Source organism: Sinohyriopsis cumingii, chromosome 9, assembly GCF_028554795.1.
Source record: "Sinohyriopsis cumingii isolate HCF-2022 chromosome 9, ASM2855479v2, whole genome shotgun sequence".
Lineage (NCBI taxonomy): Eukaryota > Metazoa > Mollusca > Bivalvia > Unionida > Unionidae > Sinohyriopsis > Sinohyriopsis cumingii.
This window is the reverse complement of record NC_142969.1, coordinates 36,654,081-36,908,718: the sequence shown is the minus strand read 5'-3', so window position 1 is coordinate 36,908,718 and position 254,638 is coordinate 36,654,081. Positions and strand designations below refer to the sequence as shown.

The window sequence follows — 254,638 nt, the reverse complement described above, 5'->3', positions numbered from 1 at the left end:
TTAGTTAAATTTGACATATTTTTGGGTTATTTTAGTTGATTTTGTCAAGGAAAATTCACCAAATTACAGATTTTTGTTGGGTCAAACCTCAAGCGATTCTCTAATCGATTTATCGATAAATCGCTAAAAATCAGTAAAATTAGCTCAAAAAACGAATACTTCATGTTATTTTTGTTAATTTTTCTGGTGATTTTCGAAACAAGGGAGGACTTTTATCGATTTATCGATAAATCAATTAGACAATCGCTTGAGGTTTGAACCTCACAATTTTGGAACGTTGACAGAATTTTAACGATATAATCAAGTAAAATAGCCGAAAAAATTACTAATCTGACTAAATTTCGTGAATTTCACAATAAACAATAACAAATATTTCAGAATAATAATAAAACATTTCTGATGATAAAAATCTTACGATAAAAATCTTACTTTTCAACGTATAGATTTACAAGTAATTCTTTCCCACGCAGGTCAATTAAGTGTCCAAGGTGATCGGTGAGTTTGAAATTTATTCGTGATAATACACTATTATGACACCGTAGATAAACAGGATTGATTGGTTTTTTCTTGTACGATCAAATCCACAGGTGTGACTTGTGGAGCGAATGTGTATACAATGTATCCTTGTTGAGCCTGATTTGATTTTGCAAGATCTATTTCATCACTGCCATCAATCACATCACAAACGAGATTAAACGCGATCGTTGAAGTTATATCAACGATTCCTGGTGATATATGACTCTGCCTCCGTATGGATCGTTATTGTGTTTGAGAATAACTGGAAGTGGAGCTATTTTTCTCCAATCCTCAATAATTTTAAGAAAGTTTTCGTTAATAAGATCGTTGATTGATTTTGTCAAGTCGTCTGTGGAAAATCCTGGTAATATAAATGCTCGTAATTCAGCTTCAGTTAATTTATAATGATTAAGGTATATTTGTTTGATTTTGTCAAGTCGTCTGTGGAAAATCCTGGTGATATAAATGTTCGTAATTCAGCTTCAGTTAATTTATAATGATTAAGGTATATTTGATACTTTCTTCATGAAAATACATAAGTACTGGCATTTATTACCTCAACAATAACCTGATTAACGTATTTAAGGTATACAGTAGTCTGATTTAAGTGTTGTATTGTCTCAAAGATTTTCCTTTTCAGATCGTTATTAGGATACTCCAGGAGATAATTTTTAAGCAACTGTACTAATGTCGTGAATGTAGATGTAGCTGTGTGTTCAGTTTTAATTCTATTAGCTATTTCTCTGATATCTCTTTCATAAACTATCGTAGCAGATAAAGTTTTTCGATCAAAACCATTTAAGGAAAACGGTGCCCTAGGATATATTTTTCCATCAAGGTCAGTATAAGTACGATCACCTCCTATACTCCATGAATAATAGTCTCTATATTCTGGTTCAGTTATAAATTTAGCTTCGTTAGTAGAAAATTCATCTCGTTTCGGTTTTGGTGGTCCATGATACTCTGGCAGGATTTCAGGCCAACCTAACATGGTTCTTATCGATGATTGATAAATATCATCAAAATAATTTTGCGAGTGTATTACAATCGTGGCAGATAAAGTCGGCTCATAAACGTTAATTGATAATTTTGATTCTTTTCCTGTCACTGATTTTATTCTACGCTGAAATTCATCGTTGATTTGATCAATCTCATAACTGCCAGTTGGCATTCTAACAACAACCCAGTCAGGTGTTCCATCTGGTTTGTTCTTATTAGCAAATACAAGTGAATTATTTGCTGTCAATCCACTAAATGATTTCAATCTCATGTTGGCAAACTGTAATATACTCGTAATTGTGCCAGTGCGATTTCTTTTGCTGGAATCGCAGTTGGAAAGTTAATTCAGGATTAGTCGAGCTGAGATCATCGTGGTTTTCAACGGAGTTGTGTTCGTTACAATTTGTTGAAGTAGCTCTGCTGACATTGTCAGTGACGTTATCATTGATTATACTGGTACCTTTAATACCAGTGGCATCGTGATATATTTTATTCATCTCTGAGAACTCAAAATCAGAAATTATTCCATCACTGAGACTTGCTGATAACAACGAAGATAACTTGGAGTATGCTGTTGTCGCTGTGTGTAACTTTATCATAAGATCATTTAATTTTTCATTCGTGCAATTGCAATTTTTTTTTGCAATAATATTGAAAACACCAGAAATTGTTGTTGTGACTGAAATGCGGATTGTTACGGGTACTGGTGCAATCATTGTCATTGTTGATAATAATATGCCAGTGGATGCAACAACAGCAGACATTGAATAAATAATTACGTCAACGATAACTAACCGTCTACGATATTTCTTTAATTTTACCGTGTATTGTTTGATAATATTTTTCAGCGATGTTTGCCATTCACGTGCTTGATTATACCTATAATGTTGCGATGGAACATCATTTTGAACGTCGATTGAGGTACTCATTATATTTTTATACAGTGACCAATTGAGATTTTCAGCTATAAATTCTAGACACCACCAGTAAGATGTTGCGGTTAATTTCTTATCAGCTGCTTCCAGAATAAATATTTCCTTATTTCCTTGTTTCCTTTATTTAATATAATAGACACAACTCCAGAAAACTTATCGGTTGAATGACGGCATGGATACGTTGTAAATATCTCGAATTTTGAAGCACTGAACACTGACAGCCTGTACACACCAATAACGTTTGTGGTATTTTTAAGAGTTTTATGTTGCTGTGACCATGTCAAGAATCCAGATGATACCGCGTATACTATGTTGGTAAGCTGCGCGGGCGTTACTCCCAGGGGGATTTTAATCAGATTAATTTTGTTAACGATCTCAGGAATTCCATTTACGATGTCTTCGAGTGTTTTTTTAATCGTATCCAATGTTTTTTATATCAGAGAGTGTTACGTCAACGGTGGGTGGAGTACTAAAGAATTCATCAGCGATTTCATTTAGTTCTCTAAAATTTCTGCGAAGATTTGTAAACGCGTGTACGTGAACATCGTACTCAGCCCGCAACGTGGATAATTTACCAACTACGGTGCTGTAGTTAACGCCAACATATTTTATTGTTGCAGCATCTTCTTCGGATGTTGGATCTCTAAAAACCACTATCTTGTTCCCGTTCATGCTGAGTTCGCCCTTCATTGTGTCGCCAGTGTTTCTCAAACCATTAGAGGTGCTTGTTGCAATTTCATCTCTGATGTTGCAAACGATATACTTGAGTCTCTAATTCTACCACCGTCGGTAAATACTGGAATGTTGTCTGTGGCCGCACCGAGTACTCGTCGAACTATAACATTCCATTTGATGTTGCTCATTTTTAAAACACCATATCAGTCCTGAAAAATGACGACCTCATCTCGGTCAACTCCAGAAAGATTCATAATAACAGCGAGTTCATCTTTAGTCGCGTACTTCGACAGATCAGTATCATCCTTTTTCTTCTTAGCACTGGTAGAAGAAGATCTTCCGTAAATATCAACCATTAAATAAAAATCTTAGGATCTAAGATCTGTTTAAAACAAGGAGGTTACTTGTATAATCATGCACGACTTTATGAGGTGCATTGGAAGACTTTGATTTAGCGTTAAGTACATTTATTACTTCATGGCCGAATATTGGCGAATCTGTCATTGTTTGTGTTGGTAGTGCTGAATATCAATCTTTTGCGTGAAGTGGCGCAACATACTTGATAAACTGACGTGGTGGAGCTAACCCGTACAAATCAAAATAAACGATTCCACGTGGATCAATTGTGTATGATACCCAATGAGTACCGGGTCATGAATTATCATCGAGATTAATTATACCCGTTTCAATACTGTTTGGTCGTTGTGGTAATTGATCTCGCATGAAAACACCTCTGAAGTTCTTTTATTTTTAGTTGTTTAGAAGCATCAAGTAAATCAAAATTTGATGCTGGAAGAAGACGCTTTGCGTCTAGCGAAGTGATCCTGGAAGCCTCAGACCTCTTCCTCGATGAGATCCTGGTAATCTTAGACCCAGTCCTCTTTTTTTAATCCTTTCCCCATTGCCTTCTTTAATGCCATTCCCCCAGCGGTTCCAGCAGCAACTAACATAGCTGCTTTTGCTACGGCTGGGGCGGCAGCAGCTATTAACGCTTGTACTGCTGCAAAATGTGGAAAAATACCACCTGTTTTAACCATATCTTTAATGGCACTCAGAGAAAGATGAAGCTGAACTCCAGATTTTGATTCTAGGGCTTTATTGAAATGTTTAATCTGATTTTTTGTTAACGATAGTTTATTTGGACCACCACTAGAAATCTGATCTTGCTTGAACGATATTTTTGTTCCGCATTTATTTGCAAGTTTTGACCGTAATTTTGTCACTTGACCCGGGGTTATAGTAACATTAACGTGTCCGTATGACATTTTTATGATAATACTCGTGTTTTTAAATAACACGATTAAAGATTTTCTACTGGTGCATCAGCGACTCTTATTTGACCACTACCGCTTTCAAGTAACATTGCTTTGTCACTGAGTATGAACGCGATTGCTCTGTAATCAACACCACCACCTGCATTCACTCTATCTATAAAGTGTATATCAACGATATATTGTTTGGATAAATCAAGATGCTCAAGCGAAAAGTAAGAAATCGGATATAGTTTTTTAAAAATCATGTTGTGAGATCTGTAAACCAGTATCACATTTTGATCACGTCCAATAGACGTCATTAAACGATGGTACACACGTGCTATACGATTTTCTTCATATTTCAGTAGTATGTTTTCTGTTGGTTCTTGTTGTTTGTTTATCCGTAAAGAAACCTTGGTAACATCTAGTTGGTCAAATATCATATGAGAATGAGTTTGTGAGTTTAATCGATTACGATTCTGAAAAGCAACAAATATATGTCGCGGCGCAGAAACATTTGCTGTGATGCTATGTGCCATGTAAATTGACCTTTAAGATCAGTTTGAAAACTGTCCGTGGTTGTTGTCAACCATGACAACAGGGACTTACCACCTGTATCCATGAAAGATAATAATCGCTGTTCTTCTGCAATCGTTGGAGTCATTACCGGCATCCACAACGACAGCTGTGTTAGTTTTACTTTACCAGCATCACCAAGAGGTCTGCAGATAGCGTCGTCGTCAGTAACCTTTCTCACAAGAGCAACAGTGTTTAGCTCCAAAGATAACTTTTCTAACATTTCTACAGAATCCGAAAATATGAGACAGTGGAATAGCGCATGAGAAATTTATACGTCTCACTTCCAACATTGGTCGGCGTATTGCAAATCCCAAGTTGTAATTTTCGTTGGCACTGATAATCATCATCTCCACATCAGCGTTAGCGTTGTTGGCAAAGTTTCTTGGTTGTCTTGTAGTATACGGATTGTCGTCGGGGTAATCAGAATTGTCTTTTGCAAACATCATCGTAGGACCAGCTGATCTTGTTTAATCATCAGAATATCTTGCCGGTCCTATTATTGTTGTAGCAACGTCGACCTCTTTCTGTATTGTCTCGATATTTTTTCCGTCAATCATATAGGTGGCGCTATCAAACAGTGCCATGATATCATTGTTAATAAATCCAACTCACACCTCATTTGCATATAAAGTATCATCCGTTTTTATAATTTCACCTTCTACCTTAATAAAAGCTTCAGCGGGTAGGAAAAATCTGCTTGTATCATGGACTTGCAATTCAATTCTTCCACATTGATCCGATAATCGTGCTTCATAATAATGAAACTGATAATCACGCACAGACTCATCTTTAAGGACTGTTGCTTCCATATCAAATGCTGTGTCAGATATGCGCTTGAACATCTTATTTTCGTCTAACACGTGGATTGTCGCATTCAGAAAATCAACTTCTGGAAATTCCAATTCCGGATATTAAACTTGAAATATTATTCCCTGATTCACCGAGTCCTTGATCTGCTAGCGCTGCCAGTTTTTGATTTGCAGCTTGGTTTATTATTTTACTGACATCTGCAGGCATAACTATAGTGCTTTCCAGTTTTACTGGTGGCTGTGATTTCCGTCGTATTAATTGTGCTAGTCTTTCTTTGATTGCTGAGAACGCCTTACCAGCAACATTAACAATTGCACCAGGAGATTTGTCACGAACAATACCAATCGCCTTCACTGATAATTGTTTTGCAACAGGTGCAACTTTTGGGGCTGACCTTGCAAATATTCCTCTAACAACATCAAAAAGTCTATCTCCGTAAATCGCTCTGTAGGTTGGTAATCGTGAATTTATTACCCTGACCGGTACAGGTGCATAATGACTATTGTGTACGATCATTTTATTTTATTTGTTATTTATCTAATCATCAACGAGTTCATCGATAAGTTCTCTGTAAACGCCGATATCCATAATACCACCTTGAAATAATCGCCAACAAATATCAGCTGCTTCATTAATTATTTCCGGAGAATTATTTCTGGCACGTTTTCCTCCAGTGAGAACTTCTAATCGTTCTGTGTCGGAGAGAACATTGTTAGGACAAGCAACAAGACCGCTTCCTCCAGATGTAGTCAGGAAACTACTTCCTACAGCGCCGGGAGGATCATCCATTCCTGCCAACGCCCGTTCCCTTTCTCTTTTAAACTCTTCAATTGGCTCCCTCAATAAAGAAAGTCATCGGTTGTTTGCTCGTTGCAGAGGTGAAAGAAGTTGATATGAAGGCTCTTGCTGTGGTGGAGGAGGTCTTTGTTGTCTTTCTATTTGATACTGCGGTGTAGCAGGTTGTTGTTCATTAAACTCTCTATCAAGTCTTTTTATTTCTTCAACAAGTGCATTGTATTTATAATCATAACGATTTACCTGTTTTATGTTGTAATATATACGATATACACATTTAGTAAAATTGTAATTGCTTGCTTTTTCATAGCCGGGTTTTAATATTTTAGATTTATCATACATACCAAATAGTATTTTTTCAGGTAAATCATCTTCTTCAGTATTTATAATATCTTCGATAAACTCTTCCCTAAATTGTTTAATCAATTCAGCGTTTCTTTTACTGGTTTAGGTGTAAGTTCTTTTTGTTTTTACGTCGGCGACTTCAGTACGAATTTTTCCAATACCCTCAAGTATTTCTTCATCAGCAGATGGAGGTTGAGATGCAGCTATTTCCCTGGCTATGCCAGGTGGAAGTTCTTGTAAAATCGTTTTTGTTTGTTTGGTTCTTCTTGCTATTTTTTCAGTTTGTTCAGCAGTCTGTTTTGATCCTGGAAGATCTTCCTTGATGACAGTTTCAACTTTTTCAGTAGCTGTTGTAACGGGTTTAAATAACTTTTTAGTGTCTTCTTCGTATTCAACTTGTGCTTCTTGCCGTGCCTGTAGGTTTTTTTCTGAATGAATTTCTAACAGGAAGAAATTTTTTGATTGCTTCTAGTCGTTTTCGAGTTATCCTTGCAATGTGAGATTCAGGATGAACCATTATTTCATATAATAATTTTTAATTAATAGAGGCAGAGAGGGCGTGACCTCAAGTTGGATGAATTTTACAATGGGTCATATAAAAATTAAATTTAATTTAATAAATACCATTTTATATAATGAAAACTTGCGTTTGGTTGCTTCAGGGGACTACCGATAAATGTAATAAAAGATGCCGCGGAGAATATTGCAAGAAGCATAATTACGCTCTATCGAAGAAACCATCTGGTGGTCCTCGACATTGTATTGTATGTAACATTGGCGTTAGAGGACTATATCAATTTGCACTAAATGTGGTGGAGATAAATACAGAACTCTAATGGCATATTATCATCATAGACATGAAGAAGTTGTAAATTTTAAAAGAGAGAAACCTCCGACGGAGATAGAATATTATTTGAGATACAAGGAAATGAAACTCAAAACAGATAAACCTTAAACAGATTAAATAATCTGCTGATAAAAATCAATAGCAGCAGAGAGGGTTTGACTACAACCTTTGTTTAGGTCAATCTTGAACGTAGTAGATTGCTTACTTCTATTAATTGTCACCTTTCTTTTTTGGTAAACAAAAGGGTGACGATTAAATTAAGTGGGCTCACCCTCTCTGTTGCTCATAATCTAGAGATAATCTGTACAACATATGGCCATTAATAAAAATTACAACAAATTACAAAAATTTAAAACAATCAGGTACCAGGAGTTACAAAAATATAGATATACATAACAATCCATTAAACTAACTAGGCTCTCTGTCTCTGGCAGCTAGGACGCTGTAGACAATTTAACGTTACCTAACTCACATTTAAATCTTGGACTTGCACAACTTGGATCACAAGTCATTGGTGTTTCATTGAGTTGTTCATACGCAATTCTCCACAGTCACATCTTGTAGGTTCTGTAGAGACGTTCGCTTGTTGATATTTTGAGCTTAATGTACAGTTAGTTGGTTTGTAAAAACAACTCCAACGAAGCCATTTGGCGTGATAAAGATGTTGCTGCTGGCAAAATTGTATTCGATATTAGATACATTAACATTATGGATGCCTGTGCTATCCTATTCACTGAGTACAGAATCACACTTGTTATCGTTTATGCGGTCTGGAACCACGTTTACGTTGTCATTTCCCGCACATACAACAGATGCACACCTAGGAACTGCTATTGTGGGACAGTTTACTTGAGAAATAAGTACCCAGCATGGACTTACTGCACCGAAACATGTGTTTAGCGTTCCAACTTATAGCACGAGAAAATGATCAGGAACAGCGTAAAATGATATTTAACAACCTAGAAGTGACCGATGTATCTTTCTGGTTAAACAACCGTTAAGAACCGTCAGAAGAAATTCAGTTTAGCTATGCAGAAGCCAATCCTTAAATTTTACGGGCATATCAAATATGTGGTAATTCATGGACGGTATCAAAACGTTGATACGGGTCTGCAGATTTCTCAGCGAAATTTTCGTACCTTGTACCCTATTTATTACTTCTCACTGGAAAACTAGGAGTTGTTCAGACAGTCCGTTGCTAACTTGTATTTTTATGCACGTGTAGATAGTAATGGTGGTGGCTATCGATACTATGCTGTGATACTTTCTGGCAAGACACTGTTGTTGGAGGGTGTTGGTGGTCCAATGCAAGTGATCGATGCACTTGTTGAAAATTCACAAACAAATCTGCTTGTATTTTATAAACAAAATCTTTTGAAAAGAAAAAAAAAAGCAATGAAACATAATTGACCTCAAATGTCCACATGTCGTTGACTCAAACAGAGCTTTCTTAGTTTCATGTGGTCAAACGCAAAACCACCTCAGTAATATTGAAATTATCCAAGTCGGAGGTATCATTAATAAAAAAGACCGGTGGACTATTTCCATTCCTTTTCGCCATTCCAGCATTGTTGGCAGCCTCGGCTCTAGCTACTGAAAAAATGCAACGTTAGGGGCTGTCGGAAATGCGTAAGGAATGTATTTGAAGGATGTAAAAACAGGAAGAAGCGTTCGATTGGTAGGAACTAATCATCAAATACCCTTGTGCAGAGGTCTTCGATTACTCGGTCGCTGACGGTCGCATCGCTGACCCCTCTATTGACCAATTCTGATTCACTCTAGATGGCAAAACCAATCTGACATTTTCATGGTGTTTTTATGCGAGATGAACTTACAGCGATGGTGCTACGCATACATGAAACCGGCATCGCCAACTTGGATTTATCAACAGGCTATGGAACGCACCAGGTCGCATACGTGGAAACACCGCAACATTTTTAATTTGCCTCGCTTGGACTTACCCTGCCAGTTGAAATATTAATTATTTATCTAAGTATGGCAAACAACCGTTGTTTCATTCAACAATGCTAGTACAACTACAGTTGGATGGTCCGATAAGCAGTCATGTTGTCATTGAAGTGTTGCGTGCACTGCAGTGTTCAGCTACACAGCAAACACTTACTAATTTTACATTAAAGTGTGTGTGATATTATACAATATCCATTAACATTTATTGTCGTTACTCTTCTCGACGACACTGTGCTAATGTGGATCTGAGCAAATGTGCCGCCAAATCGAATTTAATTTAGTTTACCAGCAGGGTTGTAAACGTCAAACGTGGACAATCAAGATATTATTCTCAAGCTTAAAGGCGACTTTGTGGTTAAAAGTCTGGTGAGAATCACTGGAATGGTGTAATCAGAGACTACGGTGTGTCCGTTGCGAATAACAAAGACAATGTTGATGATCTTAATGTAGCAAAAAAACGACTCGTGGACTAACAAATCCCTGACATACGACGATCACCACCACGTGTATTAACATCATGGTACCAAATTCATGGAATACTAATTGAAGGAGAAGAAAAATCTGGCGAAGCAGTCTTAGTAACTATAGACTTATTTTAGCTCACTTTTTATCAAAATCAAAAAATATCTTTGAAAGACCTAAAAGTTACATCTTAAGGTGTGCGAATCAGGATCATAATTGTTTATCTTAACTGGAAGTAAAGGTACGAGGGGTCGAATGGGAAGTCTGATAAATGATAAGCCATGACTGAGACATTCGACTTTCAGGATAAATGAAACTATTTTAATACTGAATATTTTTTCTTCTTGTCAAAATCATTTATTTGTCAGCTATTTGTTGTGTTTCCTTTATTATGCCTTATCTGCCAGACATTGTTTGCTCAAGCATCTTTTAGCAGAAGACAGTTTTGATTCCAAGACGTATCGCAAATTACTGAGTCAATTGAAAAAACAGCTGTCGTTTTGCTTCTTTTTGTCAGAAATGCACGTTCAGTCATATGTGATTCTAAAAGAACACTAATCAGCAGTTTGTCATCTCGATGCTGACTGAAGAAATAATAAACATGAAGTACTGCTGTTGCGATGTAATTTGCTGACATGTAGTTCGTGCAATACATGACTGTAACTAGACAGTCTTAGTGAATAATAGATAGACTTTGCAATTTAAATAAAGTGTACTTCCTTTCATTGGCCTCGCACTCGTATAACATGAAAAGTGAATGAAACTTAGACATATATCAACATCAAATTTCTTTAAATTAGTGTATTTGGAATATTATGGAAATGACCTTGGAGATGTCATACAAACATTGTTCACATGTGCGCCAAAATTGCTTGTGGCCCTGACTTCTTGAGCTGCCTCGATCGCTAAACAAATTGCATTGTGTTTTTAGCATCAAAGTAAAATCATCAATGAAACCGCTCAACAACGTCTAGCAGATTCAATAACTGCACCTGCAGCAATCGGAAGTGGATAACAGGTTTATACAGGCCGCGAAACTGATAATGTATTAGTGACGTCAACATTCAAATAAGTACCCGATACTGAGTTTGCCATTGACGTTCCTGTCATGGCTGATCGAAGGAAAGGACAGTTTCAGTATTATTCATACCCGGTTAAGGATCCTGATAAAAAAGATCGAATAGTATTACAAGTGCATCTTACCTCTCGGTATTTTGTTCCCTTTGAAGACTCTAGGAAATCAACGTAAACTTTGTACGCGCCAAAAACAGTAGCAATTACTACCCCGCTAATAACGTTTGATTACTTAGCAATGGTGTCATGGTGTTGTTCAGCAGCACACATTATATCATCAATGGATAGGAAATTGAATCATTTTTAAGCAACCTTCACATTCCTAGGGCTGTTATTTGACTCGTTACATATAGCGACGATTACGCAATATCTGCTGGCCCGTCTATGATCTTTAACAAATACGCAAATGAACATGCAGATTATGAACGGTTTATAATACGACGTTCTGCAGACTGTGCAATGCCCACGTATGTGTACCTATAGAAAATATTTAATGTTTTATAATAACAATTACAACCTTGCATTTCAGCAGGACAACTTCATGGACCTCGATATTGTTTTTTCGTGCTCATTTCCCCTCCGTCACATATTCGTTTTTATTTATGTATCCGTAAGACTATTTTCGAGTCAAATACGGTCATGATATACTGAAAGGACAATAGCAATAATCCAATTCTGCAAGGTGATGGTGTCGCTAATGACAAAGTTGTGTTGTTGATATTGATATTTTGCTTGTGATATTGCATTCAATGGTTGCAATGACGGGTTTCTTGTAATGTATGGTGTATGTGACCTTTACCGCTGTCATTTCTGACGCTCAAAAAAAAAAAAAACGCGCATGAAGGCAGTGTTAAACAGGTGTCTGGTAAAGAAATTTCTGAAGTAAATTATTATTCTCCGAGAATACTTTCATAATCATATTAAGTTATTTATATTAGCCAATTACCTCGCAAATAATAAGATGAGGGGATGCTGAGCATCCGACCTCTACCTCGGGTATCTTTCTAGGGATGATGTCTGGATTCCACATGCGAACGATAATTACGTAAGCAATAAAACAAAGGGTCACATTGTCTGTGACCCCTACATATGGTCAAGAATAATTGAAACAATTCACTGGTGAATCTGGCGAAGCTGATAGGCTGTGTTGATTGTTTTAACTGGATCTGGTGCCTGTCTGTGCTGCCAGTATCGGACTGACCAGATTCAAGGTTTGCATCTGCGAAGCGAAACCGCTGAGATAAAAACTCAAGAAGGTTTACTCTACATGCCAACCGACAACTTCTATTACATGTCTGATCGAAATGTTAGTTCAAGTACTCGGCTCGTAGAGATTCCTCAAATAGCAAAATCGCTAATCTTCAAGATGCGAGTCTTGTCTTGTGAGATCTCATATCACACCATTTCAGCCACGAAGCAAGGACTTGAGGTGTGATATCCTATTTACTGACCTTCACCGGAAGAGACAGGTGTTTGCGCTAGACACGACTTGTCTTTGTGCATAACGTGTAGCCATGACTTGTCTGTGCATTTCAAGTAGTGCTTGAGTGCAAGAACAGGATCTTGCATGGCTGCTGCTCTCGACCTGTCTGTAGAAGATAGCGAGCAAGGGCCGACTCTTTGATGACCGACATAGAGTGACCAAATTTTGGCTACAAAGCCTGTTTGTATAAAGAGGACAACCTAAAAATCTGACCTGACCTGAAGATAGTTTGGGATGACGGAAAGGGCATGTAGCTCAATTACCTTGCATGCTGAAGATACAACTATCAGGAAACGTGGTCTGTATGATAGTAACTTTATTGGAGTGTTGGCTAAAGGTTTGAATTTTGTTTGAATTGAGCCATGTTAAAACCCAGGACAGATGCCATGTGGAAACAGAGTTTCTGTTCGATGAAATCCAATATTAGCTAAAACATGCGAAATATTGTCATGTCCAATATCTCATCAGAATATGTCCGAGATCATGGAGCGGTAGCTTTTGATAGTAATTGGGACCAACTGTGTCTCCTCAAAAATCCAGCGCAAATAGTCGGGAAACTGAGGGATTGAGGCACTCAGAGGGACGATGTTATGAGATGGTACCAGTCCCTGAAAACTTTCGTCTTAAGCGCTCCAGTGGCCTATTGGTTAGAGCGTCTGTCTTGGATGCGGCAGGTCAAGGGTTCGATCCCCGGGCGAGTCATACTAAAAACTTGCAAAAATGGTACTAACAGCTGCCTCGCTTGGCGCTCAGCATTAAGAGGTTAGTGTTAGGACTGGTCGGCCTGGTGTCAGGATAATGTGACTGGGTGGGACATAATGCTACATGTCTGCGGCATGATACCCCAGTGCTAGACATCACTATAAACTGCCACACTGCAGACATCGTAGCGATATGACTAAAAGATTGTTAAATCTACTTTAAAAAACCAAATGACACACACACACACACTTAAGCCTTCAGAGTGGAGGTCCTTCTTGCTCTCTAGATTCTCTACACAATCGAACATTCAAATTGTTTGTCTCGCAAGGCTGTCTGAACAAGAGCCAAGCGTGAAGAATAGGACTTTCCAGCCAGGGATGGAACAATCGTGACCGTGCATGCATGAGAAGATCCGGGTTGGTCAGATTCTTCCTGGGTAGATCTATCGCTAGATCGAGTTGATTGGTAATCCAGAACGTGTCCCAGCTGAGGGGCATTAAGAATCATCATGTATTTCTGACCACGTAATGTCTGGATTACTTTTGTTATCAGAACTGTGGGACCATAGGCAAATGCCAACAACGCCTCCCAACTGATTGACAGTGCATCCACGGCCCAAACATCTAGGTCTGGGACTGGGCAGACAAATGTGTAGCTTGTGATTCCACCCTGTCACAAAATGGGCAGTCATCGGACGCTCCCAAAGTGCACAAATCTGAATATTGACTGATTCACAGAGAAACCATTCTGTGTCAAGGACTTGACATCTCCTGGATAGAGTGTTGGTCATGACATTGAGCCTGCTTGGAATGTGCCTGATTTGTACGTTGATATGAAGATTCTCACACGAACGTTGGTCCCACCCTTCGTTTGAGGAGGTAGGACACCATCACACAGAGTTTTCGGACGTAATGAGAACCGTTTCTCCTAAGAGTCGATCTTTCTACACGTGAAAGGCATTAATGCTACCCTTAATTTCTAGAATGTTGACGTTTTAAGGCCGCTCACCTGGCTCCACGTGCCGATGATGGTAGTGAAGTCCGGCAACCATACGTACTGGCATCGGTCCACACCATTTCTCTAGCGGCATTCATGTGGTCAGCACGGACGATGTTGTGCCGCTGATTCAGGAATGATCGTATCTCGGACGTGATCATTACTGTTTGAAACATTCTTCTCTTGTTCTGATGGTATTTCCGTGTATTGGAGAAAGGAGAAAAGGGAGGGGTAGGATAAATGAAATTCGAAGCCCCTCCAAAATTAGCTGGAACTCCCTATTGATCTGAGCAAATAGGGAGATCCTATCAATCTAAAAATAGGAGAGGCGTCCGTCCACGGGTAGGCAGTCTGCGGGCGGTGGGATGGGTAAGTCAATATCTAACGTTAGGAGGCTTAAGGCGCAGAAACTTGGTTTCATGCCTCATCGGTATGCTTGCCTCCTAGCATGGTTAGACTGACGTCTCCTGACATTTGGCTGGGATCTACATTGCACATTTGACTGAAAGGATACCTTTTCTCTAGTCCACTTATCATCCCTACTCAGCAGAGGGTCTGATCATTCTGGAACGCCTATCTGATTTTCCTCGATATGGACCCTATTTTAATATCGTCTCCGGAACTTTTTTAAAATAATGCTCTATCCGGTCCCATTCCGCAACGGGCTTTCTAATAAGTGTTCGTTCCGTTTATTATTTAAAGGATGACCGTTGTAAAGAGCTTTCTGATTGGTCAAAGTTTTGTGTACTTGTCCAATGAGTCGTTGCGTAACGGAAACTGACAGGAATGCTAAATATGGCAATTCGAGCGGGATACGAGTTTGAATAACCATTTGAAAAATGTGCGGCAAAGAGAATAGCTTGAATCAAAGTTGATGGGAGCGTAACTGGTCAGTGTGTATGAAAACTGAACGCCAGGAGTAACATTTTTGTGCCATAAACAACTCTACAGTAGCGGCTAACGTGCTAAATAGGACAAGGAATTGAACCAGGATGATTTCGAAGTTATATCACTTAAAACTGATTAACTTCCAGGATGAATTTAAGGAGGACAACGTATAGATCAGTGGTGGGAATTCTTGCGAAATACCCATGTCTATCAAAGATGGTCATATCTTTGCGGAATTTTCTTGGCCCACACGTAGAATCATCGTTCAATATCATGAGACATTATTGTGTATATTATCTAAATGTTCTAGGTGTGTTGGAATTCAGTGTAAAATAAGAGTACTTCTATCATGATAAACGTTTGTCACGGCTGCTTATTGAACAAGGACTAATTCAAGAGACCACAACAGCATCATAGTTTGTACATTAATCAAAAATCAAGTTGCAGTACAAGTGACATGGCAGGCTTTTAGCATTTCTTTTCATGTCTCAAATGGATACTTTTCTGTAATTTTGCATTATTTTCACAGTGGAATTTTTCAGTGCAGATTAATATTTTATATATGTTTATGTGTTCACAGATGCCTGTGCATATATTCTTGGCTTGATACTTTGATTTGTAAAATCACTTAATTATTTAGTGTCAACCCAGATTCTTCACATCATGTTGTATATACTATAAATATTGTACATAACAGATAGAAGGCCTCAAGGTAGATTAGTTCTGTAATTAAGTTACCTTCTCTAAATAAAGTCATTATTATTATTAATTGTATTATTATTATTAACTCCCATATCTCTTGCCTTGGATGTTATATAATTACAACATCTGTAAAAAAAAGTCATGCAAACTTAATATCACCTTGGTTAATAAAGTCCTGTTTAAGTCATATTCATTATTAATCTGAAACCTTCTGAAATGTATGAAAAACCTCTGGAAATTTTTGTATGGGATGAACTATTACCAAATTCCATATGAACTATTTACAAATTCCATATGGAACATTTACAAATTCCATATGGTATATTTGCCAACTCCATATGGACTATTCACAAATTCCATATGGAGTATTGCCAAATTCCATATGGACTATTCACAAATTCCATATGGATTATTGCCAAATTCCATATGTAATTTTAATTTTATTCCATTTGGACAACCTACAGATCTCATGGACTAATTAGCATATTCCATGAGATTTTCCATACGGACTACATACGGAGTCCATAACATTTCCATATGGATACACTGAAATCCATAAGAGTGCTTTAACTATAGAACAGAAATGTCCATATGGATATTTCGGTAAAAGTACGTATGGATTTCATATCCATTCCATGTGGAAAAGTTCGTACGGGAAGGATCATCCTTAACTCTCTTGCTCTGAAATTTACATTTATGTGTAGTAGACATTTCTGCTAAAGCAGCACAAAAGAAAACAAAGCATAAATTAGTAATTCTGATACTCACTTGCTACTAAAGGAGTAATCAAAAATAGTCAATGTCGCATTTGATTCAGTATAGACTATGCTTTGAACATATACATTTATACATTTATTTCACATTTTTGCTTCTCGAGGGTCGGTGGTTCTTTCCGGGGTTTTCCCGGGTTCTTCCTCCACCATTAATACTGGCCGCCATGTATAGCCTATCGTGTGCTGAAAAATGGCGTTAAGCCCCACGACAACAACAACAACAACAACACATTTTTGCTGAAACAATACAAAAAGAAAAAATGAAGCATAAAGTAGCAATGAAGCATGCAATTAACTTGCCAAAGCCATATCTGTCATGAACAGTAAGAGTAAACGTCAAAATTGCGCTAACTCGTTATGACCTTGCATGAGGTCAATGATAGCTTGGTGTGAGCTGGTCTTAAATAGACGAAGTCCCTAAACGTGATAATATCACTTACATTTGGCAGAAATTATAAAAATAATGTATACAACCTGGAGCAGAAAGAGTAATCCACACAATAGTTCCAAAAGGAACGTTGAATGGTTCAATTATAACACACAAACGGCTTGGATTGTCCACAGATAAACTGTACATGCTACCTGTACAGCAGTGAAGCTAAAATCTGGCGAAACTTGGAGATAGCAAGGGCAGGTAATGGTCAAGAGTTATTACCCTTTCTCTAAATGAGAAAAAAAGATGATTTGCAACCTTTTGTGTGGCTGGATTCTTGAGGTAGTAGGCTAATACTCCTAAAATACAGTGATTGAGGAATGTATTCGAAGGAGAAACATAATTTACCCTACAAGGTATCAGCGCATCAAGACATGCATTCATATCTTTTCTGACTATGAAACTGGTAAATGGTGGATAGGCCAGTAGTGCGATGATATTGACATAGGAATATCTGAAGTTTCTTTGCGGTTAAACAGCCACCATGAACCTTGGCAAGAAATTTTGTTTCACTCCAAAAAAGATCATATTGCAATTGCAAATCGTACGTTATTTTCATTCATAAGCTGAGACCAAAACATTCACACGGGTCGTCAGGCACAAATGCAGCAGCAACAATACCAACGGTCATTCCACAAATAGCATCTACAGTCACACACCTGCATTTGTATTATGTGAGTGAAACGCTGTTCTTGGTGATTTCATCTTGCAGTTGTTATTCAGCTTCGATTACCTACAGCAACCAGTATGGATACAAAAGTCAGATTTGCTGTCCGAGCAATATCAATAGTAACCCAGACCTGCCAACCCTGACGAGGCTGTCTCAGTAAGCAGTTGACTTTTTTCCGTGAGATTGACCAGTTTTTAGTAAGGTGTAACAAAATATCAATAACTGCTATCGTAATTAAAAGTTCAATGCATCGACGATAAACATGTTCAATTGAAAAGTTTGTAAAGTACATGTAGACTTTATTTACCACTAGAACAGTTGTACAAACTCTAGTTCCAAACCCTATGCAGCTCAATGGCTTGTCGCTATCTCTCAACTTGACATAATTCTTGGAAATCATTTCCATTTCACATTACGACAGCAATCATATCTCCCACATCGAGACATACTCAAATTGGCACGTAATATTAAATAAACGTAAGCTTATTCACAAGAATCTGAATACTCCTTTTTATTCTTCTGTGTTGATTATTAACACTTTTCAGAAAGCTTATCTTCCCTTTAACATACATCGCCTTCTGGACGCCATTTTTAAAATTCTACAACCAACCGTTTGATCATGGAGACGCTTCGCAGAAACAAATAGGTGCAGTTTAAAGCGTCTAGGTTCCGCTGTAAAGTTAGTCTGGTTCCCTGACTAATTTCACTAATTCTAAGATGAAACCTGGAGCCAAATAAAACACAGATGAACCTATTATCCAGATTTGTCGGCAATGAGCATTTTTCCATTGTTTTTGCTACTATGCTGTAAGTCCTTATTTTAAGTTTCATTTTCTTAAGATTTATGGCAAAATCATAAGAGTTGGCAGGTCTGGTAACCGGTGTGACTAGCATGCTGGTAAAATAGTTACATCAAGTTTGCATTTGAGAATACGTATCTATTTATATATTTTCTAGGATGCCCAACATATTCTCAGCACAGTGGCAACGTTGTGTTTGGTTGCTATCGAGGATAAAATGATTAACATGGAACAATTTGAGATGCTGCTGGGCGGAATGGAAAACTACTGATGACTGCGAGCACAAAATGTTAATCCGGGGCCCAAGTAAGTAGGTATTGGATTTCCAAGCATAAAATGTCCAGTAAACAGTTTTTAGCGTAGATTAATCTCTATATGACCTCACAACACTGCAGCACCCCAACCCATGACAAGTGAAGTTGCCATATGAACTCAAGTTCACTACAATTTCAGATGAGTGGAGAAAAGTCATTGAGAATCTTCAAGGGGTTCTGACCTGGGAACCGAAACAAGTCATAAAGTTTCAAAGGCCCATGATCATACTACTCTTGAGTTCTCTCCACCATCACCAACACTGAAAATATCATATTTGTGATGTCTGAAAATAGAGACTGGTAATAATGTCTGCTGAATATAATTATTATTGTCCTTACACAAAACGGAAACAATCATTAAATAACGCACAATATTCAATTAGTACTTAGTTTTTACTAAAAAGTACCCTGAAATGTTACAATTATAGATACTTTAATTTGCACTAAAAATCCAAAAATAGAAACTTTCCTAGGATCAGTCTGTAATTATACCCTGATTAATGCAATTAGTTTCAAGAACCAATGGTAGAAGAATCTGTAAAAGATGTACTCTCATAGTTTCTTTGACTAATGTAATAAACAGTTCTTGATTTTGCTGAATATTTCAAATAAAAATGCTAATTTTACAAAGCAAAATGAAATCATACACATTCTAATATAATTAAGAGGAAATAAATACTTAAACTATAAATGTTATGCCTTCGTCTGTATATCAGCATAGTGCATGCTTAGTGATAGTAAACATGCAAAAATGTAAAAGGGAAAGTGTATTACTGCATAAATGGTTGAAAAGAAATGGTTAAAATAAAATAGTAATACAACCATGATTATCTCAATACATCAGAATGAAGAAAGCAAATGATACATTTCAGTTTAGAATTACTAACTCTAATTGTCCACACTAGATGAAAGAAAATCATTGTGGTATGAAACTACTAAGAAGAAATTTAAATATCGAAGAATAATTTATGATATAGTAGGCTTTTATATCACACATTAACAACAATTATAAGACTATTTCATTATGCATACAGATGCACTGTTAGCTATATTAGAATCATGTAAATATAACTATTTGTGTCAGTCTATGGGATGTTGATTAACTTTGCCTTTGTGCAAGAACTATGCTTGATTGTTTTTCGACAAAAAATAATAAGTTTATAACGTATGTGTTTAATGAATACCAGTATTTGGTAAAATAAAGGAAATCTGGAAAAATTTACATAAATAGATCACACCAATCATACAAATTGTTTAATGGCATAAACAAAATTCTGCCACCCACTTTCATTCAAATATCAGCCTATTTCTTTAAGAATCCTTCTGTCAATATATATATAGTTTGCATTAGCTAGGTATACATGCATTGGAAAAAATAACTTTCTTCCAGTATTTGGCTTGACTTAATTTACATTCTAGTTTTAGCTTGCAGTCAACTGGACATATTTTGAGCTACATAATCTCTGCTGTGAATTTCTGTGACAGTCGTCCATTTGCTTCCAATATCCACTTTGTTGTCAATTGGAAAGACATATTGTTGATAGTGAAACAGTAGTTCCAATTGTTGGACAAGGAATATTCCAATGATGGCGACCAGTCCACAATGAAAATACTGTCTAATGAATTTCATTGGTATATTTAGACCAATCAAATTTACTGAAAGTGATATCTTGACATATTTACAATAATAAACTGCAAACATTGAATGTAAAGAGTACATTCTATGTGATAATAGTTTACTTTCATCATCACTAGATTTCATCATGTACCTGAGTGGGACTGTTTTCTGTGCTAAATTATGTCACATGCTAAAGTTCCATAGAAGCATGTGTCTCACCATTTAAACTGTAGCATTGTGTTGATGCCACCACTGACAAATGAAATTTTGCTTCAAGGCTTTTATGTGTCTCTAAATAAGTGAGATAAATATTGTGTTGATATTATACTAAATTAAATAAACATAAATACTTTTAAATATACAATAATTGGAATAATAATGTTGTTTTGCATGCATTTAAATAATATCATGTTTCTTGTTTACAGAAAAGATAACTACTCCAAATGAGAAAGTAGAGCTATGTAAATGTCCTTTACAACATGAAAGAGAATGAAAATTTACTACAGTGTTCTAGGAAAATGGATGCCTGCAACCAGGGTATAATGCAACTGATGATGCCATGCTATTGTACATTAGGGGCAGATAGACCCTATTAAAGTGAACAAGTAATAAGTTTCACTTACATAAACAGCAGATTTTTTGTCACTTAAACAAAAACACCTTATGTAGAATAGGATAAAGCAATCAATTAGTTGCATGAATAATGGTGAGAATGGACCATTACTAATTTACTTCGAAATTGTTGAAGTAACCCTATGTATTTATTCATTATCATTAGCAGAAAAGTAATTATTGATTGTTATTCAAGAAGTTTCCTTATAACTGATAGAATGCCTTGAAAAGTGAAAAAATATTTAAGATAAACTTAACTGATAATGTGATGAATCCTTTGCAAATTTTAATTCTTTGATGAATTGTCCACGATTTGTCTAAAGCCACCAGTAAACGAGTGAAAGCAAATGTATTAAACACTATCATGCATTAAGGGATACATCTATATAAGTGTTTAATATCAAAATATCTTGCAAATAATATCAATTCCAAATTTAATTTTTACACAAGGTGCACATGCCCAAAATGTACAACATTTCTTTGTGCCAAGTGTCTCCATTATTGACATAATTCCCCGTATGATTAAAATATTTGTGATTTTGATTGTGTAGATCCCACTAAGTAAAGATAAATAAAGTTCTTTAACTGTAATTACATAATATAAATAAGAAATTACAAAAGCACAAGCCTCATGAAGTGCTTAAGAACATCAAGTCAAAGTGAAATTACCCATCAACACTCTGTATATTATAATCAGCAATGTACGAAACTTACATTCATTTTATGTAACTTCCAAAACAGTATCTTCAATTGCCTGCAACATTATATGCACAAAATGCATCATGTGGTTTAGTGCTCTCAATGTATATACCACTAATTGCACAGTAGGTTTTCATAGCATAATTGAACAAATAGTTAATCCTGACACTTTAAAAGGCACCTATGTACTACAATTATTTAAAATACCTAGGACATTTTGAAAGTTATTCCAAATACAGATCTGTTCATCGACAGATGGAGATACAGACGAATGGAGAAAATGATTGTTATATCTCTACGATACAAATGGGGTGGAAATTCAGGTTTGATGATAAATACAATATGGTCAAAATGAAACAGACTTCAACAGGTCACTTTTTAGTGACTCCCTTCTTGAACATAATTTGGATGTTCTTGGAACCCAATCCTTCTTATCCAATGAAGGTGATCCTGACTAAACCCTGACATGCAGTTCATTTAAAAGTAATAAAGTAACAGGAAATTGACTAATTATGGAAGTCTTGGAAGGTTTTGGATTTTATGCCTCTAGAAGGAGGCATTCAATTTTTCTGCCACCAACTTCAGGAAGTAACTTTGAGCACCGTGGAGTGTCAGTTTACTAGAAGCAATCAACCATTTGAGGGGGAAATCTGATTCGGTAGCCTGAAAAATTAATAACATTACACTGTACAATTATTAATTGTGGAATATTTACATAAATCAGAGTGACAGAATCAATTAATAAACATCATTCATGACTATGATTCAGTAGGCACCGAAAATGGTAAAGTATAAAGTGACCTAACAGGTTCTGGCAAAAATCCTTAATTTTATGTGAACTTATTAAATAAATGTCATTTAAATGAAATCGCTAAGGATATCAGTCACTGTAGCATGAACATTAAAGGATCCAACATCAGTATTTTCTCCAACCTGCGCCCTCATAATTTTTAATACTGTAACATGAGAAAATACCTGGTAAATAGTGGCAACACATTGCAAAAGCGAACACACAAAATAACCGTCCATATCATTTTGCAGTCTTTTTGCTCTGTATTCTGACTGTTAGACATATTCACTAGATCATCCAGACTCTATATTTTACCAACTCTGGACATGCGGGATGCTCCACATTGATTAACATTGACTCACGATTTGACTGAACTCGATGTACGAGAATCATAAGGAAATAATAGTCTGATAGTTTACTTACATATACTTAAATGAATAGAGATTGTGATGATAGATGATCTCATATAGGTTACAGTATTAGGTATGTAAATGCTGAAAGAATCAAGTGAATGAAAGCAGATGATAATGTCAGTTAGTGTATTAACTTAGCTAGAAGCAAAATATTACAATTTGTTTCAATTTTACGAGTATGCATACATTTTAAACAACATCACCATGCAGTGATGTGTGGGTATAAGTCCTGCATTACTGGAACCCTTATTTGCAGAAATTCTGACATTTACCTCAGATAGAAACGTGCGAAGGTAATTTAATAGTAGCTTATGCAAGATATGCTATTGAGAGAATAAGTCACAATTTCTCATGACATGGTGCAATATCGGCATGCCTGCATAACAGTGAGAAAGGACCTCTTAATTCGACATGATGGGCTTTAAAGGTCCTTGTTTTTGGAATTTCATTGTTGCTTTTCATAGAAAGAAGATGTTATGCTGAAACTATGAAAATAACTCTGAAAAAAGTATTACTTTGGAAGCTACCTTTTAATGATATTACTATATTTGAACAATTTTGAGATATCTGTAGTATATCCCCGATCGGAAAATATAACATTGCATTTAACTTTACTTCAGTACTCGTGAAAATATGTCTCTCTGTGCAACGGGTTCTCTAGGCTTCTATATCCAAACTTAAGAAATAAAACTCGAACTCTTTGTGACAAAATTATAATTTCCTATCCTAATAAAAATATAAAAGGACTAGATGACATTCTCAGTCAGAATTTATTGGACTTGTAATAAGGGGACATAATTCTATTTAAAACTGACATTATATCTAATGTCAAAAACATTAAATAGGTACAATATGGAGTAACTGTAGAGACTGGATTTATCTGACAGTAGAATCACGTGACCTTTATGTAATGTACATGGTGTAGCAACAATAGATTTATATGACAATAGAATCACATGACCTTTTATGAAACTTCTACCAAACCCTGGATATGTTACTCATCTCATTCAAAATGATTATATATCTAACAAACACAATATACAGTCTATTTCATATGATTAATATTAACATTAAAACTAGTTACCTTAATTGAGAAGTGTTGTAAAACATTCTTCTTGTCCTGATAGAGATATACAGTGATTTCCATCCAGGCGTTGTCTGTATTTCTTGGGTCATCTGCATACCCCTTGTATATCTGGAATATTTGACATTAGATTTAAATAAATGTTTCACACTTTTACAAAATACGCCTTTTTAAGACAGTATATAAACATTTGGATTCAACAATTATCAACTTAAATAGAGACTTGTCAGTAGGAAATGATTGTTACTGTTGCAAAGTTAACAATGTCCCCATATAATCTAATCTGTATACATGGCAAGACTGTAAAGTAGCAAACTACAAATAGTCACTGGAGTAACCTTGCATGACAAAGAAAGATGACATGGTTGAGTTAAATCAGTGATAACATTGGCACAAATAACTTTTTATTATAAGATAACTGTTCTAAATATTGCCACAGTTTGACCAATCAAAATTAAAAGTCATGCCAACACTTGCATAAATATTGCCAAAATACGACCAATTTAAATATTTAGTGTTACCCAATTTTGTGCAAAATTTTAAGTCCACAGTCTTCATGAAAAGGTATTGTAGTGTTACTGCAATGAATGACAAAGACAAGGTGCACCCAGAAGTGGTTGGATCAAGATGGCTGCCCCTGATGATCAGCGGTGCAGCAGACAGAGCCAGCAAACAAGAGATGCACGTGGGCTTACGATTGCTCACCTAGTTGACACATGCTTAATAGACAAATGGAACAGCACTGACTCAGAGAGCTGGGATAGAAGGATGCTTGTTATAGAATTGTCTTTAAATTCGGCTGATTGAATAATTATGAAAACACTTTTTTGATCCATTTTGGATGGCAGATCAGACTTTCTTACATAAAGTTGAAAGGCCTCCATGCTGGGTTGTTTTCTGATCAAGTTGATGTTTAGTGCATTTTGAAAAAATCTCATTCAAAGTGTTTGCCCCTACTTTTAGTAACAGAATGTTATATTGCGTGTTGTATCAACAAACTTGAGAATTCTCTGTAAAATATCAAAGACGTCTAATGTTTTCTGTCAAGTCAATCAAATTCTAATGAACAGTGTTTACAGTGAAAATGTTGAAAGTTTTGTTTCCTCTTTGCAGTAAACGTGGCCATATGACTGGCAGCAGACTGGTATCATCTGCATAAACTTAAAAGGCCTTCATGCCATAGATTTTCCCATTGTATTTGGATATATTTTTTATTACAGTGTTTGAGAAAAAGATGTTTAAAGGATGGAAAATCAGCATTATTTCCGTAAACTTGGTCCATTCATAACTGAGTAGCTGACTATGGCCAATAATGACAGAATGCACATGGTGGATGGCTAACAATACTTGCCGGCTGCAAAACTATGCCATAAATGATACTGGTCTTACGGTCAAGTTATAAATGAGGATGCATAGTCTCAAACTGAAATCTATTTAGAGACAACAACCACTTTAAGACTGAAACATACGTAGATACAGAACTGTTACAACAGAACCGTTTTTGTCAAAAATGTTTTAGTACGTTTTACTTTGCAAAGATGAGACAACAAACGTGAGTGAGTAAAAAGTGCAACTACTGCATTATTTACTTTCTAATAATCAAAATAATATAGTGAGTAACTTCATCCTACTAGCTCTCCGTTCTTTAGTATTTTGTCCGTCTGCTTTTTAGCTTCCTTCCTCTTCTTCCTGTCTTCCCTTAAGAGATCTCTGGCTTCATCAGAGAAATTGATCTTCAGATTATGTGTTGAAGGATGTCCTGGTTTCATTGTACTCTGTAAGAAAGTGATACATTGGAAGCAAAGCCAGTAATGTATTAGGACCAATTATTTTGTAATTAAGTATAATGTCTTCTAGACAATTCACTATATGGAAAGAACCCATAGTCTTTAGACCTCAGATTTCAAAACGTCTCAATTTGGATATTGACAAAAATATGTGTCCCTCTTCACTATGATATATATGAGAAGATACATAATGTTCCACAAATTTTCCTACGCTAATTAGACTTGAGCCATCAAGCTTTTACAAGTGACTTGATGCTGACCCATTAAAGTTGTTTCACAAAGTTTTGATGAATGCCCTGATGGTCGTGTGTGCACTGTGTATGTATGGAACAATGGCACATCATCACACATTTGGCTTAATAGTGCCAATTAAAAGAAAAGTTAAGAAAAGAAAGTGAAAAATGAAACAAAATCTTAGGAAGATAAAAATCTTCCAGCTAATTATCTACTATCACAAATACAATGTCAAAATTCTTGAAAGGGTATAAAGCAATAGATGAAACTATGAAATATTAAATCTTGTATAAAATACATTATTTTGCAACTTTTATCGGTGGTACATCACCGCCAAGCTTCCTAAGTTCACAAGAATGAAATATTATGTATCACATGAAGGAAACTTATACTCTCAAGAAGAATGTGTTCCACCGTTAGTGATCGGTAACACTTTAAATAATCTGGAAGAGATTTGCCCTTAAGGAAATATGCTTGGGACATGAATGTGTGCCGTATATAGGAAAGTGATTCAGAAAGAGGTGACTGCATGACAGTTTTGCTGATGTTATGCACAGATCATAATGTTGTGTTTAATATGCTCTCATATTTAAAATTTCAAGCCTTAGGTATAGAAAGAGAATTTGAAATCATGAGCTTTTGGAAGTTTCAAAGTTTTACCATGTCTGATATGGGTACGGTAAAAATGGATGCTTTACCCAGTTGTTGTTTTTGTTCTTCATTGGAAATCAAAGATAGCAATGAAATCACTTTTTATGTTAGTACATGAGTTACTGAACAGGAAACCTTTGATTCATACTGCCTTTGTTGTTTGATCAATAGAAAATGTGTTACACTTCTGGGATTTAGGCAGCTCATGTTTCTAGACTGCATCTGGAATTCTGCTCAGTTTGTCTGTAGCTCAAGCATGGATGAGACTACACCAGCTGTAGTTATTGTGTGCGAGAAAGTTTCAAGACTATTGTTCAATGTCAGGATAATCTCTTTCTTTTGTCCACCTGTGAATTTTTTCTCCCTTTCAGCTCGCCTAGAATAGCATATTTTACCATCGTATTAGCATCAGTTTCTTTGGACGTTCATGTGAAAATGGTTTAGCTTTTTGGCACGGAGTCGCTATACTGTCCAGGGTTTGCATGCAAACAGTATATTGGGCAACACAATTTCTATGATGGCATTCAATTTGTTTTCAAGACTGATGCCTCCATGCTACCAATATTGTGTGTAGCCTCCCATACTTAATTTGGCAAGTCTTTTGTCTATTTCAGCATTGATGTGGACTGCAAGTAACAATCTACTGCCCGAGATATGTTAAATGGTCAATTGCCATGAGGGTATGGCCATTTTATGTGATGGTATGCTTTAAATACGGCTTTCATAGTGCAGGTTGGTCCAATATTTAAATATAATCTGACTATCGACTGTATATTTATTGCAGACATTGGCAACTCATAATATGGGATTCTACATTGAAAAGTGCTCACACGATAGTAGACATATACATACTTAGCATTGTATGGTTGCAAAATCAAAGGTTACTCTACCCGATAATGCTTAACAGTGTAGTCCCTATGCAAACTGCAACATTATCTTGATGGCACATTGTGTATTAAAAACTGATTTAAACATTATAAATATCTTTTCTGTGCTCTACTAAATCAAACCAACGCAATAGTATTAGGTTTTGATTATTTTCTCTTTGCCCCCTCCCCATAAAAATAAACAAAGTACTTTGTTCCAATTAATTCTTTAACTGGTAAATCTGTATTTCAGAAAACTCAAGACCCAGTATTGTATTTCAATGTTCAAAGAAACTCACGACAATATTTACACTTAGATTATCATGAAACATAAAAAAGGCCCCAAACGACATATGTCCTCTAAAATTTGCCGCACCGCAGATATTAACCTCAGGTAAGGCCCACATGTTTATGTCCAATCTTCTGACAGCCAAAAACTCAAATTGTGGCTTTCCATCTCTCATCATCTTCTGATTATTTTCATCATACTTCCATCTGTGTAAATTAAGAACAAGACATCAAGTTAGTGCTCTGCTAATTATTACAATCTTAGTATAAAAATGTTGATAAATAGACTGTTAATAATGTTATCTGTATATACATTGTTTAGACAAGTTGTAACTGCCACATATTTTAAATGCTTGTTAGCAACAATACATATATATATATATATATATATATATATATATATATATATATATATATATATATATATATATATATATATATATATATATAGTGTTGCTAATAAGCATTGGAGAGATTCATAATTGTCCTTTGCAATAATGCAGTAACTGAGAATTATAACTGATGCATGTATTATATTCCAAACTGCTGTAGAATGCCAGCAATCCAAATTCGGATGTAATGTATGTGTGTTTGTGGATGGAGTGACGTGGCGTGGGTAGCTCATGGATGAAGACAACATCCAAACTATAATAATAATAATAATAATAATTCTATTAATGAACATGATATACTTAATTATCAAATTATGATAATTGTTCACACAATTCGATCTAAACTGCATGTATTAAAATACATATATATTATCCTAACTTTGAGTTGTTGTTTGAATTATTTTAGCCATAATTAATTTGGTAGCCTATTAATCATTACAAAATAGAGTACACTGCTTTGATTCCTTGGTCAGCATTATTTGTAATCCAAGTCTGTCATGGATCTGAGTCAACTATTTTTAATTGACATTGACCGAGACAAAATATCACTATTTACATTTGTTTCTGGCTTTGTTACAATATTTTATATGGAGTACACACCTCTTAATTATGACACATTATGTCTGAATAACATTACAGGGATCTGCCCAAAATTACGTGAAAGGAAATTTAGATTTAGAGAGTGGTACTATGCATCAATAGAACTCTAAACTAAACTGCACCCTTCCAACTGTCTTTTGACATAGCCGGCTGAAACAGTGGTGGTTCAGCATGTCATGAAGGATTTGTACTGTGAAAGGCACATATACTTGCAGTGTTCATGTGTATATATATGAACACTGCCAGTATATGTGCCTTGAGCTAAAATACAAATACAGTTTCTTTCTGTCTGGTGATGTAATGATACAATCAGGTTGTGGAAAAGATATACAATCATTAATCTTGGTAGACTAATATACTGGAAGAATTTATATATAAATTGTATGGTATTAGTCCTGCACTCAGAATAAATTTGGCTGATACATATTTTTAAAAGGTACATTATGCAAATCAGGTAAATTGCAAATATCTTCTGTCTGGTGATGGAATAATTCATAAGGGCTATATTGTAGGGCTGTGATCACTAATCTTGGTAAACTTATAGCTTAGTTTAAGACCTGTTTATTCATTAGTCAAGTGTTTGTATGAAAGACTAACTTCTGCATGTTTCCGATGACAAACATGACTGGAGCGATATGGATTGATATGTAGCAAAATATAGTTTAGCATGGTTGGCCCAATGGGATAATTCATTTATTAACAAGACTGTATCCCAATGTTTTGCCATCATTTTCACAATGGAGTCAAGGATGCGTGAATTCATGTTCTATCCATATTGGGACTAGTCTAAAGCAAAAGCACTTTTGTTATAGCTTTGTCCCACAAGGTGTGTTAGTGCCGGCCCATTTTCACCTAGCTGTTTTGATGCCATTACAGCAATTTTCACATTAAGTGAGATTCTGGGAAATTAATCCACTCTTGGTCAGCTTTCAGCTGCATTTAAATAACATATCTAACGCAATTTTGACTACATTTTATATAAGATATATCCAATTTTTGGTTAGTGTATGTTCGTATAGACTTTTTGAAAATTATTAATTTCAGGGAATTTTATGAGAAAAGCTCAATCAGATCAGCTTTGATATACCAATATTTTGACTGATTCGCTTTCTCCATTATTTGAATAGTTTAGAAAAAGCATATATGTTAATGTTTATGGAGCATTATTTTTAAAGAGGGTGGCTTCATATGTGAGAGAGAGTATATTTGTTCAGCGTTACCTCAACAGCTCAATAAACTGACCTGCCACATTTGACAGCTACTGATAGCAATTTCTGGCTTAATAAAGCTTGCTACTGAATACGTATTCTTGAAGAGGCTGCATGCATTATAATTAGTATTATTATTAATGTTATTATTAGCAGTAGTAGTAGTTGTAGCAGTAGTATGACAATTAGTAGTGGATAATTTGAAACAAATTCGAATTTTACTGCAGAAATCAGTTTCAGCAATGTTTAACTTCAATACAATCATTTCATGAATATTACAATTAAATGAATAATGAAAGAAAACCATATTTTTCTGCCTAACTGAAAATGTTAGTAGTGGTTACATAAGGAAGGACAGCCCCCCCCCCATTTCCATTCACAAATTAATTTAAAAATCCTGAATAATTCTGAAGTTTCATGCTTACCTTGCGCAATTGTGCTCCTGCTGAGTATCTTGTCAAGATTGTTTCTTGGACACGATGACATAATGGTGACCATTTTACTTAATTTTTAAAACGTTTCCTGAAATTCAGATTTTATCTTACCTTCTCTGATGGAACTACTGACAATAATGGGAGTCACTTCAGAGGTAGAGATTCAGAAATGAGTTATAAATACTTGGAATGCTTTTTGTTTCTAAAAAAAAGCAGTAGAATTTCTACGATTGAAGAAAATTCTTAAATCTTATTCAGCTAAAAAGAATTTCAGTTGTCATAACTTTATTTTAGGCTTGATGCTTGCTGGATATTTATTCAAGTTTCATTGTAGCCAATTAACGAAGAAAATTAATGGAAGAGAATTGGAGATATTTAGTGAAATTGGACCATGCCGACATGGTCCCAACAGTGGATAAATAATCATGAATTTTAACTACGGTGTCTGTGCAGAACCTAAAAAAGACATTTTCCGCCAAGTAACAGTCTCAGTGCCTCTATCATAAAATGCTCATAGAGGATTCAAAACCTTTCATAGCTTTTTAGAAAGAGGCATGAACCAATTCAGTATCTTTTTACAACTTTTTGTTGTCAAAAAGAGGTTCCTGCCCTTCTAAAGGTCACCTAAACGAAGAGGCGGACGATTTCTAAGATGGTCATTGTTAAAAGACATTAAATAAACATATTTTTACCTAGTAATGACTGAATCCACATAATGGTTTGGTCCCCAGCGACCTAGAATACCTCGGCTTTGAAGCCCCGTACGGCCTATTGGATTTAGTGGGATTCCATCTTGTACAAGATAATTTCCAACATAACTGTATCTTTTGGTATTAGTCGTACTGTCAAAACCATTGAACTGGAGCTTTCGTTCAGCAACAGGCCTGTAAAATATAGGTATTCAGTTACATTTTATTGACTAGAATACATGCATTACACAAGATCAACGATAGATAACAGATCACATTTTGGTTGAAATTATCAATATCAGAACATTAATTTAGGGTCTCATCCACTGAAACCAGAATAACTCAAATATTGATACCCCAAAATCACCACTAATTACATCAAAAGGTCATTCCCAGAAAAGCCTTCTAATAATCAGCTCTTATTAAATGGCCTCCTCAGTGTTGAATGGTCCCCCCCCCCCCGATCTGTTCAGCCCAGGAAAGAGGTTATAAAATGTCAAGACCTCAAAACTCAGAAATAATTTTTTTGCCCATATTAGTCTAGTTTAAAGTTCTACACTATTTAATTTCACCAGAGGCATATTATATTGATCACACTTTAAATCAATTGAATATTTCAATCTTGATTAAATATGAATATACCAAATATTTATGGTGCATACGGCTGCATGATCTCACAAAATATTATGCGAAAGGTAAGCAAATGCTTTAAGATCCTTATCTTCTTCCATGTGAATTAATGAAGAATGTAATCAAGCTGTCCAATATATAGTACATTACAGATTGTGTTGACTATACACAGAAAAATGACTTAAATGGGTGTTATTACGTGCATTTGCTAGTTCAATCAAACTGAAATGTGTTATGCAAAGTATGGTCTAACTTTGATTTGTACACCATATGTAAACGAAACTACCAAAAATATAATAAAGTAAATCAAACCAAGCATAAAGGATTCATGTTTGAGGAAATAATTAAACTAGTGAGAATGTCCGATGATTACAAAATTCTCTGAAGTTTTCATTCATTGAGTTATCTCGGGCATAGAACAATTAATTTTCAACAAGTCATTCTAATGCAAACTAGGAAATATCTTATGACATGCCCATTTACAATTACACCTTTGATTTGTTATTCAATGTGGATGTTCACATTCACTGAACGTTTATAAGTTTCAACTTTGTTTCCATTTACAATGCACAGCCAACATAGTATGAAGAAGACAAAATGGATGCCAAATTCTGATTTAATCAGCTGGTTCCAGATAGTGTATAAATACATCTTGGCATGAAAATTTGCAGTTATGACATAAATTAAATGCATGTTTTTAGTCCTGACAATTAACATCATACTTTATTAATAAATGCATTTATAACCTGATGCTGGTGACTGAATTTTAAATATTTCTCCAAGGGCCACTTAGTGTATAGAAACATGGAAGAAATGCAAAACATGTTTTGCTTAAATCCACATAATTGCTAAAAAGATATTTCAAAATTTTGCAATGATAATAAAATCTAATCTGGTCAGCTACATAATCATACAAATATAACTAATGAATTTCATTTTCTACCACAAATAGTTTTACTTAACAGAACTAGAAAGGATTTTGTCCAGAAAGCACAGAAAGGGCAAAGAAAAAGGTAAGTGATTTAGTTTCCTGAAAATCAATCTTGTCATTCACACATGAATATAACCAACAAAACAGATCCTGAGCATGTCAATACAAAAAGCGCAAAAACATTTGTAAGAAAATGAAATAGGACTGGAAAATAAAGTTGATTCTCATTTATGTACTACCAAATTAAAGCTGGTAAAATTTCATTACTCTAAGTTTACTAGTTTATGTGCTATCATGTTAAAACAGGTTTGATCAGACGTACGGGAAACTAGTGGCAAAACAATATAGTTTATTCTGCTGTGGAAGTAACGAAAATGGAAACCTTATAATCACTAATTATACAAATTCTGCACTTATTATAATACCAACATTTTCCCAAAGGAAAACTAGGTTTAAAATATTATTTAGCTTTCAAAGTCAGATTCCTACATAGTTTTTGAGTTAAATGTTATAATTAGGTTATTTCTTCATTTATTTCTTATTTATTGCTGTTGCTTGGTTTTTGTTGTTGTTGTTTTTCTAGTATCATTTTTATGCACATGATATATTAAAAATGGCCAGCTGTATAACAAGTAGAAGAATAATCTATGAAAACCTCGGAAAGAACAACCTACCCACCAGAAGCTACTGGGAAGCTATCTCACATACCCACATTGGCCAAGCGCAAGACTTGAACAAAAGTGGACATAGGTGATATGACAGTGATCGGAAAAGGCGAGCACTTTAGACCACTCAGCCATTTAGGCCCCCCCCCCCCCCCAAAAAAATGAAACCAACTGTAATATGGAATGGCATAAAATCTAAAATCTATTATTTATTCAGCATTTCATCTTTGATTTGCCTAACATCAGACAAATAAGATTGTTCCCACTATGAACTTTACATATGCAAATGAACCGGGTTTTCCAGAGTAATGCTCAAAAGATATGCAACAAAGAATTGATTAAGCTATAACCAAAAATCAATTAAGTATTTTTTGGAAGAGTGGTAGCTTAAATCTGACCATCTTTACCTTGTGATCAATTATTGACAGTCACCTATATAAACTGTATATTAGCACAAGTATTAAATTGACATCATGTGTGCACCTATACGAACTCATCACTAGGTAAATATGAGCTACATGTTGCGGATATGTATCGCAGCTTCTGAAAGTGTATCTTTAATTTATTTTACTTATTGCAAATTGCATTTTATTTAAACGCTACCATATTGACAGTACTTAGGATAAGAATTTGTGATATTCGTGTGAAATGCTGTGATGTAATAGGTATGTCCATCATTTTGAAATGCACATTTGATACAGAAGTGGCATTACAGTTGTATAAATGGTTGTCCCAGATTTCCCAAATTGGTAGTTCTCACAAACAGTTAAATCAACATTACTGGAATTGGATAATATATTGGAGTAATAACATAAATTATCACAAATTTAATTCTTAATTATACATTGTTTATTCGTATGTCCACCGTAATATGCACTTGGAGACTCTATACGTTATTATTTCTCTATTAATATCTCCTACTGTTCACATGCAAATTAAGTGCATGTGTCTGCACTGCAAAACAAGATCAAACTTTATTAATAAATGCACTTACACCCTGATGTTGGTAACTGAACTTTAAAATTTATCCAAGAGCCACTTGGCATATGGAAAATTTGGAAGAAATGCAAGATTAAAAATGTGCCCCTCTAGAACCACAATGAGAGCAAGTTACTTACAACGACTCATAGGACATTGGTCTCAAACGCGCGGCCCATGGGCTGCATGCAGCCTGCCAAGCCATATCCTGTGGCCCGCAAAATGGTTGGTGTCACAAGGTGTTATGAGAGATGTAATAATGCAGAAATGTAAGCTAGAACAGAGTTAATGACATACAAGTTAATCATCTATTTTTTATTACCAACACATAATTACATCATTCAAATTCAAAACTATTTGATCAATTGCATATAGTCCATTTAAATCAGTCCGACACATCATCATTTTAAATTGCAAATCACATGGACCAGGGAGAGTTATTATAAATTAATCGTTAATTGTAAAAAATTAGTTTTTTTTTCTCATGTTGCTAAAAAGCATGGGTAATGGTATAATTCATGGAATTGTAGCAGGTATAGACTGTACCTTTAAATATTTTCTTTGTACTCATACACAGAAGAGTTTTCATACTTTACGGCACAATACTCACACATGGTAAAGCATCACAATGTCAGCCCAAGCTGGTTGTGCTGAAACTATACAATACTCACTTATGGTATAGATAACTTTGCCAGCCCTGTCTGGTTTTGCTTAAACTACACAATACTCACACATGGTAAAGATCAACTTTGTCAGCCCAATCTGGCAGTGCTAAAACTATATCACTGGTGTAAGTAGGAGGGTTGTATCCAGGAAAGTCAACCTGAAACAGTTTCAGACATGCAACTTTAAAAATAATTATGTGTACTTTACTGTACGACATCTATAAATGATATAAATAGGCATATTCCATTATTTATGTACAGATATGCATGATGCATATCAATGTGTTCTGTTAGTGTTAGGCAAGCATAAAGAATATGCCCTCACTGGACGTTACTTTCAGAAATGTAAAAATTATCTGCAATTGGGTTCAGACAATGATAAATAACCAGCAAATATGTAGTATAAGCTTGCTAATACCACATTTCTTGTGTCACTATAAACAGCACAGTTCTAACTCTGCAGTCAAATACAATTGTTTCTCATTATAATGCTTTTCAGGATATCACTGTCCGTCTCATAGCGTGGTCATTCAATAAAATTGTTTTTAAAAACATTGTCAATGTTTATCAAAATATTTCACCTGATTTTGGTCTCTTGTTTAATCATATTCAATAATATTGTCATTTCCCATAAATACCTGACTTTTATGTTTTAATCATGCATTCTTTCTCGAACAACGCCAGGTATTAAGTCCCAGTACTTATAATGTATGTCGCTAACATGTCTCCCATAAACAGCATTTCATAGAGGTGTCACTGTAATGTGCTGACTGATCAGGGTGCATGATTTCTGCAAATATGATGCACAACATTGACTCTGCTCCCATCCTCCTGAGCATTTTGGAACATATATGGTAATAATTATCTGAAGAGAAGGATGTACCTAGTTTCCCTACTTTAAAGCTCATCGACATGCATTCACTCCACTTATAAACACAGGTATGGTCATAGATTCCATTGCAGTTAACAAATTTGGTCTCATCAATGCTACCGAATTAATTTAATTATATTTGAGTATGTGGTGCATACAAAATAATCATAATGTGGTTTTCCTGTATTATTAAATATTTTGATAAAATATGCACATGACTGCTTTAACAGATTAACGATCGGTATACAGACAGTTGATGATTTACTGTATGATGGTGGTTAATGTATGGTGGTGGTGTAATATATATATATATATATATATATATATATATATATATATATATATATATATATATATATATATATATATATATATATATATATATATATATATATATATATATATATATATATATATATATATATATATATATATATAATCACTAAAGAGCGTAATATGCAAACAATTTCGTAAATATATTACGATCTGCAAAAGGTAATACAGTGCTATAATACATGGATTATAGTCGGGAGAAAAGGGTAATTGATAGTTTTGTGTTGCGAAACATGGATTAAAGTCAGGCACAAGTACAATACAGTGGTGCTTCATAGGTTATAGCAAAGACAAGGTGTAATATAGTGCTGTGATATGTATAATATGGAGTGGAAAATGTCCTATACAATGCCGAGAGACGTGTATTATAGCCAAGCTTAAAAAAGGTTTAATAGAGAAGGGTGATACATGGATTATAGGGAAGATGGCTTGTGGTCGATCTGATCCAAAAGAAGATTCAGCACAATTTTGGCAAGGACTTTACCAGCTATTAACAACAAGGAGATGACCCAGTGATTTTCACAGGTATGTCTGTTATCTTACCGCGTGTATAAGTGGACGATAGATGCATCCTGGATTATAGTTCCCCAAGTTTACATTTACTGGAAACGTTCCGTAAGCTTCTGTGCAATATGCGAGCCCCCAGCTTTATATATGTCTGATGGTATATCAGCTGCTACAGGTGATTTACAATATGACATAAGGTGGATTGCTTTCACAGTCTTAGGTAGCTCTGGAGGATCAGCAATTAACATGTTGATTTCTGCTTGGAGGAGTTAGTTGATTGCCTCGTCGCTGATGGATGACTGTTGATTTAGCATGTTGATGAAGTGTTCAGCCATTCTTTGAAGTAATTTTTCTTTGTCAGGGAAGTGTGTGGAGCTGTTAGCACTTACTTCTGGGGATGTTCCTCATGACTGTGGACTGTAGATTGTCTTCAAAGCATCATAGAAGTAGTTCATCTCATTCGTGTCTTCGTAGGACTGAATATGATCTGCAAAGAGTTTTAAAGCTCTCCAAGTTTGCATTGAAGTTGCTGAAAGCTAACTTCTTATAAGATAAAGTTTTTTTTTGTGATAGGTCTTTTGTATCCTGTGTTTCTCTTTCAAAAGAAATATCTGTATACCAGCGTCGTTCTCATGCAAATAATTTTGACGTTTATGTGTGGTTGAAGTTAGGGATGCAGCTGAGTAGACAGTCTATGATGGATGCCCAGTTTTCCTGGACATTCTCTGAGTTTGCAACTATTATATACAGTTGGCTGCATATTTTTTCAAATGCTTGTTTCACATCTCCTATCTTAGTGAATATTTTGGTTCTGTTTTCCTTGTGGTCATCTGTTAGGCTGAACTCATATACCGAGATTGCAGATAATGATCCTGTTGTTAGTAACGCATTCTGCAATTCTCATGTCCTTTGCCACCTGGAAACACCGCCTTTATCTTCTCGTGGCGATGTTTTAATCAGTAAATGCCATTGCCATTTCTTGGAGCATGGGTCTATCCAATTCATATTTTTACAGTTCGGCAGGCGGAATGCGGAATACTGTGTTGGTGATTAGGTGATTATATTCAGCGTATGTTCTAAGTAGGAGAGTTTGTTGATATTTCCAGTGACACTCTATCATTGAAGCAACAATGGATGATGAACAGGTCTACATTTGGTACTTATGCAATAAAAGACTCCAGGTCTACATAAAGTTTGTTCTTGATCTCATCTGGGTTGGTCATCATAGATGAATATGAATGTTGCATGTCTTTTTCCAGACAGTGGTATCCTTTGCATTAATTTGTCCTTCACAACCTTTACGGTGTTTTGTGAGCTTCTTAACTAGCTGTGACTTAAAGACACGCCAACCTTAGCTTCCCATCACTGTTCTTTACGTCGGCCACTCCAGAAAAAGGTGTTGCCTGCTTCTACTTTTGTGAGTTGCCCTTACAGCTAGGCGAGGTTCACTGAGATCTGCTATCTGAATGTTGAATGAGACCAGTTCTCTACAAATTAGAGCTGTCCTTCTCTTTGGTCTATCTATTCATGCACTGTCCATTAGTGTGTGCACGTTCCTGGCATTGATAGTATGCTGCATCATCTTTGTCTTTTTTGTGGAATTTATGTGTCAATGGAGCATGCCAGAGAGAAAGCATAGTTTCAGGAGAGGACAAGGGAACTCTGATATGGTGTTTGCCGCTCTTCAGCTCCAGGTGATTGAACTACTACCTGTATACGACATTCATCGATCTGAGTTGTGGAGGGCTAAGGAAGATCATTGCAAAAATATTTTGCCCTGACAAATTCAACGCAACGGTTGGGCTCGTGTCACCAATGGAATCCGGCAAGGCTGTGTGCTGGCCCCATCCCTCTTCAGTATGATGTTCTCCGCCATACTTTCCATGACCATGACACTAGATCATAATCAGATACCAGACGGATGCCAAACTGCTGAATCTAAGATGACTGCAGGCGATGACAAGTCAAAGGAGTTTGTTGTTCGTGATCTCCGATTTGCTGACGACTATTCCATGATTATCATATCTGAGTCTGACATGCAACACAGTACAAAGCATTTCTATTTCTATTCAGCTTGTCTCAATATCAGTCTCAAAATCAATATCAAGAAGACAGAGATGAATCACAGATTTACACCAGGAAAGCATTAGGTAGAGCCTACCATCTCAGTAAATAGAAATACCTTTTGGCAGTACATAAGTTTTTCTGTCTCAGGTTGATCAGAAGAAATACTTCAGATCCCATCAAGTCATTCTTGAAATACTTCAACATTGTTCGTAAGTCTTGGAAATATCCCACACATGACCACATGGACGAGTCTCATCCATACTGGAGTTACAGCTTTTGAAAGGGAGAAAAGTGCCGAAGCAGTGCAGAAACTAGAAGGACGAACAACAAGAATATAGACAAGAACAAGTTTAATCGAGTGCTATGATAGATTGATTTTGGTTAGAAAAATGGGTAATACAGTGCTGTGATCAATGTATTAAAAGTAGGTACTATTTAATACAGTGGTATTTCGTAGATCAGAGACACGCCAAAGTGCAAATCAATGATGTGATACACAGGTTATAGGCAGAAATCAGTTTAATACAATGCTGTTATACATTAATTATAGCCAAGAAAAGGTTTGATAACATGCTGTAATGCATGGATTATAATCATGAAAAGTGTAATACAGTGCTGCTATACATTGATAGAAATAAACATAATGTTGTTCTGTGATATGATATATGGACTGCATACCGTCAGAAAAGGTATAATATAGTTCTCTCATACATTTAATGCAATGCTTTTCCACATTGAATACAGTGTAATGTTGTGGTGATTCATCGATCATACTGATGGAAAAGATGTAAGGATGATAATGATGTGCTATATATATATATATATATATATATATATATATATATATATATATATATATATATATATATATATATATATATATATATAATTTTCCGTCAAGATAAAGTGTGCTTTATGTTTATAGAAACAAAAATCTCAAATGCTGAATCAAAATACAATTATCAACCTTCATGCTGATGAGAGATATCGATTATATTTAGCTCAATGTACTTTTATAAACTTGTTTTGACAAAAGGAAGATAACCTGAACAATTACTACAGGATTCAGGACATTACAACAAAATTTCAGTAATCATACTAGATACATCAGCAATATTCTAGATGCGACATGACAAAGACATTTTGTGTCAATATCTTTCTCTTTTCTTTAGTTACATTTGCAACTTGCATTTTCCAGCTCAGGATGTTATCAATCATGATGTGAAGTAGTTTTCATTTTCATACTGTTCTATACCTATACTTTTTAGTATTAGCATAGACATTTTCTATCTGAGCTTTTATTCTGTCTTATCGTGGCTTCTGACATGACTGCATTTGTCTACATACCACTAAGTTCACACGAGTTGTTCCTATTAACAAATTGATGATTTAACTCAGTGCTGAATTCATTGCCAGTTCACCTGATGATATACCATGTTGAATCATTTGCAAACATGTTAACAGTTGATAGCTCATTGTGAAATAGCAAATTATTGATGTACAGCACAAGAAGTAATTGTCTAAGAGTTAGTCCTAGTGGAACGCCTAGCTTTATGAGTATCATAAAGTTAACTTTAAATAGAAACATGATATATGATAACCTACAAGATAGAATTGAAATAATGTTGAATTGTTATGGTTAACTTGAGATATGCTTAGATTTCCAACAGAACTTTAGTTAACAATGTCAAAAGCCTTAAGTTTATAATTTCAAGAAATATTGTGCCTACCAGGCTAGCTTGATCTATTGCTGTTGACCTATCATACATTTATTCGTGTTAGGATAATTTGAAATGAATGTCATACAAGAACGCTTGTTTGTATTGAATACTGTAAGTCAAAAACTACCAGGTAGTTTATAAATTTTTTCAGTATGACTTTCTAACATCTTCGTAAGTGGTGATAAAACACATAGGTTTATAGACGTTAATGTCAGGAACATTGTCTTTCTTCATTACTGTGCATTAATTTAGGGAGTTTTACACAGTTTAAAAAAAATGAAGAAAAATCTTAAGATATACATAAGTAAAGCACAATCACTTGAGATGAGTTTTAAGAACATAGCATTTATATCATCTAGACCTGTAGCTCTTTTGATGGCAAGTTTTATTTAATCCATTTAAAATGAATTCTCAACTTGTTTGATGTATTGTCAATGACGTTGTACCATCTTAGTTTTTTTTAGGAATTAAGTTCTTTTAATTCTCATATAAAGTAATCATTGAGAGTATCTGCACTCACATTCCATGGAACCTTCTCATCAGGGACTTTAAATCGATGAAAATTGTCCACTGGGTAGGGAGAAGTGCGACACCGAATGTGGACCTTTACTTGTCCCTCCAACATGTAATGATTCTCATATGCTTTTTTCTCATCTTGCTTCTTTTCTGAAAAATAAGTAAAATGTGAAAACAAACTCATATAACGTACTCATTTATGCTGAAATTTAGTTATATACATAATAGTTTACATGTCACAGTTTAATCTTTACTCACATATGCTGATCACACAACAAATTTTAGCAGCTTATTATGTGTATCTAGATGTGTTGTTTCACATGAAGTATATTCACAAAGGGCAGAAATCTCTGTACACCTTACACAAAACTAGGGAGTCACAATAATTAAGTGGTTAGCATGCCGATTCATGACAGAATGGTGTTGGTTTGATTCCTGCTTGTACCAGGCAATGGATGTCTCTGAGCAGTTATATACTTAAGTTATTCTTAACTCCAATGGCATTAGCTGCTGTTTTCATATGCTGTTAAGCATAAATCTTTGAATCACCAATTAACAAACTTAGTTTACTGTTGTTCTACAGTCTGAGTAATAGATATTACAGATAATCCAGATAAACAGATATGTCTTTCTCTAGAAAAGCAGTTTTGTAATTTATAATTGATCAAAATATATTTTAGTAAGATTTTAAGTAGATTAAAATGTTGTGATGGAGGGGCATAAAAATTCCAGGAATACTGTTAACATAAAGTTGGGACATTGATCTGAGCGCACAACGGGTGATGATGATGACTTCTGTGCTGTACATGCAGGCTCATATTTTCTTACCACTCCATAATGGCATTCCGTTAACAGATTGCCCTGCTAGTGTTCATCGATTGTATGAAATCAGTCAAGCAACAAGTTTTGCCATGATGAGCTTTTGAGTTCGTGAATTCTACCATTCAACTGGAATTCCTTGTTATGCTTTTCCAAGTTACATTTAGCTCCATTCCATGCCAAAGTGTGCATCTGACCCACAAATACCAGCTCTATGCACTGGGAATGAATCAATTCTAAATGCACCTGCAGAAGTGCTGACCACTCACAAAGCATGTTGCCAAAAGGTTATCTAAGCTCTGTATGTGATAATATAATGCAGCTTTATGCATGCATGAAGGCATGGATAGTATTACACAATCATTCCTTTCATGCATGTGTATGTATAGATCAATTCAGATGATAGGCGAAACTTCCACGTGATCTTTTATATATCTGCAAAGGATTCCCCGAACCCAATTTAGGATGACAGCTGTGCTGCTGCACATGGCACTACATGATTTTCATTGACTAACGAAAGTGATCGGAGACACTGATTTAGCACATATATGTGCAGCATTGGCATTGCCCAGGTGATAGGTAATGCCACTAAGTGAATGGATTTTATATTGCTTAGTATGGCATATCATATGCAAAATTATTTGTACATTCAAATGCTTGTAGGATAATTAGGCACCCAAATGATAATTGATCCTAATGAATTGTCATAATGTAACTTTAATGAACAATTCACGAAGAAAGTCAATGACCTTTCATTCTGAGAATGTTAATACTGTTCTTCATATCACTATCATATAGCGTTTCCTTAGTTCCCCTAAATTATATGGACTTCATACTGTCTATAAAAATGTTAGTCTTTAGGATAACACTTCTTGTCCATCAGCTTCAAATTAGCGGTTTTTTGTGGTTAATTAACTATTAGTATGCAAATAAAATTTCTGGCTAACATTACCAGATCGTTAGCCAGACATTAGTGTCAAACTTTCAGGCTAATGATATGCAATATCCAGCATTTTTTCAGCAAATGTCACTAGAAAGTTTGCCACAAAACATTTCTAGCACACATTCTGGACAACGCTAGCCAAAATCCCAATCATCAGGAAATTTATGTGTTTTAGGGTGACATGAAACTGTACCTAATGTATAACATTTTTATTGCTTGCCATATTCTGTGCTCCAATATTTCCTGTTTTATTTAACATTGTAAATTTAGGGTAAGTGGTCTAAATTACTGTTATAAACAATTCTGAATATTAACAAAAGATTGTATTTGACTCTGGGCAATATCTATAGATGTATGTATGTATGTATGTATGTATGTATGTACGTATGTATGCATGCATGCATGCATGCATGCATGCATGTATGTATGTATGTATGTATGTATGTATGTATGTATGTATGTATGTATGTATGTATGTATGTATGTATGTATGTATGTATGTATGTATGTGTGTCCATAACGCAAAAGAAGGCATATGACTAATAAAATAATCTATAATGAAGGTTACAAACACGGATTTGTCCTTGACTGTTTTTGTCGAAATAAGACATGTGCAAAACACTATTTTTATACGTATTTCTAGGAGCTAAAGCACTTCAGTAAGTGTTTTGGGTGAATATATATATATATATATATATATATATATATATATATATATATATATATATATATATATATATATATATATATATATATATATATATATATATATATATATATATATATATATATATATATATATATATATATATATATATATATATATATATGGTAATACTAAACTGTATATCACTGGTTTGAAGACTGACTGAAGGGTTCATAAAGTTAGACAATGAGGAAAGAACAGTTGAAGGTTCCACCTGTGTATTAAAAGTTGAGAAAATGATCCGTACTGTAAGTTGATGGTCTGACTCAATGTTTGACAATATGATAGAGCAGATATATAATATAAGGGTATTTGTTTATACAGATGATCTATTTTACTTAATAGTGTAGACTTATTATTCATTCTCTTCGAAAAGTATAATCAAATCTGCAGCTGCATTCAAATGGGTGAGGGTGTATATTGGATCAACTGTAGATTCCACTTCAGCAGAAATTCCGTTGTTGTGCCTACTACAGCAGGTTAACGAAGTCTTTAAAGCGCAGACCATTACGGGAATTCGTTCTGTCAAATGAAAGATCTAACTATATAGATACAATTATGATAACAGTTAGGCATTTGATGGCATCTACTGTCTATGCATTCCGATCAGGAATTGGAAAGATATCAGGTCGTAGCTTGTGTTTCAACCTAGTCAACTGGTCTCCGCCATAGACAAAGTGTCTTTCCTACTGAAAGGGTCTTCTTAAGAAGAAGAGGGGATGCACATATCTGACCAGAAGGTACTAAAATGATACCTGTCCATATGAACATATTTAGTACATGTCAAACAGATGAGATGGCAGCCAAAACAATCCTGTTTATGATCACATTAATCAACTGCTTGTGGCACACTGACAAGCTGAAACAAATATGCATAAACAAACAAACAATAAACATTTTACACAGGAAAATAGGAACCATAAAACCAATTATTAATGAGGGCTAAAAGAACACTAAATCCATCAAAATCAGCCAAAAAGGACATTGATCAAAAATAAAGCATGCAAGGCCAAGGAAATGAATGTGAAATGCAACATGCAAATGTATGCCATTGGTGGCAATTATAAAGCGCATAGATCCTGATGTGCTCTTTACATAATGTCATGGCAGGTCAGGGCAGATCAATGTCAAGGCTTTTATTAACACAATACTCCCTCACTGTAACTCTGTACACGGGAGCCAAAACTAGAAAGCCTTATAGGTGAGACTGCCTTACACTTCTATATATATAAAAAAATCGAAATGGGATGTGTGCTACACAAACGTTCTTAAAGAGACCTCATTATACAGGTATCTTTCACAGTGATTTGCTACTTGACATTTTCAAGCAGCAGATTCATGACCCTGATCTGCTGGGCATTATGCCTCATGCCCAAGCCATGTCACTATCTTCTCAGGTCCTTAGATCTGTTCCTATTTATACCTATATTACCAGTTACAAACCAGTTTCACAATAAATTAGGTGAATTACTGTCTCAGAAATGCTCTTTCACAAACTAACTTCTCTCACATATCTTGAATTTATTAACAACATTTGACAGAAATGTCAATCCGTTTCAATACTTGCACATAACATTGTATTTTCAGAGGATGATAGTGTCCTTGTGGTGTTGAATAAAGTATGCAGGTGGGTGCAAAAATGAAGGCAACATTCAAATGGTGGCCATCTTAAGTGCAGACGTATTCTAAATACATAGAAGAGTAATGGATCTGGGTGTACATTCCTTGTAGTTGTATGTCTTTATACAGTGTTTGATCTAATGAATATTTGCATTCATGAGTACATTCAAGTGTGTGCTTATGTCACTCTTGCACTGATATCTAATTATTCGGTAGTCTTTCCAGAATAACATAGGCCAGTCCATATTTCCAAGTGAATTAATCCTAAAAGGTTCGAATAAATACCTTTAAGTTCGAGCATATCAGTTGTTAATTACCATCATCTCAAAGGATTTTTGACATAGAATTTAGCAATAAACCTGATATAGAACAGCTTGACATTTCCCTCTTTATAATATTTTTGCAGACATTATTTTTGAGCAATGGCACTTCAAAAATCATTGGGATAATATTGGTCTAAAAGTTAATTAATCCAGTGATGCTGTTCTACTTTCAATGCATATGTATCCATAACTTCTGAATATCATACTCAAACTTGTAAAACATATGAATAATGGCTACAATTAAAACTCTTTACAAAAGTCTTCATACGACTGATAATAATACTCACAATGTAAAACCTTCATTACAATCTTGGAAAAGCAAAGTTGTTGATCAACTTTGCTGCATTTAAATCAATATGATCGTATAGATAAATCATAGTCCGGATTCATACCCATGAAACTACTTTAATTCAGATGACTAAGTAAATATTAAAATAAATAAATGACAGCCAATAGGAAATATTATATTCGTGGACATCCTGTACTTCATAACGTTTTTTGGCATAACTGATAATTAAATTCTCAATATAACTGTATCTCAAAATACATAGTTTGTTTTGAGTCATATTAGAATAAAAGCAGACATTACGAGTGCTATGACCAACACATTACATGTGCAAGCCATGTTGAATGATCATCTATGCAGGCATTGGTACAATATGGTTGATTCTACATATTGTTGGGCAGATGATCTGAGTGATCTGAGTGAACCTGGCTGTTGGTCAAGGCATGCGATCTTAAACATTACTTAATATGCAACGACCAAAGACTTTGACCGTGACATCTAACCTTTTGACACCACAACCTTGCTTAAGTCGAAACATCTAAGTATGTGTAAAGATAAATATCATTGAGCACAGAACTCGAATTCAACATTTTGTTCATTTTCTCCATCTAATGACGTGATCATTTACATAATTTTCTATGATGCTGTTTAAACGTTTTAATCTGTGTTGGATAGATTGATAGGCAACGTACTACTATAGACTCCTTTGACATTCCTGATGAGAAACAAACGCTACAATTTCCTATGGTTTCACTGCAATATATAAGGTGGAATAAATACATACAAAATGTGAAGAATGGGAAAAGCTATACTTGGCATGAAAACTTGTCATTATTGTTTTAACTGAGCTGTTCTCAATAATTGTTAGACAATGAAAAGAATTTTTTTATAAAATAAATTTTCTTAATTGATGGAAGTTTTCTTTTAAAAGAAGGCTAGAGAGCCCTGCAAATTGGGCACCAGAAACAGTTTATTTTTTTTAAAACAAAATCATTTCCATTAACATCTGTTTCAGAAACTATTATCATTGTGCACCTCCAGAAACCTGTTCTTACTGGGTGAAGGTCACATACGTCAAGGACCCTTGGAATGGCAGCCAGTATTAAAAGCATAGTTTATACATCACTGATTACATTGATTAGTCAGTACAGCAAATCATACAGTCTATTCACATACATCCTAAACTCATTCACACGTACAAGTACAGTAATCTACCAAAATATATATTGCAGTCTTCAACCTTTTTCATTGACCAATAAATTAAACCTCTTTATTCTTACTTCCAGCTGCAAGGCGCAGAAAGGGACTTATGTGCATGATTGTATGGACCAATCATGAAGAATCTATCTGGATTAGTTTCGTGTTTAATGGCACAGCAAACACAAGTAGGTTATTTAATTTTGATGCAGTTGGAGTAGAGTTCCTTTCCTAAGGTCACAGTATGGTACCTAACCCAGGCTGATGCAAAAGTTGGATTTTGAAACACATCCTTTTCATTGGGAATGTTGCACTCTTACAACTGAACCACCGCGTTCAAGAGCTAAACACCAAAACTGAACCTCTGATAGTAAATTATAAATTTGGGCAACAGTTACCTTCTTTGGGTGCAATGTTGGATTATTAAAGGAGATTATTGAATAACCAAGGGTCATGGAAAATATAACTTTACATATAAAATTTCAGCAAAGCTTTTTAAGAAAGAAATATAGGTCACAGAACACCGCATTTTGCAATAAAGTTTTATTAATTTTCAAAATACAACCCCTTGCTATGTTTCCTAATTTTGAGTAGGATGGTATACATATAGTTTCCAAAAACTCAAAAACCAAACACAATGTCTTAACTAAAGCAAGAACAAGATGGTTTAAGTGTCATGAGGAGCTTCTTTTGTTTTAAAAGTTTGTCACCCAAATTGACGCATATCGACGTAACTTTCATGAGTCTAGTATGAACAAATGGAAATGGGATATAATGTCTTACTACTGAAATGAATAAGTCTTGTTAAGATGCATCCTTGCACATATTTCCTGATTTCAGATATGATAGTATATTCATAGAATGTAAACAAATATGGTTATGAGCTAAAAGCACAAACTAAATCAGAGGAAGCAAAATGTGAATGTAGAGAACAATACACAAATACAGATGTATAACATAATCTAGTTTAGAAAACAAGAATATCCAGTTAAATAACAGGGTTAATATAAAGTCAATAAATCATACATTTTTGGTAAAGGTGGCCTACTTTTCTGACAACATTGTCAAACAAACTAAGATGCAATTCCAATGCAATATACACTAGGTGTCATGATTCCAGGTATAGTAATATTTTAGCTGAATGTAAAATATGAGGTCAGAAACTAAATGCAAAAATACATTAAGCCACTCAAATCTGAATGTGTGTAAGGCACAGTGGATTTCTTTTGATATAAGGGTGCGATACTAGCAAAGATGCATATAATTTGGTGATTCTAGCATGAACCAAACTTAACAAAACTAATCATAAAGCAACATACTATTGTGATAATAGTGACACATTCCATAAGATGCACCGAGTTTCACGATTCATGGTGTAACTGTACATATACATAGTGCAACAGATACAGTATATGTTCATAAACAAAACTCTAAATGCTAATGTAAGCCCAGCATGTGCATCTGAATACGACCTGTGACCTGGTTATGTCCACCAATTTACATCATAGGACATGGTTCTAAAAATCATCTCTGTGCGCTATGAGAAGATGCAAATACATGATCTTAAACAATCTAATGCGAAATGCAGGTAACAATTCTCTTCTTTGATACTTAACAGTGACCTAATATAATATAAACAGTGTGATCTGCATAGAGTTACATATTCTCATTTACTTGGATTGTTTTATTATGAACAAAACTTAGGAAATAAACCTAGAATGCAATTCAACGTCATTAAAATGTACAATATAGGCCACAGTGGTCTGTTATTGTAATGGTATAGTAAGTGTCAAGATTTATCATCTCCCCAATCTGCACGAGTCTAGGTAAAATAATATGAATATAGGTCTGATATACCTATTTGGTCATTAACAACATGAACTGAACCTGGAAGTAAAATTAGGACAGAAAATTGAAAGTCAGTGAAGTGTCAAATATGGATTAAAATGACCGACATCATGCTAAAAGTGTAGCATTCATCCGGATGCATCTGTTCACCATGTTCTGTGATCGCAGATTTAAAAGTTAGACCTAACGTGAATACCCAGTTTTCCTACTTGCATTTTCTTTGAATGTGTTCAGATAGAAGCAATATTTGTTCATGTTAACACAATAATAAAATTTGCCCCAGACAAGCTGTATTTAATTTAAACATCTTAAATGCATTCAATCCAAATCTTAAATGCATTCAATCCAAATCTAACTAAAGGAAATTCCAGGTGTCTTGATTACGTTAATTTTTGCTGAGACAAATGAAACTCTAGTAGGTATTATTATCTCTGTTTATCGTAAAACCTAGTACAGTCAACGACATTCTATTAACGTAGAGGACAGACAAAATATACCAAAGTACACAAATTAGCAATTACATGTTCAGCTAAATGTTGCGACTATCTAAATTTGATTGTCAAGTATCTATTCACAAAACAAATTTAAGAGTCTTTTCTCGATGTAAATTAACCAGATTACAAAATATATTATCTGCATACTATTTGGATACATTGCTTTATATATACATGTTTTACTGACTTTGATATTGTGTCTTGTCTTGATAAGTTTTTCATCAACTTCCAATGCAACACTCGATATTTTCGACAATGAATAAAACTGCTGCAGATGTTTAATATATGAATACCTTTTAAGTATGCAGCTTGTGCAATTTCAGTGATTTCCTTAGTGTCTTGTAATTCAAAAAATTTGTTGCATATATTAAATTTTACCTTGTTTGGAACTTCTACAAAATGTGCCAGAACTTGTTGCAGCGATAAATTCGTCAGCTGCTATTTGTGGTTTTATGTGTCATTGTACACACTTGATAAAAAAAACAAATATTCAAATACAGAATATTCATGAGAAAATTATTCCGATCTGAATGGTTGACTTTTTGAAGACCGAGTAGCATTAATATATATATATATATATATATATATATATATATATATATATATATATATATATATATATATATATATATATATATATATATATATATATATATATATATATATATATATATATATATATATATATATATATATATATATATACATACATATATATATATATATATATATATATATATATATATATATAGAGAGAGAGAGAGAGAGAGAGAGAGAGAGAGAAAGAGAGAGAAAGACACAGACAGACAGACAAACAGAGGGGGAAGCGAGAGAGAGAGATATATAGATAGTGTGTTTGTGTGTGTGTGAGTGTTTGTGAGTGCACATATCATGCATGGTCATAAGATAAATATACAAAATGTAACCAAAGTCAGCAAATTGTGATATATAGTGTGAAAAATCCTAAACCAAATGCACATAATGTAACTAAAACTAATTTACATAATTCATATACAACTTTTTCACACTTATCCCATTACGAGGTGGTATATGCTAAAGAAACGGAATTACAGAAAGAGAGTAATGCGCCAGAAGCCTGAAATCATCCAGGCATTCAAGATAAGACTGTTTCTTCTTTTCAATTGCGAAGTGTAACGGCACCACCTTTGATTTTCACTGGTATGAATGTTAGATAGGCACTATATTAATTTAGGACAACAATACATCATTTAGGACCAATAATACATCATAGAAGTCTTGTGTTGGAAATCCCATGTTCATAAGACTTTCCATGTTGTACATTAGATTGTAAAGATGGCTGCATTGTTGGCTATAAACAATATGAAACTGGTGCTGTTTCATGATCTGAGAAGAAGTTGTTCTGTGGAAGCACAATATTGATATGACCAACCATTTCAGAAACAAAATTTAGAGGCGGCCATTATGGTGGCTACAGTGGAAGTCATATCCTCGTGTTTTTCCATATATTATGAGAAATCTTTCGTTGTTCCTACATTCATTGATTAACTAGGAGTACTGCAAAAAATATTTTCAAGATAATCATTGTGGTGACCACATTGGATGTGTAAGTGACACCATTTTCATTTATGACCAACTTGTTATCATAAAAGGTCCTATGTTTGAAGCAACTTATCAATATATTACATTTTGACTCATGTGGAGTCTAGATGATCCAAGTTGCAGCCATATCGAAAACCATATCGTCAAATTTCCATTTCACAAGAACTCTTCAAATGAAATCCATATGCTGACATGGCCATTCATTCTGAAGTAGTAGCTTTAACATGATGGCCATGTGGCTGCCATATTGAATATTAAATTGGCATCAGTTTGAATTAGCAGCCCTACACAGCATGATAAACCCCATTACAATATGACTTTCCATTCTTGAGGAGTAGCGATAACAATATGTTGAAGATTGTTGCCATGACGGCAATATTGGAAGTCAGAAAAGCATTTCTTTTCATTTAGGATCAAGCTGACTTCATAAAAGTCTATCTTTGAATGCCTCAGCAGTAGTAGTACTAACACAATTTTTAAGATATTGACTGTGGCACCATTTTGTATTTAAAGTAGCACGCATTTCATTTATGTCCAACTTGACGATGAGATAAAGGTGTGTGTAAAATTTCATGGCAACCCTCGAAGTAGTTTAGTACAGGTAACAATAACAATCGTGTACTATGTAAGGATGAAACGCAGATAACGAACGATAACTAAAGCTCTTTTGGTTTATGACTATTATATATAAGAAAAATACAATACCTTCAACTGTTATACCATTAACGTTGAGAATTGCAAGTTTGGTTCCAGGGTCATGTTTGCTGAGTGAATCTACAAGCCACTTCAGCTGTAAGCAGAATAAAAGAAAATGAACCTGGAAATGTTTGAAATAGATAACTTGACTACTGTCTCTGTTGTTTAATGCTCTAATGTGTTTATGAGCAAGGAATTTTTTCAAATGCTTCCAAATTCAAGTCTTCTGCACATAAATCAGAAAACCAAAAACCACAACAAAAATAATTAGGATTTACTAAAGATTACAAAGTCAATATGTACTATTGTAAAACACAATATTCATGCACATTACGTAAGATGTCAATGTCACATCCGTTATATTCCAGATCTTGCCTCCACTGGTTTAATAAGAGGTCAACAAAATCTTTCTGTTTGCTTCAGCAATACAAGTCGAATTGATATGAATTAGGTCAAATAAAATTGGTGTTCCCTTGTATCGAAGTACTGGTTTCAAATCACATCATTCATTAGTTACTAATAATAGAGTAGATGTACACGTGCTTCTGGGCATGCAACTGCAGAGATGGCAAGTGTTATGATGTGGCAAGAATTATTTTAAAATATTTTGACTTGACATTAGATTTGTCTTCAAATAAATTACCCAATAAAAAATTTATTAGAAAATAGATAATAGGCTGGGGGAGTTACCTTTCTCTACCCTGGTGTTGGTTCTGGGTCTGGATGCATAAAGTATGTGACTTCAAGTCACGTTTATGATGCAGGACAGAATTTAAGCACAGATATATTAGTTGACACAATCTTGAGAAAATAATTTAGCTCTTGCAAATACAGACAGATTAGAGTAGGCAGCAGCTGTGAATTGAATTTAAAAGGAAGCCAATTGTTTTTCTTACATAGATCTCAAAAGGTTATATTGAGATGTTTGCTATGATAAGTTTCTCAAATATAATCTGTAGAAACTCACATCTGACTCCAATACCATGGCTCGAATGATGTTGTCCAGGGAACAGTTTCAGTTGAATGCTATGCTCGTGGCAACTTCCCTAATCTCATGAGCTGACATGCACTAGACATACATGTGGTCTTTGGTTAATTCCTTTTAAACTGAACAGATAATCCAATGGATCCAGTATGGAAGAGTTTGCGTGGAATTCTAGTTCTCTCCTTCTCTAAGTATTAATAACAAGTGAGACCTCACTCCTCTAATCAGTCCAGTTCATGGAAGTTACCACCTCAATGCACTAATCAAATGCTGAGAATACAATTGGGAAAGGTGTTTCAATATAGAAGCCTTATTAACAATGAGCCCCTTACTATCATGAAAGCAGAGACCATCATTGGAGAACAACAGATTGTTACATTGATTGAAAAGGCATAAACTTTACTGAATACTTCAAATAGAGTTAAGTTGACTATGAAACAGGCTTTAAACTAAATATAACATAAAATATAGACAGTGGCTCACCTAGTACTTTGTTTTATTAACTTCGCCAGAGCCCAAGGTAAAGTTTATTTTGGAAGAACAGTAGAGGACTTTGGTTGAGACAACTTATAACTATTTTTTTAAACTGCAGTACTCACAATAAAAAGTACAATATATAGGAAACAGTTCAAATTCAAGTCCAAGTGTTTTTACATGGGTCTTGAGAAACTTGAGGGAAAACACTGAAACCATAAAATGACTTCAAAAGCATCGCTAGTAGCAACGCAAAAAATAGACCATCAGTTTGGACATATGTACTGACAAGTCACGTAACCTAACGGTCATCTGGTGGGTCACTTAGGGTACATAAGGTTCAATGAAATATTTTCAGGTTTTGCATTAAAAATAGCACGGTTAACTCATTATCGCCTCCTGTCATGGTAGCTCGTTCTACTTTACACAGATAAACCATTGTGTTCAACAAGAATGTAGTGTGGTTATCCTTTTAAGTATATGAAGTGCAGGTAATTGAGATATATGATTAGTATATACCTTTGTCCCGAACGAAGAGATAATGTTATTTACACCATTGGATAATTTCCACCATCTGCTAAGTGTAGAATTTAAACAGCCTTGGCTAATTTTACACCATAAATGAATTAAGCAAATAACTTAAATAATCAAATGTGTTCCTACATAAACAGAGGGAACATTGAAAAACAACGAAACTAAACGTCTGTATCAGTAGCACCCACATTATAAGTTTTATTTTTAAAGATAATAAGGAGGAAAATAATATAAAACCAACAAAAGCGGGGATTGCTGGATCAATGATCACAAGACCCATATTATGAAGAATACAATTGCAGGAACAACAACCTGTTTAAACCCAAAATTAAAATACTTTCTATTCTTCCTGCTTGTCATCACTGTGCTGAAAGTGTATTGTCCTCAGTTTGAAAGAATGTAATGTACTTGTAGATGAAATAACCAAATGCAACAGGACCAGCATTGGATTGTAAATCACTTTATCATGTTCCTGCTGTTGCGTGCAATTTGTAAGATGTTAGTAAAGGTCAATTTATAGAGAACTGATCTGAGCTTAACTTAAGTCAAACAAAACAGCAATTAACCAAAGTCTGTCAAGTGATACCTCTTAAAGGTAGCCAAATATGATCACGGATAAAAATACATAAATCTTTTACATGTCCTAGGTAATCACTCTTCTCGAATGTTGTAGGGGTATACCTAACTGCTTGGATATAGTGACAATGAGTTACGAAGGAAAATTATGAACTTGACGGGGATGATCACGACAACGAAGTGATGTGTTAATCTGGCAATTTTGGTATTCTTCTTGAAATAAAATGCATTTGCCTGGGATTCAGCTCTTGGTATGTGGCATCTGTTCAAGAGAAAATTGGACTAATTGCACAACTCGCACAAAAAACCCCCTTAGAAGCGAAAAGGTATAAGCTTTGGCTTTCTGCCAATAGTTCTCTGCTGATGTGACAACTCCAGCTCAAGATGTTTACTTGGAAATTAGATGGAACAATGCAGTGGTGCTTTTTAAATATGGCGTCTTCTTGGCTTTGCCATCATCGTATATGGTGTGAGAGCTTGCATATGTTGATGAGACAACTCCAGCTCAAGACGTTTACTTGGCAATGAGATTGAACCATGCAGTGGTGTTTAAATATGACTCCTTCCCGGCTTTGCCTTCAACGTATTTGGCAATGTTTTCGCCTAATATGAGACAACACAACACAATAGTCACCATGAAAATCCTTTCCTAAACTTTTAGGGCGGATCTTTTTAACTAAGCAGCCTTCATCTTCCAGACAGACAGAAAAAGCCACTGCATAGAACAAACAGCATTTTAATTTAGCTAGCGAAGATGTCTTTGCATATTACCCTTGAGTGAGGGTTGCATGGGCTGGTTTTCACAGTAGATGTTCGCACAGATTGTGTTTATCCTTCATTTTTTGTCTTATAAAGGATGAGTTTAGCTTTGAATGTAGCGAACAAACGTGTGGAACGGTGTAGGACTTCTCCGCGATGATGAGGTCACGTAACCACTGGGAAACATATTCTATCCGGACAATTATTTTGGACTGCCACTGTTTATACCCTACTAAAAGCTTGGCCGATAGCAACAGATGCAGGCCAAAAGCTAGTGGAATCAAACATGACGCAGCATGATTGATAACATTTACAGCAGTAGATGTACAACTGTTAAGCACAGATCAAGTGAAGATGACGACGATGAAGAGACAGCGAGCAAAGTAGCCGACGCACTTCTCAATATTCTGTAATAGTCAGGAACTGATGAAACGAGTCTTGCCACGAGATGGTGTTGGAAGGGCAAATGTCGTCTGTGTGTAGTCTTGCCATGAACGTTCCTCTGTGACAGGAACGTCTTGATGCTGTATAGATTGCCTTATGACATTTCGCAATATGAAAGCATCGTTTCTTTTTTCAAAAATTTCATGTATTTCTCCATCTATCTTTCTGTATCCAAATTCTGTTAGATATATACGTCTGTAGACAGTTATAATGCAATCTACATAATACTCATGAGCGAAGGTTCATACCAGAATGAACCAGTGGATCATTCTATATGCATCGATGTAGATGATTATTGTGATATTTCCACAATCTCTTATTCAGAATCTTCCGAAACGCAACGAAGCAGAGAACGGCCCAGTGTTGCTGAATTTAGCAAAGATATTGTTATTTGGCACTATAGCGAAGCTGTTGAAATTACTCAATGTCATGGTCTTAAAGCTGTTGTGAAAACAATTGGTGGGCAGAGGCTGCACACGCCCCACATGTCTTCGTTAACAGAAATACTATAGATAGGCAGCTACAAGAGGGTACATTTGAGAGTTAAAATACGATGGGGTGGTGAGAGAGACACATATTTTAAACTATAAGAACAAAACTAAATCAGATGCAGAGTAGAAGGCGCGTATGGTTTAGGGCCGCCACCGTACCGTCCGGAGATTTGATCACACTCATCATATTCTCTGTCTTGACTAATGTTCTTCTGTCAATCATGGTACACACAGTGAAAACTGATTAGGGCTTTAAGCATTGAAGACATGGGTTACAATCAAACGGCCAGATTGCTTTCCGTCATTGTCAGCACGCCACCTCACAAATGTCAATACCAAAATACACACCTGAACATACAAGATATAAGCAGTCTGTCAAGAGCAATACGGCACAATAATGATGTATACAGCTTTTAATTATATGGGGCAGGTACTCTTTGCTACCACCATCTCGCAGAAGCGAACAACGCAAGGTATGTATCCTAAAGAATTTGAGCTAACTTGAAACTCTCCTGGCATTAACAAAGCCGCTCAACCATGCATAAAATCACTTTCGACAATAAACAACAGTCATTATGTTTATGCAAGCCGTTAAAAGTAAAATGCGACACCACCACAGCAATGGCTAGGATTTAAACCAACACACAGTGCCGCATACAATCGGTACACGGGATGTTGACAGTAAACAGCAAAGTTGACCCCTTGCCCATTCTCCGCCTGAATGATAGTCCAAAGTTTAGACCACCGCATGGTTAGGCCAAAATGTTTTATCCCGTTGTCTGATAACTGCTTTCATATTACCCTCACCATACTTGAGCGCTTATATTTTGTAACTGGCAAAAACAATATGATGTGTGCTCCAAATTAATCATGAACACCCGTACTTCATACAAGTGTCGTTTGTGTTAGAGACAAAAATTTACTCCCAAAGAGGCAGTGGCTGCACCTCAAACAGCTAGTAAAGATATGCCAACCGAACTGCATGGGATTATAATTTAACTCAAGATTTGTATGGAGCTGTGTATAATGCCATATCCGTTGTCAAATAATATACAGTTCAAGAAGCAGAGAAGGAAATGGAAACTGATATGGCTGGATACGATAATGCAGTCTCAGTGCGGCTAGATTGTGAGCAATCTGATAATACGGGACAATCTCACTGAAAATTGCAAGGAGTTTGCCTCCATAAAAAATAAACATGGAGAGGAATGAAGCTACCATAACTCGAGATCAACTTCAGACAGAAGTAACCGAAATGATGTTTGATCGATCTGTGAACCTGGAGGCTGCTAATGATAATCGCAAGGCTTTGTGGTGGAAATTTAACTGAATCATCGAGGTAATCAAATGCATGCTGAACCAGGAGACGACATAAGGCAAGTGCAATTGATTTTACTTCGGTATAATTGGTGTGGTTTCTCAAATTTTAATGGTTTACGGTATCAACTAATCACAATTTCTTCGTATTGCAAAAGTTAGGAAAGCTGATAGCAACGCTATGTGATTTTGTGATCCCGACTTGTATATTGGTGTATGTAAGATAACTTCACACCATTGCCGTTTTTGTACAAACATTAAACTGGTGTTTATGATATCTTTTAAAAGTAAAGTCTTCTTCTGCTGACATGTGGGAAGCTTTTGTGTATCAGAACAACAAATAACAAGCGCAAACATCATATTTATTACACTAACACATGTTCAAAATGGGAAATTTACCTGTTCCATATATACATTAACATGCCTTTGATCTACCACCACATATTATGATCGAACACCCATTTCAACACTGTCTCTGCCCAGTTGTCACAGTAGTGGCAAGCGCATCAATCATGACATCATATGCGCAACACAAGCAACATATGCGTTAAAAATCAAGTCAGGCCCTTAGAGCTTTGATTGGTTGCAAGAGAGGACCGCATCCAGATCTGTTGTTCAAGTTTACCAATGCAAATAGGCTCGTCGCAAAGATGGTACCGACCAATTATGAATTGCAACTTAACCGTGGTGTGAGATCAATCATGGGATTAAATTATGTGGTTGGCTTAATGGAGGCACTATAAAAGAGACAGACCAGTTGACTTAACCTTGCAAACAGCCCTTGTCTCTTTCTGAATTAAATTGTATCGGCATGTATTATCATCGATTGGCCCCTGGTTTTCACCGCTACGAATTTGTCCCGCATCATGTTCCAAGTTTGACAAGTTATCACCCTACAAATCTCCCACATCGAGTCTAAGAAGCTGAAAGGCGAAACAATCAATGCACTAATAAATATGGCCGCTGAGGGACAAAGTAACCTCATTAAAATTAACAGACAATATCTCGCCGTTGTTTGCTTTTTGACTTGTCAGTGGCTAACGCAACAACACAAGGTGTGGTTTTGTAGGACAAGATAAAACATCCCAAGAAAACTCAAACGTCTCGCAACAAAGCATGAACCGGGAGGCTTTAGTGAGACCTGTCAATACAGTTTCAATCAAAAAGAGCAAATAAAGTAACTGAGTAGTTATGCAACTTGACAACCAAACTTTTGTGTAGGAAGAGACCACTCTCATCTCTCCCCCCTCAGCATACATATGTCATTTCAGCACTTTTATTTCTAAATGAAAGGAAATGCATGGTGATGTATTTATGCACCTAAAAGACCTTGATTTGTGAGGTAGTTGATGTCCTCCTAAAGTATAAAAAAATGCATTTGAACAAAAATGTATTTTGCTTCATGATACGTTAACTATTTTTCTCACCTTTTCCTCTATGTTTTCCATTCGTCGTTCTAAAGTTGCAAAGCTTATCTTAGCATCTGTCGGGGTTTTTTGCTCTTTAGTTACAGCTTGGTTTAACTGGTCAAATCTGTTCAACAGTTGGTTCAATCTGATAATAATAATAATAATAATAATAATAATAATAATAATAATAATAATAATAATAATAATAAAGCAATAATATTAGCTAGAAAGAATGTTTGTGTCACAAAGTGTCCTGTATTAAAACATTGTGTAAATAAGGTTGTAACTAATAAAAGTCCACTCAAGATATATGAACCACTGTTTACATCAGAATGCATCAGAATATCTTGATTGGTTCTTATGTAATACTGATTAAGATCATTACTCCTTTAATATATTAACTTTTATCGACTTAGGTCAAATCTCTGTCCAACATGCTGTAGAATGAAAACAAAAATGAAAGATACAGCTTGCTCTAAGATGATTGTTTTTTTTTTTCTAAAACCAAACTTCAATCAAAATATACCGTATAATTCTATAGCCATGGTAATTACAAGGATAATCTCATGCAAAGATGTGAAGCTGATTAGCAAAGTTCATTTCTCAGCCCGAAGGGAATATATACAACAACCCATACAATGGGCATTAATGTATACCAAATAGCATGCGAATATGTTTAATAGTGATTACAAGCAGCATACAATGCAAAGATCTGAAGTTCATTAACAAGGGCCACAACTCTGTCCAAAAATGGACTTAATGAGGCTAAGCTCCTACAACGTAAATATACGTCTTTGAGACAACATTAAAACCAAATTGGATCACAACATGCTGAATAGTTGTTGGGCTTTACCGGTTACTGTAATATTCCATTTGCAGAAATGAAGATAAATTGTCAAGGACCTTAAGTGAAACATGGAACTGCTTAAACAAAATTCAGCAATGAAACGCACCTTCTGCTTCAGCAAGCGAGATATGCGAGGCAGACAAAATATGAACTTCTGTTATATTTGCTAACAAGCCTATAACAATATGTTACTTCTATGTTAACTCTGTACCAAAATTTCAGTTGTATACTTACTATACTGTATTAGATATGTAACTTTAAAGAACACAAAATGTTGTTCACAATAATGATCCAAGCCTTTTGCTTTAGAAGCCAAAACAGAAACTAAGTAGTGTATCGAGAGTAAAATTGTTCTAACAGTGACATTATCCTCAAGTTTAAGTGGAATGTATGTTCTAGTATGGATGATAAGTGACTTTCAGCAACTTTACAGCACACGATTAACATTGTTTAGATGACGCAGCATATTTTCTACTTAAGCTGTGAATATCGGTTATACAGAAAAGCTTGGCATGTCAAGGCATACAGTTTAAATAATTAGATGATATTATCCCAAGGTTTATCTTTAATGCAAGCACTGATGAAGAAGAGATTATTTCAAAGCAAGCAACTCATACCATAACCATTGTTGAAGACTACGACGACGTCAGCTGCAGAAAAGTATCTACTAATCTCACTTATATACAGCTGCGATCAACATAAAAGTATATTCCCTTCTGTGGGTCTTTGTCACGTTATCTCTATGATTAGGTAATTGTATTGTTAGCATACTAATTGCAAATTTCTTGGTTTGGAGTTCTCCGGCAGGTATCGGAGGAACAGAATCATTTGTTTAAATAATATTCCAATAGCCAGATATGACGTAATTTACCCTAACACTAATAATATTTATCTTAAATGCGAGGTTTTCAATGGCTTCTTGTCTGATATTTTTGTGTCTGTCAAACTCTGTGTCCTGCGCATCCGTGGTTATATAATCATGGTGAACAATGTTAATTGTTTAACATAGAAGAGCACAGTTAATCAGCATGTCTCGATGTTTGAGAATTTTAAAGTGTAGTATGAACATAACATTATATGTCAAAACCGTGTTTATCAGTCGTCTCTGCAGTCATAATGTTCCGTTATATCAATGGCTTTTCTTGCAGCTTGCATCGAGGTATGCACTCTTGAACTAAACGTACAGTGTAGTAACGATTTGTTTCTTATCAAATTACCATTTTCTTTCGGTTTCAGTAATCTGTGACATTTTTGACATCGCTTATATTAAATCATGACATGTAAGCCATCCAAACCCTGTTACAGTGAGTTTTATCGGTTACTTTATGATCGTGAATAAAATATCCTTGAGGTACAATTCAACACAACGCTTTTTGTTGAGGTCTGTGGTGTAAAGCTACTATAATTATACAGAAACCATTTTCATTCTTTCAGTCACTTTGACCCTGAACTTTGATCCTTTGACCATAAAATGGGCAGTTAGAATCTTATTCAGTATATATGCAATCCATCAGCAGCGTTTCATCTAGGTATGCGTTGTATAACTAAAGTTTCTTTGCATAAACCGTTGTTGTTATTTCGGTTGCAGTCAGGACACGTTAGATCGTTTGTCTCCAAATTCGATCGGTTTCAGCATTGGCCAGAGTGCAAACCATTTCCAAAGTGTAATTACATTTTTCACGAAAAACTAATTCTGCTGTACGGAAATCATGTTTATTTCGGTAGCAGTAACGTTGATTATAGACTCAGAGTCTGTAATTTATAGACTTCTCACTTACTTCAAGTGCAAGCTATTTAAGTTTGGTCATGGTAGATGTTGACAGTTCTAAATATTGTACCAAACTGAAGTATGAAATATGCATACATAAATAATACACAAAATATCTTGCTTTTTTACATTACGGTGTTCGTCTCTTTCCGGTACATAGTAAAATAAAACAGTTTCATGTTATACACTGTGGGGTGATAATCATGTACTACGTTTGGAACAGCTGCACCTCAAGGATATTAAATTGTAATATTTGCATCTGATATTTTGGACATGAACGTGCAGAGCAATATTATATAGAGCAAAGACTCTAGGTTGAAAACATACAATCCAAGATTGAGAAAATGTTATGTCATATGCAAACCTACTCCTTGGCTGTAGTCTTTACTTTGTAATCGACGCTTTCTAGTCGATTTTGCTCCTTCTTTTGATGAACTGTGTAAGCAATGAAGTCTTCAAACTGGCACAATTCATGTTCATATTCCTTGTTATATTTTTGCCCTGCAATGAAAGAAACAGTTGTGAAATTGTGAAAGAAGAAGTTCGTATGCGAATAAGAGGTGTCACCTGAGTGGCATCAGCCAAAACGACTCACGTGAGAGACATTCAGATGGATAATTTATGAATTCAGACCACCCACATTTGCCAGAAGAAAATAATTACTAGTGTTATACTTTACGTGATAATGATGAAGACGATTGCCCATTCAATTTTTGTGAACCACCTGCGTTTGGTTCAATCCCAGCCTACCCTTAATCAATATTAGATTTTTCGCTTTTATTTACCAAACAATCTGTGTTTGAAGGATGCTTTCTATGCAATTTGATTATATTATGCATAGAAGTTTAGAGGGATGTTCTTTAATGTTTTTAGGAAAATTAGTCAAATTTGTTGGCTAATTACACAAATATAAACAATCAAATAAACAGTAAAACGGCTTGCCATTGTGGCAAATTCTACTGTAGCTGGCCCTCCATAAGATGAGCCCACCATCGCCTCTATATCATCTAGTTGGTAGAATTGCCTGCTTGATGTTTATAAGCCTTGGTGAATACACACGCGACTAAAAAGACAACATTATATGCTGCTATGAGTAACCATGGGTTCAACTCTTTAACCGTTGTTTCAAAATGCTTAGTCCTATCCTCAGCCATAAATATTTAGATGCCTGAATGATATTTTTATACTTTTGCCATAAATATTCAGATGCCTGAATGATATTTTTATACTTTTTAGATGAGTCCAATGTAATCATTATAATACAGAAGAAACATTCCCACCAGTCATCCTATAAAACTGAGAAAAAATATTAAAACAAACATTGTCAGCTGTATATTATATATCTCTAAAATGAATACAGCAATTTTTTGCAAATATTCTTTGTGACAAATTTTTATCAAACTCAAATGAATTATTTTAACAAGACATTATATCTTTATATTCATGTTTTGGCATCATATACATCTTGGATAGTGACTCAATGTAACGTGTACTACTTTACTGAAACTGCTTTCTGTCTCATTTGGTGAGTAGTTCAGTACATTTAATAAGTTCTTAAAAGTGTGCTGTTTTACGTTTATAGAGACAATTTCCATATTCGATGGGTTACTTATTTTACATATTTAAATATGTAAACCGAGTATGTCGGATATTTGCTTTCAAATTACACCATTTTTAATTAGATGATTTTTCTTTTGAATGCAGAAAGACTGAGAAGTGTTCTTATAAAGGTTCTCTACTTCAGTAATAGCAGCTATATAAGGAGGAAGATGATACAAACTTAGATTAGCTGAACAAACATTTATGCAGCATTTTCTTCCTATAAGGCAATATAACAGTTCATTTTATACCTATATTTGGTGATATATCAATTTCATTATATTTTCTTAATATTATGTATCCTTTACTTCAAAATAAGGTTTTACTATACTGTTATATACTCTATGCATGCGGTTCCCATGGACAGTGTTATAAATAGAGACTACTTATATGGGGTCAATGCTCAGTAATTTCTTATGAAGAAAGAAAATCGGCAAATGTTGACAAACTATATATGATATGCATCGTACAATAGTTAAGGGGACACACCATACTTTCACTTGCCTATATGACCCGGTGTGCAAAGAAATCAGAGTTATTTGCAGACGACGAATACATTATTAGGCTATGTACAAAAATGTTAAGACAAAGAGATGGATGGACAGATTGTTCACAGATCGAAGTTGCACTATTTTAGAACATAACATCTTCGAGATTTTGAGTTCCTTGACTTAAACGTTATCAAAAGCAAAACATACACGAACTCACATTTTATGCTTAACAATCACATTGCACTTCTTGCACGTTTCTTCCTCTATGCTGACGTTTCGGAATATAATAGTTGATATATATATGGTTACCAAGTAGTGTTCTCTATAGTTAAAAAAAAAAAACTTTGATTCTAAGGATGAACCCTGTGGCCGATGTTAGCAGCATTTATGCACTTTTTATCTTATTGTTTTGTCCTGTTCGGTATCGAAATGTTTTATTTGTTTGTTGCTATTATCTATCCAATGTACAACATGAACTAGAGCAACAGAAATTACCTCATAAGATAATACTATGTTTGTAATAAATTCTGGTTATTAATTAGATCAACAGTTATAATTACCAAAGTAATGATCATGAAGCAAAACTTTATCATTGATCATAGCGCTGATATTGTGTGTGCCAAAATAAATCACCGATAATGGATGTAGAGATATAACTTGACTTACCGTATTCTCTATAGCATGTGATAATCACGATTTGCGTACCATATATATTTTGTTACTATTGTCATGTATATTTAATTTGTATTATGTGATTGACCTTGTTCATAAGTGAATGCCTGAGTTTTGGCTTTCCTGAATAAAGCAATATGGTTTTTGAACACGTTTATTTTGATCTGAGTTCAGGACATTAATTTTATCTGTGGCAATTTCTAGTCTATCTGATATTTGTCAAGTTCTTTGTTAAAGGTTTAGTAACAATCCAGACCTTGTTTTCAACTTAGAATGTTCTGGAAATGATTTTTTGACCCTTATTCTGGTCCTCATATTGTGTCATTGTTTTTATATTAAAGTTGTTTACATCAAAATCGCTCATTCCTATCTTTAACTTCAGTTATGTTCACATTTAATTTGAGAGGAATATTTTACTTAAATTATTCATTGGAATGACAAAGTGCTCACCCGCGTTAGAATTGAATTGATATTTTGGAATTATGATGAACTTATTTAAACATATTCTGGATTTTATCACTGTGACACGTCAAGACTGATATCATATTAACACATTCCACGAAATTAGTACATTAGCTTTCTCAGATTGGAATTGATTCTTTCATTCACTGGAATTTATTCAAATAACTCTGTACATCTGAATTATGATTACACTTTTTTGACTATTTGGGAATTAGTTTACAACACGGTAAGTTCTTATTAAATTTTTAATTTATATTATTTGGAAATAAACAGTAAATGAAAATGGCTATACCAACCAGGCTTATGCGAAGAATCAACCAAGGTCTACCTTGATGCGACAACCCAAGCCTACGTTGATGATAACTTATACTGGCTGTGCTGGGGCGTATCGGACCGTCATTAACGATGTGATCCGTACTATGCAGGCTAAGACAGACGATACGATTGAGGTCCCGGTAAACATTGATGAGAAAAAAATCGTAGGAGATGGGAACCATTGATTCCACAAAGTCCGCTACCAGGGGCATGTTTGTGAGCCCAATAAACTCTGCCATCTTTGATAGACTGATCAAGGGCTTTGCGGTGACGCTGAAGGGAGTGCACCTCCATCTTATTTACATCACAGCAATTCCAGTCAACGCTATTTTGGGTAAAAGCTGTCTGTCTATCACTTTGTCATAACTAGGGTTATTGGCAACGACTTTGACATTTCCCTTGTGATGAGGCCCAAAAATTTGGCGCCGCAATTTCAATCAAGCAAAACCATCATTACTGGCGTTCGCAGACAGGTGTCTCTATATGTATGCCTGGACGTCGCCTAGCCTGTCTACGTCTGTTGTATTTGTATTGCAGGGACCATCACATGTAACGAAATCAATGTCAATCCCAAACTGCTTATCGAGATAAAGGGCGCCCTACAAATTTTTATGAACTTCTGAGAGAGTGACAGTTGTAAGGTGAATTTATTTGCGATTGCAACATGCCCGATGGAGACAATGTTGGCATTCCTTTATGTCACGTTCATGTACTGTGGCTGAATTATATTGGATATTGTATTTGTTAAAATTGTATATGATTTAATTACGCATTTAACCCAAATGAATGCTCCAGAGTGCTAACAATTCAGCCTGAATTAGTCAAAAGTACACTATCGTTAGCAGTTATTAAAATAGAGTAAACGACCTTTTTGCAGACTATACCAGCAACTGAAAAGGCAAAAATGCAATAAATGAATTATAAAATATAGGAAATGTCTAAAGTTTGTTGAAGATAACGCTGTATGTTCTTTTACCCAAATACACCCATCAATCATATCACACATAAAGGAAACTGAATGCTATTTTAACAATAATTAAGATACGAATGGTCTCTCCTAAATAGCCAGTATAACAAATGAGTAAATATTGGCAAAATCTTTTTCTTTAAAAATCGAAGCATATGCAAAATAGGAAACCGCAGAGCACCATCGTAATAGCACAGACAATGTAAATAAATTTGATTGGTTGCATTGCAAAATTGTTCCAAGATTGCTTAGACTTATCTTCAAAGAGAACCCACATAACTCTTTTCTTCAAAATGTTGCTGACAGCGAGGATAACCTCCAGGCTGATAAAAAGAAACGTCGGTCCCTCTGCAAAAGATGATCAAGCCGTAAACTTTGTAAATGGCACGGCAGCGACTATCAGTGCCTGACCATATGCCCATGGATCGCAGGTGTGAGTTTGCAAGATACACCAGCAGCTTCCCCACTTACGATCGCTCTGGACTATATGTCTCATTTGTTGGTTCATAAAGCTGCCTGGGTTGTATGCAGTTCGATGCCTAAGGCATAATAATCATCGACAACAGCAAGCTGACTTATGTTGCCTATATGTTCTTGAGGGTACTTGCGGATTCAATCCTTTCTAAAGGTGAATTTGTACTTTTTTTGACTAGACGAAAAACTATGCGGCCTCTTAAAATGAAGATTCACCGGACTGCTAGTGCAGAAAACGTGACTTTGCCCAAAAGCGATGAAGGAAGTATGGCTCACCTGGTGCGTGCTCCTATTTAGGGCCGTTCCGAGGACGGCAGAAGTTGTCTAGGCTACATGCTACGGATTAGCTGGTGGCGGCTAGTATTAGGAAAACAGCGATTTGGAGTCAGCTGCTTTGCAGACGAAAACAAGCTGTCGATAAGGAGATGGTCTGTCCGTGGCTGCTTTGGCTTGACCCTGCGGGCGCCTACCTTTGTCTTGCCATTGCTATACTGTTAATCAGTTCCAGCGTGCCTTTTCATCCAACATTCGATGAGGCATCAAAATGTATTGGCCGTGTGTCCCAAACGGCCGTTGACACGCAGAGAGGGTTGGTTGAAGCGAAAAAGTATTCGTTTGTTATTTTCCATTCCTCTAAGATTCTTGCAGTGTGGCATAGTTCGAATTGTCCTTTTCCATCAGCTCGTCATAACTGATTCATGAAATTGACTACAACCAGCTACATCAGAAATGCACGGATAGGAAAAATAAGAAAACGAGAAGAAAAAAAATGTACCATGAGGGATTCGCCCTTTGTCAAAACCATGGTTTTGCAGGGTTTGAGAGGTAATAAATCAGTTGTGCAAAAAGAACAAGCTTCGTTTTATTATTCAGCTAATATGTGACCTTATGTCCCAATATTTCAATGTCAGAATACGTTATTTTAAAAAATGGGATTATGGTGATATAGGCGTAATCAATAATCAGATGAAATACGCAGGTCACTCAAGCTTCAAATTTGCATGATGACCTTGTTCTTATATATCTGAAAGAGACTCAGTGCAATATATCATGATGCCAAATTGTATGAGTATACGTGTAATTGGTTTAAGATAATTTAGGGTGTAAAACAAGTAAGTTGAGTAACATATGAATGTCATCCATGTATTTGTTTTTAAATGAATGTCTAGAATTTTAAAATCGGTCAAATGTAGAAATTGTGACCCAAGGTTACAGTACTATAATTAAAATGAATTATCGTAATAAAAAGAAAGGGGACACCACGACGTAAAGAGCCAATCACATTCAGATCAGTCAATTTTAATGTGCTTGGCATTAAGTATTTTGAAAAGAAGATTTGTCACCATACTCCCATAAGCTTCAATTGTCACCACATCGTAAATGAGGAAATCAGTATTATAGCTTCACAAGATGTTCTTTAATATTGATGTAGAACTGTTGAATTGAAAATGAAAGTAGAAGAAAGGGTCTTATGGTCACTTATCTAATCTTCATGTCTTACTATTTAGCATAACCGAAAATAAGTGCATTAAACTTCCATTAGAAATCCAAAGTCACAGTTAAGTTTGATTCATGTGTACTTTTTTATGGTTGAATTGTTTTTAAAGGCCTTAATCAGCTGGTGTGGAAGCAATAGTGAACGATTTGATCTGACTGAAATTTGCTTTCATTTGATTACTTATCAGTCAAACATACGAGAAAGCTGTTATTTATCATAAGGTTTATATTTTAACCCTTTCTATATTTTATCTGCATGTCAAAGCATTTTCCTTTCAGCATACATATTAACACTGATATAAAATAAGGATGATCTATAAAATATGTTTCTGGTAATCCTTTTTAAACATTCATACAATGAATTGTTTCTTCTTCTGACAATGCATCCCTTTTAATGTCATTTGTTTCTAAATTCACAAATTGGCAAATAATTGATTGAAAATGATATGATATTAACTGTTCACTCAAGATTAGTGTTTCAAAACGATGTAGGAAATAACTGATGTAAGTATATTTAACATGAAATCGTCACTGAAAATAGTGACATGTAAAAACTACCGTATAATAGGTTTATATGACCTTAAACGTTCACACATTTCGTTTCAAGAATAGTGGCGTATGCAAAATGATCATATATGCTGTAATCCCCGTATCTTCACTCCTACTAAAAACCTAAATATGGACAATTTCTTATTCAAGAAGACACTTCATAACCTTATTATTTGTTATATGCATCTTTCTAAAGAATCGCCTGGTCCATGTACATGTTAGGTTGTCATGGAATTGTACAAATCCTTTTATTTATTTAATACATGCGCTCGGGTTTCGTTTTTTGTGTACAACGATACCCGAGGGTGATTTATGTATATTGTACAATATTTCGAAATTGTGAGTTCGGTTCATCCTATGCCGCACGTACGAAGTGCTTATAATCGGAAAAACCGACTGCTTCCAGCGCACAGACAATGTATCGCGACTTCTTCTGTGTATAAATGCCTCACCGTAAGATTAACTCTTCACATTACGGAACGTATTGTCAGTAAGCGGTCTACTTTAAGGACTTGCACATCTTCAGCTGTAGAGGTATGTGAATTATTAATTTCTTGCGTATAAGTTATGACTATTGTACTACCACGTTTACTTTTGTATGTTTGCTATGTAGCTTCGGTTTATGTAGTATAATGCAACTACTTTCTATTCTAGTTTGTGACTTAGCAAGGGATTTATATTAGCAATCTAAAACTGCATTTTCAAGAAACGTTTAGCACCGTAGGATTCTTGTCAGGCACGGATAGGTTTACTTCCGAACCTGTTTGTTGTTTTGTGATTGTGCCGATAATGTAATCTGTATAACTTACCGTATATAACGTCATTATGTTTTATCGTATATGCCCGTGTCATGCATAGTACACGGTGTTCGATGTATTTTCAGATGGCCCGAGTGACCGGAGCGATCCGAGTTATCGGAGTGATCGGAGTCGACGTGGTACCAGCTGCAGAGCTAACCATAGAAGTCGACCATAGCAGCTGTGAAGCTGAACCATAGCAGCCGTAGAGCTGAATAGACAGTGTTGCTGGTCGAGTAGCAGGTGATCGGGCGTTGATGACTGAGATTGGTGGGCACTGACTGCTTGATTGATCAACCTGAAATACTAACGGCTTGATTGGCCAGTGTGACTGGTAGCCGAGTGTGCTGGTGACGGATTGTGTAACTCCATACATGTAATCTTTTAGCCGTGGGCTAATTTTTGGGGTTTGTAAAACCCAGTGTCTTTTTGGGACTGTGAAGATAATTTGTGTATCTGTCCCTTTTGTTTACATAATCTCACTATTTGAGTAAAAATATTTTACTATATGAGTAAAATACATTTGTTTTACCATTTGAGCAGACACATCAATGTTTTCGTTGTGAAATCAGTGAATCGTTCACCCTTGTTCTTGTACTGTGTAATGTCATTTATTTGTATTTTCATTATTAAGTCCGTGCGTTTTATGTTAATTGATCCAATATTTGGATCACATACACGCACATATTAATCATAATTAATTGCTCATTCAAGTCGTTCGTTATTAAACATTGAATTTGTGTCACCATCAAAAGTGTTCTGTTGTAAATCGGACCCACCCGGTTATCTTATTACATAGGTTGCTTGTAAAATGTTCTGTTTTAATGTAGTTTACAAGTTTACATATCATGTCTTTATCTAAAGTTGCTATAAAGATTTAAGTTCAAAATCTGGAAAAAATATCATTATCCATGGAGATGATGACAAAAAACTTCACATGTTTTAGTTCTGACTTGAAAGTGAAACTCATTCTAGGCAACATTGCAACAACCTGCAATATTAGCATGAATCCAACGCAAAGTGGAATCACATTCGGTGACTTCCATAAAGAAGCTAATTCAGTTCTGGAAGACCATAATGATAGTAAAAATTCATTCGACGTTGCCAAATCCTTGTAAAGATCAGATCTAGCTTTCAGTGATTTGATCTGACGATCAGACCATTTAAAGCCGATATGCAGTTGTAAGTGCGGTTTTCCAGTGTGTCATCAACTTACTAAAAATGTAAATGCAAACTGACATTTAATATATGGATAATCATAACGAAAAAGCATGTATAGGCACATGTGCAGTATTTTGGATGACGCACTGATATACTGTTCAAAAATAATAACTTTCATGTGTAGTACGCTAATATTCACAACCATTTATACACACTCATATGTACATATGTATCAACTTAAGTCAAAGTGGATGCGCTAGCGTAAAATTATTAACACGCAAGACAACCTTATAAAGATAATTAAAGTATATAGTCTCAAATAAATTTATAAAATTATTAACATTTCTTCTTTTGATGGATTACCCAATTGTATTTCAGAAAAAACATATAAAGAAGGAGCTAACTATTTATAACGTGAACTTAGTTAAAATACAGAATTTAATTTAGTTAAGTTGGATGCTTACAAAGATTTGTTATAATACGGATCTCTGAGTATTTATGAACTGCAATATGTCTTCGTATGTAGATGCTTATTATTCATGGACACAAGAAATAATAAGAGTGGTCTTTTTTAACAAGTGTGGATGACTCCAAAAAAATGGAATGAATCTGACTGATTATTGTCTTCTTATATAAATCATATTATTTTGGCATATTCACGTGACCTCGTGCAACCAATGGGAAGATACATAATTATTCTCGAAACATCTCAGTCACTGAGAATATACGCCGCATGCGCCATTTAAGTCTTATTAATAAGATTTTTATAACAATAATTGTCAACACGTACGTAAACATCTATTTATAGATCCTGTGCAATAGTGTACTCGTAAAGTATTCAAGGCACGTACGCCAAATTTAACTACTAAAGATATTTTGTACACATTACAGCCATGAATAAGAATTATAAATATTATATAAAATCACATACCAGGAGTAACAAAAACATATAGATATACTTATCAGTATGTATGTATGTATGTATATATGTATGTATGTATGTATGTATGTATGTATGTATGTATGTATGTATGTATGTATGTATGTATGTATGTATGTATGTATGTATGGGAAATTCACCTATTTCCCTTAATAGTATATTTTAAGGAATGATAAAATGAAACATAAGCTTACTGAAAGCATCTCCTGTCTCACTTGGAGCGCTATCGCTTCTAATACAGCGTCTGCAACATGTTCCCCATATAACGTAGAGAAGCTGCATTACGTAGATCATTAAAACAAGGGGCTGTGCCAACCATGGTTTAGTGTAGTATTCACCAATCAGGTTGTATCGATGAAGGCTGCAATACAAGTCTGCGTTTCTATGTACCTTCTCAATTGAGTAACTGCAAAACAACATAATTAGTAATTCAAAATTGCTGAAAAAACTGACTCTCAGTTTATAATCTATTCATGTTCTTTCAGATGTAGGAAATTAGTCGATGGCTCACTGTCATAATGTACAGATTCATTGCATTTAACTTCATTTAGTAGGGTTGCTTATGCCTGTTGGAAGAAATGAACAATTATCAGCATTAACAATTACACACGTTTAACTAATGATCTTTAAATAGACGTACAGTCTAACACGCCAGCGAATTAAATATAAGATCACCTGCTTAATATGCGTCAATCTTTTAAACTTTTCCATCATCTTGATAATATAAGACAGTTCAACAGACTATATCGCAACATGAAATGAAATTTACTTGCAAGCAAATGTCACGTCATTAATATGTATAGATTTCACTCATAAATGATACTCAACAGAGATCTTGATCGAGTTATTTTGCAAGCTTAATCAAAACCGAATCGAACAAACGTTTTAATTGCTCGTATCATAAAATCATCATCAAAACAATTCACGATATATGCCATTTTACTAAGTTTGATTACAGTTTGGCCAAACATGAGATTTTGTGTAAAAATCATTAGGAAGAATGTATCATTAATATGCACGTATCTTGCTTAGGAAATTATTATATATCGTCGTAATTTACGTTTATAAACAGCTGATCAGGAACTTATTGGATAAAATAAGTGTCCACATGTTCGGCCAATGCAAAATCGTCGCATTAAATGCATACACGTCGATCAAAACTGCACTGATCCCACATTATTATTATTATTATTGAAGCATGTTTGCTAAGTCAGGTTAAAACTATATCAGAGAAATAAATCGAGTTGTATGAAACTGATTAGCCAATTGCATTTAAGTTCATCCCATTAACATGCATGAATCTAGCATATTATTATATTCATGCGGTAATCTGTTCATATAAACATATATTCTAAATTTGATCAAGTTATAAAAAGAACTTATCAGTAGTCTCTCCAATTTCCTAAGTTTTATTCCCAAAAGATTTATTTATTTACATGTCTGTTTTGGAAGCAATACTGTGGAAATCTAGGCAGGAATATTACAAAAGTACATCCGAATACAAAATATACAATTATATGATGCTAATACTGCATATATTTCACAATATATTATGCACTGTAATAGTCATTAACACCACCAGTACTATCATCAAAACCATATTATATATTTTAAATTAAAACCATATTATATATTTTTGCGATTTCTATTCAAACCTGAGAAACAATTTTAGCAAAGAGTTACATTTTGAGTAAACATAAATTTTCAATACCTTTGATCTTTAAGAAATGCCTAACAGCTTCCTGGTACTATTTGGTTGCATTCATAAATGTTTGAGTTCTTCCAAAGCAATGAAACTCTCATCTCCCTTTCAAAAACATATCGCATGTGGCAACCCTATTCCCTGTGGTCTCGAAAATTCATTCGATAAAGCTAAGACTGCAAGTAATTTGTATACAGCATTATCTAATTTGATTTATGAATCTGCATATTACTTTACTGTTCACGTAACCCGGTCTCACCTGAATAACAGATACAGCCGAAATGGGGTCTGGTTTTGAGCACAAACTAGGACTTTTGAAATATGGAAAATTCTTTCTCAAGGAAGTTTCGCACATTTCAATGTAACTACGTGGCAATGGTGTATTCTTTCACCAGTGTTCTATATATATTACAGGCATCATATATTGTTAAGACTGTATGGTCTTAAACTAAGCAATATAAAATAACAAAACTTCAAGCTATATAAAATGAAAAAATAATTTAATTCTCTAATTAATGAAACTTTAATAGGAGTTTAGGGTATTATAAATTAAATCCTAAATAATCCTAACAATTTTCTGACAAGTCCTGAAAGTAATCCCACTATTGAATGAGCTGATATACTTAATCCCACTCTTGAATGAGCTGATATTCTAAGTCTTGATGTATCACAATTATATAATCTAAAATTTTAAAACTTTTAAGTGTGGAGCCTTGAAACTGGTGTATTCTTAGGGTATGGTCTTTAATTTGTCAGAACGCCACCTGACATTTTCTTTCTTACGCAACACATTTAGCATGGATTCATCATACATTTCAGCTAAATGTACGAAAATATCCAGCCGAATCCCAAAATAACATCAGTTGCTCTTTATTGACTTTCCATGAGAATTTAGAGATAGCATTGATCATAACTTTTACAGGTTCAGCTTGACAATGTCCCAATGTCCCACATCATGTCCTAAAATGTAAAACAATCACTGAAACACTCACTTTTATCAAAATTAATTTTCAAATGTGCATCACTGAGACGATCAAGGAATTTCCGAATGGTTTTCTAATGTTCTTTCCAACTGTCAGATTTAAATAATGATGTGATCGACATATGCATCAAAATTGTTCAGGCAAGATGTTATCAAGTTCATTAAATGCTGGAATACACACGTCAAATTGTTCATACCAAATGGCATTACTTTATATACTTCATCTGTAGTCGCAAATACCGACATTTCGTTTGCTATGTCTATGTCTGTGGGTGGAATTTACCAGAATCCTTTAAAACGTCAAACTTGCTGATATATTTTGCATTTTCAATTTTTTCAATACTTTCATTGATTCTTGGCATTGGTGACACCGTTGACTCTTTGACAGCCAGTACGCATAGGAAAACTATTATTATTTACTTTGTCCTAAGGCAAATATTGAGCAGGCTTCAATATGTATGGATGCTGTTTCACAGGTGTAGAATCTACAATTTTAACATAATGTTAGACTTGAATTATTCGAGTTAGAAAATCTGGAAACTAGTATTCATGTTTTAGATTATTTTTCTTGTGCCTGTAGATGTAAAAGTTTAAAGTTCAGATTGTTTAAATTGATCGAATAATTAAGAGGGCTATATCTACCAAATTATTTCTTTAACATATTTATATGACCACGTTGTTAATGATATAATCTAAGTCACTTACTTCTTTTCAGTTGTAGAAGAACCATAAATTATATACTGAAAAGAATTTTCAAGTATGGACAAGAGAGCCAGAATTCTATCACCAGGCTGAAGGCTCCTTTCCTTTTTATTGGAGTCTTCATTTGAACGAGGTTTCTCTTTTATTAATTTGAATGGCTCTCATATAGTATATCAAACAATGTATTCGAAAGGATTCAAACTGATTGATTCTTTAACTGATTCCCTATCAGCAAGCTGTAGCAAATCCTTTCCGGTGTCAAATATAAAGACTGATGAAATCTTTCAGGGTTATAGGCAGAAGATTCAAACTGTTGGATGTCTTTTTCATGCGTAACTTGTTGGAAAACTCAGATATAAAAATTTGACCCTTCATCAGAATGAACAAATTTGGCGGGGCCAAATAGTGTAAAACAAAATTTATCAACGCTTTAACTATGGTTCCGTTTTAATATTTCTCAAAGGAATCTTGTTGACGGACACGTTATGGTCAGCAAGATATGGCTACCTCACTTCATCGTAGATAAAGGACCGACATAATCTGTCATTATGCTGCTAAATGGATCAGCAAATGCCGTAATAAATTGCAGATTAGCCTTGGATATATTTTGATTGAGTTTTCGTACGATTTGACAAGATCTACAGTATCTAGAAACATCACTTTCAGATTTCGACCAAATTAGATGATTCAAGATATCGTGGTATGTCTTATTCGATCCTAAATAACCAGGTAAGTAGTTCCCTGGGTTAAGCTAAGAATGACCTATATATATCACATCGGAATGACAATGTGGTAGCTCAATGAACACGGACCACTAGTGGGTAGCTAAGGTGTCTCCATTTTCTCATAAACACTGCAATTTGTACAAAAAAGCAAACAAACTGAGACTTGTGTGAGTTGAGTTTCGCTAATAGCCCCCTGAAACATACAGATCTCCAAATATTGCTCTAGTTCGATAATGAGTGACTGTTTTTTGTCACTCTGATTTGAATCAAGAGACGAGTAGTTAAAAAGACATCGACTTTCTTGACTAATCAAAACCATTAGCAAACGTGTCTTCATTCAAAATCTGACCAATAAATGTAGCAGCTAATTCCATTATCAACATCATTCCCAAGATCTCTTTATGCAATAGCTCTGGTAACTGCACAAGCATGGTATGAATGAATGATTTAAATCTTAAACAAGATCAACTTTTTCATCCAAACAAGGCGTGTCAGATACAAGTGGGTATACCACAACCTTATTTCAGGTAAGGTCATTGCCTAGTAATAAATTAATAATTTTGATATATAAAGAACTCACTGTTCAAACAATTACAGGTCCTAAAACTATTTCTAGCACCGACACATTAGCGAAAAGCATTACAAAGGTCGAACTTTTCTCCCTAAAACAGTACACATTCAATAGAAGTAGACTTCTCAGACAAAGGCAGAGTACCTGATAAAAAAGACTGTTTCTTATTGTTTTGATAGTGATGGTCTTAGCAGGATCACAAATAAGTGTTCTAGAACCTTTCTACAGGAATGGCTCATAATTCTCCTTAATAAAATCAGACTGAGGCTTGATTGACCAATCAAATGTGTTGCTTTCAATATAAGACAGTGACCTTGACCTCATTGAAAATAGAGCATTTGTATCGTTATGACATTTAGAGCATTTGCAATATCTCTCTTTTTCTGTGTCTTTTTTTCTAACAGGTACAATGGTAAATAACGCGCGCTTTATCCTTAAAATACGTGCACAAAGGAAGAGATAACGATTTCTGTCCAGTCTGATCAGTCTTATCAGATGTTTGATTCATATAGGTTATGTCCCTTTGAGATTTGGACGTACTGGTATATGTTTATAACTTTTATCCATGAGTTTAGGTTGCAATGTAAGCTAATGGACCTTTGTAAACATCCTATTTATAGCTAAGTTTCTTAAATGAGTATGGGCTGTAGTTTTAGATAATATTTATAAATATGTTTACATGGCCTTTTGACCTTAGAAAGTTCTAAAGTGAACCTGTTTACAAGTTTGAATCGAAAATGAACAGCATCCTGGTAATGATCTTGTGTCTCACGCTTTTGCATGTTGTTTTTATCATCGAAATTATTCATTCTTTTTTAATAGCAGAATCACTTAGAGTTGTGTTTAGATATAATTTCAGAGGAATTATTGCTTAAATTATTAAATAGGATCTCTAACTGGGTCACTGACATTTCGGACAACGACATTAATTTGGGATTTTATGAATCGATTTAAAAACATTCTTGATTATGGTATTGTGCAACAAAAGATCTATCGGTATATTGTCACATTTAGCACTATAGGAACATCACAATATTTGAGACTGGAATTTTTTCGGAACATTCTACACTTCGGAACTTGTAATAAAATATTTAAGATTATTTGGGATGTTATTTTACGGTACTGTAGGTTCCTGTTAAATTTTCACTTGGTTATTAGGGAAATTAATTGTTTGCTGTATTTTATAAAACTCGCTGGATTTGACTTTACTGTTTTATAGCTTAAGACAATGGAGTCGTCAAATGCATATAAGACTGACATACGTTTTTGTACCAAACGACTGCTGAGAGGAAGAAGTACTGACAAATTAATCTTTGTGAGTCAAGCAATAATCATACTAATACGAACAGTACTTTCTTATGTTTCGAACGTTTGTACATTAAGATAGGTCTTGACATCAGTATGGAAATAATTCTTAAGCTCTGCGATCTGTTGTAGGTTATTGTAATCTTGATATACATTCTTGGACGAGCACTACCTATCACATATTTTTTCTTTCTCCACAGCAAATTCGAAATGGGTTTGTCTAATTTCTTTTCTACAATTCCTAACCCTTTGTCGATATGCCTCATGTACCAACTCATAGCCCTTCAAAATAATTCCTTAACTACATCATAATCAACACATTGTTGTACCGACAATGAAATGTGGGCTTCATGAGTTTTGCAAATAAATACACATTGTAGTAATATTGTCTTGGCCAATTAAATGAGGATGTATCTACTTCTTTTCTTTAAACGGGGTACAGATTTAGTGTTAATAACAAAACTTGAATTGTATGCAAAGTGTTTTCCATTTGTCAGTTCATATTCTTTTCATTTCCATTGCATTTCCATTTCTTCTCTCTCTCTCTCTCTCTCTCTCTCTCTCTCTCTCTCTCTCTCTCTCTCTCTCTCTCTCTCTCTCTCTTTCTCTCCGTGCATCTGCCACTCTTCTCTCTTTTAATATGCTTCTCTTCTATATCGGCTAATGTGAGTACGCGAGAAAGCCTGCCAGTAGCTTCTCGTGGGTCGGGGGTTCTTCCCGGGGTTTTCCAGGGTTCTTCCTCCACCAGCCATACTGGCCGCCATGTATAGCCTATCTTGTGCTGAAAGATGGCGTTCCTCGTTTTTGTCTACTTCTCCCTTTCCTCTGTCTCTGCAATTGTATTTCTCATCCTTATTTTTGATTTTGCAATTATGTTTCTGTCTTCTTTCTATCTCTCTTCTTTTGTATCTATCTCTCCTTTGCCTCTTTCTAAATTTGAAATGCCATCTTTCTTTCCTAAGCTGAAGGTTGATAATTTCACTTCCATCTGATGTTTTAGCTGTAATTCGATTAATTTCCTATCAAAACCAGAGACAGACTGACAAACGAAACCTAAAAGCACTTTTATCAAAAAACATTTTATTTCAAAATTTCGTTTAAGATGCTTCTTCCGAAATATCGAATTACTTATCAAGCTCAAGCAACTCATCATTTTGCATTGCACGTTAATAATTCTCTCATATTTTCTCTTAAGACATCTAAGCATGATTTCACAAAGACTTATATTAAAATTGGAATGAATAATTTTGATTATCAGAACCTTATATACAAACTTATGACACAATAAGATGACTAGAATGGTTAACTTTGACTTTAAGTCAAAACAAATTTTAAACTCCGAAACTATAACAAGAAGAAGAAGATGATGAAATTAAGCAACAAGGAAGAAACAAGGATTTTTTTTTTTCTGAACGAAAAGTAGTTTGATTACCATAATAACCTGTTAAAATCATCGTTCGGCTTATAATCTGTTAGTTCTTAACAAATCTGCTGTGCTTATGTGAACATCTAATTTATCATACCTGAATATAGCAATCAGCAGGCTGAGAAGCAAGATATTAGTCATCAACATGTATATCCCCATCATCACTGGCACAACATATTGCCCAGCCTTCGTGGGACAGCGAGCCATGGTCCCGTTTCTGTACAGCGCTTCATTGTCTGAACAATTTTCAACACCTTGATTGAAAGAACGAAGATTGAAGAGTAAAACTCTTTATACCATATAAAAGCAAATGAATGCGTTTTTTTCTTTTATAAGAATGACTCTACTAATGTAAACAAGACACCCACACAGATAATAGCAGGTCTGTGTGGCTGATTTCGTGAAAATCACGTCATTATTATGGTTAGTTGTGCCTCAGTTGAAAGCTCTCACACATGGATTTTCATTTCTTTTTTATGCCGACTTGTATTATCCCAGCATTAAACAAGAGTTTGATGCCAGAATGAGTTTAAACATTTTTAGATAAATTATATTTTTATTATTTTGGAAATGGTGTCCCTTAAAGGGTCAGAGTGCTGTATTTTCAATTTAATAGCCAAATGATATTTATGCATATATTTGTATCATTTATGCAGCTGGTTGCCAGCAATAGGTAAATATATTATGACATAATAATTCCATCAGAGTATCTTCACGAGGTATATGTAATTATACGAAACACAATAACAAAACTATTAATATAAGCAATTCTCTTTTATTGCGGGATAACATATTCAGAAATTCTGCACAGTGATCAGTAAAGTTTTATTTTACCTTTCCAAAATGAATTAAGAGATGTATATTACAAATCAAATGTACGTGTAATGACCTACATATGGTTACTCTCCGTTTTTTTGTACACTTAATATTTTAAGTAGAACATTTAAACATCTTTTTAGTTTACCATTTCATTAGGTGGCTAAGAGATTAATAGATCTTCGGAAATGTTATGTTTTACTCGCAGCTTCGATGTATTGTAACTTTTCTGCTTGTATGACTCAAAGACATCAATTCAATTTGTAGTTGATAATAGCAAATTTCACTCAACAACAAATGCGCCAAATTCACTTGCAACGATCCACACATCCTAATTATTGATAATGTTTTGCCATATGTGTCCTGTGCTGATCACCATACTGTCTGCTTTATCAATACATTTTTTTTTATAAATATGGTTATAGCAATGTGAGGGAACGCAAGCGTGGTTCGTGTAGTTATTTACCAAAGGTTACCTAAGCATAGTAAGACGACAAAGTGATAACTGTGAATGGAATTTGCAATAACTCTCTCTCTCTTTCTCTCCCTCTCTCTGTAGATAGAGTGCAACTCAGCACAAGCAGATATAGTAACTGAATAATTCACGGGATGTAGCTTCAATCCTGTAATCAAGGGGAGATCACTCTAACTGCCACCGACATGGGCAGATAACTTTCAACTTTGAACTTTGAAGGGCTGGATTTGCCAGGAAGTAGTAGCTCCCCTAAGGTATTATGATCAGGTAAAGTAATTTCAAAAGTAACAGCCCAAAAGTTATTTTATTGTTTTTTTTGTTACTCTTTTAGATGAAGAATCATGTTGGGCGAGCGTGAATACAATAATCAAACACGGATAAAATACCACTGTCACTAGAGCAGTGTATATCTCAAAGTGTGACGTAATGTACTTTTCTAGCTTTCTTAAACCACCTGCAAAGTCTGTGATTCTTCATTTGTTTCCAACCATATTTTTGGCGCGTAATAGCTGGCATAGTCTAATACATGAACTTGTTTCTTCATTGTCGCTTTGGCTATTGACATAAACATCTGTGCTCTCCTAACATTTCTTATTAAAGCATCAAAACCGAGCAGGTGACACACAGCAAATAGGTGACGTGATTCATAAGTGCACAGGGATAAAATATTGGTTGAGAATGACAATCGGGTATTTACATTTAAAAGAAATCAAAACCTAATGCACTCTTCACAAAGAAGAGCGCTCAATTCTTAGTTTCTGCGCAACTGTGATCACAAAGAATTGAAACGTTTGGGGGAAAATTTTACATTTTGAGAGAATTTTTACAATTGTGAATCAAAGATGCATCCCTAAATTACGTTTACCCCAGACCCTATTGTAGAGACTCCTCTTGTCTAAAAGGAGCACCTTTATATGTTTGGTGACATTTATCTAACTGATTAAGAGACAACATTATTGAAATGTGGCTGGACAGACAGATGCTGAATACCATAATTTTCCTTTGCTAAACTTGAGAAAAAATTTCTCAGTGGATATGTGCCTACCTACTTACCTGCCTGCCTGCCTGCATACATACATACACACATACATACATACATACGTTCGTACGTATGAACGTGCGTACGTGCGTGCATACATGCATATCTACATTCATACACAGACTGACGCGTACAATTGAACCAGAACATACAAAACATCACGCTACAGCAAATAATACCTTCAATTTCTTCCAACATAAGCTCTCCAAAAATATTCCAGTACGGTCGCCGTAATATGGACATCACAACGTCAAAGCTGAGTTCTGTATTAGGGTACAAGATGGCAAAGGAACTTATGGCATATGCCAAAATAACAACCCCTATTATGGCAGCCAAGGATCCCAAATCTTTCACCTGTTGAGAGAAACAAATCTGTATACATGACTCAGAGTATTATGAACGAAGGTATTGTACTAAGTGAATTCACTCCATTATGAACTAAAACCTGATGCAGATAATGCCTTAAAAATAGTTATGCTCTAAACAAACAAATGATGCTTTACTTATGCTTCCTATAGTAACTAACTAGTGCTCCAAAACAACTATATTTGGACTTGTTTACTACAAAACATTATTTCTGGAAAAAATCAAATATGAATTTTTTATTGTTTTGATGGAGGAAAGTAAGCCATTTTATCATTTGAAATCAGTTTATCTGTATTTCAAATAGAACAGTCAACGAAACATCTCAAATATAATTTGTGTAGCACATAGATTCTAATATGATATCAGCAATGTCTAGACAGTATAGCTGCACGTTGTCTCGTTTACGGTACAAATATCACATATTTTGTGAAGATCTATGCGCTCAGAACGATGTCTGGTAAATATTAAGTAAAGATAGTAAAATCAACAAAACTGGACATTGATATAGATCAAGGCTGATGAAATGTAGTAATTCAAAACTGAAACAATGTTCTTTGGTCTTTTCCTCCAAAGTTACGATTATGTATATTTTTGATCGAATCGCTCATATATGTTACCAGATTGGTCAGAACTCATATTTTCTTGAAATCACATGTACATAAGCACAGCTCGTTTCGACGAAAGTCATGGTAGAATGATGTTGGTTCCGACCTTATGTCTACATGAACGTCTGTCACGATATCTTTAAGAAGAGTTATTGCCATTTATCATCACCTTTGTCAGCTCTCAGAACACACAAGATGCCTTTACTCCATTATTGCTGGTAAAGCATTGCGAACATTCTTGAAAAATATGTATTGGCAGTCAGACGTGTTTTCTTGCAAGTGTTTGATATGTGGAGAATTTAACAGTGATCTCAGGACGACATTGTTACATGAATCTTAGCTATGGAAAAGGTTAACTGAAGTCATCTAAAACCATCAGTTAATCTTACAATAAAACATATCAAATAAGTTTTAAGCACTTCACACTTTCGCAACGTCATACAGACTTACCTTTCATTTTGTATTCTAATAACTGCAATTAATTAATGTTCACATATTCTGAACATTTTGTACTATATTTATGAAGTCAAATATTGTAAAATGTTACGATATGTTAGATGTTTTAAAATATGCACTCTTCTATGCCATTGCATGAAAGCTTTACATAAGTGTATAATGTATATTTCATTTTTAGTGGAAGTAGAGACAGTATGTAAGTGGCAATGCTGTCAAACATAGTGTATTTAAAGAGTCAAATCTTGATTGTTCTAAACGTTAACATCAGCATAATAATATATATGGATTATGCTGTAAGTTTTAATTTTCGATATGTCTCCAAACAGTGTTATCAGTATTGAAATTATTTATATTAATAGTGCATTTGTTTTCTTTATGTGCTATTGTGTTGTTGTTTTTGTTGTTGTCATCGTTGTTTTTCTGATTGTCGTCATATGAAAATAATTAAGATAAGCCTTCTTCTTAATGGTAAAACCTTCTTTCTATAAGTTAAAAAGATCTGATTTGACTTTGAAAGCGGGACAAATCACCAATACTAATTATAAGGCGTATAAATTATCCAGGACACCATTGTGCAGTGAATATTTCAATTGCTTCCTTAACTCCAGCGGCGAATGAAGGAAATACTTCATCAAAATTAAACCAAAGAATAGAGAAATTATTTGAAAGAATGTGATTGGAATTAATTGTCCTTTCTACGAAATTGAGAATATATATTTAATATGACACTTAATACAGAAAAAACCCAACATGAAACAATTTTATTGACAAATATGCAATAATCGCCGGTGATTCGTTCGCATGAAAAAGTACAATATATGAGACAATGGTGGAACTGAAGTGGAGATGTTCTGTTTCGGCCGCGAAGAATTAGTGGCATGTAGTAATGCCCTGGGAATTCATATTCTTTAAAGTCCACAACTTGATCGAACAGTTAAATTGAAATTTTAAATTACATGGGTTTCAACATGTTTCATTTGCATTAAATTACTGTCTATATTTAGTAGCGGTATTCAGCTCAAGAAATCACAACTTATAAACTTGTGCATGAAAATCAATTTCTGAACAGCAAAGAATCAACAGTTGAATTCGAGTGTACATGCAAGTTAATGAGTTTGATGAACATTTCATTTTGACATGTCAACAAAAGACATGACAATGAATCATGTAGCCAATAATCTAACAGTCCACAAAAGTTACAAGTATTCAGAAGTATATTTCAATGCAGAAGTTACACGAATATAGGAGAACATCAAATGCTTATCGATGTCAATACTCATAATGTTTGATCTCAATAATATATAGTTTTATAAATATATGCAGAAACCACAATCAAGTGTGCTGACTATCTCTTACACCTTTTTTAGATCATGGAATGAAGAATAGTCTTCTCCATGTAACTATCGGCTGTACGTTTTGTAAAGAAACAGCCAGCAGACAATCACGGAGATTAAAGACATTATGTGCATACATATTTCTTGAATTTATATTCAGTGCTAGTGGAAAAAGTAATCAGATGCATGCTTACTTTATTATATTAACCATGACATGCTTACCAATACACTCTATACATAGTAGTCTGTGTTGTTTAGTCCTATGTTTTTAAAAATTGAATAGCAGATACATCCATTATTAAATTTGCAATGCACTAGCAAGATTCACCACTAACCAAACTTTTTATTGTAAGATTTCCAATGACTCAGGCTGCACAACAGGCTCCCCCTCCATTCAACTACAAAGCAACCACTGTCTAGAAATCTGTCCGGTATTATTCGCCATTGAGATGAATATTGATATAAAAGTGCATGCGTATACGTGAAACAGGGTCAAAGATATTTAATGCGTAACATACATATAACTAAAATTCACAACAAGTTAGTCTTGTCCTAGCATTAATCTATTATTTTTTTTAGCTGAATTAACTATAAATATATCCACATACTGATGATTGTTTTGGTGATATAAGATAAATAATAATTATGGCATAACAGAAACAAACAGAATTCACTCAAGTGTGAAATTAAATTACATTACATTGATCTAGCGGACTTGATCCATCTGTGATACATTTAAAAGCCAACATGGAGGCAAAATTAGTTCTAATACTGAAGGCGCGATTAAATAAACAAAAATTAAATGAGCATTTACACATGATTATATGAGAGAACAAAATGAAAATGCCATGATTTCTCCTGATTGCAAAGAACATATCATGCACAGATACGAAAGTGACCGCTAGCTAGGATAAAGCTATTAGTAAAGTATGTTCAATTCTAATACTAAACATGGATGACATAGCAAGCTTGGTCTGAGGATAAAACAAAAATTCTAACTGTCAAATGGTACCCGCACAATGCTTCGTTAAAATGTATACAAAGTTTGTTATATATATATATATATATATATATATATATATATATATATATATATATATATATATATATATATATATATATATATATATATATATATATATATATATATATATATATATATATATATATGGTCTAAGGTTGACATTGCCCGGGGTGGGAGTGGGAGACAAGCGCCCCAATCCTCCAAAATGCCCCATACGGCCTGCGTCTCTTACTGCCTCTGTCAACTAAAATCCAGCTCCTGGCCTTCGCGAGTGGCTTAGATTTGAAGACCGGCAGACCATGTTTTCTACTAACAGGAGAAGGGGTGAAGGCGGCCCACTGGCGCCTTAAAACCAGTTGCTTCGGGTAGATGGGACTCGTAAACCTTGGATGGTAGCTCATCTAGGAGAAGGAAAACTCCGATTCCAAACCTCTGCTGCCTTGTGGCTATACCCACTCATGGGAAAGGCTAAGGGAGTAAACCCCAACAGAAAATCCGGAGATGGAGTCCCTAAGGCGGTATGACATTGACTTCAACGTCATTCCGACAACTCCTGCGACGCCGTTGGTGCCAAGCTGTATCGGCATTCGTCGTTCCCTTGGGCACACCAGCTGCGTGGAGAGGGGGGATCTGCTGCATGGGCAACAGCTGATTCTCCATACCACCCTGCCCAGGCTTCATAGCTCCACTGGAGAGGACACTCCAGCGTCGTCGTACGGCGTCGGCACAACACGAGAAGTAGCAGTTTACCGGTTCTAAGTCAAAGCTCGATTGGCGTAGAGCTTGGCGCCAGGGGTTACTTCTGACGGTGGGAGAGATCATCAGGTCTCACTGGACAGCTACCGCCCTCCTCAAGCTGGGCAGCCCCCAGTCAGTAAGGTGCTGCCCGCCATGGCCTGCCTGCTTCACTGGGTGCGTGGAGCTTAGAGAACCATCTCGATAAGTGGGCCACAAAACTCTGCACCAGGAAAGACTAAAAGAAGAAATAAAAAGACTCCAACTCTTCGTTTTGCAACCTGGAACATCAGGACCATGTGTCCTGGATTGACCGCTGACCTACAGCAGATCGACGATGCACGGAAGACTGCCGTCATTGACAGAGAACTCTCCCGACTGAACATCGACATTGCCTGCCTCCAGGAGACCCGACTGGCTGACAGCGGCACCATCAGGGAAGCCAATTACACATTCTTTTGGCAGGGGAAGCCCTTGGATGAACCTAGGCAGCATGGTGTAGGCTTTGCCGTCAAGAACACGCTAATCGCCTTCATTGAACCTCCATCATCAGGTACTGAGAGAATCCTTGCCCTCCGGCTGTCAACATCCTTAGGCCCGGTCAACATCTTCAGTGTGTACGCCCCAACCCTCTACTCCACCTACGAGGAGAAATGCAAGTTTTATGAGGCTCTGGATCAGGCAATATCCAGTATCCCCAACAATGAAAGCCTTTACTTACTAGGAGACTTCAATGCTAGAGTGGGAGCTGACCATGAGGCCTGGTCCACCTGTCTCGGCTTTTACGGAAGGGGCAAGATCAACGAGAATGGTCAGCGACTGCTGGAGATGTGCTACTCCCACAGCCTATGTGTGACAAACACTTTCTTCAAATGCAAGGAGATCCACCAGGTGTCGTGGAGACACCCACGTTCACGCCACTGGCACCAGCTAGACCTCGTCATCACCAGGCGTGCAGAACTGGCCAGTGTCCTCCTTACCCGCAGCTACCACAGTGCCGATTGTGACACGGACCATTCCCTCGGGGGCAGCAAGGTGCGAATATTACCCAAGAATCTGCACCACGCCAAGAAGAAGGGTCACCCACGTATCAACACCTGCTGTGCAAGCAACCCAGAGAAAACACAGCAGTTCATCAGCAAACTGAAGGAAGCCCTCACCAAAGTGACACCTGATGACACCATTGATTCCAAGTGGTCCCATATCCGTGACTCTGTGTACAATTCAGCCATCACAGCTTACGGGAAGAGGGAGCGAAAGAATGTCGACTGGTATGAGGCAAACTGGGAGGAGATGGAGCCCGTGACTGAGGCAAAGAGGAAAGCCCTCCTGGCATACAAGGCTGCACCTAGCCCCAGAACACTACAAGCCCTCAGGATTGCAAGGAATAACGCCCAGAAGACCGCCCGCCGCTGCGCCAACACCTACTGGCTGAACCTTTGCAACAGTATACAGACAGCTGCTGACACCGGGGATACAAGAGGAATGTATGAGGGTATCAAAAAGGCGACAGCCCCCCCCCCCCCAGCTACAAGACCGCCCCCCTCAAGTCCAAGACTGGCGAAGTCATCACAGACCAGGGGAAACAACTGCAGCGATGGGTTGAGCACTATCTCGAGCTATATGCAACCCAAAACAATGTCACTGGAACTGCCCTGGACGCCATTCCAGACCTGCCTGTCATGGAGGAGTTAGACACACAGCTCACTCTGGAAGAGCTCGGAAAAGCCATCGATTGCCTTGCCTGTGGGAAGGCTCCTGGAAGCGACGGCATTTCGCCTGAAGTCCTCAAGAGCGGAAAACTAGCACTGCTCCTGCCCTTACACACACTCCTCTGCCTTTGCTGGGAACAGGGATACATCCCACAGGACATGCGTGACGCCAACATCGTCACTTTGTACAAAAACAAAGGAGACCGTAGCGACTGCAACAACTATCGGGGCATTTCCCTCCTCAGCATCGTCGGAAAGGCCATCGCCTATGTTGCCTTGGCACGCTTGCAGATCCTAGCCTCCCGCGTCTACCCAGAATCCCAGTGTGGATTTCGAGCCGGCAGGTCAACTGTAGACATGATCTTCTCACTACGTCAGCTGCAGGAGAAGTGTCGCGAGCAGCGGATGCCCCTCTACATTGCCTTCATAGACCTGACGAAGGCGTTTGACATGGTTAGTCGGAGTGGACTCTTCAGACTCCTGCAGAAGATCGGCTGCCCCCCCCCATCTGCTTGCTGTCATTATGTCGTTCCACGAGAACATGCACAGCACAGTGTGCTTCAATGGCGCAACATCTGAAACATTCCCAGTCATTAGCGGAGTCAAACAAGGCTGTGTCCTTGCACCGACGCTCTTTGCCATCTTCTTCTCCATGCTTCTCCAGTACGCATTCAAGGACTGCAGCGAGGGAGTGTACATCCATACCAGGGCTGACGGCAAGCTGTTCAACATCGCCCGTCTCCGTGCTAAGACTAAAGTCACAGAGGTACTCATCCGTGAATTGCTCTTTGGCGACGATGCAGCCTTGACATCACACACGGAAGATGGACTTCAGCAGCTGGTATGCTGCCTCTCCCATGCATGTAAGGAATTTGGACTGACCATCAGTTTGAAGAAAACAAATGTCATGGCACAGGACATAGACTCTCCTCCCTCTGTCTCCATCGATGGGTACAATTTGTAAGTTGTCGCGAACTTCACATACCTCGGGTCTAACATCTCCAGCTCACTCTCCATTGATTCTGAGGTGGGCGGCAGGATTGCCAAGGCAGCAGCAGTGATGGCCAGACTTAACCAGAGGGTCTGGAACAACCCCAACCTCACAGAGAAGACCAAACTGCGTGTCTACCAAGCGTGCGTGCTCAGCTCACTTCTCTACAGCAGCGAAACATGGACCACCTATGCAAGACACGAGAGGAAACTCAACAGCTTCCACCTGAGATGTCTGCGGCGCATTCTGCACATCCAGTGGCAGGACAAAGTACCCATCACAGAGGTTCTAGAACGCGCCAACATGAACAGCATGTTCTCCATACTCAGCGAGAGGCGCCTTCGCTGGCTCGGCCATGTCAAGAGAATGGACCCAGGTCGCATTCCCAAGGACCTGTTATATGGGGAGTTAGCAGAAGGTGCACGACCAACTGGACGACCACATCTGCGCTACAAAGATGTTTGCAAGAAGGATATGAAGACAGCAAACATCAATGTCAACGACTGGGAGAGCTGTGCAAACAACCGTTCCAGCTGGCGTCTAGCTGTCAGGCAGGGGGTTCAAAACGCAGAGGAAAAGAGAAGAATAAAGCAAGCTGAAAAGAGAGCTAGAAAGAAGGATAAGCAAAAGCGTACTTTGGAGCTATGCCATCGTCTCTCGTAGACGGACGGATGCCAAGAATATATATATATATATATATATATATATATATATATATATATATATATATATATATATATATATATATATATATATATATATATATATATATATATAAATGTACACTAATGACACAACATGTTTGCAGATGGATATGCAGAAAGATAAACAAACGACATGCAGGCACATTGTTACACTCGTTGCCATATCTCATGCACTACATGAGGTAAAAAAATATGCTGGGTGATAAAATACGAGATTATTTGGGAAAATCTTGAATCACAAAATCACCTACCATATTCGTGATCATCACCAGCTTTGGTCCGATTTGTCTTTGTGCATGAAAAATATGAAGAATTCTCAGAAAATAAAGCACAAGATTTATTCCCAAGACGACTCTAGCAGCTTCTAATGCAATGGGGTAAGGGGTTGATCTCAAAATAATTCCAAGCGTAAACAGTAAAATTGTGACCATGTCGAGAATATTCCAGCCATCTTCAAGGTGAGATAGAAACTTTTTCAACCAGGTCGCCCGTCTTTTTGAAACCTGCTTGCAGAGAGTAAGTATATAGATCAAGTTAAAATGAAATGAGATACATAAATGTATGCATTAGCTATATAGGTGTCATAATGCCTCAAAGAAGATTAAACTGGACATATATTACATGCAAACATAGTCAAGTCGATACATTGAAGGATATGCAATTTTATGAGAACAGTTTTGAACACTTGACTTTAAATTTGCAAGCAAACTATAACAAGACGTACTATTTCTAAAACTGAACCTTTTAGAAATTGTTTACTACTATCGAACAAAATTGATTTTGTTTATCTGAGTCTTCAGCTTGGCCCCAATTTTAAAATGCAAAGCCCGAAATATATATATATATATATATATATATATATATATATATATATATATATATATATATATATATATATATATATATATATATATATATATATATATTTTCGCTAAACAGTTGTACTGTTGTTACAAGAAAAATGTTATTGTTTTAATTTATGGTCTCCATTTAAACCACTTCTCTTTGGGAGTACGAGTATTGAGCATATTTCCTTTGTTTTTGCATTGAGCGTGCTAGCATTTAAGTTATTTAGCTTTAAGAGATAAACAAGTGGCATTTCAGCGGTGCAAACATATATGGCCACAAGTATATTTTCATGAGTAACTAAATTACGTTGGGGAGCAACAGTAAGTCAACTGGTATTGTATCAAATTTATAACGACAGGTTTTATACTGGCCCAGACTAGGCCGAGTCGCCGTAGTGTGTGTTTTTGGAAAGCCCCGCATTCCCATGTCCTCTTCATTATATAGCCAATAACAAATAGCCGTGTTCTTAATAGTATCACGAACGCATTACGGACAGTACTTTTGCAGTTTACATCTATCCATTGGCTTTCTGCTCACATTGACCGTACTCAGAACAGCGCCATCATGTGTTATGCCGTTCAATTACACAATTTGATAAATTGGCTATATATATATATATATATATATATATATATATATATATATATATATATATATATATATATATATATATATATATATACATATATATTTTTAATTACTTTCTTTGTAAAGTTCACAATGAAATTATTTTTCACTGATCCAATATCATTGGTTCGCTACATGAGAAACGTGAAACATTACTTCTCATAAAGAGAAGCTGTACAATGTCTTCAAAAGGAATATAATCAATTGTTTTTGTTTCTTTAGCTCTCCTACATGTATAACCAGTTATATATATATATATATATATATATATATATATATATATATATATATATATATATATATATATATATATATATATATATATATATATATATATATATATACATACATATATATATGTATATATATATATATATATATATATATATATATATATATATATATATATATATATATATATATATATATATATATATATATATATATATATATATATATATATATATATATGTATATATATATATATGTATATATATATATATGTATATATATATGTATATATATATATATGTATATATATATATATATATATATATATATATATATATATATATATATATATATATATATATATATATATATATATGTATATATATATGTATATATATATATATGTATATATATATATATATATATATATATATATATATATATATATATATATATATATATATATATGTATATGTATATATATATATATATATATATATATATATATATATATATATATATATATATATATATATATATATATATATATATATATATATATATATATATATATATATATACATACATATATATAATTTTGAAGAATGGTTGTGTGCGCTGAGATATGGACAGATGCATTGAAAAGTTTGCCAAAAATTAACTATGAATTCTTGAACAACGCACTTGTAGAAAAAAAAAACGTGTGTATTTGTATACAGAGTTACATATTTTTCTTGCAAGACAACAACAGCAAACAACAGTTTGAGCAGTGGCTGCAGGAACACGAGTTTTTCATTCTTTTTCATATTTGCTTCGATAAATAAAATATTTTAGAGAGTTTGAAAAAAGTACCAGCAGTACTACCTGTTTCTTTTGGATGTAATTATATCATATATACATGTATTTGCTTTGTGCTTGATGTAACCAATTTTGACAATTTGCTCCTTCATTAAATGTGAGTATGTAAATTGATAGAACTAGATCTGTGAAATCAGTGGATGAGCGAATATTGCTTACAAGGCAAATAATGTGTACTTGTGCATAGATATGTGTCAAATATGTGTCAAATATATATCAATGTTTCATCTTGGCTATCCCATTTACAAAGTACTTATCTTTCATACAGATATTGCTGCATTCAGTGCAAACTAAATCCAAAATATTACATACCATATGAATGAGACAGATTGCACAAACCTGTATAGTCTCTTCAAGGAGGAAGGAAAATACCCATAAAATAAGAATAGTTTCTGGTACTGAAATTTGTGGCTCCATTTTGCTGATCAGAATGTGGCTGTACAGACTGAGAAAAGCTATAAAGGATATCTGAAATGAGATAAGTCTTGTCTTATTATGTCTGCTTTGAAGAGGTGTTTTTCCTGCTGCTGTTGGAAGTCCAAGAGCTAATGCATATGGGTTAGTTTCCTTTCAAAGTTGGTGTCCTTCTTCTTGTCATATTTTGTTCACTAAATAAAACATCTGCGGTTATAATTACTATACAACATATCTGAGATAATAATCACATTTTCATTGAGAAACGATCAGCTTTTTAATATCTTAACATCGGTTTTATCTTGCCTTGAACAAGTTCTTAGTCTATATAATTTCAAGTAACATCAAGCTTCTCATAGGCAGGAAGACTGGCTATGGGTATGTATATTTATACAAGTACCTATTGTTATGTATATCTGCATTTTGTGAAACCTTTGATACATGAATGAACCTGTTTTATGTTTCTCTTTCTGCACGTAGAATGCATAGAATCTATGAATAATTTTGTCAAGTTTCTAACAAGTAACCTGTTTACGAATTTGGAGTTATTTATGGCTAGCTAGTTAAAGCCCTGGGGAAAGTACTGTGACTCAGATCACGCGAGTAGGTATTATGAAATGTTTGATTGAATAGTAACGGTTGTCACGTGGGGTGAATGAATAGTAAGGGTTGTCAGACGCGGTTATATTACGACATATAGTGGTAATTGACTCTCGGAGATGCATAGAGGGAGAGAACTGAGCAATTGATTCATTCCTAATTCGGATTCTTAATTTGAGATATTCGTTTATTAATATCAGACTGCATATGTGCTTAATGATATATTTAGATACAATTTGTGAGGAGACATTTGTTTGGATTATTCATTGGAATTACAAAGTGATCATTGGGCCAAAATATTATTTTGTGACTATTTTGGTTTCATTCAAAGGAGATGAGGATAATTTCATTGTGATACATCAAAACTGTTGGCAGACTAGTACATTTGAGAGTGTGAATTTGGTTTGGAGTACTAAATTACTTTGGACAACAATATGTTCTTGTCTCGCCATAAAATTGGCCAAAGTTTTACAAAATTGTAATCGGTAGTTCCAAAATTACATCTCGGAAAAGAATGCAAGCTACATATCTATATTTCTTTCGTTATGACCTTGAGAAAGGGGCTGGTACAACGATAAGCAAAGGGTTTTATCATGGTATCTATAGATGGTATGGTATATATGGCATGCGAAACACCATTAATACGTAATGCATAATTAGCTAAAATTTTCTTCATATAGCTGAAGGGGTTAAAAGAATATTCTAATGATAAGGATATAAGTCAGAGAATTCTATTTTCCATTGCAACGTACTTAACCTTAATGTTTTGGGGTATCGTCATAATATGAAACATATCATTTTGAGCAAATATTCATTTATATATTTACTGACTCATATGGCATACTCCAGATGAAGACACAAGACGAAGATATACATCTCCATTCTTGTGGCCTCAACGGCGATATTGCGTGTGGTATGCAATCAACCGAATTATCACATTTACTTTGTCATAGTTTTATGATAATTAATTGGACTTGTACAAAGCAATAGTTTACATTCATGTACTTGATTCTCAGACAGTGAACGACTTTTAAACTCCCAAAACAATGTTTCTCCTTCAAGCTATACCTATGATCTCAAACATTAGTAGGTGCCTTTTATATTTCAACTGTCCATACAGATTTGTTACGGTTTGTAGCACATGACATCAAATTTCTATTTGAAAGATATTTCTTGTAGTGCCTCTTACCATGACGTTTACAAACCCCAAAACAATAGTTGTCTCGAAACACTAGCAATCTACCAAGTATAATCAATTTTCTTGGAACTTAAATAATTTTGAATAAATCATTCATTCCTTTTTGGCACCACGTTGGACCTTCATTGATTCCATCCACAACATTTGGCCAAATTAGGTGATAATGAACTTCATCCTAAATCGAGCAGCTTTCATCGTAAAACAAGAGTGACCTTTGATATGTCTTATCTCATATGATACATATTTAGAAAATTTGGTAAAAATTCTAGAACACATGTTAAGGTATTTGCATAAACCTTTTTCTTTTTTTATTCCCCGTGACCTTGACTATTGTCATATTGAGTTTGAATTTTATTATCTTCTCTCTTGCAAAATACATGCTATTTACAACGTCTCAACAGATGCAGGAGAACTCTAGTCACTGTGCAAAAACGAACCAGTAAACCGGCCGAGAAACAACAAAATGATCAAAAGAACATAATAACATAATACACCTTATTTTATTGCTTGTGTATAAAATAAAATTACAAGAAGTTTTGAAAAGGCAGCTATTGGTGGCATTACTCTAAGATGTGGAGCACTTTTAATTTCGGAACGTTTCCGCAGTTATCCACAAATGGAGGTGAGAAAGATAGATGGATATATAAATAAATGAATAAAAAGAAATGTTAAGGCTTTAAATGATTGTGAATATTAAAAAGAAACATAACTAAATTAATGTCCAGTGCTTCAAGAAGATAGTTAATCAGAATCAAATTTGTTATCTGACCATTCTCGAACTTTCCAAGATCACGATGTTTGTCCACTACATACACTTAAAAACAAAACAACAAAAGTACCAACAGCATTTTTCCAATTAATATTACATATTTCATTATAAAATTACATACCTTGACTGTAAAAAATATTAGTAAACGTTTGTTTCATATTTTAAATGCATTTTATTTTATATATTTTAAATAGCAGTCTTTGCAGCCATTGCATGCATAAAGAGGAAGGTGGATCTCTTTATTAGAACCATTGCTCAATGGCAAGGGGCGCAACACTATCCTGTTGTTCATGGTTTGAAAAAGTCTACGAAGGTACCAAATGTAACTGATTTGGCTTGGGGAAAAAATTATTGCTACCTTTGAATAAATTCACATGTTACTGCAAAAACTATGCATTTAAGCAAAATTGAAATCATGGATTACAAATCAAGTATTGCCATTTTAAATTCACAGCATTATTTATTTGCATTCATTCCTATTACAAGTACCCTGATTAATATGAGCAGAAAGTTAAATCTCGATTCCCTGAATTTTCATCATTTCCCACTTTAAAAAATTTCAGTGTAGCAAAGCTTTGATAGTTCAGACGATGAACCTAAACTACCGGTTAATTTCAAAGCTTTAAATGTTCTTACTGTAACACTGACTAAGACAGAAATATATTTTCTTTACAGGTACCGGTATATAACAAGATATCTAATTTAGTGAAACTCATTTTTTTCAGTAGAGAACCAAAATGCTAGTTAAAGTGACTTAATCAGAAATAGAACTAATTTATTTTGTATTATCTGATATTTAATATACATTGTCATGACCAATCGCACTATAAAGAGGTGACTAGTTTTATCTTTAAATAACCTAGCAAACACAATGTATATCAAATGAACATTATTTAGTATAACAAGTAAAACATATAATCATGCTGGAGAAAATGATCTACATTAACACTTGTTTGCTTGCACAAGCTATTTAGGTTAGATTGTCAGCTCCAGGCCCAATTACAATACCTTGCTCACAAAGATTTATACTATTTTAAATAATTATGCAACAGCCTGGTCAAGATTCTTGTTACGTGTTACAATTATAAAGGTAACATAGACAAATGATATTTATAATATGAGTTTAGTGCCAACTGCATCTTGGACAATACGCCTAAGGGATGACACAGCGGCTGAGTTTTTTTAAGTTTTTACCTAATAATGTTATATATATATATATAGTATGTACTCTCTATCAATGATATACCACGAGATGTATAAATGTTTCATTAAAAGGAGACGGGGCTTGCCGAGTTTCCTTTTAATGAAAGATTTATACAACGAGTGGAATATCATTGATACAGTGTACATACTATACATATATTTTATTTATATCACATACAAATACACATATTTGCACTTTGGATGGAGTTATGCTCTGGGCAACTGTGTATTGACTGAGTGAATGAACTTCTCACATCCTTGCGAGTGTGTCCACTACAAATTGTACTTCTACGATTTTTCGTGTTGTTCACAATCACTTATGCAAATTGATAAGTTGATTGATTTCTTTTTCAGTTTCTATTTTTCTTCACGTTTATTAAATCAATATAAGACACACTCATGATTTAAACATGAAATATGTTTTTTATGAATAAAGTAGTGTACTGCTAACACGGTTATCTTATACACTAAATGTGACCTGTCACATATTGGTGTATTGAAATTAGCGTGGACTCGAAACTAAGCAAAATGACGAACCAACAAGAGGTAATATAAATATTTTAATATATTGAAAGTTCATCTAAGTCATTATTTTGTTCTAATAACTATGCTATTCTCTCTCTCTCTCTCTCTCTGTCTCTGTCTTTCTCTCTCTCTCTCTCCCCCTTTGGACGTTTTGACTAACTTTAATATCACCCATAGGTCCAGAGACATCGTCGTATGACACAAGCGAAATTCCCAAACGCTCGTATTTTCATGGATTTTCGCCCGTATTTAGCTACGATAACCCAGAAATTCATCATTGATCTATAGGCCTGCAGTTGAAAGAATGTTTACATATTCGTATTATTGCACCATGGGCGGATCACATTTCGATATACCAATAGAGTTGGTATATCAATTTGCTCTATGCCATCACTTTAAATGCCATGTTATTTTTAACGTATGGGGGGGGGGGGTCGGCGACAATATAGACATTTTTATATTTAATTATTTTATTAACAACAACTATAAAGCGTTAAATACGATACAGATTGTGTGCCTTGTAACTGACAAATTTCACATATAGGCCTAGCTTCGACTGGCTATTGCAACTATATATCATTGATATAATGAACACTGTAGATAGATCCCAAGGAAATCGTAAACATACCTTTACGACGAACGAGATTGCTATGAGTTGTTTCGTACAAGTTCAGTTTTAATGTTTTCGTCTAGCGCAATGTTTTTCTCTCTCACTCCAGAATTTTGCTTAGTGTGTCCTTTACGCACGATACGGGAGAGGGGAATGGAAAGAAAAGGATTCCGATGGGATTTCGTACCATTTTAATTTTATTTAGAAAATAGGGACTATTAATACTTTTTATCGTTATTTCCATATGTCATTTATGATTAATGTATGAGTAGAAATTCATCATTGATCTGTAGGCCTGCAAGTGAAAGAACGTTTATATATTCGTATTATTGTACCATGTGCGGATCACATTTCGATATACCAGTAGAGTTGGCATATCAATTTGCTCTATGCCAACACTTTAAATGCCATGTTATTTTATATATATATATATATATATATATATATATATATATATATATATATATATATATATATATATATATATATATATATATATATATATATATATATATATATATATATATATATATATATATATATATATATATATATATTATGCGTGCTAATTAGTGTGAACATTGATTCTAAGGGTCGTTTAGTAAATACTCTATTAAATACTAACTTTGTTTATGGTTGTGTGGTTGCACTTTAAGATAAGGTCATTTTAGAAAATTCATTACACAGTTAGAAGCGACCATGTTTTTGCGCCTTTTCCACCTTAGAAACTATAAGAGGAAATACTATTGACACTTTGACGGAATGAGTTTAGGATACCTGATTCCACGTCACCCACACCCAGAAAGACCAGGTGACTTAATTATTGATTCGCTAGCTGCTAAACTACCTGGCCTAGATGACAAAATTTGATTGATCTGGACTTAATATGCGACTTTCATCTGTTTCTGTCTTATGTCATAGATTTGTACATAGGGGATGACATACTGAAATTGAACTATTTCTAGCTCAAATGTCAGCCCTAAAGAGTTAAAAGGTTGTGTTCAATTCAGTTGTGTTAATTTAATTTATTTATGTTAATTATTCATTGGAATTACAAAGTGCTCAGACTTTAAAATTTAGTCGCTGTTTTGGAATTACTGTGAATTCATTTGACGACATTTTCAATTATAGCATTGTGATGCATCAAGACTATTGGCACATCAGCGCACTAAATTGAACTTGATTTGGAACAACACTGGAACTAGTTTGGAATACTCGATACTTTTGGACATGTGATATAACGTTTAGGACCTTGTATAATTACATTTACCATAATGTAAGTTATTTTTATTTTTTACTTCATATTTTAGAGAAATAATTTGTTTGCTTAATTTTACAAAACTTGTTCGTTTTCGCTCTATACTGTTCCTTAGTTTAAGACCATATAGTTGTAACAATTAATTTTATAATAAATGAGAAAATAAAGTCGTCCTAAAGACAAGAGAAAATCTAATAAGTCATTAACAAACGAAAGCATAATTGAGAGTTATAATAACACTGTGTTTAAGAATCGTTGCTTCTTAGAACAACTGACATGAAACAAGATCTCAATGCAGCGAATTAAAACAGACAGGAATGTTTTGTCCTTTGAATTGTCCCAGTAACAATTGTATCAACTGAGCATACACTAAATGTGTCTCTATCTCAAATATGCAAGTGGCTGTCCCAGTGCTGATTTATATAAACTTGATTTTATTGACTTAACAGTATGGGTCGCGCGGTGGCAGATTGGTCTAAATTGCTCTCCTATACCGATCATTGCCATCTCACCTCTGTCCGTGAGGGTTCGAGTCTCAGGTTCGTCCAATGTTGGTTTTGATGGTTATTACCGGGGTGTCCCCAGGTTTTATCGTCACCAATTAGACTAGCCGTCATGTATAGACGATCTTGCGCTGAGAAATAACTTTAATCCGAAAACAACAAACAACAGCACATTATATATTCTCTGCAAAATTAGCTTCAGATGGCAAACATACGATATTAAAGCAGATGGCCTGCGGGCGAAATACATTACCGATCAAAGGTTATAATGAATTGCTTCAAAAAGTACTTAGTGTAAATTGCCATGATACCAATAAGTATAAATTCAATAATAAGGTATCTTAATAGTAAACTGCCATGCTATCTAAATACTTCTATATACGATGCCTTGGAAATGTTTGACCTCGAAAATACGTAACTTCTTGTGGATGTCAATTTGAAATGGAATATGTCCTTTCAAACAAACTGAAAGTACCATTTTAACTTTTTACTTAATGGCTTTTACACGTTTATCTGCTAAGCAATACATTTATTTTGAAACATACTAAACATACGCTGCAAGAAGCACAATTTAAGTACTGCATGGATTTGAGATTCGGACTTGACCAATGTGGATATATGAGAAAATCTACTTTCGGTAGATCGGTGGTTCTTCACGTTTATTTTTACGAGTTCTGTCTCTACTAGTTCCTGGCTTTCATCATATGCCATTCATGTGCTGAAAATTGACATTAAACGCACGAAACCACAATGTTTTATACACTGAATATGGAAGACTTACGACACTATGCATGAATTTGATGATGGGTGCTGTATAGAATGCTACGAATTTCTTCCGTATGCTCTGGACTGTGTTGCAATGTTTTGTTTTCTTTAATTTGTCATCCACTGAGTCTCCTGACACTGCATTCCCTTGCCTGAAATAAACAAATTAAATTCTAACTTTTCCTTCACATTTTAAGCAAATCAAATGAAGACTGCATTGCATTGCTTTTCTCCTCCTTATATATGTATGACACTATTTGTCCATATACGAAAGCCGTGTGTAACAATTCAATCCCACAAGAATACACTAAAGAGCATTTGAATAACAAATGAGTGTGTGTGATTTCGATTTTTAACTTAGCTTTAACAATTTTGCAGTCATATCGCTGCGATGTCTGCAGACATGTACCCAGTTCTTACTAGGATACGGAACAGAAACCTGGACCCCAGAATGTCAGGAAACAGAGCTAATAAGACGCAATATAACCTCAAGAAAACTCAGTAATATATCTGACCCTCAGTTAGTTTCGAACACATGGGACTACATTTATAAACGTCCTTATACCAAGTTTATTCAAAACTGTATCGGGTTATAGTCTTCACAGTGGTGACATGATCAAACAGCCGAAGGAAATCTTACCTCATTAATTTAGCATAACTCACATTCTAAACAATTTTCAAAGTTTCAACAAGTCCAGCCAATCACAGGGAAGAACATCTCGTGATTATGAGTCAGTCAAACGTACAGCGCACTGAAGCAAGCATCTGTTTATAGGCGATAAAAATCGGATTATAGATATGATATCATTTGAAGTACTCAGCAGTCATATGAAGTATCACTTCGCAGGAGAGCTGACCGAAGAGGCTGTTGATACATTGCTATTTATTTCACATCTGATCAAACTTCGTCTTGATCTATGGCATTCGGATAGGTGACATGTTCAGCCAATCAAATGCAAGATGGCGTCCAAATTTAACCAAACTTAAACCAAACGTATCTCCTCCAGACTGGCAATAAGTTCAACGAACCAACGTAAAGATCACCTCATTAATATGTATTAATCTCTCTCATTACCTACAGCGTCTATGATGTTAATCTAATCCTGATCAAAACTGGATAAGTCAAGGAATAAAATCTTTAGAGTGATTACAAGATGAGCTGATCAGGTGAAAGATTTAATCGTCAAGATCAGATGATACCAATTCATATTTCAAGTTTGATCAAAATCAGATAAGAAATATCGCCTCTAATGTGGCAAGAAGCTTTAGTTGATGAATGACATAGTGTGGACCAAGGGTCTAATATCAAGCTAACCGGTCCTTACGTATTGCTTTGATAAATGATATAATATATGAAATGATAAAATAACTATGTTTTGGTAAAGTACTAATCGATATCTTTAATACGTTAAGGTATGGAAAGTATATTAATAATTATCGCTGTCATGAAGACCACCTTTGTATCACGTGTGTTAAAACGCTACTTCTACGTTTGTCGTGGATAATTTAAGGAAATTATGTGAATCAATGTTGAAAGTACATAGAATGTGACAATATTGCGTATAATTGTATAATTAATGTATTATCATCTAAAAGATATTTGTATATCCAAATAGTTATTTTTTTGTTAGAGCAGAACGTTAGCGCCAGACCATTTGTTTCTCCTATCTCAGCAATGAAGAGGCAATGTGCACAACCTTAATTTTAACTCTTCATAAATATAATACGCAGCTTATCATTAATCACGATCAAAGACGCGCAAATCATGGCAGAGATGGCTAATACGCGCAACGACAGGACAAAGACGGCATATAAACGTGTTAAACTGTTAAAATTGGAAACCTGAACGTTGCTTCCTATTTGATACAAATGGAAATGTTTATACTGTGTGCATGTTGTTCGGTTTGTTTTGCATCAGCTATCCTAAATATAATTATCAGCATGAGAAACCTGGAACATTTGTATATACCGCATGTTCCTAGAAAAAGAACAAAAAGAAACAAAGCAATATCGCCATAGGGAACAATTCGGTGTAACATAGCTGTCACCCATTATATTCCGGGAACGGACTTGTGGCCAGGTCTAAATATTGATCACGACATCGGCAGAAGTCTTTCGGGGTCCGGATTTTCGCCATTGAAACATTTCGACGTCATCTAATTTTTCAGTGTTCAACAATAAATTATATCATATTATTCGATTAGAAAAGAAATCATTGAATATTTTAGTGCTTATTAAAAATGTTTTAAACAAAATTATATACAATATTTTATTTTTGGATTGTGAAAAAGTCCTAGTTTACATGGTGTGTCTGAAATATGTGGTTGTTTGTTCACTCGTGTCCACGTTTTGCAACTAACATACAATATACACTAACACTCACACTAAACACTGCTTTATTCTACCTTTGATTTCTATGATCCATCAAAAATGGAAGTTTTATTTCAATATTTCTCTTTTCTAAAAATTTTAAAAGAGATTAAATAACGCATATAATTCTTTGTATGTGTTGTTGATAGAAGTCATTGAACAGAACAAATCTCGTTGGAAGCAATGAAGTTTGAAGAAGGATCACATTGATACTTTTGTTGAATTTGGATATTATTTTGCATTAAATCTCTGGAGTAAACTCTGTCAGCAAATGGCAATAGCATTAGCAGCAGGGTGGGCGAACCCTACAAATTTTTGAAGGTTCCAAATACCGAAATAAGACCTCCACAGGAGGGGGTTTTCAACCAGAAGTAACATCAACTTAACTTTGAAGAGCCCCTTGAAGTTAGTCCAAACGTGGTTACTGCTTGAAAACTCATCAATGGTGTTTGGATTACAAGAAATGAACCGACGCTGTTGTCGCGCCCTCCTTGCTGCTATGAATTAATTTTTTCTTATCAAGACCGACTCAATATCGTGTTCGAGGTTCGTGTAAATTTATTGTTATAAATCCACGTGGAGTAGCTTGCGCTCGTGAGAAGAAATTTTTAAATTTATTTATATCCATATCAAAGCTGCACCAAGTATGATGAATATTTCTCAGTGTCTGTGTATCGACTCTGTTAAACACAGGAAGAATATTGCAGTCATCCCTGATCACTTTTGTATTTGTGTATACCGCTGGGTTACATAAATCACATCAGTGTTTTTATGCCTACCTCTGGAAAATATTCTAGTTGGATTTGATTGATTATCAAGCATTACGTCATCGTACACAACTAAATTGTTAATAGATCCATCAAGATCTTCTACAGATGGCGCATCATTGGTATCAGTGATAAATTCAACAACATCATCGTCGTTTTCATTTAACGATTTTGCGCTTTCATTAAAATCTTTTATTACATCATAGTATCGTTGATAGCGCAGTATGATGGTTGACTGGCTCTCGTTTTCTTGTTGCAGAAAAGTCAATGATTTCCATGTTATAGAACTATATAAAATATTATGGATTTATGTTGTGTGAAATGCAGAGTGCGTACCCCGACAGATACACTAACAACTATTACAACAAGCAATAACAAATCAGCGGTTACGGGTAAGTGCACGCGGTGTGGTACAAAGAAATTTAAATTTATCCCCAAGTTAGGTGATAAGCCAAAGTCAAATAATATTTTTAAAAAAGCGAGGAGGTGATATTGCAGCAAAATTAACAAAGTTACCGGGAACTACGCGGGCTAAATACCCAGGTGAAAAAACCTCCCAGGATATAATTACTGTGGCCCTGGAACCCGACTTGATATCAGACTTGATGATCAAGATCAACCGAAACCAGGCGAATATCCGATAAATGCTATTGATAACGCGTGTCAGGCTCATGCTGTATTTTATAAAAGTAAAAATCTACAAGACAGGCATATCGCGGATGTGAAATTAATTCATTAAGAATAAGTCTTTCAAGAAGTCATTAGCTAATTGGTTGGTTAGATCCGCGATGAAGGGTAAGGTGGTATTGGGAACTGGTAATTAATCAACCGATTATTGAAATAATGGAGTCGATTTATTATTCCCCAAGAGGACACTGGAAAGGTAACGCAGCAGTTAGTAAACTCTCTGAAGTAGCAAAAGTTACACATGTTACTGCCACAAAATGGTTATCCAAACAAGCACTATAGCACATTTATCTATCACCGCCCAAACAAATCAACTTTACACATTTTGATGTCAGTGTTCCTAATGAAGTTCTTCAGGCTGATATATTATTTCTACCACATGATACTTTGCGTCGTAAAACATACAAGTACGCGTTAACTGTTGTTGACGTTGCAAGTAGATATAAAGATGCAGAACTGTTGTTGACAAAGACAGCTGCTGAAGTTGCTTCTGCGTTTAAACGAATTTATCAATGAGATGGTCTACGATGGCCACAGCTGTTACAGGTTGATCCTGGCAAAGAATTTCAGGGTCAAGTATCAACGTTGATGAAGCAACATAACGTCACCATCAGACGAGGACATACTGCAATTCATCGTGATCAGGTAATTGTTGAGCGATTTAACTGAACTCTTGCTGAGCGGTTATTTGGATATCAATACGCGAAGGAATTTATTCAAGACAAGAGATCTCGCGAGTGGGTTGCGAGATTACCAAGTGTGATAGCTGCATTAAATAATGAAATAACTCGAACAACCAACATGAAACCTATTAGTGCAATCACAAAAAAACATATACCCTTACAACGACGTGATTTTTCAAAACAACCGGTGTTGGGAAATGTGACCGTAAGATATTTATATGAGCCAGGTGAACTTGAAGGTGGTAAAAAAGAGCGACTGATCCTGTCTGGAGTGTTACCACGCACAATATATCTGACATAACAAGATCCACGGGTAGACCTGCAATCTACAGATTAGATTCAACTGCTTCTCAACGTGGGTTTACACGTGAACAATTACAAGTAATTCCCGAGGATACACAATTACCACCTCGATCACTTAACTAGCACCTCGACGTCGATTACACTCAAGACAGGTCAGCATCACATTTTCACGTGTGTGACCAAGACTGTTATCTTTTCTATCCACGGTAAATTGTTTTGGATGTTTATCCGAATACTGCCATAACATTATACAATTACAGCTTGCACACTGATTATTCTGCTGTTGCTTCAACGTCATGATAAATTCAACATCAAGGTCAAATTCTCGATGTTTGTAACCAGCCAATTTTTTTCTTATTATATCGACTTGACATTTATCGTTGTTATCGATCACTGACTCATCCAAAATAATCCTTCGCAGTTGAGATATTTTTCTGACTCTAGTAAACTAAGTTTGACCACTCGATCATCAACGATCCAAACAGCTGTATGAGAGATATTTAATCCTTGAGATGAATGTATCGTCATTGCGTATCCTAGCGTCCACGGGGATTTATCAGCGCTCAGTGCATCTTCAACGACACTGACATCAACTGCGGCAATATAATTTAATACGAGATTCTGTATTTCGGTCTGTCCTGGTACGTCAACGTCAATATTTTGTCATCGTGTATCAGCTGGTCTATAACACAACGGCACTGGCAACGTTGGAAACTTTTCTCGTTGTAACTGAAACAATCGCTGTTGAAGTGTGTCTCTGACTATCTTTCTACTTGCCACTATCAAGTCGTTTGGTTTCCACGTTTGCAGAAAGTCGCTCATTGAGATCTCTGAAATTATTTTACGCATAATTTCACATTTAAGTTTATTCGGTTGTAGTTTGATTAATTTTTTAAAATTCGTTTAATTCTGCATCAAGCGCTCTATAGTCATCGGTTATCTCCTCGCAATAATCAATAAAATTCTTTAACCACAAGTGTGAAAATGGTCCAACAAAGGGCGGTGGTTGACCGTGATCGCTACATATTATCACAGCTGTATTTTTTGTTAATAACCAATTAAGAAAGATCTCTACGTTATCCAACGGTACCGTACATATTTCATCCCAAATTATAATCCTTGGAATATATTTGTCTCCTATTCGATCAGGAGTCCATGCGTCGCCCTTGTATCTGAAAAAGCTGTGATAAAAGCAGGAGTTAACCCCTCGTTGTTTCATCTCTCTTGCAAGTCTGTGTGTAGGTGTTAGCACAATTATATCTCAATTCCGAAAAAATTCGATCGCCCGAGTCGTCTTACCAGACCTCCCGGCCCATTGAGATAAACAGTCTTGTGTCTGGATATTAGATCATACACAGATGGCGCACTTGACTTTTCTGATAATTCTGATTTATAATGACTGCTTTTGATCCCAACATCTCATAATAATTATATACCATTTCTTTCTTTATTCTTCAAGAACCCCATGATGCATCATCATCATCAATTGTAAAACGAGTTACCAAATTTAGATATTTCTTGTTGATGTAAAACGAATCTGTTACAACTCTAACTGCAGTGTCAGGGAATCTATTTATCATCGATAGCAAATTTATAGAAACATAAGCTAACATCGAAGATCTTAAATGCGTATGCTGAGGTGATTCGCCATCAGTGTAACTTACAATTGTACCCAGTTTTGTTTACGTCGGATAAATAAAGAGTTTTCTTCACTTAGAAATGTACCTCTCGCAGTTGTATCAGCAATTATAAAATCGTATTCAGTATCGTCCATAATTAATCGTGCATAATGTCGTTTATGATCATATGCACAGCCTTGAGTAAACTTGCCAATTATTCTTCGACCGAGATCCTTCGCGTTTCCTTTCAATTCGAGGTTGGCGATTAGTGTATTGTAATCATCACCTTCGCAATCAACCAGTTCAGGTGTTGGTAACCAAACTTCAGTCTGTGCCCGATATGATATAATTGCCTCACTGACCGTCAACGTTATCAGTATTTTATAGTCAAGCATATATCATAACAACACGTTTTTTACTAAAATGCCGACGAAACCAAACATAACAAATAGCATGAAGACCCTTAGCCATTTCGAATGACATTTCATGAGCGAATCCTGTCAGGTCAAAATCGGGTAATGGCTCATTAATGGCTACTCGTGTCATCGAGTTCGTGGGGTGTCCAAATCTTTTAAAGTATTCAGAACACTCTCCCATCCCTAGAAAACTTCCTGGATAACAGACAGTCATATAACTGATATCATTTCCTTATGATCATACTTGGTATTCCACAATCCGCCGTGTCCGTACTCACAGCAACTTAATTGTACATCTTCGAGAAACTCACTTCGGGTTGGCTTCCACGAAATTTTTTTTCTGGCGGCATGGGCTGCAACTGATGGAACAGTGAAACAATTAGTTAGTAATCGGTCAGTATCTTTTGAGTATCTCTGCGCAAGTTTTCTCATTGTTTCATGAAGAGATTCTTTACGGTATATTTCACCGTTAACGCATACAACTTAATCACATTTTTCATCATCTGAACTTTTAAATAACCACACTGACACAGGATCGTTTCTACCTATCTCATTAAAAGCATCGAACATGTTTGTCCCAGAGTTCTCTGGGGGGTAAAATCTTACAGTCTGATCTCGTGGAAATATTGTAACTGCGCTGGTCCAAGCGTGAGCGTTATGATCAATGATATTTATTGGAGCTCCGTTCCGATTATATTTCGATTCGTACAATACTTCCCCTGTTACTATTTTTACGGTTATTGGGAATCTTAGTGTTTATTCTAACTCGGTAACATCATTTATTGCAACTTCGGTATCCTTGACCCGTTCAGCCCATTTGTTTATTTTTTCACGTCATAACACTGTTAGACCGTTTCCACGCATCGCGTTTGCAAAATGTTCTGTTACTCGTTCGGCCACACAATTCAGTGATGAAAATCTCATTGGGGCTTGTTTATCAGCATTGTTTTTTATATGACTGCTGTTACAGGATACTTTTGAGCGTAATATGGTTTATCAATCCCAGTCAGCGCTCCTGGTTTGGAATTTTTACTCAGTATGACAGATTCTCCTTTAGAAAGGACAGGGTCGCGTTTATCACGGACAATCCAATTATATGTTTCTGCTAGCACGATAAATTTTACTCTGAGAAAATATTTTCGATTATCAAGGGGGAGGTAATCGATAATTGTTTTCGCTCGCGCATCGCTCATTGTAGCATCCTTGACGTCGTCAACACCTTCGGTGTTGTGTATAATTTTAAATGTCGACCATGCGTGAGATGCCCATCATCACAAAATTATATTTTGGCATCTCTGATACTATCAATCAGATCTGTCAGAGATGGTCTCCACAACTCGGGGTTTAGTTTGTCAAGATCGAATCTAAAAGTTTTCCAGGGCTTTATATTGGATAATGTCTCAAACCCCTCCATACTATATTTCAGACAACTATTTAAATAAAAAATATATTATATGTAATGAATCAGTGCAAGTGGTTTAAAGTAGGGGCATCGACTCCTTGTAACAAATCCTACAGGAAAGAATTCTGCGGGGAACACTCACAAAATGTTCGAAAGGGGAGTTTAGGACCAATACCGTGTTTACGATGTGGTGCTGGAGTCAGGAGTAAAACACTGCTGTGTGCGAGTTGTGGTGGAAAAAGATATCGTGAACTTAAGCGATATTAAAATAAAAAATAACAACGACGCGCTAAGATGTGAACGCGACTACATAACTAAGTTATCAGACAAATTATGATTTAAACAAATGACAGTATATATAAATGAACCAAAAATTTGTCCCACATCCTACTATTACGAATTATGAAGCAGATCTCAGCGGAGTCGTTAGACATTGTAAGTCGAAAACCAGATGGTAATGTTAATTGTGCCGGTTATCTAATATTTAAGGCTGGGGACAAGATGTATTTCTGTCATCGTTTCATATTTGAATGTCACAATGGATTGATCAAGGATGGTCTTGTAATTGATCATATCAACGGTACAAAAACGGATAATAATTTATCCAATCTGAGAGCTGTCACGCAGAGCGAGAATGGTAAATTCGGCAATTCTGGCTATTATTATGAGACCGCCAAGGCGGTTGTATCCACAAATTTAGAGACCGGCGTAGAGAGAATTTTTCAATCAATGTATGCTGCTGCAAAGCATTTTGATATTTGCGCACACTCAGTACGAAAAGTTGCAGAAAATATATACAAATCCGTCTTCTCAAAAATGCATGGACATAATATCGCCTTTCGATATCGTTAGATCGGTGAGTAATGCCGTTTGTACTCATTTATACCTTTTAGTGCTATTTAAGGGAAATAACTTCGCTGAGGATACGTCATGCGATTTAGTTACCTCCACTTGACTTTTAGAAGATTGCACAACACACCAGAAATCAAATCCGACTTATTAAGTAAAACTATTATTTTTTTACAAACAAAAATAACCGCATGATAATTTCTAAAACGTGACGCATTGGTGAATTTCTCTGTTGTATACACAATGAGCCACCAACGTGAATAATCCCCTGTCCACAACTGGAAGATTGACACGGAAGTAAAATATATCCATTACTTCCCCTTGATTTCATCAAGGATTTCATTAGGGACTTTGTCAAGGATTTTATCAAAAAGGTACAGGTGGGCGTTTATTTTTGTACTGCTGAATTCTACTGGTCTAATGTTAACTCGTGTTCAGAATTCAACTAAATGTTAACTGTTAGTGATAGTTAACAATATAATAATTTCTGAAACATGTAGATTAGGACCGTGGTGCAGTGTTAATATGTCTGATTCTCATTCCGGTAGAGTCAACGGGCAGCGGTTCGAGTCTCGTGACAGGCATATTGTCGACGGTACCAATTAATAGGATTTATAATTAGGGAACGGCAGCAGAAAGCCGTTCATGTACATATCTCTCCCTTCACGTCAAATAGTGAAGGGGTGTGTTTTTCACCCCTGGGATTTGACCTGGGGGCGTATTTACATGAATGCAATACACAGACAACCTTCTGAATATATTCTAATATTTCGTTTCGGTTTCACTTAGAAAAATTCGCCTAGGCGAAACGCCTAGGGAGATATGTTTGTGACCCCGCTCTCCAAATAAACAGAAGCGTGGATGTATGAAGCTCTAAATCACCTTGGGTTCCCACAAAACAAAACATTCAGAAAGAATGTTAGCCAAAAAAAAAACGATCATGAGGGTACTGAGAAGGCCATAAGAAAGGCCTCAACAGAGGCAAAGTCTCGGAAAAGACCTCATGGAGACCACACAGGCTCGTGAGGAACCTATTGAAATGATAACCGCTCATCATAGCAAATACCCCTACAAATTAAGGATATCATATGTTTTCCCTCACACGGAGGGGTATTTTGCCCAATACATCAAGCAACAAGGATGATTTCCTTAATTTGTAGGAATATTTACCCCTGCAGGGTTAGGAAAATCATATATTCTTCTTGTTTTTATGAGAAAAAAATTCTGCAGTAAAAAAATATTATAGTAAAAATAACAAAATCACCAACATTGACTGTTTATCCTCACTCCGCTGGGGGTACCTGTCCATAAATAACAACGATAACGACGATTTCATTAATTTGTAGGAGCATTTACCCAACAAATCGAGCAACAACGATAAATTTCTTCACCCGCAATGTGGGGTGGGTGGGTATTTACCCCAGCCCCCACAATGGGGGGTGGGGGTGAGGGAAAACAGTGATTTTCTAAAAAATAATAGGTTTTTTTTTACTGCAAAATTTTTAAGGCCTTTGATTTTTACTACCTGTGGGTTTTTGTGAGTTAGATACTATTTCTCTAAGTTGATCGACGTTAATGCAGGAGTGTGCATAATTTAAAATCTAATCTCTGTCGCACGTGATCATATAAATATGTTCTCGCCACAGTTTACCTAACTGCGATTGTGTCAATAAGAAATCTTCCTTACCGAAACATATCAATAACTAAATCAACTGTGTCGACGTTAGTTAGTGCAAACACGTTTCTGATGGCATCTTCAAGTACTTGTTTGTCATGTATGTAGACCTTCACGTGCTGCTACATTGCATACTATTTTTCTTATTAATTTATATTAGGGATACGATCAGAAATCCTTAGGATTTCACATACAGACTCACAATAATCTCCTCGTTACGTAGGTCAACTTATCGGCCTGCGTGGTCAGTGAGTTTGAAATTTAGTGGACTATGACACCGTAGATAGACCGGATTAGTTGGCTCTTGTATGATCAAAGATCCTGGGGAGACTTGAGGGGTAAATGTATATAAAACTAACCCCTGTTGAGACTGATTAGACTTTCCAAGATATACTTGATAGCTGTCATGTATTACATCACATACAAGATTGAAGTTATATTAACGATTTCTGGTGAGACATGTCGCCCTGTCCCGTCGGGGGCATTGTTGTGTCTGAAGTTAGTTGCCGGTGGTACTGTTATTCTCCATGTAGCAAGTATATCAGTGAAGAACTCATCAATGAATTTGTTGGTGGATTTTTTAGTTTATCCGCGTTATACCCGGGAAATTTAAAATTCGGCAGTTCAGCTTCTGTTAATCTGTATGCGGTTAAAAATCGTTGTTTATCGTTGCGGTAGGTAGCGTCGCCAATTATTGTCTGGATTAATCGCCGGTTAATATATTCCATATCGGATACAAGCTGATTTAATATCTCATTTTATTTAATAATTTTATTTTTTACCGACGACGTGTTAAAGAGATACTCGGTAAATAATTGGTGTAATTTTTGTTGTTGCGTTTTATGCTCGCCACTAATATCTTCAAAAGTAATTTTGATATCTTGCTGAGGTATGGCTGCATGGGCGATCCATAATACCACCCCAGTGCCCCACCACCTGATGTTACATGAAATCTGCTATCGTCCGGTTTGGTGTTTACACCTTTCCACGACGGATTATTTTCATATTTTGGAATATAACCATGATACGATCCTTTATCGGTGACATAATCAGACCTTTTTGGTTCTGGTGGATGTAGCAGTGCTTCAGGCGCAACTTCAGTCCATCCCAAAACAGTTCTAATCGAACTTTGATAAATACCAACAGCGTAGTCAGGTGAATGTATCTCAATTGTAGATGACAGCGATGGTTCGTGAACTTTAATTTATATTTTTGCTTCTTTTCCGGTTATTGATTTTATTCGACGTTGTATCCTTGATTTCTTCAATCTCGTAACTACCAGTTGCTATTCCAACAACATCTCAGTCAGGTAATCTCAGTCAGGTGTTCCATCAGATTTATTTTTATTTGCAAATACAAGCAAATTATTTGCTGGTAACCCATCAAATGATTTTGATCTGTAATATACTAGTAATTGTGCTAACGCGATTTATTTTGCTGGAATAGCAATTGGAAAGTTGATGCTGAATTCAGGATTAGTCGAACTTATTGATCATCGTGGTCCTTGCCGAAGTTGTGTTTGTCACGATCTGTTGAAGTAGCTCGGATGGTGTTGTCATTGCTATTGTTTTTATTTTCTTTCAAATAGTGATTCTATATCTCAACCATTAGCTCGAATTCAGAATCTGATATTACTTCTTCGTTGAGGCTTGATGATATCAACGATGATAATTACGAGCAAACTGCTGTGGCTGTGTTTAATTTTACAACTGCGTCGTTAAGTTTCATGCTCGTGCACGTGGATATCTTTTTCGCGATAATATTGAAAACACCAGCAATGGTCGCCAATGATGAAACGCATATTATTATCGCTGCTGCAGTTGTTACTTTGGTCAGCGCTGATAATACTTTCCCGGTGGACGCAACTAACGCGGATACTGAATTAACTACAACATCAATGACAACTGCACGCAGCTTGCATTTTTTTACTTTTAACATATACTGGTCAATGATGGTTTTTAACTCTGTTGTGCATCTAATGTTGACGCTGTCATTGACGTTGACTTCGTCAGTGTCGTTGACTTTGTCAAGGGCATTATTATATTTACGCGGTAACCAATTGAGGTGTTGCAGCAACAAATTCATGACACCACCAGTAAGATGTTGCGGTTAATTTCTTATCAGCTGCTTCCAGCATAAATGTTTCTTCGGTTCCTTTATTTAATATGATAGTCACAACCCCAGAACACTTGTCTGTGCTATGCCGCCAGGGATATGTTGTGAAAATCTCAAATTTTGCAGCACTGAACACAGACAGTCTATACACATCAGTGACTGTTGCGGTATATTTGATAGTATTATTTTGTTTTGACCATGTTGCAAAACCAGATGATACCGTGTATACGATGTTGGTAATATGTCCAGAGGTTATTCCGGGTGGAATTTTAATAAGACGATTTCAGGAATCCCACTTATGACATCTTCTAATGTTTTTTTGGTTGTGTCAATATTAGTCTTCATATCAACGTTTACGTCAACGGTCAACGGATCACCAAAGAATTCGCCTGCGATTTCATTAGTTTTTTGAAAATTTCTACGAAGTCTTGAAAATGAGTTGACGTGAACATCGTACTCAGCTCGTAACGTGGATAATTTGTTGTCCACGTCGTCGACGTATTGTTTGTTTACGGCGTCGTTGTCGAATTTTGGAGATATTAGCGATACTATGCTGTTCCCGCTCATGTTGAGTTCACCTGTCATTGTGTCACCGGTTTTTTTATGCGGTCAAAAACACTTTTTTGACTTTCATCTCTTATGGTTGTAAACGATATATTTGAATCTCTGATTCTACCACCGTCAGTAAACTCATGGATGTTGTCTATGGTAGCTCCAAGAACCCTGCAAATTATGTCATTCCACCTAATATTGCTGGTTTTTAACTTACCATATTGGTCCTGAAAAATAACAACCTCATCTGGACCAACTTCAGCAAGATTCATGAGATCACCGAGATCATCTTTTGTTGCGTATTTTGATAAATCTATATCATCGGATTTTTTACCTTTACTTGTGCTGAGAGATCTTCCGTAAATATCAACCATTATTTTTTAAGGACTGTCTAAATGCGATATACTCGTGCACGGCCTTGTGAGGTGGTTTGGTTGATCTCGATAACGCTTCAAGCACATTTAATGATTCGCTGCCACATATTGGCGGATTAGTTAATGTTTGTGTTGGTAGCGTTGAATACCAGACTGGGGTTGTTAACTGTGAGACATATCTAATAAATTACTTTGGTGGAGCTAACCCATACGAATCAAAATAAACAATTCCACGGGGATCAATTGCGTATGATACCCAGTGGGTACCGGGTCCATCACGTGAATCGAGATTAATAATACCGGTTTATAGATTATTCGGTTGTTGTGGTAATTGATCTCTCATGAAAACCCCCCTGAAGTTTTGAATTTTTAGTTGTTTAGCGGCATCAAGTAAATCAAAATTTGACATAGGTGTAAAACCCCATTGGAAGTTCAACGTAGATAGGTTCCTGGAAGTCTTAAACCTTTTCCCCAACGAGATCCGGGGAGTTTTAGGCCGCGTTCCTTTTTTGTATCCCCGCCCAGTTGCTTTCTTTAATGCCATTTCAGCAACGGTTCCAACAGCACCTAACGCAGCTGCTTTTGTGACAGCTGGGGCAGCAGCAGCTACCATTGCTGGTATAGATGCGAGAAGTGGAAATATACCACCGGTTTTAATCATATCTTTGACTGCATTTGGCGAGAGATCAAATGGAGTTCCGCTTTTTGATTCTATAGCTTTATTGAAATGTTTTAGTTGAGTCTTAGTCAACGATGACTTGCTTGGGCCACCACTAGCGAGTTGATTATGTTTTAACGTTACTTTTGTTCCACATGTACTCACGTTTTTTGATTGTAATTTTTTCATCTGACCGGAAGTCAGAGTGACATTAACGTGACTATGTGACATTTTTATAATTAACGCGGTTGGTCTAATTGTCTACTGGCGCATCAATAACCCTCATCCGTCCACCAGAACCTTCAAGTGACATTGATTTGTCGCTAAGGATAACTGCAATTGCTCTGTAATCACCATGAACAACCGGTGGACCAGCTGCAATAACGGGTAATACCCCCACGCTAGCTTGAAATTATATATCAACGACAGATTGCTTAACTAAATCAAGATGTTCCAGTGATATTTGCAAACCAGTATCTATATTTTGATCACGCCCCATAAATGTCATCAAACGATGATATGCACGTGCTATTTGATTATTTTTGAAAATTCAATAATATATCTTCAGATGGTTCTTGATGTCCGCTTATTCTTAAAGATACTTCAGTGACGTCAAGTTTGCCAAATACCATTGGATTTCTTTCTTAATTGTTTAATCGTGCAATATCTTGAAGAGCAACAAAGATATGCCTGGGTGCAGAAACACCTTGCTGTGATGCTATATGCCATGTGAATAAACCCACGGCGGAACTTTGAGCACTATCGGTAGTTGTTGTTAACCAAGATATTGTCAATTTACAGCCTTGGTCCATAAAAGAAAGTAGCCGCTGTTCTTAAACGTGTGATTGAGTCATTACCGGCATCCATAACGCGAGTTTAAATAATATAACTTTAACATCATCAGTTCCATTTTCTCGCCAGATAGCATCATTATGCTCTTTTCGATGAAGAACAATTGTATGTTTGGCTCCAAAAATAACTTTTCTGACATTTCTGCAGAATCCAAATATGTGTGACAGCGGAATTGCACATGAATATCTTCTACGCTGATCTTTTAATATTAATTTACGTGTAGCAAAACGTAAGTTGTAATCTGGGTTGTGACTATGTGGTGTCAAAATATTGGCGGCGGGTCTGGCTATAGCTTCAGCAGGTTGTGGGTCAGCCGCAGTATTAAGCGACACGAAATGTATTGTGGTCAGGACGGTGAACATTATCATTAATGAACATCATAGTCGGACCAGCTGATTTAGTATAATCATCTGAATATCTTGCTAGACCTATAGTCGTTGTAGCAACGTCAACATTATTTTGGATTGTCTCAATTTCTTTTCATCAATCATGTATATAGCACTTTTAAATAACGCCATGATGCCATTATTAACAAAACCAACTTTGACATTAGCTCCATATGGTGTATTAGCGACAACATTTGTTACGAGTTCACCTGTGACTTCGATAAATTCTTCAGCGAGTAAGAAATATCTACTTGTATCCTGAACTCGTAATTCAATTCGTCCACGTTGATTTGGCGATATTGCTTCGTAAGAATAATACTGTTAATCACGCACGGACTCATCCTTGAGTGCATCCAGGTCAAATGCTGGGTCGGATACACGTATAAACATTTTATTATAATTTACTATCTTCTAAAACGGAGACCACTTCCTGATAGCAAACTCGTATTTATTTGTTCAGCCCCTTGATTTATCAGCGCTGCCAATTTTTTATTTGCGGCTTGATTTATTACTTTACTGACAACTGCTGGCATTACTTCAGTGCTTGGTAATTTCACCGGTTGTGGTTTCGGTCTGCGTATTAACCGTGCTAGTCTATCCTTGATTGCCAAGAACGCTTTTCTGCCAGCGCTACCAATAACAGTAGGAGCTTTATCACGAACAACATCAATAGCTTTCATCGATAATTGTTTTGCGATCGGTATTGCTTTGGGGGCTATCCTTCTGAATAAATCCTGAACAACATCACCGAGTCCACTCCGTAAATTGCTTTATAGGTAGGTAATTGCGAATTTATCACCCTAACCGCGGTCGGTCCACGATGAGCATTGTGTATAATCATTTTTATTTAATTATTTATTTTTCTAATCACTGTGATAGTTATTAACGATTTCATCAATACGCTCTCGGTAAACATTAATGTTCATGATACCACCTTGAAATAATCGTCGGCAAATATCAGCTGCTTCATTAATTAATTCTGGCGAGTTGTTTACAGCTCGTTTTCCTCCTATGAGAACTTCTATTCGTTGTACATCTTCGAGGATATTTTTAGGACAGTTAATAAGACCACTTCCCAAATCACTACCAGTAGCTCCTTCTTCCGTTTTTGTGCTTTTCTTAAATAGTCTTAGGGGCGATTTTTCCGCTCTTGCCCCTTTAAGTAACTCTTCAGACCTTCTAAGTTTCGGCATCAACCTTTGCTGCGGTGAAGAAGATTGTTGTTGTTCTATCTGTTGCAGAGGTGGAGGAAGTTGATATGAAGGTTCCTGCTTTGAGAGTTGTTGTGGTTCTGTTTGCTTCAGTGCTTCTTTATAAAGTCTCTGCTTCTTTATAAAGTCTCTATATTCTAAATCATCCTCTCTAGCCTGTTTTTTGTTTTTATATATACGATATATCCATTTGATGAAATTATCATCATTTACTTTATCATAACCAGGGTGTAATATTTCAGATTTATTAAACATATTAATCAATATATTTTCAGGCAATTTTTCTCTTTTAGTATTTATAATATCTTCAACAAAACCCTCCCTAAATCTTGCAATCAATCCAATGTTTTCTTTTATTGGTTTAGATGCAAGTTCTTTCTTCACATCATCGACTTCAGTACAAATTTTTCCAATACCCTCAAGTAATTCTTCCCCGACAGCAGTTGGAAGCGCTCGTAAAATCCTCTTTGTTTGTTTACCTCACTCAGCAGTTTTTTTAAACACTGGAAGTATACCCTTCTTCCTATCCTCCTCATCCTTAATATCTCCCCATATAGCTCTTTTAGAAGTCGCTGCAACTTTTTCAGTAGCTGTTGTAATGGGTTTAAATAGCTGTTCTGTACCCGTTGAAAATTCAACTTGTGCTTGATGACGTTTTTGAAGTTTTTGTCTGACAGAATCACGAACAGGAAGAAATTTGTTGATTGTTTCTAGTCGCTCTCGAGCTAATCTAGTCGTATATGTTTCTCCGATATTTGCCATTATTTGATAAAACAATGTTTTAATTCATAGCAGCAGGAAGGGCGCGACAACAGCTTCGGTTAATATTTTGTAAATCCAAACGCTATTGATGGGTTTTCAAGCAGAAAACACGTTGGAATAGCTTCGAGGGGACTCGCCAAAGTTAGTTGATGTTATTTCTGGCAGAAAACCCCTTTTTTAGGAAGCCTTATTTCAGTATTTGGAACCTTCAAAAGTTTGAAAGTTTCGCCTGCCCTGCTGCTGCATTGAACTTGCAATGTATCTTTACTCATTTAATAAAGGCTTATATCACCTATTAATTGCTTGTATGACACTAATCAGTGAAATGAATCCGAATCACGAAATAGCATTGTTTTCAAGTATGCCCCACTTAGAGATACGGACTGACATTTTAATTACATCATTAAATATGCAAAGTAGCTTAGAGGTGACCTAGAAGCCCAGTATAAGTGAAACATGAATCTCTTCTAAGTCATAATAAGTAGTTTCCGTAATAGAATTCAATATTAATTTAAGATGTAACTTCAGTAAACAGAACGGGTTCGAGTTTCGGACTCGGCCCAATGTGGGTATATGAGAAAGCTTGCAGTAGCTTTCTGTGAGTCGGTTGTTCTTGCCAGGGTTTTTCTCGGGTATCACCCCGCCCCGCAGTAATACTGACTTCCATGTATACCCTTTAATGCGATGAAAAGTAGCATTAAAGCCACAACAGCAACAAATATGAAGGTGCAAATGGTTGCCTAATAAATCTGATGAACAATTTGTCTAGTTGAGAAGCTTTGAATGTTTGACATGAGAAGACATTTAAACAGGTCAGCCGAAAAATGAACTAAGAAAGAGAATGACACTACGTAGACAGGTTATTAAAAGTCTTCTGTTACATTAGCTAATTTTTCTATGTATTATCCGGCACATGGACATATTCATTATATATATATATATATATATATATATATATATATATATATATATATATATATATATATATATATATATATATATATATATATATATATATATATATATATATATATATATATATATATATATATCGAACTTTGTACACATTACAAATCCGATCCTAAAGTGTCATATCACTCCCATTTTTACTAATATTGATGTTTCAAGATCACTTATTAGGACCACACCTTCAGCTAGTAAAAAGGTAAGACTACTTACAGTGTTGATGCTGTTTCTCTGCTACCTTTTCCAAGTTTTGTCTTCTGAATTACAAGCAGCAGTTGATATATGGAATTAGAAAACTAGAAGCTAACATTGCCAAACGTATTTAAACAATTTATAAATAACAATAAAGTCCTAAAAAAAATGGAACATCTATTAAAAAACTGAACGATTAATGAGCTCAAATGTAACATTAAGGTTTGATGTTTTTCAAAACGACGACGGTGCCACCACCACCAGAAAAAGGAATGCTATGTATAGCTGCCCGCTAGTGTGGACTCGACACAAAAGACAAAATGATTAAACAATACAAGTGCATATCTGGATAACTCCCGCGATAATATAACTATTTATGAGCTGAAAAGTAAGATGCCTGATACTGGTGATACATATAGCACTAGTGAGACATCTACTTAGTCAATAAATAATAGCATAATAGCAATAATAATAGTGAGACGGAGTACTTACCCTCTTTTCCTTCTTTTTTGATCGAGGCATTAGATTCAGAAGAATTAATATTATTGTATGGAAATATGTTTTTCTTTGAGTCTCAATGACCAAACTAAGATACATTTCTTTTGTGCCAGAAGAGAGTGATATACATTAAAGTGGGTTTAACTTCATCACTTCATATTATAATTTTGATGCTAAAACAAAGATTAAAAAGATGGACAATCACTAGATTATTAACCATATAAATGATTTAATTGAACAGTAGAAATCAAATTATGTAATTTCGCAATAAAAAGCAGCATGTTACAATCGAACAGTCAATGGTAAAGTTATAATGTGAAATTAATGATAGAAGGGCTGGCAATTACTATGTCAATTATGAGATCGTAACTCCTGTATAACATTTAATGGTGGATGAGAAAGCAGACACTTTATGTGTCCTATTACTGTAATGATGCACACGTGATCTATATCAGCCTCAAGAATCTAGGAAAAGTATTGCAGAGAAATCGTAAGTTATGACACACTGCAATTAGGCAGAATCAGAGATAATAAGCAATATGGCTCTCAAATTAAACCTACATGATCAAGTGTTGGATGAAATCAAATTGCACAGCGTGGATTTATCGTGTAATAGCAAAGATATGATCATATGCCACCCCGGGCAATAACTCAGCCTAACTCGTTCCCATTCTTATCAATATACAATTGTAGGTCAGACATGTGCAACTTCACAAGAACGTGGGCTGGATAAACGGTTTTTATAGCATCATGATATGAAAACCTATTTGCTACAAAGCGTTGCTGATTTTGTCGTTGATAGAATTTATTACATATTGCAAAGTTTAGATTCCCAAATGCTAAACTGTACCAAGTTACATCAATATCATCAATATCGTGTATATATATATATATATATATATATATATATATATATATATATATATATATATATATATATATATATATATATATATATATATATATATATATATATATATATATATATATATGAGGACGGAATGGACGATTTAATTTAGAACAATGGCCTCAGCAAATTGATTTCATGTTCACAGCTTTCCACAAGTAGAAATCCATTCATATAACAAACGTCGAACCACTCCTATAACACCTCTACCCTTCTTCACTACATGACATACGTATACACAGAGACGAAAAGAGTATCACTCAATGTTCATTCCAATCTACATATACGTCCTATGTCAATAAAATTGCTCCGAATGATACAATTATATGCTCTATATCATGTATAGAGGATGCTACTTTAATCTGAAAACACAAGTTTTAACAGGTGTAAATAGCAATATTAATTTCTGAACGAAAACTATCTCTTAAGTAAACCCGTGGATAAAATAGTAGGAATTTGATTTGTCGATCGCTTACAATTGCATCACTTCCTGTAAACAACTCATCTTCTTCTTTGTCTTTAAACCGTGCACACAGAAGGATCAAAGGTGGAAATGCGATACATGTCAGTAGCTGAAAATGGAGTAATGATTAGTCAGAGGTATCTTTAAACAATTCGTTTTTTTCAATGCCTGTATACTCCAATCCAACAACAACAGCACATCAGAGATTAAAATATTGGTGTTTATTGGGGATGCATATTTGTTTGGTTGTCTAAATATCTTCCAATATCCTAATTATCTATCAAACTTTGGAAAAGTAATTTGACAAACAAAATTATTTTTATTTCAAGAACAAACTGGAAAATAAACATATATAAAAGAATTTAACGTACAACTGTAACTATGAATTTCGAATGACATAGGCCTTGCTTTCAGATCAGAAGTCCGGTATGGTGCGCAAACTGGAATGATTACTACTAAAAGATTCTGCATTCCAAGTATCCCACTGTAGATCCGCCTTCATATGCTTATATTTTCTTATATTTACTAATAGACAAACGACAAGATTTTCAGCGACTTAAGCAATTGGTGCCTTGTTCCTACAGCCCAATCAGACCATCTAGAGTTGCTAGCCATATTTCAGTTTGAGTGTGTATTTGAACAAGCTAATTAACATTACGAGAAGAGGGACGTATAAAAGCTGAGAAGTAGGGACAAACGGATGGACATACCTAGAGGATAAAGTCTATATGACCCTGTAGAAAGTACTGGATTTATATAAACTTTAAAAAAAAATTAATCTAGAATTTTAAATGAACCTGGCCTTATTAATTGTACAAAGGTGACATTTCTGATAGGTGTCCAGACATAAGAAAAGGAAAATATTCTAATTTATATAGTCAATGCGTAATAACAATGCGTCGCTTCATATTTCCCGATTTATAATTTTGCTTAATCATGCTAATAATATATTTTATTGAAATGGCTAAATCAATACGGTTAAATGCAAAATTGATATCACTCACCTGGCATTTATTACAAAGTGTCTTTATCTCTAGGTCAATTGTTTCTTAACAGATGGTACATGAAGATCATATGTAAAATATCGCAAGACTCTTACATACCCATATGAATAACGAGTGCTGCATACTAGATACATTAATCTGTATAACAACACACACCCATTCCTTCAGGTGCGAGAAAAGAAAACAATAATAATAGACCATACTAGGTATTAAGCCAGACACCTGACTGATATTTATATGAAAGTCAGATCAGGGGAAGCTAACCGGAAATCTGGGTTAGTATGTGGCTTTCTGATAGAAATGATTGGTATATATTTTACTTTTTATTGGCCATTATACTGTAAGGTAGGTCTGATTTATTTGTGCATACAAAAAAAAAAACTCTACCCGAGATGCTCTCTGCGAAATGTGATCATCGTTTGCTGAAAAGATTTCAAACAGAAGGCATTTGAATATATTTTTTTTATTTATAGCAACAATGAACATATTAACGAATCGGTCAGGATCCTCTCAGTACAAACGAAAGGTCTTCAAGGAAAGACTACTTTCCGGACACTTTTAATCCAGTTTGTAGCATGCTACATATCCGTTTTTTTGACCCAATTTGATGACGGCTCTCAATTTTCTTTTCATTTTGGCAGAAGACAAGAAGACGTTTTGTTTTCTTGTCTACTTTAAAAAATGATACATGAATTCAGATTGACGCCAGTTTTACTAAATTAAAGGGTTTGTTTTATTAGAATAATATTTTTACAATTGTTTTCAAATTGTATTCAACGGTTTTTGGCATATGAGCATGTAAGTTGTATTCTTCAGACTTATTAGTGAAGGCGAAATCGTATTGCCGATTGGTATCCTTGTATAACTTACAGGAATTCATACCATGATGCATTCTGTCATATTGTTATGTACAATGAATTAGTTGTCTGTTAGTTTTATTTTTTTAATTCCATTACATGTTATTGTAATGCAACATTTTTGCTGGACTTGACCTTGTCCAAAATTGAGTTCAGTTCTGTTTGAATTGATTGACTTTTTATTTCATTCAGTATGCAACTAATAATAGCTTCTTTATTCTCGATGTTTATGAGCTAATTAACCGAATTATTATTTAGGTAAACATAACGATCAGAGTAAGGGTTTTGGAGATCCCCAATAGAATTTATTAAGTTATCTTTTAATAAACAAGCTCATTAAATTATGCTAGAAAGTTATTTTTCATTAGGTAATGGTTGATTTTAGAAAATGCTAATTTATGACCTGAGGTCAAACAGAGAAGTATATTATCTTGTGACTGTCAGACTTTCACCAGTTGGACTTAAAACACGACACGTTAAGTTGCATTATGTTGTGACCAGTTTGGGTTGAATTTTATGTTCTTTAAATTATTGAATTCAAGTGATTATTTTCTCTGGAAATACAAAATGGCTCTGACAAATTCTTGGATAAAGACATTCACTGGAATTTATACTAAATTCAAACCTGGAATAATATTTATGTGATTCAACAAGAAACTGTTGACACATCAGCACTCCCCTGACTATAACATACGTCATCGCTTTCAAATTTTGATCTCGGGACTTGAACTCAGTTTCATTCGGGACATTGTATTACTAGGACTTGTGTTTTTAATTTTCGTATCATTTTTGGATTTAATTCGCAAAACCGTAAGTCATTTGTTCTCATTTTTCACTTGGTAGTCTGGGGAAATAAATTACTTGTTAAATTTTACAAATCTTGTTGTCTTCTCTCTTTTCTGTTACTTATTTTAAGAGCATAGACTCGTAACAATATGAAGTCAAAGTATTTAAGCAGTTTTTGAGAACATAAGAAAAAAGGGTGACAAAATTGTCCAGGTCCACGTCCTTATATGCTGAGTGAAAACGCATTTTGCTACTGATAGCAACGTGACTCTTTGCAAATTTTACTATAACATTGTTATTATTGTTAATGGTCGTAACCAACTTCGTCAACAACTATTTATAGATACTTCGCAATCTACTCTCTTAAGATCTTAAAATATTATTGTATACACGTGTACAACAAATAATTGATATATTGATTAAAGTTGATCATTACAATTTACAGTCGTGACTAAAACAAATAATAAGATACATAATAAGAGTCACAAAACAATATCTATATGCATATTTGTTAATATTTTGCCATTCCATACAATTGATTGATTTACTTTAAACAACAGCCACATTTTGAAATATTTGGCAGAACATAGATGATCTTTAAATGCCATCACATCAGTATAACTCCTGTCCCATATGGTCTTCATACCACTTGATTAACCATCTGTAATTACCACTAAATCAATCATGCATCTTATGCACTGACAAATATATGTCATTGAATTTTCCCATGCTAATGATTTTGACAGTTGTGTTAGATATTGATTTTTTGTGTGGAAAAAGCGTGGACATGATTAAATTTTATATATATATAAATTATTTTTATTAAAAAAACGAATCAGATACTTATCTCTGACTTACAACATTCAGTGCATGGTTTTGACTTTGAGGGAGACATTATGAATTAATATTTGAGACACCTTTAGGTCAATTAATATAATGTACTGTTTTAATAATATATATGCAACGAAATAAAATTATATCTATATAGTGATAACGGTCATTGATTATGTTATGTAATGTGCTGTCAGAACATGATAGTTAGTTAATCTCCTATTGCAACATCATTAGTATATTTCACCAATTATTGTTACGGAAACTGCCCTTCAAATACGGATTACATTTTCCTAACTGCTCACTGGAACTTGAATTAAGGGTATTGTTCTGCTATACGACGCACCTATGTGTGTGCCTTATTCAAATCTTTTTATGGATATACCATAAACAAATGTTTGATTTAACTTATGGGATGGTTATGATATAACAAATGACCTTTACATATATATATATATATATATATATATATATATATATATATATATATATATATATATATATATATATATATATATATATATATATATATATATATATATATATAACAAGCTTCATGAGGAAAATTTCTGAATTATTAAAACATTTGATGGTTCAGTAGATACCGTTTCACGTACTAGATGTCACCAATATTGCACAAGTTAAACTTAATTGGTAAGTTTTTATCACATGTTTTATAAACATCCTAGAATTTACATTTTTATCTTGTTTGAATTTCTCTAATACAGCATTGTCAACATCATACTGTCTCAATAACATGAATGGTGAATAATAGATAGCAACTTAAACACTAATTCAATATGTTTAAAGGGACGGATTTCTTTCTTTTCTTTTGATTGAAATGTTGCAGGGATAACATAAAAATATCCCTGCGTATATTTCATCTATTGTTGAAGTTTGTTGGCTGTGATTTCAATGACCGTCTTTGTATTAGCACATCTATGTTGAAACTCGTAACCCAAAACTACCAACTTCAGAAGCAACACTGTAAATACAGAAACTTGAGAGACAATTGGCTGGTGTTAGTGAAAAGTAGTAATTGTAAGGTAGCAGAATATAAAAAAATGATTGGTAAATATATCTAATTTATCCAGGCCTGCATAGCGTGCTATTTATGTTGGAATGAAAAATTCAACACATCGGCGTATAGAAGAATGTGCTAACAAGTTTCCTTCCCTTGTCATATTTACAGAACCATAGAGTGTGAATTAGCAATCACAATAAATAGCAACAGTGACGTCATTAAAATTTTGTATGCTTGATTGTCAAATTAATTGCTGATAAAAGATTTTTATCTGCGAATATATGCTCAAAATAAATTTGAGGTATGTAGTGTCAGAAGTACGTCTGAAACGTTTGCCGATTCTCTAGAAAGGTTTGACTTCAGAGACGCGATGGTTTAAGGCAAGCAGCATACCAGTGAATGCATGAACTAATATGGTTACATCTTTGGGTAGTAAATTATGAATTTTACTTACCTTCATCAGGCTATTCTCTTTCACCAACCTTCCCATCCAGACCTTGCTGAAGATATCAAGGCACACTTGTAGAGAAATAAATCTTTTGTCACGTGCATTCACGGCAAGTTCAATACAAGTAGTGTTACCCAATTGATTAATCTCACGTCTTAGCAGCCACTGTGTTATCTTTTCATCCGTTTCATAACACTGTTGTGCAACGTCTACGGCTAAGGTCATAAACTCGCTGTCAAATGTAAAGAGAACAAAACAGAAGCAATGTAATTGTGCAATTTGCCTATCGTGATAACATCCCTAGAATTGTTCAGTGATGAAATCCGATCCGATTATTACGACATAGTAACATAGCATTACTGACCTTTATCATTCGTTTTAAGAATCAAAAGAGCAGCTATGGGAAATTTAAAATATTACCTTCACTTTCAAAAACGAAACACTGCGATATATGAGATGTTATCCATATAAAGTCTGGTGATGATGCTTAATTATTCAAAATTGCATCCATTAAAAAACAGTAAATATTTCTTGGTTATGGCAAAGGTCGATGATATATACTCACACTTATAAACTCACCGCTAGCAAACGAAATAAACTCATAAACCATCATGAACACTTTTTCCAACTAAATTAGTAAGACTATTTGCATGGCAATGCTGATCACTGCATTACTGTCTCGTGTTGATCACGCCTACTGCTTAAAACAACAAATAAAAATCCTTGCAATTTGCAACGTTTTACCTGGTCAATAGACCAACAAGTTCTAACCCGCCTCTTTTTCTGACATCACTGGAGGTAAAGACCAATTGTGTTTGTCATGATTTGTGTTGGAGGCTCTGTGTTTTGATCTCGTGGACTACCGGGAGGATCACTAGAAATTAATAATCTTATTTTGATTGACCTTTCGATAAAGACGCGAAGTAAAGTCCCTCTTCTTTTAGCCATGGAATTAAAGCTCTCATAACACTCATTGTTTGGCATTAATTCCTGTCAAAACAGAACACTATGTATTTATCTCATAATGACCTGAAATTTAACTTTTCGACGCACTGGTGGAAGGCAGCATTACTGCAAGGTAAGATTAACATCAGCTTTGCCCAAATGATTATTCAGTTCCTAGTGGAATAATCCTCTCAATCTAGACGGTTTCCACGCTTACTCTTATCTTCGGGGGACTCTGCCATCCCACGCATTCGCCAATAATTTAATTTCTGAAGCTCCGGCTCTAATCATACCTCGCATAGTTTGTCTCCGCCACAGTAATGTCAGGAAAAAGGCGTAATTGTTCCGGGAAATATTAATATCAAATGGTTTTAAATTAATCGAATGGAAAGGAAAGTGAGATGAAACTTAAACTTTTTAGTTGTGTCCTTGCCCATCAGTAATGACTGCAATGTGTTATATAACTTATTTCACATTGGTAATGTGTAAACATACTGTATTCCATACCTTAATCCGAAATGGTTTTTAAAACATCGAGCGCAGGAGAGAATGTGTTTCGGAAAATGTACAATACTGAATTAAGACTCTGATTTATAAGATAGAATCCCGAATTCTACATGCAAAATACCTTCTAATGTTGACGTATAAATAGGTCAAGCAGCAAAATTTAATCTCAGCGTAATAGAAAACTTGAAGAACAGACTCCGAAAGTGGTACGTGCACCAAAACTCAGGCTGCTGACCGATATTGATATGCAAATGTTTCAGAAGGGCATCCACGGTGTCATTTCTATGGTAAGGCAACGATATCCGAAAAATAAAATCCAATGTGCCCCTGATATAACAGCAAATCTATTTACCTGGATATATGGGCTAATACGCAGAGTCTTCCAAAAAGTGATTATTTTGCGATACGTTTGTAAGCAATGACTGCATATTATTAGGAAATATCTTTATTCAGAAAAGCTTCATGGCGCGCACAGTCAATATTTTCTGACATCTGAGACCATAACTATCAAATTGCATTTTGAGCAAATTGTGCAGTAACATGACGGAAAGCATGAAGCTAATTTAAAGTATGCAGATAAAAAATATACGTGATCCAAAAAAGCTACAGCTTGAGGTTAAGGTTGATACGTCACAAAGTTTGACCATGTGCTTGAGTTTGACAGAAGCGCATGGTTGGTACCATACTTACAAATCTACGTATATATTGAGTTCAAACTGATGAACAACTCTCTATTTTGGAAGACTGGAAAACCAGTGGGAGCAAATTCTAGTTAATCTCGTAAGGTCTGAGGGTGAGAACGACAAACTATCCCGTCTGATTGATGCCATTTATTAAAGACACGAAATAACTTGTACGACAATCTTGCTGCTGTAGATTCCACAAATCTAAGCCACCATATCCATACGGGACAGGCATTCTAATCAAAGAATAATATCATGTATGACTTCTAGCACAATCAGATGAATTTGCTGTATGGCAATAGGGCGCACCTGCTGTAAGGATTGGATTCGCCATGCATGGTCCGTGCATAAGTTTAAATCTATCGCCCAGCCCTGTTGCTGGACAGAAAAAAGAAATTGTAACAGTGCACCTAATTAAGGATTGAAACATTAAAATCGATATGGTGATTTTGTGTGATGGCGCGCTTGTACGATTTTGGTCCTTTGGGAAGCTTCTTTATGGCTGCAATTCCATTAGCCTCCTGGTCTATAGTATATATCTTTAAGTTTTGCGATCTGCTCTTCTGTCATAACGACAAAAATACGGTGGGGTACTTCAAGAAATCAGGAAATTGTTTCATACCTTAGCAGTCATCGGAAAGTCAAGTCACAAAGGTTAAACATCCAGGGAGATGTTTATACTAATTAAAGTCTTGCTAAGATTAACAAATAATACCGTACTGAAAAATTTGATTCTCCAGGCGGTACAGTTTTATCATCTACGAGGTGGCCTAGCAATTGTAGCAGGTCGTCTTTACATGTCATCCTATTTGCCAGCAATGTAAAAGAGGTGGACGAGCAGCACAAGAGCGAAACTGAACGGATATTGAACTGTGCATGACTACGGTATGTCAGATTGTAAGAATTTAATTTCTTCTGACTGCTAAGATATGAAGAGCAAATCTATGTCATTACCATTCTAAAGGCGCTCGGGTGTACAAGATATCCGCGATCATGGGTTGTAACGGCATCCTCGAGAGATATATTACTGATGATGATGCTCGCCCCCATATATGTGTACTTAGTATATTAACCGAACTCTTTAAATGCCAGATTGAAAGTGAGGTGGTATCGAAGTTTTGATTGGTAGTATGACATGTGATGATTTAACAGCTCTAAGTCGAGCGGCACATGGAAGTGGTTCCCAAACAAGTTTGCTATATACCTATTGTGCTGGATAGCAGCTTTTGCTCTACCACTCACAGGTGCCAACTTAAGTTCCATCTCACTTGGGGTGTCATAAAGGTAGCTCTCAATGGCACAACTGTGTTTGCTAATGGAATATACAAGCGATTTTATGTACTAATTTAAACACTCGGGGTGTCCTAAGCATGGGCGACCATATATTTTATCTTTGTAAGAAGCTGCTTCTGTACATTCAAATTATTAAGCTAATCATGTGCAAAGGAGGTCGGTGGTCACTGTTGCCGCTAGTTGTGGGAGAAGTAGGATACTGTCTCCTATGGAATGCCACAGTGGTTTACTCTACGTCACAGCGTGAGTCAGGAGTTCTCGCCGGTCAATGTGCTTTAGAGCACATTCACCCTTGAGATTAAAGAAAAGTGAGAGAAAAGTCCTAAGTCACAATGGGTCTACCTGGTCTTGGATCACTCAGTCACAGTGCTGCCAGTCCCGTTGGAACACCGCCCACGTTTCATATTATCTAAGATGCTGAATTGTACAGCAGCGAGACAGACAGGGCAAGCAGGTCCAATAGTGCCTCATACCGGTCGTGTACTTAACAGCCGAAAGTATGACGTTCGGTCAGCAGACTTACCAAAAGAAACCTTCTGGTTATTATCGCTGGGGATTCAATGCACTTTCAGAGCGTTCGTGGTTTTCCTCATAACATCAGTATTAACACTGCCACCATGAACATCGTCTGTTTTGTCTTTCAGCTTCAGTAACAATACCTATGATGTTACATGTGAGACTAACGATAATGAGCAAAATGTCGCAAGATACCCACGAGTTTTCATCATATACGCAATCATCATCTCAGGATTAATTTATCTTGCAATACTATCACTCTGCATTTTATACTGATGTCATAATGGCTTCTAAAATAATATATTTCGTACTTTTTAACAATACATAATATTTGGCAGATAAATATGCATTTGTTCTTACTGTCTGTGCTATTCTGAAAAAGGTTTTCTCCTTGCATTATGATGTAACCAAATTTCTTTGAACAGAAGATAGAAGAAGGAAATATTGATTGTATATACAACCATCCCTGATTACTGTCTAGAAAGCTTGAAGTGGTTGGAAATAACATGATGTTTGTGCCCTGTATTATATTGTAAGGCACGTTGTTTACCTATAATTAGATAATACATTTGATGTTTCATTACGTTCTTTTTTCATGTTTAATAACTTTTCGGGAAGGCATATTACATTGTTCCTTTAAGAGCCAAGTCTTCCCTTTAATGTTTACTTCTTACATTGAATGATTGTAAAAAGACATTTATAAATTTGCAGCTAATTCAAATGCAGCCATTTCGCATTCATATTTTCTTAAATACCTATTCATTGTCTCAGATCCCTAATAAGCTTAACAGCGAACATAAGAAAGAAGGATAAATATAGCACAAGAATCAAAATACAACATCTTAAAGTTCCAGCATCTCTTGATGTAAACTAGTGCAAGAGTCTTCCATCTTTTGAGTTATTACGATGAAACTAATTTAGGATAACGCAAAAAATGACAATTAATTGGATGTCTAATAGCTAGATGGATTCAGGTTTTCCTGTTTATGTTGAGTTAGGTTCATATGCTTACATAATACTAGAAGACAAAACATGATCTAAGCATTTCGGGTCTCTCTTATTCAGGCGATAGTAGGATAAATGAATTTATTTTCCGTCATTTTCTTTATTTACTTGGATTTTGTGGGTGCAGTCACGAGCAATTATTTCTCGGTTAGATTAGGCTTTAATTGCATGATGTTGCGAATGTAAATAAAAGATCAATAGACAATCGAAAATGTATCAGTAGATATTAAAAAATGGTATTGATACCTATCACTGCTGTACAGCTTTAAATTTTAATATGTCTACATAGCTTTGTTTAATTAGAACAGGTGGAAAAAGACTTTAAATCTGTTTAACGTTGGTTTACATGATATTCAATTGCGATACCAGTTTTAATATCTGAGTAACGAATATATATCTGGTTAATTTGTCGTTAGGTACATCATGTATTGCGGTTGATTTGGTGTGGTCATTGTTGTAATCTTTACATCCAGCTAAGGTTAATTCATTTGTTTCCATGGGTATAAATTAATTTCTTGGCTTTCAATTTTCGTGTGTTTCGAAATATATGCTTTTCATTGGAATTTATTTTTATCAGCGCCTTGATAAACAAATCATCAGCATTATAGAGCAGGCTCTAAAATGTTCACAAACGTGCAATAAAAACTAAAACAATAACTTAATAAAAATATCTGCAATAAAATAATGATGCAAGTAAAACGTAATCACAGCTATAGTAAATTTACAGGACAAAATATCAGATAAGTAACTGACTTTAAAATAAATGTGATACGAAATTTTTTCATCAATTTGAAATTCTTCAAGACAAATAACACCCTTTCATAGGAAATGATTGAGAAAACAAACACTAGACATTAATAATATTTTAGCACTAAGCAATACTTTTGTAATTTGCTTTACGAACTCACCAGCTGTCACAGAATAATCAAAAGAATAAAATGTAACAGACCTATGCAACAGACCAATGTTCTAGGTTGAAAAATGCATGTTTCTTAAACAATATTTAATGTTCTAGCTCAGGCTTTCTTGGTCAAATGTAATTATTATAATGAATCTTACCGTCTGTTTTTGTCAATCTGAAGATCTAGCTCTCTATCTTCAGCATGGTGTGACATGGCGGAGAATAAAGCATGTGCATATAGGGCAGTAGCAATAGCATCCTGTAAACATATAGCAAAGCTATATAATGGTTAGGTTGGTTTTTGTTCTTTTTTATGTAAGTTTTATATATTATCATATTTAGTAATGGAACCAAAGAAGAATGCTCTTCTGTAACGTATTAATATGAACGTCCAGTGTAGAAAAGAAGCAAATTAACTGGTTAACAAGGTAAATTGGATTTGCATGCTTACTTTCACCAAAATCATTTTATCAACATTAGCTAATAATTGAAAATACTTTGTCATATTCTGAACGTTTGTCAAAAGCCTTTTTGAAGTCATTTTAGTTTGCGCCAAAACCGAATTTGACCATATATGACAGAAGTCATCAAGGCATGACATTCTTTATATTTTACAGAAAGGATTCTGGTTGTTGATCAATTATGTGTGTCATTGCTAGCAATTGAAAATAAACAAAACCTGAAAATTAATACGTTTTCTTTTCAAAACTTGCTATAGAATTTATCAAAACTCGAAGTAAAGCAAGGTAGAGTATGACTCAAAGTTCTGCATTTAATACATTCTTTTTAGTTAGAAACGATTGTGTGAATCTATAGGAAAATAGGCAAACTAGACATTCTCTAAAGGTTAGGAGACGATTTAGATAACAATATGTTCTTATATGTGAAAAACGCAAATTTTAAGTTATGCGAACCGAGCGAACAATATCATGGCACACTCGAACCTTTTGTTCTTTGTTTGACTATTCAAGCATTTTGACTACATCTGTCCTGTCATTTCGTGGAGGTCCTAAATTTCTAAAGTACTTGTGGAATCATATTGAAGGTTGGGAAGGTGTAAGTGAACAGATGATCCCATTTGTGCGGTAAAGCATCCACTGCACAGGTTTTCTCTGGATTTTTGGTTAGGAAAATGTACAAAGGAGCCTGTTGGGACTAGAACGAATCAATTTGTGAAGACAGTCTTCAACTCAGTCGAAATCTAGAGATGGAGTAAGTTCTGATTTCACTACAGTCGGTAACTTATCGAGACTAGTCACTATGAACACACAATCAGACAGTTCTAGTGTTAGCAACTGTAGCCGGCCATAATGGAGCAACAAATCGTCGAAATAATAGAGTATAGAGAACCCCAGAGACATCATGTGCATGGCATCTACTCCCATAAAAGTGATAAAAGCACCAGGTGCGGAGTTGATGTCATTTTTTGATGATTGAAAGGACACGCCCATATGAAAAATATCTACCCTGGTATCCACAGAAACCAATGTAAGAGGGACACACTAAAGGTGTGGTAGCAGAAGAGGGATTGAATCCCTATATCTGACCTCCCCCGCCCCCCCCCCCCCCGCCATCCCTGGATTAAGCATTACTTAATGGGTTAGCAACCACGAAATTCTTTTAGAATTTACTGATAGCTTCATCCGATCTGATTGACGCCACGATTGAATTAGCCATAGGTACTTAAAATGGCTATTAAACATACGTTATCTGCCAAGCCGTATGTACTCGTCTCACGAAGAACAATAACTCAGTATTGGTTGTTGGTTTCTAACGGCACTTTTACCACATTAAGAGTTAAATCATGCAGAATCAATGGGAGCTAGTGCCTTTTTAAAGCACATTGAAGTAGCTGGCGTGGGCACAGTGGCGTCACTAGGGTTATTGTCACCCAGTGCGGTAACTCATGGTGTCACTCCCATGGACCAACTTCCTGCACAAAATTTGGTGTCATTCCCTCTGATGGTGTCACTCGGTGTTATCCGCACCCCCCCCCAGTGACGCCACTGCCTGTGCAGGTATTGAATCGCGGTTCTTTAATTACCGACGTTATAAAAACTGGGCTAACGTAGTTCTGAACAAAAGACTAGTACAACAAATTGACCCAAACCAGATGCTCCAAAAGATAGAGGATTCTCTTTTATTATTGCTCTCTCTCTCTTTAATTAGTTTTTCAAAAGAGCTTCCAGTTCTATTCATAAATAATGTAAAATGTGTGTGTGTGTGTGTGTGTGTGTGTGATTTAGATTTAATGTAGCTTTAACAATTATACAGTTATATCGTTACGATATATGCAGCGTAGCAGCTTATAGGATTCACGGTACTAATTCAGTTCCCATAGTAAACCTATGCAAACACCATGATATTAAAATTCAATAATTTAAAATTTTTGAGTGCTTATGATCAAATCTATATTTATCAGTAGAGAACTATAGAGTCATGTGCTAATTTTAGTAATAAGTGTTCCAAACTCAAGACTGTTAAAAGACTGAAATTCCATCAATAAAACAATGGCTCTATTTTTTTTCACTTACAACTAGGATAAGCTCTTAAAAGATTGTTTTTCCTAAAACATAACTTACATTATTACCCAATCCTGGTTAGCCATTCTCATATATACTCTATTTTATATTCAACAATTTCAAGGCTGGTTCCCATTTTTCCATACCATTAGTACTGTGTGTCTTATATTCACCCTTGATTTTATTGACAGCCCTAGGAATTGTATACGTCAGCAATATGAATAGTTCTGCTTTTCAAAGATTACATTAGAGAATATTACATTATATTGCAATTTCATCTTCACCTAAAGACCAATGGGGCATTTCAGGCAACATTTAAATATTTTTGCTTTATTTAAGAAAATCAGAAAAAAATATTAAAATAAAGCTGTCTAACAAGAATCATCTTTTTTAATATCACCATTTATCGCTCTTCAATTTAATGCTGAAATATATTACCAGCCTTGTCACATTATGTAATTAATGAGTAAAAGTTCAAGGTGACCATCTATATATACATGTATTATTACAGAAAAAGATATTTAAATGACAAAAATTACCTAAATTTCCCCCCAGAAGACATATAATTTAAACCTAAATTAAGGTAGACATAATTCCAATAAAATGCAAAATATAAACTTTTAAAACATACACTGAAAAAATGAGTGGGATGCAAAATCATGAGAGGTCATCACTATTAAGCATGGTGAAAGAGACCTAAGTGATCATATCTGAAGCATTATGTTTCAAAACACAACTAGGAAATATCATATTGCTTACTGTAAATACTCTATAAATGGTAAATTATATACATTTTATATATGTATTGCTTAGATATAAACCAAAGGGCAAAACACTCCACCTAACATAGTCAAATATAAACATTGTTCCCCTCCCCCCTTCTTGGCAACAGCTGATATATCTGAATGTGTTTATTATTCCACTGACAGTTACTCAGTGGTTTATAAAGGGTATTAATTTTGCTTGTTATCCACAAACAGAACCATATGATTGCATTTATAGTGATGTTAACTGCACTTGCATATATGGAGACACTGTATTGCTGTGGCTGTCTATAGGACTCACAGTACTAATTCAGCTTCCATAGTAAACCTATGTAAACACCATGATGTTAAAAATTCAATAACTTAAAATTTTTGAGTGCTCATGATCAAACTTATATTTATCAGTATAGATGAAACGTGGATGTCAGCTTCTGTGTTGAGGAAAGGATATGAGGCGTGTCATTTTCTGGACCTGCATGTGTTTGAAACACGTGAATTCAATTCCGCACCATAGAGTCAGGTGCTAATTTTAGTAATGAGTGTTCCAAACTCCAGACTGTTAAGGGACTGAAATTCCATTTTAAAAAAACAATGTCTCTAATTTGTTTGACTTACAGTTAGGATAAACTCTCAAAAGGTTCTTTATCCTAAAACATAACTTACCTTACTAATCAATCAGGGTCAGCCAAACCCATATATGCTCTATTTTATGTTTTCACCCATTTCAAGGCTGGTTCATATTTTTCCATATCATTAGTACCGTGTGTCCTATAGTGATATCTAGCACTGGAACATCATACCGCAGACATACAGCATCATGACCCAACCAGTCACATTATGACCAGGCCGACCAGTCCTAACACCAACCTTAAATACTGAGCCCAAAGCAAGGCATCTGCAGTATCAATTTTAGAAGTCGTTGGTATGACTCGGCAGGGGTTGGATCTCTGACCGACCACATCCGAGGCGAACACTCTAACCTCTTAGGCCACCGGGACGGTGTTCATAGTATTGCATAAATACCCAATAAACATACTGAGCCCTTAGAATTTAATTGGTAGAACAATCTTAAGTATATTACCACCACCACCTTACTGCCCAAACATTACAACATGACAAAAATGGATAGCATTTCCCGAGAGTCATAGAAGGAGAAGTCTCACAAAACCCAGTTGTAAATATCCGTTCAAAATACATTCCCCACAACTGACTGGAAAAGTTCAACCGTGCACATCTACATTCCCAAAATATATCGCTTTTCTGCCTGAAATGTCCCTAAATATATACAAGAGGAAAATGTAAAATGATATTGTGCAACTAAACCAACCAGTATCTAGCCAACAAAGTTTCAATAAAATTATACAACCAGTTTGGAAGGAAAGGCAAGATTGATCTGAATTTCCAAAATAAAATGTGTTCCATGTTCGATACATTGTAAACAAATATCCCAAAATATGGCAAGGAAAAAGAAAGAGCAGAGAAAAATATATTGTGCATTGTTTCATTATAATCCTCCAAAGTTTGTGGGAGGAGTAGCAATAGCAAATCTTATCAGGGACGGACAGAGATACATACGGGATGTACGGGAGCAAAAATATTTTCACTAATCCCTGGAGTTAAGCAATAAACAGCTTATGTTTACCTTCCCGTGCCGCCAGAAACATTTGGCTATATCTGGACGATTATTTAGTACTGACCAAATAAGAAGATCTAGACAGGGGTTCTCAAAAGCAGGTTCCTTCTCAGATTTCTTCAGAACTACACCTTGTGAGAGAAAAAGTCATATTAGCTTATATGACTACGTATAAATTTAAACGAAATGACTTAAAACAATTATGTCGTATAGACAATCACGTCATTGAATTCAACAATGCAGCAGTCAGATTAAACAAAAGCGATATTTCATTCAATATGCGCAGTGACCTCCGAAGAAACCTCCGATAGCGCCAGCCTAAAAGCACGCTAGCGAAATCAATATTTTAGAAAAACAGAGAACCAGATACAAACTCATAAATAATTACCTGTTATTCTTATTTTCCCCTCGTTATGATATTACTTAATGTCAAACTCATGTGTCTGAATTTCAATAAATGATACTCTTCGTTTCTTCACTTGCCCATACATTAACAGTGCTGCAACCACGTAACTTAAGGTTTTCAGATCAAAATATTTTAATAGAAAATAGTAAATACACATAAGATCAACTGGTGGATAAAACTCATCTCTCAATCTTCATCGCACTTTTAGGAATTAAGAAGAGCGACAGTTAACACAACCGCAAAAACTGCTAATGCTATAGCATGATATCCCACCCAGTGACATTATACTGACATCTGGCCAACCAGTCCTAAAACAAGCCTCTTAATTATGAGCGACTAGTAAAGTAGCTGTAAATACCGTTTTCATAATACTTTGGTATGACTCGACCGGGGTTCGAACTCACGACCTCCCGCATCCGAGGCGGAAGCGCTAACTTTAGGCCAGCGGAGCGGTATAATATTTGTTTCCGAATATAAATAATTTAGTATCCTTAAATGTATCATGCGCAAACACATTACATGCGCCTCAACCGAGCAGTCTTATTTATGGGTAAAGCAATGAAAACTGAATCAGTTCATTATAGTAACTAAAGATTATTACGTTAACAAAAATGATATGGTTCAAGATAACCTTCACTAAATTGTAATTAGCACCTTCATCTAAATCAAGCACATTTCTATTATATCTCCAACAATAAGGTTTTAAAAATGCATTAAAAATGTTCAAGGAATATGTTAACCAATTAAATGCCTTAAGGAAATATCTTTGGAAAACTTAACATTTCGATTAGTATTTTTGTTTCAAATTAATTTAGCATATTCCTAAGACGTTGTGCATGTTTTTTTTAATGTTTCAAACAAATATTCAAAATTTCAAGACAATACAATATAGAAGGAGTTGAGTATAAAACAACAAAGGAATGTTGGTTGGTTTCTAAATGGGACTTCCTGTTGTCATGACTTTAGGTCTTATTCTATGTAAAAGAACGACGCGAAGCCCTCAAGTTTAGTCAACTCAGCCAATAATTTATTTTTAAGCTACAAAGTGGAAATTTAAAAGAGACACTTATATTATTGTGAATTAAATCCCTAATAATATTAAGGTTGTATCAACATTCCAAATGAATAGAATGTTCCGAATAAATACAAATAGTCTTCAATATCCGTTTTATAACAACTATGCAATCCAGAATGTTTTTGAACAAGTTCCAAAAATTCGAAATAATACAATATTCATAAAGCAATGAGTACTTATTAACTCAATGAATAATATAAAATAATAATTCGTATCGAATTATAGCTGAACACAACCACAAACCCTGATCAATGGTTCCCATAGACTGATATGAAACAAGAATCAATTATTTGTTTATATATATATATATATATATATATATATATATATATATATATATATATATATATATATATATATATATATCTGTCTGTGTGTGTGTGTGTGTGTGTGTGTGTTGAGAGAGAGAGAGAGATTTTCACTTCACCAATAAAGTAATAAAATGTGAAGTCTTTCCAACGGGAAAACCTGGTCTAACTATAATCATCACTGACATTTAACTCTTGCTACATAAAAACATTACAATTGCTGATCCTATTTCTTTGATTTGGACAGAAGCAAATAATTTGCTAAGTGCCAATATGCATATATATGTAGCGATTCAAGGATATATACGACTATTGATATACAGATGGGCGGTAGTAATGCAGTGTCGTAGTAACCCCCATGTAATCTTGCAACTGCGAGGATGTGCGAGACCCAGAATGTGTTGCTATGCCATTGCAGTATAGTGCTAGGTCACAATCACTTTCTGCTATCCCATTGTGCAGCATAAATGCATATTACTTGTATATTCTAAACTGAAGAATAAAATCATAGATATTATTGCCATATCATATTTTTGAAATGTATCTTGTAAAAATTGTCATTTTGTGTTATTATAATCACAGTGATTTAAAACATCATTATCCGATCGATTTTAAGATGACAACATCGTCATGTATGATTTAGATTATTAGTGTTTTAATGTACTGGTATGTAGCTAACCACACGATAATATGGAAGAAAGTAAGCAAACATGCCTACACATGACTTCTTACCTTCGACGCCATCCATATATGAATCCAAAATGTAATGCTTGAGATAGTTTTCGCCCAGCAAATTTTTTATCACCTGACCCACGTCCTTCAAGGTGATTTCCTTAAAACAATGGTTGAAATTGTAAGTATATAATGTAGATGCTCTTTCCTGAAATTCCTATACTGATTTTACAGTATGGGATTACAGAGAAAGAAACACATTCACCTAAATGCAAACTTGTTTATACATAATTTTTCAGGTCATATTTATGACATCAATATTTTTAATTCGCAGAGTTTGCATAAATTATAACATTTTCATTTGCATTGGAATGTATTGATATGGTGCCAAAATATAAATGTTGACAGACACACAAATACAGCAACACAATGAATTCCACATGACTGACACAGGACCATACCATATCATAATAACACGCTTGGAACTTTCGCCAAGTGTCCTAAACAAGCGAACACATGATGCTGTGATTAGGAATCAAATCACCAATGATGACTGATGATATATATATATATATATATATATATATATATATATATATATATATATATATATATATATATATATATATATATATATATATATATATATATATATATATATATATATATATATATATATATATATATATATATATATATATATATATATATATATATATATATATATATATAGAAGTAGATGAACGTCAAAAATAGCTAGGTCTGTCTCGCTATTTTTAAGGGTTCAATAAAGGAACTGCAAATGGCACATTATGTCCAGTGAACTTAAAGAGAATACCTGTCCAGAAAATAAATAAAATCACCAAATCTAATTTAATTTTTGTTAATGTGACATTCACACTACCAACTCTGCATATTTAGTTGTTCTTTTGAGCAAATGCTAATACAAATTTCTTGGAAATTATTTAAAGAAATTATTATATATTGTCTTCAATTGAAATACAAAGGTGAATAAATGGCTTCCATTTAAAACTACAAGCAATCAATTTTAAAGGACTCATTCTTAGACAAAATTGTTTACTATACATGCAAGCAAGTTTCTTTGACATCGGTTGAAGAGAACGCAAGTTGTGAATAGAAATTTAATTCAGTGATATTTTATTTTGGTAAGGATGACTTTGACGTTTAAGGTACAAGTTCCCGTACCAGTATGTGTATTTTGGTAGTAGAGAATAACTCATGTGTAAAGTTACGTATCAATCGATTGTGTAGTACTGAAGTCGTTGCCTGGAAACAAGGTATAGTGACCAGGTCTGCTTTTGGCAAAGCAATATCTCCTTTGAAGCTACCAATCCTCCGATGAATATGATTCTTTTTGGGGATAAGGACCACAACTCGTATTACCTTTCATTTTATTTTGTTAACGAGCTATGTTATATTCTCTAAATGTGATGTTATGCCAAATTCTAATAACGGCAACCGTGATCGTGCAGCTCCTGAGCCCCAAATCAAAATAATTCTTTATTAGGTAAACGGAACACCTGTATTAGAGTTCGTTGAATATGTGAAGTGAAATGCATGTATTAAGCTGTGTTAAAATATTTTCAATAAAAGTGCCATTATCGTCTTAAATTGAAAAGCATCGGCACATTTAATGTCCAGCAATACTGACATGAACTATGGTTCTCCTGACTCCTAAATCATCTGGCCCATTCATTTGGCTCTAAGGGAAACACAGGTACAAAGTTAGATCTAAATCGTTTCATGCTTGTTATCATCGTATGGAACCCAAAATGAAGGCACCGCTTTACCAATATACGCACCCTAATTATGTTCTGGAGGCAATGACAAGGTACACTAAAATTCTACTCTAAAATATTATTTAAACAGTCAAAAAACCTACCTTTTCATGTTTCTTTCTTCTTATGTTGTGCAATAAAACCCTTAAGATGCTTCTCGAAGAGACCTAGTGCAGATAAGGAGCAGATTAATCTACAGAAATCAAATTGATCACTTACAATAAATCTTTTTTTTCTTTCAGGAATATGAATATTTAAAAAAAAATCTAAAATCTAATGCATGTTGACTGCAAGTATTTTCTTAATGTACATGTATTTTAGTTAGGGTCGATCGGAAATCATTTGATATAACAAAAGATTATTCATATTTAAGTTTTCTTTTGAAGATTATTATAAAATTCAGTAAAATAGCTATTTATTCTAAAGGAATAGCTGTAGCGTGTACCACTTGTATATAAATCCAAAGATTTTTTAACTTTTCAATGCTACTATCATCACATCGTTGTAGTCATGGAAGTAGGAGCGAAGGATTTTGGTGTTTTAGAGACAATTTATGTGGCACCTTACTAGCTTTTTCTTGTTTGTAGAAAGAAAAGATTAATTATATCTCTCGGATTAGCTGAAAAATAATCATATTGAAGTAAACTTAAAACAAATATCCTGGTTTGAAGGTATATACAATCTCCCTTCCCGAAAGCTAAATGGTACGTCCCCGATGCTTCAATAAAATCGGAACGTTTTTACTCGTCACCTTTCTTTTGTTGCGAGTCTATGCTCTTTAAATAAGTAACGGCAAAGAGTGAACAGAAACAAGCTTTCTAAAATTCAACAAATAATTTATTTCCCTAGAAAACAAAGTGTAAAAGAGATAAAAAGAACTTACGAAATTGAGAATTAATTCCCAAATAATCCAAGAATTATAGACACAAGTCATAATACAATTTAGTACAAGTCCAGAATAAATCCAGTCATATTATTCCAGGTTTAAATTTACAATAAATTCCACTGAATACCAGTATCCAAGAATTGTATCAGAGCACCTTTGTATTTCCAGAGAAAATAATCACTTGAATTAAAAACTTTGAAGAAATACATTTTCCAACCCAAAAATGAAAAACTAGACAAACCGTATGATACAGCTTCAAAGTGCTAGATCTTAAAGCACGACTGAAGAAATAGTCTCAGTTACAAGATTATATAGTGCCCCATCAGTAGGATCATCGGAAAGGCGCATATAAATAATTAACTTTGATTATTGTCAGTACGTTGTTGGTGGTGTTTGTTTTATAATCTTGACAATATAAAAGCTTTTATGTATTATCTAATATTGTAAAGCACATAGAGTTTCTAAAGGTTAAGCGCTGTACTAAGTCCACACTATTATTATGATGATGGTGATGATGATGATGCATGGAGAGATGAAAAGACGGATTAATGAAAGTTACTGGATTCATCAGCTAGTTATTAGTTTTATATACAACAAATTGTTGGATTCACCGTGATTGGATTAGAATAAAATTTCCGTTTGTTTCAACGATGATGTATTAATCCACTGGATTTCCTTTTAGCAATCTTTTTGTTAATAGCATTATGTTGAGAAAAATAAAAGAATTGGCATTTTCAAGTGTAATATTACAAAAGATTCTGTTCACGTTAAAGTAAATGCAGTATTATTAGTGTCAGATATCAATTTAAAATCAGGAAATGGAAATTTTAAGTTCTATGTAGCTTTGATACCTAGATTGTGCACATTCCAAACGGCAAGATGTAATGGTGTCTTCACTTTATATATTAACATATATGACCTTTAGGATATATTTAGGGGCCCCGAGTGGCCGAGTGGTCTAAAGCGCTCTCCGTTACGGATCACTGCCATCTCACCTCTGTCTGCGCCGGTTCGAGTCTCGGATTCAGCCAATGTGGGTATGTGAGAAAGCTTGCCAGTAGCTTCTCGTGGGTCGGTGGTTCTTTTCGGGTCTTCGCGGGTTCTTCCTCCACCAATAATACTGGCCGCCATGTATAGCCTATCGTGTGCTGAAAAATGGCGTTAAACCCCACAACAACAACAACAACAACAAAGGATATATTTATTATTGCTACTGCAGTACGTTGGTTTTCTAGCATATCACGCACCATACCATATCACATAATTGGTACACTTTTATCTGCGCAGTTTTATATTTTTTAAATGTCAAGATGTTAACCTATCACTTTATGTGAATGTGATTTTTTCAACTAAGCCCAAGGAAGTCTAATTAATGGTTGGCTGCGACCGTTGGAATTTTCCTTCCCTCACCTCTGAAACCTTTGTACAGTGTTAATGTCAGCCATTTGATGGCCATTTTTTTACAATTCTACTGCCCAAGGGTCACTGGGGACAAAAGTTATATCTGTCGGAATGTGGACATTGCACCCCACAGGGGCTCCTTACAATACAACTGAGAGTATAAGTCGTTGGATAGAAGGCTGGGGTTCCCAAAGTGCTACACGCGACCGACTGACATAACAAGCGTGGTTTAAATTCAACCTAAAGGAGGATACTCTCCCAACCTCAGTCTCTCCAAATTACTACTGAGCTTCGAGCCAATAAATATTAGAAATACAATTTACTTCCCAAAATACAGAGTGAGTTCTAGTGTTGTTCCAAATATATTGAAATATTGAATGTGTTGATGTGCCTGTAGTCTCGAATGTGTTAATATGCCAATGACATGGAATGCGATGATGTGCTATCTTTTAATATATCGCATTAATATAATCCAAAATAGCCTTGACTGAATTCACAATAAGTTAACGTCTTAGTCAAATAATATTATTTGTAATTCTGGTGAATAATAATGTGAATATATAAATCCGCCCAAATCAAAAACTGAACACAACAATAAGAATGATTTTTCATCAGATGTTAAAACACTAAGCCACGATACTAGAGCCAGGATGTCGGTTAGTCACCTCTCTAAAGCATTAAAGGTTATAAGCCAGTTTAGGAATTTCCAAGTGGAAAATTTATGTCCATGACTCAAATTTAAATCAACATGTTTACCTCCATTAAGAATTATTTGAATATTTAATCGATAGTCTCAGCAAAATATGAGTTATGTGTTATTTTGTTTAAAAATTGCTGTCTTTGGTCAGACACACCATTAACCTGATTTTTGGAAAAAAGTAAGGTACAAATTATATACAAAATCCCAAATAATGCTCTTCTCTAGAATGAAGCTTCTGTAGAAGTGCCGGAGAATAGACTACCCCTTTCGCTTATTGTTTCAGTCTGGGGTAATTCCGATTTTTCCAAACTTTATCCAGTAAAGAGCGAGGAAAACCAATTCCTTGTCATATAACATTGGCAGGCCGTGGCATAGCAAGTATCTGATTTCCATCTTTCAATCTATTCAATTGAAAATTATACATTTTCAATTCAATACTCATTGCATATATATTTGCCGATTTCCCTTTTAATAAAAATGTATACAACTAGTAGTATATCAAAGACACATTGTACATACTATTTACACATGCATGCATTTTTAATGCAGATAAGATTGATCACATGCAACTGTGTAATGACGGAGTGAATGAACTCGTCGCAGCCCTGTCAGTATCTCCGCTACAAAATGTAGTTCTTAATCTTTTGCAAATAGTCTCAATCTAGATACTAATATCAATGTCCTTTGCAGATTGATAAGTTGTTTCTTTTAGTATTTTAATTTATATTTTCATTCATAGTGATTAAATAAATAAATAGAGATACGTATGATTTAAACAAAAGAGATGTTTTTAATGAAAATGTAGAGTACTACAAACACAGTGTGGTTAACTACCTGAACATTGACGGCGCTAGCATCACAAATGGCTAGAATATTTAAATGAGTTAGAAATATAAACGGAAAGAAATGAAGCACCGTCAGGAAGTAATTTCAATAACCCACATACTGATATAGAAAGTTTAGGGAGGGTAGAGCCACCTTCGGACATTTTAATATTAAATAATACTAATAGTTTTTATAAAACACAAAGAAAGAGATACAATTAAATAAAGCATTAAAGAGATTACATTATGTGTATTTCTCCATATATAGAAATATACCTTACAAGTCTTGACAAGGTATTGTAACTTTGTACCATTGGTACTGTGAATACTATATTAAATATCATGGAACATTTACACTTGACCGTTAAGTCCAATGTTCTTGTAGATTGCTTGATGCAAATTCCGTTCTCTTTTTTCCCTCTCTATCTCCCCACATCCCCGTAATATCTCCCATTATTCATGAGAGAGAGAGAGAGAGAGAGAGAGAGAGAGAGAGAGAGAGAGAGAGAGAAGAAATCAAAGAAGATTTCGATGAAAGTCTGCACCAAGTTTAATTTATTTAGAAGACGTGAATTCTTATTTGTATGGTTATTTTATTACAACGCTAATGATTAATCAGTGGAAATTCATCACAAGTTGAGAGAATATAGAACCGACAGTTTACTGTTGAATAAAACCTAATTTTGAAAAAAAATATTTATATATGTGTGTTAATCCGACTTGGGCAGATCGCATTAGTATTGTTATCAACAAAAAATAATATCTCAGCTAAACTAATGGATGTTAGCTATATCGTGAAGATTTTTTTAAATGAGAATATGCTTTAAAATAAATGTTAAGAATTTAATCCTGCTAATACATATTTCATCGCCCTTGCATGCATAAAAATCTCCTTAATGCATTGTTTTATTACATCTAAATAGCTGTCAGCTGCTACCTAAATTAAGTATCAATTACATTAAAAAATAAGCATACGCTCTGATTTTGCTTGTGCAAGTTTGCCCGAACCCGAAGGAAACTATCGTCACCCTCTGCGTTGCCCATTGAATATATATATATATATATATATATATATATATATATATATATATATATATATATATATATATATATATATATATATATATATATATATATATATATATATATATATATATATATATGTATGTATATGTATATATTCATTAATAGTGTGAGTCCATAATTAAGTGACGACGGCAGATAAATGTGTCTAAAGTGTCCATTGCTGGAGTCCCTCACTTGTCCAATGATATCAACTTATTATTCATTGACTAATTTTTTATATAATGTCATGACCTCTAAAACGATGAGTACATATCTTGAGAGAACAAAGTTTGCTGCCAGAATGTTACATGTATTAAGGTTGGGTTTAATATCGCATCGCCAGAATTGTACAATAAGTTTGCGACGGACTTGGAAGTTTGATTGTCTTTTGCGTTTGCAAATGAGCATGTTTGTTTGATAGTCTCTTCAGAGTTCACTATTAAACGATTGCTAGAAGACAATCCCCAATTAATGAATGTAGGATATTACTATGCACTATATAAATTGCTAGATCAATGAGCTATTGTATCTTCTATTTCTTCTTGTTTCTATTGCAAAAATGCATGGCAATAAGCCTTTCTTTATTACGATTGTTGTACACAACCCGACAGTAACTTCTGTCTCGACCAGTTTACTACTGTATATTACTACGTTAAATCTGTCACCATTCATCCGTATTGATTATGTTCTGTGCCTTTAAAATTTAGGTACGTAACCAGTCTTGCTAATTCAATTTATAACACATAGCTCATGGACTGTTCCTTTCTAAAAGAAACAATTGCACACATCCGATTCATATATCTGTCATAATTACATATTATGATACACATACATACTAAATTCCAAGAAAGATAACAAACGGTTTAACAGTTTGGATTTTAATGAAGATAGATCTTGAAATCCTGACAAAGCACGTTGTTGTATTAGGTGACTTTAGATCTCAGCCCATAATTCCAGAGTCGGTCAATAAGAAAGCCGGCTCATTTTGGATTCGGACGATTCAAGTTTAATTAAGAGATCATAACCAAAGTCCTCCAATTGGTCTTGTGAGTTCCGTGCGACTAAACATTATACGTCAAGGTACGTCGAAGATCGATATTTTAACTGGATACTAAAAATGATAACCAAATGAAAAAAACTGAAGTGGCCGCTGATAAAGGACAGTATATCCACATTAATATTATATAAATTGTGGAAAGGTCTAAAAAGACCGGTTTGGGTAGTCCGGCGCTGGATATATTAACAAGAGTATAGCGTGACAGCAGTGGTCCTACCGACTCCGATTGTAACAAGAATGGGAATTAACGCTTCTGTTAGGTTTTGTGTTGGCTTTTATTTTGCAGGATGCAAGGTGTAGACGTAATACGTGTGTTTGTGTTTGTGTTATTTTTTCATTTTAACGTAGCTTGAACAATATGAGTAGCAGCAGAGAGGGTGAACAGACCACTTAGGGGAATGGTCACCCTTGTGTTTTACCAAAAAAAATAGTGACCACTCATAGAGGTCAATTACCACGTCTACGATTATTGTTTGTCCCAAACAGAACCGTAGACGCCCCTCTCTGCTGCTATCAATATTGGGAATCATCATCTGAATCATGGGAATCTTCATCTGTTTCATCTTCATCTGAATCTTCGGAATTTGTTCTATGTTTCAAGTAATATTCAAGTTCTGATGGTGGTTTTTCTATTTTTGGATTTATGTTTTTTCTGTGTTTATAATATATCATCAAACTTCTGTATTCCTCTTCTGCTGATATTAATTAAATTATTATGTTATAATAAAATGATACATCCAGAATCTCATACTGCAAGAACAGCACGAGAACGATTAGAAGCAATTAAAAAATTTCTTCCTGTCAAAGACTCATTTAGAAAAAATCTACAAGCGCAGCAAGAAGCAAAAGTTGAGTATGAAGAGGACACTAAAAAACTGTTTAAGCCCGTCACTGCAGCTACTGAACAAGTTACAACTGTCATCAAAGAAGATCTTCTTCCGGTATCAAAAAAAATAGCAAGAAGAACTAAACAGACAAGGGAGATTTTACGAGACCTTCCAACTGGCATAGCTGCGGCTCAGCCTCCACCTGTTGGTGAGGAAATACTTGAACGTATTGGAGAACTTCGTACTGAAGTCGCCGATGTGAGAAAAAAACTTGCATCTGAACCCAAAACAGCAGAAGAGAGCTTAAGATTAATTGCAAGATTTAACGAAGGAGTTGTTGAGGAAATTAGAAACACTGAAAGAGAGAGATTACCTGAGTTGATATCAAAAAATATATCTAATAAATCTAATTTTTTAAAACCCTTTTATGGAAAAACAAATGATGATGATTTCATTAAATGGATATATCGCGTATATTACAATAAAAAACAAGCTAGAGGTCAAGAATTTAAAAGACTTAAAGAAGAAGTAGAAAGATTTAGAGGGGGACGGGAACAACCAAAACAAGGAGAGTCCTCCCAGTATCAGCTTCCTCCACCTCTGCAACAAATAGAACAACAACAACAATCTTCTTCGCCACAGCAAAGGTTGTTGTCGAAAATTAAAAAGGCTAAAGAGTCACTTAAATCACCCTTCTCGAAGAAAATTTCTGCATCGAAAATGACATTTACACCGACAGGTTCACCACATGGATTTCGAGAAGGTGAATCACCCCCGGACACCACTGAAGTACCTACTCCGGTAATGCAACCACCACCCCAAGATGAACCTAAAACAGGATCTGGTTTATGTCCTGATAATATCATCAATGACGTATCACGGTTAGAAGTTCTCATAGGAGGAAAACGAGCTGGAAATAATTCACCAGAAATAACCAATGAAGCAGCTGATATTTGTCGGCGACTATTTCAAGGTGGTATCATGGATATTGGCGTTTACCGAGAACTTATTGATGAGCTCGTTGATGACTAGTTGTTAGATAAATGGTAAATAAAATAAGATGATTGTGCATGATAATCATCGTAAACCCACACAGGTTAGAGCGGTAAACTCACGATTACCAATCTATAGTGTTATTTACGGAAATGGACTTGGTGATGTCATTCGAGGATTATTCACGAGGATAGCTCCCAAAGTAGCGCCTGTTGCAAAACAATTATCGATGAAGGCTATTGATATTGTTCGTGATAAAGCTCCTGGTGCAATTGTCAATGTTGCTGGTAAGGCGTTCTCGGCGATCAAAGAAAGATTATCACGATTATTGCGACGAAAACAACAACCACCGGTGAAACTGGCAAGTACTGAGGTGATGCCCGCAGACGTAAGTAAAATAATAAATCAGGCTGCAAATCAAAAACTAGCGGCGATATCTGAAGAAGCAGAAAAAAATATAACAGCAAATTTAATAGCAGGGGGCCGTTTTCGTCGACGATGATCATCATTTGGAAAAATGGTAACTATAATAAAATGTTCAGGCGCGAATCAGACCCAGCATTTGATATGGAGGCACCTGTCCTTAAGTACGAGTCAGTACGTGATTATCAATTTTATTCTTATGACGCAAGACAACCAAATCATCAGGGGAGAATCGAATTACAGGTTCATGATACAAGTAGATATTTCTTGCCCGCTGAAGCGTTTATTGAAGTAGAAGGTAGACTTGTAACGAATGTTGTAGCTAATACGCCATATGCTGCTAATTTGCGTGTTGGTTTTGTCAACAACGGAATTATGGCACTGTTTGATAGCGCCACATACATGATTGATGGAAAAAATATTGAATCAATTCAGAAGGATGTTGATGTTGCTACAACAATAATTGGTCTAGCGAGATATTCTGACGACTTTACAAGATCAGCTGGTCCAACAATGATGTTTGCTAAGGATATTACCAACAACGCTGATCATGTTCAGTATATTAAGTTACGAGCAGAACAAAATACTGCATCTAATCCACAACCGGTTGATTTTGAACACGAAGACAGACCGGGTGCTGCTTTTGATATTATAAAAAGTGTTAGTGCGACTTACAACCTAGGATTTGCAACACGCCGGGCGGCGCTGTCGGGAGGTGATAGAAATTTTTCGTGTGCAATTCCATTATCTCACATCTTTGGATTTTGCAGAAATGTTAGAAAAGTCATCTTTGGAGCTAAACACACAATTGTGCTCGTAAGAAAAGGTAATGATAATGATGCAATCTGGCGAGGTGCTGCTGTTGCCGAGGGTAAAGTAAATATATCAAAACTTTCATTGTGGATGCCAGTAATAACTCCATCTATTACTGAGGAACAAAAATTACTATCTTTTATGGATCAAGGCGGTAAATCATTGCTATCATGGTTAACAGTAACCACAGATGCTGCTCAAAGCGATATTAATGGTTTATTTACATGGCATATAGCATCACAACAAGGTGTTTCTGCACCACGACATATTTTTATTGCACTACAAGATAATGCTCGGACGAATAATCAAGAACGTTCACATATGATATTTGACAACCTTGGAGTTAGTGAAGTTTCTTTACGGATAAATGGACATCAAGAACCATCCGAGGATATACAACTAAATTATGCACAAAATCATGTAGCGCGCGCATATCATCGTTTAATGTCATTCATGGGACGTGATCAAAATATAGATACCGGGTTGCAAATATCACAACTAGATTTTACAGGTCTATATCCGATTTATTATTTTTCACTAGAACATCTTGATTTATCCAAACAATCTGTTGTTGATATACACTTTCGAGCTCATGTTAATGCCCTGCCAGAAATCGCGGCTGGTCCACCAATTGTTTATGGTCCTTACAGAGCGATCGCGGTCATACTTAGCGACAAGGCCATGTTACTTGAAGGTGGCAGTGGTCGAATGAGGGTCGTTGATGCACCGGTGGAAAATCTTTAATCGTGCTATTTAGAAAAACATATTTTATATAAAAATGTCGTATAGTCATGTTAATGTTACTCTGACCCCGGGTCAGGTAAAAAAGCTTCAATCAAAAACCGCCAACAAATGCGGAACTAAAATATCACTAAAACGAGATCATATTAGTGGTGGTCCAAACAAATTATCGTTGACAAATAATCAGATTAAACATTTCAATAAAGCCCTAGAATCAAAAACTGGAGTTCAATTTCATCTCTCCCCGAGCGCCATCAAAGACATGGTTAAAACGGGTGGTATATCCCCACTACTTGCGGCCATTCCGGCATTAATAGCTGCAGCTGCTCCAGCCGTAGCAAAAGCGGCCGCGTTAGGTGCTGTTGGAACAGCCGCTGGAATGGCACTAAAGAAAGCAACAGGGCAGGGATACAAAAAAAAGGGACGCGGTCTAAGATTACCGGGATCTCGTTGGGGGAGAGGCCTAAGGCTTCCAGGGTCATTTCGTTAAACGTTCCATCATCAAATTTTGATTTACTTGATGCTGCTAAAAAATTAAAAATATCTGCCTTTAGAGGTGTTTTTATGCGAGATCAATTACCGAAACAACCAAACAAACTAGAAACAGGTATTATTAATCTTGACAAAGGTTCCGGACCTGGTACTCATTGGGTATCATACGCGGTTGACCCGCGTGGAATTGTTTATTTTGATTCGTACGGGTTAGCTCCACCTGTTGAATTTATCAAGTATGTCGCACCACTCCACGCAACAACTAGCGGTTATAATGTTTGGTATTCAACGCTACCCACACAAACAATGACAGATCCGCCAATATGCGGCCGTGAAGTAATTAATGTACTCGACGCTATATCAAAATCATCCAGGCCGCCACATAAAGTCGTGCACGATTATACAAGCAACCGATATGTTGCGCGTAAAGCATTTTAAACAACGGATCTTATTATAATGGTTGACATTTACGGAAGATCTTCTACTAGTAAGAAAATAAAATCCGACGTTGATCTGTCAAAGTATGCGACTAAAGATGACCTCGCTGATATCATGAACCTGGCTGGAGTTGACCCAGATGAAGTTGTTATTTTTCAAGATCGATATGGTAAACTAAAAACCAGCAATATCAAATGGAATGATATAGTCCGGCGAGTACTTGGTGCAGTTACAGATAATATTCCCGTGTTTACTGATAGCGGCAAAATCAGAGATTCAAGTGTATCATTAGCAACCATCAGAGATGAAATTGCAAAAAGTGTTGCTAATCGCGTGAGAAACACCGGTGACACAATGACAGGTGAACTCAGCATGAACGGAAATAAAATAGTAGTTTTAAGAGATCCAACATCTGACGAAGACGCAGCAACAAAAAAATACGTCGACACCGTAGATAATAAATTATCCACGTTACGGGCTGAGTATGACGTTCACGCAGGAACTTTTGGAAGATTTCGAAGAAATTTTCAAAAAACCGATGATACCATAGATAAATTCTTCGGTACTCCACGCGCCATTGACATGAAACTCGTTGATATCAAAACTGGCCTAGACACGATCAAACAAACACAGCAAGACGTCGTAGCGGGAATTCCTGAGATTGTCAGTAAAACCAATTTGATTAAAATTTCAGCTGCAATAACTCCCGGGCATATCACAAACATCGTATGCACGGTATCATCGGGATTTGCAACATGGTCGCAGCAAAATAATACTATCAAATATACCGCAACAGTCACTGGCGTGTACAGGCTGTCTGTGTTTTCCGCCGCTAAGTTTGAAATATTTACAACGTTTCCATGGCGTCATTCCACAGACAGGTTTTCCGGGGTTGTATCTGTTGTATTAAATAGCGGAACCGAAGAAATATTTATTCTGGAAGCAGCTGATAAGAAATTAACCGCAACATCCTTCTGGTGGTGTTTGGAATTTGTAGCTGAAACACCTCAATTGGTTACGGCATAAAAATATATATGGACGGTGCACAATACAGATACAATCAAGCGCGTGAATGGCAGGCTGCGCTAAAAGATCAAGTCGATCAATATACAGTAAAAGTAAAAAAATATCGACGACGATTGGTTATCGTTGATGTGATTGTTTATTCAGTATCCGCTGTTGTTGCTGGAACCGGTGTAATATTATCAGCGTTAACAACGATGGCACCAGTAGCTGTAACTATCTGTATTTCAGCAGCAACAACTATTGCAGGTGTGCTTGGTATCATCACAAAAAAAATATGTACTTGTACGAACGAAAAATTATCCGATTACAAAATAAAATTACATACAGCGACGGTAGCATACTCGAAATTATCCTCGTTGTTATCAGCGAGTCTCAGTGATGGAATTATATCTGATTTCGAATTTTCAATGATGACCAAAATATGCGATGAAGGTATTAAAGATACAAGTATCAATAATGACAGAATTACTCCAGCAGATCGTGACCAACACAACTCCGCCAAAGATAACGATGATCTCGGTAAGTTCAACTAATCCTGAATTTAGTGTTAATTTTCCTATTGCAATTCCAGTAAAAGAAATAGCACTAGCACAATTACGAGTATATTACAGCTGGCCAAATATCAGATCAAAATCATTTAATGGTACACCAGCAAATAATTCGCTCGTATTTACTAACAACAACAAACCCGATGGAACACCTGACTGGGTTGTTGTTGGAATACCAACCGGCAGTTACCAGATTGAAGAGATCGGTGAGGAATTTGCGCGTAGAATAAAATCAATAACGGGAAAGGAATCAAAAATATCAATAAACGTTCATGAGCCGACGTTGTCCTCGACGGTTGAAATAAACTCGCCTGATTATGCCGTTGATATTTATCAATCTTCAATCAGATCCGTGCTAGGATGGCCTGAAATATCACCACCGATAACACCGATACCACCAGAACCGAAAAAGTCTGATTATGTCACGGATAGACAATCATATCATGAAATTAATCCATCATACAGGGAACATCTACGTATTATAAAAAATAAATCAATGCTTCACAATTTTATCTTCTTCGGTGAAGTTGAGGCATGGTTTTTTAAAAATCCGGGAGAAACAGGACGTCATTGGGGTTTTTATCGAGAAACGATTATTAGATTTTTTCAGGAAATCAATCAAGAGTGTAAAAAACAACTAGATCAACTAAATCAATATTTTAACGAACATATTTTTGACATATCAGCGTCATCGCGTGAAAAAATCATCACGCGTGTGGAAATATTAAATCAGCTTATATCAGATATGGAATATATTAATAACCGAATAGTTCAGGAGATGGTTAGTCTTTTAAAATCACCTGAAAATCCTGATGCATATAAATGGTTAGAAAAATATAAATTAACAGAAGCCGATGTACCAAATTATAAATTTCCCGGGTATAGTGTAACCGAGTTAAGAAAATCTATCAATGATGTCATTGATGAGTTTTTTCCTAAAATACTCGATGCATGGAGAAAATTAATTCCACCTCCAACTGTTCTTAGACATGATAATGATCCACATGGCGGCGGAAGACACGTATCCCCGCGGATCGTTAATATAACACCGACGGTCGCGGTCAATCTGGTTTGTGACGTAATCGATGGCAGCTATCAAATAGATCTCGGAAGATCAAATCAGGCTCAACAAGGATACATCCTATACACGTTCACACCACAAGTTCCCCCTGGAAATTTAATCGTGCAAGAACCAACTAATCCCGTGTATTTGCGGTGTCACAATAATATGTTAACACGAATCAATTTTAAACTCACAGACCACCTTAATCGCTTGATTGACATACGTGAAGAAGAGCTTGTAATAAATCTGTATGTAAAGTCCTAGGACTTTTGTCTTAAGGACTTTTGTCGTAAAGACTTCCGTCTTAAGGATTTCTGTCCTAGGACTTTTGTCGTAAAGACTTCCGTCTTAAGGATTTCTGTCTTAAGGATTTCTGTCGTAAAGACTTCCGTCGTAGATCTTCAGAATCAAATTCGATCAACTTAAAAAAATATTTTATTATTACTAGCACAAATTTGTGTTTGGTACAAATTAATCGGCCCAGGCAACTAAGAAAGCTAGTCGATGAAAGTAAAATTAAAATTTCTATCACAAAAAAAAATAATATTTATTAATTTTCCTGATTTTTACTGAAATTGTACAAATTACTTGATTTTGACTACCAACTACCCCCTCAGAAACATAAAAATGCACGAACTACTTGATTTTGACTACCAACTACCCCGTCAGAAACATAAAAATGCACGAACTACTTGATTTTGACTACCAACTACCCCGTCAAAATCAAGAAAGTTCTAACCTTGTCAAATTGTTCCTAACAAATTTTATTTATTATAAATTAATTTTATTTATTAATAATATTATTTTTACTGAGATTTTTATTTTTTTTTTACTAAAATACAACGAAATTGCTCAATTTTCCTGATTTTGACTACCAACTACCCCGTCAGAAATCAAGTAGTTCGTGCATTTTTCTTTGATTTTGACTACCAACTACCCCGTCAGAATCAAGTAATTTGTGCATTTTTCTTGATTTTAGTAAAAAAAAATAAATTAATTCAGTAAAAATAATATTATTAATAAATAAAATTTATAATAAATAAAATTTATTAGGAACAAATTTGACAAGGTTAGAACTTTCTTGATTTTGACTACCAATACACGTGGTCAGCGTTGACTTGGACCCCAGTTACCAAAACTTTCATTTTCATTATCACCAGTAACGAAGTTACCTTGGATCGTTTCACCAGTAACGAAGTTACCTTGGATCGTTTCACCAGTAACGAAGTTACCTTGGATCGTTTCACGATCTAACATTATTTTTCTTAATAGTCTTATGCGAGTACTAATCGTTTTCTTTGCCTCATACTCGTGGGATAATAACGACTTAATTCTTTCTACGGCGGTAGAAAGAGGAACGAACTCCTTCACATGATCATCTTCTACGGTAGCTAGCGACTGAAACATTGCCGATTGAATCCGTTTCATGAGCCTGTATTCAGATGATAGTGTGTGTGTCCCCATGGTTTTACGTTCTTGTAAAATCTCAAAGTCAGAAACTATTTTTTCAGGATTAAGTTCATCAGATATATTAATTCCATCTTTTTTAATTTTTTAATAGCGACAATTACATCATTGATATTTTCATGGTTCATTATATAATATATAAATCTTTAAAATAAAAAAAATATCCCTAGAACACCTATCGAGTGTATTAGCGAGTTCGTCGGGATGTTTCAGGGACAGCACAGCCAAGAACTCGTAGCTTGCCACCGCAATCTACCAAGTTCATTAGGCAAATATTCCCTCTACGAGAGCCCCTAACCCGCCAAACAACGGTCTAGAGGCCCAAGAGGGAGGACAGCACAACCCTCATTAAACTCGTAGCTTGCCACCGCAATCTACCAAGTTTAGAGGATATACATATAACATATAACTAACTAAGGACAGCACAGTCCTCATTAAACTCGTAGCTTGCCACCGCAATCTACCAAGCTTAGAGGATATACATATAACATATATACAATGAATGAAGAGCCCCTATCGAGTGTATTAGCGAGCTCAGATTATGAATGAAACGGCACTAACTAAGGACAGCACAAGGACAGCACAGTCCTCATTAAACTCGTAGCTTGCCACCGCAATCTACCAAGTTTAGAGGATATACATATAACATATATACAATGAAATGGTTATATACAATGAAATGGTTATATACAATGAATGAAGAGAGCCCCTATCGAGTGTATTAGCGAGCTCAGATTATGAATGAAACGGTACTAACTAAGGACAGCACAAACATATACGCTCAGCAAAATCACACCCACAATAATTAATCCAGTGGGTGATACGAAAATATGTATCAACCACAAGTCAATATTGTGGTTTGTGAATTTGCTGAGCGGAGGGGTTCTTGCGGTTCCCCCCACTATTATAAAAATCGCAATTATGCGCACCACCGACAAATTGTCAGCCATGGGGATTCGATCCTGGACCGCGAGCGTCACAGTCCAATACCATACTGATCGAGCTATCAAACATTGTTACGAACATATGTTTCGGAAGTTAATATATAGCTAGCTATATAGCTAAGGAACCAATATTTACAGTAAACAGCGGTTTCTGAATAATAACGGTTTCTGTATTTAACAGTTTCTGTATTTGTAGCGGTTTCTGTATTTATAACAGTTTCTGTATTTGTAGCGGTTTCTGTATTTATAACAGTTTCTGAATAATAACAGTTTCTGTATTTATAACAGTTTCTGAATAATAGTTTCTGTATTTATAACAGTTTCTGAATAATAGTTTCTGTATTTGTAGCTAGTTTCCTAAGCAGACCGAAAATCAATAATAACAGTAGCATTAATGCACCAGTCAAAGAACTTTCCAGAATTGTAAGTTCAGTGAACACACAACTGCAGGTCAATTACAATGAGTAACGGTTTCTGTTTCACACACAGCTTCCTACGGATCAATAATATTATCATGTGTTGTATGATGGGGAAATATTTAAAAACCATAAATAATACTTATGAGTCTAATGAGTTAGGTTCGTCGGCACAATACGATGTAATTAGTTAAACTGACTAATTACAATCATAAAAAACCAACCATCTACGAAGAAAACTATATATTACAAAGTAATCTCCCTTATGTAATCAAAAATTCAGTAGTGTATGGAGGACCTACTGTGACATAAATTAAAAAAATTAATTCAATGTGGTGATGATAGTTAATAATGTGGTGATGATAGTTAATAATGTGGTGATGATAGTTATTGATACTGAAATGTAATTTTCTGCTTATATTTTTTCGAGAGAGCAGATCTGGTTATATTATCTGCTACTTTTTGTACTGAACGCGAGTTAATATCAAAATATGTCGCAGCTGAACGCATCGAACGAAACATAATTTCTTTACCGGTTTCTATGTTTGTAGAAATTACCGCCCTCTTTCCGATTGTCTTACATCTTCCTGTATTACCGCGTGTATTATTCTCGCTGTGAGAGATAGCTTGTAAATTGGATAAATTATTGTTTTGAGTGTCCCCGTCAATATGATCAATAACAAGACCATCATTGATCACTCCGAAGAAACATTCATACGTAAATCTATGACATAGATAATGTTTTTTCCCAACTGTAAATCTAAGATAACCAACATTATTAATACAACCAACTTGTCTCTTCAACTTGCGGTGTCTAATGATACCATTAATATTTGATTCATAGTTTGTTATGACAGGATGTGGGACAAATATATTTTGCTCCATTATAATAATATTATATGTTTAAATCATTGTTTGTCTGAAATCTTGATATATAATCCTTCACGGATTTTATAGCGTTTTCACCGCTATTATTTTTTTTGTCATAATATCTTTTAAACTCTCTGAACCGTTTCCCGCCACACTTTCCACATAATTCTGTCTTTCCTCGCACTCCAATACCACACCGTAGACATGGTATTGGTCCTAGACTTCCTCGTCGTATGTTTTGTGAGTGCATCCAACAAAATTCCTTTCTACAGGATTTGTTGCATCGATTTACTGAGCCGATCATCAACCATCTACATTGGGACATTGTATATATATATATAATTTTCTTTATTTAAATATTTGTTTTAATTATATGAACGAGTTTGAGAGATTATCCCAAACTAGGCCTGTTAAGTATAAATTCAACCTTGACAGATTATCTTCTGACTTGCCAGTACGAGATCTGGTTGATCCGAAAAATAAAAGTTTGATCTCGAAAATTCATGACGCTAAGAAAGAATTTTACACGGATGGTGCATCTCATACATGGTCAACGTTCAAGATTATACGCCCTGACTCCGTCAAGGACGCTGTCACGGACGCTACAATGAACGACAAGCGAGCGGCAACTATCATTAACTACATCGCTGAATACGAGGGCAATCAAAAATATTTCTTCAGAGTAAAATTTATTGTATTAACAGAAACAGATAGTTGGATTATCCGTGACAAATATGATCCTGTCCTTGGTAATAATAAAACTATCATATTAAGTAAAAATTCCAGACCGGGTATACTGACAGGTATTGATAAACCGTATTATGAACGAGCATATCCTGTAACAGCAGTTATTTATGGAATTTATGAGATAAATAAAAAACCTAACGTTGATAAACTAGCGCCGATGAAATTTTCAAGGTTAAATTGTGTAGCTGAACGAGTAATAGAACACTTTACAAACGCGATGCGTGGAAATGGATTAACTGATTTAAGGCGTGAAAAAATAAACTCGTGGGCTGATTCAGTTAAGGATACCGGTGCTACAATAAAAGATGTTGCTGAGTTAGGAAAAATATTAAAATTTCCAATAACTGTGGCGACAATAACGGGAGAAGTACTGTACCAGTCGAAATATAAATCGAAAGGAGCTCCAATAAATATTATCGATCATAACGCGCACGCATGGACTAACGCAGTAACAATATTTCCACGTGATCGAACTGTTAGATTTTACCCCACAGAATTATCTGTGGCAGATATGAGTATGTTTGATTTTATCAACGAAATAAGTAAAACCGATCCTGTATCGGTATGGTTATTCAAAAGTAATGAGGAGGGTGAATTTGATCAGTTTGTCAAACCGAACGGTGAAATATATCGCACAGAATCCCTCCATGACGAGATGAAAAATCTTGCGACGTTTTTGCAGTGCAAGCACGCGGAAAATACTGACAAATTACTAACTAATTGTTTTACCGTTCCATCTGTTGCGGCTCATTTCGCCAGAGAACGAAATTCATGGAAACCAACACGATTTGATTTACTCGAGGACGTGCGCGCAAGCTGCGTCGAATATGGACATGGCGGATTATGGAATACCAAATACAATTACAATGATGTTATTTCGGTTGATATGGTTGCATGTTATCCAGGAAGTTTTCTGGGATACGGAGATTGTTCTACGTACTTTGAAAGATTTGGTCACCCTACAAACGAGATGACGCGAGTGGCAATTAATGGACCATTACCTGATTTTGATCTGACTGGATTCGCCTGTATTGAGTCGTTCGAGTTTAACGAAAATCTTCACAAGATTTGTTATGTTTGGTTTGGCAGACATTTTTGTGAAAAACGTTGGGCACCTATAGTTTTGTTGCGATATATGCTAGATTGTATGATACTGACATCGTTGGTGGTCAGTGAGGCAATTATATCATATCATGCACAGACCAAAGTTTGGTTGCCCATGTCAGATTCTGAAGTTATCAGCGAGTTTAAGGACGATATTCCTAATAAACTCAAAACCGCAAAAGATCTCGGTAGAAAAATTATAGGTAAATTTACTCAGGGTGGTGCATATGATTATAAAAGACATCACGCACGATTAATTTTAGATGATGCCGAGTACGATTTTATAATCGCTGATACAACGGCGAAAAATACATTTGTAAATCGAGAGAGTGTTTATTTATCCGACGGAACAAAATTAGGTACGATCGTTAGTTACATAAATGACGTATCCCCGCAATATACTCATCTAAGATCTTCCATGTTGGCTTATGTTTCTATAAATTTATTATCGATGATTAATAGATTTCCTGAGGCCGCAGTCAGAGTCGCAACGGACTCGTTTTATATTTCAAGTAAATATTTAGAACCTGTTATGAAATTTACAAGTAATGATGAACGATGGGGTTCGTGGAGAATAAAAAAGGAACTATTACACAATTACACAGAATCAGCAGATGTTCCAATGAGAGATGTTTATCGTGAGGGTAATAAAATATCAGAAATGTCGAAAGCACCATCGTTGAGTGATCCAATAACCAGATATAAGACAGTATATCTCAATGGACCTGGTGGATGCGGCAAAACAACTCGAACGATTAATGTTTTTAGAAATTCAGATATAATCGTACTGACACCCACACATAGACTTGCACGTGAGATGAAACAGCGGCAAGTACAATCGTGCACGTATCATAGTTTCTTCCGATGGCGCGGGGATACATGGACTCCTGAACGGATGGGAGAAAAATATATACCTAAAATAATTATTTGGGATGAGATATGCACGGTGTCATTAGATACATTAAAAATGTTTCTTGATTGGTTGTTGACGAAAAATACCGCCATAATAATGTGTGGCGATCATGGTCAACCTCCGCCTTTTGTTGGACCATCTCCACATGATTGGTTAAAAAATTTCGTTGATTATTACGAAGAAATAGATGATGATCATAGAGCTCTTGATGCAAATTTGAAGGAGTTTAAAAAATTAATCAGATTACAATCAAACAAATATCAGTGTGAAATATTACGTGGAGTGATCTCAGAGACATCAATGAGTGATTTTTTGAACTCATGGAGACCCACCGATTTGATCGTAGCAAGCAGAAAAATAATCAGAGACGCTTTACAACAACAGTTATTTCAACTGCATAAAGAACAATATTCAGAACTACCCGTTCCGTTGTGTTATAGACCATCAGATACACGAAAACAGAATATTAATGTTGATATTCCAGGACCCTTGACAGAGTCAAGGAAACAGATTCTCGTATTATATGATATTGTCGCCGTTGATATCAGTGTAGTCGAAGATGCATTACACGCTGACAAATCTCCATGGGTGTTGGGATACGCCATGACAATCCACTCGTCACAGGGATTAACTATTTCTGATACACGAGTTTGGATTGTAGACGATCGCATCGAGTGGTCAAATTTAGTTTATTTGGCGGTATCGAGGGTCAGAAATATATCTCAATTACGTAGAATTATAATTCCTGAAATCGTTGATAAATTTAACATCATCGATGATGATATAATAAGAAAAAAATTAATCGGATACAAACAATCTGACAAAAAAAATAAACGTGAATTTGATCTTGATGTTGAATTTATTATTGAGTTAAAACAGCAGCAGAACAATCATTGCGCATGTTGTAATTGTATAATGTTATGGCGGTATTCGAGTAATGATTCAAGACAATTTACCGTAGATAGAAAAGATAATAGTCGTGGTCATACACGAGAAAATACCATGTTAACCTGTCTTGAGTGTAATCGACGTCGGGGTGCAGGCACCCTGGCGCTAGTTAAGTGATCGAAATCACCGAAGTGATCGCGGCGGTAGTTGTGTATCCGCGGGAATTATTTGTAGTTGTTCACGTGTAAATCCACGTTGAGGAGCGGCCGAATCTAATCTGTAGATTGCAGGTCTGGAAACGCCTACATTTCTTCCAGTGGATCTTGTCACGGTAGATATTTTGTGTGTGGTAACACTCCAAATAGGATCAGTTGCTCTCGCTTTACCACCTTCAAGTTCACCAGGCTCATATAAATATCTGACTGTAACATCACCTAATATTTTTTGTTTTCCAGCATCTTTCCGTTGTGTTGGTATATTTTTTTTTGTGACCGCGCTAATGGGTTTCATGTTGGTTGTTCGTGTGATTTCATTATTTAATGCAGCTATCACGATTGGTAATCTTGCCACCCATTCGCGAGATCTTTTATCCTGAATAAATTCCCTCGCGTATTGATATCCAAATAACCGTTCAGCAAGTGTTCGATTAAATCGCTCAACAATTGCTTGATCACGGTGAATTGCAGTATGACCTCGTCGTATTTTGGTATTATGTTGTTTCATCAACGATGATACTGGACCAAGAAATTCCTTGCCAGGATCAACCTGTAGTAGCTGCGGCCATCGTAGACCACCTCGTTGATAAATTCGTTCAAACGCATCGGCTACTTCAGATGATGTTTTCGCTGATAGCGGCTCTGCTTCTTTATATCTACTTGCAACATCAACTACGGTTAGCGCGTATTTGTACGTTTTTCCACGCACAGTATCATGCGGTAAAAACAGAATATCAGCTTGATGAACTTCATTAGGAACACTGACATCGAAATACGAGTACTGAATTTGTTTAGGACGTGGTAGATAAATTTGCCATATTGCTTGTTTAGATAACCACGTTTTAGCAGTAGAATGTTTAACCGATGCTGCATCAGCGAGTTTACCAATTGCTGCTTTGCCTCTCCAGTATCCTCTCGGTGAATAATAAATTGATTCCATTATTAATTACCAGCCCCAATCGCTAATTTACCTTTCATCGAGGATCTTACTAACCAATTAGCTAATGATTCTCTAATATTTTTATTTTTTATAGAATTTAATGAATGAATTAATTTTACATCTGCGATATGCCTATCTTGTAGATTTTTACTTTTATAAGCTACATCATGAGCATGACAAGCTCGATCAATAGCATTTATTGGTTCCTCGCCTGGTTTTGGTTGATCTTGATTATCGAGCCTGATATCGAGTCGAGTACCAGGACCGCAATAATTATATCCTGGTAGATGTTTTTCTCCGCTGTATTTAGCCCATGGAGCACCTGGAAACTTTGACATCAAATTAGCAATATCACCACCGCGCTTATTAGGTAAAAATGAAAATTTCTTTCTACCGCATACAGAACATTTTCCACCGTACGCTATTTTTTTGTTTTTTGTTGTAACTGTAGCTAAATCAGTAGTTGGAGTTTTAACTCTACAACGTAAACAATATAAATTCATGTTATAATATATATGGATATAATTGATTTCTCAGCAACTCGGCAACGAGAGCCGGTTAAGCATCATCCTGCGCTACCGAACTCCATCAGAATGATTATCATAGGACCATCTGGATCGGGTAAGACGCAATTATTACTTAATCTGATAATGAGATGGTTGAAATGGGATAAATTATATTTAGTAGCACCATCCGTTGATGATCAGCGATGTTATGATGTACTTAAAGATTTCAATGAAAACGCGCGATTACTGGATGAAGATAATGATGTTATAGAGTTTATAACCGATATTGATGAAGCACCATCCGTAGATTCCATAGACGGATTTATTAATAATTTAGTTGTATACGACGATGTGATGCTAGATAAACAATCAAATCCAGCCAGAATATTTTCCCGAGGGAGACATAAAAATACAGACGTGATCTATGTTACTCAACGATATACACAAATACCAAAAGTGATCAGAGACAACTGCAACATTTTAGTTGTGTTTAATGGCGTAGACACACACACGTTGCGAAATATTCACCAAACTTGGTGTGGTGGTGACATGGATATAATTAAATTCAGAAATTTCTTCTCACGAGCGCAAGCTACCCCGCATGGATTTATAACAATAAATTTACATGATCCAAGAACAAGATATCGTGTGGGTATTGATAAAATATTTGGGTAACAGGGGTGATGATAAAATTAAATTGAATTAAACAGATATCATTAATATAATGAACAACTGTGCGTGGTTACATCAAGGAACCACTAACAATTGTAATAAAAAATGCCGTGGAGAATATTGCAAGAAACATAATTATCTTATAAAGAAAAACCCTCATGCTGGTCCACGAAGATGTGTTGGATGCAACAACGGCGTTAGAGGATTATATCAGATTTGCAAAAATTGCGGTGGAGATCGATACAGAAGTTTGATGATATATTATAAACACAGAAAAAACATAAATCCAAAAATAGAAAAACCACCATCAGAACTTGAATATTACTTGAAACATAGAACAAATTCCGAAGATTCAGATGAAGATGAAACAGATGAAGATTCCCATGATTCAGATGATGATTCCCAATATTGATAGCAGCAGAGAGGGGCGTCTACGGTTCTGTTTGGGACAAACAATAATCGTAGACGTGGTAATTGACCTCTATGAGTGGTCACTATTTTTTTTGGTAAAACACAAGGGTGACCATTCCCCTAAGTGGTCTGTTCACCCTCTCTGCTGCTTGAGTTATATCGCTACGATGTCTACAGCTACAGTGTGGCAGATTCCAGTGATGTCTAACACTGGCACTTCATGCCGCAGACGTGTAGCATGATATCCCACAGTAACGTTATCCTGACACCAGGCCGACCATTCATAACATTAACCTATTAATGCTGATCTCCAAGCGAGGCAGCTGCTAGTACCATTTTAATAAGTCATTGGTATGACTCGGCCTAGATCCGATGAAGGCGCTCTCACTACTTCGGCTACCAAAGCGGTCTAGACTTGATGCAAATGCATCTCAAATTTAATGAAAAAGATTCAAAGTGTTCAGGGGGTATTAATAAAAGAAAAGCGTGATAGAGATATCATCAGACGGGATGAAATAAGTACTCCAACAAACCCTTTGGGAAGATATGAACAGTATTTGAATATTGACTACAAAACAACGATGATGTTTTGAGCACAATATAATAAGCTGGCGTCCATTATCACTGACAAAATTACGTTAATTAAACTTACTCATGAAAATGTATATATCACGCTTCCTGCTGTTTTGAAAGCCATATTTACACTGCAAGTACAACAATGGATGTTCATTTATTTGATCCTAATTCCATTTAGCTGATAATATTTTCTCCGCATAATGTGTCTTTTTTGCCAGGATAAATAAAGTGCGTAGATGTAACAACTTGCGTAACATGAACATACCCGTTTCAAAATGGAAATGGTCGAGCTAGTGATTTTCAATTGTGGGTTTGTAATTGAATTCAAAGCATTTCACTATATTAACTCATTTTGCTGGCATTTATGAACGAGTACTGGAATCAATTGCTTGATCAAAATCCGGTACAGTGCTATAATACCTGAAATTTGAATGGAGAATACTTTCACTGGTTCTGTAGTGAACTTACACTATTGTACAATTGCAACAGTCTTTGCAGTGTCAAGAACTTCTTGAGAATGATGCCATTATCTAAAAGGAGCTCCACAAAGTCCACTCTGTCGAACTGTATGGCAGACAACATGATCTCATCTAGGCTGCCACTCTGAAAATATAAATTTTACCCACACATACACTTAAAGCTTTGTCTAACAAATGTCTATTTTAATAACGCTGATGTATTTGTTACTGTGATAGGGAACTCTAAACTGTTACGTCACTGTAGAAAGTTGAGACTCTTTAGTTCACAATATAATCAATATTAATCAATATTCCAAACATAGATGACATGTGGAGTATCATAACTGTTTGTCTATGCCTTTATACTAAGAACACTTATTCAGATACAAATCACATACTATTTGATGTATCCGGGGAGACTGACAAAACATTTAATTAATATTTGAATGTGACTATTATAAAGAAAGATTGGAAAGAGACTAATAGAGACCTTTCAATATTTAGACGTCTATGCTGCCATAATGCCTAAACTGGATGTCTTGTTACTTTACCAATGAATTATGCTTGCGAAATGGGAAAATGTTTAAATTTCACTTAAGCAGAAAATCTTCAATATGTATATTTGTCTTGACATTTGTGGACCAACATCAGTAAATACCCAAAAATCTGCTTTTCTGTCAGACGTTGTTGCCACCGTACAGTTTATATTTGGTGCTAACGATAATGTGGATTGGCTTACTCCAAACTGCTGAGTACTTCACATGCCTTGACAAAGTCGTTGATTACTGTTCTAATTTTGATGTCATGCAGTATTAACAGACAGATTATTAGTATAGACAGGTATTGATGGAATGGTTATTGTGATATAAGTAATGACTTTTGTGAAGTGCATGAAGTCCGAACCAGGGAGACATAAAGGAAATCAAGACATATTTCATTTGCATCTTAATTTCTGAACGAGAAAATCAGTACTAATTATGGACTGAATGCACGTAACATCAGTAGGTTTCTAGTGGTGTACATTGTTATTTAAAGTCCTATTTTATTATACGTTTATAGCGATATGACTAAAAGTGTAAAAGTTATGTTAAATATCCAAAACACACATAAATCACACACTTGGTGTATTACAGGCGTTTCCATTACCTCAAACCGTAAAGTATAAGCAGAGATAGAGAGATAGCTTCAAATAAGTAAAGCTCGTCTTACTTTAACCTTGTATCGGGGAAAGGGAATGTTGCGTCAAATTAAATAAAGGAAGTGCAAGTAGGTCGTATCATAACAAGCAATGACCGTGAGATAGACAAAGGGCTGATTTTTTTATAGGCCGATAACATTATTGGGCCAATTCTGTTATGCGTTGAGCAGTTCCGAAAACTTTTACAGGGCATATTGTTACCTCCGATATTTAAGCAGACGATAAGTGAAAACACAATTTTAGCCCAGCTGAAGATAACGCTAAAAGTGCTTAGCTCACAAAGCCGAATTTTATTTGGGACCCAGTCTTGTCATGATACCTGCGTGTCAGGTAGCCTGAAGATATATTTTGCATTTCAGGAGATAGTAACCTGAAAAGTGTTTGATCGAAGAACATATAAACAAAGGGACAAAATTAGTAAGAAAGGAAACTCTAGCAGCACTAATCTGAAAAATTAGTTCATATATCGAACAAAATACTTTGTTATGTAGAAATGAATACCATGTTTCGTGAATATATCTCAAATGGCTCTAGATATTTTAACAGAGTAGATCTCAAACAGCTCTGGATGTATATATACAGGGGTTGAGCGTGACAACAGAGGCCGTACTGACACAGATAGGTATGTTATGTAGACGTGATGCAAAAGCATATCAGATTTAATGAAGAAGCCTCAAAAGGTTCAGGAGATATTCAGCAAACTAAAGTGTGTCTGACAGACCATCGGACTCTGGAATTCCACTTAAACCTTTGGTGCTATGAACAATATTTAAAGATTGATTGCAACGTAACGATGAAGTTTTCAGAATAATATAAAAAGCTGCGTGCATTTTCACATAAAAGGTAAAGTTATTCAAACATTACTATATGAAACCTTGTACATAATACTTCCTTGATGATAATTCCTTTTAGCTAATACTACTTTCATCCTTCGCTATGTTATAGCTTTACCAGGATAATTAAATTGCGTAGATAGACAAAGGAAAATCAAATACGTCGCTTCCACCATAAAGGTAAAGACACAGAACACAGTTTCATTTTTATTACTCTTACTTTGCATTGTGTCTGAAGAGAGACAATCAAGCGGCAAATTTCAAGGAGAGCAAGGCAAATGGTATTGAAAGACATGTATTATATCAGTGTGCAGATAAAGAACTGATATAAAAACCGTCTCTATTTACAGTAACTTTACAGCAAAGTTCGGGTTTTTGTTGTTGTTCTTGGTGTTTTTATTCCTCTTTTTCACTAACATGGAATAATCAGAAAATTGACTCTTTCAGTGCCAGAACTGATGTGATGCACCGCACAATACCTTATTACCAATGCTTATAATTTAGATTGTTTTGATTGTACAGTGTATCCCTGTTTAATTTATGTGTTGAATGTTATATAATAACCTTTGTTCTTCCCTTTTAGACTAAAATGAAATTTTGCTTTCATATTTGGCGAATTTCCAACACTATTATAATTGTAACAGCGAAAATCGTCCTCCCAAGTTTACATTGTTTTTTCACAGACTTAAAAAAGAGAAAAAGACTGCTTCAGTTATCAACATTTCCTTTACCAAATTATGAGAAGTGCGCATTATACGTTTTATAGGAGAAAGGATATTGGATACATACAGTTGCAGGTTAAAAAAATTCAGTTTTAAAATGTTTTTAAGACCACACATAAACTAATCATCCATTACACACAAGTTATTACTCCAACTTCATGCTCTTAAACATGATATAGTTAGTGTTACGCTAAACTGGGAGAGTCTGGGAATTCCATAAAATGAGACCTTGAGAACTATACTAAATGGTTGGTATTTTAAGCAGGTAGCAAATCTCTGAAACGAATAAGGGTAACACTAACCTTGCGTCTTTTGTCATCAGCAAACATCTCACTCTTGGCGAAATCAATCCTGTTCCACAATAATACTAGTCTCAATTGATCCATTGTCTGGTTCTTGTAGACTGAAAGAGATCGAAAGTGTCAAGCGATGCAATAGCCATGATAACATTGCCTATTATATTTTAGTGGATTACATATTTTCGATTGAGATATAGGAGAAAGAAAACAATCAGGAGAAAGATTTATTTATGACCTGAAACTTTCCATTTTTATTCATGTAATGGTAAATATTTTTATTATTTGGCTCATCATATATAGCGTTGTATATCTGCACTTAAGTCAGTACAGAGAAAATGTAGGTAGTTACGAGATTTTTCAAACGCTCGTGGTAAAAGCCCCCACTTGAGACATCCTAGATCTGGACACGAATCTTAACTTCCAATCATATGACCAGGTCTAATATGATTGCTTGTCCAATATCATGATATGAAGTACTGGAAACCATTCATTATCAATAGATAACAACTAGTATAATTTAATGATACAGCATTATTTCAAGAGCGAAATGGCTCTTGAGTTCAATTAGTGCCTTTTCATACCTTGAAATGTGTTAAGTTATGAACCACAGCTGGAATAATGTGTTTGGCACTAGTCAATGAGATCTGACAAAACATTCAAAGGTTGTATGCTTTTTAATATATTCTGTGATAATTGTTTCCATGATTTGTTCTTTTTGCATTGAATTGAATGAAATCCAATTAAATTGTTTAACATTCCTTAAATAGCCTGATCCATAGTCATATAAATGCTAAAATTCTGTGCAGTTTAGCATTTTCAAGCACTTTGATAATAGAGATGTTGAACATAATACATGAATGGAGCTCTGGCATGTAGCATCTTGCTATAAAATACTACTTACAAAGTTATAAATTGAACAATAGCCAACAATTTGTAAAATGAATCATTGCAGCAAACGAGAATATACTTTTTGTGGAAACATTTATTTACCATTAGACTCATTTACGCCACAAATAATTGCTCCATGATGACTTAATTAATCAGTAATTGATCGTTAAGGCATTAAAATCCTTTATTTTTTGTCATATCGTGTGTGAAAGTTTTGGTTTCTGCCCATGGATGTACGTTCAGAATAAAGTAAGTACTAGCGGTGGTGATATTAGTATTGTTCACTTGTAAATGTGACGTGCTATATGAGACTTATCATGAAACATGCATGGGCTAACCGCTGTTGTCTGTAGGCCTAGTACACTCTTAATACCTATATACGAAATGGTAAACCACTGAATGTTCTGAAGTGTTCAGTGCCATTCTGGTTTGCCGGGACATACGTTTTCCTTTTTACTTTACTGCAACTACTGTCTGATCACGTACCACTACTTACCACTCTATGATACTGAAACTAAACTCCAATCTAAGACACTAACTGTAGAATTTTTCTTATAGGTTCGACAGCAAAATGAACATCGTTATAAAATCATGACAGAGTATCGCGGATATTTTCTCGTTTGGTTAATTGTAGACGACGCTTAAAGACATTTGTTGCAATGGGAACAATGGTTTTGCATCTGGATATTTGAGGACATCAATTGTGGTCTTTGTATGATGGTTGATGAAGTCTGCGTTATCAGGGATGCATCATTAACAACCTGAGAGCCTTAAATACATCACGATTATTTCTCAATTTAACTTGGCAAAAAACAACAAAAAAGCCATGATTCCACACTAGAAACTGTTCTTATTTTGGCTCAGTTTATCCATTTGATATAAGGTATATGAAGAGACATTTACTCGAGCATAATCCAATGTTGTTTGAAGCACAGTAGGGCATATCAGGGTCACTGTCATCCTAATTCATTCAGCCCATCCAAACCGAAACAAAATAGTTAAAGTATAAACAAGCTTTCCATTAAACAATATATCACGCTTGCTAATCTCACAATGATGTATGTTACATGACTTAGTAGCCAAATCCTTGCATCAATCTGGAAGGCACCCCTAAATTATTTGCATGTGTTATATGTTATTGCATCCTAATGTTACAGCCGACCCTGATAAAATTACTGGCAATTTTCATTTTGTGATATTTTGTTCAAATTGGTGCTTAGCATAAGTAAAATAGTATTGGGGGTGTACAATTATGCCCTCTTCACTGGATGTTATTGTAAAAATGTAGAAACCTGATGGAGTTATATAAGGAAGTTAGATTAGTTACGCCTTTAACACATGGAAAATGGTGACTACATAAACAAAGAATGTGTCTTTGCGACGCTAAATATAATAATGACATCTGGTCATTTGGTAACACTAAACAAACAATTAAATTTAAATTGTAAAACCCACGTACCTTTCAGCAATGCCTTGAGCATTGCGACATCAAGGTCATGCGCATCACTGCCCAATTCAAATATATGAATCTGATCATACTTAACAAGGCAGTCCTTGATTCGCTGGATATTAAGATCAGTTTCCTTCTGTGGACAGAACTTTGAGTCCTTCATTTGTTTACGAATGTCATCTTCCAGGCTCAGATTCATGCACTTTTTAGTTCTGTTGAAACAATTGTATCACATTGTGCTTGGTGTAATGTTAAATTAATAATAAACCAGAAATTTATGTTGATGAATATATTCAACAATAAATTTATTTAAGGTAGATAATACCTCTTGCAATTTTTATACAAAGTCCTGGAAATGCTGAATCCTGGAATATTGTATTGCATTTAGATCGGTACAGGTGACTGGTTCTTATGTTTTGTGTCATGTCAGTCTTTTCTAAATGAGTTTATATAATTGTATCTTCTGTAATATTAAATCCGCAATAAATCCAAAAATTATTTTGGTGATATTAAATACCATGACGGGTATTTAAAGTAGATAAAAAATCATTTATTTCTATAAAATGATGCATGACGGCGTATTGACTTAAACTATAATCACCGATACTGCTGCTTGTCCTGATTTATGATCCAGATTCTTTTTTTATTAAATATATAGCTAATTAGGTAATATAAACTTTTATTGTCACTTACAGCCTGAATACTATTAATTTTCTTTTCTTTTACATACACGAACATATATGCTAAGTTGTATCTTTAAACAATATAATTCATGTTGCACTTGGTATATATATATATATATATATATATATATATATATATATATATATATATATATATATATATATATATATATATATATATATATATATATATATATATATATATATATATATATATATATATATATATATATATATATATATATATATACCAGTTTGAGTTGGCCTCTGTCGAATATTTCTAGATATTCCACTTTGATCCAATCACCTATAACCTTCCATTTAATATAAATGAAACAGTATAACGATTTTCCTGCAAAGGCATTTTGCATTCATAGACTTACATTGTGATGTCTACTCCTTGGTCATTTTTAGCAACATCCTCAACCACTTCTGCATGTTTGAAAGCATAAGCTAATATGTCTGCTGCTCTTCCGGATCCCTGAAATACATTGAATTTAAGGATAGTGTAACCCAAATGGTTTATACTCTCTTGCAGCTTTTATTTTGAATGATTGCCCTTACATAAACGAGTCTTCGTGTAACACGCATGCTTATCTGCATTACCTAACACATGGCAATCATAAGAATATAATCATTTTTAAAACATAAAAATGCAGAACGTCTAAGAAACTGAATGTAGATGATTCATCAAGCACGGGTCGTCGATTTCATCATTATTTTTCTTGTATAGCTCGTTAGAGTTCGTATTAATGCATCGACTTTAGAATGTGCTGCTTTGATGAGACATTTACAATAAATCATTGAAAATCTTCAATCATGAATGAGACATATAAAGATGTGTACCCCTTTTTTGAATTTCTGATAATAACCCATATTATTCATGTTTGTGCTACCATCATGAAAACCGTTACATACATTAATCTTACCTATTGTGCTTAGCTTGTCTACATTATTGATGCAAGCTGTCCTAATGAGTATATACATCGACAATGTCATAGCAACATTATTTGCAGCTATTTGCCTGCTTTTTTCAGTCTCAACCAACAAGGTGTCCCCAGTAAGTAATACAATTTTGAACAGAATACAAATATGAATTTGAATTAAACTGGTAAACGAATGAAGATTCCTTTGTATCAGGGTTCTGACTGTTTATCAACCACAACTTTATGCAATTAGTAACTTAATTTATGTTGTCTTTTAGGTGGAGACAATCGCATATTTTAAAGAACATCAATGACCTTAGATTATCAAGCACGTATCACAGAGATGTTAAAAGTATATATTACTGTATTCAAACTAGTTTTCAGTTAACAAATGTTTTTCATGTTTGTGCATGTGTACATGTGTACACTTGTTTTAAGAGGATTTTGGGACTCAGTCTTTGGATTGTGTGGTCTGAAAGTACGGCTGTGTGTGATATTGTATAACTGAGAGTCTAACAAGTCTACATACAATGACTGGAAAGTTCATTTGGTGGAAATTAAATTGATCGCAATCTCATCGTTCCCTAATTAAAACAGAGTCTTAAGGATAACGTTCATTTGAGTACCAGGAACTATGAATTTGGACCAGGTCAAGTAGCAAATTCTAAATAATAACAAATGTTTTATGACCAGTCCTTATTCATAGTGTCAGTTTTCAATCCAATAAAATACTCATATCATGCTCATTAGATGTATTTATACCTGTCTTGCTCCTAATCAAAATCAATATGGACATAGGTTGAGAAGTATATTAACTACACAGAAAAATAGAGAGCAGGCTGTTTATTTTAAATTTAAAGAAGCACAAACAGCATACATGCAAGGGTAGATCTTGGACTGGGCTGTTAACATTTGGATCAACGTAGTTCAAGGCTAAATACAGTATTGAATACTGTAAGTTAAACATAATGTATATTTAACTATACCTTGACAATTACAGCGGGTTTATTTTCCGTGAGAGCTTCTTTAACCCTCTCCAGTGTACCTGGTCCTCCTTCTAAAACCAGTATTACTATAGGCACTGACACAGCAACTGCAATGGACAGCATGATATAAATATATTTAACAATCAACAGAGCCGATTACAGTTCATAATCTAAACTTATATTTAATAATAACTAGCCCATAACAACTTGCTTTACTCTAGTCTTTGACGTCATTATATAGATGTCTGACGTTAGATTTATGGTCCCTGGTATTACAAAGTCTTGCAGAGATCCCATTTGGAGGTAAGTCTATTGGCATTGTAAAAGTAAATGAATATAAGAACACACAATTTAACTGATGAGGTACCCACAGCTCAGAACTCTGTTCTAGGTGTGTTTTCGATGTGTTCATAAGTTTTTAGCATTCGCAGTGTTTACCAAGGTATCATCATATTATAGATTTGAGTAGTCAGGAAATCTTGCAAGATTTTATGGATGATATACTTTTGTCATAGTACGCCTTGCTTCCGAATAACGAGGTTAAACACTAGCGATATCAGCATATTATGACTAAACATATGAACGAAACAAACGGTGAAAAATGTCGATACTGTTAAAGGGCAAGGAAAAACAAGGCATTGTTTTTTTTAGTGTTTTGTTCCAATTAATTAATGGATGTTTGATGGGTGGCATACTTAGAGAAGTAAAACTGGAATATGTAATTGACTTTTAACGAGTGACATTCTGAGAGCAAACAGAAAAACATGTGTCAGCAAGCCGATATTGGACATCAAATGGTTCCAATAAATTAGGCTTTTGAGGGTGACATACTGAACAAAATGTACTGCAATTAACAGTAAATGGTTATATTGTAATACTCCTTTGCGTTTGGCATACAGAGAGAAGAAAAAACGGAATGACGGTTGTCAACCTTTTCTTTGATATTAAATCGTTCCAGTGCAATGAACTTTGTCACTACACGCTGTACAGTGTTTAGTAAATGTTTTCTCCACAAACTGCAAAAATACACTGTATACTGTGTGGCTTATCAGCCCATATTGGCTTATTGTAAGAATTTCTCAATCATTTCCCATAATACAGGAATTAATTCATGAGTAAATTCTTCTTCTTCTTCTTCTTCTTCTTCTTCTTATTATTATTATGATTAGAAGTAGTAGTAGTAATAGTAGTAGTAGTAGTAGTAGTAGTAGTAGTAGTAGTAGTACGCTATTCATGTAAATGTTTAGACACGATATAATGTGATTTTAATATTGCAAAATGATTCCAGGGCTGTGACATCATTGACTGGTGTAATGTCATGACAGTTTGGGGGTGGAATCACACAACTAAAATATCATTCTAACTACTCTGAAGTAAGAATATTACAACATTTTTAACTAATTCATATAATAAAACGAAGAGTTTGCATATTTTATGGTGCATAAACGCTAATTGGCTTATTGTATTATTTGCTCAATCATGACGCATAATGCAGACATTTATTCATCAATAATTTGGTAGCTGCAGCAGTCGTACACTACACATGTAAATTTTTTATTTTTGTCTGACATTATGTTATGTGATTTTCAATATTTCAAAAACATTACGCGTTTGTGACATCTTTGACTTTGTTTGATGTCATGACAGTGGGGTGGATCATGCAGCTAAAATGTAACTTTAACTACTCTTAAATAAGGGACATTTAAATGTTTTCACAACCTCATGCAATATAATAAGCATCCACCAACAAATACCAGGTTTAATGAATTTTGTATATTAGCGTCTGCATTGTATCGGAAATTAAAAGTTTACTGGTATACAAAGCTACATAGTCACGCCAGGAAATATCTTTAATTACATTAATACAAATTATTCTGAATTTCGATTGACATGTTCCACTTGCTCGATTCAGAGTATTAATATCCTCGTAGTTATTTCAGAGATAGGAAACAACATACTGTGCTCGCATATAATATTATTCGGACTTGAAAGTAGTACAAAAGCAACAAAAGAATTTACAGAATTATGGACTTTAATACGATGAATCCACTCTTTCGTCGAGCCCCCCCCCCTATGTATATATATATAAATTTAAATTAAGCTACATTACCAGCCCCTGTGCCAGTTTTAATTTCGGATATGTTCTTTTCAAACTCAGCCCTGAAAGTGATCTCATTTGTGAACTTGTGCTGGGTCCCATAATCCACTAGGATAAAATGACTGTGATTTGGGTCCAGGAAACTTTCCTTTGGATTCTGGTGCTCCTCCACGTGATATTCCGCTGGCCAGGAACCCTATACGAAAAGAGAGTGACAGTGACAATTTCTAAAACAAATTTTCTTTTTCTCACAGATATTTTCCATTGTGGGGGTGAATTCATTTTCATTTCTGTATGTCGTTCAAACATGATGCACGTAAGACATTAAAATTTAGATTCTCATTTATTTTTCTCGATGGTATGACCAGAATGTAAGTATAAGAGATTTGTTGAAAACCTGGATTTGGCTTATTGTCAAATAAGCTGAGAAGGATTATATTATTTTCATTGAATAAGTATGGTTCATTAGGTCTTACAAATTGAGGTTGCAATAAGCAGGAAAGCCATTACATTTCGTACCACACCACAATCTAATACACAGTATTTATAAAAGTCAGCAATGGTTTGTTATCGGAATGGTGGAATTAGGAAATGAAATGTCCTGAGTTCGAATCTCTACCATGTTGATGCTGTATCACTTTTAGCAAGGCGTTCGACTTGTTTGCTCGTATCAATGCAGGTGTAAACGGGGTAACGGATTATATGTGCTTTTGTGTAGGGGGTAACTTGCAATAGACTTGCATCACATACAAGTCTATTCAGACTACCCAAAGTTCTTGCTTGTTTTCTGCTGGACTGACATCAAGAGTTAGTCCCCAGTATTTAAAAATTAAAAGTCCTGATTTAATTCATCGCTTTTTATATCATCCTCTTCCAGAACTGCATTTTCTCTTTAGCCATGCTATTATGAGCTTAAGTTCAGAACTTGTTTACATATATATTTTCCAATATGGCATGCTGTACTGTAACTTTCCTAACAGTGGCATATAATGTCAAAATAAATTGTATTTATTTATTGAAATTGGAATAAAATAAAATGTTTCACCAAAATCAAGATAAGTAATCCGATAATCAATGATAAGTATTTAGGCTCACGTTTCTTTCTCTTGATTGGCAATCACGAGGTTTGTCACAATTAAGTGGAGACTTCATCAAAAAAATCCACTACCATACCAAGTCCCCTCTACTCCATATGTGCTACATTTCAGATCCACCTTTTATTTTCGCAATCTATTTTTCCTTTGTTAAGGAGTTCTAAGTCGAGCGGGGATGTGAACCATGCCGGGGACTATATCTGCCAGAATTAATATAGACATTCTTTGAGAAGGAAATTAATATTAGAATGATGATACGTGAAACATTTGATACCTAGCTTGATTTGCATTATATTTCGACCAATACTGCAAAATCGTGTATTGTATCCTTTTAGCAACTTTCAGGTGCTTTTTTCCAGTTTGCATTGGTTAGGGTGGGGTGTGTGGATGAAGAACTGGTATATATGCATACATGTATGTATGTATGTATGTATGTATGTATGTATGTATGTATGTATGTATGTATGTATGTATGTATGTATGTATGTATGTATGTATGTGTTTGGGGTCGCAGGGAGAGGTAGTACCTCTGATGGTTGCAACACGTCGTGCCTTTCAAAGGGTTGTTCATCCACATTGGTCCTCCCCTGATTCCCAACTCTCACCTGTGGCTTCTAGTAGCTGTTTGTATGCGATAGCGGCCACACCCTGGGAAACCGCTTCGACTGGCGCGCTAAAACTGGAGAGGGTTGCTGGTAGGTCTCGAGCATTCTGGTGATTTTAGGGACTTGCTCAACCCAGAATACGATGACTGCTCCGGCTGACTAAGCGTATGATATCAACCAGAAGATCCAACGGCCAGGAAGGCGGTTCAGCAAGGCACTGTGGAGTCCAAAGGGCACGTCGGAGCACAAAATAAGACCTGGTCATCTACTGCAGCCAAAGAAGTTGCCAGCCGTAACGAGTTATCGTGCCACTGGACTCCGCCTGAGAGGGTGAGGTTGCTTCAGCGCAACAGCTTATTCACCATAATCTTCTTCATGCGCAGGTTTTTCTTGTGTGACTCTCTTCAGTCAAACCCCTGCGTCCTCTTTCTTTCTACTCTGCGCGTTTTCAAAGTCCAACGGTGATGGGGGAGGGAGGAAGTCGTATTTCCAAACCTACACGGAGGATGTCTGTGGACAACTGGTCATTTTTCTTTGAACCAGGAGGGCAAAGAAATCCGGCAGTATCCCAGGCGACTTAGCAGACCTGTTTAGGTCAGCGCTGCTCACCCTAGTAAGGGAAGAGACTAGAAAAGGTGTTCTAAAAACTGTCTTTCCTATACACTAATTAGTGGTTAGCAGTTAACCCTTAATGCGGTCGTCACAATAAGCATAAACAAATCAAACTCATTCTCGGTACATGGAACGCACACTCATGGACAAAGAAGATACACCTAGGCCTCAGAGAAGAACAGCCCTCACAGCCAGAGAACTTGGCCGATAGAAGATTGACATTGCCGCTCTTAGCGAGACACGTCTAGCCGATGTAGGATCTGTCTGCGAACCCGAAGGTGGCTACACCTTCTTCTGGAAGGGGGAAAAAATGAACAAAGAATCCACGGAGTCGGTTTTGCCATTCGTACTGTACTTCTGCGTCAATTCGCAGTGGCTCCTACGCATGTGAACGAACGCTTGATGCAACTCCTTGTCCCCCTCTCTAAGTCACGGTATATCACAATCATCAGTTCGTACGCCCGACACGTTGACGAGCAGCGAAGAAGACAAAAAGGCCTTCTAGGCAAGTCTCGATGCCCTCATAAAAGTTTCCCAAGCTTGCGGCGAACTCTGCGTACTTGGCGATTTTAACGCCTGAGTGGGCCACGACTAAGAAAGCTGGAATGGAGTGTTAGGACAGCATGGAATAGGAAAAATAAACACGCATGGTGTGCTTCTATTGGCAATGTTTGCGGAGAATAATCTGACTATCTCGAACACACTCTTTCCTCAGAAAAAGCAAGTATAAATTGACTTTGATACATCCCAGATCCAAACAATGGCATATGATCGAATATATCATCGTCCGTAACTGAGATGTCTGCGATGTACGGATAACAAGAGCCTTGAGGGGAGCCGAATGATGGACTCACCTCCAATTAGTCAGGGCTATCTTTGATCTCAACATTGTCCCGCCACAGCGCAAAAAGACGAAGCTTACCCGAATCAAGGTCAACACTGCAAGGTTGAACCATCCGCAGGTGAGAGAGAAATATCAAGCACACATTGAAAACCTACCGACTGTACACGGACCTCGAATTGGTGACCTATCCTCAAGGACTTGTTGAGTGAGTCTGCGAAGGTCATCTGAGGACCCAAAAATTACACCAAGACTGGTCTGAAGATACTAACGAGGTTATAAGCATCCTCCTTCAACAATAGCGAGAGGCCTATATAGAATGGCAGAACGACGTTGACTCAGTCTGAAAACGTGATCGCTAAGAAAACCTGCAGAATAAAGCCCAGAGAGAACTCCGCATTATCCAAAACGGCTGATGGGACCACCAAGCAGATGAAGTCCAGCATTACGCAGACACCAACAACTCGAAAGAGTTTTTCAGGTCCTGAAAGATGTCTATGGACCGTCGAAAGCCTGCAGCACCCCGCTAATCTCTTCTGACGAGACCAATCTCCTCAAGGACAAAGAGACTATCACCGAAAGATGGAAGGAACACTTCTGTGACCTACTGAACATGCCCTACGTCATAAACTCTGCAGCGTTAGACGCAACTGTCCCGAAGCCAGCTATCTCGGACCTGAACTTGCCCCATACCACGGAAGAAGTTGAGCGAGCCATCAAAATGATCAGCTCTGGCAAGGCACCGGGCTCGGATGGATTTCCCGTTAAACAATTCAAAGCAGCTGGGTCTAAGGTACTTGAGGCACTGCACAGCATCCTGATCAGCATTTTGGAGAAGTCCATGCCCCAGGAGTTCAAAGACGCAATGATTGTTACCTTATACAAAAACAAAGGGAACAAAGCTGACTGCGGAAACTATCGAGGCATATCACTCATGTCGGTTGCAGGCAAGATAATGTCGCGCATCCTTCTCAAGCGTCTGGTCGGTAATGTCTCGGAAGCCATACTGCCGGAGTCCCAATGTGGCCTCGGACCAGATCGGAGCACGAACGGCATGATCTTTACAGTGAGACAAATGCAGGAAAAGTGCATTGAACAAAACATGAACTTCTACGGTGTCTTTATAGACCTCACAAAGCCTTTCGATAAGGTCAACAGGGATGCACTATGGGTCATCTTAGCATGAATCGGTTGTCATAAGAAGTTCATTAAGATGATCCGACTTTTCCACGACTGCATGAATGGACTCGTTCTCTACAATGTCTCCAAGCCATTCAAAGTTTCTCACGGCTTGAAGCATGGTTGTGTTCTCGCCCCAGTATTATTCAACCTATTCTTTATATGTGTTCTGAACCATGTTGCACGTGATCTCCAGAAAGGAGTATACATAAAGTACAGACTGGATGGCTCTCTCTTCGACCTTCGACAACTGAATGCCTGGTCCAAAACAATGCAGAAACTTAGTCTTGAAGCAGATTTTGCGGATGACTGTGCTTTCATGGCACACATGGAAGCAGATCTCCAGATCATCGTTACTCGTTTTGCAGAAGCCTTGCGAATCTTCTGACTAACTATCAGTCTGAACCAGACAGAGGTTCTTCACCAACCTTTCCCAGGCACCAAATGAAAGATGTTGATGACTTCAAGTACCTTGGATCATCATATCTTCCGATGAATCTCTAGACAAATAAATAACTGCACGCATCAGCCAGTCAATCATTAGGAAGTCTCCGTTCTCGCGTGTTGAGTCACAGGAATATAAAACTGTCCACCATGATAAAGGTATATAAAGCATTTGTGCTAACAAGCCTTCTATATGGATGTAAGACTTAGACAACATACAAGAAGCAAATCAAGCAACTTGAGCTTTTCCACACAAGAGCCCTGCTATTGACTGTGGGCGTCAGATGGCAGGACAGAGTGAAGAACCAGTATTGAAGCGATGGTCATGAGAGCCAAACTCCGGTGTCATCCGTATCTCGAATGCCACGTCAGATTTTGGAAGGAGCTCTATCTAGTGGACACAGAAAAATTGGTCGCCAGAAGAAAAGATTCAAAGACTCCATCAAGGACAACCTGAGATGCTGCTCGATATCTGTGACAAACCATGTGTCCTTCGCAAAGGATAGACCTGGCTGGCGTGCAGCTGTTAGTAATGGGTGCAAAACCTTCGAGGATGCCCGCAGAACGAAAGTCGCCGACGCCAGGGAACATATGAAGGCCTCAGCGTCAAGAACCAACTCATGCCTCCAGTGTACACACTGCTCCGGGACATGCACATCTTATATCGGACTCATCAGCCACATGAGAACCCATCAGCGAAGAGCAGCGCAGGATTGACTTTGTCGAGCCCGATGGACAACCAACATGTATGTATGTATGTATGTATGTATGTATGTATGTATGTATGTATGTATGTATGTATGTATGTATGGATGTATGTATGGATGTATGTATATGTAGGCAGGTAGGTAGGTAGGTACGTAGGTTGGTATGTATGTATGTATGTATGTATGTATGTATGTATGTATGTATGTATGTATGTATGTATAGGGTTTAATGTCACAGTTCTGGCTATATAATGTCAATGACAATAAAGGTTTATTTACCTTTATGATTTTAACAATTAAAAGTAGCTGCTATTGTATCAAACATACAACCAAAACAGTACAAAGAACACGTTTTATAGGCACTGAAAAAACAGAATGCGTGTGTCTATATATGTGTGCGTGTATTGCCTTTAGCATTATAGACATTTCACACTGCAAAATGCAGAAAATCGGGCCAAGAAAGACATTGGTCAGCACTAATCCTGGACAAGTGACAGGGAAAACAATCTGTAGTCATGTCATGCAGACGTCATGCCAAGGTAGCATTTAAAAACTCGGGTCTTACGAGTCAACAGTATGCTCAGAATGCTTCAACTTTTCCGAACCTCATATCACTACACTTCACCCAGGGACCCTGACATGTTTAATTGCACATGTGCAATGGAAACAGAACGCAAATGAACTGCAAAATTATACCAAATGTAATGCAGAGTAGATGCGAATCAAAACAAATGAAAAATGAATGCAAATCAAATGATAAAACCATTTTGAAAACAAATAAATATAACAAATGCAGAATGATGGATGAGGAAGAAAACTAGAAGAAAACATTTTTTTTTTATGAATATTTAATTTGTGTTGGGTGATTGACGTTTTTCCATAACTGAGGGGAGGAGTTTGTGCCTATGTGACTAATGTCTTTCTTTGTAAATAACATAACTAATTTTGTCTATGATTGTTGATTATATTTAAAGATAATTATTTCTTTGTAGGTAAACAAGTTTACTTGGATTTTAGCTCTCGATATTGGTTTTCGCCTTTGGAATTCCTGGTCAACCAGATATTTGCCATGTTCCTTTTTCAAATTTAAGTTAAACACTGGTTTTTATGACAACATACAATGTTCAAGAAATTAAGTGTTGGCCCTCATCCTGGTCCTCTTATTCGGACTTAACCTCTAAATTGGGATTATTGTGAATTCATTTAGAGATATTTTGGATTATATCATTGTGATACATCAAGATTGATAGCACATTAAAATTATTCCAGGCTATTGGTATTTCAGCACATTCAAGATTGGAATGCGGCAGGAACAGCACTGGTATTCATTCGGAATACTCTATACTTTTTGACTTATTGACGTACTCTTAAGGATGTTTGAAATACAATTCACAATACTGTAATTTATTTTTAAATTGGCATTCCTGAGAAATAAATTAGTTGTTGAATGTTGCTAAACTTGTTGGTTTTCAATCTTTTCCGTTACTTAGTTTAAGACCAAAGAGTTGTAACAATTTTGATAATGGATATAACAGTTTATTAGTTTAAGACTTACGATAAATTTCCATCGTCAATAGATTCGTTTTATGTAAATAATGGATCAGCTTCTTTATACTCACAAATTTGTGTTATTATGCAGGTTTTGAGTTTGTATTACTTTTCTAGGTCACAGCCTTTGACTTTGGCCCATTTAGCAAGAAAGTCACACACTTTGTGTAACCCATGGACTATTAGCATTTATAATCCATGAAAGTGAAATGTCCCAAGCTAGAATCACGCAGTGATACAAAACAGTAGCCGGCGAAACTGTCCTTGTCACTACTACAGTAGACGTTTTACTCGACTTTTATTGTTTGCAAATCAGCTACACTTATTCTTATCTGTGCTTGGAGATGTCGGTGATTTCCATTTCTTCTGATACCATCTCGAACTCAGCCATGCTAATTATTTTATCCTCCATAGCCACCAAAAACGAAGTACTAATCATGTTGTGATTACTTTGTGCCGCTGAAAGCAATTCTGAATAGACAAGTATTAGTGAATGTAATCATATCGAAATTAAGTTTCTACCACCACCAGAAACAACGGTTACTGTCAATGTAGGCCTACAATAATTCAGATTAGTGCACCTATGATGGCTGATGTTATTGCAACTCCATGCACAACAAGACCAACAGATGTTTCCGCAGAAAATACACAAACACCATCTACAACCTAACACGCGCGTATGTATTCCACGATCAGCGCGGTTCTCTTTGTTATTTCATATCGCAACTGCATCTCCTCTTCAATCATTTTTCACGTCGTAACACCGAGGTTCCGTCATAATTCTTATATTATTATAAGAATATATCGCGCAGTACAAATGCAGGACTGGAAGATCCTTCCAGATTCATCATGACCAGGTGCAAGACGCACACGCATTAGTAACTAATTACCATTCTTTTACTCGCACAACTGTCACATTAGTAATTTGTTCATCCATATAATGTATTGTTGTAGTATTAGTATCATCAACAGGCTCGTTGATATAAGCAACCAACATGCCAGAGGCCCTGAATTCCAATGTTGTCAGCGATCTCAGCCAGGTTCGTTGGACAGCGCTTTTCAACTTGACAATGCTGTCGTGAATATCCACATTGGGCATTTGCAGTTTGCCAGTTAGATCTTATAAAAAAAACAAGCTCACCTGGGTGGACGTTAGAAACGACACGACTATTAAACTCAGTCAAATCAGCTTTCGTGAAAAATATACGCAGATCCACATCAGCAATGTCGTCGGGCTGAATAATAACGCGTATAAACGTTGATAGAGATTGGTATACTATTAAACATACCTTAATGAGGAATTAACTTGGGCTTGACTTCCCGCAAGTGCATGCAACTCTTCAATAACGAAATGTTCTCATATTAGCTCCTCTAAGCCGCTGTTTTTTCAACCACTGGAGTTTGCTGCTGCTAACAACACTGGAATCGCTACAGAAAATTGAAATATTCAACAGGTCTTTTGCATTTGTGCCACCTCCGACTTTGATAACTTTAATGTGATTGAGGTATTTATTTGTTTGACGGCATCATACTGAGCGAATTGTGTCTGAGTCAATCACAGAGAGACATTTCTCAATTTTGTTAAAGAAAGTTTTAGTGTGATCCCACAATTGTTTTTTTTTACACCATTTGTTATTTTTCGCAGCTGATTTTCACTCAGACCGACTTTCACTTCAATAATGTATTTTCCACAGGCGTACTGATGACCCTTATTCGGCCACTAACACCCACCAACAACAGAGTCTTGTCAGAAAGTATCACGGCATAACATCGATAACAACCGCCAGCCGCACGTACGCTTGCATGAGAATACATATCAATAACGGTTTGTATGAACATCTCCAGACGTTCCAAATAAAAGTAATAAACTGGGTACAACGTACGAAAGTCTTCATGGGACATTTGCAGTATTTTCATGCAGTTCATATACGAACACAAATTGGAATCTGTGCGGTGTGCAATCTGAGATGTGGCATCTCTACAATCAAGCTCAATTTGTTAAGAAACTTCCTGATGACCATTTGCGGCAAAGAAACTTAGTCACATCTAAATTGTTAAATATAATCTTACTTTGGGTTTGACTGTTATCTCGCGCTGTGAGTTGAAAGGCTATAACACACATTTTGGTGCATTGGAATCATTTTGAGTGCTTATATGCCAAGTAAATCCTAACATAATAGCACTTTTGCATTTGTGCGGGAAACGACAGCGGTGATGCTGTTTCAGATTGCATAAACAATAACAAACGTGATTCTCTAGTCAGTGAAGGGGTTAGCAGAGGCATCAGCAAAGTCAATGGTTTTAAAACAAATATACCGTCAAAATCTTCTTCACTCCATATTGCATCGTTTGAGATATTCTTACGAAATAAGTTGACTATGTGTTTAGTTCCAAATATATATATATATATATATATATATATATATATATATATATATATATATATATATATATATATATATATATATATATATATATATATATATATATATATATATATATATATATATATATATATTTATACAAAACCCAAATATATGCCTAAGGAGAATTGCACGCAAAAACTGTAATGAAGCACAAAGCAATTTGTGATCTATACTGCAAATCCAAGATTAAAAGTTGGGTTGGCACTAGACATCATAATGGCGGTGACATCAGGTCTGGGATCCATCCCGGAACGTTGTGGGTCCACAAAAAAATCCCATATAAGCTGGTGAAATTTATACGGTCTATGATCTGCATTATTAATTGCATCTCAAACATGCACCATTTTGGACCAGTTGTTTTCGTGCAATCATCTAGGTGTCTACGTAGTTCGAGAATTGGTGTGGCCATGTCAACGATCGGAAGAATTGATTCAATTTGTTTTCCATCAATGGAATAACGTGCACTGTTAAATATCTCCATGATTCTGTTGTTGACAAATCCAACCCGGGCATCTACGGAGTAATCAGCATCAACATTCTGCACAAGTTTTCCCCCAATTTCCAAGAATGCCTCACAAAGAAGGAAGAATTTAGACGTGCCCTGCACTTGCAATTTTATTTTTCATTGATAAAGTCTCTAGCCGGTAATGGTAATACTAAAAGTTTATTTTGCATCACTCCATCAACAGGTGCACGCACGTCATATGATGAATCAGCTATATCTTTAAACTGAGCCACGGTCGATATATTATTAATTTTCTCTGATTCTATGTGCCTATAATACAGAAAACAGTAAACAAAAATTATTGATTTTCCTCTACTGCAGTCAGAGAACTGCATATTCAGGCGATCGATATTAATAATAGTACAGAGGAATTTATGGAGGTCTCTAAAACTGGGGCTTAATCTACCAAGTGACTTGAATATTGAAAGCGTAGCAGAAAACTTTCATTCGCTGCTTAATTTAAAGTCATCGTACAGAGGTATTAAAGAAACTCAATATATGATATTTCGCATTTTCAGGTACATATTTAGAACACACTGTTTAATTTAGGAATGGTCTTAAAACAGGAACGGAATAAACATCGCCAAGCTTATATGTAGAACAAAAATTAAGAAATTATATAATATAATGTAAGGAAAATTAGAGTCTCTAAAGTTGAGTAAATTACCAGGAAGTCTCGTACAAGCGAGGATTGTTATTCAAATGAATCGTCTAATTATGCAAGCGCATACTTTAACTGTAATGATGATCTCCAAGAGCACATCAATTAAACAAATGCTTTGAGTATTAATATAACAATGGAAACAACATTTAGCAATGGACAGTATTTGTTTTACAAAATAATATTCCATGATGCAGAAATGAAACAGCTCAAGTATAAGAGGAAATTAGTAATGGCTGTTGTCAAAATTAAACAATCCAAAATTACTGAGGAAATTTACAAGAAATTTGACATTACTGGGTATCTAAGTTAATCTAACAAAATTCCTGTTGGCGTTGTACTTGGTGATTTTTCTTTTGAGCTTATTTACGTGGACTCCTTTTCAAAAGATATTTTATCTAGCGTCGCAATAGAATTTCGCTATGAGGACCTTCAGTAAGGCATACTTAATTATTTGACAAGGGCTGATCTACAACTTAGTGTTACTGCTGGCGGATTCCACGGTTTTTTTTATATAAAATACAACTGGAGTCTTTAACAAGATAAAACAGGAAAAACAATGTAAATACCGAATTAGATAGTCATACATATATAAAAAGAGCAATGGCATTCGGACTAAACAAATGCAAAGGTGTATGTCTTGGAGAATATGAACTCTGCGCCAAAACATGCCATTATGAATACTGTAAAACACATTTGCTGGTGTTATGTACTGGATCCGGTACTCGGTCATGTCTAAAATGCGGCTTCGGAGTCAAAGCACGTCATGAACTGTGCCGGCCATGAGGATCTGTTCGTGAATATTATCGCACGCTAACACAAATTAAGACCGACACCTCTGGTTTCACAGACACTTGTGACTGTACAAAATCACAAGTGTCACTGCACAAACAGATACAGAAATAAATGAAACAAAAAACCAAACTAACAGTAGGATTGAAGCGAAAGAATAAAAAAATATAAACAAGCCATTGAGGTACTTCTTAATTAGAGAAGACGTTCTCTTTAATAAGCATGCAAAATGTGCCTAAGCTAAAATAACATGGAATGTGTATTCAAATCGGTATGAGAAAAGCTGACAATAGTATTATTGACACCCATACTTGTCATGGATCAATCTGTTCTCATATATTCTGCAACTATTTTTTTATAGTTATTGAAGTTTTAGTCATATGTTAATTTATTAAATATTGAATGCAATCCTTTGCATTGTATGCATTTGCTATTTCATTCATGTGCACTTTGTAAAAGACAAGGTAATAATTCAATGCCTTTATTTTTTCCTTTGAGAAACCAACATTTCAAAACTAGCATAACTAAAATAAACGATTTTAAAATAGATAAATGCAGTGTTAAAAATCCGATAGTCCTATATTCCAAAATGAGGTGTCCGTCGGGCTTGTCGAAAAAAAAATAGTTTGCCTGAGGGAACTTTCATCGTGCTGATGAAATGAGTTAATGTATTTTCAAAATGTTGACATACATGCCATAAGAGGGTGCAGTCTATATCATATTACCACAGTCCTACGTGAAATTGAGATCTGATTTAAATTAAATGGAAGCTTTGCTAAAATACTCTGTTGTACTCCCAAACTTTGACACGATCGTGTTTTGAGATAATACAATGTTCAGTAATCTTTACAAAAACAATATAAAACAATAACAACACAACTTTTAGTCTATGCCAGTGATATGTAATATGTAAAAACGGTAATCTGTAATGAGTGGAAATGACAATAAAATTAACTATTATGTAGTTGAAATAGCAGCCATTAACGGAAAAGAGGCCAGGTATAAAATCAAAGATTCACATTAACTGGCTGACAATAGCTAGTGAGATGTGTCGAAGGTTGCAAAGAATGAACCCATTGTGCCAATTTGCATAGATAGGATCAGGAAGTGGAACAATTCGTTATAGGTAAATCAAAGAGATGATAGATATGTGTATAAGAACAAAAGTTATTACATATTATTGCCTTGGATGAGAATGATTAAGCTGCTATGTATTATATTTTTGAAAAGTTTATGAACAGTGGCAATGTTTCTTTGAAGTCGCATTTTGCTGCATATATAGAATGCAAAGCATGATTGTTTCAGTTATGGGAATAGTACTCAAGCGTATTTCATTTTTATTGAAGTGTTATGTATATTTAATTTAATTATTTGTCTGTTAGTTTTAATTTTTGTATTCCATTACATGCTATTGTAATGTAACATTGTTTGCTGGACTTGGCCTTGTCCAAAATTGAGTTCAGTTCTGTTTGATCTGATTGACTTTTTTAATTTTATTTTTCAGTAAACAACTAAAAATATATTCATTATTCTCTATCGTGTATGAGCAAATTAACCAAATTATTATTCAGGTAAACATGTTGATTTGGGTCAGGGTTTTGGAGATTCCCAAGGGAATTTAATAGGTTATTATGTTTTAAATAAACAAGGCTCGTTAAATCATGTTAAGTTAATCATGATAAGTTGTGACCTGATGTCAAACAGAACTATATTATCTTGAGACGTCAAGTTGTATTATGTTGTGACCAGTTTGGGGTGAATGTTATTTTCTTCAAATTATTGAATTCAAGTGATTATTTTCTCTGCAAAATCAAAGGTGTTCTGATATAATTGTTGGACAAAGGCATTCACTGGAATTTATACAGAATTCAAAACTGGAATAATATTTCTGTGATTCAACAAGAGACTGTAGACACATCAGTACAACGCTGACTATTACAGACGTCATCGCCTTCCAGCTTGAATTTCATTGGGATTTCAACTGAGATTCACTTAGAAATGTTCATTAATAGGACTTCTGCTTTTTAATTCTTGGATTATTTTTGGATTTAATTGGTAAAACCGTAATTTTTTTCTTATTTTTCACTTTGTTTTCTAGGGAAATAAATTCTTTGTTAAATTTTCTAAAGCTTGTTTTTTTCACTCTTGTCTGTTATTTATTTTAAGAGCATCGACTGGTAACAAAATTATATTCGAATTGTAGCTATTGCAACGTTGTGTGACAATATTAAAAAAGTGGAAATATTTGGCTTGTGAAAATTGGAGTCCGGTATACTTGTCAACTTTTCAAAAGCCAAATGGGGAGAATAACAAATAAGATAGTGAGATTGGTGCATAAAGTATGGAGGTTTCTACGCGGCAGTTTTGACGCTCTGATTTCAATAAATATTGACCGATTTTCCGGGTCCAACAAGGGTGTAATTCTAAAAGAACGCGCCAGAGGTGCCCGCAGAAACTATTGGGGGGGGGGGGTGCAGGACACGTAGTGGTCAGCCATGAAATTTTATGGATGTAGGCCAAAATATGTTTAAAGGTGAAATCAGGGAAGGCGACTATTCCCCACCCCTTTGCACCAATGTACGAGCGCCCTGGGGACGTACCATTTCTCCCTGTGACACGCCTTTTTTTCCTCAGGACAAGCCCCCATTTTCATATTTTAGTCAGTTGTGGCTAAACTGCATAATAGCTAAAGATTTGACTAAAGTACACAGCCTAAGACCAGTGTGACTAATAAACAGTTAATCCTTATGATTACATTTGTCTTGTGAAAAGGACTGCCCTTCAGATATACTTCAAAGAAACCACGTGCTACAGTGTGTGTATATAAGTACCAGCAATTGATTGGCAAATAAACGATGACATATTTTGTTGTAACTTACAATGCCTAGGACTTCATTTTAACAGTTCAAACCTGCATTTACAAGTTACGGAACATGTGGCTTATGTTTTCCCACGTTTTATATCCCACACGATTTCCATAGTTTTAATTCTTAAGGTATGTAATACTGTTTACTAAATAAAATATTGACTATGAATTAGTTAATTGGAGGCACTTATACCGCGTGGTATATTTTGTATTGTTCCATCTTTAATTTAATCATGGTAATTAAAATTTACATATACGGTAGACGAATGCCCGTTTTTTTTGACGGAAATGGAGATACGACTTTTTTACAGAGAAAATCATTCATGGGATTGATACTAATGGTGAAAATTTTTATATTTTTTATTTTATCTTTTACTATAGCATTGTTGTAGGGGTTTAAAAAAATCTGAAATTTACGTGAAAAATGTTTAATTTTAACATTTTATTTACTGAAGAAAAAACATTAATTACGTGTGGAAATAATTCCAGAATCAGAAGGTTTTTCTCTCGGCTTGAGAGTTGACATATACGAACTGTCCGGGTTTGTGGAATTTCAGTCAGAGCTAGTGAGCTTATTATCGTCACTAGCCCGGGGCCTGTACTTAAAATAAATTTCTTTTAGCATTGTAAATGCAAACTTTTAATGCATTTATGTGAACTCAGCACCATGATGATTCACAGTGAAATATATATGTGAACGGAATGCAATTAAAATCATATATTTGTAAGGTCTGGTACAGTTTATGTCTAGAATATGCTACGTGCAACACTATGAACTAAAAATGCGATCAAAGAAGAAAAATGCTGCACCACAGAGACTCAAAGCTGAAAAAAAGTCAAAAGTTAACAGGGAAGATGAACAGATGTTCTAAACCAAGTCGGTATACCCCTACCACAAATAAGACCATTCCCAAGGGCGTACTTTCTCAGTAATCCTACCTCTTCGCACTCCAAAACATTTCTGTTCTGAATGACTCCCCATGGAGCTATACCAATGACAATAATGGGTTTCTGATGAGCAGAGGTCAATATATAATCTTTTACTGCTTCCCCAACATGTTTTGTCACACCAGCATGGATGCCTTCAGTTATGATCCAGGCACCTGAAAAATAGTTGAGTATTGTTGTGTACCATGTACATCCCAAACGCAATGGGCACATGTAAAATTTCATACAAGGTTAATCAATTTATATTACTTTGTTAGTAAATGTTAGCAGACTACTAACTGATAGTATAGCAAATAAAACTGATAATACAACTGCTTGATGAACCACCTTTGCATCATCTATCTGCTTTGTTGAACGAAAAACATTATTTTTGCAACATGCTAACAGAACATTCTACAAGAATAACCCTATAATATGAATACTTCCACCTACAACGCACAGACCTTACATGAATCAGGGGGTATCTAAATACCTTCCTTTCTCAGCTGAGTTAGACTAAACAAACCACCTTTACAATGAAGAGAACTTAGGGAATATGTTGCTGCAGCACATTTTTTACATTTGATACGGAGTTGCATGCATATATATATATATATATATATATATATATATATATATATATATATATATATATATATATATATATATATATAGAGAGAGAGAGAGAGAGAGAGAGAGAGAGAGAGAGAGAGAGAGAGAGAGAGATATGCCCTTCCGGGAAAATCTTTTATCTCTTACCTAGTTGCTATCTGAGCGACGCTATTGTTAATGGAGTCACTGAAGACACTGTTATTGCACAGTATGGAATCAGGTCACAGTTAGTACTTCCAGTTCAGTACCCACGAATAGAAGAGTTTTATTTATGCATTTTTGGTAGGGATTTAAAGGTAATTGTTTATTCTTGATAATATGAGCTCAGGGTGTGGTTGTCCATGTGTATTTCGGCGACAGTGCACAGTGAGTAATAAGGCCTTGGTAATGATCCGGTGGTGAAATCTTTGAAGGTATTTTAGATTAACATATGATTTGTATTGATTGTCACACAGTGGAAAGGTCAGTACTGAGAAACAATTGTAGAGAAAATATAGTAAAATTATTTGTGTTATATGGCCTGTCAGTGCAGTATTTGAGTAAACTTTAAATTGGTATAAAATCTTTATTATTAAAGATAGACACATGAAATTTGAATATGGTATGTATATTAACTTTGAAAATATAAGACTGAAATTAAAAATAAAAAAATAATTTTTATTTTTAAAATTTAAACGAAATTTTAAAAAAATTAAAAAAATTAAAACTTTTTTTTACCCAAAATGCACATATATAATATTTTTGGGGAATGATATTAAATGATACCACCATGTATATATTCCTTCGCCATATACAAGCTCCAATGTTGGATATTTGTGAAATTTTGTCAGAGAAAATATCTTTGTAAGTCAAAATGAGACCTTCATTTAAAATACACGAAGACATAACTCTGTTTTCTATTGGTCATTCAAACTATTTATTAGGGGTCCAAGCAGTTAATTTATATGTTTAAGATGGGGTCACTTCCTGAGTAACACATATCTGCTTGTATAGCCTTCAGTAATTGTTTATAAACATAGTTATAGGGTATTTAGTGTGAGGACAGAGATGAAAACTTTATACTAGATCCTACTCAAGTTCTCTACTAAATCATTTTAAACTGTCCGAGAATGAAATACAGGTCAAGGGATAAAATATACTTTCTCCAGGTATGTTTACCCTTGGATGTAAGAAAACAGCAAAACGATGTAAGTTGAAGACAAAATGCATTCCATTTTATTGTTCATTTTGGTTAAGATATTGATTGGCGTAGTGCAGCATTGTGGCCTATATGATGTTATGGGAATTCTAATGATCCATCTTGCTCTATGCATTATTAATTACTAATAATATTTGTTAACTGACACTCTAAAGATTACATAAGAAATATTCAAACAGATTTTTTAAATTTAACTTTGTACAACTGATCTTAACGTGGTTACATATCCCACATGAACAAATATCCATATATTTAGAATGTTTGGGATCCAAAGTTCACATTCAGTAAATCATATAGACTGGCAATGTACCTATAGTGAATATGTAAGACACATTTCTGGTTGTGTGCACTGAAAATATCCCAAAATGTTATTTTCATCATTAATATGCCTATTTAATAGTAGCATATTTAAATTTAGTACTTTGACAGAGTGCGGTATTGTAGCATCAGCTGATATCTGATTCCATTGAATCATTGAGCTTAATAATTAGTAACCAACACTCTTAAAAATACAATATAAATGTTCAAACAGATCATTTAAATTATGTTTGCACATTTGATCTTAACAAGTACATTGTATATGTCCAGGATATGCAAATTTCCATCTTTGTTTACAAGTTTTGGGGATCAGAATTTCACATTTAGTTGATGATATATGATTTATTGGTACCTATAGTTGATCTGTGTGGCCACATTTGACTGTATTCACTTGCAATATCCAAAATTTTTATTTCCCTCATGAATAAGATTGCTTATAGTAATATATTTTAACTTAGTGAATTGTCGCTTGACTTTCCTGCATACTGGTATGTACTAATGTTTGCATCAATGATCAAACCTCACCGCCCCAACATTGCCTTATACTTTATGATACATAGTCTACCTGATGAGTTATTTGACCTGTAAATGGCTAAATATGTTTCTAGAAACCTCATATATATTTAGGATGAATTTATCACTTTAATACATGGCCATTGCTTCACATTTCTGAATGTCACTCTGACAAGTTTAATATTTTTCCCATGCTTGCAACCTTATGTTTTTTTTTAAATCACCATATCTAACACATTTTAACTTCATTTACCTACATCTTACTGTTTTTTAGAATTAAGTGAAACATGTTATATCTTTTCAGGTCTAGATTGGTATCTGGAACAAAGTGTTAGAGTTGGATCAGCTTTGGAAGCTCTCCAGTAGCCCGGTGGTGATAGCAAGGTTTCATAAGGACATGTGCATGTACTGCTATAAGTGACCAAGATTAGTTCATATCACCACACTGATATATAGCACCTCAAAGACATGGCTTAGGTCTTCATGAGAGAGATTAGCACCATTTTTCAGTAAGGTATATCCTCCCTAGAAACTGTATTTCCTATCCCATTGTCGCCTTTTATAGTTATCGACATTGAAATGGAATGCAGTTTTGCTTTAAAACATGGTAGTGGTCCCATCAGAATTTTAAATCTGAGTGTAATATTAGTTATACAAACAACTGCCTAAGTACCTGACACAATAAATGTGGAACATGGCACCTGTCATTGTTTCTTTAGTGTGTACACCTACATGCATCTGGACAGGCATATTGCGGTTTGCTGCCAAAATCACTATGAGCTATGTCACTTCACTACCCCTGGGAAACATGTTATCAGTTGTACAGACCCAAACTACCATTTGATTTAAATATCATTCACAAGTCAACCTTGCCGTTGAAATTTTTCAAACTGAGTTTTAAAACTTTTATGAAACCTTAATTTTTCAATAAAATTTAGTTTTTCTTTTTAATTGTTTATTTAAATTTCCATTAAAATTTAATTCATCAATATTTTTAAATTTCAAACATATTTTCAGACAGGCCGTATCTTGAATTACAATTAGACTTTTTACTGCTTTGAAAAAATTTTATATTTAAGGAAGATATAGCAAATTTAGTTTTGGTTTCTCAAGAGCACTTGGACCAAAACTTGCAACCTGTGGAACACCAGCACTACACACTTTCTGGCAGGTGTCACATGTCTTGTTTGCAAGGAAATTCAAAAAGACTTCATGCATAAAGTTGAAATAGGTATAGCATGCAAATATAAAAGTTAGACTAAAATTGGCCAAAAAACAATTGTGCCTTTCAGGAATTAGTTCTAGTCTACTTTTGGAACAATTATTCCTCTCTCATTTTTGTGGTGATAGAAGAGTTTTATTTATGCATTTTTGTAGGGATTTAAAGGTAATTGTTTATTCTTGAGAATATGAGCTCAGGGTGTGGTTGTCCATGTGTATTTCGGCGACAGTGCACAGTGAAAAATAAGGCCTTGGTGATGATACAGAAGTGAAATCTGTGTTCTGCTTACATGCTGCTCTGTTGACAGTCCAGCATCTCAAAAAAGAGCAGGTCAACCTTTGACAGGAACTTCACCATGAAGTCATCTTTGAAGGTATTTTAGATTAACATATGATTTGTATTGATTGTCGCACAGTGGAAAGGTCAGTACTGAGAAACAAATGTAGTGAACATATAGTAAAATTAATTGTGTTCTATGGTCAGTTTATGCGTCAACAAGCAAACCTACCAACATGAATCTAAAACTTGCTCAGTTAAAGATCCATAACTGTTTTTATGTAATTTTTAAAACATCGATCTTCCATGCTTATCGATCAAAAAATTCATATCATGCGTGTTTATAATTTCCATTCATTAATTCTTGTAGATTACTAGTTTAAATTACACGCTATGAATCGTTTCAGTTAGAAACGATATCATTTTCCTTTTATTAGTTCTTTAAGTCAGTGCGCATCATTTTGTTAAATACATTGCTTCACTTTATGCGCACGAGTCTGGTGTCAGATTTAATCATTTTTATCAATTTCAATAAATAAACATCTCATTCAAGAAATTGTTTAATTTATTCGCTATAATCTAATCCCAACCCAGTGGATCATGGTACAACTAACTCAATGAAATGGAGATGTACGAATATATCGTTTCTTTTCTCAATGGAAACATGTGCTTGAAAATAGTCAATACAAAAGGAAAATAACCAATCAAAGTAAATATAACATTAAAAGAATCCTTCAAGTGAAATCTTATTTGTGTATACGCTACTACTACTTCCCACCCGGTTAACATTGAATATTTTCAACTATGGGATAAACTTCATAGATTTGAAACCATTACATTTCTTGACTGGGTGTCTTCAGTGGTTTTTTGTGAGTCTGCAAAGGACCGTTCATAAGACCATAATATAATGTGACATACTTTAAAGCTATCATAACGCTAAGCATTTCTTTCAATTCAAATTCGATGTAATAAAATAAAACGATTATTCTGTTCTATTTTCTTGAAACATCATATGAGTAATGGTTGTAGGAGCTTCCACCTTTATTAGAAAACCCCAGTTTCAGAGATGCATTATTTATATTCTACTTTTGATAACCTTGCAGCAGGCTCTCACAAGTGCCTTTTCGGTGAGACAATGGCACACAATAAAGTGACTATGAGATGAAAGTGTTTATAAAATTATAGTAAATACATACAGCCCAATATGATCACATGTGTCAGAACGCAAAAACATGAAATTTTTATTTACCTGTACTGTGTGCAGCCGTCATAAGACCACGTCGGAATACATCTCGTAAGCGACGTTTCATACCGAAGTTTTTTGCACCACCGATTACTGAAATAAGTAAGTTTGGTTTCTCTATTCCCCACACATCTATCATCAGCTCCCTCATGAGGGATATTTCAGTGAGTTTCTCAGCACGGACAAACTGAAAAATTGAAATGGATATGTTATATATTGATGACTTTGTATTTGCTTGTGTATATGACAAGCAACTTTAAAGCTGGTGTCTTGTTAGAATCTGCAAAACAATGAAACTATAATAAGTCAAAATATATTTTACTGTGAAGTTTATCTAGAAATTGGCGATGTAAATTATATTCACAGCTATTATTTATATGGCAGTTTCTTTATGTATGTATGTATGTATGTATTATGTATGTATGTATGTGTGTGTGTGTGTATGTATGTATGTATGTATGTATGTATGCATGTATGTATATGTGTGTGTGTGTGTGTGTGTGTGTGTGTGTATGTATGTATGTATGTATAAATGCATGAATGTATGTATGTATATATAGAGAGAGAGGCATACAGACAGACAAGCAGACAGACAGACAGAGTTTATTTATATTTAGCTCATTGCATAATTGTGCAAGCTGTACGTTTTCTCATTTGCAGCAGAATGAAAGGTCGGAACATAACCGGCATGCACTATATCTTACCTTTGCAATATTTTCTCTAAAACCATCAAATTTGACCTCCCCAAAGGCATTGGTAGCCTCAGTGTCTGTGTGTTTTGACATATTCCATTTTATTTTAGCCCCAGTGTTCTCCACTTCTTGATTTTGTCGGTTTAAGGCATCTTGCTTATGTTCAGTTTTAAGACACCCACACTGACATATGCTGCAATATAATTTGGGTTGAAGAGCATAAGTAGATTCTAAGACTAAAGGGTGCATCTAAGTCATATTACCACATATATGGCAGAAAATGCACGATTATAGCATTAATACGTTATTTTCCCTCAGTTTGGAGACAAAATATACAAACTTTGCTATTTGATTATCGCATCAGATGATTTGTAAAGTAAACTGGAATATATTTGCTACGGTTCGTAACAGTACCAATAAATAAACTAAAATCTTAATGAGCATGTAGGGCATTTTAATAATGAATTGAATTCATCTTCAGTTTATGCTGTCACATAAATAACACAATATACAATATACATTTCCTATCCTCATTATTTTTATGTATTGAACTGTATTAATAGGAAGTTCTGATATAAACAGCCTTCCTTAATCATTGTCTACAGCAACATATAGTGTTTCACATTCTATAAAATTTGTATTATTCCAATAATTTGGTAATTGGGTTGATCTATGTCACGCTTCGTGCCAATCGTGCTTAGACGTTGTCTAAGTTGAACAGTAAATAAATCAGATCTCAAATATCCTGATATCAAACCTATATCTATAAATTAGTCAAGTTATCCTCTCACATCCATCAAGTGCTCTTACAATCATGTAACATATCCTGTCATTAATCTAACTATTTATCTATCTGTTTGTGAATATAGAGAAGAAATGGAGAGGAAACATTTATTATTCCTTGGAATTAAGAGAGGAAAAGGAAAACAATATGGGATCATGTGAACAAAAGGTGTTTAAAGCGATTAAAAACAACATAAGATTTGGAGGAAAATGAGATCGCATGCAAACATTGGGTTAAAGGTGACGGTCTAATAGTGACATTTCTACGAAACAAAGACATACATCCTATTATATCCAGAGTGGTTGCATCGATGAGCACGGAGATGGGATTTGGTGTGGACTGGTGGCATATGGTAAGGCCAAGTGCAAAGAGTAAGATATTGGTAGACTATTTGTGGAAATATGATATCATAGGAAGGCAGATAATTGACAAACTCTAGGCTAAAGACCTACAATGGTTCAAAAAGGTTAGGATGTACCAAATATTAGAGGCATGACCGACTAGAATTGAATGAAAGTGGTCGACAGAAAACCTTAACAGTTATACAAATAGTTTTCAGACTAATATTGTTCATTCTAAGAATTAGTGTGATTTCATAAATACAAGTAACACATTTAATCAATCATGCTCAATCCATACCAAATCCCTACATAGCTTCAAAATATATAATTATTTATCAACCTAATATCTTTAAATATACAGGGCATAAAAAATAAAATTGCATCACTTTGATCTCAATTCCTTTGTACAATGCTTTAAAAATATTGATTTTATTGAAGTATGGAAATCTGATTCAACTATTATCGCTACTTTTTTCTTAACTATACGTGTGTACTAAACCGAATGCCAACAAATAACAGCTGTGGGGCATCAGTGCTAATGATATATTTACACAAAACTAAAAATGAAATATACTGGTTACTGACTGGTGTTTTTAATTCTAGAACTTCTTGTAGAGATGGCTATTTAATTGATTATGATTTAAAGTTTATTCCATTACTTGGTTATTTATACCTATAAGATTTAATTATACTTTGAATATACTTTATGGACAGGTTTGACTTGTATATTTTACAAATTGGCTAGATATATATATGGACAAAAAATATGAAGATATAGACATACTCTGGTATATTATGCAAGCAACTGATAGAATTATTATATGTGAATCATTTGCGTTTGATTAAATAAACAACTGTTCCTTAAATATCCATTAAAACCAATCTCCAACCTTTAGGACTTCGTATCGGAACACTAGATCCTCGTGATGTTTCAAACAGTGTAAACTTGACACCTATACAACATAAACCAAGATAATGAACAATTTTATTTGTTCATGCAATATTTCTAAACTTAATGCGTTGGTACAGTTGCACATGAAGCAAAATGAATGTCATATCTGTTTGGCTTGTATATAAGGACATATTCAATAGAGAATTTAGTTCGTCTAAAATACTATTCATTCAAACTACTGATGTGACCCAATTCACTATCGCTCGGAGGATAATATTATATTAAAACCATGATCACAAAATAATGATTACATGCAACAGCAATAGGATTTCTGAAATATGTGATTCATCCTGCATTTAAATTAACAACATGTTATCCTCAAGTCTAACCATAGTCTAAGATACAATTATCAGGTCTGCCTATCTTCTATCAGACTCATTTTCTGAACAAAGTCAACAATTATAGGTGTCTATCAGAAGATAACATAGATAGCATAGATACTTTGATAAGTGAAGGCTCGTATTCACTAGTACTTGTTCTTTTTCAGATCTGTCTTCACAACAAAATCCGACATAAAAATATCAGAAGCGCATATCACATTTTTTACTGAAAAAATTAATTATGTATTTTATATTTGATTGTACTCTTCATGGAAGACGTTGACGGTGCATATAGTTCTGAAAGACGTATCAGTACAGTACTTACATGTTATGAACTGTCTATATTTTCGAGATTGAGAATTAACCACTTTATAAATGATTTTATTATATGCTCATTTTTTTTCTCTGTTAACTTTACATTGTCAGAATCGTTCAGTATTTTACGATATTGCACACCTTCATATTGCATTCACGAGCATAAAGGAACTACTTTCTATTGTAAACAAACACTGGACGCAGACGCCAGCACGTTTGATTCGTAAATAAATCATGTACACTAGCGTAGTAGGCACTTTTCGTTTTGTTTGATTAAATTTGTTTCTGAATGAAGTGAAGCAGATGTTTCGTGGACTGCCACATACCAGCTGCTTTGGCACATTTCGCGTTAACCTTTTGATACAATGTTTCGGATTTAGGCTAGCTATACAGCAGACGCCAGACAGGGTCTTTACAAATAACATACAAGTGACAGGACATAAACTATCTTCTTTCGCTGGTAATAAGAATGGGAAAAAAGTATATACTTACAGTTTTACATCCTGAAATTCCTCAAAATGTATTTTTTTAGTTATGCAAATCCGAATTACATGAGCCATGTCATAGGTTCTCAATCTTGATTACACATTTGTACTGTAATTTCAAATATAAGTGCAATTACATCCTCCTTAATGCACTCAAAATGAAATAAGCATTAAATTCCATAATTGCAACTGAAAGACTTCATATTTTCCCCACATTATGATTTAAAACATTCAATGACAGAAACAGAAACACATTTACAGATATCAACACGATTCTCCCTGGCTTCTTCAATCCGATGTATATCATGTGGAATTTTCACATATAAATCCAGTCCATAACAACAAAGAAATACCAAAATCTGTTCATTCCAGATCAAATGGAAAAATTGTTGCAATGCGCATTCATTCACAATACGACTCCAAATTTCAATTTTAACTAGACTAGCCATTTCTTTCGAAAGTTATGTCGAGCGCGCGACTAAGTTAAAATTTATCTCGTCGGAGTTATATTCGCAGCAATAATGTTGTTGTTGCGTAATGATGAATCAGCGCGTGTGTATTCAGTATGGGATACGGCATACATTCAGTTACTTTGTTTCTTGCAGCGTATTTTGTTAATATAATTAAGCATTAGGTAGAATAAGAAAATGACCATATAATAAACAGGTTACTGAGTTTATATGGGAAAATATGAGCTCTTTTTGTCGGATGGATATGCTGTACTCCCAAGTTCGTGCAGTATTTCCAACCGAAAAACTCGATGACTGTATATTGTTGTTTATAAGAATAAAGCCAGATGAGTTATTTGGAATATATTTAAGTGCAGTTATGATCTTTGAGAAGCTTTTTAAACGTCAAACCGAATTGATCTATCTTTGTTACACAAGAAATATCCGACATTTTTGTGCTGTTGTTGTATACTGATGGCGTTGCAAACTGTGCTGATACAATCGCTTTTTAAAAATGGCAAATTAGTACTGAATAGATATTTTGTGAAAATAGTGGAATCTGTGTTAATTTAGATAAAACTAAAATTATTTTATTTAAAAACGATAGAGTTTTGAGTAGTAACGAAAAGTGGTATTATAACAGTAAACAAATCCAAACTGTATCTAGGTATATATACGCGGGATTATAGTTCATCCCTAAATTTATCTGGAACCGCTCCGGTGGCTTAAATGGTTAAAGACTTACATATCCCAATTTACCACTAGGAGATTGTGTAAAACTATAGATATGTTTTAATTATTATTGTAAACGTATGAAGCATTGAAATAGGTTGATTAAAATGGGTGATAACCGAGATCCAAGACTATGTTATATAATGGCAAAAATAATGGACGAGTCGGGAGAGTTACATGGGTTTCGAAAATTAAAGACATGCCACTCAGATATGGATTTTGCTATAGTTGGTCGCACTTGATGTAGGAGAAGAAAACGTATTTTGGTTCAAATTTAGGCAACGTCTAAAAGACAATTTAATTAGGCTTGGAACTCAGCCTTAAATAAACCACACAAGGAATATCACTATAGTAAATGTCATAGTACTGTCTCCGTTCAGTTTCACACAACGATTGATTTAGCTAGCCATCTGCAAAATATATTAATCATACTCCATTATTCCACTCATAACTTAGCTATAGAAGAAGAACGTCATAGTGAAATCACCCCAAATCAACGTTTAGGTATGTTATGCTATGAAAGACAAATATAAGATTAATAGCGCTTTGTTTTACAATGTCCTTTAGATGCAGAATACCAAAAATGTTTAGCAATATTTTCTGATGACGCCAAATAACCATCCCATAATATCTCAACATGCGCAACACATTTGTTAAGCATTTAACAGAAGAGATAAAATATATATTTAGATATTATTTTATTTTAGTTCTTTTTTCTCTACATACATTGAAGATCACAACTATGTAGTTATATAATGCTAGTTCTGTTTCATCTCCTACATATTAATATATTTTCCTTCCCTTTTCACCTAAACGCGTTAAATCTATTTTTAATGTCGCACACAACATTATTTGTGTGTTCATTAGTACTTTCAAGACTGGATTATTTTAACTCAATTGTGTCTGGTTCATCTCAATATCTACTACAGAAGCATCAGAAAGTTCAAAACACAGTTACTCGGATCATACTTAAGTACCACGATCAGAGCACACCTCCCCGCTGCTTTGTACCATACACTGGCTATCCATTTGATCCAAAATACAAAATACAAAATTTGTTCTCTGTGCTACGTTTCACTGACGGACTCCAGTCCAACATATCTATCCGACCTCACCCGAGTGTACACACCAGCAAGATACGTATACTCCTCTTCTGACAATCGTATACTCATTATTCCCACTATGAAAACGAAGTCATATGGACAACGTTCTTTTGAATACCAGGGCCCAGCAACGTGGAATTAATTGCCAACAGAACTTAGACACAAAGACACAGTGATCCCATTCAAGAGTGCTCTTAAAACTCACTTATTTCGACTGCAAGAACAAACTTAAAGACCTAATGTTGTTTCCTACCTTAAATATTCTCAGCATGTTTTTTATGTTTTCTAATTTCATGGTGTTTGTTTTTTTGTAATCATGTTATTATATATGTCTTTTGTGTTATAGGTGTTGTCTAATGTTGTAAAGCGCTTAGAGCTTCTAAAGATTAAGCGCTATACAAAGTCCTCATTATTATTATTATTATTATTATTATTTTAATATTGTTGCGTAACAGTAGTGTTATGGGCTTATGGTCTACATTACCAATAATATATTGTCACTGTCGTTGACTAAAATGTTCGCGTAAGCATATTAATGATTTCGTATAATGAATAATTGATTCCCTTGGAAAAGCATCACCTTCTGCAATGAAGAACAGTGAAAATATAAGAATAGAATCGATCTTAACTATCTACTGGGCATATATAGATTGTGCAGAACCTGATTATTTCCTCATAAAATAGATTGACAAACTTGTCTTTGGAGTCCTGGTACAAAACCAAAATTGCTAGAAAATAAAATTCATTTGCATCATAACAATACATCATCTCATGTGACAAGCCCAGAACATATGCATTGTATATTTTATGAAAAGCTAAGGTGGGTTTATTAATTGGTGCAAGGTATTTGCTTGTGAGTACTGTAGCCCATCCTGTATACTTGAAAATTCTCCTGGAAATGTATCCGTACAAATTACTAGGTAAGTCTAGGTGAAATGGATCAATGATAGCGTGGAAATAATAAATATACCTGAAAATGTGTAAAAATAGGGAATATTAGGTCACAAAGTCCGAAGCTGAATATTGTCAAGTTATACTTCTCGTGCTGTATCTAGTTTTAAGTTGGGTGAATCTATTGGTGATAGGTTCCAATTTATTGAGTTCATAATTAATAGTTAAAATACAATTGTTACTTAAGCATGAAAAGTAAATCAAAATGGCCAATTAATTGTGTTTCTCTTCAAGATACACACCCGAGCATAAAGTTTGATGGTGAACAAAGGTGAATGATCTCATGGTGTATTAATCAAATTGCTGAAACTATGCACAAGTCAACTGCTACAAGTATTCAATAATAACTGAATTATATTCTAGTTGCATTAAGTTTAATGAACCCATATGAAATGGCGTACAATATATTGAGGTTGATCTATGTTTAGTATGGTTAAGTTACTAATCTAGAGATGCATCCACCAACCAATTTTCACAAATTTAGTTAAACTAGAATACAAGACATATAGCAAAGAATAAATAAACAAAATAATATAAAGGCTTGTTCATTTTTTAAAAACTTTTATGTAGAAAGTGAGTAATTTTACTTTTTTAGTTCCATTTCATTGCACATACAATTCATTTTGTTTAATTCCTTTGCATTCCATTCACAATTGGTGTTCAGCTAATCTTCCCAATTTTATTGTTAATGGTCTCATACCTGCATTTTAATTTTAGATTCATCACTTGCATACATCATCTCATTCGGGTTCTTTTTTGGTTATTTGGAACAAAACAGAAATATATGTTAGTAGTTATTATTTCAGTAGCGTTACAGGGCGAATCTATTCTTGTAGTATCTTGTCTTATTACAAATGTGCTTTCATGAGAGATAAAGTGCATTTATTGCATAAATAAAACCACAGAATTTGCGATAAAATAAAACATTTTAACTGCGATAAGTGAAAAATAGTGGTAGAGTATTTGTCAGCACAGCTGATCTCTTAATTCGTTGGCTCAAATAGAGATTGGGCAGAGATGATAATGGTATAGCAACTGTGGTTGTTTTTCATATAGTACTCGACAAAAATACTGTCATGGCTTGAAAAGGCTAAACACGCACACAGATGTGCAAATATTCTAATAATGGATTATGATGCAAAAAGGAATTTGATCATGGAAACAAAGTGTTAGTTTCATTGTTTTATATTAAAAAAAACACTTTATTAATGACTTTTGAATTGGTCAGGTTTTTGCTTAGGTTTCTTCTTACTGCGTCTCGAATTTGATATCTCCATTTTCTTCAATGCACAATCATCACTCCATTTGCATTCATTCTGCATTTATTTCATTATTAAAATTATCAGAATCTACACAGGTTTCCTCCAAGAAGGCAAAAGTAATAAGTTCGATATCGCTTATCGATTAGAAAAGATCAGCAGTCTTGCAGTCGTTTTTTATCAAACAAGTTTTTTCCCCTATATTGCAAAAAATCATAAATGCACATTTGTACTTTTTCCATATTCATTTTACAATATGTATGGTATACCATACAACAGGAATTATATTCCAGATAAATTGAGATTTATTAATGGTGGATTCGATTCAAAACAAATATGGAACCAAACATGTCAGCGAAAAAGCTATAATAAAAAGTTCAATGTGGAAAATATTGTTGACCGAATATTAGTAATGAATGCCAGGTCAAAAATATAGGATTAATTGTAATAAAAATATTGTAATGCAGTCCAAAACATCGATCTTAATACCTGTTCTCTGTATCATCAAAGGGTATATAATACGAGCATCTTCTCATTTTGATTTTCTCTTGGATAAACCGAATTTCATCGATCTAAAAAGAAGAAAATTCTAATTAGGAAATGAAAAGAAGTAACATACCAACATACAAAATATGTAACAATAATCCCACAATGGTAAAGATGTTGTACTCGCCAGTGCAACGAATGTAACGATATTTTTAAGAATATAACATTAAGGGCATCATAATATTACAACAATTTTTGTACTGAGAAATAATTATATGTGCATATTCCATAATAAATATAGATTGTTATTACAACTGATATAGAATGAAACCCATTCATTCTAATTGCTATAAGAACTAAGCAAACTGCATCTGACACTCACAAATCCTCAAAAAATAAAACTTATATTTTGTTTTATTAATCGTCTGTTTGAAATTCTTGTAAATGCAGGTAGCTCTAACATTTGGAAAACAAATTAGATATCGATACATTTAATCTGTTGACTCAGTACACAAGTGCTTTGTTTTCTTATTCAACTTAAAGTGCAAATGTGTAACTTAACATTTTATTGGAAAGCATTAACTATATAAAGTTGTCAGAATGGTTATCTGCCTTTAGTAATAGAAGCAAAATTTGATGGAACAATTTCGCCATTTGTATAACTAAAAGTCGTTCATTCTAGGAAATATTCTTTCAACTTTGGTTAAATCCTTTCACGCAGGTATTTATAGAGATCTTTAAATGTGTTTGATATTTTAGTAGTATCAGCCATATTTAACGGCAAAATAGCATACTTTATCCACATTTGAAATCGTTTGTACAGTAATACTCTGTGTAGAAATAGATCATTTCCTGCCTATCAGCTTGTGAGCGAAATGACGTTTAAGATATTTTCCATTCAATAGTACGAGTGGAAACTCATTTTATTTTCAGGCAGTAAGTTTACAAATCGAAGAAAGTAATGTCAGAACATATTTCGTCAATTCTTAATGTAGTGGTATCTGTGCGTATTTGATATAAAGATATACCCAATTACAGGCAACCTCCAAGAATATTAAAAAGTGTTTATTATGCACATATTTTCATAACGAAGTGTCCCCTGTCTTTAACACCGTTCAAGGAAGCCATTAAATGATACTGTTTTATTATAAGTGGGACAACATTTAGACACGTTTTAAAATTAAACTCAGCAACTAATAGGATGCATGATCAGATCCGTCTTTTATAAGGAATGATTCTATAATAAGGTTAAATATAGTGAGGGACGACTGTATTGTATATGACAATACAGGCAAATACTCAACAGAAAACAATGTATAACAACGCTTGCCATGAATTGATTTGATATGACTTTCCATTTTTCTTGAGGATAGGGTAACAATTACAAAAGATATTTCCACTTGTTTAAAATCAATTCAAAACAGAACAAACTGGCTTCACAGAAAACTAAGCTTCAGTTTGTACAACATAAATTCAGATGTGAGTCCTGAGATACATCTCATAAGGAAACAAAAAATGATTTGTCAAGACATGAGGTTATAAAATGCAGTCACCACAGTTCTGCTGCTTTTTTGTCGTCTCATTTCCAAATTTTTTAACCGCAAAATACTTTTAAGAGACGGAATCGTTTATTGTTAGCTAGATAAGGCATGACACGAATAGGGGTTCTTACACATTCGGTGTTGGGAACCTTGACACGCCGACAGTAAATTCAAAGGATGCAAGCGAACCAATCAGACAAATTAGTCAAGAGCTCTTACAATGAATGGAGGCGGCGTCTAAACTTTAAGCGGAAAACTTGAACATCTGTAGGAAGAATTAATTAAATTCGGCAAAACACCTGAGAATTAGGAGAGAAAAATACGTTTAGCGTGTACAGTGTGACGGTAGTATTCTAGGTACAAGGAACCGAATTGGCTGTCAATTCAAAGGAAAAGTCACTCCGAGTAATCAGTGGGATCGAAATGTCTCGTACTCTCAGCTGAACAAAGGAACAGAGACGTAACACTTATTCAGGTTTAATATTTGTGGACTTCAAACATTTACCACATTTCAGTAGTAGTTAGTACGTCGAGGAGAGCAGACGCACTTTAAAAGCGCTCTAAAACAGTTGAATGTACAAAGCAAACTGCGGATTAAGAAAACTGATTAATGCCAGGTTAGCACTTTGTTTTCTTTACAATTTGCTTTGTGTTCCCATTTGGGAAAACCATTTCACTTATATTTTTTTCTTTTTTCTCTTTTTCTCTTTTTTGCTTATGTGACCTTGAGTCCGTTGGGGATTTCAAGAATTTTTGTTTATATGTGCAGTATTTAGCATTTTGCATACAAATCTTGAAAGGGCTAACCGCCTTATTTTGTTAATTTTTGGAGGTGGGATAAGACTGCATCTAATAGTAGTGTGAGACCCTGGCTCTAAAAAGTAACTTTGAGGAATGAACATAGCTCAAAGATTAAGATGGAACAAGGAGAAGTAGACATAGGTGCATTAAGCACCAAACCAAGCAGGACAAAGCTTAGTGCATATTTCGAAACAAAGGTAGAAGACAGGGTATTATTGGCATATCCCCCCATGGTGCCAAACTAATATACTCAAACAGAGGGAAATATTGACAGCCTGAACACAATGGGAATTGACATGGGGAAGATCGACGGGCTGCAGAATGGTGGGTATAATAAATATGTATTATACCCTAAACAGTATGACACCCCTTTAATCACAACTGACAAAATTGAGGTGAAGGGAATAACAGCCCAACTGGGGAAAACACCACCCTTTACTAGAGAGATAGAACAAATGTTGACGGAGGTGTTTGTCTCAGGCCTGCCTTTAGAGATCGACACAAAATAACTCATAAATAAAGTAGAGACAAAACTAAAGATGAAAGTCAAAACACACAAGATGGCGACTATATGGGCTTTAGCCCAATAAAGTCCGGTGTAAGAATACTTTTCGTATCCAAAGAGGTAGCAAAAAGAATACCAACTTTCTTTTATGTGATGGGTTTTAGGCTCAAAACTTGGTATAAGGGTTTTGAACTAGGCAGAAAGTGTCCCAAGTGTAACCAAACTGAGCATAGCCCCAATGTGTGTACTTACCAACCCGCAACACCTACTTATGCAAGTAAAGCGGCAACATTGGTAAACCAACAATTAGTTGACTGTGAAACACAAAAAGGGAATCTAATCACCCAGATCAGAAAGGAAAATGAGGGCACAAACCCAAACATGGAGCCGACGCAATCCAAAGAAGTGATGGTAGCTCCAGAACTTAACTCTACAATAGAATGGGCGAATATTCTCAACCCAAACAAGACTGGAAACCTTGCCACTCCACAAAAACAGCAAATAAACCTGAGTAACAAATTTGCACTCCTACAAGAGGAGGAAAATTCCCTACAAGAGGAACAATCAGAGGAGGGGGAGGGATGAAACGGAAATATCTAGACTGGCACCCCTAACATCTACACCGCTGCTGAACAAAAAATTAAAAAAAGGAAAGCTTTCTCGGGGTCTAGTTCTTCCTAGGACGAGCAATGGATGAGACGGGAATTGACACACCCGAAACGGCTCACAGAAAAAATGAAGCAAATATCTTGCAAAATGCACTATGACAAAGAGATCGAAAAACATGAATGAAATGATGGACAGACCGACACTGACAATAAGAGTGACAGCGACAGTGAAAGTGAAGACGAGGACGAAAATGATGAAAATTTTGAGACTGAAACAGGATACGACAGCGATACGGACGACACAAAACAGACTGAAAACAGACTGGAAACGGACATATATATGGAATGTACAATAGACAAGACAAATGAAACTAAATAAGAGTCAACAGAAACTCCAACGAACAGTACACTAGGGGGATATCCAGTGCCCCCTAAATTAAATCAAACCTAAATTAATCTAATTTATTCGTGCAAAATAACAATATTAATATAAATCATACTGTAGATTTTAGAAAAAATTTAGTACAACCATTAATGCGACAACCTGGAGGAAAGACAAAAATGGAGAAAACGAACATCCATTTATTGTCGATAAATGTAAACGGGGAAAAATAAAAATAAAATTTTGAAACTAAGTAACGACTTAAATTATGACGTTCTGTTGATACAAGAAACGCATAATGGATTCACAAAGGAACTTAAATCCTTATGTGAGGAAAAGTGTAATGGAACTGTAGTATTAAATGATTTTACAGGGAAAGATATAAGGAGGGAGGGGTTTGCAACGTTGATCAAAAATAAGGAGGGAGTGAAATGGGAAGCAAACACATTTTGTAAATGTTTATATGGCAGCCAACAAATACCAAAAAACAGCAATTTTTAGAAAAACTATCTAAATATCTTGAAAAATATACAATGTAAAATATAATTTTAGGGGGTGATTTTAACTGGGTGGGGGATACAATAGATAGAACAGAAATATTAACCACGAACGACTTAAGAAAATTTCTTTAAAAAACATGAATTGGTAGACGTATACAGACGACTAAATATGTTACGGAGAGAATTCACATATGAATATAAAATAAAAAAGGAAGCAGACTAGATAAATTCCTTTGTACCAACTATGATAAAAACATGTACAAAGAAGCAGGAATCATGGATTGTAAATTATCTGATCATAAACTAATATTTGTTGAAATAGAAATAAAAAATAAAAGTAGGTGGGGCAGGGGGAGTTGGAAACTCAATAATAGAACTTTAGAGGAACCAGAATTTATAAAGGAAATGAAAGAGAAAATAAAGAAATTCGTGGATAAAGGAAATAGGGATGTTATCAAAGAATGGGACAAACTAAAATTAACCTTTAAAAATATAGCAATAAAGTTTTCAAAAATAAGATTAGTGAAACAAAAAATGGAGGAGGAGGCGATAAGTAGACAGTTGGAAAAAGAAAACATGTCAGAATTAGGAAAAAAATTAAAAGACAGACTAAATAAAATTATGGAAGAAGAACAAAAGAGCAAGGAGATCAGAGAGGGAAAATTCACTGGAATTTACAAAAAAAAGCGGAAGGGCTCTATAAAAGAGAAGAACTAAGGAGAGGAGAAGAAAAATATATCGACATTTTAAAATTAGGTAATCATAAGAGGGCAACGGATAGAAATAAAATTTTGAATTATATTAAATAATTCTATACTGACTTATATAGATCACAAGAAATTGAAGATAGTACAATATATGAATATTTGCAAGTTGATTGCGACATGATATCATCAGAACACAAAAACTTGTGTGATGAGCTCATCTCGATGGAAGAAATTACAAATATCATTAAAAAGTTAACAAAAGGGAAATCCCCAGGTGGAGATGGACTCACAGCGGAATTTTACTATAAATTCAGCGGTGAGTTGTCGCCCATCTTAGAATGGTTGTTTAATAATATTCTGTTCAGAAATGACACAATGACAAAAAGCATGAGGGAAGGGGTTACAAAATTGATATATAAGGGGAAGGGAGATAGGGAGGACCTACAAAATTGGAGGCTCATCTCCCTCCTAAATACGGGTCATAAAATTTTAAGCAAACTATAATCAGAAAGAATTAGAAAGGGAATGGGTAAAATAATAAATAGTAATCAAACTTGTGGGGCAAAAGGAAGGGACATCCAAAATAACATATTAAGCATTAAAACAATTATAGATTATATTAATGAATGTGGTCTAAAAGGTGATATCGTACTTTTTGACTAGGAAATAGCACTTGATAGATTGAAACACAACTACAGGCAAAAAGTTTTCGAAAAATTCGGTTTTGGGAACAATTTTCAAAAATGGACCAAAATCCTGTACAGTAAAATAACTTCAAGAGTACAGGTCAATGGAGCGAATACTGGACAATTTGACATCAAAAGATCGGTGAGGCAGGGTTGCCCGCTATCGATGCTATTATACGTAATAGCAATAGAAATCCTAAATAGAAAAATAATACTTAATAAAAAGATCGAAGGTATTAAAGTTCATAACATAAAAGAGGAAATAAAAATGCTACAGCATGTTGATGATTGCACGAACTTTATAAAAGACCCAAATTCCTTCAGACACCTAGAAAAGGAATTTGAAAAATTTGAAAAGGCTTCAGGGTCTAAAATCAACCATGAAGAAACAGAAATTCTGAAAAAAGGAAACTGGAGGGGAAACCACTCCGGTTATACACGCAGCTAATTAAGGAAAGAGTAAAAGCATTAGTGATCTATTTTGGGAAAGGAGAAGAGAAAGAAAACTGTAAGAAAATGAGGGAAAAATAAACGAACATATGAATATCTGGACACTCACCCACTTTGCCTCATGGAGCGGGCGTAAGTGGCCAAAAAGATATATTATATTTTAGAGTCTTTTGATATTGAAAATAAAATGCTACATAAGGTTGATACTCCAATTATAAATTACATTTGGGATTTTAAAACACACTATGTTAAAAAAGAAACACTATATAAAGAAAGGGAAAGGGGTGGGCTAGCAATCCCAAGCCCAATACTAATTAAATGTGCAAATATTTTAAATAGGTTCAAAAGAATACAGATAGAACCGAAATCACCATGGGAGGGGATATATATATATATATATATATATATATATATATATATATATATATATATATATATATATATATATATATATATATATATATATATATATATATATATATATATATATATATATATATATATATATATATATATATATATATCTATCTACTGGTTCGGCTTTTTCATGAGAAATAGACGAGATATTTATCACAATAATAAATTAGTCAAAAACCTAGAAGTTCCTAGGAAATTCAGGAATATAAAGGAATTAATAAAAAAAATATAGAGATACGAAGGAACTGTGGGATTTAAATGAAAAACTTACGTATAAGTGGGTAAGAGAAACAATTAAAAGGAAATATAAACGTAAAGTAGAACAAGAAAATCTATATGCTGATTGGGAAAGAGCGTGGGGGCACTTGGTGAAACTAGGATCCCTCAAAATGAAAAGCCTCTGCTTCAAATACATGCATGATGCGTGGTTGACGGGAGAAGTAGCAGTGAGACGGCATATGGTCAGAGTACCGCCAAAATGTCCACTGTGTTAAAACGCAATATTTAGCAAAACACACACAGTGGTTCAGTGTGAAACCAGAAAAATCCATAGATTAAAACTAATAGCTGAAATATGCAAAAGGGATAAATATAAAAAGCAAAATATACTTTATCTAGATGGCAATTTCGATCTAAAAAAATATATTTAACAACTAATTATGTAATAGATACAATTATGGCCTGTGGACAGGTAATAGTTATAGGGAAATAACTGAGAGCATGGGGTGAAAAGAAGAGGGAGGAGAGGGGGGCACTGGAGTGCACATCCCAGGTCTACTGTTTCTTCATGATACTGTACACTGACCTTACTGACTACCCGTTTCGACAAGACTTTCCTGTTGAGCGGTTTCCTGTCCAAGGCAGACTCTGTATGGCCAACTTTTGCCATTCTCAGGAAGTATGATTACTCTTATTTGTTATATAGTTATCCTGCGAAAAGAAAACAGAGCCAATAGTTGCGTATTAAGGTTTTCGAAAAGTGGTAATACCTATAAAGCGTTGTTTTTGACAAAATATGATAGATGCAAGTATTCATCAAGATAAATATCAGCTTTAACCTTTAATGAAGCCTATCTATAACTTGTTAAAATATCAGCTTTAACACTCTTTATCAGTTTTCAAACACAAAATAGCAATAAATATACGAATTCAAATTAGAAGAATAAAAATGCTCATGCAAAATCCCTACCACATGTTATACTTATAGGCTTGACAATCAAGATTTTAATTTATATTCTATTTAAAGTCAATAACAGATGTATTACTGCAGAAACATAAGAAGCCATTAAAATTTGTATTTAACAAAAATGTGCAAATTCACAACAATACACTCACACACAAATCACAGAAATCTATCTATACGCAAGCATGTAATTGTATGTATGTAATTATGTATGTATGTATGTATGTATGTATGTGTGTATGTATGGACGGACAGACAGACAGGCCGACAGAAATACAGAAGCATACATACATACATACATACATACATACATACATACATGCTATATCTAAAGTCCGTCACATATAATATAAGACATCCCTTTACGATCTAATGTGAAAACTGGGTAGTATGGTAATGTTTTGGTTGAATTTTTTCAAATATTGTGATTGAAATAATTTTACAAATACCACTGGCTCCATTCAGCCGATCTCAGGTGATGGAGTTAAGAATAACAACCTTTTCTGACATATATACTTCAGGCGGAAAATTCTGCAAATATTATGAATTTAACAGAAGTTCAGGAGGACTATGGTAGCAGTCAAAAGGACAGACAGATGGACTTTCAGACAGGAAGCATCATAATATTGACAGTTTATTTCAAATTTTTACAGCAAAAACATAGATTGTAATTGACGTACCTTCACGAAATATATCGAGTTCAAGTTGAATAAGATAAAAATATCATCCTTGTGATGAACACAGTTTCTAATATAGATTTATTTACGTCAGTATTAAATAACCGAATCCATATTAATTACATTCAGAGGTAGTCCAGGAAAGGAACAATCAAGAACTCTGTCTTGAAACGTGCGAGATTTAAATTTGAACAAGAACTCTTTCAATATGTGGTTGCAAAAACATAAACCCTATATATCGCGGGCAAGCGAATGCGAGATAACATTTCGACTAAAACGTTTCTTTTATTTCTATGTATCCGTTCAGCTTTTTTAAATAAAAAGCATTCGCCAGACTCAGGCCAACAAATTAAAATGATTAGGATTGTACAGGCTATAACTAGGATGTCAAATCTGGAGGTTGTTAAAGTTTGTTTGATCTTGTCTTGACCATATAGAATATCTTACCTTAAGTTTACATATTCATTCACCTTTTCTTGTTAAATTTCGGTGCAGAAGACCTATTCAAAAAGATAATGGCAAAGTATCTTATAATCTGACGTACGTGGCAGTGTTGACCCAGATTTGTAGAGTGGTTATCGAGGTGGTTCTAGTCCAGTGTTATCGTCTGTCGGTTACTCGAATGCCTAGAAAGGTGTTTTCTATGGACGTTAGTCATAAGCAGGAAAAGTGTTGATATGGGGTTTTGGCCCACTTTTTTCCGTGTTGTGTGCAGGTGTGAGTGAACGTATGGTCACAGGCGTTTAATGTTTTGTTTTCATGTCCAAAGGCTAATGTGGAGATGCCATCAGTGCAGTATCTTTTATCATCGAACGCACATAAACCTTTCTTTATTGATGAGAAAAGTGGCTACGTGATGTTGATTTAACCTGAATATGGTGTAATAATGGAGATTTCCATCCACAGCCTTCTGCAATGGTGTTGATAGCTCTGTGATGGACGCTGGTTTTTGTAACTCCTATGGCTTTTGTCTTGATCACGCCTGTGCTCCTTGTGAGAAAGTACAATTTTTTGTCGCAGTGCGTTGAATTCATCTACGGGATCATCGTGGAGTTCGTCCTTTACCTTTCCAAGAAGCTTGTATTTATCTGCACAGTAAACATGACTATCGTGTGGATAATCAGTGAGGTCAAATTGTTCTCGGTGATCGTACATATCCTGGTAAACATCCTTTGTCTGAATCTCCTGTAAGAGTGCGCGTGTGTGTGTGAGTGTGATTAGGATGTTTAATGTAGCTTTAACAATTTTTCAGTCATATCGCTACGATGTCTGCAATGTGGCAGTTTATAGTGATGTCTAGCACTGGGGCATCATGCATGATGTCCCACCCAGTTACATTGTCCTAACACCAGACCGACTAGTCCTGATGCTAACCTCTTAATAGTTTAGTCAGTAAAATGTTTCTGAGAAGTTTGACGTAGTGACCTGACGGTATTGGCTTGTATTTGGAGACACCAAATTCTATCGAGCTGCTTCCGGCAAAGACCCATGCGGATCCTCTTTCCTGATAATTTTCTACGCTGCGTTGGATGTATGACCAGATGATGTAAGGAATCTCGCTGATATAACTGTCACAAGAAACGATGACGGATTTGGATCTAATCCAGTTATCGATGCTTTTTTTCTTCCAGTGTAAAATGAATGGTAAAGCAATACCAGTTTAATAGCTGTATGTCTGACGCTTCTGAAGAACAGTTGTTGCAGGAGTTGTTTATAGAGTCCTTAAGCAAGTACAGTTGATGATCATAAACAAACACTTTTCAGTCTCTTTAAACGTCTTTTCAGTTCACAGACGAGTTGACGTCAACCCTCACCGCATGAGTACTCCTTCAGAAGGTCTCGCTGTTCTTCAGCAAGTCCATACAGCGCGACATTAGATCTTGGCTGAAAAGCTGGTCGCTGCGTGATGCTGAAGTAGATCTATTTTAACTTACGAATGAGCTCATTCCGCAACACGATGTTGCTCAGGAACTGTTTGAAATCCTGGTTCTCACGTTTCATCTTTATATCGATGGTTCAAAGAAGTCTTTAACTTTTATATAATATACTATTTTACATTATATCTCTAATTGCTTGTTAATGTTTCGTTTTTCTTTATTTGCTTGATCGGAAATACATGTTGTATCCTAAACAAAAATATAGCATGAGGGAAAAATATTATCCCGATGTCAAAGGTTGTTTTAGAGTACGACGGAGAGATACCACAAAACGTAGAGAGGTGAGTACTGTACTAAGCATAACGTGATAATCAAGCGAGGTAGCTTAGGACATCAGCCATGTCTGAGATGTGGAGTGGGTGTCCGTGGACGGTTAAATATATGTCAGAACTGCGACAGCAGAAGCATCAGAGCGATCCAATATTATAAAGAGAACGTAAGATAAAAACCACAAGAGTTCTTTTCATGTACCGCTATAAGTAGTGCAAGATCTGTTCTTATGCCAACCACTTTCGTTACTGTAAGTGTTACAGTGATGTCAATATGAAGATGATACAGTTTCATTGAGATCTTTACGATTTTCAATGTTTACAAGGTAAGATATCGAGTGTGGTCAACCTTGTTGAGAGCAATTTTGTTGTGATCGACTTTGTCACCATAGTTGTGGACAGCTGTGCTTGTCGTTGTAGTCATCTCCGCTGTGATCATAACCTGACGGGCCACGGAGAGTGTTCCAGTCATGTGCGTATTTCTGGAGACGGATCCACCTGTTTTATCATATTTTCCAGCCAGTGCCACCTCGAGATCCGTCGACACGAGTTGAGACGATATATCAGTAGCCGAAGCAAGTCCGTATAAACTCTTTCATTGTCGCGAAACAAGAATTGTAAGAGTATTAACCTCACGCAGTCCTATTACGACATGCCCAAATTCATGCGAAGAAATACCGGATGCCTTGTGCTGCTTTCTGGATTAGATAACAAAGACGTGGACATGATTGCACGTGAACACATCAGTGGCATCACCGCCCAGAAATTCAAAAGATTGTTACACCGCCGCGACGTCTGGAAGTAAACACGATTGTATGACGTTTCAACTCGATGCAGAAAACATACCGGAAAAATACCGAAAGAACTACGTGCCAGGGGGCTCTAAGTAGTAATTTATCTTCCACGTTTATATAACACCATGTCGTTTGAAATCAGCAATAAACATAAGCGTGAGGACGTGCTCAGAAAATATGCTCAGCAAAGTAGGAATTACATCAAAAGGTCATCGAGGATAAAATGGTTCAACAGGTGTTTCAACGCGATGTTGCTCAGGAACTGTTTAAACCCGTCACTGCGGCATTAGCCAAACAATAGAAAATCGGTGCTGGTCAACAAATCAAGCTACTGGAAAACCTGACGCATCTCGTGGAGCAGCAAGAGGATCAGAGCAGACCCGCCCTGGGCACAGTGGCTAAGGTCAACTAGCTAGATCAAGCTAAAGAAAACAAAGTGTATCTCAAAGCGGTCAGCGACTGATAACATCGCATCCTGAAAAAGCATAAAATAGAAAACAAAGCTCGAGGGAAATAGGTCTTTTTTAGCCCAAGAGATTCACACTTTGCACCTGTTTCATAATCTGATTAAAATCCATCATGAACTTAATGAAAACAGTTGCAGAAAACTAAAACTTTGCAATGGTGTCAATCGCACTGTAAGTGCTCTCGATGTCAAAACCACAGGCCACAGCATGTCATCATCGCAAACAACATAGTTTTTCCACCACAACGCGAAAGCAGGAAACAGAGTTTCCCAAAACTGTGTTTACCACGGTACATAGTCTGTCTGGAGTCATAGTATTTGATATGAGATCAGGTGCAAGCAGGGTCAGCAAAGTTCACTGCAGCTAAGCTGCTCAAACCCGCAAGACTTCCGAAGCTACCACCACCACCACCAGAAGTTTTGTAATCTCCATTTATACCCGCACCATTTTATAATAAACATGGACATTTAAACATTGAACATAGGCCTGTGGATTTGCTTAAAGAGACAATGCACCCTACACGCGTGAGTCAGAAGCACCTAGCGAACCTGTGGGTCTGTCCATTTTTACACGTGAGACACTGGCATCCTCGACAGTACCAAAACGTGAACCCATTGTTGCTTCCAGTCTTACGCGTGCTCATAGAAGCAGACCGCTCGAGGAAATAAGAAGGTTTATGTCAGAAGCGGACAGAAAAAATAATAGAGAACACGAAGAAATAGATATGCAAATACTATAGAATATGATCAAGAAGGACCGCAAAGCAAAAGAGGATCTTAAACTGGATAAGAGAGATATAATAAATAATATGGAGCATCAAGAAGAGAAAGCATAGGAAAAGGAAGAGGATTTGACTAGAAAATGGATTAGGGAGGCCATACTGAAGATGGAGGAATAAAGAAACAAGATGGGATCGGTGATTTGCTACTACAAAAATCTGGCATAGATCGTGAACGGTTAACATTACTGACTGCCTCCAAACAAGAGGGTTATGTGGGTGTGGAAGTAGATAATGAAATGGTGGAAATCTTAATTAATCTTTTTGAGTTTAATTTTTCTACGACGTTGCAGTACAAGATTTCTCAAGAGGATCTGATTGGTTAACAACTCTGTTGTCCAGCTCCAATCCATTTCGGACAACCCCAATTGGACAGAGCATGTGAGGCCCAAATTCACAGCCTCTGTTGCTCACATGCTCGATTTAGAAGCTACCTTGGTTCGATTTACCAAACAACTTTACTTTGACCAAAACCGAATTTACATGCAACAGTGTGCGCTACGTAGCGAACAACGTCGTGCAGAATCGCCACCAATCAAGGCAGCGAGATTTACAGACACGTGTGTGTGACTTTTCAGTCAAGCGCACGTCTTGCCGACCAGACTGGACACACACACATTTTCGATCATCTCAATTTATTTTGCATTCACGTCCGCATCTACTTCAGGCAATATTCAGAGCAAGAACCGGAGTGTAATGTTGCTGTGGCCACGAGAAATTATTCACGAATATATCTGATGATTATAGAGGCCATGAAAAAATACCAGGATACAGATACTGGCACGCATGTGTCGCTGGATGAGTTCTCTACTTTGAAACCCATTTTCCATTTCGATGTGTCTAAACGTTCAGAGCGTCTCAAAGATTCTTTAGCCGATATGGAAATTCGGTGGACTATTGGTGATCCTAGTGGGGAATACGTCAGTTACGCTCTGGTCACCTCCGACCGATTTATGACCTTGAACATGCTGAATGAAAAAATGAACGTCTTCGTGTAACAGACTATTAATCGTGCAAAATGCAATGGTAGACAACCTTGTTGTCTCAACCGAATCAGTTGTGCAAAACATAGCATATAGCATCATGTTTCAGCAGCGTACGTCTACAGGACGTGAGGGTCGACAAAGTAAAATTAAGCGAATAGGTACTAACAAAGCAGGGTGCTCTATTGAAAGCTCTGTAGTACCCTTTGTCAAAACATTTGCACCTAAATAATTAGGCTCAGTATTGATTTCACTGGTCTTGTTGAAGCTTCTAGAGCTGTCATTGGAGCCACACAAAAGGTGGTGATGGGTTAGGGAGTTTCCCGCCGTCAAAAACGTGCTATCGTCACCTCATCAACTGAATATGCCAACCGTGGTCGATCATGCAGTAAAGCTGTGAGCCACTTCGTGACCGGCAAGAAAGGGCGTAAAATAATTAGCTTCTGATGAATTATACAGCAAAAACAATGTCGTACGTACCAGCAGGATTAACGCTGTTGTCGCAGCAGAAAGGAAAGAAACTATTGTTTCCGCAGCTCAGCATAAGAGAGTGATATTCATTAAACTTAGCTCGGCCTTATTAACAGGACCTGATAAACTTCTGGTGACTCATAGGCAGGCCACCTCTGTTGCTAATCATGCCGCTGCTCAGAAAGGACTTGTTCTCAAATTGTCGGTGTCTCATTTATCAAAGCAGGGACGGTTTATCGGATCACTGCTAGCGGTTCCCGCTGTAACTCTTCTTACAGGAGTTATACGTAAAATGATGGTGGAAGATGAAATGGCACCTCACGCAGGGGAAGGAAATTTAGTGACTTTGAAATTGCCAGAATAAAAAAGGATCAGGTAAGCCTTCCCCTCTCCCACTTTGGCATCGAAAAAGAGCTCGCATTTATCAAAACATTCCGTGGAGTATTTTTTTAAGATCAGCAGCCAAATCAGATCAATCACAACGAGAGCTTTGTCAATAATCTTCAGGATTATTACCATGGATCAGGAGATCACTCGTTGGCTTTGTATAACAAGTCACAACAGCGTGACCTGGAATATTTCGACTCGTTTGGATTACCACCTCCTGTTGAAATAATATGATACATGAACACGGCTGCAGGAAACAATGTTTCCACGCGTGGTACTGTGAATAATTCCTTACAGCTTTAGGATCTCAATGACAACACCTGTGAATGGTACTGTATTTTTACAACAATCCAATCATGAACTCGTTGTGTCTCACGTGTGTAACTAGAACGGGTAATAAAATCCTTACAGAGATAGTCACAAAAAATCTCAGATTCTGACGGGCCGGGCATCTGCTCCTCTTCCTGTGCCGACAGCGATTTAGTGTACCTTTTCTACATAAAAAAATGCATTGTTGTCATTGCAGACACTGCGATCTGGACACGAAATGCAAAAACCCTCGGATAGAAATAGATCTGTGTGTGTGAGATTGTAAACTATGTGGTGAGCGTTAGATCATAGGTGGTGCTATTGACATCCATATACTGATCTAAACACTTCTGACACCATGCGAAGGATGGACATTGCCAGGACATAAATATACCGAACCATGGAATCCAATGGAAAAACAACTGGATGACAATGATCAACCTCTGACTGGTCAGGAACGTTATAAAGGAGTGGATGCGATTGCAATGCAGCATGATATCTGTTACAGAGATCATCCAGACGATAAGGCAGGACGTGATCAAATCATGCTGAAAGACTTAAGGGGACTCAATCCCAAATATTTCAGAGAAAGAATTTGCCGCACTCTAGTACGTGGAATCATAGGAACTGAACATTAGATGGACATCGGTGTAAGTACCCCTGGAGTGAAAACATCTCGCGTTAAGACGCCCAGCATGAAACCAGGGGTTGCTGTAGCGGATGTATCAAAGTTGTCAGTGAGAGATACGTCTGTCTTGGAGACGCCAGCGTTGGCGACACAGTCGTAGATTACTCATGCCGAGGAACTTAAGAAACCTGCTCTCAGGCATTTTCCACGTCGCATAGTCATTGCTGTGACGGTAGCCGATCTATGGTCTGTCGATCTTGTCGACATGAAAGATAACAAAACCTATAACGATCATTTCAAGTATCTGCTGACGGTCATCGACGTGTTTAGCAAATACGCTTGTTTGGTTCCTCTGAAAAACAAGAAAGGAAACTGTCCTTGATGCTCTAGATAAAGTAGTGTGCACACGCAAACCGAAAAATGTATGGGTCGATCACGTAGCGAATATTACAACAATGAAGTATAAAATGGCTTCAAAAAATAACATTGACATGTACAGTACACAAAACCAAGTCAAAGCAGCTGTCGTGGAGCGGTTATATCAGACATTGTTAGTAGTGAAGTGGGGCACCCTAGCTTCAATGGAAATTAGCATTACAGGACCCCTTGGGCAAATCTAGCCTCAATGGAAATTTAACATGGGAAAAAATCATGGGCAAACCTAGCCTCAAGGGAAATTTAACATGGGAAAAAATCATGGGCAACTCTAGCCTCAAGGGGAATTGAACATGGGAAAAAATCATGGGCAACTCTAGCCTCAAGGGGAATTGAACATGGAAAAAATCTTGGGTCTGTTGAGCGACAAGGGAAAATGGAACAGAGTCGGGACCCTATTTTAATAAGGTCCCGACCTGATGGGTCTATGGAAATGGAACATAAGAAAATTGAAACAGGGAGGGGTCTCTATTTTTTTTTAACAAAAAAAAAATAAAAAATAGGGTAGGCAATTGAAAGTCTATCTCTTTTCGAGAAATGTGGGTGGCCCTGAAAAGGGCCTTTGGGTTTCTTCTTCTTCTTCTTCTTTTTCTTCTTCTTCTTCTAACTCCTTAACTTCTTTATCCATCCCCTTATTTTTTCCATCATTCCTTTCTTCTTCTTCTTTTCTGTTTCCTGTATACAGTCCGGGTGACCCATGGCTCGGAGCTTCTGTTGGATTTTCATCCAGTTAGCGTTTAGTTTCTCTAGTTCTTCCTTTTTCTTTCTATTTTCTTCTTCATTTCTATCTTTTGCCCACCTGTCCTTTATTTTCTCCACTTCTTCATCTGTCACTTTTCTCATCTTTTCTTCCCCTTTTTTCAATTGTTCAACGCTCCTTTTGACAAAGGGCCACTCTGATCTTTTTTCTATCTCTTCCAAGAACCTTCTTACTTCTTTTGCCTTCTCCATGGCCTCTTTTATTGTCCCCACTCTGACATAAGGGGGATTTATCAGCCCTGTCAATCTCTTCACTTCTTCTTCAATTAATCCCTCTATCATTTCCCTGGCTAATTTTAGTTCGTTCACGTAGTGTAGACTTGTTCTTAACCTCCAATCTCTTTCAATCCTTTCAACTCCATATTCACCATCCACCATCCAAAAATAAACATGCCTTAAATCATTAAACAGTTGGGACACTTCCATCTTCTTTTTTTATTCCTTAGAATGGTGCGAACGACGAACTTTGTGGGTTCTTATACGAAAAGCGCGGACGTGATTGAAAACATCCCCCTAAGACAAAAGTTATATTACTTAGATCATAACCAAACAACGTGAAGGAAAACATCCCCTACTTTTCTCATTTCATATTATCTACTATCCACATACGTGAAGCAGCAATAAACAAACCCCAAATCTACTATTCACACACTCAAAGCATTAAAATGAAACCCAAATCTACTATCCACACAAACATACGTGATCACTTACAAAGCCCAATAATCTACTATCCACACAAACGTACGTGAGCGCTTACAAACACACAAACACACAAACACAAGAAAAAAGAGTGTGTTTATATTCACTCTACTCTACATACACACACTGGCAAATCGATTACTATTTCTTTTCTGGAGTATTGGGTAGCCCTGAAAAGGGCTGTTTGTCTTTTGAACTCCAGTGACACCTGGTTAATGATGGCACCTTCCAGGCCTGTCACCACACACACATCTTCTTCCCCAGTCTCCTTTTACTTTTTTTCTTGGGAGTGCAAAGGCGGGATGATTGGCTTCAGCACCCCAATCCTCTGTCTCTGGTATATTGTAAGTCATCCTCTCTCCTATTTTCTTTTCCTCCTCTTCTCTCTGTCTTCTCTCCTCTTCTTTCTTTATCCTTGCCTCTTCTACTATGGCCTCTGCAGCCAGGTCATTCACTATACGCCTGGCATATTCCAGGTGTACATGAAGTTCAAGCAGTTTTGCTAGTCTGGTGTTCATTCTCTTGATCAATCAACAAGGGTAGCTAGACTGTCGAGCGATTTTTAATTTATAGTGAAAGCGCGGACGTGAAGGAAAACATCCCCTAAAACAAAAGTTAGTTAGTTAGTTAGTTGGATTATAGAGGTTTTCGTTCTTTTGAACATGTACCACTTGTTTATTCACGCACTGCGAAAAAACAAAAGTTATATTACCTAGATCATGAATAAACAACGCGCGGACCTAAAAGAAACACTCACTGACTTTTTTATACTACCTATAACTATTCTAAAAAAATTTCGTTAAACAAATAATATACTATCCACATACGCAAAGCAATAAAACCCCAAATCTACTCTCCACGCACGTCAAACAGCAAAAAAACAAAACAAAACATTATCATAATCTACTATCCACACAAACATACACTCACACCACAAAAGAGTCAGTGTTTATATTCACACTACTCTACATACACACATTGGCAAATCGATTGTTATTTCTTTTCTAGAGTATTGAGTAGCCCTGAAAAGGGCTGTTTTTTTGTTTGCTATGGCAATCTTTTAGTTTCTAAGAATGCGACGTCCTCTGACCATAGACTTTCTGACGATAGGTCTGCTTCTTCGGAAAGAGAAGAAGAACTCTTTGGTGTCGATACGACAATCGACAAAGCCTCTGTCAGGTTGCTCCTGCTGTTGTTGCTGTTGCTGCTCTCTCTGTTGTTTCTGAAGTCTGTAGTTCTTTGTCCATTCTTCTTTCTCCCTGTTCATTTCTTCTCTGAAAAGCTCTTCTATCAGGTCTTCAGTGACTTTTAACATTCTCACATTCTCTATCTCTTCTGGCTTCGGTATCAGACTGTGTTTGACCCTATGCAAATTCACGTAGGCTTCGTTTAGCTTAGCTAGTCTGGAGCACATCTTGGTAGGAGGATGAGTCGACAATGGTTGGTTAGACTGGAGGCTACCCCCGGCTTTAAAGTCAAAGCGCGGACGTGAAGGAAAACATCCCTCCATGGTTTTCGAGCCGGAACGTTCAATGAGTGCCATGAGAGGGATAGTAAGAAATCAAAGAGCATGAATCAAAATCCTTATAGCCAAACAAAAGACAAAGGCATTTTTTTTCAAAACAACATTTTTTTATTCAAAATCACTTAACACTAACAAACAACTCTAACATTTTTAACAATATAACATCAAACATTTTTTTCAAAACACAAACATTTTTTTCCAACTAACACATTATTTTGGACAAGGCTGACAACGTTGTGAATGAAATTGTGATTTCCACTGTTGGAAGTCATTAGGCCATTGATGGACACTACGTTTCCTAGCTTGAGACAAAAGATATGATCACAAAACCATTGATCTACTTTCACATCGTTTCTAGAAGAAGAACGAGGATCAAAATGAGTCACCAAATGTTCTAAGGAATAACCCAGGCTGCGATGATAACCCAGGCTTCGATGATGCAGAAAATACACACAATATTGTCCACACACCAAGGAATCTGTGCCTTGTAATTTCACATTATTGAATCGGGTGGTCTGAGCATTTCTTCTCATAAAGTCAATGATATCGTCTTCCAAAGGAGGCAATCCATACGAATCGAAATATTCCACACATCCTTCTTGAGGAAAGTAGACGGCTACCCAGTGGGTTCCTGGGAGATGACTGTCGTCCGTGTTGATCACATAAGCTACATGGTCTTGAGGTTTACGATGAGGGAGTTCATCTTTAGCACAGACGACAGGATTCCAAGAAGCCGTGTACGAGCTGTGGTTCAAAAGGTAATAAAGTTCCCAGGTATCCATGTTTTGTGTGTTTTTTTCTTCTTCTTCACAGGTAATAATAAGTGATCAATTCGATCCTGACTTTTTGCTTGAAAATGTCTGACAAATAACCGTTTCTTCGCTTCGTCTCCCCACTCTGATTCTTGAGTGGTTAATGGTGGACAAGAATGTTCACGCAAGTCTTTATACCACTGATGCAACACGACTTCGTCCGAGATGAGACTCCAAGCTTCGTCCAGATACTCGTCCAATTTTTCTTCTTGACTCAGCATCAGGCATTTATCGTGTTGAATTTGACTGGGATGATCGTTTTGGCATCCATAGCAATCTTTCTTGATCAATTCCGTCATTTTTTCGACCAAGTGTTTGGCAAAACAGGAGACTAAATGGGCTTCTTGTTCTGGTCATCTTGACTTCATCATGATAACATCTTCTTCCATAGTCTCCTTACATTCCATCTCCAAAGTTTCTCCACTAGGTAAAGAGGGATAACAGTCTTCCATAGCTTCTAATAGTCTAGAATGACTTCTCTCAAACTGTTATTATCTATGGTATTGTCGAATTCTGCATACAGGAGGACGTTCACTGTTACATCAGGGTCTCGGTTTGCAAACTGAATTTCCACACGAATCTGACCCGATTTTATAAGGTGGAAATGTCCCTCGTCGCTGCTTTGGTCTGGAGTGAAATCAAAACCCCACAAAGCATAGCCTCCTGCATAATCGTCGTACGAAATACCGTGACTGGTGTTGGTTCCTAACTGTCCCGTGGCTTCGTACAGGGACAAGTACGATCTCAAGTAATTCTTCGCGGCACCAAAGTTAGGTTCAAAGGGTCGGGTACACAAGGTCTTGCCATCACGACTGACTTCAGTCTTGGACACGCTAAAATGTTGAAACTCAAAAGGGTTTTCGTTGTACATTCCGTTGAAGGCTGAATTTCTGACGATACCAACGCTTGGGTAACTGTCCTTGGAACAGATGATCTTCGATCATAGATCGCTGTCCAGCAGGAATGGTGAACGTATTCACTTCTACGCGTCGTATCGGATATTTGGTGGTCGTTCTGCACAACGTCTGACTGACGTCGTTTCCCACTTTGGGTAACACTTCTACACGACGCACGTAAAGTCGGGCTTCTTGAATGATAGTTTTGTATTCATTGGCATGGGCCATCAAATGGAAAGCGGCACTGCTACGATTCAGTCTCAGACGGATATCCACCCCGTTGAGCAAATACTTTTCTTGTAACCAAATTTCCAAATGCAAACGATCCATCAATTCTAAACTTCGCCCTTGCAGAATTTTCTTACGACGGTCGTTAAACCCACATTGTGAGAATTGTCATCTTCTGTTAGGGCTGTGTCGATAAACGTGCCTACACCTGCCGTGTCAGGTTTCCATACCACGCAAGCATCCAGATGAGTATTCTTGGCTTCTTTTCCGTACGTCAAGAGATTTTCCAAGTAGGCACGATACGGGTAAGTATCCATGTTGCTGGTAACCAGTTTGTTATTCAAGTACAAGTCCACTTCGCTGAACAAGGAATGCATGAAATTGTTGACAGGAGCTACTCTAGCATCGCCTCCTGGACTGGTGTTGTCCGTTTTGATCACTTTCACTTTCAAGTACAGGTAACTGCTATTCAGATCGATGTAATCTTCGGGCTGTCCTTTGATTTCAAACTCGATGGGAGCGGAATCCGTCAAAGAGGAGACGGGGTGAAATTCCACCCATTGGGATTCCTGCATCGTCATCATGGTGGGGGGATTGGCAAACAGATCCAGTTCCGACTTGGAACAGGCACAAGACTCTCGGTGCATCATTTTTTCTGTGTCTCAATAATCGAAAACGTCTAAGTCTCGGACGGTTCTTCTTTTCTTTGTCTTTCTAGCTTTAGACGTGTAAAGTCTGGTGAAAGGGTGTTTTCTTCATCGTCTCTTTCTGCCTTGTCCTTGCTGAATGCCTGACCCGGTAGCGTGCAGGGCATTTATAGGTGTTTCTCGTCGGCCCAAAAGGTCTTTGCCCGTTTGCAGCAAGACATTTTTGCCTGCCCTCAAGAAAGCTTCTTTGGGGTTTTGTTTGTCAATGATGACATTTTGGAGAAACTCTTTGCTTTGCGTCAATGCCGCATATTTCAAGGCGTGCAATCCGCGTGTCACCATCGGTTTCAACACCGGGGCCACCGAATGAAAGGCCGATTTCAGCATATCTCCTAAACCGTGTCCTCGCTGTCGAGCAACCCCTCGGTACACTGGATACATGACTTACGAGTCGTGAGAGAACCGTTTTCGAAAATGGAGTTTCACCGTGACTTTTCCTTTGGTGAATGGAATATTTTGTCCCAGATCTCCTTTTATAGCAATGTTGACCGTGTCCAAATACGACTTGCTGACAGGCAAATAGTGAGGATGTACAAATTCGCGGTGAACATGGTAAGTGTTTCCACCTTCCTCGTCAGCGGTCGTGGCATAATCCACTTTGAAAGGAATGACACGCAGTAACGGCACAGAGGTGTGTCCCACCACGTTGTACTCCACCACATCGGAGTACACAAACATCAAATTCAGTCTTTGGTTCAATTCTACCGGGGAACGAAATAACTTGGTAAAAGACTCGTAAATGATTTGTAATTCGTTTTTCTTGAGCATGGCCATTCTCATGTCCATGTCTCCGCCCACCATGTCAAACAATTCAGGACAAAATAAAATGGACACGATTTTACTCTCGTCACATTTCATCAAGAAGCGACGAGCTGATTTGGGGTATTCCAGGGTGACACTTTTTTGACACTTTCCAAAGCTTTCAGAAACACGACATTAAACCTGGAGGCTATGGTGCTCACCAAATGTTGACCACTAAAATAGTATTTTGGGGGAATGAACAAGTGATAGGTGGTGTACTTTTGATTTTGTGTGCCAGGGGTTTTTATGTTATATTTGCCATGGGTATCCAAGTACTGTTGCATTTGCTCCTCATGAACTTCCACATCGAAAAAGTTTTGATTGGGAAGGACATTGAGGACTTGGATCGGGTGAATGATTTCTACTAAAGCCACTTCCCAATGGGCTTCGTGATCTAATGGGATGATCTGAGGTAATTTGGCCGTGTAACAGCACAACGTGTTCTTGGGAAACACCTCTATGGAACTGTCACTGGGTAAGGTTAAGTAAAATTGGTTTTGGTGACTCATAATTCCAGAGTTCTGTGGCTGTCCGAGGGGTTACTGGACGTCAGAGGAGTGTCTCCGCCCAAAATGGGATTGTTGTTGTTGTTATTGGAGTGATGACTGACACTGGTACTGGACACAAGGTTCTCGTTGTTCCCGTTCGAGAAGAATTTCAGGGAGGGATTGGGAAGCAGGTAACCGATGCAGCTGCTCAGTAAAATGGTCCACAATTGTTTGTCTCCTTGTTGCAAACTTAAATTGGCGATGGCTGCCCCGATGACACAATACACCACGAAGATTTGGCAGAAAAAGACGATTTGCGTTTTAGGCACACGTTCTCCGCACCACACCCACAAAGGTTGTTTTTGTAAATCTTGCAGAGAAGAACTAGGTGAAGGAGTGGTCGACGTAGCTGCGTCTGTGTGAAAGGGCATGATGGTCACTTCTTTTTATAGTCGATGACTTGCGAAGCGTCGATCCAAGAATCAAAACTGGGTGGATATCCTTTCCAACAAACTTTGACTTCTTTGACACGTCGTTTGCCCACTTTACGGGTTCTGCGTTCGAGAATGCTTTCGATGTCGTACACGTCGTCTTCTTTTTTGGTGACACGTTGTAACTCGGGTAAGTAAAACATTCCTTTGAGCACTTCTCCGTTCATGTCTTCCAATTTATAGACGGCAGGATCACGGCCATGCACTCGTCCAGTGACACGAAACAATTCTGTCGTCCAGTTAGGTAAGTAACCTTTGTCGAAAGTGCGTTTGGTTTTGCCAATGCGCACCCAATCTCCTACGGTCAACACTCCACTTTTCTTGGGGGGCAGCCCTCGTCGGGGACGTACCAAACAGGCGCTCAAACACCAGCACTTCGTTCTCGGGAGTCACTTCTTGCGGGGCACGTCCGATGCCTCGATGGCAAGATTGGTTGTACGCTTGCACCAGGTGCGGTAAGATGTCGATGTACTTCAGAGTGTGGTGATGCGTAAAATATTTCCACATACGTTCTTTCAAAGTGCGTTGAAAACGTTCCACGATGCTGGCTTTGGTTTCGGGATTCCCGTTGGTAAAAAAATGAATGTCACGTTTCTTTAATTCTTTTTGGAAAGCTTGGTTCAGAAATTCGGTGCCTTTGTCCGATTGCCATCGAAGAGGGTGACGGCCGCTTTGTTTCAACACTCGTTGCAGGGCTCGCACTAACTCACTGCTCGATTTGGAAGTCAAGGGTACGACCCAGGCAAATTTGGAAAAGACGTCAATGACACAAAACAAATATTTGTAGACGCGATTGTAGCTGGCCAAATGAGAGACATCGGCTAAATCGGCTTGCCATTGATGATCGATGCCTTTTCCACTCGGGTGCGACTTCTGAAAAACTTGCGCCGAATGGGTTTGTGTAAAGTATAGGTAGCTTGTTCTTGTAACCATCGTTGAACTTGAGGTAAACGGAGACTTTTCAGTCGCGTTTTGGCAGCACGATACAATTTTTGAACTCCTGCGTAACCTGCAGGATGGGAGGGATCGTAGTAAATGCTGGCTAACACCTTCTCCATTTTTTTGGTTTCTTAATAAGCCACCCACTCTTGGAAGATGCTACTCTTTTTCTCTTGGGGTATTTTCTTGGATTGTAATGCTTTGCGTGTGCGACCGGCAATAGGTGTGGAAGAGGAGGAGGATGATGCCTGAACAGAGGATATTTTTCCTTGTTTCACTTCTGTCTTCACCTTCTTTTCTCTTCTGATGAAGAAGGGGTGGTCATCATCTTTTTAATCCATCCAATTCTGGAAGTAGGTGGTGTTGTTAACTTGCGTACTTTTTCTGGTGGAGTTTGAAATCCTTCTTCTTCTTCTCCTTTTTCTGTCTTGGTCACTGGTAGTGATGGTAGTGGTACTGGTGATGGTGCTGGACTTTTCATCAAGGTCTTAAAATCTTTCAGAGTGGGAAGAGCTGTTTCGTCTAAAGCTTTCTGGTGAAAGAGTTGCAGTCGTTGCAAGAGCTGACCGTACTTTTGCGATTTTTCTGTTTCGGACAAATCTTGGCGATCCATCAAGGACTGCAATTCGTGTTGTAACTGGGACATCTCGCTCAAATTGGGATTGGGAGGTAAATGCGGGGTGCGTTGTTCTTGCCAACGATGGTATTCCATCCATCGTTTGTAAGGCACTAAAGCTAGTTTTCGTCCTTCCATGGGGTTGTCAGGGGTCGATTCTGAGATCTTGGGACTTCAGAGGGTCTTTTTATCTTGCTCCCACCAGTCCTCCCAACATGGTTCCCAAGACTCCTTTCAGTAAGGGGCCTAACAAGAGGGGTAAAATTCCTCCACGTTGGACCAACATCTTCTTCTTTTGACGAAGTGGGATTTTCTTTTGAACCATTTGGCGAAGAACGTGACGATGTTTGCCTAAGCATTGTTTCTGGTGTTTGGACAAAGGGATCGTGCCTTTCAAGACGTTCAAACAACATTCGCACACGGTATCGATGACCTCTTTGGAGGCTGTTTGAATGAGTTTTTTTCGTAGGGGTGGAGAAGCTTTGGACAGGACAGATAACATGTCCCCATGTTTGACTAAACGTGGTGGCAGTCCTTTCCTTTTCTTTCCTTAGGGTTGTTTAGAAGAGGGATGTTTTCTGGAGGGTGACATCTTCAGGAGCACCAAAACACTGATACCCCACTTGGTCACACACCTTTTTTATACTGGAACGCGTCGCCACTGATTGTCTTTACGTCGTATCAACTTCAGGACAGGCATGACACGTCGTGCAGGGGTACGCAACGGAGTAAATCGAGCCAGTTCTTGCTTAGATAAATCCAGTAAACTTTGTAACATGCCCGATCTTTCTTGAACTTTGATTTTGGGAGCAGGTACTTTGGGAGCAGCAGCCACTGCCACTAAACTGGAGGGTCCTGCCACTGGGGAAGTTCTTGGGGTCATCAACGGAGAAGTTCTTGGTGTGATCAACGTACTCTTCAGTTCTTGGTGCCATCAACGGGGAAGTGGATGAACTTGAGGCTGCCGGAGACGCGGTCACCGCCGTGGCAGGTCGTGGTTTGCGAGTGTAAGGTTGCGTCCTGGCTGAAGTGCCTCTCTTGCGACTAGTTTTCTTCTGTGGACTTTTCTGGGGACTTTTTTCTGCTTCTTTTGCTGGGGGCTTCTTTTCCTTTTCCGGGGTGGTGTCTGATAAGAGGAGGGTCCCGCCACTGGAGAAGTTCTTGCAGACACGGGTCTCCTTGAGGACCTGGTCTTTTTCTTCTTCTTCTTGGAGCTTCGTTTGACTTTTTTCTTGGGGAGAACTTTGGGGGCATTAGGATCCCATCTTAAGAGAGAGCGAATGATGACCCCTCCTAGAGTATCGCTCGCTCCAGGTTTCAAAATGATTTGTTGTTTGGTTTGAGTGTTGATGCGAGGATCGGTCAGTTTGGTCAAATCGACTTTGTTTCGATCAAAAAAGCGTTTGGTTTGATGAGGAATCTGAATGATCCCTTGGAGTAATTGACGTGCTGTCACCGTGAACCATCGTAAGACTTCTTTGAGACTAGCTTCGAAGACACGAGCTCGTATTTGTAGATTTTTTTCTCGACTGATGCCATACAAGGCACGAATCAATTTGACGGGAAGATGCGACTGAAGGGACGTCATGTTCAAACTGTGTGAGACAGACGAAAAGTGTCTGAGGATTTTATAGATTTTTTTGTTGAGTGAAATTAAGTCGAGGACGGAGACGTGTACAGGACAGGCCCTCCGTCTTGGCCCCAGTGATGAAACAATTGGGTACGAAATCGCAATTCATCGGGGGTCGTGGATTTCAAATCGACGAGTAAATAGGCGTGTGGAGTTTGAGTGGCATCGTCGTACGCCTGAGTCAGCCAAGGCGTTCCTAACTGTTTGGCTAAAACTTGCACTTGCGATTTATCTCGAGGGCTTTTAAACAAGACCACGTAATGCGCATTGAGACTGATGGTGCGATGGGCTTTACTTTGTTGAAACAAATTTTGGGTGATGTAAACGACACTGGCATTACGATGATGCCCTTTGCGCGTGAACCACAGTTTAATTTCTTCTTCGTCTTCTCCTAACATGTCATCGAAAATGACCAAATGGGTTTGACGGGAGTCAGAGACGATGCCGTCGTCTTCTTTAGGAATGCCTTCCACAAACACGATGGAATCACCTTGACTTTCTCGCAAGAGGCTGTACGCCGATTGCCACTCTTTGTAACACCACACGATGCGCTGAGGTGGTCGATCGATCAAATGATGTTTATGCTCGATCAAACGTTTGACGAATTCGGTTTTGCCTGAACCGCTAGGTCCAGCAATGAGCATGTTAAAGGGATGGCGAAGATACAAAGCCTCCCAACTGGCACGATCTAAGTGTTCGTCGATGACTTTGACAGTGGAGGAAGAGGGAGCAGAGACAGCAGAGGTATCCATAGTGTTAGGAATGTCACTTGTGACACGAAAACAGACAAGACAAGAGTTTATATACTTTTTCAGAACACGTTTATTGAATGTTTTAAACATGAACACGAAAGACAAAAATACATAAAAGCCAAAGGCTTTGTACAAGGATAAAAGGCACATCAAAACCATTAACGTGGAATAAACACAAGTGTCTGTACAACATGTTTTGGGTAATGTTCTGACCAGTTCTATAAGGGGTAAGGTCACACAAGTGTCCTCCCGAAAGGGTCTTTCAGGCATGTCCACGACAGTCCTGTCCTGGGTGACGGGTTCTTCTGGCACTGTCACTAACACAGGTTGAAAAGTAACTTTTTTCCTTGAACAACTCTCGTGCATACTGGGCCACTTCTTGGGTCCAAGCCTCAAAACCCCCCTTTTTCCAGTCACGGACATCTGTCCAATGGGGGGTGTAAGTCACAAGCTACACACACATCGTCATACACGTCTTGGGTAGCTAAAAGTTGACGAATCTTTTTTTCCCGTAGAGGTCGAGAAGTATCCAGATGAAAACGTAAGGCTTTGAGCAAAAGGAGTCTCTCGTGACCATTTAAGGACATTTGGGTGGTAAGTACTGTTCGTAAAGAGTCCACAAGGAATCGGCTGGTAAACGAAATCCCAGAAAACAAGTAACTAAGACACACACTATGCGTCGACCCAAATTGAATGAATACAGTTCTTGTAATAATTGATAGTAATGATCCACGGTTTGAATATGGTCATTGAGTTCCTTCCACGGAATCTGTTCAATCACTTGTGACATAAGCCATGCCATGGATTCCTGATTTTATAGTCTCTTTATTTCGGAAGCAATATAGGTACTTTCTAACTAGACATCTTCGTTCTCCAGTAGGGAATCTAAATCTTGCATACTGTAACCTACACTTCAGAGTTTGTTTAGATGTTTCGTCTTCCGCTAAGCAGATTCCACGTAAAATATGTTGGTAATCCTTTAACTCGTCTTCCTCAATACGTTGCTCTAGGTGAATCTCGAAGTAACCAAAATTACGAACATTTAGTTCATTCACTAACTGAAAGTGTTGAACAAGGTCTGACCACTGAAACAATTTCTGACGAACCAGTTCTTTTATACCATTCAGGTACCAGTGGTTCAAACACCGGTGACGTAACGGATGCAACTGTTCTTTACGTTTGACTTGTATTTTGACCAGCTCTCGGTAAATGCGTTCTCTCAACTCCACAGGCAAGCCGAAAATGTTCTCTTGTAAAGTATCCATAAGTATATACACTGTTTTTGGAATCCTTGGGTATTGGCCTGATGTAATATCCACTCATAATCAGTCTTCTTATACTTTGGAACAGAGCATAATTTAAAAACGGATGAATAACTTTGCGTTTGCGTTTCACTTGCATTTTGATCAGTTCTCGGTAAATGCGTTCTCTCAACTCCACAGGCAAAGCACGAATGTTCTCTTGTAAAGTATCCATGAATAGGTCAGTCCGTACAATTCACAATCTTCTCCTAAAGCAAAAGTAATCCACATAGTAAGTAATTTCTGACCACTGCCATTCAGGGTAACGTCCAAGAATCTCACTGAACTCTTTTGATGTAAACGGTCTAGAATAATATAATAGGACGAATGCACACTTGACCCAAAGAAATCTAACACACTTGTTGACCTTTTTCACTTTCCTCTTATGAATTTCTCGACACAAAAGTTCTACAGTGACCCATTGAGATTTCACTCTGGCAAGTCCCTGCCAAACTTCCTTGTAAATCTTTTCTTGCAGTTCTTTAGGTAATGATTCAATATCGTTTTTGAAATGAAGTTTAAATACTGGTCTCGGTGATGTCCAACATTTGATTCCTAACCAATCTGGTTTCTTCTTCAACGACATGGTAAGTTCCTTCAATGTCTCGGTCCCACTAAGGGTAAGTAATGACAATTCGGTGACCAACGAGCATGTTCTAGGTAGGCCGAATCTTGCGGTTCCCAGTGGTGAAGTGACACACCGCAACTGAAGCACTTGACTTTATCCCCTTCGCCCAAGTAGAAAAATCCGGCTCTGGCTAATTCTTCGGGGGTCGGTCCTCCCAGATACTTAGGCCATTTTCCTTTGTACGATTGAAGACGATTTTCAAAGTCGCAGCATTCCGACAAACGCACAGGAAACGAATGTTCTTCTTTCACAGGTTCGTTTCGATGAGGGTTGGGTGACATGGACAGGAGTTTGCTCAGGGCTGGATGACATCCGTAGGGAGGTAGACGTGAAGGTAGACATTCACCCTTAAAACGAAACCCAGTAAAGTGTCCAAGAGGACGAGCGGCATCGCTTTCGCATCCCTCAGGTTTGACACGCACAGCATCACTTTCCATGATAGGGGTAGTGAGAACAAAGTTGCCATGATGCTTTACGGCATCGCTACGGTCACAACGTACAGCATCGTTCCCATCGCAAGGCTCACAATCACATTCCACTTCAGAAGCCTCAAACTTGAATTGTGCCTTTCTGTACTTGTTTTGTGTTTCTCTGAAAGTATTCATCTTGTTCGCTTGGTCTTGGTAGTCACAATGAACTATCGATCTTGACCATAACCCTTTTTATTCTAGTCGCAATGCAGTCTCAAGCTCGTACATCGTTCCTTTTTTGTGTCTAGTTCTGGAAGGTACCGTCTCTAAGGTACCATCATAATTGTACCGTAGTGTGATGGGTGGAAAGGCCATAGAAAGGTAAGGGCAGTGCGGAGACCATCGAGTATGTTCCAGAAGAGCTGAAGCTTTAAAGATACATAGATCCAGTCCGCAAGCAAAACACTGTACTTCGTATCCCAATCCAGTCTCAGGTCCCAAGTAGACAAATCCTGTTCTAGCTAAAACATGCGAAGAAGGTAATCCTTCCCTATCCGTAGGCCATGCTTGAAACGTGTCCAATCGACGGGCACAGTCACAATAGTCAGGTAAGAAGACCGGAAAATGGTAGGGTTTGAACTTGGAGTTCTCACTGGATTCTTGCTGTGGTGAAGTCATCCTTCTGGTGGCTATCCTCTTACAGCCAATGTTTTATACCGACATGTCCATACGGTAAGGTAAAATGATTGGGAAGTCGCACTCGCTTCTGGTACACGATTTGATAGACTTTTTCCAAGGGTCGACTGACGATGTGGTGAGTGGGTAAACGTACAATCTTGTTCGGTTGATAGGTATCACTTTAAAGCGTTCGTCTTCTCTAGACTGCAAGGCTTCTTTCAATACCTCAAAGTTGACCGCACGACTGGCACGATAATTCAGAGTCAATCCTTTCACTTTACACGTCGTGTGCACTTCTCCTTGTTTGTCCCGGTATTCGTAGCCGTAATTTTTGGGACCACCACTGACGAAACTTAGAATCTTGTCGTCGGGATGCTCGTCTGTCCAGGCTCCTAAACGGTCTCCTTCGATGTCAGGGTGCTGTTGACTCGGGTGATGGATGTAAATGCAACTGTCCGTGTCAAAGTACAGGACACGTTCCCCTAACAGTTCTAAAGCTTCGTACAATTTTAAGCGAGCATGAGCTGTCACGTAAGCCGCAATGATGACATTTCCAAAAGGGTCGTCTTGTACAAAGTCCAGACTCACGATAGGTTCTTGAATGCACTTTTCGCACGCTCGATGAGCCACGCAGAAATTAGGAATGTGAATGCCGGTCTCTTGCATGCATTCGAAATCGAAAAAGATGAAATTGCCTTTCTTCTTGAGTCCATCCTCTTTCTCTGGTTGGGGTTGGTACTTTTACACGTAGCATTGGTGTTCCAAGTCCACGATGTGATGACAAATGTGACATTTTTTCTTTCTTCGACATACGTGTGCCTTGGTATTATTGGTACATATGCCTTGTCCACACGTGAGGCACAATCTCAGCAGTTGACAAGCGCATTTATTCTGTGAACCTTGCGTCTTCAAATGCTGTTGGTAACAGGCAGGGCTGACAAACGTGCGCAGACAAGTGAAACAATGCACTGGTTCTTGTCCTTCGTTCTGACAGGGTGGAGAGGCCAAACATCTTGAGCATTTCGATCCACAATGTTTGTGTTGCTCTCGATTGTTATAGCCATAGTCACAGTTCTCACAGTAATAACTGTATCCCAGGAATCCAGTAATAGTGGTAATGGTATCGAAATGGTCATCGTGACGATGACGTGAATGTATTTTCCATCCTTAAAGTCTTTCCCTCGAAACAACAAAGGCCCACGCATTTCTTGAGGGTGCACTTTCAAGGTGTAGCGTGGAGCTAGGGCATCTTGCAATTTTTGCATCTCATGAATGCCACAGGGTTTGTCTTTGGGCAAGCCAGCTTGTTGTAACAGGAGTTCTGCTTCGTTTCGTTGTTTGGCTTGGTCCGATTGTCGAATAGTTTTCCAGGCTCTTTTCCATTCTGCCGTGTCGTTCTTGTTGACATAGGTTCGTCCCATCACGATGGCCCTGGCTAAACACATCTGGTCTTGAGAATTGTGAATTCGGACGAGACTTGTTTTGGTGCTGCGAAGCTCGTCCACCAAGAACATCTTTTTGCGTCCAGTCCCTTGTGGAGGAGAGACGTGTGTCATGTCCAGTGTGGCTTTTCCATCGGTGATGTCAAACTGGTCATTGGATTGTTGTACGTGTTGAATCTTGTCCATGACTTTTGAAGCGGTCAATTCTGCAGGGGTGCTAAACTCGATCCAAACAGGGGATTTCAAACCGTCGTGTTGTATGGAAAGTCTCAAGCGATCGTCTTCTTTGGGTTGACATTGTCGCTTGAGTGTGGTGAGTAAAGAAATCCCACACCCCAGTGATGAACCCTTCTGCATTCTCTAAGGGTACGTCGGCCTTGAAATCTTTAAACTTCACCGTGTATTTGTAAGCTGTGGTTCTAAATTTTCTAGAGGAGCGCTTTTCTGTCTCTCGAATGTCATAGTACTTTTCAGGGTTAACTAAGGGTGGTGAACTTTGTTTAGAGGGTTTGGATTCTGGTTCACTCATCTCCTCTTCAAAATCACTGGCATGGATTTGTGCCAAGACTTCAGCTCTGGTACGAGGCGATAGATCACGTTTCTGCCTCTTACTTTCTTCTTTCTTCTCAAATGAATTGGCTCGTTTCATCTTGATAGAAAAACGTCAAATGACTAAAGTTTAAACACCATGGACTAATTTATAGTCCTAGCAGACCAGCGTGTATAAAAGGGTGTGTGTCTTGTCCTTTCACTATTCATTTCACTCTCAAACCGAGCACAACGATGGAAGAGACTAGACAGATCGAACATTTCATCAGAGCTTTGCGAGGGGTCATTAGAAAATTCTCTTCAGACCAGCCGACGGACTACTCTCCTTCCTTTCGAGATAGAAGTCAAGATACTTGCTATATCTGTCAGAAGAAAGGGCATTGGTCTTCAGAGTGTCCAGACCGTCAAAAAAGAAAAAAAGGGGATAGAAAAGACAAAAGTCAAGATACCTGTTATTATTGTCAAGAAAAAGTACATTGGTCTCCAGATCGCCCAAAAAAGAAACAAAAAGAGTCAGAAGAAGAGAGGGATTCTTCAGAGGAAGAAGAGAGGGATTCTTCAGAGGAAGAAGAGGAAGAAAGAAGACAATTCTATTTACAAGAGTCAAAGAGAAAGAAACAGGAGAAGAAAAGAAGAAGGGAAGAAAGTGAGGAGGAAGAGGAGGAAAAGACTGTGACGGTGAAGAAATTCAAAATCAGAGAGAGTGAACAATGAGACAGAAGAAGTCTATGAACTTTTTAAAGTGATTTGTTGTGAATTGTGAATTGGATTGTAAATATTTATAAAAGAATAAATTAGGTATAAAAAGGTAAGTGTCTTTGAGTTTTGATTTCAAAATAAGAACGTACACTCCCACACTCATACACAGACACGTACTATAGGGGTAAAATGTTTTTTTTTGAGTTATTGGCAATTGAAAGTCTATCTCTTTTCGAGAGACGTGGGTGGCCCTGAAAAGGGCCTTTTTTTGGTGTAGGGGTGAGTTTAAGCAATCAACTTTAACTGTCTTAAGCCTTTGCCACGGCCGAGGCCTACTTCTGGACTGCGTACTGTTGATGATGATGCTTTGGTTGAAATCACTAAGGGTGGCAGGATAGGCTTAGTTACAGGGTTGGAGTGTTTAGCTCGGGATGGTCGTATTCTCTTCGATCGTGATAAAGAAGTCTGATACATTTGTTTCAGACTTCTTAACTCCGCTAAAATGTCTAACAGTACCGTGACCGTTTGATTTTCGCACCCTTGTTTCTTTGCTGCTACTTCTTCTCTTCTTGTTGTTTTTTTCTTACCTCTTCTTCTTGCTGCTGTTGCTGTAGGAGAAAAACTTGTTCCGCTTCCTTTTGTCGTTGTATAAATTTCTCCAATTTTTCTTTCTGTCTCTGTCTAAAATTCTCCATGTGCGGTAATGAAGAAGGTGACGAAGGTTCCGGAACAAATTCTTGCGAGGTAAGAAAATCCACAAAATCCCAATTCACCTCTTCTGAAAGTAAGTCCTGATTCCCTTGGGTAGTCTCCACCGTCAGTGCACCCCAATTGATCGTTTTCTGAGTTTCCGTCATGTTGAATAACTGTCGCATGAATTGACTGCACACAGGCGCTAGCGAATCTATATAGACTACGTGACGTCACAGACTGCTCTCTTCGGATTGGACGTGGGCTGACTGAATTTTGTAACGCGTGTTTGGATTGGTCAACAAACTCAATCCGTTTCAATCCTTTCTCTCCCTATAAATAAGTGCAGTTCACGGCATTGATTCACCTGTTCTCGGCTCCTCAACATGTGGACCAATGTGCACTCTTCAACGCTTGTGTCAACGATGATGTTCAGGACGGATATACCCATGTATGTCCGATCCAAGTGGGCAGTTGTCCATCGGACCGACACGAGCCTATGGATACGTAGGATTTACGTGGAGAGGCAAGGATGCATGAAAAGAGTTTTAGTTTATGGACCTACCATTCGACGAAGCCTAAGAAGAAGAAGATGTTGCAGATGCCCTTTATGTTAAGGGCATATTAACATAAACCCAAAGGCCCTTTTCAGGGCCATCCACATTTCTCGAAAAGAGATAGACTTTCAATTACCTACCCTATTTTTTATTTTTATTTTTTTGTTTAAAAAAAATAGAGACCCCTCCCTGTTTCAATTTTCGTATGTTCCATTTCCACAGACCCATCAGGTCGGGACCTTATTAAAATCGGGTCCCGACCCTGTTCCATTTTCCCTTGTCGCTCAACAGACCCAAGATTTTTTTTTCCATGTTCAATTCCCCTTGAGGCTAGAGTTGCCCATGATTTTTTCCCATGTTCAATTCCCCTTGAGGCTAGAGTTGCCCATGATTTTTTCCCATGTTAAATTTCCACTGAGGTTAGGTATGCCCAAGGGGTCCTGTAATGCTAATTTCCATTGAGGTTAGGGTGCCCCACTTCACTACTATCGTTGACCAGTATAATAAAACATGTCATGGAAGCATTAAATGTCTCCATCAGAAGCCTCATCGATAGCCCCACACTGTTAGCATGACCGAAAACAGGAGGTCACATATGCCTTATTTTTAGACATTAACTTAAAATAGTTGACCGTGTCAGAATCAGCAGAAAAAAGCACCTTGGAAAAAGAATACACACCCAACTGGACCGAGGAAGTATTAGCGGATGGTACAGTCAAGAAAGCCACCCCAGCCACCTACACGCTTAAAGATGCCTCAAGAGAACCTATCGAAGTTTCTTTGAATGAGCGGAAATTACAGAAAACCAGCCAGACGTGTTCAGAATCGAAATTGTCCTCTCAACCAAAGGTAAACAAATCTATTGTCAAATGGTTTGGTTATCCTTTAATTAACTCATGGATTCCGATGCCGGCGTTGACATCCCTTGGAAATTGAGCGCCTCGTAATTAATTCTGTCTTCTGACACTGTTTTAAAAGAAACTGTTTACACTTTGATGCATGCTCTAGTAATTCCATCATCTCAAATATACGCTTAAACACGTGATCAAATTTATTAAATTTCTGACGACTCAGACGCGACACTCTTGTCACCAAATTCACCAAATTCAGCAACTGACAAAACTGATCTAGCTTTGATGCTGATAAATTAATTCCCTTAACTTATTCTGGATGTGGAACTGATACTTATATCTCTGAGCTGGTCTCTAGTGATTGTGAAACCGTTTCCTCCATTGGTCATCCTCGTACTCATCTATGTACAACTCAGAACATATCATCTCTGGGACAGAAATCAAATCGTGATTCATAAAAGCCACAGCCTCATCAAAACGTTTCAACACATCCTCATAGTCATCCTTCTGGGTCAACTTTGTTGTGATCGACCCTTTCGTGGACATGGAAAGCTGTGCTACCGGCCGCTTTATCGCCAGGGCTCGATTGCAGCGGGGACAATTTGTCCGACCATAATTCTGTCAATAAACTCATCGTGGAAACGGCGTCTCTCGAGCATTCATTATTTTATGCTGTATTGTAATTTCTATTCGGCTCACTCACACCGACACACAACACATAAAAGAGAAAGTAGCCCAAAAAACCCGTCCACACCTTGCGTATGACTACATCCATAGAAAACACCTTTCTAGGCATTCGAGTAACCAACATACGATAACACTGGAGCAGAACTACCTCGATAACCACTCCAGGATCTTCATCAACACATGAGTCAGAAGCACCAGCTCAATAACCACTTCAGAAATTCTTATTTTTCTATTTTTCTTCTATGCGTCTCCACCTGGCTCAGAACCACCAACATTTTACTCCGCTTGAGTGACCACCCCTGAAAAGTGGCTCAGAATCCCCATTGTTTCACACCACTGTTATACTATATGTCATATTTTTTTAAAAAGTGTCATTACTGCCTATAATTTTGTTATAGCACTCTAAACCTTTTAATCAACTCTCTCTCTCTCTCTCTCACACACACACACACACACACACACACACACACACACACACACTGAAATACTAACTATTGCTGTAATCATCTGGGAGGCGATAGTTGCTACTGCACGTGCCTTTGAGTCCGGCTAAAATTTTCAAGGAAAATGACTTTCATACACTTTGAAGATCGAGCGTTTCAAACAGGTGATAGCTAATTATTAAAAGCCTCTGAATAATGACAACTAATAGTATCGATGACTGAGAGTACAAATACGTACACCAGGTCGTATTGCTAATGTACATAGGAAAAGTTCTAGCAAAAGGAGATCAGTGTCAAACTTTACGATTCTAACAGAATATACAGGCACGCTCTTTAGGACGGACAATATAAAATTCATAAAGGCCTAAGACACTGACAACAACGATATTGCGAAGGTCCAAAAAAGCCAACGCCAGCCCCGGAAATATTTCAACTTTTAAGGTAGAGTTCAATGTAATTATATTATCCCATACTAAAATTTATGCATAACGTTTAGAGGGTGATTATGACAACTTTTAAAAATACAATATATTAATCGGGCTAATTAGGCGAGTGGTTGGATGTTGCGGTTGGAACTAAGACCACATCAGTTCAAAGACTTCGTATGTTTCTAGGAAGAAACAGTATTTTAATATACTTCCATGAAAATTAGGGTTTGACTAACAGATACATTTTATGCGATATGCCATACAACTTTCTTAAAATCCAAAGGCACAAATAATCACTATACACTTCGTGGGGATCACAGGGAGCAACGACAGCTCAGCTCGCTAACCAATGTGAAAAATTATGTTTATGGGGAAAGGAGATTAAAATAAAACTTGGACGTATGATATACTCCAGAGATAAACTCATGGAATGGACACAATACAATGTTAGTCAGCTGAGATGGCTTTTAAGGACTTTTACATCGTTTGTTAAAAGATGGTTATCCATATAAATTATAATCATCGAGACTTGATTTAATTGTCCTGAATTTGTTTTTTTTTTATAATATTGCCTTGGGTGATAAGGTGGTATTTCTCCCTATCCCCTGAGTTATCGATATTGTCTTTTTCAGTGTTTTAGCTTTCTAACAGCTCAATTTAAATTATTTCTGCATAATCTCATATAAGAGCATATTTAACATGAATATCTATTTCAAAAGACATTTTCATTCCCATGGGTCTGTGCAGCATGATGTGGCGTGCTGCATTGTTGCCTCTCTTAAGTACGATTATGACAGTGGCAGTGTATTAAACTTGTAAGGGTCTTAATTGGTTAATTTTAACAAGATTTTTTATTTTCGTTTAACTTTTTTAAAAATTGATGGTGCTTTTGTTTTTTACCCAAAAAATATGTGAAACATAGGCTCAGGGTGATCGAGATTCTAATGTATCTAATTATCTCCAAAATTATTAATGAGTTTCTTGTGTGAGTATTATGGTATCTGTTGTAGTTGATCATGAAATGACACCTTGCCATACGTTTTTTTTTTTTAGAGTGGAAAGATCAGATCAAATATATAATTTAAGTCCCTATTATTTAAATGTTAAATTATGTCTTAATAAAATCGGATGATTTACATATATATTCAAATAGTGTAAAAACAGAACATATATGTATTGTGATGTGATATATCTGGTTGAAGGCAGAGAAAAGCTTAGAACGAGTCAGGAAACAGACCGCAAATGGAACAAAATAAAAAGAAACACAGCAACATATGTTAACAGAGAGAAAAGAAACAAAATAGACGGAAGAAAACAATAGGTAAGAAAACAAAGAAATGAAACGTTATGCATGAATGGAAACAAATGATAAGTTTATGGATGAAAGGAAATGTTTTTAGGATAAGAAAGAGCAAAGAAAAGTGATCTACTTAGTCTATGTATCTATCTATCTATCTATCGATCGAACGATCGATCGTGAGAGAGAGAGAGAGAGATTCACCAGACAATGGAGAAAGAAATATATTTGGAAAGACTATTATCACATAGCTTAGAAAATTTGTAATTTGGTCCCTACTGCAATTCGAACCCAGGTTGGCAACAATTGTATGGCCTTATCACACCAATTCCTATAAAATCGCGACCATGCGGACATTCCCAAAATACGATGAAGAATACAATCACTCCAGATCAGTCTGACAAACAGTATGGGGGTGGGGTGAGGGTGCCGGTCACACCATCACTCTAAGGGGATATTGCAAACACACGTATGTAATAATCTGAAATCAGCTCAAACTAACGCCCAAATTATTGAAGAAAAGATGCAGAAATAATTGGCAGTAGGTCGTTTGCAGGGCCTTTTTCGTACAAAACCATTTCCCAATTTGCACATTTCGCCCCTGGTTCTAGTCGAAAAGATAATTCCGGGGTATTTCAGACTAATTCATCACCTTTCCATCCCACCGGGCGATTAGGTTAACGATGGAATTCCAACTCAACAATCAGCAGTACATTACGAAGGCATTGATAGTTCCATTACATGTATAAAACAGCTGGGTGGGGGTGTTTTATTATAAAAACAAACATGTCAACTGCTTTCCACACTCTTCACTTTTGACCAATGCAATATTATTGCTTTGGCTTGTTGTGGCGGAACTTGTACTATGTTGACAAAGTCTTACCAGTGGGTTGTAGTTTTAGTTGACAGATATTTGTGACCTTAAGCAATTCTCTTTAATGGATAGTGAACACAAAGTTATCTATAACACACATGACACATATTTTCGACGTTTTTTTGATACTAGATGCAACTCGTGTCCAATGCCAGCATAAGCTCAATCGTTTCCTGACTATGCGCCGACATCGGCATTCCTATGGCTGCGGTTAACACTTTCCCCGTCAATAACTATGACGTTCCTTGGATACGAATTGAATTCCGTGAGAAAGGAGGTTCGCTTTCCCACGGACAAACTAGAAAAATGTAATATACTCATACATTTATCTCTGGCTTGAAGTAAAATTACTGTCAAGGAGTTGCGATCCATCATAGGTACTCTTAACTTTACTTGCGTAGTCCTTTTGCCGCGATGAACTTTTCTTAGGCAACTCATCAACTTGACAATTGGTATCTAAGAGCCACATCACTACATTAGACTAACAATAGAGGTAAAAGAAGATTTAAGGGGCTGGCAAAACTTTTTAACCGGTTCTAACACGTTGGAATTGTACACAGACGCTTCTGCTTCAGTCGGATACGGTGCTATCCTAGGTACACACTATTTCTATGGCATTTGGTATCAGACATGGGCATATCAAACTATAACTCTTCTAGTATTCTACCCCTTCGTTCTGGCAGTTGAGGTCTGGGAAAAATACTTATTCAATAAATATATATATTTCCACACTGACAATCTAGCTTTAGTTGAAATCATAAACAAGCAATCCTCTAAGGACACAAAAATCATGCCTTTCATTCGTAAATTTGTACTCTCTTGCCTTAAATTAAATATCTTGTTCAGGGCAAAACACATACCAGGTATACGTAACTCGTATATTCACTCGACCCGGACTAAGTTTCTCGCCAACAGGTTTCGAGTTTCTACGCCATGGCTCCCTATGCGGACTCACACCCTCATCACATTCCGCTTCTTCCAACCTTGCCCTACTAGAGAGTACTATTGACCATTTGCTTAAAAACACCCTACACCCAGCTACACAAACCACATATAAACGGGTTTGGACGCAATATAAAGACTTCACATTAGACACTTTGACCGAGTTCTCTCTGCCAGTCTCAATAACCAATTTGGCCCTTTCATAATGCACTTAATCAACAAGAAATATGCAGCATCTTTGATATCCACTTCTGTTTCTGCATTTGGATATGTGCACAAACTTAATAGCTTCTTCATCTTTCCTTATTCGAAAACTCATTCAAACCAATCACAAAAGTAAATCTCATGATGTTCGTTTGCCAATTGTTTAAGTAACGCTAGATACATTTTCAGTTTCTATGGTGCATACCATCTCAGACCATTTCAGGCGTACCATGTATTCGGCCATGTTTCCATTGGTTTTCCATGCTTTCCTCAGAATAGGATAGATTACAATGCAAACAAATGCACATCAGAATGATAATTTGATACAATTATCTCAAGTCACTTTTTCCCACAAGCGTCTTACAATCACTTTTCGCTACCTCAAATACGGCTGGGGACAACCATATATTTTGCATGTTGCTGCCCAACAAAATTCTGCGACATGTCCGTAAACTCATTTACAAGCATACTTATCCCTCAGGGTTAATAACCAAAATGGGCAACCAGTTTTCCAGAGTATAATGTAGTACATAACTTAGAAGGGCGCTTTGCTTTTGTGGCTTTAACTCTAACCATTTCAAGACCCATAGTTTCAGAATTGGGGCCGCCACTGAGGCGGTCAGACAAGGTTTCAGTAACAACCAAATAAGGTAATTAGGCCGACGGAGATCCGATGCATTTAAGAAATACATAAGGTTAGGCAAAAGGGTCTCAGCTTTGTAACACTTGAATCACTTTTTCTAAGATCGCCATTCCGCCGTGTGTGCGACTTTCTCTTTCAGGTCTCGTGGGTTGCACAGACCTAGACCCCTGGGCATCGACCGTGCTTTGTTGGGATATTCACTCGACCCGGACTAATCTGTGTCTACCTGCCTTTTCGACCGCAAGAAGCGTATGAGGGTACTCTAACAGCTCCAGAAGACCAACAGCGCATTCTGGAAGTACGCGCATCCGTTTTAAAAATTTCTTCCCAATCATCCATACATGCTGAAAACATCCTAACTACCGGGGAGTTTGAGGATGATCTACTGCCCCAGCAGTACAGAATTCATAAATTTAATTTTGATCAAAATTGATATTATCTTGTCTTTGATACTGAACAATTTCGTTCTTTGTAGCACCCACGTTTTGTGGCTGCCAGAAATGCAGCAGGCTCTATTTGCAGTATTTCTGCTTATGGCAGTTGCAACCTAAAAACAAATCTGAATTATACACTATGTCTCATTGTTCAGTTTCTTAGCACGTTTACACTATAGACTTTGTCCAAATAGTTATGCTGTAAATACATGGCAACCTTTTGGGTCACTAATATCATTTATGTTCAACACAAAGTCACGAAAGTGGCCAGCATCACGCACACCGTTTGTCGTTGTTTTAATTATGTACCCATATACCTTGACACTGTAATATTTGCACGACTGACCTAGGGAATTCTGTCTTTTCCTTCACTATCTTTCTTTCGACTCTATATATGTCTGAATTAGTGTGTACACATTTAATTTTGCAATCTCACCAAACAAGTTAATAATACAGAATCCCGTGTTTTCATTCTTTCTGACATTAACTTGCACCCCTCTTCTGCATGTGTAGGAACACATCACATAGAGCGATTTACGCTCGCGTGAAACCATTTATGGGAGATGTGATTGGGTCTACAATTTCCTGCCAGATTTTTTGTGTAACGTGCTGTCAAGGGCCAATATATTTAAAGTTCTTAATCACGTGTCCTGCCCAGCCAATCGCATTGCTTTCGCACCGGCTGCGCGCGGAGGGATTCTCTCTGCCAGGGACTTTGGCGTCAGTTTAACCCATTTTCTTCTGGGCGGCGGATGTGTTATTTTTTCTGTAGACATTTTCTCACATCCACCCCATCATACCTCAGTGTATGTAATTGTTATATGCTATCTTGTTGTTAATGATATATTTGTTTCTTGTTGTTTTTGTTTCTTCTCTTTTCTTCTCCATTTGTTTGGTTTTTAGGCGGTTGCATCTGCAGTAATCTCTTGCAAAGTTGTATATCACCGACAACATAACTAGGCTGCTACACAAATGATTTGTACCATAAATGACCTCTTATGAACCATTCATTCTTGAAATCAGTATAAATATTGTAGCATCGCATGTCAAGACTTTGTTAGGATTTTCAGATTCAATTGACTCTAGTCATTGTGACGTAAAAGCAATATCCAGAAATAGATACAAATGCAGGATCGATTTATTCAGTGTTGATATACGTTTTCTCAAGGTGACATGAAGAAGAATACTCCCTTTGTAATTCAAAGAAATATGCATTTATTTCCAAACATAGCAGGTGTTTCTCCACTATTTAAGTTAGTTTCCTAAATGTATGTTTCCTACAAAGACTCAGCCTTTTTGTACACATTTAACAATGCACCTTAATGATATAGTTTGAAAAAGTGGTTTCATTTTAAGTCCTAATATCTAAACAGAAATTCACACATAAAGTTTGTCTTCTTATGTAAGGAGAAATTTATAATTTAAATTCTTGATTCCAACCCGTATAGACTACACACTTTTGTGCATCAAAATTGTGTATGTACTATATCTTTTTCAAGCTGTTAGATGTATTACCTTTCCCATTTTTCTGAAATTGTGAAACTTATTTACAACCTTACACTATGGACTCCATGTTTAAATTTATGGACTGCTCAGGTGGCCTAGTGGTTAAAGCGTCCGCCCCGGATGCGGGAGGTCGTGGGTTTGATCCCCGTCCGAGTCATACCAAAGACTTACAAAACTGGTACTAACAGCTGCCTCGCTTGGCGCTCAGCATTAAGAGGTTAGTGTTAGGACTGGTCGGCCTGGTGTCAGGATAATGTGACTGGGTGGGACACCATGTTACATGTCTGCCCCAATGCTAGACATCACTATAAACGGCCGCACTGCAGACATCGTAGCTATATGACTGAAAAATTGTTAAAGATACGTTAAAAATCCAAATCACACACACACACACACACACACACACACACACACACACACACTTAAAGTTCTGATATTTGGAAGCCTATTCTGTTTAATTACAAGGCTGGCATGTGTAAGTATTCGGTAAACAAAGCATGGATGATGAGTATTCCAATCGAACCACCAATCCGTAACGACCTGGCCGTGGAAACCTGACCTTGCAAACTCAAAAACACTCGCAACTATGCGCTTTAAATTACCTAAATTCATATGCTAATATGATAAATCGCTTGTAATAACAAACTTACCAGAATATATGGATGTAATTTTGACGGTTTGTGCAGGTAATGTTTGTTTGACAATCTTTAATTGTTGTACAAAATACGTAAAAGGGTAACTATCATTTCGATATATTATCTGGTCATCGTAACCTGGACTCACACTAGTACCAACCTTTTGCGACCATCTGACTGGAAGACGTAATGTAGCGACATAGTAATAATAAGGAAAACAGTTGGAATAAAGATGATCATTTCTATCAAACATTTACCCCATGAACTATCTTAGAAAACGATTTAGTACCTGCAAAATGTCAAAACAACTACAGGACTCGCCATCGCAAATCCCACCGCTTTCATACTGCACTATCCGGCCAAATCCCCTTACGTACTCACTCCACACAAGACAATAACTAAAAGATCATAAGTCCCTAATTCGTCTCATGTGTAAGTCCTCTCTTTAGGACTGTACATGAAATTTTGCTAGCGTGATCAATGTGATTCCTTTTTAAAATTGTGATTGTCACATTTGTACAAGTTACACAAGCAAATTGTGATTGAAAATGTACTACATATTTGGGTGAATTAATCAGCAGTTTAGGAGTAGATGTAGTAACAGATAGATGAATGGACAGAAAGGTATTCAGACAGAGCGCATTACACTGTCGTGTTATTTTGGGCCTTAAAAACATACAAATATTTACCTACCTATTATGAAATATATCGAGTTTCAGTTGATGAAGATATCTCTTTTCCTGATCACCATTTCAAACATAGATTTCTACAGTCAGTATTAAATAAATAAATCCATATTAATCACATCCCCTAGTAGCTTAGGGAAAGAATATTCAAGAACTCCGTCATGAAATGTGCACAATTTACACTCAAACAAGTACTCTATCTCTCAATATGTGATTGCAAAGTAGCGCCTTATATGCAGCGAGTAGGCTAATGTGACTAAAGATTTCCTCTTCAAGTAATCTGTTTTCAACATCCGACTTTGCCTTTGAACCTTTCTGAGAAACATAACGCACACTCTTGCCGACGAAGACAATGATTAGGATTATGCAGGCTTTAACTTGAATATAATTTTAGAGAGTTATGCGGGAACAAATCTTGCGATTACTTTAGCGTGTTTGATCTTGTCTTAACTAATACATAATGTCTTAGTTTGATTATAGCTTCACGCACGGTTTCATGCTAATTTCAAACGCAAAGGTCAGTTAAAGGGCAGAATGGCGAACAATTTTAAAAGTTTTCATTTTTGTCATTTTATGCAGAGCAAATAATATGGAGAATAGAGAGTTTTTCGAACGGAAAATACTCTTAAGCAAATGTCATGTCAGGATGCAACACCGCATAACTATTAGCATTTTAAAATTAGCTCTGCAATCATTCAAATTATACCTGTTGCCCGATGCATTCTAATAAAATGGAATTGTCAGACTCTATTGAAATTGTCCATGTGTGTGTCTGCGTGTGTGTGTGTGAATTATAAAATACATATGGAAATTTTATTAAACTGCATAAGAAAAGTGAAATGCCTTCAAAAAAATTCCTGTTTTTCGTATCCAGACTAATTCAGATATATTCTAACTGGTTCCTCTGTTCGTCATTTCAGTGAGTATTCTTTTCAACCTAATCTGAATCTACAATCATTGATGGAGAATATAATAGGTGTTGTGTTATTTAAAGAGAAAATATATCTTATAGTGAAGATTTTGATGCTGATTCAAGCTTCTGGTAGGATTGGTCACGGGTCTTATTATGAAGCATTCCTATACTACAGTTACAGTGACTGACGGAGAGTGATATTTGCTATAGTGTTTAACGAGAACGAAACTACAGGGATGAGAAGATGACAATGAAGGTTTTAAATACTGAGTGACTCTGACAGTGGGTCGGTTTAAAATGAGGTTATGTGAGCTAAGAATGTGTGGCTTTTTGTGGTGGACTAAATCTATAATTGTGTTATTCTTATTCATTTGTGTGTGCAAGAACCAGATTTTGTTCTTCTTTATCCTGTTACCGTCATTCCTCTCGTCAATTATTTTGAAAATAACGTTTAAAGACTGGTGTGACCTTGGGTGAACAAAATAGTATACAAAAGAACAATAATAAATGTAAACAACTAGTTAAAAAGGTTGAGCTGTCCCATTTTAGCACATTACAAAAGGCGAGTAGCGCATGATAGAATTCAAGGCTGAGGTCCATCTGCTTAAAATTAGCTAATAAACACTTCAAAAGAAAGTTCACTCTGCCTGATAATAATAACATGCAAATGATATAAGAACGCCATTTACTGTATTTACCTTTTGAAGGCTTGTACCTTAAATATTCAAACCCGTGTATTGAAGTTGTGTGGTTAGCTTCATTACTGACCTAAACCTTTACATAGCTCACGCACAGCATAAGCACATATTTTAATGTATCCCGCTTTATGGCAGACTCTACCGCAGCTATTAAACTATATATTCGTGGCGTGATTCTCCCTATGAAACAATACTCTGAAGTTTATTTTCACTGAGACTAAACATCGCTGGTGAATTTATATTTTCTCCACGACGATAAGGTTCAGCCGGAGAAAGGCAATGCATGACCAACCATTTGTGGTTTGTAACGTATGAATAGAATGTTGTAATCATTAGCTAGTTCTCTCACAAACGGTGCTACCAATATTTTGACATAATATTACGTCAATAAAACGTTAGTTAATTGTTCCTAGGATCATTAGTTTACGATGCAGAGACTGTAGTTTACATTCCATGTATTCTTGAAATCTTTAAGCAGGTTAGTGTCAAATATCAAGTGCTTTAGATTCACTTGGGTCTCAAACCAACGACCCCTGAATAAATATGAGATATTCGCTTGCTTGATCTAAAATTTGGCGAATCGATTATTGATTTACGCACCTGTAATTACATGCTGCGACATGGGCTTGCAAAAGAAATAGGGACAAAATGAGTCACTTAATATGTTATCTTAAATTTATTACAGATATTAGTGATAAATGCTCATAACTATTTATAGTTATGAAGTAACTTCAAAGTAAAAATCAAGAAAAGCTTCCAAAAGGATGTACTTTAGTGAAAATATTATCCTAATTCCAATATGTGAAGTTGATTTATTAAATTCAAATTTTCCGTTAATGTTACAACTGCTAAAAGAAGAAAGTATCATCGAGCAATCACTGCTAACTATACATAAATTCGGTGTGTAACAAACTTTAGTTCAATTAAATCTTCAAACCCATTAGTACCGGTAGAATTTTTGTGATTTCTTATCATATAGTACTTTAGTATTATATGTTCTTACTTGTCTTCCTTTTTTTTTTAGACCTTCTGTTTGGCCATCGTCAACTATGCTAATAATGCCTTTGTTGTGCGAAGTATTTCAGAAAAAATTGCAATCATTCAAGTTATGTGATACTGAGATTCTAATCCAGGCAATTAAAAAGAAATGTTTATTGTGTCACTATGTGGGTGTGGTAGTTGATTTTGTAATGAGCAGTGATAGATCTTGTATAATATATATAATCTAGATCTCCAGTATTAAAATGTTACCGTATGTATTATTATAATATGATGACATAAATACGTGCTTAAATAATGTAACACCAGAGTATGTACTTATTGTCACATGTGGAGAAGAACAAAATATCAATAAGAAGAATGGAGATATAAATATAGCAAGATTTGTTAAAGGAAAGAAACGAGGAAGAATGAAAGCGACAGAAGAAACAAATAGATAAAGCAAACAATAAATGTGTGTGTGTGTGTGTGTGTGTGTGTGTGTAAACAATGACAATTGTTATCTTCAGTTGTTATGTCAGGTACTCAGACTGTTGTTACTGATAAGTAATGGCGAACTCAAATGCCCCGTTTTGATGGGACAAGTACCATGTTTTATAGCGAAAATCCATTGCGCTTCAGTGTCAATAACCATAAAAGACAACAAAGTAATATGAAATTACAGATCCAGGAATCACTTACCTTCCTTAGCGCTGATGCTTATCTGTCTCATGAAGACTTAATCATGAAATGTGAAGCAATGCACGTGTATTACGATAGCTACTCATCCTGAAAATATTTGAGGTATCTAGAAGTATGTTCATCAGATTATCTTGGTCATTTACAGGCTAAATAATCTAACAGCTACACTAGATATCATGCAGTTTAAGGCAACGTAGGATGGTGAGTTAGTTTATACCAGTATATGGGAAAGTTAACTGACAATGTTTTAAATAAAGTGATATTATCATAAATACCCTAATTCGTGATAGAAATAACGGCTTGATATTTCAAGTGAATACAGCCAATTATGTGCATTCCAGCTATATATACCACAAGATCCTTCATCATCAACTAAATGTGAAATCCTGATGACCAAAACTTGTAAACAAGGATGGACAATTGCTAAAATACTAGCATATATTTATTGTTGCATCCTAGAGGCTTAAACTGTGAAAGAAGACAAGGACAAACCTAACAAGAATTCAATTTTCCAAAATATAAATTTCTTTACCTAAAATATAAAATCAAACAACGTGAAATAATTAAAATAAACGTACAGCATATATGAATTCCTATATTTGCTAAATGTATTATCAATTTCGCAATAATCCAAAAACGATCCAAAAGAATTCCAAATGAAAGGTTTAACGTGCCAACGTGCTAGTATCAATGAAGAACCACTGTTCTGATATCCAAACATTTTTAATTCAAGGTAATCAAGCGAGTTGAATGTAAAAAGGCATCAATGTTTCACGTAATCCAACCAAATTTAATAAATATCCGAATCCATGGATAATTTCACAACAAACCAGCAAAGTTACTCTCTGTTTACAATGACTGGTTTTCCTCTATTCAATTTCAACGTACAATTATAAATAAATCAAATTTTCCATCATGGCTCTCACAAGTCTGAATATAACTGATGAATGATAACACGGTGCTTTATTTCTCAGTTATAGCCACTATGTACGCATAAAATCAACACATGTAAATCACTAGAAAATATTCCAGATATTAAATGTATTGGGTATTGCGAAATATCTTAATAGTCATAGTCTGACATTTTTAGCTATTAAGCCAATCAGCAACCACGGCGTGCATGATATCTCTACAGGACGAATGTACTCCCTAAGGCGTGTGATGTTGACATGACCTGCATATCCTATTTCGCTGGCTTACTTTGACCGAATTAGTTGTTGACGTGAACTTGGCAACAACCCTGATTTATGAATGAAGAAAGTAATATAGTACAGGCCAGCCAATGAATTAAAGAATTAATAAATGTCAATAACCCAAATGACTAAAATAAAACTATATGATAAAATAATATATGATATAGATATCCGTAACATTATTAACTGCAAAAACTTACATCAAATGATCAATTTGAACATTTTCGGTGTATTTTTAAGAGCAAGTGTTAAGAATGATTATGTAGAATCGTTCCTTATAATGTGATCTCAGTTGATGCTAAAATACAGCACTATCCAATTATCAAATTAGAATGTATTGTCATACGTTTTGGGAACTTTCAACTGACTGCATACAGCCAAATATGTGCCTAAATGGTCCGTTACACTTAGAATGCGATCTTCTCTGTGCATGGAAAGTGAAATTCTGATCACAGACATTCTAATATATATATATATATATATATATATATATATATATATATATATATATATATATATATATATATATATATATATATATATATATATATATATATATATATATATATATATAGATATATATATATATATATATATATATATATATATAGATATATATATATATATACATATATATATATAGATATATATATACATATATATACATATATATATATATAGATATATATATACATATATATACATATAGATATATATATACATATATATATATATATATATATATATATATATATATATATATATATATATACATATATATATATATATATATATATATATATATATATATATATATATATATATATATATATATATGTATATATGTATATATACATATATATATATATATATATACATATATATATATATACATATATATATATATATATATATACATATATATATATATACTATTATTTAAGGTGGGTCGTGGGCAGTTTTGTCGTCCTCAGACGGTTTCGTGGGCAGATAAAAGTTCGTGGGCAGATTTCCATCTGCCCACGAAGCACGTCGTCCTTTTCTGCACTCTTGCCACAAATATCAATAAAATAAATGCATATTTATGCTGCTGAATGTTAAATATTCGATAAATATTCATCTGCAAAATAAATAATTGCCTTTTTACCTATTTATTTCCATTTTTTCATTAATGAATTGAATTGAATAGCACAACTTGAGTTACCTCCCATTATGTACTAGTATATATTGCACCTTAAAAATAGATTGACCCGGAAGTAGTATGTTTCAAATTTACTGCCCATGATGACAGGGGGTCGTTACAAAGAAAATCAAGGGATGGGGTTCTAACCTGTAACAATATAATATGTTAATAGTGTTACAGGTTAGAACCCAAATCTGTTGATTTTCTTTGTAACGAGCCACTATGCCCGTGATTATTATTGTGAGAGATCAAAACTGTCCGGGAACCAGGATGTGGAGTGAATAATCTGCCAATGTCGCCAACAAGCACCATACATATATACTATTTATTTTGATCTCTAAGAAGTTTTCAATAATGCTAATTAGTAACATTATAATGAGTGAGCTGTTATATGTCTTTCGAAATACCTCTATTCACTATTGCTGGTCTTGAGCCCAAACTAAGAGGATTGTGGCTGTCATTAGAAATACAAGTGATACCATTTATTTAAATCCAGGCTTAGTAAGTTCATAACTTCACTTAAGTTCATATTATATGCTGCTGCATTTTCTTCTCTCAGTCTACCATTAACAACGACAACAAAAGAAAAATGGTGTTTACTCAGAATTTGTTCCTATATTTATCAAAAAATTTGTTTTGGAACAGATATTTTGTTGGAAAAGCTGAAAGAATAAAATTGGGGGAAAATCATGATGGTATAATAATACAATTGTTTACTTATAATAAAAGAATACTGGATTTAGTGTACAACATCCTTGCAATAATTAAATGGCATTGTGAATATGCAGAACCCCAATTCTTTAATGTACATGTACTGTTTAAGGTACAAAACTGTTTTGCATACTTCATAACTTATTTCTCTAATAGTGCAAATAATAGGAGACAGAAGACATTTAGAAAGAATTAATTTGTCAAAATAAGTTAAATATCAAGATTAGTTTAATGGACGTTTGAAAATTTACTATTAAAGTAAAATTGCCTATTTTTGAGAGAAACATCCTAATAGTAATACACGTAATTTTATTTAAATTAGCAGTAATGTAGAGGATGCTGATTTATTTATGAAATATACCATAAACGTGTGTTTCA

At 35.9% G+C, this 254,638-nt stretch overlaps 2 protein-coding genes across 2 annotated transcripts; both read right to left on the bottom strand.

The window, feature by feature from the left end:
* Window positions 1-19,461: 19,461 nt before the first annotated feature.
* On the bottom strand, window positions 19,462-42,363 carry LOC149791557 (putative nudix hydrolase 6). The gene is made up of 8 exons (XM_089969448.1): window positions 42,210-42,363; window positions 41,273-41,418; window positions 35,320-35,411; window positions 31,388-31,579; window positions 28,163-28,268; window positions 25,867-26,010; window positions 24,236-24,346; window positions 19,462-22,611 (listed from the first exon to the last, which is right to left on the bottom strand). The coding sequence occupies exons 1-8, from the start codon at window positions 42,361-42,363 to the stop codon at window positions 22,495-22,497; spliced, it is 1,062 nt and encodes a 353-aa protein (XP_089825574.1). The 3' UTR covers window positions 19,462-22,494.
* A 2,206-nt stretch (window positions 42,364-44,569) lies between these two features.
* LOC149791556 (transient receptor potential cation channel subfamily M member 2-like) lies at window positions 44,570-198,918 on the bottom strand. The gene is made up of 23 exons (XM_089969447.1): window positions 198,902-198,918; window positions 195,876-196,056; window positions 195,178-195,358; window positions 189,802-189,965; window positions 174,595-174,778; window positions 172,485-172,591; window positions 170,956-171,053; window positions 169,899-170,101; window positions 167,555-167,655; window positions 164,510-164,644; window positions 131,923-132,051; window positions 131,055-131,155; window positions 128,386-128,493; window positions 125,053-125,278; window positions 120,110-120,205; window positions 89,231-89,482; window positions 81,232-81,406; window positions 78,820-78,976; window positions 71,504-71,715; window positions 61,754-61,886; window positions 58,789-58,915; window positions 51,791-51,875; window positions 44,570-44,595 (listed from the first exon to the last, which is right to left on the bottom strand). The coding sequence occupies exons 1-23, from the start codon at window positions 198,916-198,918 to the stop codon at window positions 44,570-44,572; spliced, it is 3,198 nt and encodes a 1,065-aa protein (XP_089825573.1).
* Window positions 198,919-254,638: the final 55,720 nt, after the last annotated feature.

Excerpts from the sequence above, each read along its gene's own strand:
- LOC149791557 (XM_089969448.1), bottom strand. The coding sequence starts at position 42,363 with ATGCTTTGTGAGTGGTCAGCACTTCTGCAGGTGCATTTAGAATTGATT. Across the intron at positions 41,419-42,209 it reads CAAGGAATTCCAGTTGAATG|AAAAGAAGCAAGATGAGAAA; the intron begins GTAGAATTCACG and ends CTTATTTTTCAG. Across the intron at positions 26,011-28,162 it reads ACATGTGGGCCTTACCTGAG|AGTACAATGAAACCAGGACA; the intron begins GTTAATATCTGC and ends ACTTTCTTACAG.
- LOC149791556 (XM_089969447.1), bottom strand. Across the intron at positions 172,592-174,594 it reads TAAAACTGGCACAGGGGCTG|TTGCTGTGTCAGTGCCTATA; the intron begins GTAATGTAGCTT and ends TGTCCATTGCAG. Across the intron at positions 78,977-81,231 it reads TATGTTGGAAGAAATTGAAG|GTGTTGAAAATTGTTCAGAC; the intron begins GTATTATTTGCT and ends CTTTCAATCAAG.